General features: G+C 39.0%; 1 protein-coding gene across 2 annotated transcripts; it reads left to right on the top strand.

Annotated features, from left to right (window-relative positions):
• Positions 1-62,929: 62,929 nt before the first annotated feature.
• LOC149150858 (uncharacterized) lies at positions 62,930-268,223 on the top strand. Of its 2 annotated transcripts, XM_089440659.1 has the most exons (5): positions 62,930-63,370; positions 97,358-97,526; positions 97,800-97,832; positions 97,955-98,049; positions 267,544-268,223. In XM_089440659.1, the coding sequence occupies exons 1-5, from the start codon at positions 63,089-63,091 to the stop codon at positions 267,775-267,777; spliced, it is 813 nt and encodes a 270-aa protein (XP_089296785.1). In that variant the 5' UTR covers positions 62,930-63,088; the 3' UTR covers positions 267,778-268,223. The 2 variants fall into 2 exon arrangements, with proteins under 2 accessions (XP_089296785.1, XP_089296786.1); XM_089440660.1 differs by lacking the exon at positions 97,800-97,832 and having other exon boundaries at positions 62,933-63,370.
• Positions 268,224-288,358: the final 20,135 nt, after the last annotated feature.

The raw sequence follows: 288,358 nt of genomic DNA, 5'->3' as shown, positions 1-288,358 counted from the left end.
CTTCACAAGCAATAGATATCAAGCATCTCAACATACAAGGCCAGGTGCAAATACTGGGAAATATGGCACAATAACCTCTCCAGTTGGGCCATCTAAGCCAAAGGTAGAAGTGTCATTTACCAACAAAACCAAAAAAGAAAAACTTTTCTAGGAGGGAGGGCACTACAGATGCATTTATGGAGTTACCTGTAAAATGGGGGATTGCACAGGCCAGAGTTTTACAGAATCATCTGCTTGAATCTAACAATTTTTACCTGTTCTTGTTGTGCAAACTAAGGGAATGACGATGAAGTGCGTATACACAGCGATTGGGATTTTCTGTACATAAGTTTCGAACAGACTGCCAAATTAAGGACAGTAGTCATTCTATAGTTCATCCTCACATTACTAATCAGGGATCGAGAGCTTATCATTCCATTGACCCTAAATTTCCATTTAGCACCAATTTTATGAGCCTTTTTTTTCACCTCCGAAGAGACCTAGTCTGGAAAAAAAACAAAAGGAAGGGACTCCAAGAGCAAAACACAAGCATGTATCTGCGCGTCAATGTCGCCTTCTGTTGACTCTAGGCGACCTGCAAAAATTTTGACATGTTTACTAAGTCGTTATATCGGATTCCTAAGTAATCGGTGTATTTACAAAAATAAAAACCTCCTTTTGGAATTTATTAGAGATCTTGTGTTGCCTAATGGTTAGCATGTTTTCCTTCTATAAAGTCACTAAAATATATCATACATCAATTTGTTATCTCATTTATCCTTATAAAATAAATATATATATTCTCGCTTTAATTCAACAAATATCTATTCACATGCAATTCATGTGGCCACAATGATGGCATCCTCTAGCCACCCCACTCGTTGAGCACTTCTAAAACTCTTAACTTTGACAATGGAGGCCAAGAAGGCAGGGGAGGGTAGGCATGGGCCTCCATGCGAAACCATATGAGATTCGGTGACTACACTGCATTCATAATACTTTCCAAGACAACATCTCTCCAGAAGTGATAGTCTAGATTAAAATACTTTTCAGGGAACCATCTTCCCCATGTCACCCCGATCTTCATCACAATATTTTTGTCAATAGCTGCCATGTATAGGTCGCCCTCTGTAGTTATAATTCTGCAATTGTTGTTAGAATTTATGTTATTTCTCTTGCGAATGGCAGTCAGATTTTTAATTTCATTCTTCAAATTTTCATCCATGAAATCATCATAAAACTGCACATTAAAAAACAACGTTATCAATTAACTAAATATCCACCTTAATTAGTCGCAAATAATGCAAGAAAGAGTATAGAAGATTATTACGATGGTGGGAATGTCGGGGTCAGTCAAAATGTAGGTGTATCCCTGTAGCAGTTTATCAGAGGGGAAGGGCCAGAGGTTCTGGGTGGAGCCGGTGTCGTGATTCTCAATGAAGGTGACGCTTTCTGGGGCAACAAGCCGATCATGCCAGCGGGTTTTCCATCGGAATCCTTTAGGTGCTAGAGGTCATTAGAATTGAGTGCATCTTGCATGATCCCTTTGGTAGCCAAATCGAAGGCGAAGGCTCAGTCACCCGTTGAGTGCATCCAATCCACCACTTTTTGGTGATCAGTGTCGCACATCTCCCCAATTGTGAAATTGGCGGTGGTGTTACAGGGAAAAGTGTCTATATAGAACTGCTCTATCCCACTAAGGTGTGACAGCTGCCTTAGAAACAAACAGAGAAAAGCTACTTTCGTTTTTCCTTTATGAATTATAGATAGAGAGGAACAGAGAGACCAACCTCTGTCTTGCGCTAATCTCCTGATTTGATTCCTCTCTTCTTAGATAGTCTTCAGCTACCTGCTCCCTTGCACGCCCAGCGTCACAAAATACCTGTAAGATCACAGAAGCATAGCACTATACAAAGACATGGATCTATAATCATAAACAATCTAGGATCAGATGTAAATTGACCATACAAATGTAGCAAGCATCAATGACACAAAAACATGGAGGAAAACTTGAATAGCTTTTATTGATAAACAAGAAAAGAGCCAAGAGGAGTTACAACCAGTTTCTCTGACCCAGCATCAACCTCCCAGCAAAGAAGCCCCTCTTCACCTCAAACAAAGCTTAGATCACCCAACAATCTGATGTTTGTCTCAAGAAACCAACAGCAATTCCTTACAATATGCAAAATTCCAGCCTCTGGATCTCTGGGATGAGGGATCCATATATAGATGTATGTAATGGAGATGAGTCGGCTCATGATTTGATTAGTGTCTTCCCTCTGATAGTTCTTGCTTCCACTTGGAGATTGATGGTCTCTTACTCATCCTTGGTCGAATTCAGTGAGGCAAGTGTCACAGGAGAAGATTCTGGAAGCTTCCATTGCCTCTCCACCTCGCGGAATGACACTGCCATTTGTCATTTCTCGCCCATCGCACCCCATAGAAGGGCTTTTTGAAATGCAACGCACCCTCATAGTGTATTTAGGTGAGATGCAACGCACTTAGCCAGTGGAGCAGCTAAAATGATCCTGTTTTGACCAATTCTGAGCAGTTTTTCATGGAGAACTTCTGGGAGAAGCTGTAATCTGTTGACCTTGTTCCTTTAGGGGTTAGAACAACACTTTTATGGACTTAGGAGCCCTTGGTTTATGGACATTTCATGCTTGTGGTTGTAGGGCCCAAAAATGTCTATAACAGTTGCCCCCTAAAGCATGAGGTCGTTAATCTTTTGATGTCAGGTGAAATGCTTTATTATGAGGATCCGAAGTTCTTTCAATACTGGGAGGAGACCTGTAATAAGATACAATACAATACATTATCTTCATAATATTTTCATGATCTAGCTGAGGCGGGCATTCCCATGCTCAGCTTTATAAATTCATTTTCATGTACATAGGACAGACAATCGTCTGAGTGTAGACTGATGATTCTGATAGAGCCATCATCCTTTTGATTGGATGATTATCTGTGCAGCAATGATGTACATTTGATGTCTTTATTTCCCTGAATATATATCGCAGCCCGGATGGATGAAACTAGATCCGGGGTCTTCAATCTCGTTCGATCTTCACTCGAAGTACAAGTCGATCCATGTGAGAAATGTTCTGAAGTCGAACATGGAAAGACATCGCTTGATTACCAGCAAATGATGTAAACTGTTAACAAGCACGAGAGGAATCACCGATAATGATAATGACCCTCAAGGTACTGCAGTACAATTCACGTGGTGTGAATAAAGGACTTGGCGTCGAACACCACGCAAAATCTTTCGGTCGAAGGCCATTGATGTAAACCTGTCGTCGGAAGTGAGAAACTTGCCATTGAGGCATGCAAGCTTCAAAGTACTGAATGGGGTGTTCCTAGATCAACTTCTTGGATAATGAGCTGATGTCGACAAGAAGCGATCTGTCACAGGAGGGCCTTAATGAATCCCACATCAATGAGACGGAACGGAGCAAATGATTTTAATAGAGGTGAAAACAATCTGGTGATATAAGGTTCAGGGTGGCGGTCATGAAAGAATGGAGTATAAATGTATGGTAGTGGGTAAGACACAGGTGAATTCTCTGAATGACTTCTCTTGAACATATCGGCGACACTGATGTGATGGATTGGTAGCATTAACCCCAAATTTGGATGGTATGATGGGACCATGGTGATGTGACCGGTGAATGAAACAACCCAACCCGACTCGGACACAGAGTGGAAGTGTCATGTTCAAGAGCGACTTGCTACCAACAAAGTTTCTTCAAGTTTCCTTCCCAATTTTCCCCAGTCATTGCTGACCAGTACCTCTTTATTTTTGACAAGCTTGAGGAGGATAACATATGCTTGTTCTATAATTTGCACTTTGGGCAAACCCATTGCTATGTTTTAACGAGCCTAGCGATAGTGAAACTCGTTCTCGTCTATAGACAAGTTTGTCGCTATTACACTTTTAACGAGTTTAACGACAAAGATAACTCGATCCTTTTCAATTTTAGAGAGTCTGAAAAGGAACATAAAGGTAACTCCAAAATTCCTTTTTCGTCATCTAATCCCTTAAGTCCGAAAAAGTATAAAACAATACAAAAGGGATGAATTTTCGATACTTTAAACGAGCCGAACAAAACAAGCGCTCGATCTTTTTGTGTAATAATCCCTCAGGTCCAAAAGATTAAAATTTAGAGGAGGGATAGCACTTCCTGTCCCTTTAACGAGCTGGAGAGGCCAATGGCTCGGCAATCTTTTCATATTTTACGAGTCAGTTGAAAAGAGCTTAAAGGAGACTCGTCTTTTGAGGAACGAGTGATAAAATGGGTAGCAACTGATTCCAGGTAAGGTTTGGAATTTTCCAATCACGACAGTGTTACAAGGATGGCTAGTGAAATCACTCTTCGCAGTTGTTCCTCAAAAGGGGTAAACAATCAAATGGAGGTGAATGATCGGCCAATACAGAGTGGAGGTGACGGTGCAAACACGACCAAAGCTTTAAAGGCTGAAGTATTACATTCACGATGGTTATTTACCGGAAATTGGTTCATTTTTTAATGAGCTTAAACTCTGGAGGAACATGTGCTCATTGCTTATGTTTATTTTTTAACGAGCATGAAGTCCGCGCTAAAACTGCTCGATGCGGGTTTATTTTTTAACGAGCTTGAACCCTGTAGTAACACTGCTCGTGATAAGTTTGCATGCCCCCAGCATAATAACTCAAATCGAGGTGCATGCCCCCCAAGCTTCATTTCATTCATCTCGGTGGTTGGAATGAAGGTTTACCTACGAGATCTTCGAAAGACTCGACTTTGATTTTACGAGATCGTAATCAAAGAATCGATTTGGAAAGGGAGTCGTTTCATTTTTTAATGAGGTTGACACAGTAAAAGAACTATCCTCATGACTCCTTGTTTCATTTTTTAATGAGGTTGACACGAGATAAGAACCGTCCTCGGAATCCACCATATTTACAGTATTTGATAGAAAATTAAAAACTGATGGATGATTAAGGTTGCTGGAATAATCTTCGTGGTAATCCGGAAGATGGGAGCGATGGTGGTAATCTTCCCATGGTGCCTCTCCTATCATCATTGATTGAATGATTCCTTCGTCTGTAGAATGTACATGCGGCCAAGGATATGAAGAGGTGCCATATTCCTTAGACCTATCTATCCAAACACTCGATGAGTGTTGATTTGGGTTTGCCCCCCAAGCCAAGAAAATTGATTGCTACAATATTTCTAAAATGGCGATGATCCATGCTGACAAAATGTTTAAGAATCTTCCGAATCCATTAGATATAGAATATTTCATATTGCAGGTTTCCACTGTGGCCACTTCCGCCAAATTACTCGGAGGCGGTAGGGAAAAAGTACCCATTAAGGCAGGGTATTTTAGGAGGCCTACTCCAATATTTTGAAGCGAATGATTGCTTCCATGGATCATTGGAATGCTTCCCGTAACTTGCGAACTGTTGGGGAGAAATGTTTGTTGGTTGACGATTGTAATTCCTCCTTGGAAGGGAAATGCAATCTTCCTAAAGTAGGTCGACACAACTGCGGCCATGGCATATATCCAGGGCCTTCCCAGTAGGATGTTGTAATCGAGGTTTCCGTCGATTACTTCAACATCAATTTCTACTGTTTTTCCCCCCAGTTCAACTTGCAAGTTACTTAAAATCCCGTATGGAGTGTATGATCGTCCATCAAATGCTTTTAACGTTGTTGACGATCTCGACAAGGGTGGTGAGCCTAAATTTTTCCAGCAACTCATCGACATAATACATGTAGATGCCCCCTCATCAATAATTGTTTGATGAACAATTTTGTTGAGGGCTTTCACTTGAATAAGGAAAGCTAGTTGAGCTGGTAACTAAGGGTCATATCCTTTATGATCAAAGGCCACAAGATTGGAATCCATTGAGTCAATCCCACCTATTATTGATAATAAAGCTTGCTTTTGGGAGGGGCAATTTTGTGGTACCTCAAGTGTCGACATAGCGGACGGCGATTGGGCCAGGTCCTCTATTATATTATAACTATGTGCTACTTTTGCACTAGGATTAAATGCCGATTTGTGTACTACTCCCTTTGGCGACTTTATCATTGGTTCAGGAATGATGGGTGACACAACTTCGGTCAAAGTTGTTGTCAAACTACTAGTTTGTTCATTAGCCGTGTTATTCGACAGCTGTGGATTCCCGTAATCTTTATTCCTTGTCAAAGCATCATTTTGTTGCTTTGAGATAGACAACATAAGCACTTGGGATCGGGAAGTATTTTGATTAGCAACCAGTTTGGTTCCCTGGTTTGGAAACGGATCAGTCAATTCTGCTGAGGTTTTTGAACTCTTAAAGAGTTTCTTAACTTCAGCTTTATGTGGACAATCTCTCGTCCGATGATCCTCATCGCATATATGACACCCCGCAGGGGGTTTCCTTTGCCCAGAAGGGTTCGCAGAAGGTTTTTCAGGAGATGACTCATCCTGCTTCTTTTTTCTCCCTTTCTTTTTCTTCTTGCCCCCTGGTTGCTTCAGTTGTTTGCCCTTGTCGGTCGACACAACATTTACTTCCGAGGCAAGAAGTTCCTAATTTGCATTTTGACCGAAAATCTTACGGGCCTTTTTAGATGTAGCCTTTGTTGATTTCGTGTCTGTCGCGCCAATCACGCCATCGCCGGCATGAGAGTCATTGTTTGATTTAGGAGGAGGAGGAACTGAGAATTCCGGTCTAGGGGCATCAGGTATTTTATCATAGAGCGTGCCGGACTGAGTGTAAATCAAGTCCAAATATTGCGCACGAGCGATAACTTGCTCTTCTGTGATGACTCCCCCTTTTGCGACATCTTCCGTAATGGAAGGTAGTAATGACTTGATAAACCATTCAACTAAGAGCTGATCGGGAACATACGTTTTTACCATTCTACGACGACGTCGCCACTCATGTATATGATCAGATATGTGAGTGGTCGTCGTCTGTTTGAAGTTGGTAAGGAGTTCCGTTCCCGTTTCGTACCTTATTGGTAATTGAAAATGGGTTAAAAAGGTTGTGGCTAGGGTACTGAAGTTGTCGAATGAAGCTCTAGGCAATTCGATGTACCATTTTGCCGCCGGACCAGTTAACGTCCTCTGAAAAAGGCGAAGTCTTATCGAATCATCATTTAGGGTGTTTGATGAACACCACAGATGAAAGGTCATCACATGATTCGACGGATCTTCACCCAGATTTCCATTAAATTTAGGAATATCTTATGGAAGTTTATGCGGAATCGCTGGCCACCAAGGGGCGTAAGTGATTGGATCGTTTTTTAACCGATTTAAATCAGGTAACTCTAAAGTTTCCACGAAGGGTAACTGTTGATTCAGGTTGGGTGAAGCATACCCAGGATAAGATGGGATTGCCTGAGCAGTTGGTCTTTGCATACCGGCATAATGCATTTGATGCTGGTAACTTAGGTAAGGTTGGTGGGCGTGACCATTGTAAAATGGTTGATTTTGACCGTTTTGAATATACGACTGTCCACTATTTGCAAAGATTTGTTGCTCAGAACCTTGGTATACTTGTTGGAATTGCGGTTGTTGGTATTGTACTAGCCATGGTTGTGAAGCCATGTGTTGTTTCCCGATACTAACAGTTTGACCAAGACGAGGGGTAATTGTCCCCGTCTGAACCTGTGTCATTCCACCAGTCGGCGATTGTGGTTGAGTCGCAGGGTCAAGGGGCTGTTGCATTACAACCTGAGAAACCTGAGGTTGGCATACAACAATCAGCGCTTGAACTTGCGACACCGTCACAATAGCTGCCGTAGTTGGTATATTTGACATAGGTAAGCATTGTTGCATCGAATATACAACTCTTGGTTGTTGAGGTAGTATCGGTACCCAACCGCATGAAGTGATTCCAGCATAACCCGAATTTTTTTGCGAACTCCCGTATGGTTGTCCCCCCGGAGGGGATAATGAAAGGGTATACTGCCCCCCATACGGTGGTAATCCAGAACTCAAGGGAATAGTTTTCCCTTGAGGGCCGGACTGCCCAAATTGACCTCCAAATGGATCAATTTGTTGAGACTCAACATAAGAGTTTCCGGATATTAATCCGGATGAACAAACAGGAACAGACCATACTGTCGAAATGGCCCCTGAGTGGGCTCCTTCTAGCGATTGAGAGCTAGTTGGGACAGATGGTATACCGGCGAACATTGTTGGAGTGATAGCAGGGGGTTCTGCCGTCGCTGTGTCAGACGACACAGTCCTAGATGTTGACGGTTGTTCAGACATTTCTAGTCTATCCAAAAGATTACCTAGCGATTCTACAAGAGCTTCCGCTGGCGGTAGACTAACTTCTGACAAAGAAGGATACAGAGTGATCCCGACTCCAAATTGCGATGGAGTACTAGTTGGAGGATCTTCCACAATCTCTTCTATGGCAATCAAACCAGGTGGAAGGGGTAGACCATCAGGTCCGTAGAATATTTCTGGTGCCGAAGAAGGTATGGAATCGGCAACGACAGATGTTTGAGGAGCAAGACTCTCCGAACCGGTTGTAAATGGAACTGGTTCGGTAACACAAGTGTTTACCCTCAGACTAGGATCAGTTCTACTGTCCTTCTGTGGCTGCTGAACTTCTTCTGTAGAGGCAGGGATTCCAGAAATGTTTGGAGTAACCGGAGTCTCTGATGTCGTTGGAACACTTGTTCTAACTTTAACAGGAGATTTGGAACCGGTTAAACGAGTTCGCTTTGTCCGTACTAGCTTCGCTTCCGGAGACAAAGACGGTTGACTCGTAAGCCTCCGCGAACGACGGGGTTTCAGTTGACTTTCTTCCACGATTGCGGATTACTCGATCAACTAAAAATAAAGGGGAAGTATATTTCCGAATTAAATGAATTTTAGACGCTTTGACACAACTTGTTTTTTCAATTTTTAAGAGTCGAGAAAAAACAAAAGATTACTCTAGTCTCCTTCGATTTTTAATGAGCCTGAAGTGACAAGTGCGCAGATGGACCTTTTATGTTAAGGAGTCTGAAAAGGAACGAAAGGGACTGCTCTGGAAATCTAGGTAGAGGGATTACCAAACCAATCGCAAAACTGCAGAATACTTTTTACGGTACGGCAATCAATCTTCCCGAATGCTGTGTTCAGTGCATTGCGATCGATAGGGCGGCAGACACGGCTTCCTATGGATAAAGGATTAAGCCTATTGGGGTCTCCCAAAATATACTCGACGGTACGTGGGAGCACAAGTCCGTACTGGCACTTATCGTCTCAAAGTGGAGGAATCACCCAACCATCAGTGAGAACAACAGTTACCAGGCTTTACGATGCCGGAATACGTCTCTAGCCTAGACTTCTAAATGTTGTGCGTTAAGTTCCAAAGTGTTGTTAGATTCATTGAATTTATTTTAAGTTGATCTTGTTTATGAAGTTTGCCTTTCAGGTTCACCGCGAGATGTAGATGTAATTCCTAAAATGCAATCTAAGATGATAAACAAACTTTTTATCTTCTTTGTGCAATGAAAATCCTAGCTACTAAGGAAAGAAAGACAGAATCTTTTCACAAAGAGCAAAGAGCACACTCTAAATGCACTTTCCTAAATCAAGCCAATCAGACTTTCTATATGCAAATGCACATGCATGTATTTGTTTTCGACTTTCTTAATATATGAATGCTAGAAAGAAAGTTGATGCAAAAATCTGAATTTCTTTTCAAGCGACAAATATCAACAAGTTTCTTTTCGAAATCAAAAATGGAGACGATCACAACACCTTACGATTTTGAAATGAATACTTGTTCTTGACACTAGAAAATTACAAATTCAGACAAAAAACAATAGTAACAGGATAATCGACCATCAACAGCAATCAAACTCTTTCCTATGATCGAAATCGACACTTGCGACAGTTTCAAATCAAAGGACAACAGTACGATTATGCTACTTTTGCAAAGGAGAACTGAAAATGACTCAACAAACACACAAAAACATCTACAGTTCTTTTGTACAAAGGAGGCGGAATAACAGCAAGGAAAAGGGGTTTCAAACAGACATATATTGATCGCAGGCAGCAAAATTCAGGAATAGAACTGGAAAGAATGAATCACAGAAACCAAAACTGCACAGAGCCTAGTCCGATCAGCGCACCTGTAACACAGAGAATTTGAAATGCAGCGCAGCTTTTCCACTCGAGAAGTGCGTTGAAGTTCAGATTCTCTGAACAATACCTGCGCTGGGCCAGAAACGAGACTCTGTTTGGGTTCCGGGTCACAGTTTGCAGTTCAGTTCTTGGGTTTTGGCCGAGCTAAAAGCAATCAGTAATGCAACAATCAGGGGTAGATCTAAGGAGGATCTAAGAGCTATCACAAGGGAAATCAGATAGTTTGTGAATCAGTTTTTTAAATCATAAACAGATCCAGTAGATGGATTGAAGTAGCATTTATCTACTTTGCATTTGTTATGGCAAATGCAGTTCGAATACTACTTGTAAGTTTATGAAAAAGAAAACAAAGAATGATAAACAAACAAACTAATACCTCCCCAGCGGAGTCGCCATTTTGTTACAGGGAAAAGTGTCTATATAGAACTGCTCTATCCCACTAAGGTGTGATAGCTGCCTTAGAAACAAACAGAGAAAAGCTACTTTCATTTTTCCTTTATGAATTATAGATAGAGAGGAACAGAAAGACCAACCTCTGTCTTGCGCTAATCTCCTGATTTGATTCCTCTCTTCTTAGATAGTCTTCAGCTACCTGCTCCCTTGCACGCCCAGCTTCACAAAATACCTGTAAGATCATAGAAGCATAGCACTATACAAAGACATGGATCTATAATCATAAACAATCTAGGATCAGATGTAAATTGACCATACAAATGTAGCAAGCATCAATGACACAAAATCATGGAGGAAAACTTGAATAGCTTTTATTGATAAACAAGAAAAGAGCCAAGAGGAGTTACAACCAGTTGTTCTGACCCAGCATCAACCTCCCAGCAAAGAAGCCCCTCTTCACCTCAAACAAAGCTTAGATCACCCAACAATCTGATGTTTGTCTCAAGAAACCAACAGCAATTCCTTACAATATGCAAAATTCCAGCCTCTGGATCTCTGGGATGAGGGATCCATATATAGATGTCTGTAATGGAGATGAGTCAGCTCATGATTTGATTAGTGTCTTCCCTCTGATAGTTCTTGCTTCCACTTGGAGATTGATGGTCTCTTACTCATCCTTGGTCGAATTCAGTGAGGCAAGTGTCACAGGAGAAGATTCTGGAAGCTTCCATTGCCTCTCCACCTCGCGAAATGACACTGCCATTTGTCATTTCTCGCCCATCGCACCCCATAGAAGGGCTTTTTGAAATGCAATGCACCCTCATAGTGTATTTAGGTTAGATGCAACACACTTAGCCAGTGGAGCAGCTGAAATGATCCTGTTTTGACCAATTCTGAGCAGTTTTTCATGGAGAACTTCTGGAAGAAGCTGTAATCTATTGACCTTGTTCCTTTAGGGGTTAGAACAACACTTTTAGGGACTTAGGAGCCCTTGGTTTATGGACATTTCATGCTTGGGGTTGTAGGGCCCAAAAATGTCTATAACAGGTGGTGTTTTGTATATAGTCACCCAGCAGATTTTCGACCTAGCAGTTGGTGAAGTCGAACCACCACCTATCAAATCCCATCTTGGACTTGAGCCAATTCATCCACTCTGACAAATCTGGCTGTATCTTGGGATTGGTGTGGTCCACGACCGGGGCTCCTGCTGTCCTCGTTGGTGTCCACCTAGCCATAGTTGCATGCATATTGCTGGTCATTCACGGTGACCGCCCAGGGTCCCCAGTCCAGACTCCCGTCCCCCTTCCCGCCCTCAAACACGCACCAATACCCTTTATCGTCCTGCTTTGTCCCGCACCGATGGTTTATCACGATGTCGCCCATAGTCCCAATTCCCTTTTGGTGGAATGCATTCACGGCATCCTTTAGTTGTTGCTCGCTCCCGTACTTGGATGAGTCTAAATCATAGAGCTTCCCTAAATAACCTAATTCACAACAAAACACAAACAAATTTCGATTGGAATTTGTAACTTTCATCATACTTCCATCAAAACTCTCATCGACGTATGCTTCCACTATGCTTGATGGGATTTTCGGGTCTCTGAATGCACATATAAGTTATGCTTCCATTCATAATTTCAAGAAGTTGCAAGTTCCTAATGTTGCCTTCCCCTCAGTATGCCAAGGCCAGGGACAGGGCCAGCTTTTATCTCCATTCACCACAAACAGCCTCACCGCTAGACTCTTCGGTAGTCACCCTCAAGTACGCGCTCCCATCTTCGGCGCTTTCTCAGTCCGTGTTTTCTAGCGATGGATTAGCTTGTTGCTAATCGCGGCCTCAGGTGGACAGAAGCTCTGTTGACTCTGTCTCCAAAGTTGTTAACGCATATTTATTTATGGTTTCTGTTGGATCATTTAACCCCTAGAACCCAATGTAGGGGTTGTAATAATAGTAATAGGAATCTTGATAATATTAATATGATTTGTTTTAATAATAATAATAATATGATCATTTTTAATAATATTATTATTATTATTTTATTTTATTTTTTTGAATAATAGGATTATTGGGGTTAATAATGAAAATCGGGTTATTAATAACTATAATAAAATTAAGAGGTATCATAAATATAATAAGAATATTAAAAATGATGGCTCTCCTTTTAATATTAATAATAGCAATAATAATAATAAGTTAGTTAATTGTAGGGCTTTAGGTTCGTTTAATAATGTTTATTCTAATTTTTTCCCCTCTTTAATAGGGTTTTCAATCACTCAAGATTTTTTTTTACCCTCTTGTCTTTCGTCTATTATCTTGTGAGGGAATGTGGGTACTCTTAGAGGTGAATTTGGTAGTGGATAGAATCGATCCTCTATCATGTAAGTACAAGCTCGCTATAGTTGTCAATTCTACCATATACAAAAAATAACAATAATAATAATAATCTTATTTTTTTAATTTTATTGAATTAAATATTTATCAAAATTAGATGTTATTAAAAGCACATGATTTTATTGGAGGTAGTTTAGGTGATGGAAATAAGGGAAACTATTTTTCTTGTAAGCATTTTCTAAATTGTGTCTCCACTCAAACACTCTCATAGAAAAAAAAAGTCTTAACCCCACCCAGAATGCCTAAAAGGAAACTCTCAAGCAAGCCACCCAATGTCACCTTGGTGGCCTTATCTCACTCTTTAGACTACACTGAAGGATATCCTTGTCAAGGGGGGAATCCTTAAATATTGAGCTAAGCTAGGTCATTGAGTAATGAAGGGAAGTTCCTTAACGAAGACTAGTGATTTGACACTACTCACTCTCAAAGTAAAAGGCCATGGATAAGTGTGTGAATAGTCAAACAAACCATGAATTATGAACAAATTTTGAATGATTTTAATTAGACAACTATGCTTATTCATGCAACGAAATTATACTTGAAAAATGAAAGATAAAACTTGCTCAATTAACCATATAACATGAGATGCTAGTAAAGCATATATACAATGGCACAATAAAAATAGAAAATGAATCATTGTGTCCATACAAGTAAGCCGTTATATCATTCATTCATCATATTTATGAGCATCAGAGATTGGGAGTTCATTATCATCGTCAAGAGACCATTCCATAGTTAAGAGATCATACGCCAATAATATTAACTATGTTTGGGACGATAAAGAGTTATGTGTTTGCGATGATAAATAAAGGAAATATTCAAACTTGTCATTTTTACTAAGGTCAATGAAGACAACAAAGTTGATCGTGGACCACTTACACATTTGTAACATTCAAATCATCCATTTATCATCAATTTATCACCATTTATAGTTGGGTAGTTTGTAACTGTAGAATTGTGACCCAAATGATTTATTTGTAACATTCCAAAGTGCGCAATTACAACTACTGAACCATGAGATCAAATAGCATTAGCATGTCAGCACATTAACCAATGTGTATTTAGAACAAATTGTCATTAAGACTAGAGATCAATGTAAGTTTTAAAGCACCCTAAACAATAATAAATTCCATATGTCAACATCAAATATTTAAGAATTATGTGCACTGTATAAATTGTGTGCAGAGTGCACCAATAGTTGCATTATTGGGCTTCGATCACTATTTCGTTATGTGTGTTAGGATGTGGCATTTCAAATTAGAAAGTGACCATATATCTACAAAAATTCAAGCAAGTATATCATACAGACAATCTTAAAAATAGTGAATTGTTAGCCTTATGAACGAAGTCATTTCATGTTCCCATGCATTGATTTGTGTAAGGGTGTGGTTAAAATGTCAAATGTGTTCAAAAATTTAAGAAATAAATGTATCAAGAACAAAATTTGACCATGATGCAAATTTGTAAACCCTTTTCACAATTATAATTAAAGAGCTTAAATATCAAGGTGTTTCATGCATTCATGTACTCATGTGAAGCTTAAGAGTGTTTACTATGCCATAGATATGTTACCTAGATATGTCAAATCCAACATGAACAAGTACAAATATGATATTGTGTCCTTACAAGTAAAGCGTTAATCATTTTTAATTTATGTTAATCATTTTTAATTTTGTCACTTATTATCTAGTCATATATGTTAGTCCTAGACTAAATTAGTCATTTAAGTTAGTCGTTTTTAGTTGAGTCACTTAATATCTAGTCATATATTTTATCCCTAGACTAAATTAGTCGTTTAAGTTAGTCATTTTTAGTTTGGTCACTTAAAATTGGTCAAATCTAGTAGTAATTCACTTGAAATAATTGTGGTGACTAACTTTTTTGGTCGCATAGTCACTAATCTCTCATTTTGTTCTAGTGTATCAAGCTAAATTTTCAGTGAGAGGATGAAAAAAATGAGGAATATTTAGATAAGGGAAAGGTAGCAAATCCTTCTGGTGTTTTTATCAAATTCGATGTAGAGGGGTGAGCAAAGGAATGGTGGAATAATGAAATCTAAAGCATCTTACTGAGGATGAATTCTAAATTTCATTATAGAAGGAAAACATTAAATGTCAAGTAAGCTATGAAAGAGTACCTTAACAGTGAATTATGAAACAAATCCTTGTTTAAATAAACATGAAGATTTAGCATTCAAGCATGATGATAACAAGAGAGAAAAAATACAACAAAAGAGAGCACATCATCATAATAAACTGACACATGAATCCCTGTAAAAGCAAACATCAGTCTTTCTTCATTCACTAAAAAAACTTTTTTATGAAAGAGTACAATGCACAATGCTTTTCTCTCAAAAACCTGACCGACCAAATCTTTTCACACTAAAATTCATGAAATATATACAATTAGTGCATCCTTGGGCTTAGGGGGTCGAGCTAAACTATTTCTTAAAAGATAGAGAGAGATCCATTATATTTAGAAACTGCCTGCTATGAAATAGGGACCGAATTTCTAGAAAATAGGGGTCAAAGATTAGATCATATCTCTCAAATAATAATAGTTGTTACAAAACCAAAGGATTTTTTTAATATGATCTTGTTCTTGAGAGAAACCTCTCTGAGTTTTCGAAAATTCTTCTTCAGATCCTCGCATTCCGCACCCAGAGATCATGACTAAAACAAGAAATGACGAAATCTAAAAAATAGGTTGTAAAGATTCATTTGAATCTTATAATATATTAAACTTGTTACAAAAATGAAGGAGGTCTTTGTTATTCAACTCGTTTTTGACATAAACCTCCTCTATTTCTTCAAAATTCATTTTCATTCGGTCAGAAACCAATTTTGAAGTTAACTTCTAAATCAGTTAAAAATGCAGCAAAAGCGCAATGAACTTCTTTTAAATATTATATTATCAATACTTGAATTTCAAGTCACTCAAGGGCATTTTTCATAACCATGAGAATAAATTTCATGAGATTTGGAGTCGAATTAAAAGGTCAAAATGATGATTGTGTGGAAGCACAGTGCATTCGCTATGCTACTTCAAAAGCGCAGCAAAAGCACCATCTGTATACTTGTAATCATCCCTTGTAATGTTCCAAACAAGTGGAAAATAACTCCTAAATCATCAAATACCTATTAAGAAACACCTAACCAAACTGCAAACCTTCCTTCTTTGAAAATCATCATCTACAGCAGAAGCGCAACGCAATTTCACCTACATAGGTTTGGCTAAGCACTAGGGTCTCTGAATGAAGAAAATAGCTTGTTGATGATGTTGACAGTCTTAACAACCTCCTTGAGCCTCCATGAACTGAAATAGCACAAAAAACCCCATCTTATACTAAACTTCATGCTTATGACAGTGGCGCAGCAAGAAAGTGCATCGCATTCAAGTTTATGAGGATTGCGAGATTTTCTAGGTGTTCTTCTCAATTACTAAAGATGAAACTGACAACATACAACGTGAATTATCTTAGATAAGAGAAATTTGGAACTTAAGAGTGATCATGGCACAAGAAAGCCTTTAATTTGCAGAAGCGCATTGAATCCCTTTATACTCCTCCACGCGATCTAGAATTTCCTTCAAGTGTAATGATGACTCTTCAAGCTTAAAATGTTTAAGGGTGGTGCAAAAGAGAAGCGCAACAATAAATTGTGGTGACAAGGATATGATGTGTTATCTGATTTGACCTTGCAACTAACTGAAAAGACACCACTAACTGTCCTAATGATGAGAAAACAGGACTCACTATGACCTCACTCATGATTTTGTATGAGACATTAACCCTAGACTCACTTAACTCAACCCTTTAGAGAATCGATGACTATCTTTACAATTCTAACATAATTACATCAATAATATAATTTTACATTCTTCACAAAGACTAATAACTTGATCTCTAAGAGATCATAGCAAAACCTTTACACATTTACCAAAATAATAAAAAGACTAAGCTTTCTTTTGACTACTATAACATAGGAAACTAACACTTAGGAAGAGGGTGATAGTTACCTCTGCTACTCACAACTCTATAATCTTAATCAAACTTCCAAATCATCCTCTTGACTTCACATGTGCAGATAGAAATAGAAGAGCGAATGAGTGATCTGAACTGGTCAAAGTGGAGGTGTCATATTGTGTATATATACTAGTTAAATGTGGTGAATTTGACCAAGGGTCACACCCCTTTATGTTCAGGCCAACATGATAATTTTGAGCCTACATGAAGCCCAAATATTAGAATTTTAATTTTAAGTTTTCATAATTTTCCTAGGCTAACTTAAGAGGCCTCTTGGCATGTAAGAAACACCTACGAATGCTACAAAAAAAAAAAATCAAGAGTTGCAAGGGATCACAATCTGTTAAGTTAGAAGTATTAAAACTCTATCCCATGGCAAATGATATGTCAATAACCCTAAATATCACACAAATTGGAGTATTTTGCAACTGGAAGGACAAGCCATAGACATAAAACATAATGTGATCATCTTAATGGTGACCCTGACCAATAAGCTTAGGCTATGTGGAGAATATGGAGGTTCTAACGTGGAGGTCAGATCATATGGGAAATAGGTGGATTGGAAAAACTAGAGAGAGAATCTAACAAAGAACCCAAAAAGGATCAACCCATTTTGAGTGCCATGAACCATTCATAGTCTCTATTCAAAATAGAAGCGAAGGTTGACATCAAGCCGTATAAAGGTGAGATTGATGCTCTGAAGTTACATCATTAGTTGCATCAATCATAAGATTATTTTAGTGTTCGTCATATAGAGGAAGATTAGAATATTTTGTTTGCTTGGCCGAAATTAGATGTCATGCCTTGACCTAGTGAGAAAGCCTCTTATAGACCTTGAGTTTGGAGGGAGATCCTCTAGTGACTAAGTGGGAGGATTTCAAAATACTCATAAAATCACAAATTTTCCATCTCGGGTATTGTTGATGGCCAAAATATTCCTCATCAACTTTTGGGAGACCACCCAATTAGAGCCCCAAATTAGATTCTTTTCCATTTGGGTTGGTGGTTCCTACTAGTTTTAAATTGGGTTCAGTTACCCGTATGGGAATTGCTCCAATAGATGGAGACTTAAATATATAGGGAGAAGATAGGGGTGGTTTGATAAAACTTAATGAAAATAGTGAAATGAAATGTAACCTAACTATAACATATATTAATTAACCCAGTTGCAATATACATATGTGAAAAGGAAGGATAACTCATAACTAAAAATATAGATGCTCAAGCTATATCGTTAATTAAAGCAGCATGGAAATGAATTAATTAATTCAATTGAATAGTTAATATAATTAATTCATAATAATATTCACATATGATTTCGTTTCACTTATACTTGTAATCAATAAATAATAGTACATCAAAAGTGACAATATTTTGATCGATCAATCAATCATAAGCATAAGTAGCAATATATGAGAAAAAATTTAAATTATAAATTGAATAAAAACACAATTGATAAAAGTACCAATTGTGTTTTACTCCATTGCAAAATATCGTTGAATTTACACTTAGTTTCATCATATTGGATTTGAATATCAATGACAACATCAAGGAAAGAATTGACCATTTTCTCTTGAGATTGAATTATGCTTAACTTTTTGCAGAAAAAATGTTGCTACTATTGAAGTTGTTGGCTTAATGCATGAGCTTCGTGCTTAAATTTAACAAGATCCAAAGTATTAGCCTCAATTTTCTTTATATTTCCTTGTAATTCACCTATATTTTCATCCCTCTACTTAATTTCATATTCATATTGGTCTCTAACTAAGGAAACCCGTGACCGAATTTGTGCTTGGACACTTTAGTTGCTTTATCCACACTAGAGGAAGCATAAGCTCTTGCATATTGAGTCAATTCCTCAAGCTCTTCAATAGGTGTTGTTGATGTTCGTTTCTAGAGTACTTCCAATGAAGGTATTTGTGAAGGAGTGGTTTTTGTTAAGACCTGTGACTAAGCGAACATCCTCTTCTTCCTACTCTTCTTGAGAAGAGTGTTGTGTTGTGGGCTATAGAATACCTCTACTAGCTATATTTATTTAATGTTCCACTGAATAATAGTAATTGGAGATTTTGGAATTGTCTCCATGCTTCTGATAATTAATAGGTGTTTTAGTAATAACACATGGTTTTGTAAGAACAATCTTCGGTGTATTAGGAGAGACATCCACTGACTGTTGTCCAAAAATGGGTGTCGCACTTGTTTCAAGCATTGTTATTTCTTTCACTGGTTTAATCATCTCTAAAGTAATTTCTACAAATGCTTGCCAATTTTTTATGATATCATTAAACATTGGATATTCTAAAGTAGTTTGTTCTCGAGAATCCACAAAAGAAACCTGAACAGGGGTGGTAATTTTTAGGAGTGACCTGCAATGTTGAAGAACTAACAACTTTTTATGATATATCTTCGCCTTTTGACAATTTGAGCAAATGCAAAGGTAAGGTAGACCTTCTTAAGTCTTTGTAAACTAAAAAATGTTAAGAGTTATCTCAGGGCAGTTGTTTGGATTTATTGCAGATAAATAAATAAGAAGAAGCTCCACAAAATAATTCATCATAATGATTGGTCTCATGAACATATTTCCTGATACTTGCATCAACAGTTAAATTTTCGACCAACTTGGTAGGATCACACAGATTTGCAGGGATAGTAGCCAACTTCAACTCATATAAATGTTGCAATTCCTTTTGAGTATGAGTGTAATTCTGAAGAGTAAAAAGAGCAATTTGGAAGGGAATTCGGGCCACAGTTTCTCGGAAGCCTTCTTTAATTCAAGGGTTATCCCTGTTCCAATTATTTCATGGGCAACTTCTCTACATAAAAGATTTTAAGGAACATAAAGGGGAAAAACATGTGATTTACCATTACTTCCCCAAACTCTAATTGTTGATTTGGGGTAGCATCGGATGTGCTCTAGCCACGAAATTTGGTGGAAAGGTTAGGGCACATGAGATCTCCAATACCCATAAAGGTTTTGGGCATATTATAAACAATTTGGGAGATATTAAAATAATTAATGTTTTTAATGGAGTCCCTAAGTCTAAACTTAGGGAAATTAAAATATTAATGTGAATTAATATAAAATTGTGTTAGAATGGTCCAAAAGACATGGATCAAGCCAGATCTAATCTTAGCCGTCGCTTAGGGACTTAATCTCGGTCGTTGATATGTCAACGAGAAAAGAATAAGAGGAGGCTTGAATGTCACTTGGAGAACACACCAAGAGATCAAGATTTTGAATTTCTAGGGTTGGGTTTACTAAGAAAGTTGAGAGAGTGATCAGAGTTGCATCTAAGGGGCAATGAATATAGAATTAGAGAGGCAGAGATAACACTGGGAGGATCAGCACAGTAGCTGGAGAGAGGGACGCAAAATCAGCCAAGGGTTCACGCAGAGCCAGCCAAGGCTCACACAAAGGCAGCCAAGAGCTACGCAGTGCCTCAAAGGGCCAGCATGGGTGACACAGAGGGCCAGAGAGCTAATGCAGTGCCTCCAGAGGCTGATGCAGGCCAAGCATGAGAGCCATTGGGCTAACGTTGGGCAAGAGAGAGGCTAACACAGTCCCTAGAGGCTGACGCTGGGGTTTCGTGGGGCAGATTGGAGCTGTGGAGCTGCGGAGTGTTTATCTGGGGTTTTAGCCGGAATTTTTGCTTCTGAGTAGAGAGGTACTACTGCCGAGATTTTTCTCTATTGGGTGAGCCGGATTTGGCACCCAGATTGTATTCTGAAACTGCTTAATAAATCAAACCCTCAGATAGTTGCATCGGTTTTCCCGCATTGGGTTTTTCCGGGGACATTAGTCCAAAAACAACGGTGTCACTTGTGTGCTTGTTTCTATTTCCTTCAGTTGATGATCTGTAATGTGTTAAGCATGTACTTGTATTTATTTCTAGTATTTACATGGTAAATAACTTGTTAATTAACATAACAAGCAGGTAAGAATAAATCAGTAAAGTGCATGAAGGTTTTCTAACATGTCAAACTTAGAAATTCCAACATGGTATCGGAGCGTGGTTGCAGATCACAAGAGAATTGAGGACATCAACCGAGCAGAGCAGCAACAGCAGAAAACAGTTGCACCGAGAGACAGTAGTTGTTCCTAGCAGAGTAGCAGCAAGAAAGGAGTGACGCAGTGCCTGCATCATCAAGATTGAGCCAAGAAGAGGCTGCGCAGAGGTTGAGGGAGGCAAAGACAGGCTCACGCAGAGGCCAGGAGGGCTGAGGAAGTTGATTTGTTGGTGTTAGGATTGCGCAAAGCCAAGGAGCTCTAACCTTTAGTTTGTTGGGGTTTAGGAGGCTGTGGGTAAGTTGTAGAGTGGAGTTGGTGGGGTATTGTAGTCATAACAGTACCTAATAGGGCAATTCCAATGAGGAGGGAGTTGCCACTAAGGGTTTCTAGCCGAGAAATCCGAATCAGTGGTGCAGTTGCACAAACAATCATAGTGGGGGCATCTCGACATTGGCAGAAAGGTTTCCAGGAAGGAAGTCGAGGCTCAGAGGAAGTCACACCAAGAACTTCCAGGAGGGAAGTAGAGGAGCAGCGAAATGGCACTACACAGAGTAAGAAACCAGGATAGACTAGACGGAGCCTCAAACTTCATAGTCTGGAAGGCCAAAATCTTATCCGTACTTGACAGAAATCGTGTCAAGCACTTCGCCTTGAAGACAATAGCGGTCCCCGTTGACCCGACTGATAACGACAAGTACGAGGATGCAATGGCGAGGGCTAAGAGTATCATCCTTGACGGGGTCAAGGATCATATAGTACCACATATTGCTGAGAAGAACACGACACAGGAGATGTGGGAGGCCCTAAACAAGTTGTATCAGCATACTTCTGTGCAGAGGAAGACGCTACTAGAAAATCAGCTGCGATCATACCAGATGTAGAAAGGAGAACAGATTGACCCATTCCTTGGTCGATTGAAGGAGATCCGGGATCAGCTGACTTCCATAGGGGCAACGCCGGATCCAGAGTTGATGGTGAGAATAGCCCTGAACGCAGTCTCAGAAGACTGGGAGGTGTTTGTCTAGATCATACTGGCAGGGCGACCCTTACAAATTGGGACGAAATGTGGGCTGCTCTTCGCCAAGAAGAGATCAGAAGGCTGAGCAAGGCAAGAAGCAGGGGCAAGGGGATCAGAATCAAGAAGGAGGAGGAGGAGAATGTTGCCCTAACATCTAAGGTAAAGTAGGAGAAACGGGAGAAGAAGGACCTCTCCAAGGTCAAATGCTTCCACTGTGGGGAGCTGGGTCATTATGCGACCCAGTGTCCAAGGAAGAAGAGTAAGGGAGAGGCCTCCGAGACCAAGGCAGTGCTAGCAAGAGCAGAGAAGGAACTGGAGACAGACGATGACTGTGCCATGAGTGCACACGCACCACTTGAGAGGAAGTGGGGAGACATCGAGCTGTAGTTAGACAGGCTACAGGCGATGAGGGGTAGGAGCCTCAAGGTACCCAGCCTCTTGGATTATACCTTGCTACGGGAGCCCCGAAGAGGAGTAGAAAGACTAGCAGATGTCAGTAGAGATGGATGCGGATGAAGTGACAAAGAGAGCTACAGTGCAGAATTCCCAGGGCAGTGAGAGGCTAGTAGGTTGCAATAGTACGAGAGGCACGGGAGTGTTGCACCAGTGCAGGATGGCATAGAGAGGTGTGCAATGGTGCGAGATGCAGGGAGTTGTTGCAGCAGCGCAGATGTCAGAGAGGGAGCACTTGTCAGCGACAGAGGGAGCTTTAGAATCAGGAGTAATCTAGCCTAACAGAGAGGTTAGAGTTGGGATATCAGTTACCTACATCTTAGTAACTAAGTTGCAGTGCAGCAGTTAGCAGTGGTAGTGCTATGGGCAACACAATGCAGCATGATGAGAGGAGATGCAGTGCAAACGTAGCAGTGGCAGTGGTAGGGTCATGGGCAGCAGCACGGATGTAGTAGTGGCAATGGTAGAGCCATGGGAAGCAGTACAGGGTGCAATAGTGCAGAGGATGATGGGCAACAGGCCTAGCATCAGCACAGGGACCGATGCCAGATGATCAGGGTGATACTCAGTGAGGAGTATTGCTAGAGCACAGTCCTCACTAAGAGGGAGTGTTGATTTGGGGTAGCATCGAATGTGCTCTAGCCACGCAATTTGGTGGAAAGGTTAGGGCACATGAGATCTCCATTACCCAGAAAGGGTTTCGGCGGATTCTAAACAGTTTGGGAGATATTAAAATCATTAATATTTTTAATGGAGTCCCTCAGTCTAAACTTAGGGAAATTAAAATATTAATGTGAATCAATATAAAATTGCGTTATAATGGTCCAAAAGACATGGATCAAGCCAGATCTAATCTTAGTCATCGATTAGGGACTTAATCTCAGTCTTTGATATGTCAACGAGAAAAGTATAAGAGGAGGCTTGAGGGTCACTTGGACAACACACCAAGTGATCAAGATTTCGACTTTTTAAGGTTGGGTTTGCTGAGAAAGTTGAGAGAGTGATCAGAGTTGCAGCTGAGGGGAAGTGAATACAGAAGCAGAGAGGAAGAGATAGCACTGGGAGGATCAGCGTAGTAGCCAGAGAGAAGGATGCAGAAGCAGCCAAGGGGCCACGCAGAGCCAGCTAGGGCTCACATAGAGGCAACCAGGAGCTGCGCAGTGCCTCATAGGGCTAGCGTGGGTGATGCAGAGGGCCAGAGAGCTGACGCAGTGTCTCCAGAGGCTGACGCAAGCCAAGCATGAGTGACATTGGGCTAACGTTGGGTCAGAGAGAGGCTAACGCAGTCCCTGGAGGTTGACGTTGGGGCTTCGTGGGGCAGATTCGAGTTGTGGTGCTATCGAAGTGTTTATCCAGGGTTTCAGCCGGAATATCTGCTTCCGAGTAGAGAGGTACTACTGCCAAGATTTTTCTCTGTTGGGTTAGCCGGATTTGGCACCCAGATTGTATTTTGAAACTGCTTAATAAATCAAACCCTCAGATAGCTGCATTGGTTTTCCCGCATTGGGTTTTTCAGGGGACATTAGTCCAAAAACAATGGTGTCACTTGTGTGCTTGTTTCTATTTCCTTCAATTGATGATCTGTAATGTGTTGAGCATGTACTTGTATTTATTTCTAGTATTTACATGGTAAATAACTTGTTAATTAACAGAACAAGTAGGTGGGAGTAAATTAGTTAAGTGCATGAAGGGTTTCTAACGTGTCAGACTTAGAAATTCCAACACTAATATAGGTAAAAAATCTTTAGCGAACCAATCCCCAATTCTTAATAGACAATCCATTGCTATTATACACATCCTTGGAGGATTGGAACCAAAAATGGCTCGATAAATGGGAATCACAACAAGGTGACATATATGGTAAAAATGGTTAGAATAATTCTCTTCCCACAATTTACTACAGTAGATGTGCATGGCTAGAGGATCAATAGGTGTCCATTTCCAACCCATAGCTAGAAAATGTAAGGAGAAACAGATGGCATCCATTACAAAGCTAGACATGTAAAAAGGAGGGTTACGGGTGGATGTTTATTTGTTGCTGAAATAGAGAATATGCTTTTTAAGTATGGGGGATTTACGCAGTGCATTATATTAGATATCATTTTTGGGATTCAACTGCGTTAAGTAAGTCATTCAAACGTATGACCATTTCCATGAGAGGTAGTCGTAACTGACTAATTTCTCATGATTTTTGAATAGTTCACTTAGCACTCATGATTTTTGAATAGTTCACTTAGCACTCATTGACTATGATGGTTTTGTCCTAAGGCCTTATTTATATACTTTATTAAATAATTAGGCCCTAAAGCTAGAAATAATATTTTTTTTAGTTTTTTAAAGAAACATTAAAGAGAAATGTAAGCTTAAAATTTTAAAATGGTCCCCATTTTTTATTATGATATAGATATAAAATGGGGTTTGTTGTTTGCTATAACAAGTTTTTAGAGGACCAGTGCATTTGGTGGTATTACTTAAGGCATAAACATGGGTAGATTGTACAAGAGAATACCACAAAATTTAGAAAGATGGCATTATGATGGGTATCTATCTAAAGAACCCAGATGTACTCCTTAGGTATTTGGGGGTCTACACCTCCATCTACAAAAGCAAGGTATGTTGTTCAAACCTAGATCTGTGGACAAGGATCATGTATAGACATAGTATGTAGAGGACATAGGCTAAAAGAAAGAGAAATCAAGTGGCTCAAAGCATAAGAAGCACCAAAACAATTTTAAGGAGGGGAAGAATAAGTGGAAAGGGGGGGAATATAAAAAGATAACATCCACAAAACATGAGTGCGAAGATCCCAACAACCACTGCAACAGTTGTAACATTAACAATCATATTGAGAATAAGTGTTGGGAGTTGCATCTAGAGCTTAAATCAAAGAAAAGAAAGAAAGATGCAAATAAGAAGAATCTCATGGCCAATTATTTAAGCAACTAGGTTGTAACATCCGTAGTCAAAATTCCATGTAATAAAGTTAATAAAGGAAAATTAATAACCAAGGTCATGGGACATGTATTTCATACTTAGTGTTGGGAAAAACATCCTAGTGTGGGTGTTCATTTGGTTTATGATGGCTAAGGAAATTGGTGAAGACAAAATCTTTGGGAAGGCATGAGGCATTAATTGGCATTTTGTCTATGAAAATAATGGAAATTAGGAGAAAAGGAAGGTGAAAGGTCATAGGTTGCATGTGAGGAGGAAAATGAAGGAAAATAATGGAAAATTGAAGAAAATAGAGGCCTCATTAATAAAAAGGCTTATGACGAACATTTGGTACCTTTTGCTAATTCAGTTTTGGAGTTGTCTCTCTTTCTCTCTTACTCTTGGACACTTAGAGCATTCTCGGTGCACTCTAGGATTGGATGAAGGAAAGAAAAGGAAGGAAAAAGAAGGCAAAGGGAAGCAAATATCAAGCAAGGAAGAGCAAGATCAAGCAGCTACAACGAGATTACTTGTAGGTATCAATTTTCATGTGTTATTTCCTTGCTAGATTTGGCATGGATGGCACATGCATGTCTGTATTTTGTTCTCTTGTTGTCATTGGAATGGGTTTTTCTAGGTGTGATAATGATTTTTAGCCTTGCCTTGCCATTTCCAGATAGCCATGATGTGATGGGTTCTCTTTTATTTGGTTAAGCTGGATTGTCAAATGGTTTCGAAACTGAGTGAGGTGGTCTCTGAAGAAGAGCACAAGGCCTAGGAATCTCTAGACCGGAGAAGGTGGGATTGCGGTAAAGTTGGATTTGTGTACCTCGGTGGGCCTAGGAGTCCTCAACCATTGAATGTCGGGATATATGGTAAAGCCTAGAAGTGTGTGACCTCGATTAGGCCTAGGAATACTTGACCGATGAATGGAGGGATATATGGTAAAGCCTAAAGGGTGGAGTCTTGATTGGGCCTAGGAATCCTCGACCGATGAATGGCGGATATAAGGTAAAGCCTAGAGACTTGGAGGTAGACAAATTCCTCACGGTGTAGGTGGAGAAATCCTGTGGCATCCATTCTTGTTTAGGGCCTAGTGATCCGATGGGGATTGCGGTAAATCATGAGGAAACTTTGATTGGTTTTGTTGTGAGTCCCACATTCATGCTTGGAATATGGCATGGGGGTGATTGGTTGAAACAAAGATTTGGTTCAGCTAACCTATGGTTGGGTGGTTCATGGAAGTCCCAGACCTAGTTGGATTATGCATTCATTAATAAGAGCTCTTTCTCCTTGGTATTTCATGTGTAAATATATTGGTTCATATGTGATTCTTATGATTGTTATATCCTTGTTATTTATGTTGGTTATATGTTGGTTATGAGTATGTTTTATGACAAACTTGATGTATGCTCTCATCATGTTTTTATTTTCAAATGAATGTACAATGAATATATGACCTAATAGATGATAATGCAACTATTGTGATAGAGCAACAATGCTTCTTTACGAATCTTAGATAAGTATGAGACCCCTATGCTCAGATCTATTGTTATGACCTATAGATTACATATTTGTGACATGTTTGATGAAATGATTATCATGGCTAGTAGAGGATGAAATCAAGTACGTGTACCAATTATTGCATTAGTAGCCTTATTCCATTATTATCTATGATTTCTGAAAGTTTCATGAAGTTCTAGGCAGTGGCCTGAGTCCTGGCCCTGAAAATGTGACGCATAATTCAGGGTCGTTGGCTCAGAAATAGCTGAAAATTTCCATAATTGTTGGCATGCCTTGTTGTGAGAGAGACTGGAAGGCCTCAGTCACAAGCATGGCTTGTCATGGGAGTGACTGAGGGTCCAGATCAGTGAAATGTCAAGTTGTATCAGGGGTTGGTCACCTGGAAAAGTTGGTTGGCTCATGAAGGTTTTGTAGCATGTGTGGAAGGTTAGAATGGTTTTGTTTAGTCGGTTCCACTTCCTTAAGTGTACATGGGGAGTTGAATCACATCATAGTAGCCTCTCATCACATGTTTACCCCAACAGACTGGTTAACTTGGGTAAATGTGGGAGGAGGGTGTTACAGAGTGGTATCAGAGCATGGTTCACCCCTTGGACTAGATGGGCAGTATGTGTTGGACATGCATACATATAGTTTGCGTATGTGTTCTTCATTCTTGTGGCCTATGTGCTTGTTTTGTATGCATGGTGTTGGTCATGGTTGCATTTCTGTCGCTATGTGAAAGTTGATGGTGTTGTTGTTGGATGTGTTTGTCGTAGGTGTCTCTCGGTCATGCATTGGTTATGCATGTCAGTGCTTATATGTTGTTATGCATACATTGACATGGTTATAGTTGGCGTGCATGAGATCATGGTGTGTGGTTGGTATGGTCGTGAATGGTAAATGGTTGATGGTTGAAACGATGTTTATGTATTGATATGATTATGATTATACATGTATTTTTCTAATCTGGTTGATCTTGCAAATGAGATATCCTCCCCTGAACTATACTGAGGTATGTTGATTATGTTATGTTTTGGTTTAAGCTGACATGGTATACTTGCAGGAAGAAGATCAAAGATGACTAGCAAGATGGTAGACTACAGTTCACGAGACTCTCCCTATGGATCAAATGAGCAACGTGGTGTTGGGTACTCTTTTGATATAGCAGACACATTGAGAAGCTTGAAGGAAAAAAAAGAAGTTACAAGGCATATAATGATAGAATCATGTAGGCACAGGAGAAACAAGCAGAAGTTAATGCAATCATCCTTCAAAGTTTGTCAAAATTGCAAAAACAGGATTAGGATCAGCCATGGGAAGGAGGATAGTACTAATGGGGCATATGGAAGTAGGTCTCATGGTGGGCACAGGTCGAATATGGATGACATGATCTGAGGTGGTAGGCTCTTGGACACTCCATATAGGGGAGGTGATGGACACAGGTTCTATTCTAGTTCTGGTTCTAACAGGCACTATGATCGTCATCATTATCATCCTTATAGGAGAAGTGAGAGGAGATATTTGCCAGATGGGTTCAAGAAAGTGAAGCCACCTACCTTTGATGGATATTTGAAGTAGCTGAAGGATGCAGAAGCATGGCTACTTGGGATGAAGACATCTGGTGGGAAGATGTGAAACGGGTTAGAGACATTAGGATAGAAGACTTGAGTTGGCATGAATTCAAGAGACTTTTCAAGAAGAAATATTTGTCAGAGAGGTACTATGACATCAAAGCCAAGTAATTCTATGAGCTAAATATGGGATCAATGATAGATGAGGAGTACACGACTAAGATCCCGGAGTTATTGAGGTATGTATTGTATCTTAAGGATGACAAAGCCAAAGTTCAAAGATTTGTTAGTGGATTTCCATTAGAATTCAGAGATCGAATTGAGTATGATGAGCCTCGGTCACTTGAGGAAGTTATTGGGAAATTGAAGCATTTTTATGAGCAGTCAAAGCGCAAGACAAAATCTCAGCAAGGTTGGAAAGGGAAAGATAAAGCTAAAGGTAAATGGCAGCCAAAAAGAACAAGGCCTCAGGATGCAGGTGAGAAATAAAATGTTGCACCTTACAAGAAGTTTAATGGGTTAAAGCATGGAGGGAAGCGGAATAAAGGTTATGTTATAGGACAATTGTAGTGTTGGACATGTGGTAAGGAGAATCTTAAGAGGGATTGTCCGTAGAATCAGGGTGGTAGGCCTCATATTTATAGTGCATAGGAAGCGCAGACAGTTGGGGATGTTGGGAAGAGCATTCCACAGATTTATGCAACACTGGATAACAAGCAGGTAGATCACCAGGCACTTGTTATCGAGATGGACGGTAAGCTTTGTGGTTAATTTGTTTCTATTTTGATTGACCCTAGATATAATTATAGTTATGTTAGTCCTGACCTGGTGGATAAGTGTGGTTTGATTAAAGAAGTGCATGCAGAATCCTGGTTAGTGCAGTTGGCTACAGGTACAAAGAAGATAGTGTATCATTTGGCAAGAGCTTTGCATTCGAGTTGAATGGTACGTGTTGGGTAATTTTATTAAATGTTAAATTACTTGCATTTATATGTCAATCCAGGTACGTGAGCTTGCGAAGGACACTACACAGTATGTGCTAGGAGATTAACTTTCAATATTTATGCATAACTAAAATGAAATGGAAGCTTCAAAAGGAAATTAGATTCTTTAATATAAACTATGAAAGTACTAAGATTTTTGGAAAGGAAATTAATGTTAAACTAGAAAAGAAAACATAAAGATTATCGATCTAAGAAAACATGAGATTTTATCCTATGAAAGTGTGGATATTTTGTTCTAAAACTTACAAACTTTAATTTATGAAATCATGAAAATTTTAATCTAAGAAAGCATAACATTTAATCTATGGAAAGCATGAGTTTTTAATCTATGATAAGTATAAACAATTAATCTATGTAAAACAAACCATTCATGAGAATATGAAATAAATGGAAAGCATCTATACTATTCTGATAGATCTCCAGGGGCCCCTCCTGAGGTCTGCAAGGTGTTGAAAACTTAGATCAAGAGAAGAGATTTAAATCACCAATTTCATTCAGAGCTGCTCCATATTAAAAAAATTACATTCAATGAAAAGAAGTAGAGTTGTTCTCCTTCAATAAGCAACAACAATATAAATTAAGATCATCGTTGACATGCCCACGGGGCTTTGGATTGACGGTGAATGGGTGCGCTGTTAAGGCACTCCTTGCGATAGGTCACTGGTTCAATTGCCCGTGGGTACTTAGTTTAGTCTTAACCTAGAAAAAAAAAAAAAAAAGATCATCGTTGACATTGCTTATCATCCCCCCTCTCATCAAACATACTGCAATTTATAGAATTTTGAGACAATTAACAAACTCAGAATTTTCTTGCTTGATTTTTGGTCATGAGATCAAATCACATAAAATTTCATTGATTTTTGGATCAAAGATCAACCTAGATCTGATCAAACTTATCTCTATGCCACAAATTTGCTAAAGAACAACTCGTTCAGGTCTTTTTGTTGACTGTGCATTAAATGAAAAATTGAAACAATGTATATGCATGTAATCTGCAAAATAAAGCTCTAAAGAACTTCAAAAATCTCTCAAATGGTAACGAATTTGAGAAAACTGCTCTTAAAAAACCTAATTGGGTCTGTGCTAAAAAAACCCATGTTTTTGTTTTCCGAAATTCGCTTTCATTTGCTCAGAAAACATGTTTGAAGTTGACTGGTCAAAATTGTTGTGCTTTTCCCTTGATTTGATGTTGGAGGTCCACACGTGCGAGCTGGGTGGAATTTGACCAATACAAATCCATATTGGAGCTTCTAGAAACCAAGTCCAAGTGTCATATTTCCTTCTAGAGTGGTGCTACTACCTCAACCATGGAGATAGCTACAAAAACTTGACAAAACTGCAACAACTTGAACTTGCTAAACTGTCATTAGTAAAACCATGAAAAATTCTTCTTAATTCATTAAAAATAATGGAAATAATAATAATAAACCATGTAAACATGTATGCGGGAATTTCGTGTGTTTATGAAGAAATGTGGTTAAAAATGATGACAATGGGTGAATGGAATGATGCGAAAATGGATGGTTCATCAGCAAAATTATGACAAGTTGGAAGCCCAACAGTTTGCCTACCTCAACACATTTGAATGTATTATCGTTGGGATCATATAGTATGCTTTTGGGTATGGATTGGTTGTATCTTCATAGGACCAAAGTAGATTGTTATTTCAAGGCCATTGAGTGCTTGGATGACAATGAAGAATACAGGATCTTGCATGGTAAGAAGAAGGCAACATCAATTAGAATGGTGGCAACTATGCAGGCAAAGCGCAGTCGTAGAAAAGGGTGTGTGTTATTTGCAGTGCATATTTCTAGTGATAAAGGTAATGATTTTGAGGGTTAGGAGGTATTGAGCAGGTACCCCATCTTGAAACATTTTTAGGATGTGTTTCTAGCAGAGATTTCAAAGTTAACACCTCATAGGGAAGTGGACGTTTCCATTGAATTGGTACACATCGAAGGCACCATACAGGATGAGCACACCATAGTTAGTAGAGTTGAAGTTACAGTTGAAGGAAATGCCTGACAAGGGATACATTAGGCCAAGTGTATCACCTTGGGGTGCATCAGTGTTGTTTGTGAAGAAGAAGGATGGTACTATTAGGTTATGCATTGATTACAAGAAATTGAACACTTAGTAGCAGTGTTGATATTACTGAGAGACCATTAGTTGTATGCCGAGCTTAGGAAATGTAGTTTATTTCAGACAAAGGTACATTACTTGGGGCATGTTGTTTCCAAGGAAGGCATAACAGTGGATCCAGAGAAGATAAGGGCTACCATGGAGTGGGTAGCTCCTAGAAATGTGGATGAGGTAAGATCATTTATGGGGCTAGCAGGTTTATTAGGAACTTCTCTCATATTTCATATCCTATTACGTCATTGCAGAGGTGAGGTAAGAAATTTGAATGGACAGAGGAATGTGCAACTAGTTTTGAGTAATTGAAGCAGTTGTTGACAAATGCTCAAGCATTAAAGATTGCATATTTGGACAAAGAGTTTGTGACGTGTACAGACTCTTGCAAGAGAGGACTTGGTGGAGTCCTGATGCAGGAAGGACAGGTAGTATGCTATAAGTCACGAAAACTGAATGAGCATGAGCAGAATTATCCAATACATGATCTTGAGTTGGCAACGATATTCCATGCATTGAAGATGTGGAGACACTGTCTTCTTAGCAGGAGGTTTCTATTTATGAGTGATCACAAATAGTTGAGGTATCTATTTGACCAACTGAATCTGGATGCTAGACAAGCTAGTGGTTTTCCACAATTAGTGAGTTTGACTTTGAGATCAGGTACATCAAGGGTAAGGAGAACAAGGTTGCAGATGCTCTTAGCAGGAGAGTACAGGTGAATCACATAGAAAATATGAGTTCTTATGGGATATACTTACAAGATCAGATCTTATGGCCAAGACAACAGGATGGCAGGTATAGGGAGCTTATGCAAAGGTTACAACAGGGTACAGGTGGTTAGGATGTAGACTATCATCTTACATCATATGGTTTGGTTAGATTTAGGGACATTATATATGTGTTGAATGGCAATGAGCTCAAGAAAACTATCTTGCGAGAGTTTCATGCAAAATCGTATTCAAGTCACCCAGGATACCAAAAGACATTGACAACAGTGAAGAAGTTTTCTCATTGGCCGACTTTGAAGAAGGAAGTGGCAGGGTTTATGGCTAGATGTTTGGACTGTCAACAGGTGAAAGTTGAATGTAAGCATCTAGATGGACTACTATAGCCGATTTCGATTCCAAAGTGGAAGTAGGAGGTCATTTCCATGGACTTCATCACAGGTCTGTCGAAGACATCTAGACAACATGATTCCATCATGGTTGTGGTGGAGAGGTTGTTGGGTCCCTATAATACTAGTGATTACCCCATTACTATTGTAGTTATACCCCTTATTTATATTGTTGTGCCCCTATTACCCCAATATTATTATTTATGTGCCCCATAGAATCCCTCTATTGTTATTTTTGTGGCTTTATATTATTATTGTTAGGTCGGCTGGATTATATTGTGACTCCTTAGACTCCTATATATAGAAAGGAGGTTTTGTCATTTGAATCATCCAAGAATTGTTCATTTATGTAATGTAAAGGAGGTTGCCCCCTCGAAGAGGCTGAATTCTAAGGCGTTGATCTATCTTTTCTATCTTTTCTTGAGCTGGTTTCATAACATTTGGTATCAGAGCTTTGGATTCTAGGGTTTCGCTGCTCCAAACAGGTCATCGTGGCATTTTCGCTATAACTTTTTTCCTGTGACGTTTCAGAAGTCGCAAAAAAAATCCATTTGAGAAGAAATTGCGCTGAACCTTGGGTCCGAATTTCAGAGCTTTTCGCGTGATATTTTCGGAGATATGATCAGAGGAAGTTGGTCTTTTTGCAGACTCCTGAAATACATTCAAAACAGGTGACCTGGGGAAAATCATCATAACTTTCTCTCTGAGGATCGGATTGAAATTTCGTAAGAAGGTACAGAAAGAGGACGGACTGTAGTTTCTTGTATGCATTTTTCAGATCTATAGGTCGAAACAATGACTCGTGGCATGTCGTACAAGTTTGCTCTACTCAACTAGTCTATAAACAAGTCACTGTGGGAGATTTCGCATAACTCTTCCTTGGAGAAACCAATTTGGGTCAGACTTGTGGCATTGGAAAGAGGACTCAGAAGGCTACTATAGGTCAAAATTTCATAACTGAATGATCCGAAATCACAGAGATACATCAGATTCAATATCAGGCTTCTACAAAGTGAAAAAAGGTGTGTAGTTTTTTTTTTTAATTTTTGCATAAGCTTGGTTTGAAGGAATTCAAAGGGCATAGTAAAGAATTATTATCGGTAACTGATGCCCCGAGGAAAGAAAATGCAAACACCTAGTAAGGAACCTGAAAGCTCTAGCATGACTCATGAAGAAGAGGAAGAAATGCTACATGATATATTAAAATTACAAGAACAAGTGCAACAAATGTCACGCTCACAAAAGCTAACAGAAGCTAAGATAAATGGCGTGGAACCTAAGATAAAGGGCATGGAAGCTAAGATGGATGATTCGAACACAGATTTGAAGAGAGACATTTGAAGACAGATTTGAAGACAGACATGGACGAATTGAAGATAAATATGAATAAGTTGCTACAAGAAATGGGCACTAAGGATGAAAGGGTACTAAACGAAACTCATGATGAGAATAAAAGAAATGTTAATCATAATTCCATAGATGCTAATGTTGGATCGAAGACTCACCATATTCCAAAAATCGATATGAGGAAGTTTGATGGCAAGGATCCTGCCACATGGATATTACAGATGGAGCAATTCTTCGATCTCAATAATGTGCAAAACACACAAAAGGTACGTATGGCAACTGTATATTTGGAACCAAATCAGTTTGTATGGTATCAATGGCTTTGCTCTCGTAAACAATTTATCACTTGGGCAATTTTTACGGAAGAATTGATAGCACATTATTAGGATACAAAAAGCAACACTTTTTTTAGCCAATTGATAAGTCTCAAACAAAAGGGTTCAGTAATGGAGCACATTGAGGAGTTCCAAAAATTCAACATAAGGGTAAAAGATATTCCAGAGGAGCATAGGGTTGATGTGTTCATCGGGTCTTTAAAGGATAATATCCAACATGATGTTCGCCTTTGGGAACCTGATTCATTAGAGAAGGCATTCAGGTTAGCAAGAAAAATGGAAAGCAAAATTATGGCAACCAGGAAGCATACCACTCACAACTATAAAGATGGAAGTGTTGTTGCCCCTAGTCTTCCACAACCTATAAGGTTGACACCACAACAATTGGAAGAAAAAAGAGCAAAAGGGCTTTGTTATAGTTGTGATAGCAAATACACTAAAGGTCATAAGTGTGTCGAGAAGAAATTATTCTACATAGATTGTGAAGAGGAAGAAGAAAAGGAGCAAGAAAGGTCAAAAGAAGAGGATATACTCCAGGAACAAAGCCTAGATGAAGAAAAACTAAATCCGACCATATCTTGTAATGCATTGGCGGGAAATACCACTCCTCAAACCATAAAGATAGAAGGACAAATCAAGAAGAAAAAGGTAATAGTGTTGATTGATTCAGGAAGCACCCACAATTTTATTCATTGTAGGGTAGCAAAAGAATTGAATTGCTTCCTATATCCAGCACCAGAGTGTCAAGTGATGATTGCAAATGGAGGAACAATAAATTGCTCTGGAAGGTGCCATAATATCAAGGTATCCATGGGAGAATATGTATTAACTAGCCCAATGCTTTCCATTCCAATGGGAGGTGCTGAAGTTGTACTAGGAGTCCAATGGCTACAATCCTTGGGTACAATAGCTTTTAATTTTCAAGAACTTTTCATCAAATTTTCTACGGAAGGAAAGGAAGTTGAATTAAGGGGTATTGCAGGGAAACCAGGAAAGATAATCAGCTCTAATGGTATGACAAAGCTTCTAAAAAAGGAGCAAAGAGGTGTAATTGCACAATTATGTTCGCTAGATGTTTCCACATCGGAATCATCTATTTCTCCAGATCTCCAAAAAGTCCCGGACAATCATTCAAGGGTATTTGAGACTCCCAAAGGTCTCCCACCTATGCGTGATCATGATCATGCTATTCATCTAATTCCAGGAAGTGTTCCTCCAAACATCAGGCCGTACAGATATCCCTATGTCCAAAAAAGTGAAATTGAACGTATGGTTGCAGAAATGCTAGAGGCTGGTATAATTCAACCGAGTCAAAGTTCTTTCTCTGCTCCAGTAGTATAGGTGCACAAGAAGGATGGATCATGGCGCATGTGTCCGGATTATAGGGATCTCAACAAGCTCACTATTAAAGATAAGTTCCCCATTCCTGTCATTGATGAATTGCATGGATCAATTTACTTCACCAAGTTGGATCTTCGTTCGGGATATCATCAAATCAGAATGAAGATTGAAGACATTCCGAAAACAGCATTTAGAACTCATGAGGGTCATTATGAATTTTTGGTCATGCCTTTTGGCCTTACCAATGCACCTTCAACATTTCAAGGTTTGATGAATTCAATTTTCAAACCATTCCTTAGAAAATTTGTGTTAGTATTTTTTGATGATATACTAATCTACAGCAAGTCTTGGAAGGATCATGTTGAACATGTTGACAGGGTGCTACAACTATTGGAGGAGAAACAATTATATGCAAAAAGATCCAAATGTTTCTTTGGAGTCCAGGAGGTGGAATATTTGGGTCATATTGTATCTCATGAAGGAGTTAAGGTAGACCCTAGCAAAATTAAAGCCATTAAGGAATGGAAAATCCCCACATCCATAAAGCATCTGCGAGGATTTCTTGGGTTGACAAGGTATTATCGCAAGTTTGTTAAGAATTATGGGAGAATAGCAGCACCTCTAACAACATTATTGAAGAAAGATGCATTTTCATGGACTCCAGAAGCAACAAAGGCCTTTGAACATCTTAAAGAGGCAATGTGCCAAGCACCAGTCTTAGCTACACCGGACTTCACAAAAACCTTTATTGTGGAATGTGATGCTTTAGGAAATGGAATTGGTGTTGTTCTAATGCAAGATGAAAGACCCATTGCTTTTGAAAGTTGTCCAATCAAGGGAAAGTTTTTAAGCAAAGCTATTTATGAGAAGGAAATGTTGGCAATACTCCATGCACTTAAGAAATGGCGACCCTACCTAATGGGAAGACACTTCAAGGTAAAAACGGATCATGATAGCCTTAAATACTTTTTAGAACAAAGATTATCCTCTGAAGAGCAACAAAAGTGGGTCACAAAGATGTTGGGTTATGACTTTGAAATCATCTACAAAAAAGGGAAGCAAAATGTGGTGGCAGATGCACTCTCAAGAAAGGATGAGGATGTGGAAGCATTGTTGTGCGCCATTTCTATTATCCAACTAGATTGGATAAATGAAGCAAGGGAGGAATGGAAGAATGACGAAGAAGTTTGGGCACCTATTCGAAAGCTACAACAGGATTCCAGTACGTCTGATACATTTAGCTGGCAAAATGATTCGTTATGGTACAAAGATCGCTTATACCTCTGTAAGAATTCCCAGCTAAAACAAAAGATTCTTATGGAATTGCACACTTCTCCCTTAGGAGGGCACTCAGGATTTTTAAAAACTTACCACAGGGTTAAGAAGGAATTTTTTTGGGATGGCCTTAAATCAGATATTCAAAATTTTGTGGCGGAATGTTTGTTTTGCCAACAAAATAAAGTTGAAACAATTAAGACACCAGGTCTATTACAACCTTTATCCATTCCAAGCCAACGTTGGGAGGAGGTTTCAATGGATTTTATCACAGGTTTACCCAAGTCTAAGGGAAAAAGTGTCATCATGGTGGTAGTTGATAGACTTACCAAGTATGCACACTTTTGTGCATTATCACATCCATCTAAAGCCAGTACAGTTTCTACTGCATTTATGGAAACAATTCAAAAGCTACATGGAAACCCAAAGATTACTGTTAGTGACAGAGATCCCATTTTCACTGGAAATTTTTGGACAAATTTTTTTTCTTGTCTTGGTACTCTGTTAGCTCACAGCTCGTCTTATCATCCTCAATCTGATGGGCAAACTGAGATAGTAAACAAATGTTTGGAAGGATATCTTCGTTGCTTTGTATCTGATAAACAGACACAATGGGTCAAATGGTTGCCTCTGGCTGAATGGTGGTATAACACTTCCTTCCATACAGCAACAAAAATGACCCCATTTATGGCACTTTATGGGTATCAACCACCATCCATCACATCATATTTAAGAGAAAATTCTAAGGTTCAAGCAGTGAAACATCACATCGAACATCAACAACAAGTCCTCCAACTCTTAAAGGATAACCTCTTGTTGGCACAAAATAGAATGAAACAACAGGTAGATCAACATCACAGTGAAAGAAGTTTTGATGTAGGTGATTGGGTATTCCTACGGCTACAACCATATAAGAAAATGTCCCTAAAGCAAGCTAAGAAGGATAATAAATTATCACCAAAGTATTATGGTCCGTACAAGGTGTTGCAAAAGATTGGTACTATGGCATACAAATTGGAGCTTCCTGCAGCTTCTCGATTGCACCCAGTTTTCCATGTTTCATGTTTAAAGAAGGTTATAGGCGACAAGCTCCCAGTTCAAACAATATTGCCAGAACTTGACGAGGAAGGAAAAATTATATTGGAACCAGAAGCAGTCACAGAAACAAGAACTCGACCGCTACGAAATCGATCAATTTCAGAGTATCTTATCAAGTGGAAGAACTTATCCGCTGAAGATTCCACATGGGAGGATAAGAATTTTATGCAGAAGTATCCAGAACTACTCAAGCGTTGAGGACAACACTTTTTTGAAGGAGAGGGGCATGTTGGGTCCCTATAATACTAGTGATTACCCCATTACTATTGTAGTTATACCCCTTATTTATACTGTTGTGCCCCTATTACCCCCATATTGTTATTTCTGTGCCTCATAGAATCCCTCTATTGTTATTTTTGTGGCTTTATATTATTATTGTTAGGTCGGCTGGATTATATTGTGACTCCTTAGACTCCTATATATAGAAAGGAGGTTTTGTCATTTGAATCATCCAAGAATTGTTCATTTATGTAATGTAAAGGAGGTTGCCCCCTCGAAGAGGCTGAATTCTAAGGCGTTGATCTATCTTTTCTATCTCTTCTTGAGCTGGTTTCATAATAGAGGTTGACTAAGATAGTGCACTTCATTTCAGTGAAGTCTACCTATTCAGCTAGTGATGTGGCATAGCTTTTCATCGGAGATGTAGTGAGCCTGCATGGTGTTCCAAGAAAGATTATGCTAAACAAGGATGCTAAGTTCACTTCCAAGTTGTGGAAGGAGATGTTTGTAAGTTTGGGGATAGAGTTGGCCTTACAACACAACTTATCATCCGCACACAGATGGATATACAGAGAGGGTCAACATGGCATTGAAGGACATGTTGAGGATGTATGTGATGCATCAACATAGGAGATGGGAGGAATACCTTCTATTGGTTAAGTTTGTTTACAAAAATGGTTATCAGGAGTTACTTGGGATGAGTCCATTTGAGGCACTATATGGGAGGAGTTGTAATACTCCCATCAGTTCGAGTGATCTAGTGAACATGGTATTGATAAGACCAAACATGTTGGCAGGGATGGAACAAGAAATGCAGGTTATCAAGAAGAATCTAAAGGCAACACAGGACAAGAAAAAAAGTTACGTAGATCAGAACAGGTTGTTTAAGGAGTTTCAGGTTGGGGAACAAGTGTATTTACGCATCAAGACCAAGAATATATCCTTGAGGATTGGATCACGTGACAAGTTGGCACATCGGTTTGTGGACCTTTCAAGATTCTTGAAAGGATTGGACCAGTAACCTATCGACTTGCACTGCCTCCGACAATGAAATTGCATGATGTTTTCCATGTGTCATTGCTTAAGAAGTATGTTAAATATGTTGATCATGTGATTGACTATCCTGTATTGTAGGTGGAGCCCGATGGAGATTCCAGCCAAAACATTAATGTATATTGTAGAAAAAGATGCTCATGCTTTGGAACCAAGAAATCGAGCAGGTTAAAGTGCAATGGAAGCACTTTGGACCTGATGAAACTACATGGGAGATGGTGGATCAGATGTGGGCTATGTATCCTTCTCTATTCGGTGGTTGAGCGAATTTTTTTGGTATATGTTTCGATGTCATTTTTTGGTATATGTACATATGTATATGGATGTAAATACCACCATGAGTTGTGCTGTAAAGCTCCAATAAGAGGTATGGGTGTCATGTTGTTATGGTTGTTATGTGTCATGTTGGTTTGCTTCTCAACAGGTTGATCATTGTAAATACTGCATCGAGTTAGGTTATAAAGCTCCATGGGTAGTATGTTTTTCTTCTCAGCAATCTTGTTGGCTATAGGCGTCATTGAACACCGAGGATGGTGTTCCCCCAAGGGGGAGGGTTCCGTAACAACCTTGGTCAAAATTCCATGTAATAAAGTTTATAAAGGAAAAATAATAACCAAGGTCACAGGACACATATTCCAAGCTAATTTTTGGGCAAAACATCCTAGTGAGGGTGTTCATTTGGTTTATTATGGCTAAGGAAATTGGAAAAGTCAAAGGCTTTGGGAAGGCATGAGGCATTAATTGGCATTTTATTTATGAAAATAATGGAAATTAGGAGAAAATGAAGGTGAAAGGTCACAAGTTGCATGTGAGGAGGAAAATAAAATAAAATAATGGAAAATTGAAGAAAATATAGACCTCATTAATAAAAAGGCTTCTAAGGATCAGTTGGTACCTTTTGTCAATTCAGTTTTCGAGCTCTCTCTCTCTCTCTATGCTCTCTCTCTCTCACTCTTGGACACCTAGAGAATTCTTGGAACACTCTAGCATTGGATGAAGGCAAAGGGAAGCAAATATTAATTAAGGAAGAGAAGGATCAAGAAACCACAACATGATTACTAGCAGGTATCGATTGACATGTGTGATTTCCTTGCTAGATTTGGCATGCATGGCACGTGCATGTGTGTATTTGGTTCTCTTGTTGTCACTGGCATGGGTTTTTCCAGGTGTGACAGTGATTTTCAGCCTTGCCTTTCCATTTATGGATAGCCATGGTGTGATGGGTTCTCTTTTATTTGGTTAATCTGGATTACCAAATGGTTTCGAAATTGAGTGAGGTGGTCTCTGAAGAAGAACACAAGGCCTAGGAATCCCTAGACTAGAGAAGGTAGGATTGCAGTAAAGATGGACTTTTTGTACCTCAGTTGGCCTAGGAATCCTCGACCGGTGAATGGCGGGATATATGATAAATCATATAGGTGTGTGCCCTCGATGAGGCCTAGGATTCCTTGACCGGTGAATGGTAGGATATACAGTAAATCCTGGAGGGTGGAGTCTCGATTGGGCCTAGGAATCCTTGACCGATGAATGACGGGATATGTGGTAAAGCCTCACTATGAGGCAGACAAGTTCCTCAAGGTGTAGGTAGAGAAATGCGGTGGCATCCATGCTTGTTTAGGGCCTAGTGATATAGTGGGGATTGTGATAAAGCCTGAGGAAACTTGGATTGGTTTTTTTGTGAGTCCCACATTCATGCTTGGAATATGACACAAGGGTGATTGGCTAAAAGAAATGTTTGGTTCAACCAAACTATGGTCGGGTGGTTCGTGGAAGTCCAGACCTGGTTGGCTTATGCATTCATTAATAAGAGCTCTTTCTCCTTGGTATTCCATGTGTAAATATATTTGTTCATATGTGATTCTTATGGTTGTTATATCCTCTCTTTTTTGTTAGCTATATGTTGGTTATGAGTATGTTTTACAACAAACCTGATATATGGATCTCATCATGTTTTGAGTTGAAAATGAATGTACAATGAATATATTACCTAATAGATGATAATGTAGCTATTGTGATAGAGCAACAATGCTTCTTTATGAATCTCAGATAAGTATGAGACCCTTATTCTCAGATCTATTGTTATGACCTGTAGATTAAATATTGGTGACATGTTTAACAAAATGCCTGTCATGGCTATTAGGGTTCATATCAAGTACTTGTACCAATGTTTGCATTAGTATCCTTATTCCATTATTATTTATCATTTTTGAAAGTCTCATGAAGTTCTAGGCAGTGGCTTGAGTCGTGGCCTTGAAAACGTGGCACAAAATCTGGGGTCGCTGGCTCAGAACTAGCTAAAATAGTCCATAGTCATTGGCATGCCTTGCTATGAGAGTGATTGGAAGGCCTCGGTCGCATGCATGGCTTGTCACGGGAGCGACTAAGGGTCCAGATTAGTGAAATGTCAAGTTGTCTCAAGGGTTGGTCACCTGGAAAGGTTGGTTGGCTCTTGAAGTTTTGTAGCATGTGTGGAAGGTCATAATGGTTTTGTTTTTTTGGTTCCACTTCCTTAATTGTACATGGGGAGTTGAATCACATCATACTTCCTCTCATCACATGTTTACCCTAGCGGACCAGTTAAGTTGGGTAAATGTGGGAAGAGGGTGTTGCATAGGTTGAAATTTGATTGACGTAGATGAGAAGATCATATGTACATCATTGTAGAAGGAGGTGAATCTGAGTAGCCTTTAGCAACAAGAAGGGAAGGAAATGACTAAACTCTTCCATATAAAGATATAGATGAAGAAGACAAATATTGATGATCTATTCAACTCATGATCATAGGAAAATCTCAATGCAACAAAGATTGTCAACAAATTGGGACTAGAGGTATGTGATCATCCAAGCCCATATCCATTGGGATAAGTAAATAACGATGTGGAAATAAAGGTAACCAAACAATGCAAAATTAGATTTTCTATCAATGTTTATTTTATCGATGAAGTAGAACTATAGTAGTTCCCATTGATGTATGTGGAGTGGTGTTTGGAAATCCTTATATGTACATGTGGGATGTAATCTTCATGCAAAGAGATAACCAATACCACCTCATCAAGGATGGAAATACTTCAGCATCAATGTGCATAAGAACAAGTCAAAAATTTCATTGGTAAGTGCCAACCAAGCCAATATACTGATTAGTTCAAGCAAGAAGTCTGCTTTATTGTTTTTAAGAGAAACTTAATTTGTAGAAGAATTAGTAAGAGCAAAGTCGGCCATATATGGGTGTACTAAGGAACAAAAACAACAATTGGAAAAGTTGCTACGAGCATACAAAGGTGTGTTCCAAGAGCCTAAAGGATACCACTCAAGAGGGAAGTGTAGCACAAGACCTAGCTATTTCCTGAATCCCCATTGCCAAACATTGGGTTGTATAGGAAATTTGTTATAGACACGAGTGAGGTGAAAATGTAGTTGTAGCAAATACTAGAATAGGGTGTAATTCAACTACGTACCTCACCATGTGGGTCACCCATCATCCTCGTGCCAAAGAAGGATAGTACTTGGTGGATGTGGATTGACCACAAGGTGTTAAACAAAATTATGCTCAAGAACATGTACCCTCTGCCCAAAATAGATCATCTATTGAATCAATTGTAGCAAACCAAATACTTCACCGAGGTGGAGTTAAAGTCTAGATACCACTAAGTTTGAATAAGAGAAGAAGATACTTAGAAGACCACCTTCAAAGCTAGGCAAGGTTTGTATAAGTGGTTAGTCATGTCATTTGGCTTATGCCATAGGTCAATTACATTTATGAGGTTAGTGAATGATATCTTGCACCCTTTTATAGATTATTTTTTTATTATCTATTTGGATGATATATTGGTATACAATGTTACTTAGGAGGAGCACATTTCACATTTGATGTAGGTTTTATAAACATTAAAGAAACATCAACTGCTAGAAAATCTCAAGAAGTGCAAGTTTGCACAACAGTGTTTGATATATTTGGGATATGTGACGGGTGTAGGAGAGATGAAGATATATTCTCCCAAGATGGAGGCCACCATGAAGTGGCAAATGCCTATTAATGTTTGTGAGGTTATGATTTTTCTTGGGACAACATAATACTTGAGGAAATTCATAGCCTCATTTCAGTAGTAGCAACATCACTCCAAGTTGCAACAGTGAGTGGCAAGAGTTTCCAATGGGGAAAGAGTCAACAGAGGTACATTGAGGAGTTAAAGAATAAGATTAGTTAAGAATTATTTTTGGTATTTTTGAACTTGATACAACCCTTCAATGTGGCGATAGATTCAAGTGGGTATGTTATGGGAATGGTCTCGACACGGGGAGGAAGCCCTATATCCTACCATTCTGAAGTATTTTCATGAGGCAATCCTTAGCTAGACTACCTACAACAAGGAGCTCCATGCCTTGGTGCAAGCTGTGAAGAAGTGAAAACACTATTTGATGAAAAGGAGACAATAATCCACAAATATCACGAACCACTATAGTATTGACAACCCTGGAGTAAGTTGCAACAAACTAGACATTACAAGTGGATGGGGGTTTTGCAACAATTTAATTTAGTGGTCAAGTATAAGAAAGGCAACAAAAACAAGTTGGCGAACATGATTTCATGGCCACCCACATCAAAGATCATAGTTTTTGGAACTTTGATGCACATGAAGCAATTCTCCCATGATGCATATAAAAAGACATATTCATAGGATGATGATTTCAAGGAGGTGTTTCAACAGTTGCAAAGCCAAAGTCATGTGCATGATGGTGACAACACAATTGACTACCATCTCTAGGACATATTACTCTACAAGCTAGATAAGTTATGTGTTCCTGAAGGTGAGTTATTGTGGTCGATTAGAGAGGTTCATACTTCTAAGTTTGCAGGACACTTTGTAGTAGGAAAGATAATGGCCAACTTTCATAGGTATGTGTATTGGCCCAAGATGCAAGAATAGGTAGCTAGGCACATAAGAGGATGCATGTTTTGTTGTATAGACAAACCTAGTAATAAGAAACATGATCTATACCATTCCTTTCCTATACCCACTCGTCCTTGGGAAAGTATTTCAATGAACTTTGTGGGATGTTTACAAATGACCAGGAAGGGACACGACTACCTATTTGTGTTAGTTGATCATTTCAACAATATGTGTGTTCTAATGCCCTGTAAAAAGACAATCAGTGGGAAAGAAGCAACAAACTTGTTCTTTGGATAGGTCTGGGTGCACTTTGGGATACCAAGGAGCATCATTTAAAATAGGGACATGTTGTGGTGAAATCACAACCCTCCCATTTTTAACTTATTATTTTATAATAATAACGGGGACCCTTTTCGTAGTGTTTTGCTAAATCACCTTTTAATATTTTTCATTTGATTAAGTATCCCACAATCTTGCGAGATTTTCATTTTCTTTGTATTTCTATTCTAATTGCTTCATTGTGTTTGATTTTTCACTAGCTTTCCATTGGTTCTCGTTTCATCTCATTTTAACTCATGCTTTGTAAATAATGCTTATCTGAGGTTCAATGACTCTCACTGCCTAGGCTTAAAAATGTACAAAATGTATATTATTTTAACTTTTGAAAATTAATCATAAATATTTGTTTTGTATTAATATTTTATTTATTTTTGTTTTATTTTGTTAAAATTCCTACAAAATCGCCACAGTCAAAATTGTAGAAAAATTAAAATCATGTTTCATCGAATTTAAAAATTAATTTAAATTTCAATTCTAATGTTTTCGAAATATCATCATGCTCATCCCACCTCAACGCTTATCTTTTTCATAACATTAATTTTAATAAACATCCCAAAATAGGCTTCTGAAATCTCTTATTCACCTCCCACACCTCTTCCTCTCCCCTCATTCCATTTCGGGCTCTCGTAACTTCATTTTTACACCGTAAGGCGTTCCCTCTGAAACAAACTCTTCTCCCATGCCACCTGTAACTTTGTCAGCCTTTGATTCACAGGTTAGACGATGGAAAGAGCGACTGCCATCAGATTGAAAAAACCGGTATGAATCAGTTACAATTCGTTGAAAGAGCGACTGCCATCAAATTGAAAATACTGGTATGAATCCGTTACAATTCGTTAATGGTCCACACTATTTCATGCTGGAATATCCCCTTTTCTGCTACTTTTCTTCCTCAAATACTTGTGGATGCCATGGGCTCGCCATGGAGCACTGAAAAATAGGGATTCAAAGGCGTTACCCCACGATTTATGATCGGCAATTGGATATTGCGAGCAATATACAGAGGGAGCTGCGCACAGACGCTTTTGTACATCACGATTTCAGAAATAGAGCTTTCCCTTACATGGTTGAGTGGTCCAAGAAATGTGGTACTGTCACAATTCAGCGGCTGATTCTTCTGTATCTGTTATATTTTCTCGCGATTTGGTAAGTCCTGGGGGTGGTGATGGTGATGGATTGATATGTGCAACTTATCATGAAATGATTTACATTGGACAGTATGCAAAACAATTGCCATGTAAACTGTACTACTTAATGGTCTTATCATCAACTCTCATGCCCATGCCCGCTTTGCAGATAACAGTGTCGGTAACCCACAGTTAGATGTATTGGCATTATCGCATGTAAATGGCTTCAGAATAGCAAAATTTACTTAGTGTTAATAAGACTCTATTTAAGCATCTATGATTTCAATTGTCAGTGAGATGTTCACTGTATGGAACCAACCACAAATAGAGAGTCTCACTAATTGGTCCCATCTCTCAATACAACGTTTATTTTAAATCTCTCCAACCATGCAGAAATGCCCAAATATCCATGCAACCTTACATAAAACGGGTCATTTAAAGTTTTAAATATCTGGATTGTGTAATCAAGCTGTAAATCTTGTTAACAATGTCGTTTTTGCTGGGCAAAATAAAGTTTTACACTAAAACTCTATGTTCACGCTCATCCGCATCCATTTACACCAAAACTCTATGTTGGTAATGATGAATGGAATGTGCATCCAAAACGTTAAACGAAATCTCGATCAACGATAATATCCCTATCAAAATATTAATTAATATTTTCTATTTTTTATTTTTAAAAGTAAAAAAAATAATATTATTATATTTATATTATTTTAAATATTTTATCTATATAAAATATATTATTAATATTAAAATATTTTTATAAATATCTTTTATAATAATATATTAAATTTACTTTAATAAAATTTCTTATAACAACGGATGTTTAACTTTAGGATTCCTTTAAAATAACCAGAATATTTTTTCCTTTACCCCGTGAGCAAGAATTCCAGTATTTATTATCTTTATCTTTTTGCATTTTATCACGAGATGCTCTCATATTTGAGGATCAAAGTTTTATCTTAATTTTACTTTTATATGTGAAGTGGTTTTTTTTAATAAGGTTGTTATTCTTATTTTTGCATTTTTAGAGGAAGCTCAAGGTGAATATAGAAACTAAAGATGGTAGAAATAACTTTCACATTAATTTTATTGAACAAATTTATTGGTTATGGGTATTGCTTTTCTGTTTTATATACTTTCAATATATAATCATGTTTGTTTCAGTGTCTTCTACCAGGATTGTCATCACTAAGCTCACTAAGCTATTTTTAAACAGTTTTCCAATTTCTGTCTGCTTGGTAGATGGTGTTTCAACATGGTAGGTTCTTTTCCGAATTATATCGCCGATGACACTGCATTTCTGGTTTCGCATGGACTTCTGGGGAAGTGTTGGGACTGATAAACAAAAAAGCACTTTACAGGACTCTCATGTGAGATTATAGCCAGTTCAAGAGGGCCGTTGTGAAATTGAGATCACCAAATATATGGAAAAAATGACGGTCAAGTTTGAAATAAGCCATTGAAAACTGGGAAAAGACTTACTGTTGATCATACCAATTATCAACAGTATTGGAATTCGATGTATGAATTTTAATTCTTTATAAAATTGCAAATTATGAATGATACATGATTTAAGAGTTTGCAAAATAGTTTTTTACTTTCAAAGTTCTAATCATGTCTTAGATTTATAAATTCTTATGTTTACAAATGGAAAATAATTATTTAGAGAGTTATAATGGCCTTGGATTTACAAATTCATATCATTACAAAGAGCAAAATATGTTTTTTGAGTGGCTTTTTTTCGTCCATTGGAATGAATTTTGTTCTGATCCACTAGAATAGGATTGCAAGGATGTGTAAAATATTTTCATTTCTAGATGTTGCAATTCTCTCTTACAATGTGGAAACTTACATAATCAAATCTTTTATGGTAAAAGCATTGCCTAAAGTTATATAAATATAATTTTATAGTGACAACCAAATATTTGTTGTGTGTCTCTTGAAGACTCTTAAGAAAGATACCGTAATCAAATATTTTATGGTAAAAGAATTGCCTAAAGTTATAGAAAGATATTTTTATAGTGACAACCAAATCTCTATTGTGTGTCTCTTGAACACTCTTGAAGAAAGATACCTGGTAAGCTATTTGCAGTGTTGGTATTGCATTATACCAAGAACCACACTTCATATTATTAAAAAACCCTAGCGTATAGAATAGGTGTCTTCTAATAAATGTTGTTGGGTAAACTATGATGCATATTAGTAATTCCATTCATAATAATATATTCATAACCTTTTCACCATGTCGTGAAAGCGGAAAATGTAAACAGGTTGATAAAATACTCATGAAGGTGATGGAGTTTGGCTTCACTCCAATAGGTGTCTTCTAATAAATGTTGTTGGGTAAACTATGATGCATATTGGTAATTCCATTCATAAGAATATATTCATAACCTTTTCACCATGTTGTGAAAGCGGAAAATGTAAACAGGTTGATAAAATACTCATGAAGGTGATGGAGTTTGGCTTCACTCCAATATGTGTCTTCTAATAAATGTTGTTGGGTAAACTATGATGCATATTGATAATTCCATTCATAATAATATATTCATAACCTTTTCACCATGTCGTGAAAGCGGAAAATGTAAACAGGTTGATAAAATACTCATGAAGGTGATGGAGTTTGGCTTCACTCCTCATAATTGCATAGATGGTAAGAGCCTCAAAGTTTCATCAAAATGCCCCTTGTTTATATTCTGCAATCATTGAACTCCATGATATCACCTTTAACTAACCTATAACGTGTTTTTACATATCACGGTAAAAATTTAGGGCCTCATCATAAATTCCCCGCCTCGCTTAATTGGCCACACCATGCAAAGGATCACACCACATTTGGTTTAGACATTTACTTAGGTAGGTAGGATGCCCCTATCTCCCATCTCCTTATAAAGTACCTCCTTATAAAGTACTCTCGTTGCGTCTTCTATAATACTAGTTCCTATGCCATTTCCTTACGGTGTTTCCTTTGCCACATTTGGTGCAATTGCTAGTATATAACTCTCCGAAACTCCAGTTACATTCCTTATGCCTCTCACCTTATACCTTATTCCTCCACTTCATGTATAATAAAGCCTTCCTCCCCAGGTTTAATTTTGGGACTCGTAGAGGGCTCCTAAAAGCCACCATGGTCCATTGAATTGAAACCAAAAAGCCACTCACTCATATTTTTTTGAATATTTCTTTTAAATAATATAATATTTAATTAATAATTTAATTTAATTAATTTGTAAATTAGTTAGTTTGTAATTAATTTAATTAATTGATTTAATTTGTAAATTATTTAATTTAATTTATTTGTACATTTATTTAATTTGATAATTGTAATTAATTAATACTTAATTAATTTTAATTGTACAATTAATTAGAATTAAGATTTTTAATTAAAATTTCCTAATTTTAATTTAGGTATGTATTTTTCAAAAGGTGTAATAGTTTTGACACTTCAATTTTGGAGGCTTATAAGTTGAGTTTTATTTGGTCAAATGAAGCCCAGAATGGCTTGTTCGAAAGATAAAAACATGGAGAATATTTCTGAAGTGGTTGCATGACCAGATTTGGTCATTATAAAATTTAGCAGAAAATTAAGCTCTGAATTTGCAATCAAAACTAATTTTCTTAGTTTTGTTTTTTGCATTTCATTTGCCCAAAGCCTCTGTTGATTGTAGATCCATTCGATTATGTCCTCTTTGACCAACAAGATATTTACAAGGATCAATGGGAAGCCCTGATTTATTTATTTATTTGAATTTTGATTGGAGAAGTTTGTTTTCCCAGATTTTGTAATTTTCATTTTGATTTGCAATTTAATTTATTTTTGATTGGTTTTTGGCAGGAGAACAGTTGAGGAGATTAAGCACAACAAATTTGGAGCAATGAGAAGGGACCAACAAGGAAGAAGATGCAGGATTGGCAGCAACAACTTCAACAATTCTCCATTTTTAGTTTTCATTTTTGTAATTAAATAACAATTTTGAGAATGAATAGGGGGTTCCAGATCTAAAACTTGGGGATGAAATTCTCTGCAAAGAGAGGGATTTTTGCACTACTGTAGGGAGCAAATTTTTTGTAGAGAATTAGCTAGTTTGGACTAGATTTGTGGAGATTAAAAGAGATGTATTTCAACTCTAAAAAATTCATGCTATCATGAAATTTTATGAGAATTTCATGTACTCAAAGGCTTTGATCAAATCTTTAATTCTTGTACATTTTTTTCAGAGATACCTACCATGATCTGGATGAAATCATAGAGGGAGGAAACATGTCTTTGGCTACATCTCCCTTTTGACAGGCTTTTGATTGATGGCCTACATTTAATAAAATTTTATGCAATTCTTGATCCAGATAAGTATGTTTTTTTGAAGTTTTGCACTATTGTAAATTCATTTAATTATATGCTTGTTTAAATCATTTGAAAGCTATCTTTTAATGATGGATCTAATTGCTATCAAGTTAAATAACGAATTCAAATAGATAAACATGACATACTTGTTAACTATTTAGCAAATTCATGTCAAGTTTATCTTGGTTTTAATAATGATTGTTTTATGAGAACTATTTCCTTAATGCAATCATATATTTTTTAGTTTGAATTCATTTTATTTGAATTTGGATGTATGTGCACCAAAGATCTGATGATTATTCATTAGATAGTTGAATACATATACTTGCTTGAACTAGTAATAAGTCTTGGAACTATTTCCTTGGCTTATTGACTTCATTTTTATTCCAAATTCAAAGCTGGTCCAAATCTCCTTTTACCTTGCTCTTGGTTGAGAGGGGGACTAATCATTTTTTCAATCGAGATAGATTTATGATTTATTTTCCGTTACATGCATATTAGAGTAGATCTACATTTAGTTTTAATTATTGCATTCTAGAAGTCCCCTTAAGTAGGGGCAAAACTTAGTTGCAGTTTGGCTGAGCCGCAGAGTCAGCTTAAGGATCACTTTCTTGCAAGAGCTCTGCAAGAGGAAAAATCTGATTCCTCTTTTTATATTGGTAAGTAATAGACATACTATAATCCAATAGAGAAGTAGAGAGGGTAATTGGACCCAATTAAACCAGTTGGCACCACTACATCAAACAAATAAGAGCTTAGTTGAGGCTCCGACTGGGTGGCCTCCCTTACATGTTGATGAGGTCATTTTTTACCATCAACAAGACACATGATTTCTCAATGCATTTTGGACTACATTGTGGGAGAATATGGACATGAAGTTAAAGAAGTCTATATCATTCCATCCATAGACATATGGGCAAACAGAAGTAGTCAACAAGAATTTGGTGTATCTTTTGAGGGGCTACAATCAAAAGCATTCAAAGACCTAAGATGAAAATCTAGTATATATACAATACTCTTATAACAATGCAATCCACACTTCAACTAGTAAGTCCCCATATTTGAAACTTATTTTATATATTTTCCACCTTCACCTTCGGATATTGCATATGGGTAGTAAGGAGGAGTGAGGGAGGATATGATAAAGGATTCCTTAAGGGTAGAATTTTTTTTTGAGAAGATCATGTAGATCCATATACAAGTACAAGAGACACTACAAAAGTCATAGGAAAAAAACAAGGTCATGCATGGTCAACATGGAATTGAGAGGTTATTCAAGGTGGGAGACAAAGTATGGTTATTGTTTAATAAGGAGACGCTACAAAGTCCCAATAAGAAATTCAAGTTTCTATGATATTATCCCTTTGAGATACTAGAAAAGGTGGGAGATAATGCCTATATACTTAGTCTACCCCCATACATGCAAAATTACTTAGTGGTGAATGTAGAGAACCTAAAAATCAACGAGGCTTTCATGCTAGACCAGGAAGAGGAACAATTCCTCCCTTTTGTAGAGGATTTGGCACTAGATGCTTAGGAAGAGTTGAGAGAAGATACATTTTTGAAAACATGACCTTTGTAAGATTGATTTGAAAGGACAATTTCCAGGAAAGCTTAAATGGTACACCTAAGAGAAGGTGGAGGATAATTTTCCTCATCTCATTAAGTAGAATCTTTTGGGGACCAAAACCTCAAAAAATGGGGAGTTGTGATCCAGATTGGATCATTATATTATTTTTCATCCATATTGAAGCTTTCAAAGTGGATAAAGTGGAGTAATAATCTCATAGGACCATTTTTAGCGACGGGTTCCAATTTGGCGAATTGGGGTTTGAAACCTTCCAGAAGTAATTTGAGGCATCAAATGGTGTTTTTTGGAGCTAAGACTTTTCCTCTTAAGTGTTGCACTTTCTAACGCTATTCTACACACATATAACTTTCCAACGGTGCAAGAACCGCCTCAATCACAGTCCGTATACAAAATTTATGCCACTTGGAAGTTGACCTTCTTGTTTTGACCACCATAATTTAAGATAATGCCACTTCAGCCCCAATTATTCATTTAAAAGGTGCTATCCATGTGATCACGATGAATACGACTCTAGAAGAGTCCATATTGTAACTCTAGTTAAGAAACGAAGAAGTCAAACTTAACCATTAATAGGCTATCGAGTTGTGTTATAACCGAACCACTAGGAGGAAAAGGGTTTCCATTCTATTCGAATGCATTTTGTTCCGCATATGAGAAGAATAGCCGAGAGTGGATAAGGAGAGAACAAATAGAGAGGCTTTGTACATTATAGCATCCCATGGGTCACATGTCTCGCTTCTTTGTACTTACATCCATTTTCGATTAAGAGAAATAGAACAGAGCAGCCTCACCTTCTAGTTGGATTTTCTGCCGAAAGAGTTTCCCAAGTTATATCTTGTGCCAATTATGGTTCGTGAGTTTTAGTTCACCCTTCTCTATTTTATGCATATTTTATCCATTGCATGCACAATCATAACACAACAATTAACGAATATGAAAATCTAAGGGGAAATCAACCCTCATAGTGCAGACCTTAGATTTTTAGTATAATTTCATTAAATTTGTTGCGACAAATTATCTAGTGGAATATATACAACAATTTATGGATCAAAGGAGAAGAGGATAATGTTGAACAACAACCACATCACTCCATAACAAATCAACAAGTATGTCCATACAAAGCACCACTCCCTCATGGTTGTCCAATTTGACACAAAGATCATGGCATATTACCATGGCATATGTTACCATAAGCAATTATTTTAACCAACATAGGATAAGTTTTTTCTAATAAGATTCAATACATTTATGTTGTAGAAACAATTTTAAAACACATAACTATTAAATATATTCAAATTATTTATTAAACATTTTCTAATAAAATGTGTAAAAATGATACATTATTTTATATTTTTGCATCATAGAAGAGAGGAAGAGAAAGTTGCAATACAAACATACTCAGGCTATAATCTATTTCCTATTATTTTTTTTATGTGGTTCACAAACCTCAGATATTGGTGACCACTATGTCCATGGAATATTTGTACTAGGTAGATCCACCCAAAGGAATCACTTCACGTCGGCTCAACCACGGAGCCTAACCCCAAGGGTGTCAAGAGAATTGAACTCGTGACCTTCAATAACAAAGGTTCTTTAACGACAAGGATTCTTCCAATTGAGCTAACCCTCGAGGATATGTTAATCAATAAGTTGTATGAATATTGGATTTCAATATTTCCAAGTCAACCATTAGTAATTGTTTCATTGTATGAAGGTTTTCCTTCTATTTAATCATTTCAGAAAATTATATCTTAATTGATATAAAAACAAAGGTTGATAATAAAAAATTATGTACAATTATTACTAAAAATGCTAATAACAATTATATGATTTAAAAAAAATTAATCAAAATTTACATGATTATTTAGTTTCTACTACTACCATTTAACTACACATTAGCATTCCCTGATGGGGGTGTTAATGCGTTTAAAAAGGGGTCTTTTCCCACCTCCCTCAGATGTGATGTGCATTAATGAAAGGGGGGAAAGAGGGGGGTGCAACCAGCCCCTTGCATGCATTCAAATGTAAAATCCCAAATGGCTATGACTCATTATATACTTGCCCAAATGAAGTTTTAGGAAGTTACTTGAGGTGGCTTGAGTGGAGGCGAGGGTAGGTACTTGACCTCCTTGTGGATGCCTTCTATTCTAGTTGGTAGTGAAGGGAGCTTTGTGTTTGGGCCTGGGTCTGCAATTGTGACGACGAAGACAAAGTTCACTGGCCCATGAAGGTGTTGGTGGTAGCAGTGGAGTTTCCTTGGAGTCGTGGTTTGTGTCTGGATGCTTTGAAGTGGACATCACTTGCAACCCCTTGCACTAGAACTCAGGTCAATTACTTCCTTGGCCTGGCAATTTGTTTTAAATTTAGTTCAATGGTAGGGTCTTAGGTGATAGGTCTAATTTCTTTGGGTTGGGGGGCTTTGTAACAGTATTCTTATCAGGGTTGGGAAGGATTGACAACCTGTACATGTCCCTTGTTTAGAGGTTTCCTTGAATTGGTAATGTCTAGGTCGGTTGCTATAGTCCGTGTTAATTATGGTGAGTGCCATCATGTGAAATGTAAGGAGTCAGTTGAAGGGCTCCTGTGGGTTGGTTTTCTTGGTTGTCTTAGAGTTTTATGTGACTAGGGTTCACTATTTTGTGTGAGTTTGAGTATTTGTTTAATGGTGCTAGGGAATGGGTCCTTCGTAGAGGTTGTCTGCCCTCTAGTCAACACTTAAGTGCTTCATTCCAGTTTAAGGTTTGTGTCACAAGTTTTAGGGACAATTTAGTGGGTTGGAGCCTTAGTTTTTGTGGTGGATGTGTATGTCTTTATCTCTTATTTTTTTCGCAAGCAGAGGTATTTACAGTAGTTGCTCCAGGTGTGCCCTCCTGGTCTCTGTCATGTTGCCGAGACAATGAATGCGTTGTACGAAGGGGGAAGTAGTCTACAGGGACAGAGAGGAGCAAGAATCTTCACTCATGACTCGACTGCCACTTACTTCAATGTAGTTCCGCTGTAAACAAGGAAGGAGATACATAAAATGGAGACTCATGCTGGGGTGGAGTGACAATCCCACTCCGATTCATAAATTTTAGAGGATATGTTGACTTGGGTTTTTGACCTTGGGCACACCATGGGAAGGAAGAAGCGATATTTGAATTATGTGGCCTTGCATTAGAAAATGAAGACTTTGTTGGGATTGGTCTTGGAAGACAAGCAAGTGGAGCGGTCTAACGCCTTTTCCACCATGGAAGACATAAAAAGGACGCTTAGAAATCAATGCTTATGCTTTGATAGCATCGATTCTCGCTTTGTTCATGTGCAGGGGCATATTTCATGTGAATCTAATAGTGGGGATCCACTAGATCCACCAGGTTCGAGTGCGAGGGTGCCATTGAAGATTTCATCCTCAAATAATGATTAGAGTTCCTGTCTTTTTCTTTGTAGTTCTATGTCCTTTGAGTTGTGGTTCCTCCCAGTCATAAGGGCTTTTGGCTTTATAATGTATTAAATCTATAGTAGTCTATGTGGCAGATATGGTGTAGTGTTGTGTTTTGTGAATTTGTAGCCAATGTTGTATGGATAAATGCAGACCTGCGAGTGTGAGGAGGATTAAAATCCTCATAGTGCAATTTGACAAAACTATGTAATCATGTTTTTTTGGCAATACAAAGTATTAATTTACTAAAAAAAAACACATAAAAATTACAACAAGTTAATATATATTATATATAAATATAATAATTCAATTTTAAGGTTAGATACCAAATTGGTATATGAGATCCTCTTGTTTATGGCATAAGGGACCGACTACAAAGATAACACATACTTACTCTCTTATAAATCATATAAATATTGGTTTTAAAATCACTTTCTTATTTGTACCTGCATTATGCCCCCTCCAGCCAAATAGGAGGGAGATGTTGCCATGTAATGTTACATTTAAAAATAATTAAATAATACTTACATTAACAAATTAAAAAAATAGCAATAACAAAAAAATTAATGTTAACCATAAATAAAATACATCAATTTCTACTCTAATTTTACATCAACTTTATATAAAGACAAAGTAATTGAAAATAAAAAATCTTTAATTTACTTTTTAGTATTATAGAGTTATAATATGTAATGCCTTCACTATTTAATATGGACTTGAAAGATGATATGTAAAAATAATATTATTGACATTACATGATGTGTATAATAACAAAAAAATACTTTACTATTAACCGTAAATAAAATATTTCAATGTCCATATTAAACAAGTGCTCCCTCCCACTCAAATTAAAACTTATGCTTTCAAAAAATTGGATAAAAAATTATAACCTACATTGGTCAATGCTAAATTAATAGACAAATCGAATCTAGTCTTGTCTTGCTTTGGCAGCAATGAATAAATTGAGATATGAAGTGGATAAATTAATGACAAAAAGATTTGCATAAATTTTGGTGGGTAGTAACCACTTGTAAGTCTACACATTTATAGTTTTACTCCTACATGAATGCTAAGAAACGCATAAAACATTGGTAATCATAGTCTTGGATTGGTAAGAAGGAATAAATTGAAATGTGAAGTGGGTAAATTAACCAGCCACATAGATTTGCATAAATTTTGGTGGGTAGTAACCACTTATAAGTGATCCAGATTTAAACAGGAATGTAATAAATTACAGAGATAACCATAAATACAGATATGCAGCGGAAATAATACTTCATTTCATTACTGTAAAATACTGAAATATGCTTACAAACAAAAATGGAAAGAAACCAGCTAGGGTGATGGTAGCTTATCTCTAAGAAGAGATGTAGCGGTTACATGCCTCTGAACTCTGTTACAATGAGGCTCGAAGGCCTATTTATTATTGAGAAACAATGTAAAACCCTTCACATCCCAAAACCTAACCCTAGAAGATGAAACGCCAAATTGTGGGCCCCGTTTGGGTAAATTGGTACATCAATTTCTCGGGGTTGTAACTTTGGCATACGATCTCCGTTTGATGCGTACAATAGCTCGTTAGAAAGATCTATCCAAGCACTACAACTTTGGGACGAGCAATGTTGCCCCCATATTTCCCAAAACTGTCGTTTAGGGCCTCAAAATGGCTCCGGAAGTTCAAGACCCGAAAAACTGCTAAAAATAGTAAACTATGCTACATTTTAGGAAATTGAAAAACTAAAAGAGACAATTGTGGGGGTCCAATTGGGATAGATGGGTGGCCACCAACATCCACCTGGATCATTCCTCCCCCCTTAGGAAGCAATGGTCCCCATTGCGTTGAGTTCCTCCATCCGCTGAACTTGGTCCCTGGTGAACTATTCTGCAATCTCGGATGTGTCCAGTAATGGTGGGAAGCATGGTCGAGGGCAGTGCACATTGAATACTTGGTGCAGGCGAAGGAATGGAGGAATTTTGTGCTCCAAATCATTATTTCCCATAGCCTTAGTAATGGTGTAAGGACCATGTCGGTGTGGTTGGAGCTTTTGATGGGCTCTTGTAAGGCCTTCTTTCTGCAGATGCAACTAGACTTTGTTGCCCACCTGAAGCTTCTGTGGTACCCTTATGGGTGAGGAGAAGTTGTTCCTGTGTTTTTTCATGACCGTATTCCTTTGTTGCTGCTGCTGCGTGGAGGAACCCTTTGCGGGGGTCATGGATGTGGCAATGATCTTCCCCTTACTTTGGGAGCGAACCAAACAGATGAATTTCCTAGTCTGGGAGATGAGCTTGCTGCCTTTCTTAGCAATGATCAAAGAGGTGGCGGTATGTGGGGCTACCTCCGGTATCCTGTATAATGAATCACCCAAAGAAATGATGACAGCGCGAGGCCTTGACTCATACACAGCATGTCGCCTCCACAAGTATGGCTGGCCTAATAGCACATCACAAACATCTAGAGGTGTAACATCTTATAATACTTCGTCTGTGAAGGGCTTGATGCTGTAGGGAAGGCGGCACTGCTGGCGAACTTTGAGATCTCGTCCTTCATGAAGCCACCTGATACTGTACGGCTGCGGGTGTGGTGTAGTCGGTAGACCCAACCGCTTCACGACCTCTGCTGAAATAAGGTTCTTTTGGCTACCACTATCGACAATGAATTACAGTGGCGAACCCTTCATCCACATCTGTGAGTGGAAAAGAGGTTCCCCCTCCTCTGGATCTTCAGGCTCATTTTTCTGGATCTTGGCAGTGGCGGCAGTGGCGCTGGGATCCACGTCAATGATCTGCTTCCCTTTTCCATTCCCCTTGTCGGGTTTTGGCTCAGGGTCGGAACATGCATCTAATTCGGAAGCCTTCAACTCGGCCACCAACGACTGCTTGGTTCGACACTCACTTGTGTTATGAGTGGGACTCTTGTGGAACTCACACCACTTTCCTGTGTCTTTCTTCGGCTTCGTGGTGTTGTTCCTTTCTTAAGGCTTTGACGGGTTGCCTTGGGTCACCCCGCCTTGGCTTTGTCCTTTGGGCTTCGGATTTGCAGATCCAAAGTCTCGCTTCTTCTGTTTGAACTTTTGCTCGATTTTGACAGCGTATCGGTATGCCGTGCCGAGCGAGGAGATGTTCAGGAACTCCATCTCTTCCTGGATGTATCTGTGTAGGCAGCCGCGGTATTTGAGTACCAGATGCAGATCAGAATATTTGATACCCAACTATGTGCGAAGGGTATGAAAAATGTTTGTGAACTCTAGCACATCTTGGTCCCTTCCCTGCCGCAACGTGGTCCACTTTATGTATTTGTCCTCATAGCTTTTGACAGGGTAGTACTGCTCCTTGATGGCATCCCAGAATGAATCCCAAGTGGGTGCGGCTGAAAATAGTGAGCCTGTGCTTTCATTCTTCTGCTCGCAGTAGGTTTCCCACCAGTCCTTGACGTGGGGGGCTGCTTTGAGAAGAGCGAAAACAATCTTTTCCCGACTCGAAAATTCATGAACAAAAAAATACCCATCTAGCAGATTTAACCATTTATCTACAACATCCGCATCTATTTGACCCTCAAATATGGGGATTTCGAAATTAACTTGTACCTTAAACGGTGTGGCGTTTCTAGAGTAGCTATTGGAAGCCGATGCGTCACCTCTGGGTAGCCGTTGAAGGATCTGGGCAAAGTTGTCCATCATCGCGTTCCTTTGTCGCTCGAGGGCTTCTTTGAGCAAGATTTTGATAGGATCTCCTGCTCCCTCGTCTTTCTTTTCATCCACCATGGGATGCCGTCGGGTTTTGCGAGGCTGGTCTTGCAAAGGTTCGACCAGTTCAAGCCCTAACTCCTTATATCTCGACCTTGTTGGGGACATGCAAAGAAAAACAGAGAAAAAGCAGACAACTCTGATACCACTGATCCAGATTTAAACAGGAACACAATAAATTACAGAGATAACCATAAATACAGATATGCAGCGGAAATAATACTTCATTTCATTACTGTAAAATACTGAAATATGCTTACAAATAGAAATGGAAAGAAACCAGCTAGGGCGATGGTAGCTTATCTCTGAGGAGATGTGGCGGCTACATGCCTCTGAACTCTGTTACAATGAGGCTCGAAGGCCTATTTATTGTTGAGAAACAATGTAAAACCCTTCACATCCCAAAACCTAACCCTAGAAGATGAAATGCCAAATTGTGGGCCCCATTTGGGTAAATTGGCACATCAATTTCTCGGGGTTGTAACTTTGGCATACAATCTCCATTTGACGCGTACAATAGCTTGTTAGAAAGATCTATCTGAGCACTACAACTTTGGGAAGGGAAACATCGGTCCATGGCCCCATGCTGCCCCCAGATTTCCCAAAAACCGTCGTTTAGGGCCTCAAAACGGCTCCGGAAGTTCAAGACCCGAAAAACTGCTAAAAATAGTAAACTGTGCTACATTTTAGGAAATTGAAAAACTAAAAGAGACAGGTGTGGGGGTCCAAATGGGATAGGCGGGTGGCCACCAACATCCACCTGGATCAATAAGTCTACACATTTATAGTTTTACTCCTACATAAATGTTAAGGAACACATAAATAATAGTTGGAAATAACTCGTGGTAAGTAGATTTATTTACATATTATTCCTATCCATTTTTAAGGATTTTATTAGTTCGTGGGAAGAACTCTAACAATTACCGATGCAACTTTTAATGTTTGAATTTGAAAAATAAATATTTATTTTTCAATATTATTAAAAAAATATTTTTCAAACATTTGATTGGACCATAACTTGCAGGTCTTGTTGTAGCCTTTGTACAATATAATGCCATGTGGATAATTGCCTCACATATTTTATGCCATAATTTTTGGATATGGTTGCGATATTTATGCATGATTTTTAGATATTTGTGTAGTAATTTTTGCTATTAACTATCTAAAAATAAAATATTTGAAAATAACTCATACTAGGTACTACTTCCCACTATAAATATAAACAAGTTGTTCCATAAAAAATGGATGGAAATAAGATGTAAATAAATATGCTTACCAAGAATTACTTCCCATCACTATTTGTGTTTTCCTCAACACTTATGTAGGAGTAAAACTATAAATGTGTAGACTAACTAGTGATTACTACTCACCAAAATTTATACAAATCCTCATCCCTAAGAAAACATTAATTTATCTACTTCACATCTCAATTTATTAGTTCTTGGCAAAGCAAGAGTATATGATTCAATTTGTCGATTGACCACTATTAATTTAGCATTGACCAATGTAGGTTATAATTTTTTATGCAATTTTTTTCCTAAGCATAATTTCTAATTTGAGTGGCAGGGACTAAGTTGCCTTGCAACACTTATTTTTGGATAGCTTTCCTGCAAAGCTTAAGAATAACAAACATTGTACAAATATCCAAAAAACATCCATGATTATTGCAACCATATACACAATCATGGCACAAAATGTGTGAGACAGTTATCCACATGGCATTATATTGTGCAAAGGCTGTAATAAGACCTTCAAGTTATGGTCCAATCAAATGTTTGAAAAATAATTTTTAAATAATATTTATTTTTCAAAATTGATATATAACATTTTAAAAATGCGTAGTTTAACTTATAAATGAAATAGACTTTTTCATCTAAAACAATTTCAAAAAAGAATGTGATTTTTTGTTGTTTAAAATGTATTTTTGAATGCATAAATGGATTCAACACCCTAAAAAACCCGTAACCCTTTCAAAAAAGAATGTAATTTTTTGTTGTTTAAAATGTATTTTTGAATGCATAAATGGATTCACCACCCTGAAAAACCCATAAGCCACTAGAATTCTACAGATCAAACAACTTAAACTCAAATTTTTAAAAATCTCCACGAAGTTTTGATTAAAATTAACCATAAAATATATAAAGAGCCTTAAAATTGCTTCTAGTTCATCTTCCTCAGAGGTAACTAAACAGGTTAACGACCTAAGACCTAGAGGCATCTGCCAAGAGTAAAAACCTGCCAAGAGTGAAAGCCTGTCCCCTTATAGAGCACCAACAAGTAATTCCATGCGACTTAGTTTTCCTTAAATAATAGTGATGAGTCAACCTACATTAGCCAGTAACAACCAATGATTTATAGTGATGAGTTAGCCTACATTTGCCAATAACAACCAATGATTTTCCCACTGTTAGAGAGAGAGAGAGAGAGAGTCCTATGGATATATGTTTTTGACTTAAGAATATGAGGAGGCATGCATTAAGGTTTCAATGTCAACTATGTTATATTATATAAAACAAGTGAAAATAAAAAAAAAGAAAAAAATTTAGTTAAAATATTTTATTAGTGTTACTCAAAACCAACATAGATCCATTTTAACTTTGGATAGACCAAGATTCAAAATGAATTAAATCTTTTTAGGTGCGAACCTTTCCTTAAGTTTTGCATTCAAAAAAAAGTTTGCATCTTGAGAGACTTGATTCTTACTTAGTAGATCTAGAGTTAAGATGGATTTACACTAGTAAACTAGCATAATCATATAAATTAGATAGCCACAAAAATATAGAAGAAAGAAAGAAATAAATTATTTTAACGTCCACGAGGCTAAAGATAGCCTATGGGAAAGATTGCTTCTTCATCTACTTGATGTATTCAACCCTTTTTTTATGAAGCTTCAAAATAAATGCTCCAAGCTTCTCGACAAACCCCTCCCTCAATAGATTATCCCAAGAGTTAGCTGCTTGTATATCTGCATAACTTTCCCTGTTGTCTTTGAAGGCCTCACAGTCTAAAATGAAATGTTTTTCTGTTTCCACTTTTCCGGAAGAACAAAAATTGCATACTCTTTCCTCCCACACTTCCTTTGGCCTTTTCCAGTGCCTCACAACGGAGTTGATGAGAATTAGTCCCTAACTGAGCAATAAGAATTTTGGCTCTCCAAGAGATATTGGCGTTTATGTATGCTTTTGGTTGATGACTATGAGTGGAATTAAACGCTTCAATATAGTAATTTTTCTTTCTTCCTAGCTCCTTATCCCAAGTACGCTTGTGGAACTTTTCCATAACAAAAGCTTTTATCTCTTTGCTGTTTATAGGACACGCGTTCAAGCAAATACCCCATTTACTAACCCATTTGTTATTTTACTGCATCCAATTTTTTTTGCTCTTGCACAATTTCTCATTAAAGACAACCTTAGGCCATCTACCCTCTTCCATTTGCTCAATTTTTTTTAAGTACCTTATGACTCGCACCATAGCAATTGCTCCAATAGGAGCAGTCCCTGTTTCACTTAACAAGATATCATAAGGAACTGCACTTTTAATCTTAAATTTGTTTGTAGTCAAATGCTTCTGAATTTTCTCAATTTGTCTCCACTGCATGTCGGATGTATTGCTGGCCCATAGTTCACAACCATAGAGAATCACTAAAATCACTAGAAGTCCAAAAAAAACTTGAGTGGTTTTCTAATCCCATAACTCTACCTCTCTACACCTATTTTGAAAAGCAAAATGCTTTCCAACTCCAATTTTTTATTTTTTATTTTTTATTATTATTATTTATTTATATAAATCATTGTAACTTTAAAAATATATAATGTTAAAATAGTAATAAAAGTCGTAAATACACACTACATAGATTTTGAAACCAAAAAACCATTTGAAAACCTTTAATTTAATAATATTTTTTTTTGAAAACCTTTATTTGCATGACAAAGAATATTATTAAATTGTGTATGACAAAAAAAACCATTGTTAAAGTGTGTATAGGACCAAGAATATTGTTAATGTGCTTGACAAAGAGTATTCTCAGATTTTTAACTTTAAACCATCTATACATTAATTCTGAAAGCTCAGACGTAATTAAATTTCCACAAATAACTTAAATACTAATCAAAATCTCGCTTTACATCATTGGATTATATGTTTACAGCAATCTCTGATGAGCAGACAGGTGGAAGCCGTGTTCGGATATGAAAACCATTTCAAATGCTAACCATAAGTAAAAGCTTCTGCATATGTGTGTGTGGAGAGGTATGCTGCGTGTGAAATATATACAGGCAACCGATGTTATGTAAGTATGTTTTGCGATGGGCGTACCATGGGTCGGGAGACTGCCAGTGAACAAGATGAGCACGATTGCGCGTGTGACTATGTGCCTCCATTCTAACATCACCATCAGTGGCAATGCCAATAGGAGAGTGAGAAGACTGAGAATGGTGGGTGTTAGAGCAAGCAATAATAATAAGAGGAGGGCTGAATCTGAATCTCCATACGAGGTGCTGGGTGTATCAGTGGCCGCATCTCCCCAAGAAATTAAATCAGCTTACAGAAAATTGGCCCTTAAATACCATCCAGACGTCAACAAGGAGGTATTCTCACTCTCATTTCTCAGGAAAATAAGGATGCGTGCATGTTTTTTTCTTCATTGCTTCAATCCTAGAAGCTCCACACTACCATTTATATCTTAAAAAGTCTTCTCTGATCTTAGGGTTACTCTGTACAAAGTCAATTCAAAATAAATTCACGGCTCTTCGGCTTACTTCTAATTTGGTAAGTGTATCTTGGTTTTTAGCAGGGAGCTATGAACTCACAGAAAACCTCCCCCACTTATCGCATATGTCGTCCGTGGGTTTTGCATTCTTCCATATAAACCACCCAGCCCACAAAATTGACTGTCATAAAAAGATTAAAAAATGTCGCCGAGGCTTCGATATTGCCAATTGAGTCCAAATGGTATGAGAGCAGAACCATACAGGGAAACTGATCTGCCAATATTAACGGAACCCGATAAATGTAGATTATGCAGCCTTCTCAGATATCATCTATTTTGCACAGTACTTGGTTAATTTTTCATGTCATTGAGGGCCGTTTGGGTTTAAATAGGATATGTTTTTACAAAATGTGGCCATTCCCTACAACCTAATGGTTTTATGCCAAGGTAAACTCAGTTAAATTTTCTAAATTTTGCACATCTTGATGCTGTGTTAAACTTAAAGGTAGTAATCCACATTCTTTTACTTTATTCCTGAGTTTCCGGTACGTGGGAACGAGTATCCGGTATGGCTAGAAGCTTTGTAAATTTTGCCCAAAGTTACAGGGAACGTCAAGTTGGGAGCGACAATAATGAATAATATAATATATTAAAAATTAAAATTTAATATAATTAATATATATATATATATATATATATTTTTTTTTTTTTTTAAATAGTGTAAAGATTAAATGTACATACCAAATTGAAATTTTAAATGATTCATCATTCAAGAGACAACCATAAAAAGTTAAAACCAAAACTAAAAGCCACCAAAATCATATTGATGTTCATACTAGAAAAAACTTAGAAAGGCAAAAGCCTAAAGTAGTACATAATTCAAAATTCCCAATAGCCAAAATATAGCAACAAAAATACAAAGCTTATGATCATATAGTATGATCTTCAGCATCAAGGAGATCCATATAAGCTTGAGCCTCACTGGGTACTAGATCAACATCATCATCATTAGATGCAACAATGTCATCTAAAGGTATGCCAACCAATCTTGCATTTGGTAAAGGATTGTCATCATCATTGTCAATTTGGGCAGCATCTTCAGTGTTCACATCCGATAGGGCATCAGGTCCTTCTAAATAATCAGAGAGCTTCCTTGAACAAAGTCGAAGACTACTATGCACATAAACAAGTTTCTCTGCTCTGTTAGAGGTAAGTCTATTCCTCTTAACAGAGTGTATGAAACTATAAGTGGACCAATTTCTTTCAGTAGCTGAGGAACTAGCAACCTGAGATAGCAAACGTGAAGCAAGATTTCAGAGCTCCGGAACTTGGCCCCCTTACATTCTCCACCATCCAAGGGGTTTCTTCTTGTTAATTCTAGGTATGTTCTATGCTTAGCGCAATTTACTTCAATTTTCCATATTAGCTCAATATCAATTCTAGATTAGCAATCACATTTAGCATGATAGTAAAATGCAGATAGAACATAAACATAAATTGCAGAAGAACAAGCCAAGACAAGAGGACACAAGATGTGGCGCCAGCCAGGGACAAATCTCAATGTGGGGAAACCCTTGATCAATTCTTCTTATGTTCTTCAATAGTTCAACAGAGAGAGATAATACATATACATCAAAAGTCAATATTTTGACTTGACAAAATGTTGAGCAGAGATCTTCACTATGAAGATAACACAGGAGGTAGCTGATCTGAACTCTGGTGAAGACATATTGCTTCAACTGATCCTACAAGGTGACTCCATTGCCATACTGCACCCATCATTGTGCTGCACCTCATCATCGTGCTGCACCCGTCACTGTGCTGCACCCAATCACTGTGCTGCTCCCATCACAGAGCTGCACCCAATCATTACTATGCTGCATCTTTCATGCTGCACTATGTATACTGCAATACATCATCATCATTCTGTTGCACCCATCATCATCAAGCGGTTGCAATACATCATGCTGCTGCTATACATTCATGCCTATCATCACTGTGCTGCACCATGCTGCACCCATCCTTGCTGTCACCTATCACATCATTATGCTGCACCACTATTACTGTGCACTATGCTGCACCATTCATCATGCTGCACTATGCATCACTATGCTGATGTCCATCATTACTGTGCTGTACACTGCAATACTGTCATGGGACAACCTTAGTTGCTTGCTATGGCTTGCAGCCTAGCAAAGTAGCTAGCTGTAGCAACCCTTCAAATCAAGCTCATCACCAATATGCCTAGACAGTCCTTAATTAGGCCACGCTGTCATCTACAACAATGTGACATCATGACAACAATACAAGACTACTAATGGGCCTCTCTTAACAACAGGTAAGGGCTGCGTAATAAGTCTTCCTCCATGACAACTTCTAAACAATGATAGTCCTTTTCTTCCACGCTGGAAGTTCCACTACCAAGGGCTCCTTTTGCTTGCTGCGTATAAGAGCTTTTTCTGCCAGCGTATAGGAGACTTTGACTGTGTATAAGGGTCAATAATTTGGGCTCTTTCGAACAACGGATTATGGCACATAGAACCCTCTTTAAACTGCGGCTTAGAACCCTCTTTAAACTGCGGCTTAGAACAGTTTGATAGGGCAACGTTAAGGCTTTATTGGGGTAGCGTTAGAAGCCTATCTTCATGACTGTGTTAGGCTTCTTCCATAACTGCGTTAGAGTCTAGGGCATCCTCTAAGGCAGCGTATTATATTCTTCCATGACTGCGTTTAGGAGGCTTCAACGTTAGGGCTTTATTTCCATGCCAGCGTAGGTGTTTCTCCATGATAACAATAAGGCTTCTTCCATGGCTGCATTTGGCTTCTCCATTAGGGCCGCGTAGAGCCATGTCCATGACAACGTAGAGCCTTCTCCATCACAACTTCTAGGGCATCTCCTATTAGGGCAACATATCACTTAGGGCACTTTCTCTAGATCTCATCTTCATCAAACCCAAAACAGAATGAAGAGAGATCACAAGAGTGTGTGTGACAAATGACTTAAAGTCCTCTTCTATTTATACTAAAACGTGGAGGATAAGTGGGGAAATTTGGTTGTTGGCCGACCTTGACGAGTTGTCCCATAACACAAATAAATTCATATCTCCATGAATACATGTCGGAATCGGATGATCTTTAGATCAATCCTACACCTCTCGACAAGAGGAATCCAAGAAAAATACTAGCTGCCATGAATAAGAAGACCCACATGGAGTTTGGCCCTAGTTTCCAATTTTAATACTCCCTCTCAACTAGGGAGAACTCCATCTGCTAATCCATCTGCTAGTCTGTACTATCTCTGCCATCAGTGCCTTGCACTGCTCTGCTGAACTAAGAAGAAGAAGAAGTGATCGAGAATGTATCATACCATCCTCTACTGACTTGAAGTTAGTCCCATATAAAAGAGAGTGTCTCATACCACTCTTACTGATCCAAAATCAGTTCCAAATAAAGAGAGTGTGTCATACCACTCTTACTGATCTGAAATCAGTTCCAAAAGAGAGTGAGTAATATCACTTTTACTGACTCGAAGTCAGTTCCAATTGGTCCCAGATCAATATCATCCTAGCATAGGGAGTACGATAGTAACACGAGGCGTCCATCGGTACTACTATGGTCCTTATCCTCATTTCCCTACTCATTGGCCAGATGAGAGGTACTTCCCATGAGTCCTAGACTGCATGGGTGGGATGTCTCAGCACGAGAAGGATGAACCACTCCTCCTACCTACATGTTGCCAGGGGTATCCCAGTGGAAGGTTGAACCACTTACCCTGCACACAACAAATCACTAGGGGAAGGCTGAACCACTCACCCTATGACTGTGTCTCAGCAGGAGAAGGATGACCACTCATCCTACCTACATAGCATAGCACCAGGGGAAGGCTGAACCACTCACCCTATGGTTGCTCATCGCTCCACAATGTGCCCCCAAGCCCCTCGGAGCTCCCAGAGCTGAATGTCCATATCATACAAGACCCTTAGGAGAGAGTCTCTCCACGACTCCTAGTTGTTCTCGGAAAGTCAAGAATTTGACCTTTCCTAGGGGCTTCATCTGAATATCAATGACTTGCACATTAGTCTCAATACGAAGGAGCCTCCTTGCCCCTCGATGTACCATATCCCAAATAAAGTGGTACCTGATGTCTATATGCTTGGAGCAATCATAAAACACGGGATTCCTCAACAATTGAATCCCCCTCTGGTTGTCACAGAAGATCACTATGGTATCCAATACGTGTCCAAACAGCTCACTGAAGAGCTTTCACAACCAGGCAACTTCACACGAGGTCATACTCGTAGCTATGTATCCGGCCTCATCAGTGCTCAAAGCAACCAATTTCTGCTTCCTGCTCATCTAGGATATCGAAGCAGAACCTAAAGAGAACCAGTACCTAGAAGTGCTCTTGTGATCCTCCACACTGCTTCCCTATTTAGCATCAGAATAATCATGTAGCGTCACATTTCCGGCGGTGTATCTCAATCCATGAGAGTTTGTGCCCTAAAGATATCTCAAATGATTCTTGGCACCAATCCAGTGAGGCTCAACCATATATGAGCTCAACATGCTAACTGCAAAACGTATATCCAGACAAGAGTTCACCAAGAACATCAATGCTAGTATGAGTTTATGGAACTCAGAGGCATTTCTCAGATCAGGTTCGACATCATTACCACATAACTTCTGAAAGTTAAGCTCCATCGAGTTAGTCACAGGCTTGCAGTTCATCATTCCAAATTCGGAATCCAACTCTCTCTTACTTTTGCAAATGAGAGGGTCTGCACCTGTCAGAAAGAGGTCGTCCTCATAAGGTACCAGTATGAGAGGTCTATCATCCACAACCTTTAAGCAATGGTTTGGATCGACTTCACTCCTAGTGAATCTCAGCTTCATCAGATAGCTATCAATCCTCTCACACCAAGCTCGGGGTGCTTGCTTTAAATCATAGAGAGCTTTCCTTCACCTGCATACATGAGATTCTTGATCATGAATCTCAAAACCCCTCGGGTTGCTTCAGATCGATGGTCTTGCTATATGAGGGGAATGGTCCCCTTGCAAGTTTTCCTTCGGTACATCTCGGACATGTACCTCCATGCTCTTCTTGAATTCAGGGATCCCTTCTCACCATCTGACTCACATCGGGTAGGGCCCCATAATAAGCAGACCTCCAGTGGTATAGAAGAGATGTGTCAACTAACATGGTCCCTAATGGCCTTCCTGCAACTTGATACAAATTGCCAATCCTGAACTCAAAAGCATCTTTTAAGAATTCCTTATCCACACATGTACCTTTTCATTGATGAATGCCACTTTGAAACCTTTGACTTCCATTGCCGAAATGGACACCAGGTTCTTCTTGAGATCATGTACATAAAGAACTTCTAGTAAATGAATCGTGTTACCCACATTCAGTTGAGGGGTAACATTCCCTACACCCTTTCCGGGATAGGTGGCATTGACTCCAAGTATAATCTCCACGATTGTTTCTTTCTCTATCAAATTAGAGAGAGCTTCCTTCTATCCGATGAAATGCCTTAAAGCACTACTATCAATAAGCCAGATTCCCAAAGAGTCCGGAGAAGTAGTGTAGAGGGCCAATATAAGACAATATTCCTTTTGCTTATCAGAAACAACATTTGATACTTCATACCTGGAGTTTCTTGCTTTCTTGAAGAGTCGACCATTTTCATGATGACCTGCATTTCTTTTTGCCATTGTACCGGTCTTTCCTTCAATCATTGAAGATGCCCTTGGAATGATTGTTATCATCATCAGGTGATGTGTCCATTCTATTTGGACACTCCTTCGCATAATGGCCAAACTTATTGCAAGCAAGTCATTTGCTTTTCCTTCCATCCTTAGATTTGGACTTCCCATTGAAGTGACCTTTAGGTAGGCCACCAGATGCTTCCGCTATTGATTTGGGGTAGCATCGGATGTGCTCTAGCCATGAAAATGGGTGGAGAGGCTAAAGCACATGAGATATTTAAAACCCAGAAATGGTTTGGACAAATTGTACCCGGTTTGGGAGATATTAAAATAATTAATATTTTTAATGGAATTCCTAAGTCTAAACTTAGGAAAAATAAAATATTAATGGGTATTAATATAAATTGGGTTAGAAGGTTCCAAAAGTCATGGATTAAGCCAAATCTAATTTTAGCCGTTGAAGGATCAACATGAAAAGTATAAGAGGAGGCTTGAGGGTCAGTTGGTGAACACACCAGAGTGATCAGTCATTCATTTTGCTAGAGTGGGGTTGCTAAGCAAAGTTGAATCAGTGATCAGTAGCGAGGGGCAGTGAGTACTAGGCAGAGAGGCAGAGACAATACTGAGAGACCAGCGCAGAAGCAGGGAGAGCGAGAGCAGCAGCCAGTTTAGGCCACACAGAGCCCAGCAGAGACAGTGTAGAGGCCAGAGGGACTGTGTCATCCACGCAGAGGCTGCTGGAGTGACACAGAGGGTCCCAGAGGCTGCGCAGTGCCTCAAAGGGTTGACGCAGAGGGTCCTGGGGCTGACGCAGAGGCCAGAAGGGCCAGCGCTGAGCTTCAGTTGTGCTGGAGAGGGTTTCGTGGGACAGGTTTTCTGAATACCTGTTTCCGAATATAGAGGTATTGCTGCTGTGTATTTTTCTCTGTCGGGTGAGCCGGTTAGGCACCTAGTTGTACTCAGAAAGACTGCATAATAATATAACCCTCAGCATCGCTGCACTGGTTTTCCCGCATTGGTTTTTCCGGGTTTATTTGTCCAAAAATAACAGTGTCACTTGTGTGCTTATTTTCTTTCAGTTGATGATCTGTAGATGTTGTGACTCTATTGTGTTTATTTCGGTATTTAAATGTTTTAAATAACTTGTTCAGAATTTACAAGTAGAAGAAATAAACTAGCAGAATACAGATTAATTTTCTAACGGATAGACTTAGAAAATTCAACATGGTATCAGAGCATGGTTGCAGATCACAGGAGAGCTGAAGGCATCAGCTGAGCAGAGCATTTGCAACAGAATCAGCTGTCCCGAGTGACAGTAGCTGATCCTTGTAGAAGTAATAGAGGAAGGGTTGACGCAGAGTGACTGCGTTATCAGTCTGGGTCAGAGAGAGGCCAGCGAAGAGGCTGAGGAGGGCAGAGAGAGGCTCACACAGAGGCCAGGAGGGCTGACGTAGTTGGCTGAGGGAGCTGTTTTGCCGGTGCCAGGATTGCGCAAAGCTAAGAGGCTCAATCCTTCAGTTGCTGTGGCGAAGGAAGCTGTGGGCAGTTTGCAGGAGCGAAATTGGTGGGGTACTGTGGTTAGAACAATACCTAGTAGGGCAAGACCAAGGTAGAGGAAGTTGCTGCCGAGGTGGATTTCTAGCCAAGGAATCTGGATCAGTGTTGCAGTTGCACAGACGATTGGAGGGGCAACTTGACGGTTGGCAGAAGGATTTCCAGGAGGGAAATCGGGTCTCAGAGGGAGTCCATAAGAGAACTTCCAGACGGGAAGTAGAGAGACTTGGAGGAGTCGACAGAGAAGAGCAGAGAGATGGCTTTGAATGGGCTGAGAAATCAGGACAGGCTGGACGGAGCGTCCAACTTTGTGGTCTGGAAGGCCAGGATCTTGTCCATTCTAGACAAACATCATATCAAGGGCTTCGACTTGAGAGTGATGGCTATCCCAGTTGACCGGGTAGCTAATGAAAGGTACGAGGAGGCAATGGCTAAGGCAAAGTGTATCATCCTTGATGGGGTCAAGGATCATGTGGTCCCACACATTGCCGAGAAGGAAATGACAAAGGAGATGTGGGACACTTTGAAGACATTGTACCAGCATACTTCCGTGCGGAGGAAGATGCTCATAGAGAATTTGCTAAGGTCATACTAGATGCAGAAGGGAGAGCAGATAGATATCTTCCTCGGTCGATTGAAGGAGATCCGTGACCAACTGACTTTCATAGGGGCCACGCCGGATCAGGAGTTGATGGTAAGGACCGCACTTAACGCAGTCTCCGAGGATTGGGAGACATTTGTCCAGAGCATACTGGGCAGGGCGAGTCTTCCAGATTGGGAAGAATTGTGGGCGGCTCTTCGTCAAGAAGAGATCAGATGACTGACCAAGATGGGGAGTAGCAGCAAAGGGGTCAGGATCAAGAAGGAGGAGGAAGAGGATGCACCTCTAGCATCTGCGGGAAAGCATGAGAAGAGGAAGAAGAAGCACCTCTCGAAGGTCAAGTGCTTCCATTGTGGGGAGTTGGGTCACTATGCGAACCAGTGTCCGAGGAAGAAGAGTAAGGGAGAGGCTTCTGACTTGAAGGTAGCGCCAGCGAGGGCGGAGAAAGAAGTGGAGGAGGATGACGATTGTGCCATGAATGCTCATGTGTCACATGAGAAGAAGTGGGGAGACATCGAGTTGTAGTCAGGAGGACTACAGGGGATGAGGGGTAGGATCCTTGAGGTACCCAACCTCTTGGATTATACCTTGCTACGGGAGCCCCGAAGAGGAGTAGCAGGACTGGCGGATGTAGGTAGAGACAGATGCAGATGAAGTGGCAGAGAGTGCTACAGTGCAGGAGTCCCCGTGCAGCGTGAGGCTAGCAAGCTGCAACAGTGCGAGAGGCACGGGAGTGTTGCAAAGGTGCAGGATGGTATAGAAAGGTTTGCAACGGTGCGAGATGCAGGGAGTTGTTGCAGCAGTGCAGAGGTCAGTAAAAGGAGCACTTGTTAGCGGTAGAGGGAGCTTCAACATCGGGAGTGTTTCTAGTTTGACAGGGATGTCAAAAGTTGGGTGGATCAGTTACTTACTTCTCAGTAACTGAGTTGCAATATGCAGTAGCACGATGCATCATGATGAGAGGGGGATGCAGTGCAGATGCAGTGTTGGGAGGATGGACCAACAACAACACGGATATAGAGGGAGCTGCTGTATAGATGCAGCAGTGGCAGTGGCAGGGCCATGGGCAATAATACAGGATGCAGGAGTGCAGAGGATGTTGGGCGGGGAGGCTTAGCATTAACACAGGTACCAGTGCCAGATAACTAGAGTGATGCTCAGTGAGGAGTATTACTAGAGCACAGTCCTCGCTAAGAGGGAGTGTTGATTTGCGGTAGCATCAGATGTGCTCTAGCCATGAAAATTGGTGGAGAGGCTAAAGCACATGAGATCTCCAAGACCCAGAAATGGTTTGGACAGATTGTACCTGATTTGGGAGATATTAAAATAATTAATATTTTTAATGGAGTTCCTAAGTCTAAACTTAGGAAAAATAAATATGAATGGGTATTAATATAAAACTGGGTTAGAAGGTTCCAAAAGTCATGGATCAAGCCAAATCTAATCTTAGTCATTGATTAGAGATTTAATTTCGGTCGTTGAAGAACCAACAAGAAAAGTATAAGAGGAGGCTTGAGGGTCAGTTGGTGAACACACCAGAGTGATCAGTCATTCATTTTGCTAGAGCGGGGTCGCTAAGAAAAGTTGAATCAGTGATTAGCAGCGAGGGGTAGTGAGTACTGGGCAGAGAGGCAGAGACAATACTAAGAGACCAGTGCAAAAGCAGGGAGAGCGAGAGCAGCAGCCAGTTCAGGCCACACAAAGCCCAACAGAGACAATGCAGAGGCGAGAGGGATTGCGTCATCCACGGAAAGGCTGCTGGAGTGACGCAGAGGGTCCCAGAGGTTGCACAGTGCCTCAGAGGGCTGACGAAGAGGGCACTGGGGCTGACACAGGTCAACAAGAGGCTGATGTAGAGGCCAGAAGGGCCAGCGCTGAGCTTTAGTTGTGCCGGAGAGGGTTTCGTGGGACAGGTTTTCTGAATACCTGTTTCCGAATATAGAGGTATTGCTGCCGTGTATTTTTCTTTGTCGGGTGAGCCGGTTAGGCACCCAGTTGTACTCAGAAAGACTGCATAATAATATAACCCTCAGAATAGCTGCACCGGTTTTCCCGCATTGGGTTTTTCCGGGGACATTTGTCCAAAAATAACGGTGTCACTTGTGTGCTTGTTTTCTTTCAGTTGATGATCTGTAGATGTTGTGATTGTATTGTGTTTATTTCGGTATTTAAATGTTTTAAATAACTTGTTCAGAATTTACAAGTAGAAGAAATAAACCAGCAGAATACAGATTAATTTTCTAATGGATAGACTTAGAAAATTCAACATTTGCTGCGCCACTCTGATAATCTTCTTTGCTTCGACTCCACACTTGGTGAATTTGAAGAGGTATGAGGAGCCCATTGAGTCTTTTAACCTTGTCCAACTGTCTTCAGTGATTGCTCTTTCACTCTTCTTGGGCTTTGTCTTCACGTTAGCTCCGATACCATGTTCATTTTAGGTATGTTCTATGCTTAGTGCAATTTACTTCAATTTTCCATATTAGCTCAATCTCAATTCCAAATTAGCAATCAGATTTAGCATGATAGTAAAATGCAGATAGAACATAAACATAAATCGTAGAAGAACAAGCCAAGACAAGAGGACGCAAGATGTGGCGCCAACCAGGGACAAACCCCAATGTGGGGAAATCCTTGATCAATTCTTCTTATGTTCTTCAATAGTTCAACAGAGAGAGATAGTACATATACATCAGAAGTCAATATTTTGACTTGACAAAATGTTGAGCAGAGATCTTCACTATGAAGATAACACATGAGGTAGCTGAACTGAACTCCGGTGAAGACATACTGCTTTAGCTAATCCTACAAGGTGACTCCATCGCCATGTTGCACCCATCACTATGTTGCACCTCATCATCATGCTACACCCATCACTATGCAGCACCTCATCATCATGTTGCACCCGTCACTGTGCTGCACCCAATCATTGTGCTGCTCCCATCACAGAGCTGCACCCAATCATTACTATGCTGCATCTATCATTATGTTGCATCCTTCATGTTGCACTATGTATACTGTAATACATCATCATCATCCTGTTGCACCCATCATCATCAAGTTGCTGCAATACATCATGCTGCCGCTGTACATCCATGCCCATCATCACTGTGCTGCAGCCATCCTTACTGTCACCTATCACATCATTATGCTGCACCACTGTTACTGTGCACTATGCTGCACCATTCATCATGCAGCACTATGCATCACTATGCTGCACCATACTGCACCATGCTGCCCACATCAAGCTGTCACCTATCACACCATGTCCATCATCACTGTGCTGTACACTGCAATACTATCATGGGACAGCCTTAGCTGCTTGCTATGGCTTGCAACCTAGCAAGGAAGCTAGCTATAGCAACCCTTCGAATCAAGCTCATCACCAATATGCCCAGACAGTCCTTAATTAGGCCACGTTGTCATCTACAACAATGTGACATCATGACAGCAAGACAAGACTACTAACGGGCCTCTCTTAACAACAGGTAAGGGCTGCATAATAAGTCTTCCTCCATGACAACTTCTAAACAATGATAGTCCTTTTATTCCACGCTGGAAGTTCCACTACCAAGGGCTCCTTTTGCTTGCTGCGTATAAGAGCTTTTTCTGCCACCATATAGGAGACTTTGACTGTGTATAAGGGTCAACAATTTGGGCTCTTTAGAACAACGGATTAGGGCACATAAAACCCTCTTTAAACTACGGCTTAGAACAGTTTGATAGGGCAACGTTAAGGCTTTATTGGGGCAGTGTTAGAAGCCTATCTTCATGACTATGTTAGGCTTCTTCCATAACTGCGTTAAAGTCTAGGGTAGCGTATTATATTCTTCCATGACTGCGTTTAGGAGGCTTCAACGTTAGGGCTTTATTTCCAAGCCAGTGTAGGTGTTTCTCCATGATAAAAATAAGGCTTCTTCCATGGTTGCATTTGGCTTCTCCATTAGGGCAACGTAGAGCCATGTCCATGACATCGTAGAGCCTTCTCCATCACAGCTTCTAGGGCATCTCCTATTAGGGCAGCATATCACCTAGGGCGCTCTCTCCAGATATCATCTTCATCAAACCCAAAACAGAATGAAGAGAGATCACAAGAGTGTGTGTGACAAATGACTTAAAGTCTTCTTCTATTTATACTAAAACGTGGAGGATAAGTGGGGGCAATTTGGTTGTTGGCCGACCTTGGCGAATTGTCCCATAACACAAATAAATTCATATCTCCATGAATACATGTCGGAATCAGATGATCTTTAGATCAATCCTACACCTGTCGACGAGAGGAATCCAAGAAAAGTATCAGCTGCCATGAATAAGAAGACCCATATGGAGTTTGGCCCTAGTTGCCAATTTTAACACTTCTAAGCATAATGCTTGATGTCCGTCTTTGCACCTTGGCTAAATGTAAGAGGGCTTATTGTACCAAAATCAATAAATTGCTCCCATATCACACTTGCTTCATAAACAGTATACATCTTAGTTATAGCATCAAGAAGCCCTCGTTTTACCTCTTGAGTCTTCATCATCAATAGGAAGAATTCTATTTGGTCTTTCCATATACCACTTTGGATTAAGGGCATATGCAGCCATGTGAAGGGAGGTATTGAGTTTAAGCCATCTTTTTTCTATCAACTTGTGGATTTCATGGAAAAACTCCAAAGAAGGGTTTCTTTGGCGAATGATGTGCTTTACCTTGCCCACCATGGTATCAATACATTCATATATTTCTCCAAGAGTAGGAGAATCTGAATCAACATACCTGATCAACTCCACAATTGGAGTTGTGAAAGAAACAACATATCTACAATCAACCCACCAATCCTCATTAAGAAGCATTTCTCTTATCTTCTTTGCTTGAGGTGACTTAGACTCGGTCCATGCATTCCACTCTGAAGAAACAACAGTGGCTTGTAAAGATGCATAAACCTCAACCATGCGCTCAAGCAAAATAAAGTATGTGGCATATCTTGTTTCTGCAGGTTTTAAAAAATGCTTCTTTGAATACATCTTGTAAATTGCCAAGGAAGCATGGTGGTTGCAGATGAACATTTGTGCCTCCCTTGCATCTAAAATTATTTTTGCAATCCACTGTATTTTACCAATGTCTTTTAAGAGATTGTTAAGGGCATGTACACAACAAGGAGTCCAAAAGATATGCCTATATCAACTTTGGATCATCAATCCCACTGCTCTACAAATAGGTGCTGCATTTGTGATGACATGTACCACATTTGAAGGACCAATCTCATCAATTGCATCCTTCAACATTTCAAACATGAAAGTAGCATCCTTAGTTTTTCCACTACAATCAATTGCTTTTAAAAAATAAGGCCCTTTTGGTGATGTGACAATAACATTCAACAAAGGTCTTTGTTGAATATTTGTCCAACCATCCATGACAATTGAACAACCTGAATGAACCCAAGATTGTTTGAGGTCCTCCATAAGTCCATGCATTCTTGTCACCCCTCTATCTAATAATGAAGTCCTCATTTTGTTGTACCCTGGGGGTGCATATCCTGTCCCTGTAGCTATGATTTTTCTCACCATTTCTTTATAGTATGGTGAATGTGTGGAATTAAATGAAATTCCATTCGCCATAAAAAGATCTGCTATGGCATCATCTGCTTCATCCCTATGCAAGACATTGTACATCTTTTGAATGGATTCATTTACACTAGTCCTCTTAGTGCTAGAACTCCCTTGATTAGTCTCAATTTGGATGTGACTTTGTTCATTCATACATTGAGATGAATCTTCATGTCTACCTCTCTTATTATTAGGAGATACAATGCTACTATCACATTCATTGTTTCCATTTGCTTTCATGTGAAGCTTACTCATCTCCATTCTTTGTTCAAGGTTACATGTGCAACCCTTCACTCCTAACCCAGGTATGCCCAAAAGATGATGCCATACTCTTGTATAGCTACCCTTAAAAACATGGTCACACAAAGTGCATTGCCATTCCTCACAGCCCCCACTGTTTTTTGCCTTGTTTTGTGTTATTTTTTTCATGAACTTCGTTAAGGGCTTCTTGGAAATGTTGCTTGATTGCTTGTGGATACCTATTGTTGCCTCTGCATTCTGTTGTTGAACTGGTGGAACTTGTGGAGGCAGCGGGGGTCTCATCCTGCTATTGTTGTTATCACATTCATTGCCCAACCCTCTATCCATGGTATCAATACTGAAAATTTACATTCAAATACAAAAGAACATTAGAAGTGGAACAAATAAATAGATTTATCATTTTACAATGTACATAAATGACAAAAAATTTAAAAAATAAAACTCAGAATAATTTAATTTGCATGTGCCATATTCTCATAAACTAATAAAGTCAATGATCAGTGCTGCAGGATTATGTGCCCTGGCCCCTAACATAAAGCATCATTATATATTTAATAAGACAATTTTAATAATGTCAATGTTATCATTGTTATATTTTGATGTGTATTCCAAAGATGTAACACCAGAGTTCAATATGAAATCAACATAAATTTAAATATGGTAAAATGCAGAGGTAAAATCTAAGACAATAAAAATTGAAAATAAGCAAGAACATAAGAGACTTGGGCATTTGACTAAGGACTGCTAAGTCGATTATTTAAGATGGAATTGACATTTAGGAAGTAAATTTAAGATTAACTTTCGAGAGAGGATATCTTCTACAAACTTTGACCAATTATGCATAATCTTAGATTACCATCTTAACTCGAAAATTTGTATTTTAACATGAACCAAAGACTGGATATCTTAATTCTACCATAACATCCACCAACCAGCATAGATATTAGTTTATAGGTCTTGCACAGCAGAAGTGAGATGACTGTGGGACCAATTTTATAATAAATATTAAAACTTCTTGCAATAAAACTTTTTTCATTTTAATGGCTGTCAGTTTTTTTTTCAGTTTAGTTTGATGTTGCAGACATGGCACATCTAGGTGAAAAAATACATCAACTAACAACTAACATAAGCTTGCGTAACTAAGAGGCCTTGCATAAATAAAATTTAAATAGATTCAATTCAACTAACAACATCAAAACTTCAGCAAATTCAATTCAATTTAACAACACCAAAACTTCAGCAAATTCAAATTCAAATTCAAATTTGCTGACAAGGACTGTGAGGAATGGCAATGCATTTGAATTTAACTTCAGCAAAGGATTTGATTCAATTCAATATAACAACACCAAAACTTCAGCAAATTCAAATTCAAATTCAAATTTGCTGACAAGGACTGTGAGGAATGGCAATGCATTTGAATTTAACTTCAGCAAAGGATCTGATTCAATTCAATTTAACAACACCAAAACTTCAGCAAATTGCCTATTATCCCTTACTGTCTCATCAAAGGTAATGGCTGCAAATGGGCTTCCATCAAAGGAACCATTTTGATTTGACTCAAAACATGTTTAAAAAATTAAGAAGTTTGTATTTTGCATATTTTTGCTCTAGTATATTGTTGAAATTGGCATGATCTAAAATATATTGACCTAAAATTGGCCAATTACCAAGATTTCACCCTTCAATTTAGTTTCCTGAATTTTTCATATTTCTTCTATAATTTTGCCAATGAACTTTATACCACTGAATTCTTAAGAGTTATTCATATATGAATTTATGAAACTTTGCAATTTTTCTACGTATGTTTGTAATGGCAGGCAAGTTCACATGTGCTTCTTATTGGATTTTATCATTCTATTTATCTATCATGGTTTTTTTTCTTTCTGTGAAAGCTATTTCTTTTTAATTTAACTCAGAATTGTTAACTAGTGTGAAGTACCCTAAAGCCAATTATAAGGTATATGTGATATTATTTGTCAAATGTATCTCAGAAGAGGCATTATACATTATAACTTAAAACATATCCAGCCTAGCTATGCTGAAGTTTCTGCATTGATTCAATTTGCACACATTAAGACTCAGACTTTAGGAGGTGTGAATTGGTCAATTAAATTTAAGCGGTTAACAAATTAAAATTTATAATGGAATGCTTAAAATTCACTAGAGGCAGAGGACAAGTAACAACTTAAACATACGTTGCGCGGGGACCGTTCCCAGCCCTTGGAGACAATGTACATCAAGCTCCGGCGCTCCTGGGAGCTTAGGCGCTGGTATGAAACGCTCCAAAACAACGGGGAGCTTCTGCAAGAACGTTGGAGCTTTACGGTCCAAAATAAGGGATTTGCGGTACTAGTTTCGCCTGGGAGCGTTGATCGAGAACCTGTGGGGGCTCCCATCCATCGAGGAGCGTCGATGGATGACAGCCCCCATAGGGTTCCGATCAGCCGGTACCCGTCATTGGAGGAAAAACGTGCCAAATATTGGCGGGAAAATTCTCTGTATTTGGCATTTCGCGCCAATTCTGTGCCTATATAACTAATGTCATTCTTTGAATGAATCACGCAAGCTTTCGTTGTGTTATGGACGCTGCACTGGAGTCTAGAATGCTACTGCTATCGTGGGTGAGCCACTGAGCCACTGAGCATTGAGTCTGGAACGCTGCTGCTATTGTGGGTGAGCCACTGTTGCGCTATCGTGGGTGCGTTGCTGCTGCTATCGTGGGTGAGCCAGTGCTACGCTATCGTGGGTGAGCCACTGCTGCGCCATCTTGGGTGAGCCACTGCTGGGCCATCGTGGGTGATGTTGTCCTCTGAGATGATTCTAGGTTAGTTAATCATGCCAGAACATCTAAAATGTTTTGTTTGTTTTTAAAGTTTTTGGATGATCGATGTTATGAGCAGTTTGAAAACAGGTGCTTAAAACTTAACAATTACTAAATAGAATGAAAGGGTTGTCTATTTGTCTAAAATAGTTAATTGATTTAAATTGAGTGAATGGTAGAGTCTGAAGGAATTATAACTTACTAAATATTTAGATAGAATATTTAATTGATCATAAAGAAGAAAGCAGGTAAACAATGTTTGCCTGCTCAACAAAATATATTTAATCTAATGCAAATGGGTGTGACAATTAATTGATATAGAGGAGTTTATAATAACAGACAGTTTTATAAATTATTCTCTAATTATTGTTTATAACTTCACAAGGGATTTAAGACGGACTGATACTCAGTATGATCTTACCCAGATTTCTGCATAAAGGCTTAAATACATGAAGAAAAACATAATGAAATAAGCACATAAGAAAAACTTACAAGAAGACAAACTATAGGAGGCAAATTCAGAATCCTTTCATTAATTTGAAGCAAATCTCCAGCTCGATTACAATTATGCTTTGAAAGCTCATCCAAGGGTTCAACCCTTAATAATTCGAAAAAGAAGTTATTTATACAAAAATAAATGTTCTTCTAGATACTTCTAAACAAAAATATAAAATAGTACAAAACTATAGGAATCTTAAAATTGCGAAGTGTTGGCACTATCTTTCAGGGATTTGTTGATGATCTGGTCCTCAAAAATGCTGCCTAGCTGTCTGTTAGTTTGGTGATGAAAGTTACTCGATAGTTTCACATAAGTGATCCCAACTGTCTTGACTTGGTATAGAAAGATTTACCAATTTCCTGTAAACTTCATCAACTTCGGTATACTTTTCAAAAGTAGGCTTATTTACAAAAATATGCTTGATTTCAGGCTTGATTGTCAAATCAAAATCTAAAGCCTCTAACATTTGTTTCCCTGTGAGGTGACCCTTTATACCTGCAAAACTAGCTTTATCAGTTGCAATTGAATAAAGCTTTTGACAATATTCCTCCAAACTGATCAACCTGTCATCTGGTGCCACTAATCCTGGTAGTCCTATCTCGTGGAGTAAGTTGAACTTGAAATGAAGCCTTTGGACAACAATTTTCAAGGCTTGGCACTTGGTCTCCAACTGAGTCATGAGATTCTTTGTTAGGCCCCTATACTACTAGTGTAACCCCTTATTGTTATTAGTATAACCCACTTATTATATTGATGTACCCATGTAGTGCCCATATTGTTACTATTATGCCACATAGAAGCCCACCATTGTTATTGTTGTGCCCTACAATATTATTGTTATGTAGGCTTTGATTGTATTGGGACCACTTAGACTCCTATATATAGAAAGGAGGTATTTTCATTTGTATCATCAAAGAATGGTTCATTTATGTAATGTAAAGGAGGTTGCCCCCTCGAAGAGGCTGAATTCTAAGTCGTGGATCTCTCTTTTCTATCTTTTTGTGAGCTGGTTTCATAACATTTGGTATCAGAACTTTGGATTCTAGGGTTTCGCTGCTCCAAACAGGTCATCGTGGCATTTTCGCTATAACTGTTTTTCTGTGACGTTTCAGAAGTCACAAAAAAAAACCCATTTGAGAAGAATTGGCGCTGAACCTTGGGTCCGAATTTCAAATCTTTTTGCGCGATAGTTTCGGAGATATGATCTGCGGAAGTTGGTCTTTTTGCAGACTCCTGAATTACACTCAAAACAGGTGACCTGGGGAAAATCGTCATAACTTTCTTTCTGAGCATTAGATTGAAATTTCGTAAGAAGGTACAGAAAGAGAACGGATTGTAGTTTCGGTTTATATATTTTTCCGAGTCAAAGGTTGAAACAGTGACACGTGGCACTTCATACAAGTTCGCTCTACTGAACAAGTCTATAATCAGGTCACTGCGGGAGATTGTGCATAACTTTTTCTTGGAGAATCCAATTTGGATCAGACTTGTGGCATTGGAAAGAGAACACAGAGGGCTACTACAGATCACAAGTTCAGAACTTAAAGATCTGAAATTACAGAGTTACAGTCGTTTCAAGGTAGAGCTCCTAAAATCAAGAAAAAGCAAGATGAGGAAGTTTGATGGCAAGGATCCGGTAAATTGGATACTTCAGATGGAACAATATTTTGATATACATGGTGTACAACTGTTACAAAAGGTATGTATTGCATCTTCATATTTAGAACCAGATCAATTTTTATGGTACAAAGGGCTTTGTTCTCGTAAAAAACTTGTTACGTGGTCAATTTTCACGGAGGAAATGATAGCACATTATGAGGATATAAAGAGCAACACCTTCTTTAGAGCGACAACACAAAAATTGGAAAGAGTAAAAGGGCTTTGTGACATAATGGAAAGTAAAATTATGGAAACCAGGAAGCATACCCCTCACAACTATAAAGATGGAAGTGTTGTTTCTCCCAGCCTTCCACAACCTACAAGGGTTACACCACAACAATTGGAAGAAAAAAGAGAAAAAGGGCTTTGTTACAATTGTGATAGCAAATGCACTAAAGGTCATAGGTGTGCTGAGAAGAAATTATTTTACATAGAATATGAAGAGGAGGAAGAAAAGGATCAAGAAACATCAAAAGAAGAGGATATACGTCAGGACACCACCCCAGAGAAAGAAGAAATGAATCAGACCATATCTTGTAAAGCCTTGGCAAGAATTACCACTCCTCAAACTCTCAAGATAGAAGGACATATCAAGAAGAAAAAGGTGCAAGAAGTGAAAGATCACATCGAGAAAGAAGAAATGAATCCAACCATATCTTGTAATTCAATGGATGAAATTACCACTCCTCAAACTATCAAGATAGAAGGACACATCAAGAATAAAAATGTTCAAGAAGTGAAAGATCACATCGAGCATCAAGAAATGAATCCGACCATATCTTGTAAAGGACTAGAAGAAATTACCACTCCTCAAAATATAGAAGGACATATCAAGAAGAAAAAGGTTCAAGTAGAGAAAGATCATATCGAGCATCAACAACAAGTTCTCCAACTTTTAAAGGATAACGCCACTTTGGTGCAAAATCAAATGAAACAACAGGTAGATCAACATCGTAGTGAAAAATGTTTTGATGTGAGTGATTGGGTATTTTTACTGCTACATCTCAAGCAAGCTATTTATGAGAAGGAAATGTTGGCAATACTACGTGCACTTAAAAAATGGCGACCTTACCGAATGGGAAGACGCTTCAAGGATGAAGATGTGGAAGCATTGTTTTGTGCTATTTATATTATCCAACCAAATTGGATAAACGAAGCAACGGATGAATGGAAGAAGAACGAAGAAGTATGGCGACTTATTCAAAAGTTGCAAAAGATCCCAATTCAAGCAATATTGCCAGAAATTGAAGAGGAAGGAAAAATCATATTGGAACCTGGAGCAGTCATAGAAACAAGAACCCGACAGCTACGAAATCGATCAATTTCAGAGTATCTCATCAAGTGGAAGAACTTACCCGCTGAATATTCCACATGGGAGGACAAGAATTTTATATAGAAGCATCAAGAACTACTCAAGCGTTGAGGACAACGCTTTTTGAAGGAGAGGGGCATGTTAGGCCCCTATACTACTAGTGTAACCCCTTTTGTTATTAGTATAACCCACTTATTATATTGATGTACCCATGTAGTGCCCATATTGTTACTATTATGCCACATAGAAGCCCACCATTGTTATTGTTGTGCCCTACAATATTATTGTTATGTAGGCTTTGATTGTATTGGGACCACTTAGACTCCTATATATAGAAAGGAGGTATTTTCATTTGTATCATCCAAGAATTGTTCATTTATGTAATGTAAAGGAGGTTGCCCCCTCGAAGAGGCTGAATTCTAAGGCGTGGATCTCTCTTTTCTATCTTTTTGTGAGCTGGTTTCATAACATTCTTTTTCTGCAAAACCTTCTTAATCTCCAAAATAGTTTCAGTCCTGTCCACAATCTGTATCTTCTCCAACTCGGCCCTGGTTTTTGAATTTAAAACTTTAATCATGTCTGTGGCTTCACTTGGTTTATCCTTAAGAAGTTCTCTAACTTCTTCTATAGTTGTTTGGCACCTATCTATCAACTCTTCCTGTTCAAAAATAATCTGTATGGAGGGCCAAACTTCAGTTATAGCTTGACTGATATCTGCCCAAATACTTTCCTTGGCTTGGGCCAAGGTCTGAGCCATTAATGATTGACTTTCCAACTCTTCTATCCTTCTGGTCAATCTATGGGTCTTCTACATCTCTTCAACATAAAGACTGTCATTTTTAATCTTCTGAGTCTCCATATTCTTAAATTTCTTGTGAAGCCTTTCATTCTCTTGTTTCTGGTGAGTCAGCTCTTGTAAGACTTTGTTCAAATCTCCTGTTGTTGATGTAGATTCTGCTGTTGCTGATGTCGATTCCCCTGCTGTCCTTGACACTGTAATAGGTATAGCTGTAATTGGAGCTATGGCTAGTTGAGTAGATTGCTCTTTTTCTTTAAGCAATTTCTCAATTTGCTCTTCCATTGTCTTTATCTGTACATTTTGCTCAATGATCAGCTTGAGCATCTCTTCTTTGTGCTGTTCACTTTCTGCTATCTCCTTGGTTTGAGGATCCTCTGTAGAAGGTAGTTTGAGCTGCTTCCTTAATGCATAAATGTCTGCATTCTTCTTTCTAATAATGTCTTATGCAGCTCTAACATCAGTGGGATCATACCGAATTTTAATCACTAAATCTTCTAATGATTTTACTCTGTTATCCTTTGCCAAAGAGGATATCTTTTCTATCTTTAATTGTGACTGAACATTTGAAAGAGCTATTTTGAGTTTGATAATGCCATAGTAGTGTTGGTCATGGTAGAGAAAAGCATCTCACCAGATTGCCTATGCATATCCATCTGATTGATTGGATGTATCTAGTTGGCATCAAAAGAAAATATAGTCTTCTTATAATCTGAAGAAGCCTTTGGAAAAGGCACTTGGGCTTGAAGGAATGCCATTTGCATCCTGCCTTTCTCACTGTCAAAAGCTGTCAATAACCTGTGCTGCGAAGTTGATGTTTGTTTCCAAAACTGAGCATATACATTTGCCTTTAAAGATTCATTCTTCTGTTTAATTTCAAGGAAATTAGTGAAGATGTTTGGTTCCTCTTGCTCACTTGCTCCTGCAGACTGGGTGATCTCCAACAAATTCTGTGAAACTGAAGAGGAAGATGGAGGAGTGATTACAGTTTCTTCTATCCCTGTAGAAACCCGTGAATCATCCAAATTGATGATTATAGGCTCCTTCTGACCATGAGTAGTAGTAGTGCCTTTGGAGTCAGTCCTTGATTTCTTCTGATAATGAATGAATTCTTTTTCACCTTTTGTTGATGATGAAGATTCTTCTCTGGGTCTCTTGTCCTGCCTACTTTGAGAAGTGGGAGTCTGGAGAGTAGAAGGAGGTAAAATCTGTTCTTCTGCTTCTTGAAGTGTATTCTCCTCCCACTGTTCTTGATTTCTGTACTTCTCAATCTTTGGTCTTGGAGTATGATTGTAAGGTGTGGTTTTGAGTTCCACCCTTAAGTTGGAGATAATACTGAATGGGTCATAAGACTAGGTGAAACTTGGCTAGAATCCCATCTGTTTAAGGATTGAATCTGCTTCAATACCTGCTGATCTGGTATTACAAATAAATGATCCTACCTGTGACTTAATTTTGAATTGAGACTTCCTCTTCCCTGAAATGAAATGAAGTTCATCCATATTAATCATTTGCCTAATATATTCCAGAGAGAAAATTCTCATTGGAACATATTTGGGCAATTTGTATGGAGCTAGTTCACAACCATACACTCTAATCTTTGTATAATTTTGGTAAAGAAACCCGTCTCCTGTCTTGGCTTGGCACTCAGGTGCAATATCCTTTTGATTTCTGGACTGATCCTGGGCTCACTCTGGCTGCTAAGAAGCTATGCAACTGGATGAATAAAACAGTGAATGAAGTCTGAAAACTTGAACTCAGTTGAGTTCCTCCTGATCAATGAAGTCCACTGTGTGACTACTTGAATCACTTGCTAATCATCCTGCTTGTGTAAAACAATAGGTAACCTATCTCCCTGTTGAAAAATAATCATATGCACTAACACAGAGGAATATTTAAACACTCTTTCAGTAGTAATTTTCATCAGTTGTTCATGCATACTTTCAGCCAAAAATTGACTGTAATTATACATGAAAGCAGGCTTGTTTTCTTTAGAGAAAATGGATAGATAAGCTAGAATAGATTCATTTACCTGTTGATCTGTTTGGTAGCCTAACAAGCAAAAAATTAGGGAAATGATGTGTTTGGCTCTCTCAAGGAACATGGATGCTGGATATGGTGGGTTCTTTTTAGGAAATTCAACATCTTCTAGAAGGAAGATCTCAAAGATTTGAGCTCTTTGAGGGAAAGTGATCTTGTGGTATAGGTCCATTAAAACAACAATTGAGAAAAAGTTAAGGGAATTGTTTTCAGGGATTAGAAGCATCTTGTTGATAGTTTCAGGGGTGATAGATATCAAAATGTCTCCATTCTGAGCTACCATAGTTCTCTGTAAGGGATTATACTTAGCTTGACACCACATGACTAAATCAGGAAAATGATGGGTATGAGGAAACATATACATGGGCAATAAGGATTCCCATAAGTTGATTTCGTCTTCAGAGTCCTGATAAGTCCGCTTTAGCCAATGGTGCAATTCGAACATGTCAAATTCACACTCTGTATCTGTAATTTTGAAGAACTTGTCAATCAATGGAATGTGATCAAGGTCTAAGGCATCAGAGGCTTTGGGGTTTTCTTGTGATGAAGACTGACTAGCAGAGGGCTGGTCTTTTCTCTTAGGAGCCATAATTTGCAGAATTAAGATGAAAAGATAACAAAATGGTTAGGGATGAAAATACCTAAAGATCTATCGCTCTGATGGTTAATTCAGCTGTAGTGAAACAGAACTAGGAGAAAATGAAACTTAGAAACCAGCGAAACAGGAGATAAGACAAGTTAGGGAAAATCACGTAACAGGGGTGAGGGATTATTTATAACCGAGAATGGATTACCGTTACGGGACGTTCGTTGCTGAACGGAAAGGTTTGCATTTATGACAGAAGATAGAACAGTGATGGCAGACGAAAACGGATAGGCAGCAACAGATAGGACACACGACAAGTAATGATTGGGAATGGATGGCGCAGGAAGGGATTTTCCATTGGCGCGCAAACGGAAGGAGCGGGAAGGATAAGCGGATTTTGGAGGGGGGTGGTGGCAAGCGGAAAATGAGTCGTGGGGGGGTGCGAAGTGCGGAAGAGTTGCCATGTTGCAAGGGGCCCGCGCTCGATGAAACCGCTTTTCGTACCCCCCTACTGTTATCGTGCAACGATGGGAGGGGGTGTGAAATGGCTTCCCTGCCATTGATCTGGGTGGGGAAGTGGATCACCGTCCGATTGTGTTCGACACTTAGCGCTTGGAGACAAAATCCCTTTGTCGTTTTGTGACTTTGACTAAAAACTTTACAATGTTTATTTGTACAAAAATTAATCACCCATAAAGGTAATTAAATCCTAATCTAATCTTAATATAACTTTTTGGCGCATTTGGACTAGCAGCCATTATTTTGCCTAATTTATTTGTAACTCTAATCTAATACATCTTTGGCCAAATTTTGAGCATATTAGGCCATCATTTATTCTATTCTATCCTATCTAATAATGTTCTACCAAGATTAAACAGTTTGGTGAACTTATTCTCTATTCTAAAACATAAATTTAAATGATTTGATCATGATTAAACTGTATGATTCAAATTAAAAGAAAAGGTTGTGGCATTTAAACAAGCTGCACACAAAACCTTGATTTATTACAATGCAATTTATTTTTATGAAGTGGCATTTAAACAAGCACACTTATACAAATTTCCATTTTCTTTTGATGGGGTTTTATTTCATCTCTTTTTTATTTTCTATTTTTTCATATTTTCATTTTTATTTTTTTATTTTTGCATGCCCTCTTTTATAAATAAAAACTAACTTATGAAAAATAAAGCATGTTACAACAGGTGAGAAGTTAGAAGTTAGAAGTTAGAACTAAGCACTGAGGCTCGGGGGATGTTGTTCAAGGCTCAAGGACACTGTGTTGTGTGCATTTTCCTTTGATGCATCGACGCTTTGCCGTGTGCAGGTAGGTTCTTGAATTTTTTCTTAGTTCTGCCTTTGACTCTTTTCATTTTGTGATTGCTTTGGAGTTTGCAATGTCTTTTAAATTTATCACTGTACAGTGTAATTTTAATATTGAACTTTAAAGGTTCCAAAGTTTATTCTTAGTTTCCCAAGACCCTGGTTAGATTGTATGCAGTATACTATATTACCGATACAAAAAAATGGAATGGTTATGACCATCTATTGTGCTTTTTAACATTTTGGTCTAGTATGAAATGCATTTAAAATTACAGGTCATCTTTCATCCCCACTGTTATAGGTTTACCGTTAAAAACCTTACAGACCATTGGCATGTTCCATCCACGAGACATAACAAACATCTGAAAATAGTAAAATACTACTAAGTATACTGTATAAATGATTTGGCAAGCATACAAACAAAAGGAGCCGATTATTGTACTAATTTTGGTTGATCCATTTCTATGCTTCACCATTCGAAGTAGACTGCGCTAAGTGCCCTTTCATTTGAATCCATCGTTCTGTACTCCGGGGTAAAGCTATGGAAGTTCACAATTTGATGTCATCCCAGTTCATTGCCAAAACTCCAACCATTTTTATGATAGTTTTCTTAATACGATATAAGTGGTGTCCTATATAACAAAAATGGATACTGTTCATCAGTCTGTATTGGTTCTCTTACTGCTGTCACAGGTATCATTTCAACAGGCTTTCTTTCCTGTGACTTAGTGCAGTCATATTCTGGTATATATCAACTAGTTGTTTTGGCTGTTGAAGGTTTTGAGTATTTTGGCTTAAATTCTTATAGAGTGATTGTTAGGTCATACAATTTTTGCAGCTACTTGTTTTGCTTCTCCTCTCTGAAGAATATTTCGAGCCATCTTATTTGTCCACTATGTGATTCTGAGGTGTTTCTGTCACAAACTTCAATTCCCAACTAGGATTTTTAATTTTTGTGGAAGTTGTTACTCAGCTTCAACAAGCTTTGTATATGCTTCTTTGTCCTCAGATTTGTTCTTGATAGGGTCATCCTTCAGAATCTCTTTATTCTCTCATTCCAAGTTCTCCATGCCCCTGCAAAAAATCTTATGGAGCTACTGTCACTAAACTTAGTCTTTCGCTTTGTTCTATGATTATAGCTTTGAAAAATGAGAGTAATGTTCCGAAATACATCTGAAACTCAAAATTCTGTGAACATTACTCTCATTTTTCAAAGCTATAATCATAGAACAGAGTGAAAGAATCAGTTTACTGATAGTAGCTCCATAACATTTTTGCAGGGGCATGGAGAACTTGAAATGAGAGAATAAAGAAATTCTGAAGGATGACCTTATCGAGAACAAATCTGAGGACAGAGAAGCATCTACAAAGCTTGCCAGAGCTGAGTAATAGCTTCCACAAAAATTAAAATCCTAGCTGAGAATTGGAGTTTGTGACAGAAACACCTTAGAATCACATAGTGGACAATTAAGATGCCTTGAAACATTCTTTAGAGAGGAGAAGCAAAACAAGAAGCTGCAAAATTTGAATGACCTAACAATCACTCTGTAAAAATTTAAGCCAAAATACTTAAAACCTTCAACAGGGAAAACAACTGGTTGATATACACCAGAATATGACTGCACTAAGTTACGGGAAAGAGACCCCGTTGAAATGATACCTGTGGCAGCAGTAAGAAAACCAATACAGACTGATGAGCAATATCCATTTTTTTTTATATATGACACCACTTATATCGTATTAAGAAAACTTATCATAAAAATGGTTAGAGTTTTGCAATGAACTGGGATGGCATCAAATTGTGAACTTCCATAGCTTTACCCTGGAGTACAGAATGATGGATTCAAATGAATGGGCACTTAGCGCAGTCTACTTCGAGTGGTGAAGCATAGAAATGGACCAACCAAAATCAGTATAATAACTGGCTCCTTTTGTTTGTATGCTTTCCAAATTATTTATACAGTATACTTAGTAGTATTTTACTATTTTCAAATGTTTGTTATGTCTCATGGATGGAACATGTCAATGGTCTGTAAGGCTTTTAACGGTAAACCTATAACAACGGGGAGGAAAGATGACCTGTAATTTTAAATGCATTTCATACCAGACCAAAATGTTAAAAAGCACAATAGATGGTCATAACCAACCCATTTTTTTTTTGTATTGGTAATATAGTATACTGCATACAATCTAACTAGGCTCTTGGGAAACTAAGAATAAACTTTGGAACCTTTAAAGTTCAATATTAAAATTACACTGTACAGTGATAAATTTAAAAGACATTGCAGACTCTAGAGAAATCACAAAATGAAAAGAGTCAAAGACAAAACTGAGAAAAAATTCAAGAAACTCCCTGCACGCAACAAAGCATTGATGTGTCAAAGGAAAATGCACACAACATAACGTCCTTGAGCCTTGAACAACGTCCCTCGGGCCTCAGTGCTCAGTTCTAAGTTCTCACTTCTTAGCCATGATGGCGCAACAGTGGCTCACCCACGATAGCGCAACAACGACTCACCCACGATAGCAGCGATGGCTCACCCACGATAGCAGCGATGGTCGACTCACCCACGATAGCAGCGATGGTCAACTCACCCACGATAGCAGCGATGGCTCACCCACCATAGCGTAACAACGGCTCACCCACGATAGCATCAGCGTTCCAGACTCAATGCTAAGTGGCTTAGTGGCTAACCCATGATAGCAACAACGTTCTATACTCCAGTGCAATGTCCACAACACAACGAAAGCTTGCTTGATTCACTTAGCGAATGACATTAGTTATATAGGCAATGAATTGGCGTGAAATGCCAAATACAGAGAATTTTCGCGCCAATCTTTGGGGCGTTTTTCCTCCAACAATGCGTACTGGTTGATCGGGAACCTGTGGGGGCTCCCATCCATCGAGGAGTGTCTAGAATAAACCTATGTTGCACGGGTATCGCTCCCAACCCTTGGAGACAAAGTACCTCAAGCTCCGGCGCTCTTGGGAGCTTGGGAGCTGGTACGAAACGCTCCAAAACAACGGGGAGCTTCTGCAGGAACGTTGGAGCTTTACGGTCCAAAATAAGGGGTTTTTGGTACTGGTTTCGCTTGGGAGCGTTGATCGGGAACCTGTGGGGGCTCCCATCCATCAAGGAGCGTTCCTGATCAACGCTCCCAGGCAAAACCAGTATCGGAAACCCCTTATTTTGGACCACAAAGCTCCCGTAAAGCTCCAATGTTCCTGCAGAAGCTCCTCGCTGTTTTGGAGCGTTTCATACCAGCTCCCAAGCTCCCAGGAGCGCCGGAGCATGAGGTACTTTGTCTCCAAGGGTTGGGAGCGGTACCCGTGCAACGTAGGTTTATTCTAATGCAGCTATTTTTAATTAATTTACTCCTAGTTATCTTCTTCACAAAATGGCCCCAAGTTTGATTATATCTTAGGGATTTTAGTGCTCTTTTGAAATAGCTGTTGAACTGCTTAAAGCGTTTATCGGGTTTATCTTTTTTTATTTTTGCTTTAGGTCTTTTATTTCACATTAATATGAAAATCCAGCTGTGCAAAATGTCTGCAAATTTGACCAACTATTTTTCCATTATTAATGCTCTTTTAAATTAGCCGTTGAGCTATTTAAGGAGTTTGTTTAGTTTATCTTTCTTTATTTTTGCTCCAGGTCCTCTATTTATGAAAAACAAGCTGTGCAAAATGTCTGCAAGTTTGAGCAATTGTCTTTCCATTTAGTTTAAGAAAATTTTGGTTTTGCTTCACTCCAAAATATCATACAAAGCTAATTATAGTTTAATTTCCTCTAGCTTATCAGACACTATGAAGCTGCCTTTCTTTCACTTTCTTAGTGGATATTACAAACCTAGTCTGTAGATTTTTACAGTTTCTGTTCACAAAAATAAGTATTTTGTACATGCGTATATTTATCATTTTCTGAGGGATACAAATTCCTTCATTCTCACTATTTCACTGATAGGTTAATTACACTGGATCCAGATTTAAAGTGAAAAATATTAATAATTGGCCTTGATTAGAATTTTTAAATTTAAATTTAGATATCAATGTCCACTAGTGGCCAAAATTGGTCTATGGAACTGCAAAAGACAATGGCATAACTGAACAAAGTGAGTGCCAAAAGCATCTCCACAAAAACTTCAAAAGAATTAAAATAATAATGTACATTAGGAATGCCAAAAGCATCTGTCAAAGAAGCAGGAAGAGAACATAAGATGAAAAGGATGCTTTATAAGACATATAAAGAGGCACGCGAAATCCCAAAGTGTAAAGCTGGGCAAGGAGTCAAAGATCGATGCCAAGATAGAAGCCGTAAACCAAACAAGTTGCAGAACGGCTCTTCTAGCATCCATGGTTGAAAAAAAGTTGGTGATGAGATTCATATTGGCAACTACTGGGCACTTTCACAGCAGCATATGACCTTGCAAAACTACATTTCCTCGGTCAAACCTGCAAATGAGTAGATAGGAAGTATTTTTTTCCCAGTGATTATTTTCCACCTCCTTGACACCTCTGTCATTTTCTTGTTTATAAATAACCTTCTTTTCATATTGGTCACGATTCCCTCTAGGTTTCAAATCTTGTGGACTAAAGGATCAAAACACAGTTGAAGTTGTGATGAAAAGCTATCTACCTTCCTTCTCAATCTCTTGGGTTTCTTGCACTAGTTGTCTCCATTGACTCTCTTACAATAGACTTCCCCTCTCAGGTTTCCTCTGTCTTTTGGATTAGTTCCTTCCTTTTGTCACACTGGTTGGGTAGTTTACCTCTGGGGTTTTCTTCGATCCTCTTCATTCTTACTCCAAGGAAGGCTGCTAGCACTTCAAATATAGGGAGAGCACCTCACAGTTGAGGGAAACTTGATCTTCTACTGTATGGTGATATCTTTCTATCATTTGCATGGTAGATCTTATTTTTTGTACATGTGTTGCTTTGTCTTGGAAGCGATTTTTGCCAGGTAGATCTTGAAAATTTGGAGCGCTGTGGGAGGTTCAGCTATTGGCTGCTCTTCAACAGGTGTTTTCATGTCTACCTTAGTCTAGGGAGTATCTCTCCTTTCTTTCTTTGACTTTAATTTATTTTCTCACATCTCTATGAAAGATCACATAGATTAACTAGGAGGTAAATCTACTTTGCTTTCTAGTTTCTATTTCCATTTCTAGCTGCTATAGAAACCCTTGAGACATAATCAAAGCACCCTTAAAATCAACTCAGCTTAGCTGAACACTTGAGTAAGATTTAATAAGTAATCTAGTGGTTTTTTCCTTCTTCCTTCACCTTTCCACCTGGGCTCTCAGTTGCCCTTAGCAACTGAATGGCAACTCCACTCCCTCCATCCTCTCTTTCGGTGATGTTTGGACCGATTGTGTGGTAGCGCAGTGCTTCACTCTAGCTGCTGTACTGCAAAATATAATATTTGACAAACAACAAGATGAGATAATAAGAGAGTTATCATTAAGATTGACCTTTCTTAGTATGATATTTATGGGACACAGAAGGCTTGTCAAAAAGGATTTGAAATGGATACCTTGTATCTCACCGAAGAGCATATAAATAACAAAAAACTTAAGCACTTTATATCATGTACTTCTGAGCTGATTCAATAAGTTGGAATGATTAGATAATTGCTTTCTCTCATATTAATGGAACAAGTTTAGTATCAAACCAAGAAGAAAATGTTTTTGGCATATATATATATATATATACAATCTGCGGCAAGTGCATGTTGCAAAGATACAACAGATAAGGAGGTCTGTGGAGATACAAGAAAGGTATGATTCAGAGATTCTGAACAGAAATTAAGAACAAAACAGAAAACAACCCTTCTCCCATCAAAATGATGAAAGGGAGAGATCCAACTCTAAACCTGCCATAACTTAGTCTTACTGCTTCCTGAGTACAAGAGTAGATTTTTACAAATTGCTTGCACAAAATGATGCAGAAACAAAATAAGTTTTGAGCGATATCCTCCCCTACTGAACCTTAGGGAGTATACAGTTTGCTGAGCACCAATTAAAACTTCTGGATTTCTCTCTCTGTGATCATTCCCACCTCTTGTTAACAGGGGAGGAACACAAATTTTTCTTTAAAGCTTCTGCAAAGGAACGAGAAGTGGAGACAGTACTCTTTCTCCTTTTCTGCTCTTGATTCCACCTTTTCTATTTCCAGTTCCTTTTCTTTTGAATTTTCTGGAATTATCACAATTGAGATTGCATCCTTTTTATGTGCAGCTGTGTTCACTATTTGCACTTGATCTGCTGCTGGCAGTTCTGACTTAAGTTATGGGTTAGACTTTGGGGAATCAGTCTTCAGTTCTATTTGATCCTCCTGAGCTTGCAAGTCTACAAATCTATTGTTGGTGGGCAGATGTGACTGAGCCATTTTTACAGGCTGAGTCCTCATGGACTGTTGTTTCATGCACTTTTTTGAAACATGATTGAATGGTTCTTGCTAAGTATCATTTTGAGGAGTCTGATTAGAAGATGGCTGAGTTTCTTGAGTTCTTGGACATCTTTTTGTGAAATGGCCATGTTCATGGCATGCGTCACACTTGAAAGGGATCTGCTCATAATTAAGGGCTTGAATATATCTCCAGAACTCCAAGTTGAGTTGAATCGCCTCCAGCAAGCCCTTTTCAAAATCTATTTCAACACAAATTTTGGCACAGGTGCTAATGTTTCCTTTTATTTCTGCATGATCAATCATCAATGTAACAACCCAAGTTATCTCCAATAGCTTTAAGGGAGGCATTTCCCCAGAAAATAATGGGGAGATGCGGCAGTCTGATCCATATAAGAGTGGAAGAAAGTTCCATATTTGGATCAAAAATCAAGAGTCCAGTGGGAACGGAACATTCCCCTAGAGCCCATGAAGTAGGGAACCAATTTGAAGATCAGGTCTCTCCCTTTCTTCTTTACTTTCAAATATAAATATATAGAAGGCTTTCCCACAGTAGATTGAAATAATATTTCTTAGAACATCCCAGTTTTACAAGAACAATCCATTCTTTAACTATTTGGCCAAAGGCTTGTACACGTACGTACTAAACTTCTCTCATGCATAAGAAAAGAGTTCAGTTTTGCCTCAAAGTTTACTAAGTCCAGATTGGGGATGGATTTGACCCTTTTAATAAAATTGCTTTTCTTAGGAGGTTTCTTACTGACTATTCTAGTAGATCAAAACAAGGAAACAAAGACTTCTTTGTCAATGGAAGTCCTGTCCATGATGAAGCTAGGGAAAGACAAGCACAAAGTCGACAATTAGAGAAAAAAACCCACAAGCATCCCTCAATCTGTAGTTTTGTGACCATACCCACGGCTTCCAGTACAGATTTCGGTCGCAACAAAACAAATCAATCGATAGTGAGCTATCGGAGGTGGCAGCTAAGGTGAATCCTAGCCACTTAAGTGATGCTTGTAGACAAAGACACACGTGCCTTCATTTTCCTTGGAATCATTGTTTGACATTCTCATAAATGGTTTAGTTAGTACCAACAACCCACAAGCTAGTACTAGTAGGAACTTCTAACTCAACAAGGGCCAAGACGTCTGGAGACACTCCCATATGGGGGTCACATTCCAGGGGTACACCTACCCTTTCAGCCTCATCACAAGGGGTCAATATCAATCATTCAAGATGCATGGACTTCAGCTCCCTTTGGTTTTGAACCTTTGACCTCCAAGGAGTAAACACATTTTTTAATCATTAGGCCCACTCAAGCTGTACATAAAATTTTTGTATAGTTATTATCGATGGCCTGCAGCCAATACTAGCAGCAACTTGTGACTTGGCAAGGGTCAAGACCAGTGTTGCGAAAATCGCGACGACTTCGAAAAAAATCTTGATTTTTTTTTTTAATTTTTAATTTAATTTAATTTTTTTATTTTTATTTAATTTAATTTTTTTAATTTTGCCGATTTTTACTGATTTTATCCCGATTTTTACGATTTTTTCCGATTTCAGACCTGTGCCGATTTAATCCCGATCACGATGTTCGCAACATTGGTTGAGACATCTCGATACACTCCCATATGAGCCTACCCTTTGAGCCTCATTTGAGCAGGCCAATATTAATCATTCAATATGTACAGACTCTACCCCCCTTTGGTTTTGAACCTATGACCTCCAGGGAGGAAATACATGTTCTTAACAATTAGACGCACTCAAGCTGTACAAAAATATATTAAGACCAATTGAGGCACACAATAGAACTGTCCAAGAATCAACCCCGAGATCTCACGCATGAAGTTCAATGCACTCGACCACTAGAGCCTAGTCCATGGGGCTTAAGTTGTGTGTAGCTAGTATTGATAACATGAATTTGTGACTTGGCAAGGGCTGAGATGTCTATAGACACTCCCATATGAGCCTACCCTTCAAGCCTAGTCACAATGGGCTCATATTAATCATTCAACATGTATAGACTCTACCCCCCTTTGGTTTTGAACCTGTGACCTCCAAGGAGCAAACACATGTTCTTAACCATTAGGCCCACTCAAGCTATACTATTAAATTTGAGAGACACAGGGGTGGACTTTGATCCACTTCTGTGTGCACAGGTCATGAGATCATTCAATATAATCTCTTTGGTTGAATCACACACATTCAAGAACTGCCTCAAGTGATCCCATGGCTTCAAGTTATGCCCTCATGGGAATTGAACCTTGCCCAATGGTGAAAAACTCCTCGCTTAACACCATTGGATCCAATCCCTTTGGGCAGCAGAATATTACAAAATTACTTTTAAAGGAAGTGGGAAAAACAAGAGTGCCTTCAAACAAAGCAGCCCGTCTTCAATGTTTTCCACAAATACATTTTACTTAAAATACAGTATAAAAGTGTTAGTAACTAAAACACACATCAGACAAGAACCTGTACTTGTTTAGAGGAATGCATGGATCAAGGGTATATATGTGACAGACTTTATTCATCTCCTTGTATTTAGTTTGAGGTGATGTTGTAAAACTAAATGACTTTATAATTTATGATCTAATATCTCCTCCTAAGTATTAAAAGCACCCGGATTGTCTTGTGTGGTTTTATTCTTGCTGGATTAGATCTTCTGTAAATTAAATATTAAATGTGGTGCTAAGTTATTATTTGGTTATTTTGATCCAGCCAAATGCCCAGGAAAAATTTATGCGCATTAAGCATGCGTATAATACTTTGTTGGACTCAAATTCTCGTCTTAAGTATGACTTTAGAAAACATCGCGCTGATTCACGTCAAACATCTAAAAAGGGTTTCCAAAAGGAATTTGAGGATGAAGAAGAGTTCTATGGATTTGGTAAGATGCTTTAACTTATGTTACCAACTATTTAACTTTTATTGCATTTTGTTTTGGAAAGTGGGAAGGATTCAAATTTATGCATTCTTCTTCCAGATAGCATATCAAAGGTCATTTCTTGTATCTAGTTTTTTGACTAGGAAAGGTGACCTTAGGTTATCCTCAAATTTTTCAAGAGAGTTTTCTTTCCCCTTTGGCCAGATGCCTAGGAAGATATGTTTTGTGGTAAAGGTAAGTGATTGTCTCATGGGAGAGCTGGTTTGTATGTTGCAGGCGAATTCTTGAGAGTTCTAAAGATATCTATAGGTAGATATGGTGGACCTCCTTTTTGATAGAACCATAGGGGAAAGGAGATAAACATTACCATGTCTCTATGACCTATTCGCACACCAAATTTTGTAATCCAGTTTTGAATCTTGATGCTGCAGACGACTTCTTCCAGGATTTACAAACAGAGTTTCGTAACTGGGAAGCTAGTGCAGATACACAAGGCAAACCAAAGAGCTTGTGGGAAGAGCTTGCTGTAAGTACTTTACACTCTTTTCACAATTAAGTGCTGGGTTTTATCTGCTTCCATAGTATGACAGTGAGAGTAAAAAGCATCGGTACTTGAATCAGAAAAAATGGATATTGCACTTTATAAAAATGTGAGGTAATTACCAATTACTATGATCTTTGTTCTATATATTTGTCAAGGGAAGTTACACATTCTGGCTCACCTGCTTGTTCTTTGAATTAATTATGTATCCATGGGCATATATGGATTGGAACTAGAGTGTTTTTAGGTTCTTAAAAACTTGTTCTTTTTCATAGGAGACTTGGATTGCACCGAATCACAACTTAATGGTTTCATGAAACTTGGGACCTGTTCTAATAATATCGGGTAACAAGATCCCATAGAGATACTGTACTATCATCAAATTTATACTTATGCAACCTTAAGTTGGTTAATCTCCAACACATGCCCCTTGAGTTGGGTGCATATTAGGTATCTGACTACATAGAATTTTATTCCTGTAAGAAAAAATGGAAATATTTTAGGTCCAAAGCATTCAAGAACAAGAGTTATTCATTTGCAGGCAAGATATGAGATCAATGACCATCTGTTATATGCAATGACTGAAGACCTAGCTGCATCTTATGCATGCCTTGGTCATGTCTTTGGAGGAAGTTGGCACTTCAGTTAATAAGTGATACATGGAGCGACGGTGAAAATAAATAGAATCATGATATTTTCCCATGCTATGTTCAAGAAAAGAGTGAACATAGTGAGGAAAATATCATGATGGAAAAAATGATGTTCCAAGCAAGATAATATATGGAAACATTACTTGATAAAATAAATTAATCAGAAATGCTAATGCTTGATACCTGCAATTACAAGAATGATAGAATGGGGTGAACTAAAAAATAATGAGGCATTAGTTGAGGGAAGTTGTAATTGTGATCTATATTTGGGTAGTGTTACTGCTCAAACTAGCAGGGTTGGCAAGGTTCAATGAAGCCTATGAAACGATAAACACTATTAGGAATACACCCACTGTCACCTCAACGTATTCCTCTCGGTTTAGGCTAACTCCTAAGAAACACCAATGACGATATCTCTACAAACACACTCATCCAAAGTATAAGTAGACCAGTGCCTAAGTAAAAGTTAATGGAAGAGGTAGGAGTTGATTTGGTAACAGAATATGATCTGATTAAAGATAGAACAACAGACTTATATTGTAGACCAACAAAGAAAATACTCAATGGATCAAGGAATAAGCTTGAAAAGTGCCACAAATTGAGTATAGAATTTTTTTTTTCTGCAATAGGAAATAAATTGGAGATGTTATACATGTTTTATGTGGCTGTAAGAAGAAGATAAACTTGCTGTTCAAACCTGTAACTTTTGTAATTCTGAAGATTACATTAGGATAGCAAGCAAAAAACCACTTTGGGGGCCCGAAATTGGCTCTTGATGGACCTAAAACTCAAGGAACTTGATTGGAAATGTTGGTACTATGAAATTCTTTCCATTGAGTACAAAAGCACCAAATTTGGATGAGTAGTTAGAAATATTTTCAATTTGCAAATCAACTACCCATAAAATAGCCCACAACTATGAGGGCTGAAAGTTGATTTAGCCCAAAAGAGTGATCAAACCTGCAAATTGTTTTGGAAAACCAATATATGATCTAAAAGTAATGAATAATCAATAGAAAACCTTTTTAGATCAATTATATTGGATACAAGAGAATTAAGCTTGAACTTCACTTGTCTCAAGGCAATGGTTTGCCTCTAATTACTTCCAATTGCTGTAAATAATTTTCAGAACTAAACACTTGAAAACAATGTTAGCACAAAAATATAGAGCAAAATAAAGGGGGCCATACAACCTTAGGGCTTTTAGGGCTTCCCAAAAGTGGAATTTGTGGTGATTTATCCAATGAAATAATCAATGAATGCAATTTAAAACCGCAAGTTAATGAAAGAATTCACTATTGAAATATTTTTTGGATTTTATAATTTGTAATCTTGGATTTTTGGAAATATATATACCTTTAGGTTTATTTATTTATTTTATATTTAATGCAAATACAAATTTATAAAAAATGCAATTTTTTTGAGAAGTAATTTTATAAAGAGATTTGATTGTAAACTGTTGGAATAAAGATATGATTCATTTTTCATAGCAGTCAAGGACAAAGAATTATGTCCACTATTAGACTTGGTATCACAATGCTTGAGGTTTTGATTAATAGGTGGAACTCTAAGAATACGACACTAGTATCAAAACAAGAGAAGAAATGGGACCAAAATCCTACTAGGAGGGCTTCCCATAGAATGAATCCTCCAACCAAGAAATCAACAATTATAGAAAATAAGGTTATTTACCCTAGAGGGGAGTGCGAAACATGTCCCAAAAGAGAACAACACTACTTTGTATGAATTAAGAGAATGGTGTGAGATAAACCCTAGACCTTTCTCTTCCAAGCCTTTTTGGATTGATTTCCTTAGTCTCGTAATAACTTTGAGCTGCTCCAAAAATTGCTTTTGAATAAATTTGATCAATCATAGAAGAGAATTCACGTGTAAACCTTTTTGTTTCATGAAAAAGTTCATGTTGTATTAGATAGCTTAACAAGTTCACAATGATTTGCTGAGGAAGAGAAGGCCTATATTTATAGATGAGGCTCTTTAAAATTTTCTCTTTGGTCTCCCAAAAAATAGGACTTTCCATCCACAAAAGGCTTGGAGGCTAAGTGAAGAATAATTTAATTTTCAAAATTACATTGAGTTAAACCCCAAGAGAGGCAAAACATCAATGTGACCAAGAGGGGCTATTTTGATCCTAGATCAATGTGACCAAGAGGGGCTGTTTTGATCCTAGATCAATGATGCATGAAGCGATGATGTTTTTTGGAAGCGAAGCGTCATTTTCCAAAAATATAGGAAGCGAAGTGTCTCAAAAGCTTCTACTATATATATATTTTATATTTTTTTGCATTTATATTAAAAAACATAAAAAATATACCAAATTAGTTGTAGAAGATATGAAAACATGCATATTTGTATATAAATCAAGATAGATATGACATCCATTGTACATCCATGATTAATTATTTGAGCATCAACCATATCCATGCTGCACGAAACTTCTAGGAACCCGATGTTTTGGGCTGTACCCGTACTCGAAACTCTGAAACTTGGTCGAAACTTGGCCGAAACTCAACCATCACGCAATCTTCTATGAGAGTTAATGAAGACTTGGTTTTCCTTCTAAATTGTCATCTTTGGGTCTTATTCCCTGTTTTCTTGCAAGATAATTTGTTATTTACACACACACACACACACACACACATATGACGTTTGGCCGACATTTCCATTTTTGGGAGGCAGCGTTTCTAAATGTACCCGTTTCGGAAACTCCTAAACATTTTGGCGTTTCGTGCAACTTAGAGCCATCTAGAATCTAGATTCTTCTCCTCTTGTTTAGCCTTTGTCTCTACTTCTATTGTCTAGGGATATTAGTCAACATTGCCCAATTTTGATCAAACTACCTAATCCAAGCCTTAAAATATGGTAGGAAAAGCTTTACATGCTTGATCAATGATTTTGACTTGATTGAAAGGTAATTTTTTGCTAAGGCCATGACAAAGGAGTTCAACAATCAACACCACCAACACTAGGGTACATATAGGGCTTGGTGCTCTTGATTAAATGCCAATCACATACCCTCATACATGATATAATCTAATGAAATGCCACAATCCAAATGACCCCGAATTCCTGAAAACTATTAAGTTTGCGGAATTTGAATAGGATATGAAATTCTAATTTCTCCATATGAAGTTCAATGAGGCTGGAACCACTCTTAAACATCTTGAGTCATTTCATGGTAATGTAAAAAATTTAAGTAAAAGGATTACAATGAAAAATAAAGGAGAATGCCACTTTTACTTTAATTCTTAAACATTACCATGAGGGAGTATTTAGGAAGCATCTAAGGAGCATTAAGGGAGCACCTTGGGAGTGTCCGAGAAGCGTCAACCCAACTTAAGTCAAAGAATATATATATATTTTTTTAGAAATCAGGCCCTCGCAAAAACCTCTGTCTATCTCCGGATCCATGCCTGAACCTCCACTGTTAAAATTGGCAACTAGGGCCAAACTCCATGTGGGTCATCTTGTTTATGGCAGCTGATATTTTTCTTGGATCCCTCTCATTGAGAGGTGTATGATTGATCTAAAGATCATCTGATTCCGATAAGTATTTATGAAGATATGAATTTATTTTGATTATGGACAAATTGTCAAGTCGGCCAGCAACTTATGTAGGCTCAGAAGCCCAACAGTCATGTCTATTCAACCTCTACGTTTTTAGTATAAATAGAAGAGGACTTGAAGTCATTTGTCACACATACTCTTCATGTGATCTCCTCCTCTCCACGTCTTTGGGTTTTGGTGAAGGAGAGACACTAAGAGTATACATTGGCCTAAAGATGATGCCCTAGCCGCAGATGATGCCCTAGCTACAGATGATGCCCTAGCCGCAGTGATGCCCTAGCCACAGTAAGCCGCATGCTTATGAGGAGATCTACATGCAAAAAGAGGAGACTTTTGTGCAGCATAAATAACCCCTATATGTTGTCTCAGAGGCTCTATCCGCAAATAAGAGGAGGGCTAATATAGGTCCTAAATGAAGGCCTGAATCCGTTGTCTATTGACCCTATACGCAGCAAGAAAGAGACTCTTTATCCGCAGTCAAAAAAAGGATCTATACACAGTCTTAGAGGAGATGATTTAGCTGCTGTTCTAGCAAGGAGACTTAGCCATAGCTTAGCCACAGTGATGAAGCCTAGACGTAGTTGAAGGAAGCTCTTGCAGCTGACTTATGAGGAGGACCTATTCGCTGTCCAAAGGAGCTTCATACACAGCCCTAATCCGTTGTCAAAGAAGATCTTCTAAACACTGTTAAAGGAGACCTTATTCCGCTGTCTTGAAAGGCTCCTATCCACAGCGCTAAGAGCCCTATTCTACTGTCTAAAAGGAGTCACCTAATTCATTGTCTATTGAGATATCAAGCCGCAGCAAGGAGGCCCAAAGAGGCCCTTATCTCAGACATGAAGATGACCTCATACGCTGTCACATCTAGCCATAGCTATAGCTATCTCACTGCTGGTCAAAAGCATGGATGAGATATGTTTAGGAGCAACTGTCATCAGATTAGAAGTTAGAGGGCTAAGCTGCTACCTTGGGTCTAGTTTGGGTCTGCTTGAAGGAATCTGGAACTATAGCCTAGCTGCTTTGCTAGGCTGCAAGCCATAGCAAGCAGCTAAGGCTGATATACATATGGCAGCATGATGAAGCAACAGAAGTATAGCAGCAGCATGATGTAAGTATTGCAGCATGATGACGATGATGTATTGAGTTTGCCTTATTGGGTGAAACACAGTGTAGCATAGCTGTCATTGAGTGCTGATCAGCGATGAGTACAACATTAGATGCAGATCCGTGATAAGAGCAGCTCAATGATAGGAGCAGCAAGTGACAAGTGTAGCAACATGAAGAGCAGCATGGTGCATCATGGTGAGGTGCAACATATGGACAAGATGCAACACAATCATAGGTGAAGGAGTCACCTTGGATAATCAGTTGAAGCAGCATGTCTTCAACCGATCTCATGAAGAGATGATCTATTCTCTTATCTAGAAAGTCAAAGTGTTGACTTCTGTTGTAAATGTACTTTCTCTCTCTCTCTCTGCTGAACTATTGAAGAACATAAAAGAAGAATTGGTCAAGGGTTTCCCCACATTGGGGTTTGTCCCTGGCTAGCGCCACATCTTATGTCCTCTTGTCTTGGCTTGTCTTCTGCGATTTATGTTTATGTTCTATTTGCAGTTTACTTTAATGCTGATGTGATTGCTAATCTGGGAAAGATATAGAGCTAACTATGAAAATTGAAATAAATTGCTCTAAGCATAGAACATACCTAAAATTAACATGGTATCAGAGCTGAGGTGAAGACAATGCCCAAGCTAGAGTGAAAGAGCAATCACCGAAGACAGTTGGGTAAGGACAAAAGGATCAGTGGATTCCTTATCTCTCTTCAAATTCACCAAGGGTGAAGTCGAAGCAGAGAATATTATCAAAATGGCGCAGCGGAATATGGCCTACCTAAAGATCACTTCATTGGAAGACCGGATCTCAGGGTGGAAGGAAAGGCAGATAACTAGTTCGGCCATTATGCGAAGGAGTGTCCAAATGGAAGGGACACATCACTTGATGATGATAACAACAGGGACATGATCAAAGGAATGACAGGTAATGCAGATCATCAAGGAAATGGCCGACTCTTCATAGAAAGCAAGGAACCCCAGGTATGAAGAATCAAATGTTGTTTTTTGATAAGATAAAGAAGCATTATCTTGTATTGGCCCTCTCCTTCAGATTCTTTGGGAATCTGGCTTATTGATTGTAGTGCTTCAAGGCACTTCATCAGATAGAAGGGTGCACTCTCTAATTTGGTAGAGATGGAAACAATCGTGGGATTATACTTAGAGCCGATGCCACCTATCCTAGAAAGGGTGTAGGGAATGTTACCCCTCAATTGAATGAGGGTAACTCGATTCATTTACAGAATCTCTTTTATGTACCTGATCGCAAGAAGAACCTGGTGTCCATTTCAGCAATGGAAGTCGAAGGTTACAGGGTGGCACTCATCGATGGAAAGGTACGTGTTTGAAAATAGAATTTTCAAAGATGTTTTTGAGTTCAGGGTTGTATCAAGTTGCAGAAAGTCCACTGGGGACCATGTCCATTGGCACATAACATCGGAGGTCTGTGAGTCAGATAGTGACCGGGATGCCTGAATTCAAAAAGAGCATGACAGTACATGTCTGAGATGTACCGAAGGAAAATCTTACAAGGGGACCATTCCCCTCATATAGCAGGACCACAGGTTTGGAACAACCCGAGGGGTTTGAGATTCATGATCGAGAATCTCATGTATACAGGTGGAAGAAAGCCCTCTATGGCTTGAAGCAAAACACTCCGGGCATAGTATGAGAGGATTGATAGCTGTCTGATGAAGCTGAGATTCACTAGGAGTGAAACCGATCCAAACCATTACCTGAAGGTTGTGGATGATAGACCTCTCATACCGGCACCTTATTAGGACGACCTATTTCTGACAGGTGCAGACCCTCATTTGCAGAAGTAAGAGGGAGTTGGATTCTGGATGTGGAATGATAAACTGCAAACCTGTGACTACCTCGAGGATCTTAACTTTCAGAAGTTATATGGTAGTGATGTCGGACCAGATTTGGGAAATGCCTCTGAGTTTCATAAATTCATTCGCGTTGATGTTCTTGGTGAACTTCCGTTCGGACATATGTTTTGCAGTTAGCATGGTGAGCTCATATTTGGTTGAGCCTCATTAGATTGATGCCAAGAATCTTCTGATATATCTTCGGGGCACAATCTCTCATGGATTGAGATACACAGTAGGAAATATGAAACTGCATGATTATTCGAATGCTGAGTGGGCAGGTAGTGTGGAGGATCACTACTACTAGAGCACTTCTCAGTGCTGGTCCTCTTTGGATTCTGCTTCGATATCATGGATGAGCAGGAAGCAAAAATCAGTTGCTATAAGCACCACCGAAACCGAATACACAGCTACGAGTATGATCTCATGTGAAGCTGCATGGTTGCAGAAGCTCTTAAGTGAGCTGTTCGTACACATGATGAATACCACTGTGATTCTCTGTGACAACCAGAGGTGGGATTCGATTATTGAGGAATCCCGTATTTGATGATTGCTCCAGCAGATAGACATCAGATACTGCCTTATTTGGGATATGGTAAGTTGATGAGCGGGGAGGCTCCATCACATTGAGACTGATGTACAGGTCGCAGACATTTTGTCAAAGCCCTGGGGAAAGGTCAAATTTGTGACTTTCCCGAACAACTTGGAGTCATTGAGAGACCTTCTTATAAGGATCCTACATGTTGCATGCATTGAGCTCTAGGAGCTTTGGGGGGGGGGCTTGGAGTAGTTACTGGGGCAACATACGACCACAGGGTGACTCACCCTCCCCTGGTGGTGCGCTATGAACAAGATGATTAGTTCTCCTGTGGGCCAGGATGATTCGTTCTCCGTGGCGACTGTGAAACAGGATGATTCGTTCTCTGTGGCGACTGTGGAACAGTGTGATTCGTTCTCCTGTGGGCCAGGATGATTAGTTCTCCGTGGCATCCACTGGATAGGATGATTCGTTCTCCTGTGGACAGGATGATTAGTTCTCCTGTCGAGGCATCCTACCCATGTAGGGAAGTACCTCTCATCTGATCAATGAGCAGGGAAATGAGGATAGGGACCATAATATTTCTATCGATGGACGCATCGTTGTAGCTACTGTACTCCCTATGCTAGGATGACCTCCATTGATCTAGGATCAATGATACTGGTCTGGGACCAGTGAGAGTGATACACCCTCTGAAACTGACTTCGGGTCAGTAGAGGACTGGTCTGGGACCAGTGAAAGTGGTACACACTCCAGACTGACTTCGGATCAGTGGAGGATGGTATGATACATCCTCGATCACTTCTTCTTCATAGTTCAAGCAGAGCATAACAGAGCTGAGTAGAGCAGAGCTAAGCAGAGCTCAGCAGACCATAGCAGAGCAATGCAGGGCACTGATGGCAGAGATAGTACAGTCGGACATATGGATCAGCGGATGGAGTTCTCCCTAGTTGAGAGGGAGTGTTAAATTACAACTAGGGCCAAACTCCATGTGGGTCATCTTATTTATAGTAGCTGATATTTTTCTTGGATCCCTCTCATTGAGAGGTGTAGGATTGATCTAACGATCATTCGATTCCGATAAGTAATTATGAAGATATGAATTTATTTTGATTATGGACAAATTGTCAAGTCGGCCAGCAACTTATGTAGGCTTAGAAGCCCAACAGTCATGTCTATTCAACCTCTACGTTTTTAGTATAAATAGAAGAGGACTTGAAGTCATTTGTCCCACATACTCTTCATGTGATCTCCTCCTCTCCACGTCTTTGGGTTTTGGTGAAGGAGAGACACTAAGAGTATACACTAGCCTAAAGATGATGCCCTAGCGGCAGTAAGCCACAGGCTTATGAGGGGATTTACACGCAAAAAAGAGGAGACTTATGTGCAGCATAAATAACCCCTATACGCTGTCTCAAGAGGCTCTATCCGCAGATAAGAGGAGGGCTGATATAGGCCCTAAATGAAGGCCTGAATCCACTGTCTATTGACCCTATACACAACAAGAAAGAGACTCTTTATCCGCAGTCAAAAAGAGGATCTATACACAGTCCTAGAGGAGATGATTTAGCTGCTGTTCTAGCAAGGAGACTTAGCCATAGCTTAGCCATAGTCATGAAGCCTAGACGTAGTTGAAGGAAGCCCTTGCAGCTGACTTATGAGGAGGACCTATTCGCTGTCCAAGGGAGCTTCATACGCAGCCCTAATCCGCAGTCAAAGAAGATCCTCTAAACGTTGTTAAAGGAGACCTTATTCCGATCTTGAAAGGCTCCTATCCACAGCCCTAAGAGCCCTATTCTACTGTCTAAAAGGAGTCACCTAATTCGTTGTCTATTGAGATATCAAGCCGCAGCAAGGAGGCCCAAAGAGGCCCTTATCTCAGACATGAAGATGACCTCATATGCTGTCACATCTAGCCATAGCTACAACTATCTCACTGCTGGTCAAAAGCATGGATGAGATACGTTTAGGAGCAGTTGTCATCAGATTAGAAGTCAGAGGGCTAAGCTGCTACCTTGGGTCTAGGAATCTGGAACTATAGCCTAGCTGCTTTGCTAGGCTGCAAGCCATAGCAAGCAGCTAAGGCTGATATACATATGGCAGCATGATGAAGCAACATAAGTATAGCAGCAACATGATGATGATGATGTATTGAGTTTGCCTTATTGGGTGAAACACAGTGTAGCATAGCTGTCATTGAGTGCTGATCAGCGATGAGTACAACATTAGATGCAGATCCGTGATAAGAGCAGCTCAATGATTGGAGCAGCAAAGTGACAAGTGTAGCAACATGAAGAGCAGCATGGTGCATCATGGTGAGGTGCAGCATATGGACAAGATGCAGCACAATGATAGGTGAAGGAGTCACCTTGGATAATCAGTTGAAGCAGCATGTCTTCAACCGATCTCATGTAGAGATGATCTAGTCTCTTATCTAGAAAGTCAAAGTGTTGACTTCTGTTGTAAATGTACTCTCTCTCTCTCTCTCTGCTGAACTATTGAAGAACATAAAAGAAGAATTGATCAAGGGTTTCCCCACATTGGGGTTTGTCCCTGGCTAGCGCCACATCTTGTGTCCTCTTGTCTTGGCTTGTCTTCTGCGATTTATGTTTATGTTCTATCTGTAGTTTACTTTAATGCTGATGTGATTGCTAATCTGGAAAAGATATGGAGCTAACTATGAAAATTGAAATAAATTGCTAAGCATAGAATATACCTAAAATTAACATCCACGGATCCGCTGATCTGGCCTGCATGATTCCAGATTCCTAGGAGTCGCCTCAAAACGGTGGAACCACAGATCCTATTTTTGGATCCGTGGTTCTGCTTGAGGATCGCCCAAGGATTTGTATGGGATGCGATTTTGGCCTTGGATCCTTGGGGGGGAAGGATTTGCAACACTGCCCTAGATGACAAAATGTTCCACTTGATTGCATGGCAATGTTCCTTGAATTTTCTCCATCATTTGGTGCTCCAACGACTTGATTTGACCATGTAGAAGGCTCAAATGGTCGGGAAAATGGTGGACGACTCCTTAAAAAATATCTCCAATAAAGGCTCAAATAATGCTTCTTATCCTTCAAGATATGCCTTAAATGAAGGCCCATGCCTATACCATAAGTCAAGACACTTCCATGAGGCATGGGAATGACTTTTTAAGTTCAAAAATTGGTCATAAAACCCTTAATAAATAAACATAGAAGAAATAAATTTACCTCAAGGGTGCAACATTCCCTTGGATTTTCTTTTGATTTGGCTTGGAATAATTTTAGGAATGCTTGGACTGTTGAACAACCTCCTTGACCTTGCTTATTTTCCTTAGATGATGGATTGACCTTCTTCAATGGTAAGAAATCACCAATGACTACATTACTTGTTGAAGAAACACTTGAAATTTGAATTAATTTTGGCTTGATGATACTTGAATCAACCCTTGTGGACTTAACTTCCTCCATAATTCTCGCAATGTCTTGTTTAACTTGCTTGATTCACTTCCTAGGAGGGCTTGACCTCCTTCTTTGGTCCAATAATTGCCACGCCTACCTTTTCTTGAAAGAAAATGCTTCAATTTGACATTTGATTTGACTTTCCTTTGCTTGATTTAGTCCTCGAGGGCTTTCTTCTTCGTTTCTTCCTTCAACGTTTTACTTGGAGATGCTTCTTTTGCTTGCTTGGAGTACTCAACCTCTCTTTCTTCTCTTGGAATGCTAACAACAAGGCCAGTTTGGAGCACTTTGGCCTTTTCTTTGAGTAATTTTGAGTTGACACTTAGATGATTAGCCCTTGGGGGCTCCAATTTGCGCAAATAGACTTCAACGTTCCAATATTTGTCCCCATCTTTCCTCTTTACTCCATCCAATAGCCCCAAAGATGATGAAATCATGCCCCACGTGTGGAATAAATGCTTAAAGAACTTGGCTTGATGTCACTTTGCTTGAGCGTTGAGTTGATTTGGCTTGTAGATGATACTTGCATGTGCTATCTTCTTTGTCCATTTCATCATTTGCCTTCAAATCGTGTTGCTTGCAATCCACATGGAAAGCCCATTTGCCCCAAAAGTGGGTCCACTGCTGTAACTAGAGATCTTTGAGGGTGTTTTGACTGCTTCAAAAGACAAGTGGTTCATTTTGGCACAGAGAACCAAATGGACATTTGACACCCTCTTTGCCTCAAAAGACATAGCATGATGCCTTGGGAGACACAAATGCATTGGGCATTGTGAGACTATTAGGATGCATAGCCAAAGGCAAAGGAGAATGCAAAATACATAAGACACATGGCACATGTGGGGTAGGGGGGTGCACCAAGATTAGAAGGGATAATGTCATAAGAAAGTACATATGGACTTCACTCTTACAAGGCTTTATTGATGTAGGTGCTCCCTTAAACCATGAGTCCTAGTAATGCCTATGATACCCACAACACTGTTTTAGGGTATAAGAATACCCATAAAGGCATGGAATTACTGCCCATTAGGGGGAAGTCAACAATGCCACAAAGGTAGATATACCATGAAATAAACAAGATCAGGAGTAGCCATGGTTGTCCACACCAACGAGGATCTAGGAGTTGTTGAAACTTGGTAGCGTGGAAGGTATTTCTCGTTGGAAAATCCCTTGGGGCTTTCTGTTTTGGTTAGTGGGCATTGCATTCAATGTGTGGGTGTTTGCTAGGGTTTTGCACCCAAAGAAAAACATTTAATATTTTAAAGTTAATATAAGTCGGCTTAAGGTGCCAAGTTGACTCAGGTTGGCCAATAAGGCCAAGAGACATGACCTTTGGGGTTTCACACCCCTTGGACAAGTATAAATAAAGTAGCCAATGGAGAGGCTAGTAGACAAGAAGGTAAAGGATCATTTCTTCTTGTGTGAGAGGCTACAAGTGACTTAACCCAGTCCACAAAAGGAGCCATAGTTGAGGAATAGAGGTCATAGACCTTAGAGAAAGGAAACCTTAGCAAGGAAAGGAGGCCAAAGTTTATTTTTTTGAGTTGTATGAAGGATTGCCCTAACCACAACAAGGAAACGAAGGTTGAGTAAGGGCTGTAGGCCAAAGAAAGAAGTAACGAAGGATAGCTGGAGGGGCCACAGACAAGGTAGAGCTAATCGCAATTGAGGAAGAAGGGCCAAGGATGAGGCAGAGCTGGTTGCAAGACCGAGTTATGGGATGTGGTTTGAAGGGAATTGACCGCAAGTTTGTGTCAGGGCTAGTAAAGGTGGCTGAGAGGCTGAAGAAATAGGTCGAGGAGTTGTTGAGTGTTTGCTGTAGGTTGGAACAACAAATTGATGTCTTAAGGAGCTGGATTTAGGTGAAAAATAAGGGCTATAGAGAGGTTTGATATGTGATGACAGATTGGTGAAGGTGAGTAGGGCATGCCAAGAGGGTTTCCAAGTCACTAAGGAGTTGTTTAGAGGAGAATAAGGACTTCTACAAGAGTTGAAAGGAAACAATAGGGTTGCTTTGGCCTAAAGGGAGTTGGCTGGGCAGTTTGAGTAAGGCAAGGAGTGCCATGTGAGCAACAACAAGTAGCTGAAGGGTTTGGTGGCAAAGGACAACCAATGATTAAGCGCAAATTAGAGGTAAAAGGACTGAACCTTAGCCCACATAACTTGTACAATTTTATTGTATTTTGTCTTGTATATTTTGGCATAGTACATGGATTATAAAGGGCCACTTTACTTGGTACGAGAGCCCTAAGTTTTCTTGTGGAAGGACTAATAAGAAATAAGTTTTGGGCATTAAATTATGTGTTACACATAATCTAATTGATGGTATATTCCGTTGTGCAAAAGTTTAAGTTAGGCATTCTCAGTGTGTTTGTGTTTTTGATCCAAATCTTTTAACTTCAAGGATGCATACAAAATTTCATATAAAAGAGCATGTTAACCAAGTAACTTAACACATGAAAAAGAAGCAGAAATCTTAAAGCAACCATAAGATCAAAGGCATACAAATGATTTGATTACGGAGTTCACCCAATGTGGGAACGTCTCCGGGCCCTGCTCAAAGTGGGGAGGTCTTCTTTCATTAAGTGGCAACGAAGAAATGAATTACAATCAATTTTACAAAAATGACCCTTATACATCCATTTCCGATGATGGCCTGAAATTGGAGACCTCGCCTGGAGAAACAGACTGCACGGTTGGATTCCTGGCAAGAAAAAGTGCAAAAATGACTATAAAATTGTCAAATTCTGACATTGGCACTTTTGGCCCCCCAAGGAATCTTTTCAACATCTAGCAAGATTCCCTGCTCAGGGTTCCACCACCCTTGGCCGCTCCTGGTTCTATGCTCTGCTCTTCGCCGGTCTGGGTCAAATGGCATGAATGGGGTTTAACCGTTTAAGTAATGTTGGCGGGCGGAGCCAACAATGTATGAGCCGTTGACTTGTTGGTGACAGTAGTGCATAGCATGGGGGTGGTCCCGGTTCGAATCCCGTTGCATCCCATATATAACTCGGTCCTGTTTAACGTAGTCGCATTTCGTTTTGCCGTTCGACGGATTTGTTGTTAAGTTTTGGTGTTATTTAACTTTGGTGGAGTTTGGTTGGATATAATGCGGGGCCGGGAAGGTTCAAACCTCGCCGATCCCATCATATGATAACACCTGTCGAGTGGGGCGGAACCACCATTACCATATATACGTACCGCTGTTGGGATTGTTAAATATATATATTTTTTTGATTTTCATAAAGCCATTGGTTAATATTTTCCGCCAAAATTTAAGGGTCACTAGGCGAATTAAAGAGGTGACAAATTTCCATTTTTTGGTGGCCGGATTTTGTGCGCTGGGACTTTGCCAAATTGTTGCCACGTTAGTCACTGCCACTTGGCCCAGTTTGACCAGAACTTTGACCAGCTATAACTTGAGCATACGAACTCAGATTGGAGTGCCATTCGCACCGTTGTAATCAGGGCATCGAGCACTACGATCTGGTCCTAGTTTCACTTCCATCTGATGACTTTTATTTTTGAGCTATTTTCAAGGCCACTTCTATTTCTGGAGCCACCTGGATCATTCCTCCCCACTAATGAGCTTTTGGACTGCCAAAAGCTTTATCAATCAATTGGCAAGTGAGGGAATTGCTCCCTCACTTTCTCCTTTTCCATCCATCGAGCCTTACTTGGATGCATTCCTTTGAAACCAATACGAAGGTACTCCACATCTCCCCATTGTGAAGTCCTAGTCTTCTTGTCAAGAATGATGTCCACAGATAGCTTGTCCAAGTATTCAGGTGCAAAGTTGTCCACTGTAGGAACCTATCCAACCTCTTCGGTGTCCATGATCAAAGGAGGCTCATAAAGCTTCAAGTTTTCAATGTTCACCATTGAGTACATTTGCATGTATGCTGGAAAATCGAGACGAAAAGCATTGTCTCCAATCTTCTCTAATATGGTGAATGGGCCATATCGGATTGGTCTCAACTTCTTTCCTTCCCCTTTCATCCTGTCTTTGCTGATGTGGAGCCACACCTTGTCTCCAACCTGGAATTGGTGATCGACTTGGTGCTTGTCATGTTGAGCTTTGTATTAAGCTTGACTCTTCTCCAACTGCTCCTGCATTGCCTGGTGAATCATCTGAATTTGCTGAATGAACTTCTGTGCTTTGTCCCTGTCATCTTGCCCATTGGAATCTTCATCTCTCCCAAAGACCATGTCTAAGGGATCCTTTGGCAAATAGCCAAAGCATGTCTCGAACAGTGAGCTCTGAGTGGATGAATGCACTGCCCGGTTGTATGCATGTTGTACATAAGGAAGCTGCTCGTCCCACAACTTGGGATGCTTGCCACAATAGCCTCGGAGTAAGTGTATCACTGTGCGGTTGACAACCTCTATTTGTCCGTCGGTCTGCGGATGAAATGTCGTGCTCCTCTTCAACTTGGTGTCCATCATTCTCCACAAACTCATCCAAAACTCTCCAAGGAAGCGAGAGTCTCGATCAGACATAATGGATGTGGTCAGCCCAAAGTGGACCCACACAAATTGGAAGAAGATATGAGCAGTTTGCTCTGCAGTGACCTCTTTTTGCAAGGCATAAAAACACACATTTTGCTAAATCGATCCACAATGACATACAAATAGCCATGACCTCTCTTAGACAAAGGCAAACCGCCTACAAAATCCATTGACACACTTTCCCATGGATGACTCGGAACAAGGAGTGGTGTGTAGAGCCCCAATTTTCTATTAGTGGGCTTGCTAACTGAACACAACACACATCCATTTAAATATCGACTCTCGAGTCACAACATTTTTCATGTGAGGCCAATAACACAACCTCTGCAAATGGCATAAAGTTTTCCCTACTCCAAAATGACCTAACATGAGAGGTATGTGCCTCTCTGATTACATGTATTCTTTCATTGGTGGAGATACAAAGTTTGCGAAGGTGGTACAACAACTTTCCCTGCAAATGGTAACTGTCCACCTGTGATCCTTGAGTCAGTTTTGCATAAATCTCCTTACAATCATCATTATCAACATATTGTTCAACATAACTTTCAAAAGATAAAGAGGCATTTTGCAAAACTATAGATACAAAAATAGGAGGGTGAGAAAGCATATCTGCCACTTTGTTGCTAGTGCCCTTCTTGTATTCTGTTACCAAGTGAAACTTCTGGAGGAATCCACCCATCTGAAATGATGTACTTGTTGAAGCTTGGTCTGCGATTGGAGGTACTGCAAGGGCTGGTGATCTGTGTGAATGATGGTCTCCTTGCCGATCAAATAGTGCTTCCACTTCTTCACGCTTTGAACCAAGGCATAAAACTCCTTGTCATACATGGGATAGTTCACAATAGCTTGGGAGAATGTCTCCGAATGGTAACATACAAGTTTCCTCTGCTGCATCAACACTGCTCCCATGGTGTATCCACTGGCATCTGTCTTGATCTCAAAAGGCTGCTGGAGTTCAGGTAAGGCCAAAAATGGGGCTGTATTAATCTTCTCTTTTAGTGTATCAAAGGCTTTCTGCTGCTTTTCTCTCCACTAAAAGGTTTGATTCACACTCGTCAATGCATGTAAGGGGGATGCAATGATGAAGAAGTTGGCAATGAACCTTCTCCAGTATTGTACTGCACCCAAAAAGCTACGAACCTCTGTAACATTGGTGGGTTTAGGCCACTTTACAATCACATCAATTTTAGAAGGATCTATTTTCAATTGTCCACCACCGACAATGTGACCCAAGTAAACCAAAGAGGTCTTACCAAATTCACACTTAGACATTTTGACATACAATTTTTCTTTTTGCAAAACATCAAGCACCTTTTTAACATGACTCACATGATCATCCCATGTCCTACTGTAAACAAGAATGTCATCAAGATACACAAGTACAAAATCATCAAGAAAAGGCTTGAAAATATCATTCATCACCCTCATGAATGTGGCTGGAGCATTGCAAAGTTCGAATGGCATCACCAGCTATTCAAACAACCCCTGTTTCATCTTTAATGTAGTCTTCCATACATCCTGTTCCGCAATCCTGACCTGATGATGGCCACTTGCAAGTCTAGTTTTGTGAAATAGATAGCATTTTTCAATTGATCTAACAAATCATCAATGCGAGGGAGAGGGTACCAATTCTTCATCGTTATTTTGTTGAGTGCCCTGTAGTCTACGCACATCCTCCATGTGCCATCCTTTTTCGGCACCAACACGATAGGTGAACCGCATGGAGAAGAACTTGGCCTTATGACCCCTTGGTTCAATAATTCCTATACCTGCTTCTTTATCTCCTCCATCTCAATGGCTAACAACTTGTACATACCAATGTTGGGTAAAGGAGCATCTTGCTGCAAGTGAATCTCATGTTGGATCTCACGCTTTGGAGGCAACCCACTTGGTTCTTGAAAAAGCCCATCATAGTTAGAAACAATTTCATACAATTCCTTTTTATGAGTGGGATCACAACCTTGGAAAGATTCAGATGTCTTGACATCTTTTGCTCTCACAACCATGAGCATGCACCCTTTGCTAGAATTAATCAATCTCTTCATCTGACCTACACTTACAAGATTGGCACTGATTTTGGCGCGATGAGCTCTAACAATGTATTCCACCTCATCTTTCGTGAGATGATACTTGTTTTCATGGTGAAAGAAAACTGCTTTCCTGTCATACAAATATGGACTCCCCAATACAATACCACAGATATCCAAGGGTACAACATCAAGATCAACCTCATCTACTAGTTTGGATGTAATCACAAATGTAGCTCTACATTGTGTTGACTCTGCCGCCTACACCTACCTACAAGTTAGTGAGAAAAGCCTTCAACCCCACAAGGTGTGGTTGGTGGCAGGGAACTTAGAGAAGGTGCTGTCACACTAATCCCGACTCTCTCTATTTGAGCTATCTCCTAGGTTAGCTAAGGGGGGTGGTCCCTGATGAAAAGAAGTTAAAAGATGTGAGTTTCTAGGAGAGTGTTATAGTGAAAATGGATTACTTTTAAAGATTTATGAGCAAATATGAAGTGAGTGACTTGAAATAACAATGCCAATCATTAATATGATTAAAAACCATAAAACCAGTGCCTTATAAGGAATTTGCTCAACAATTTAAAGATATATTTGCTCAAAGTAAAATGCAATGCTCTCAAAAGAGAAAACAAAGTCACCCTGAAATGTAAATAAGAATTGTTAGCACAAGATATGTAAGATACAAAATGCTTTTGAGATAATCAATTTTATAAATCAAAATATGTGAAACATATCTTGCCAAAACACAAAAATTAATAATTAACTTGGAAATGTAAAAGAAAGGAAGTGCTAAACCATAACATCAATATGCAATTAGACTCGAAACGTGAAAAGAAAACACTTGTTTGAAATGATTACAATACTTGTTTTTGGAATAGACTTTGCATATGAAAACTCAAACCATCAAGAGACAAGTAAAGTAAATGCAATGGAAAGTGATCTTGGTTAATTTTATTAATTAGCTCTACAACAAGATTACAATTTAACTCTCCAATCTTCAGACCTCACTCTCGCCCAATGATATGGATCTCACAGTGAGGAGTCAATAGAGGAGTAGAGGATCCCTAAGATGTTTACTTCAACCAACTTATGTTGGAGGTAAAATTTTAATGAGGCTTGGGGCCTTCCTACACTAAAATGCCTAGATGAAATGCAAATTGTGTTAATTCCCCAAATTAAAATAATGATACATGCAAATGCTTCAAAGAGATTGATTTGCAATGCTTAAGAATGAAATAGTGTTCAACATAAGTTGCAATTATAACTTCAACTCGAGGAATAAAATTAGCTTACAAGTGTTGCATGTGTTTCATCAATGAATTAAAATGATACAAGTAATTTGCTTGAAAGTAAAATTTGTTTCAAATAGACAATGACAATAAATTGCTCCAATATTCAAGATAACAATGTAGCATAAAATTGAAGCATGTATTCAAGTCTCATGAAACAATTTACGAAGGTAAATGGAAACGAATCAAAGTTTGTTAAGATTATAAAAGGCTTGCATGTAAAGGATGAATTGCCCAAAGTAAAGTGTAAGATTTTAGCTCCAAGCAATAATGAGAAAGAAAATGCAAAGCTCAAATGAAATTGTAACAAACTTTAACTTAATGAAATGTGATAGTGAGGTTGTGTTAATTCCTAATTAAAGCATGCATGTAAGTGAATGAAGTATGAAAGCTTAAACCATGCAAATGTCAATCTACCCAAGAGAAGCCTCCCTCTAAATGGGGAGATAGGATACCATGGGAGAAATCCCAAGCTCCCACAAGCAAACTAGATCTTTTATTAATATTACAATGAGAAGAGGGCCCTTCAAAGTTCTCAACTATACTTCAAGGAAAGTACTCACAATAATTGCTTGAAACTTGGACACTAGACCTCCTTTCTTGAGAAAGTAGTGACAAGATCTCACAAAATTTATGCAAGGGAAACAAGGTGTGATTTTCCTCCAAATGCCCACGGCTTAAAGAGGAAAATGGGCAGACCTCTAGTGAACTTGACTTGGCCAAAATAAACCTCAAAAGAGCTCACGACCTCCTTGGAAATCTGTTAATTTTAGGTATGTTCTATGCTTAGAGCAATTTATTTCAATTTTCACAGTTAGCTCCATATCTTTTCCAGATTAGCAATCACATCATCATTAAAGTAAACCGCAGATAGAACACAAACATAAATTGCAGAAGACAAGCCAAGTCAAGAGGACACAAGATGTGGCGCTAGCCAGGGACAAACCCCATTGTGGGGAAACCCTTGATCAATTCTTCTTATATGTTCTTCAATAGTTCAGCAGAGAGAGAGAGAGATAGTACGTTTACAACAGAAGTCAATACTTTGACTTCTCTAGATAAGAGCATAGATCATCTCTAAGAAGATGATACATGAGATCAGTTGAAGACTTGTTGCTTCAACTGATTCTCCAAGGTGACACCTTCACCTATTGTTGTGCTGCATTTCGTCATCATGCTGCACCTCACCGTGCTGCACCATGCTGCACCCATCATCACTACGCTGCATCTCATCATGCTTCATTAATCATGACTGTACCCATCACTGTACTGCATTATGTGCCATTGCTGCACCATGTTGCCATCCTGACCTATGTGTTGGCTGCACCTTGCTTGCTTGTTGTCCCTTGCTTGCTTGTTGTCCCTAGCATGCTTGTTGTCCTTAGCATGCTTTTTGTTGCATGCTAGCTGTAACATTGCATGCTTGGTGTATTTGCTGCTAAGTACCATACAATTGTCCTAATGTTAGTTAGCTGTCCCTTGCATGTTGCTCTCCTTTGGAGATAGATGCTCCGGCTGTTTCGGCAGTTCTGGCAGTGCCGGCTGTTCCCGGCAGTTCCAGTTGTTCTCGACAATTCCGGTAGTCTCGGCAGTTCCAGCTTTTCCAGCAGTATCGACTTTTCCGGCAGTTCTGGCCTTTTTGGCAGTTCCGACAGTTCCGGGAAAGCTGACGCAGAGGGCAGAAGTCGGAACTGCCGGGAACAACCGGAACAGCCGGAACGCTGACGTAGAGGGCAGAAGCCGAAACTGCCGGGAAAGCTGACGCAGAGGGCAGAAGTTGGAACTGCCGGAACAGCCAAGAAAGTTGACGCAGAGGGCAGAGCCGGGAACAACCGGAACTGTCGGAACAGTCGGGAAAGTTGATGCAGAGGGTAGAAGCCGGAATTGTCGGAACTGCCGGGAAAGCTGACGCAGAGGGCAAAAGTCGGAACTGCCGGGAACAACCGGAACTGCCAGAACAATCGGGAAGCTGACGTAGAGGGCAGAAGCTGGAACTGCCGGGAACAACCGGAACTATCGGGAAATGCCGAAACAGCCGGGAAAGCTGACACAGAGGGCAGAAGCCGGAACTTCTGGGAACAGCCGGAACTGCTGGGAACAACCGAAACTGCTAGGAATAGCCGGAACTGTTGGGAACTGCCGGGAACTATCGGAGTGTTTATCCGGGGTTTCAGCTGGAGCATCTGTCTCCAAAGGAGAGCAGCATGCAAGGGACAAGCATGTATTGGTATAGCTAGCATGCAACAAGAAGCATGCTAAGGACAATAAGCATGCTAGGGACAACAAGCATGCTAGGGACAAAAAACAAGCAAGGGACAACAAGCAAGCAAGGTGCAGCCAGCACATAGGTTAGTATGGCAACATGTTGCAACAATGGCACATAATGCAATACAGTGATGGGTACAGTCATGATTAATGAAGCATGATGAGATGCAACATAATGTTGATGGGTGCAGCATGGTGTAGTGGGGTGAGGTGCAGCATGATGACGAAATGCAGCACAATGATAGGTGAAGGAGTCACCTTGGAGAATCAGTTGAAGCAACATGTCTTCAACTGATCTCATGTATCATCTTCTTAGAGATGATCTATGCTCTTATCTAGATAAGTCAAAGTCTTGACTTCTGTTGTAAACGTACTATCTCTCTCTCTCTGTGCTGAACTATTGAAGAACATATAAGAAGAATTGATCAAGGGTTTCCCCACATTGGGGTTTGTCCCTGGCTAGTGCCACATCTTGTGTCCTCTTGTCTTGGCTTGTCTTCTGCGATTTATATTTATGTTCTATCTGCAGTTTACTTTAATGCTGATGTGATTGTTAATCTGGAAAAGATATTGAGCTAACTGTGAAAATTGAAATAAATTGCTCTAGCATAGAACATACCTAAACTAACAAAAACCCTAGAATCCAAAGCTCTGATACCAAATGTTATGAAACCAGCTCACAAAAAGATAGAAAAGATAGATGAACACCTTAGAAATAAGCCTCTTCGAGGGGGCAACCTCCTGTACATTACACAAATAAACAATTCTTGGATGATACAAATGACAAGACCTCCTTTCTATATATAGGAGTCTAAGGGGTCATAATATAACCAGAGCCGACATAACGATAATAATGTAAGGGCACAATAATAACAATAGTGGGCTTCTATGGGGCACAATAATAACAATATGGGAACTACATGGGCACAACAATATAATAAGGGGGTTGTACTAATAACAATAAGGGGTTACACTAGTAGTATAGGGACCTAACACAACTTGTTATCCATCTACTCATACACCTCCCCAATCACTTGTGCATCTGTATCTGCAAAACGAATCATGTTATAAATGGGCTTGGTGAATTGCAAAACATCTCTCACATGTGCCCAAAATAGACCATCAAGAGCAGTGTCCTCTACCTGTTCAAAACCTTGCTTGTCAAGTTGGGTTGGAGCCCTGTCCTTTAATACCTTCCGGTGTTGATTTGATACCATGCTAGCCAATGACTCTCTTACCTTCAAAAGGCGTTTGCAGGTGAGGTAATAGCTAGCAAATCTAGTCTTCGCAATCTTCAACAACTCCAAACTTGAGTGACTGTGGAAAAGCCTATGGGTATTGCTATGATTTGTAATAAATTTTATCATTGTTTTGCCTCTCTTGTACGAATCACCAATCCATTTGTATTGAGGGTTTTTGTTCTTAATAATATCATGCATCAAAAGGTTCATTGTGTGAACCAAACACCCAGACCAAAATATGTTGGGGTATCTATCCTCAATAATTGCTCTCGCTGCCTTACAATTAGAAGCATTATCAGTGATGACTTGGATGACATTGTATGGGCCAATACGTTCAATTGTTTGAAGTAATGGTTCTGCAATGTTGATGGCGGTCTTGAACTTTTTTGAGTAATCATATGCTGAAAGGAAGATTGCACCACCTTTAGACACAACAAGAACACTTATCAATGGCTTGCCTTTTACATTTGTCCATCCATCAGATACAATGGATACCCCATGCTCATTCCAAGAACTTGTCATTTGACCCAAAGCATGTGTTATTTTTTCTTTTTCATGATCAAGTCCCACGGTTCTAGCCCTGTCATACCCAGGGCTCTTGTATCCTTTGGGGGCATTATTAATGGTGGAAATCAATTCATGCCAATAAGGTGGGCGAAGAACATTGAATGGTATTCCACATGCATAGAGAAATCAGAACTTTTTGAATCCACATCATTCCTACACCCTTTGTTAAGGAAACCTAATATGGTTCTACACCTTAAAGCGATGTTTGTTCCTATGCCTCCATATCCATTGCCATGGGAGGATGTTGATGGAGTTGTTTGTCTATGTGATTGTGGGCTATCATGTTCAAAGTCACCCTTTGATCATTTAGATTTATATTAGGCTTCCTCCTCTACCTTTATGTTATGTATTTGGCTATTTGTTGTGTTGTCACACTTGCACAAGTTTTGATTCCTATTTGTTTATCTCCATCCCATGGCATTGTCCCACAGAGGTGCTTTCTAACACGGGTGTATGAACTTGTGTAATTACTTTTGCAATGGAGGCATGTAATTTTAGTGGTTCCACCCCCTTTCCCTGCTTCAGGCCTTAGTAACATATTTCCACAATGAAGTTTGGTTTGCTTTTGTTTTTGTGCCCTCATCTTCACTCCCCTCTTCCTCCTCACCAAGGTACTCCTCCTCTTTGGGGTTTCCAATCCACATTTACCCACTTCTTCATCATGATTGACCCTCCTCCTTCTGCTCTACAACACCATAATAACAAAAAAGGGAACCAACATCATGAGAATGCGAAGCCATATAACCATGATGTTTGAAGTTTTGATTCTTTGAACTGTGGTGGATTTATAGTTTCTTGCCTGCAATAAAATGGAGTAATGGGAATGGGAAAGAGAGAAGAGAACATTTTCATTTAACAATGAACATATAAAAAATACAAATGCTAGTTTAGAGTCAAGATCCTACCTCTTTGGCGCTCAATCCCGAACTTCAATCTCCCTTGCAAGCTCCTTAAGCTCCAAAGCAATTCTATCAATCTTTCTCTCAATATTCCTCCTCAACTCAAGCTCCATTTCCAAAAGCCCTCTTTTGTTCTCTCAATGTGCAAATGGTGAATTATGGGAGGGGAGGAGGGCCTTTTATTTCTTTTGGCCCTTCCCCTCCCTCCCTTTCTCGTCGCATGGCTGCCCAATTTGCCCACAGGGAGTGATTTTCTTAAGGCGGGAGCGGTCATGGGAGGGGAGGAGGGCCTTTTATTTCTTTTGGCCCTTCCCCTCCCTCCCTTTCTCGTCGCATGGCTGCCCAATTTGCCCATGGGGAGTGATTTTCTTAAGGCGGGAGCGGTCGCTCCTGCCTTAAAAAAAATCACTCCCAGAGCGACTGGGAGCGTAAAACCACGGATCCACTCGAACTTGATCCTGAAGCGTGCTTTGCTCGGGAGCAACCTCGGGGGGGGGGGGGGGGTGAGGGCGCAACCCTGCTCCATCTAGCTGGCCGTTAGGTTTCAAGGCAAAGGGGGCAGGCCAAAATCATCAAATAAGGCAACAAGGGGTCTCCTAAGGTGAACGTTGAAGCAATTCAAGAAGAAGCAAGTCCCCAAGGCCTAATGCCACCCAATCAGGGTCATTACAATTGCAAATTTTAAGCATACCAATGAATTAAGGCAGTTGTTGAAGTGTTTTAAGGTCAAAGAAGGTAGTCCGAGTCCTCTTGAAGGAGGGAGAAGTCCTCATCAAGCAAAGTTAAGGAAGCATATGGATGAAGTAAGGCTCACAAGGGCATTTCAAGGTCAAGAAAGTCAAATTCAAGACTATTTGTCAAGCAAGATCAACCCCAATCAGTTAGATGTTTGCACAAGGAGAGGTCGAGTCCTCAATTTGAGGGGAAAAGAGGTCAAATAATCAGGTCAAAGCATGATGACGTCTCCTCTAAGTCAAGTGAAGGAACCTCTAAGCAAGGAAGGGCAACATTCAAGGCAAAATACACCAAAAGCAAGCAAATAAACATCATTGAGTTGGTCATACTCTAGCCCTAATGACTAGTCTTTCCCCAAGATGTTACGAGGTCATTTCTCAAGCAAATCAAGTCATTATGCCACATGGAGGAAGCTAATTTTCCAAGGAATGCAACCATGAAGTCACATTTGGAATTTGGTCAATGAGAGTCAAAACAACCCTCTTAGGTCTCTTTGTTGTAGCATGATTGCGTCTTTTGAGGGTTTGTCCAATGTAAAATTTCAAAAATTAATTTCTTGACTTAGCCTCCAAGCTTTGTGGATGGCAAGTTACCTATTTTGTGGGAGACCAAGGAGGATATTTTGAAGAGCCTCACCTATAAATTTAGGGCTTCTCCTCCTTGACAAATCATTGTAAACTTATGGCTATAAAAAATGTGAATTCTTTTCATATGACAAAAGGGTGTACATGTGAACTCTCTTCTTTTATTTGGCTGAATCAGATATTTTACAATGGCAATTTTTTGAGCGACACAAAGTTACTCAAGGCTAAACTAATTGATCCAAGGAGTCATGGGTAAGGAGGTCTAGGGTTTATCTCACATCTTCTTCTAATTCATTCAAGGTACCTTTGTTTCCAATTGGGACATGATTCGCTCTCCCCTCTAAAGGTAATAACCTTATCTTCAATATTTGTTACTAGCTTGGTTTGAGGAATTTTTTCTTCGAAGGCCATCTTAGTAGGATTTTGGTTCCAATTCTTGTCTTGTTTTGGTGGTAGGGTTGTATCCCATGTGTTCCACCTAGCATTTCAAAACCCTTGAACTTTGAGACACCAAGTCAAGAAAGGACATAGTTCCCTGTCCTTGACTCTTGTGGGAGAAGTATCATATCCTTACTCCATGAATTTGCAATCACTTCATTTTCAAAATTACATCTCAATTTTTCTTGTGTATTTTGTAAATTTGTATTTAGCCCTAAATGTAAAGAAGCCTTAAAAACTTATCATTTCATAAAATTCAAAATTATACTATATAAAAAAATCCAAAAGAAATATTTAATAGTGGATTTCTCCACTCATTTGTGGTTACATTGTATTTATTGGCTTTATCTTGTTAAAAATCACCACAAAAAAATGTGACTTAAGGAAGCCTTAGCCCTTAAGGCTAGACGACCTCCCTTATTTTGCATCATATTGCTGTTCTAACCTTATTTCCAAGTTCTTAAAGGATATTTACAAGTGTTGGAAATAATCTACAACAATTGGAACTATTTGGAGGCAAACCCTTGCCTTGGGGTACGTGAAATTCAAGCTAAACTCTTTGTATGCATTAGAACTAATCTAACAAGCTTTTAATTGACTAATTATTCATATGATTGTCCAAAGTGATTTGCAGGTCTGATTATTATTTTTGGGCAAGCCAAATTTTCAGTCCTTTTAGTTGTGAGCTCAATTCTGAGTAGTCATATTGCAGATTTAATAATTTTCAGATTACTCATCCAAATCAAGTGTTCTTGTGCTTATTGGAAAGTTATTTGATAGTACTAACATCTTGAATTAAGTTCCTTGAGTTTCAGGTTCACCAAAGTTCAATTTCAGCCCCTTGAAGTGGCCTTATGCTTGCTGGCCTGCTGCATTCTTCAGAAATACTAAAGTTAGAGGTCTGAACAAGAAGTATTTATGACTTCTTATAGCCATATAGAATAGGTACAAAGACTCTAATTAATGTTCCATAGTGGTAAGAAACCGTTGTACTCAATTTGTGGTACTTTAGGCTCATCTTTCAAGCACATTGAGTACTTCTTCATAGCTGGTCTACATAATTAATTGGCTGTTATATTATAAATAAGATCAAATTGTTGTTATCATACTGTTTCCTACCTCTTCCATCTATTAATATAAAACACTGGTCTATTGATTCGTTGGTTGAGTTGTTTTGTGTAGGGATACCCCCGCGGATTTTAGTGGGAGTTGGTCTAAAGCGAGAGAAATACGCTGAGGTGATTGTGGGTGTATTCCTAATAATGATTATCGTATCGCTGTTTTTGTTGAACCTTGCTAACATTGTTAATTTGAGCAATAACATTCTTTGGCGCTATTGCTGGGGAGAAGGTTTTTCAATCTAACATTCCAATGACATTTTAAAGATATACATTCAAGTGTAAATTGTTCCCGTCCATGAATTGTTGAAAAATGTAACTGGTGTCGGTCTTCATAGTGTAATAAAGTGTAATTTTTATCATTTATTATATTCATTATTATTATTTTATTTTGGTCAAAGGTATGTTCTTCATGCTTACAGAGTCAAAACAATCTAAAGAAATGTATTTGAGTCAAGCCCAATATGGACTTTTGAAAGAAAAAGAAAAAGAATTTTTATTTCGAGTCAAATTGTCAACACAAGACCAAGTCGGGCCTCTTTGGACAAGTCGGCCGAAGAGGCAGCAATTCAACCCTCCTGGACATGTATATATATGAGTCAACTCGACATCTTGAAGACACATTCATTCATCAACTCAACACATCGATTTCTATGCCAAAGACAAGAAGATAAAACAACCGAAGTTAAAGGAGAGAGAGCGAAGTCAAAGGAGAGAGAAAACTTAAGTTTTTTGCCCTAATGCTATTCACACGTGTGAGATTTATGTGATTTTTTGAGGCTATTATGGCCAAAATTCGCCCTCCATTGCAGATCCAAAATTTCTATGATTTTGACCAGATTTTAGAGAATTTGACCAATGTTGACTTTTGTTGACTTTGACTTGTTGGAGGTGACTTGGAGGAGGGCTGACTTGAGATCTTTGTGGTAGTTTTGGTCTTGGTACTGGTCTTGGTCTTGGCTCTTGGATACCTCATTTTGATTTGATTATATAAGAGAAGCACTGTTTGGGTTTTCCCCCTTGTGGGGTTTTGCCCTGGCTTGGAGCCAAATTTCTTGTGTTCTTTGTCTTTTTGTGGTCTTTATGTTTTGAAGTTCTGTATAATTACTTGATGAATTAAAGAATATAAGTAATAAGAATTCAACAACATTCACAAGTAATTATCAAGTTAAGAGAAATCAATTATAATTATCTAGCAGTTGGTTTCTCAACATGGTATCAGAGCTATAAGGTGAAAGGAAGACAATTTGAAATATCACAAATTGTTGGCATATTGAAGACTTTATTGCAACAATTATCTCTCCCTCTATCAATGTAAAGAAAGAAGGCTTGAATACCATATTATTGAAGACATCCTCATAACGACTATCTCTTTCTTGTGGACATTATTGAAGGCTCTTAGAAATATCATCAATTTCTCGCTTACACATCAACGCTCTTTCTCACTCATCAACATTCTTGAAGACACTCATATAATAAGTTCTCCTTCTTTGACAAGTAAGTACTCTACTATGGGGCACTTAGATTGCTTCGTGAGAAGGTGACAGGTGTTCCAGAGGTGAGCATAGAGCATGGCGATGTTTGCAGGGGATGTGTGTTGGGGAAGTTTACGAAAGCAACTTTTCCAAGGAGTGACACCAGGTCCAAGGGTGTTTGTGATCTAGTACACTCAGATATATGCCGATCGATGTCGACGAAGTCTCTCAGGGGATATAAGACTTTGTTACCTTTATCGATGATTTCTCTAGGAAGACCTGGATATACTTCTTGAAGACCAAGGATGAGGTCTTCAGTCTCTTCCAAGAGTTAAAAGCTCTAGGGGAGAATACGACAAGCAAGAAGGTGAAGGTTCTTTGGTTAGACAAAGGAGGTGAGTACACAGGAAAGGACTTCCAAGAGTTCTGTACCGGGGCAGGAATCAAGAGAGAATGGATGGTTCATTACAACCCATAGCAGAATGTGGTTGGTGAGAGGAAGAATTGTTCTATATCGGAGGCAACAAGAGCTATGCTGTATGACTAGGATATGCCACGCTACTTATGGGCAGAGGCCTGCAGTACAACAATTTACATTTAGAACAAGGTTCCACATAAAGCATTAGGCAAGATGACATTAGAGGAAGCATTTACAGGGAAGAGTCGAGATGTCAACCATTTCAGGATATTTGCCAGTTTAGCATATTGTCACATTCCAGGGGTACATGTTCTAAGTTAGATCAGACTGCAGAGAGGGGGTACTTTGAGGGGTACAAAGAGACCTCAAAGGCATATCGAATATTCATTCCAGGGGCCAGGAGGATTATTGTCAGATGAGATGTCAAGTTCATGGAGGACAAAGCATACAGGAGGTCTAGAGATTTTCCAGCAGCAGATGATCAGAGTGAGCAACTAGCAGAAGCTCCAAGGAGTGAGCAACAGGATCAGGGGCAGTAGATCACGGGTACAGTTACCAGTATGAGCATAGGTTTAGGTGCAGGAGTTCTTGAGAGTTTGTAGAGTATGGAGCGGCAGATGCAGTAGATCAGGGAGATGCATGAGGAGGACATGGACTTTGATATTATATCCTCTACAGTTGGCAGGAGGAATCGTGAGGTTCAATAGACGCTCAGGGATGCTTAGGAGTTTGGGGGAGCTCCTAGGTTGGGCAGTAGACAGTAAAGACAACCAGAGAGGTACGTTGGCTACATGGTGTTGGTCAATCAGTTAGTAGACAGCGGGGCCTTCCAGCTGTCAGGAGGCCGCACAACATTAGGTGTGGCGAGATGCTATGGTTGAGGAGTATAGCTTGATCATGTAGAACGATGTGTGGGAGGTTGTGCCTAGACCGACAGATAGGGTGGTGGTTGGAGCACGTTGGATCTTTAAGATCAAACATAGTGCACATGGTAGTATCGAGAAATAAAAGGCAAGGTTTGTGGCCAAGGGGTTCTCTCAAAAGGAGGGGATAGACTACGAGGAGGCATTCACTCCTGTGGCTAGGTATACTTCTATACGAGCCGTGATCTCATTAGCAACACAGATGGGATGGCAGATCCATCAGATGGATGTTAAGATGACGTTCCTTAATGGTGAGTTGGAAGAGGAGGTATACATAGAACAATCAGAGGGCTTTGTAGCACACGACAGTGAGAACCACGTGTATAGGTTGAAGAGAGCTTTGTACGGGCTCAAGCACGCTCCCAGGGTGTGGTATGAGTGCATTGATAGATACTTGTGGGGAATGGGCTTCGTGAAGAGTAAGGCGGATGCAAACCTCTACTACTTGGTGGTTGGGGGTGAGGTTCTCATTCTTGTTTTGTATGTGGATGACTTGTTTCTAACAAGTTCATTGGGGCTCATAGAGGAGTGCAAGAGGGATCTTGTAGCAGAGTTCGAGATGAAGAATTTGGGGCCTATGCACTACTTTCTAGGCATGGAGGTGTGGCAGATAGATGGAGAAATTTTCCTTGGACAAGGGAAATATTGCATCGAGATCCTGAGGAGGTTCGGGATGGAGGATTGCAGAGCCATGTCTACACCCATGATCACGAATTGGAGGAAGGTAGATGCATCCAGGGAGAAGGATGTAGACCCCACCTTATACAGACAGTTGATTGGCTCTCTCATGTATTTGGTCAAAACCAAGCCAGATATATCCTATGCAGTAAACTCTCTCAATCAGTTCACGGTGGAGCCGAAGAGAGTGCATTAGACAGTGGCAAAGCCTGTGTTGTGGTATTTGTGTGATACAATCGAGTATGGGATCAGGTATGCTTGAGGTTATGGTATCAGGGTGTTGGGCTATACTAATGCAGACTGGGTAGGTAATACAGTGGACAGGAAAAACACTTCAGGGTGCTGCTTCAACATGGGATCAAAAGTTGTCCCTTGGTACAGTTGGAAGCAAAAGTCCATCGCATTGAGTTTTGTAGAGGTAGAGTACATAGCAACTTGCATGGCAACGTGTGAGACCATATGGCTTTAGACGCTGTTAGTAGCCTTGTTTGGTCAGAGAGTTGAGACGACAGTGATACACTGTGACAATCATAGTTGCATCAGGGTATTTGAGAATTCGGGTTTCATGACAGGTCCAAGCATATAGACATTAGGTACCATTTCATTAGAGACTATGTACAATGCAAGATTGTTCAGCTATAGTATATACCTATAGATGAGTAGGTAGTAGACATCTTAACGAAGGCCTTGAGGAAGGCGAGATTCATCTTCTTTAGAGACAAGTTGGGTATTATGCAAAACAACTTCCTTGCTAAGAGGGAGTGTTAGTTTGTGTAGCTTGGACATGTGTTCTATTCTCAGATGGTGTCTATGAGACTAAGGAACACAATGGATTATTTTTCTCCAATACCCTGAAAAAGTTTCTAAGGAAAATGTCTTAATTAGAATTAATTAACCAGTTTAATTATTTTTCGAAGTCTAACTTAGGGAAATGGCTTAATTAATTGAGACAAATTAATTTTCCTTTGGTGACTTCTAGAAAGTCATTTCTAGAAGTTAAGATGATCTTAACCATTGATTGAGATTTGATCGTGGTTGTTGATTGCTTAACGAGAGATTATAAGAGGCGATCGATGGGCATTTGGAGAATACATTCGAGACACAAATTTGCAGTGAGAGCAAAGGGTGCAGTGATAGTGTGAGGGCACCAACAATTGAGATCAATAGTGATTGAAGATAGAGTTATTGGAGAAAATTCTTCACAGCAATATCCAGTTTCTCAGTGACAGAGGGAGATTGATTTTATTCGCAGAGAGGCCGAGTTTCCCCAACAGTGCGAGTTGAATCAGAGAGGCCAAGTTGTCGGAGCAAGAAGGAATTTGCTAGAGTGATCGATTTGCATAGGAGAAATTGAGTTTTCCAGAGGAGGTCGAGTTTATTTCCCAGCTAGTGCGAATTGCCAGAGAGTCTGAGTTAGCCAGGGCCGCATGTGTGGATCAATTTAGGGTTCTAGAGGAGGGTTGATTGAATCAAAGGGGCCAAGTTGCTTCTAGGAGGTCAGATCGACTAGCAAGAATTGAAGAAAATAATTTTCCGAGGGTTTGCTAATTTATAACAATTGTAATAATTTTCAATTATAGAATTGCGGAAGAATATAAAAATATTTTTCTGCATAACTGGTTTTCCCCACACTGGGGTTTTTCCAGGGACATTTGTCCAAAAATATTGTGTTCATTATTTTGTGTGTGTTCAATATTTTCTCAGTTCCTGTGATTTAATTTTTTGTGAAGTTGCAGTAGTGTTTTATTCAGTATTTGCCGCATATAAATTGTAAAAGACATAATCTATTTTAGATAGGTGAATAATAACTAGTAATTGCAATAGTATTAAAATTTTTACAGTTTGCATATAACAATGCTTATGAGGAGTCATTGGGAACGAAGCCCATTTGAGGCACTAAATGGATAGAAATGCAATACTTTGATTAGCTGGGATATTCCAATGAATGTAGTCCTTGGATCAGACGTGCTAAAGGAAATGGAGTAGGAAATGATCAAAGGTCAAACAAAAGATAAAGACAACACAAGACAAACAAAAGAGCTATGCAAACCAACAAAGAATGCGTAAAGAGTTCTAAGTGGGAGAGCACATATATCTCCATGTAAGACCAAAGAAGAGGTCACTGAAAGTGGGCTCATGTGCCAAGTTCGCACCCAGATATTGTGGACTATTTTAGATCTGGGAAAGACTGGGGCCAGAGGCCTATAGATTGGCCTTGCCACCTATAGTGAATGCGCACAATGTGTTTCATGTCTCTTTCCTTCAGAAATATGTTCAGGATGCTCATCATGTGGTTGACTAGTTTGTGATACAAGTGGCACTTGAGGGAGAGTTCCAACTCGAACCACTGTGCATTTTGGACCGGATGCAAACCACACTCCAATATTGAGTAATATAGTAGGTCGAGGTGCATTGGAGGCACTTTGGACCTGATGAAGCCTCCTGGAAGATGGCAAAGCAAATGAGGGTGTTGTACACGTTTTTGTTTGATTCATAAGTGTATGTAAGAGCTATATATATAAAGCTTAGTTTTTGTGTTTTTGTTTTTTGTTACAGAGAACACCGAGGACAATGTTCCCTTTAAGGGGGTGGGGTTTGTAACACCCCTGGCATACACCCCTAATCTTTATAATGTGTAAAGATATATTTAAAATTTTATTTTATGTTGGAACTGATGGATAAAGGGAGACAAATCCACAATCTTAGGGGAGGGTGGAGTGGTGTTGGGCTAGCATAACCTCTCACACACCTCACCCAACAACTGGAAAAAGATTCCAAAGAAACTCCTACATTTCCCATGTTTGCGGAAAAGAGAGTGTTTGGGAAAACGAATAATCCCATGATGGAAAAGGGGACACAAGCAAAAGGGGCAGGTAGGGAATTGGAAAGGAGATTCGACGATCAAACGACAAGAGGTCGGAGAATACAACGTAGGAGAAAATGCTGGAGGAACAAAGCACATGCTGAGCGTTGGAGAAGTCTGCTAAGGCTAAGGGTATGGAATTCCCTGTGTGAAAGATGTGAAGCTATGGATTGTAAGTGTCCTAGCTTAGAGAAGTCATTGGAGAGCTTAGAGGACCATGAATGAAGGTTCTTGATGTGTGGCTGATAAACCACTATGGCCTTGCTGAGAGCGCTGATAAACTCCTTAGTGCTTGCCGACAAGGCTGAGAAACCACTAGGCAGGGTAACATCCATAGGGTGCTTACTGAAAGGACTGATAAACCTCTGAGTGCTTGCCAATGAGGGTTGATAAACCACTCAGAGCTTGTCAAGTAAGTTGATAAACCACCCAGAATTGTGAGCTACAGGAGACCTGCAGTGCTTTCCTTGCGGAGTGACACCTGATAAACCACCTAATAAGTGATCCCATTCTCCTGGAGATGAGCATGGATTCCATTTGAGATTGAATGAAAATTCCCTCGGATTGTGGATATAGCTTTGGGGTGAAATTACAAGAAAGATTGGTTGCAACTTGTCTAAGGTTGGGTGGAGAGTTGAAGTCCCATCTTCAGTTCCCAATCTGTGCTAACCATTCAAATAGTTCCCATGGTTGTATATATGGACTTTGGTTTATTACCTGCTTTGATATGTAATGAATGCATGAATGCTTCTAAATTATCATGTTTGATCCTTGTATTAATCACTGCATGTCCTGATTGGATATTATGCTTATGTAGCTATGTTTGGATACTAAGTGGCTTGATTGTGGCACTGGTGTGGATGTGTTGATTAGTGTCTTGGTTAGTGTGATGAATGATGCTTGGAGACATGTGGTTCTCCATCTTACTGGTTGGCTTGTTGATGAGTTGGAAGACTCACAACCTTGATCAAAATTGTAATGAAACTTTGTTTATGAGCCACAATTATTGTTGTGGCACTTTTCAAGTTGTATTGCCTAGATAGTTAAGTGATGCTTCACATTGCAATGGGAGCATTTTTAGCCTTCGAGGTCGAGAAGGCCAATAAATCTAACATTGGAAGGTTTTGTTGGGGACTTCTTCGTAGAACTGTCACGATGGGCTTTGACCCACACATTGTAAGTGTGTAACAGAAACCCATGCTTCTTGACTTCTCCTAGGAAATGCCCACAGGCTCTCTACTAAGTCATAATCATAGTGCAAGGGAAACAAGACTGAACGAAAAATGGTTAATTGTTCTCCATCGCTTGACGAGGAGTTTCCCGTTGCTTTACAGAGGTTTTCTCCATTTGTGGCTTGGGAACAGGGCAAGCTTGCCATTTCGTCACGTCCTCGGGTGAAGGAAGCAGTGAGATAGAGTTTACATCTGTTGAGTGACATGATTAAATCCCCTCTGCGATTGCGGGCCCTACTGAGGTTCCCATTTGGTGTTGCAGTGGGAAGGAGTCGGGGCATGTTGCATGGAGGCCGTAGGCTGGGCTTTGCAACCGGTTTGAAAAACTTTAAAACATGGAAATGACTACTTGCATGAGTTGGGACCCTAGTGGGACCGAGGATGGAGGTCTACGTGGCATGCAAACATAGAAGGGGATGAGGATGTGGCACTTGGAAAGTGTGACATGTGGGAGGCACTGGAAGTCCTTTTGGAGGGTCAAGTGGCTTGATATTAGTGACATGTGGCGCTTTTGAAGGAGGCCATGTAGCAGCGTGACGTGATCGTGGTCGCACGATCTCAAGTTTGGCGCACTACAGTGTATAGCTGCAATTATTGAGAGCCAGGGAACGAGAAGAGCTTGGAAATTGACGTAAATATACTCGTTTGCGCCCCGGGGAGTCGAGTGGGAGTGCCATTCTGTAGTGGTCCCAGTAGAGGGGACTTGTGAGACGTGAACATTGTTGCATGTCGGATCGAGACAAAATTTATGTCATTGGGGAGCTCTCGATGAGCTGGTTGCGATGGTGGTGTTTGTTTTGGATTTCAAGGAAGTTGAAGTTCGAGGATTTTTAATAGTAATACCCAATCTTCATAACAGGCCTTGGAGATTGGGTTAAGCCTGTTGTAACACCTTCCTCTACTAGAGACTGACCCAAGGGGGTGGGATGGTTTGCTACAAAAGAATTCTCCAAGTAGAGAAGAATCAATAGAGTCAACAAAATCATCAAAATCAAGAGTTTCGTTTTCCCCAAAGAAATGAGTTAAAAAAGGGTCTAAGAAATGATAAAGTCCCAAACTCATTTGAGCATGCTAATATGTCTGGTCTGCTCTATCCTTGCTACTTTTGTCGAGCATGCCAACAACTTCATTCAGAAGCAACATATGTCAGATATTGGGAACAAATGTAAGAAAAGCATTAGTGGGAGCTAGACTCAGTGTTTACTAATTCCAATATATTTCAAGAACAAGTCAATACAACTATAAAGGATCGAGCAACTAAGATTTTGGGGAAATACTATCTCAAGAAGAAATAGCTCGCATGGCTACAACCGCTTTAGGAAGCTTCATAGGTAAGATGTATAGTAGAATGAAGGCACCTAATTAGGGGGAATCATCCAAGCCTTCCAAGGAAATCGACCACTTCAAAGCTCAATTAGATTTTGAAGAAGTCCAAAAAAGCAATTAAGAGGAATCACAGTCTAAGAAATGATTGCTTGCTTCTTGGGCCGATAATGCAAAGGTACCTATGCTTTTGAAGGAGTTGGTAAAGAACCCTTCCTATAGGAAATAGGTGGGAGAAGCATTAGGGTTCTGTAATATTCCTTATCAGAGATATCCCTCAAACACAAGCAAACTCCAACCAGAGAAATAACAGTAGTGCAACATACAATAATGGATACATGGAATATAAGCAGATACTCGAAAAATGTAGAGAGAAATGCTAAGCCATTTTATTATATTGAGTAATGGAAAGAGTACAGGAGGTGATCATAAAGATAGCACCTCGACTTGCACAAGGCAAGTGAAGAAATGCACTCAGAATGGTAAGAAATGGCCTCTCTCTGAACTGCGTTCAAACTGCTGTGCTGCTGCTACTGCTCGAATCAAATGAGGATTTGGGGCTGTTCCCCTCCTCAGAAAATGCTGAAACTCTGGAATCAGTCTCTGCTCAATAAACCCAGAAAAGCCCAGAAAGCTTTTCTAAAATAGCTGACCCCCGAAAATCACCCCCTTGAGGATCTACGATATCCCTCAAGGCTCTGCGCTGCTCCTGAAGAGAATCCTCAAAAACTCTACCTGAAACTCTGCCAAAATCCTCCAATATACAGGGGCTGATCCCTTGCTCAATCTCCAAGCTCAAATCCTCCACAAAAACCCAATCCGGAGCTCTTACCAAAGAACTGCGTCCTTCCCTGTCAAGACTGCGCAGTCATCCAAATACTCAGCTCCTTCTCAACTCCAGAAATCGCTCCTCTTGTAAAATACTGATGAAACTACCTTGCCCGAGCAGGCACTCGAAGTCCCTCGGGGTTAAGGGTGAGATCTCCGAACGGAGACACTTGATGCACTAAACAATGCTGCAGACAGGCTAAACAGGCAACATGCTCTAAGTCGAAGTGACTAGCTCAAATGCAACATAATTGAATGATAAAATTGAGGAGGCTCCTCTCTCCTTTATAGCGTTGGCCTCTCTGAAAACCCTAAGGCCCACCTCCTCCAATGTAGCCTCTCTCTTGCCACGTGTTCCTTCTCCATCTGCACAGTCCCTCCAAGTGTCTACATGGACCCCTTCTCTACGTGGTCCTTGGGCCCCCTTGGCTCCCCTTTTAAGTTACAACGTTGTGCTACTAGGGAGTGACTTTATTCATAAAGTGAGTTATGTCCCCCTTTCCTCACTTTTTTATTTATAACTAACTATAGAAGGCAAAATTTGAGCAAAATCGAATATTCCAATTAGCCATGGCTAATTAGGAATATTACAGTCTCCCCCGGCAAAATGTTGCTTGTCCTCAAGCAACTGAAGTGATGGATGCTGCAAAATTTTCTCACTCTCCCAAGTGGCATCCTCATCCGGTAGATTCTTCCACCTCACCAAGAATTCCCGGACCGTCCTGCTTCGTCGCTGCCTCTCCCTGGTATCAATAATAGCCTCTGGCTGCAACACCAAATGCCCCTCATCATCCGTGGGTGGTAGCTCATCTGTCACTGTCACTTGCTGCCCCAATGCCTTCTTCAGGCACGATACATGAAAAACGTTATGAATCTTGCTGCCTTGGGGCAGCTCCAATTCATACGCAACTTGTTCAATCCTGCGTATCACCCTGTATGGCCCATAAAAGCGGGGCTTGAGCTTATCAGCTCCCTTCTGCTTCAGTGACGACTGTCGGTATGGCTGTAATCGTAGGTAGACCAAGTCCCCTACCTCAAACTGTCTCTCCACCCGACCCCTGTCAGCATACAACTTTTGCTGGTTTTGCGTTGTAGCCATATTATCCTTGAGAGCTCGAAAGATATCCTGACTCTCTTGGATCCAAATCTTGGCTCTCAGAGCCTTGCTAGCACCAAACATCACATCAGCAAAAGATAAAGTATGATATCCATACAAAGCATAGAATGGTGACATACCAATGGACATGTGATGTGTAGTGTTGTAGCAGTACTCCCCCAGATGTAGCCACTTCAGCCATGCTCGCTGCTGCCCACTGACATAGTTACGCAAGTATCCCTCCAGCCACTTGTTAACTATCTCCGTTTGCCCGTCCGTCTGTGGGTGATAACTGGTACTCAGTGTCAACTCCATCCCCACCAACCGGAAAAGCTCCTGCCAAAACCTGCCCATGAAACGGCTGTCCCTATCACTGATGATGGTCTTAGGAAGACCATGTAGCCTGAAGACCTCTCTGAAGAACAGCTCGGCCACCTGCGCTGTTGTGTAGTGTGCGGATATGGAAAAAAAATGTGCGTACTTTGTCAGTCGATCAATGACGACAAAGATACAATCCTTGCCCTGCACCATGGGCAACCCTGTGATGAAGTCCATCGAAATACTCTCCCATTTCCCCTCCGGAATGGGAAGAGGCTGCAATAATCCTACGGGATGGCTCATCTCCCCCTTGTTCCTCTGGCAAATATCGCACTCCCGGATATGCTGGAGTATGTCCTCCTTGAGGCCCTTCCATGAGAACCTCTCTCTAATGGCCCTGTAGGTTTTGGTAAACCCCTGATGGCCGGCCAATGGTGAATCATGTGATGCCTGAAGTATCTTCTTCTTGAGCTGAGATCCCTCAGTCAAGAAGATCTGGTCCCTATAGTAGATGATCTCATCGATTACCCTGTACCTGTCATCCGCCACCTGCCCATCTAGAACCTCACATGCAAATCTGTCCTTGGAGTACTCTACTAAGAGTCGAGCCCTCCAGTCTGTGTCCAAGCTCATAAGAGACAACGTGGCTGGTCTACGTGAAAGGGCATCTGCTACCACGTTGTTCTTACCCTTGACATACTCAATGTCAAAGTCATATGCTTGGATCTTACTGATCCACTTCTGCTGCCTCTCCTATCGCTGTTTCTGCTCCAAAAAGAACCTGAGGCTGTTGTGATCAGTCCTCACCCTGAACTTGTTACCCACTAAATATTGCCGGAATTTGGCCAATGCATGCATAATGGCCAACATCTCCTTGTCGTATGTAGAATACAACCTCTCATGCGGAAGGAGCTTCCGACTCTCAAAGGCTATAGGGTGACCTCCCTGCATCAACACTGCACCGATCCCCTCTCCCGACGCATCACACTCCAAAACAAATGGCTGCGAAAAATCAGGCAATACAAGCACTGGGTAGCTGCTCATAACCTCCTTGAGCCTATCAAAGGCTCGCTGCGCTGTATTTGACCAACTGAATGCCCCCTTCCTCGTCAGATCCGTCAAGGGTGCAACAAGCTGTGAGAAACTCTTGACGAACTTTCTGTAATAAGTACAAATGCCAATGAATCCCCGAAGTTCTGTCACATTCCTCAGCTCCGGCCAATCTCTGATGGCCCTGATCTTCTCCTCGTGGACTCTCACTCCGTCCACCCCTATGATGTCTCCCAAGTACAACATCTCCGTCAACCCAAACTCACACTTGGAGAGCTTGGCATAGAACTGCTGCTCCTCCAAGATGCGCAACACTGTCTCAATGTGCTGGAGATGCTCCTCCTAAGTCCTGCTGTAAATGGGAATGTCATCAAAGAACACCAACGCAAACTTCCTTAAGTGACTGTGGAAGATGTGATTCATGCAGGACTGGAATGTAGCTGGAGCATTGGTTAGCCCGAAGGGCATCACCAAAAACTCAAAGTGTCCATAGTGACACCTGAAGGCGGTCTTGGGAATGTCCTGCTCCCTCATGCGAATCTGATGGTACCGAGATCTCAAATCAATCTTTGAGAAGAACCGTGCTCCTCTCAACTCATCCATCAACTCATCGATCCTGGGTATGGGGTACCTGTTCTTCAGGGTCTTCTTGTTCAGGGCCCTGTAGTCAATGCACATCCTCAATGTGCTGTCCTTCTTCTTCACCAACACCACGGAAGAAGCAAAAGGACTCGTGCTCGGCCGAATGTGCCCAAGAGCCAGCAACTCCTGAATGGCCTGCTCAATCTCATCCCGATAGGCCTTGGGATGCCTATAGGGGGTAGTAATCACTGCCTGTATGCCCTGCTCAAGCTCAATGGTGTGCTCAAACCCCCGGTCCGGTGGCTGTCTTGGCGGAATCTCCCCAAACACTGTGGCATACTGGTCAAGGATGGACTATATCTCTGGGTGCACCGTCTGCCCTGTAGTCCTTGCCTCTGATGCACGCAGCTCCACTACCCACTCTATGTCTCCCTTCCGGAAGACTGCCTCCATCCGATGAGCTGAAACAGTCTGAGGCGGATATGTGTGCTGTCCCCATATCTTCTCATGCCTCCCTGTCTTCTCATCATCCCACTCCATCTCTAGGGCCTTCCAATTTGTCGTGACCTTCCCTAGAGTGATAAGCCACTGAACACCCAGTGTCATGTTGGTGTCCGGAATACCGACCACGAAAAAGTGGTCAGTCAGTGTGTAGGTGCCCATCGTCACTGGTAACTCTGGAACATAACGAGCACACACCATGGTTTGATCTCCTGGGACCAAAACTGAAAAGCCATCGAAGCTCTCTGTCTGTATACCTCTCCGCTCAACCATCTGTGCATCGATGAAGTTGTGGGTTGTCCCACTATCAACCAAAACTGATACTTGTTGGCCACGTACTGTCCCCCGTACACGCAGCGTCAAATACTTGGGAACTCCTCGCAATGCTGCAAGGGCCCCTCTGGTAGGTGCAAAAGCTGCACCACCTGCTGCTGGTGGTGGAGGTGGCAAAAGATCCTGCGCGACATGACTATCTCCTACCTCCACATCATCCTCCTCATCCTCTTCCTCGCTGCTCTCGGAGAAGACCTCAATAAAATGTGCTTTGCCAGCAGCACATCTATGTCTCGGTGCCCACGACTCCTGACAGGTAAAGCACAACCGCTTCTTCTTCAGCTCCCTCTTGGCATCATCATCAATCTGTGCTTGTCCTAGAGGCGGAATCCTCACATCCTTCCCCTTAGGTTGGAAAGCCTGTCTCTGGGGGTAAGGTGTCCGGGTCCTGCTAATAGCATCCTGGAGTGTGGCTGGTCTAGTGGATCTGACTAAACCCCGAAGTGGCTCTGCTAACACCTCAACAAACATGTAGATCCTCTGTGCCGTGGATAGATCTGGCACCATCACTGAAACCTTCAAGAAGTCTGCAACGTAGGTCTTTGTGTTCCCGGTCTGTTTGAGCCTCGTCAGCTCAACAAAGTGTTGTTTCGGATCCCTCCGGTCAAACCTCTCTATTAGTTTCCTGGTGAACTCGGCATATGTCGTCACTGTGGAGTGTCCGAGTGTAACCAACCCATGGAACCACCAGTCCTGGGCCTCACCATCCAAATGTAATGTCGCCACCTTGATGGCCTTTGTCTTCGACATCTGGTTAAGCTGGAAATAGATGTCTAGCTTCTCCACCCAAGACTTTGCCGAATTGTTTGATGAGCCATCAAACATAGGCAAGTGGAATCTACTAGCTGTGCGGTGGGTGTCTCCATCATGATAATGCCGGTATCCTCTGTGATGTTTGGGGTCTACTATCCCACTGGAGCTGAACAAAGTCTCTGAATGAGAGAGCATCCCTGAACTCCTGCCCATAGGCCTGGTACTCTGCAAAATAATCGCCCATATGACCGACCTCTGCCTCCTGCTGGGCTTCGGCCCCGTGTCTGCTCCTAGGAAAGTGGGCATGGTAGAGCATGTAGGGGCATGTGAGGCCATCTGTTGAGTAGTATCACGCTGAGTGGCACCTTGCTCTGGCAAATGGTGGGATGTACCCGATCCCTCACCAACCTGGAAAACTCGTGGGTTCTCATGCTGTCTAGCCTCCACCGCCGTGAATCGCTGCCCCATCACCTCGATCTGCCTCGACAGATCCTGCACTGATTTGAGGAGCATGTCCGCAAATCTCTTCCTGTCCTCATCTGCCATCGGATCCTCCTGCTCTGCGTCCACCACAGACTCCGCCTGTTCTGTGTTCACCACAGGCTCCTCCTGTTCTGTGTCCACCACCCAAACACAGTCTCCCTCTCCGTAGGTGTTCTCCAACCTACGATCGATATCTCTGTATTTCCTACCTCTGTAACAGATTTAGGGTTTCTCCCTCGGTGTCATAGACTGCTAGCTCCATAGGCTGAGCCAGATCTATGCTCTAATACCACTGTAATATCCCTTATCAGAGATATCCCTCAAACACAAGCAAACTCCAACCAGAGAAATAACAGTAGTGCAACTTACAATAATGGATACATGGAATATAAGCAAATACTTGAAAAATGCAGAGAGAAATGCTAAGCCATTTTATTATACTGAGTAATGGAAAGAGTACAGGAGGTGATCAGAAAGATAGCACCTCGACTTGCACAAGACAAGTGAAGAAATACACTTAGAATGGTAAGAAATGGCCTCTCTCTGAACTGCGTCCAAACTGCCAGAGAACTGCTGTGTTACTGCTACTGCTCGAATCAAATGAGGATTTGGGGCTGTTCCCCTCCTCAGAAAATGCTGAAACTATGGAATCAGCCTCTGCTCAATAAACCTAGAAAAGCCCAGAAAGCTTTTCTAAAATAGCTGACCCCCGAAAATCACCCCCTTGAGGATCTATGCTATCCCTCAAGGCTCTGCGCTGCTCCTGAAGAGAATCCTCAAAAACTCTACCCGAAACTCTGCCAAAATCCTCCAATATGCAAGGGCTGATCCCTTGCTCAATCTCCAAGCTCAAATCCTCCACAAAAACCCAATCCGGAGCTCCTACCAAAGAACTGCGTCCTTCCCTCTCAAGACTGCGCAGTCATCCATATACTCAGCTCCTTCTCAACTCCAGAAATCGCTCCTCCTGCCAAATACTAATGAAACTACCTTGCCCGAGCAGGCACTCGAAGTCCCCCGGGGCTAAGGGTGAGATCTTTGAATGGAGACACTCGATGCACTAAACAGTGCTGCAGACAGGCTAAACAGCCAGCGTGCTCTAAGTCGAAGTGACTAGCTCAAATGCAACATAATCAAATGATCAAAATGAGGAGGCTCCTCTCTCCTTTATAGCGTTGGCCTCTCTCAAAACCCTAAGGCCCACCTCCTCCAACGTAGCCTCTCTCTTGCCACGTGTTCTTTCTCCATCTGCACAGTCCCTCCAAGTGTCTACGTGGGCCCCTTCTCTACGTGGTCCTTGGGCCCCCTTGGCTCCCCTTTTAAGTTACAACGTTGTGCTAATAGGGAGTGACTTTATTCATAAAGTGAGTTATGTCCCCCTTTCCTCACTTTTTTATTTATAACTAACTATAGAAGGCAAAATTTGAGCAAAATCGAATATTCCAATTAGCCATGGCTAATTAGGAATATTACAGGTTCTTTGCACAAAAGTCCTTGAGGCCAAGTCCAGATGAAGGGGAGGATTATCCCATTGTTCTCCAAACATCTATTAGTCAAAAGGCATTGAATCCGATACATAAACCATTGTACATCTCACCAATAGTCACTGATTGGATTTTGCATAACAGTATGTTGGATTCAGGAACATCAACAAATATCATGACATTCAAAGTCATGAAGAAGATGGGCCTAAGGACATCTAGGCCATACCAAAATATTTGTGCATTGGATTCTTGTGAAGTGCCAGTCATTAGTTTGATCAAAGACCTACATGTTCACCTTGCTGCATATCCAGAGTGTTGAGAAATCAAGATGCTTGTAGTTTAGTGTAGATTTTTCTTAACTTCATAATTATTTGTGAATGTTTGTTGGCTTCTTATTAAATTTATATTTTCTTCATCACGCAATTACCAAAATGTACAAAACACGAAGATCACAAGAGACAAAGAACACAAGAAATTAGGCTCCAAGCCAAGGCATAAAACCTAATAAATCTTCTTCTTATAGAATCAAATCAAAGTGAGATATCCAATACCCAAGACCAAGGCCAAGATCGCCACAAAGACTTAAGTCAACCCTCCTCCAATCCATCTCCAACAAATCATAATCAATAGAAGTCAACGTTGGTCAAATCTAAAAAATCTGGTCATCTCCTGAAATTTTGGGCCTGGAGTAGCACAAAAACTGCCTTAGAAAACTGAGACGTTTGAACAGAACTAGGGAAAAAATCAACTTGTCTTCTCTCTCCTTTGAGTGTCATTTCTCTCCTTTGACTTTGGTTGGTTTTCTTCTTCATCTTGGCACATAAGTCGATGTGATGAAATGCTGAATTTATTAGCTCCTCAAGTGGTCGAATTGCCTTATATTTATAGTTGCCCAGGGAGTTGAAAAGATGCCTCTTAAGCCAACTTGTCAAGGAGGGCCGACTTAGTCTTTGTGGTGTCATTTTTGACTCTTTGACTCAAAAAATAAATTTTCTTTTTCTGTTACAAGAAGTTCAAATGGGACTTTGACTTAATTATGTTTCTTTGACTCATAATAAATTTTCGTTTTGACTCAATTGATCCTATAAGCATGAAGAACATACTTTGACTAGAAATAAAATAATAATAATGAATATAATAAATACATCAATAGTACATTTGAATTTCATTATGAAGACCGACAATAGCTACATTTCCAACACTCCCTCTTAAATAGGGAGGTATTCATAATGACACAACAGGATACTCTCAAATTGAAATATCCTCATAAGAAGGGATTCAGATTGATAAGCATCATCATAACCAACATTGTCAAAAATAGCAAGGCCTTGAATAACAAGCTCTTTCTCTCCACTAGATTAGAGCACAATGCTGGGAGGCATAAATTTGGATACCACCACCTCTCTAGGCACATACCCCATCCCCATCTGAATGTTGCCCAGGTATGTCCTGACAAGACTATTTTTATCTTGGATACCTATCCTAAAAAAATATTGGTCCTCGGGACTATTCTTATCCTGGATACAAATCCTTAAAGCATATTGGTCCCAAATGCTTATCCAATCCACCATTCTCCCTACGAGTGCCCTCACTAGGATTACGACTGGTAGTCCTAGCCATAGTGCATGACACATGGAAAATATGGTGTCCATCCTCACTCCCTCTCAATCAGGGAGGAAATGCTCACTCCCTTTCAACCAGAGTGGAAAAAGTCTGCAAAAAATCCTGATTTAATCCTAAAAACGCGATTTTTTGAACTAAAAGATTTAATCCCCCGACTTCTTGGCGACTTTTTCACAAAGGAAAAAATCGCGATTTTTTCCTTATACTCCCGATTTAATCGGGAGTCGACCCAAAAAGTCTGCCTCCCTTCCCAGGCCGCGGATAAAGAGGCCGCAAAGGTGAAAAACTGTAAATTGAATCTTCGATCCATGCATTTTCAAGTTATTGCAATGTATTGTTTGTCATACTTCTTGCGAGCATAGTAGTCTCATTTGTAATCTGTTAGTTTTGAGGTTAAGATATGTTTTTGTTTTCCAAGGAAAAACAATTCTTTATACTTCATATTTCTAGTTAGAAAGCAAAGTATACATTGGCTAAGCCTCCAGGCTTTCAGTGATCCAGACTCTAACAGCCACTGCCCCTTCAAAAGATTACAAAAGTACCAAAAGAACAGACATACAACAGTCTTCCGTAGAAAGAACCTCACACCATCAAAAACACTATTATAGTTGTTGAATGCTTGTAGAAGAAACAGCAAAGAGGAGGTCGTGAAGATCAAATAGCAACAACCTGTCCAAAAAAAACAAAACCAATGCCTCAAAAAAGAACCCATTTTTCAGACAGGAACGAAGTACGTATGAAATCTTGTGACAGCAAAGATCCTTCCTGCAATGAGAGCATGTTTTGAAAGGGAATCGTCTTTAGTGGTGAACTCCTTGTAAATGTGGGGAAAGGTTATGTATCAGAAGTGGATTTTTACCTCCAAGAGTTTTTGAATAATAAATGCCAAGGCTAGGTTAGTAATCTGACATCTATTGTTTTCTCAAAAAATAAGCAGCTTGGAGTCACCAAGCGTTAATTTTCACATCTACTGTGATACTCGCTGTTAATTTTCATTCGATCCACCCCCTAACACCTTATTACCCAAGCAGATTACAATCTACTGAATAAATGCAAGACTTATTTCTTAATACAATTAGCGGATCTCAGTGACTGATTACTTGATGACTTTTAGATGACTCATGATATACATTTATTATATTTTTTGTTGATATTTTGACTCGTGAGAGTTGAGATTTAGACAGGACTCAAAATTCAAGAGTTGATTCACTATTTTGATATGTGATGTAGCACTAGCTTTCTTTACATATTATATATTAGCTTTCTTTACATGTTTATGTGGAAATGCATTTATTTGATGTTGTGGATACTCTAGATGTTAAAAAAAATAATTTTAAAATGAATAATTTTGTGTTTTTTTAATTTTGCCGACTTTTTGCCGACTTTTTCAAAAAACTCCCGACTTTGACGAGTTTTTCAACTTTTGGACCCTTGCCGAATTAATCCCGACTTCGATTTTTTCCACATTGCTTTCAACAAGGAGAAATAACCACAACCATAAGCTTGTCAAAAGTACTCATCAATGCATCGACTACTTGTTCTTTAGTGGAGATCTGTTGTAGCTTCTTGGCTCCTATCTGCCTCATGTCATAACGAGCTTAGACCTTCTTGGTTCTCTAACAATCTTCATGCAACTTTGAATCTGACATTTCATCAAGTAGTTCATCAAACATCTTATGGAGCCAAAATTCTTTATTACTGATTGCATAGGCCTTCGCATCTTCTTTCTTCTTAACAAAGTTCTGTTTTCATGCTCTTCCAAGAAATTATATCAGCTTCCAATCAACAGTAATATCTTTATCAACATTAGTACTTGTCAACCTAATCAATGTGTTTCTGGTGTTGGAAATACTGAAAGGGGGTGTGAATCAATATTCTTACAACTAGTAACTTATTAATCTTTTTAGAGCATTAATTATTCTTTAGCAGTATTCGAAATCGTAAGTAAACAGTACACACTGAACAAAAGAATTTTTAGGTGGAAAACCCCCTTCGAGACAAAAACCACCGAACGCTTTTCTAATAAGTTCTTTTAAAATCTTCAACCCCAACTGAAAAGAAAGCTACAACTTCCTAGAACTCTAGAAAAACATTCTTCTCCAACACTCATTGGAAAGATGCCCCAACGTCCTAAGGTTTTATTGGCAGTCAGCTGAATGGATGCACCAACACCCTGGCAAGCACCAACTTGCCCTAGCACCACACTACCACCCTTAAGTGTTTTCAGGCACCCACCCGAAGGTAACTTCAATCACCTCCCTAGCACCACCCTACCATCCTAGAAAGACAAGAATTAGATACAAAAAACGTGGACTCCCGTAATAGGGACAATGGTCCACTTACAATGATATTCAATGATTTGTTTCGATTGACTAGCAACTTTAGACTCAACTACCCTTGACTATACAAACCCTAGGACCAAACCCTTGTCCCAACCACAGACCAAACCCTTGTCCAAAATAAATTGACTTCTCCAATTCTAGTACAATGGTACTCTCTTTACAATGTTACAATACTTGAACAATGTACAACAATTTAGATAATGATCAATGCTGAAGATGGAGCTGATGTGTTTGCCCTTTGATGTTGCATCCAAAACTGTAAAGATTGCTCAACCTGTGATGATGACACTTCTTTGATAATTCTGAAACAATACTCTGTTCTTGACATTCTGCCCTTACTGCTTCCTTGTTTACCATTTGTTGCCTCTGTTTTTGTTGATATTACTTCTGTCTAGCTGTCACTGCTTTGGTGTCTTTTGACCTTGTTGTCACTGTTCTGATTGTTAGCATCTGCAATGAAAATATACCCAAGCGAATCCCATATTCCAAAAATAAAAGCACAGAAAATGACCCTAACTGTATGCAATATAATTTTGAAAAGAAAACAACAAAGAAATAAGCCCTCCAAGGTTTCAACAATCAATCAAAATTCTGGATTTAAGCCCTAGATCTACCTTTAACTTCACTTATGCCTAAACAAATTTCAAATGCAGATGAGAATAGACTGACCTGTGGGTGCACCTTCATATAATCACTTCTAACTGCACTATTTTACACAAGATAAGTCCAAATCAGAGATTACCTTGACTTGAATCAAAGGAGGATGTACATAGTTCTGAGATTTCCACAGATCCGAGCCTCAAATGTATGATCAAGCTGAGAAACAAGGTCGGAGTTTGCAACTGGACCAATCCAAGGAGATTGCATATGACCCAAACTTCAGGATTGAGCACAAAAGGATACACAGTGACAAGTTTAAGCCTTGAACTCGCTCTTCCTTAGGTATGGACCTGCAAAAGAAATGCTTCATCGAACCTCCAAACCCAACCAGAAATTGACCAAAGTATGCCCTAGATCTTTCAACAAAATTTCACTCTTCTTGAATTCGGATCCTGCACCTAAACACCTGCAATAGACTGAATCTCTAAACCCTCCAAAAGCCAAACCCTATCCCCAAAGTTGTACTGTGTTAGTAGCCCAAGGGTAGCCGAAATAATTTCAGAGCTAGCCTTTCACTAAATGTTCATTCAAGCGTATGATTATGAGAAGAGGTATAGGCTTCTTTTTATAGACAAAAATGTTAACATTGGGAGGTTTAGAAGGGGCTTCATGAGATAGATGTTGGAGTTAAAAGATTATTCACTTAACTAAATAATGTATTACCTTAAGCCCTAAGTAAACCATTATGGTGAATAGTTAGATGTTAACTATGTTTTGAAAAGCATTAGGTCAATTTTTTATACTGTTTTGGAGAGGGCTTCAATAAGTGAACGATGGAGAGCCATTTAGGAGGTTTAAGCAAAATGTGTTAACTTGTATCTCCAATGGGTTAACTTAAGCCCTATACAAAGAACTACATGCCCTATAATGAGAGAATTAGGTTAGCTAAGAGGCTGACTTTACAAGGTATGATGAGGGACCCTTAGTTTTTCACAATACATAATTAGGAACTCTTCATACTTGATTTTTGATGCCCACAACCAATAAAATTATGCCATGTCACACCCCTTCGGGTTTTAGCCCAGAAATTGGGGTTCCCAACTTCAAATGCGAATAACTATTAAACCATAAAGAACTACATGGCGTGCCACATACCACCAGAAACATCTTGTTGAGGATAATCTATCTAGAAGGATCGTAACACGAGATTCCATACATTGCCATGCCATTTTTGTCAATGAAAGCGAGGCATCTCCTGGCGCTGCTTAGGTTGACATCAATGACAACCACCTCTCAACAATCTACCCCTTTGGCATTGATGGCAACACAAGTACTCCCCCTGCGACCATAACTCCCCTTGACATCATGCTTCTAACCTTCCTAACACTTTCTTTCCCCCTTTGACATCAATGGCAAAGGGTAACTCCCCTTGACAACTTGCCTCTCCTGCGGACTTGTAACCTGCCTCGAATCCCTCTATCTACTTGACGAGATAAAATAACAGTTTAATGGGAACTTGGGAGAATCCCAAGTTTTTGGCGAAGATACTCAAATGTCTCACGTGGTAAAGGTTTGGTAAAGATGTCAACAATTTGTTCTTTTGTCCCAATGTATTCAACTTTGATATTCTTCTTTGCAACTTGTTCTCTAACAAAATGGTACTTGATCAGAATGTGTTTTGTTTTTGAATGCATCACAAGATTCTTGGAGATACTTATGGCGTTGGTGTTATCGCAGAAGATTGGAATGGGCTCATCAAACTTCACTTGAAGATCTTACAAGGTTTGTTTCATCCAGAGGACCTACATACAACAAGTTGGTTTTGCTATGTATTTTGCTTCCGTCGTGGATAAAGAGATTGAAGATTTCTTCTTGCTCAGCCACAAGACAAGACAACCACCTAGATAGAAAGCTGCTCAACCAGTGCTTTTACGATCATCAACATTTCCTGTCCAATCAGCATCTGTATAAGTGACAATGGTTAACTCATTTCCTTTAGGATACCATAGTCCATATTTTGCTGTTCCCTTGAGATATTGAAAGATTCTTTTCACTGTAATGACATGAGATTGTTTTGGTGCTGCTTGGAATCATGCCACCTGTTTCACTGTTTGCATCACATCTAGCCTGGAAGCTATTACATATAGGAGACTACCAATCATTGATTTATACATCCTTTGATCTGCATCTTTGGATGAGTCATCTATGCTTAACTTGCAACCTGTCACCATTGGGGTGAAAACTGGCTTGTAGTCTTCCATCTAAAACCTTTTCAACATTTCCTTGATATATTTGGTTTGACAAATAAATATCCCCTTGTTTTGTTGAGATATCTGAAGTCCCAAGAAGTATGTCAATTCACCAAGTAACGACACGTCAAACTCACTTTGCATATCTGTTGCAAAATTCTTGCTTAACCTGTCATAGTCACTTCCAAAGATTATATCATCCACATATACTTCAACAATTGTCAGGCTATTATGGTCAACTCTTACATACAGGTTGCTATCAACACTTCCTCTCTTAAATCCTTGTTGCAAATACCTATCAAGACGGGTATACCAAGTCCTAGGAGCCTGTTTGAGACCATACAAAACCTTATTTAATTTGCAAACATAATATTTCTTGTCAGTGAGCAAAAATCTTTCAGGTTGTTCTATATATACCTCTTCTTCTAATTTGCCATTTAAAAAGGCTGATTCAGTGTTACTTGGGAGTGAGAGCAAAAACGGGTGCGGGAGCAACATTTTCAGAAGCTCCCAGTTTGGGAGCGAATCCCGGAGCGTTATATATATATATATATATTTTTATATTTTGATACATATATGTCAACAAAAACATGTAGAATGATGAATTAGATATAAAAACATAAAAAAAACATAGATTGAACCATATAACAACAATCATCTAGAAGTTATAATCTTCATCAACCACGTCCACAAGTTAGCAACATAGTAACATACAAAATATTGAGTCTCATGATTCATCAATCTTAAAGTTTCAAGCTTTCAAAATTCAATATATAACATCTATCATCATTGATCACCAAAGTTGTACTTGTAAGCTAAGTGTAACCATTACAACAAATAATATCTAACATGAAATGAAATGTTATAAAATGAAATGAAACAACTTTCAACTTTCATGAAGCATCATATTCATAATTCATTACTAATGAGTTATAATTGCCAACTTCAAACTTAAATTGTCATATATTGTTTAAAAAAATATCATAATAAATATGAAAGAGCCAATAGTTATAAAAACTACTAGAAACCAGAAAAGATAAGTAAATCTATTATCTATTGCTTATGCTTGGGCCTCTTGCCACCACGAGAAATGTGTAATTTTTTAGTCTTGTTGGAAAATCAGGATCTTTGTCATTAATATCAGCCTCTAAGCATTAATATCCAGAGGTATCTTTGTCATTACCTCTGTATCTGTATAGGGATCTTTGTCATTAATATCACCCTCTAAGCATTAACGTAAGATAGAAAAAGCATAGCATGTCAAGTCAAGATTTTGTTTGAGTGATGCGTACATTTTTAGGAGGGTCATGATAGAGGAGTTCGACAACCAATGTCACTAACATTAAGGTAAATAGAGGGATTGGTGCTCTTGATTAAATACGAGTTCCATACCCTAATACATGACAAAATTCAATGGAAACATTGCAATCCTGAAATCTTGAAAAACTGATAACTCTGCTGGATTTTGAATGAAATCTAAAATTCTACTTTCTCCATATGAAATCCAATGAGGTCGGAACCACTCTCAAACATCCTGAGTCATTTCATGGTAATGTTAAAAATTTAAGTAAAAGGATGAAAATGAAGATCAAGGAGAATGTCACTTTTACTTTAAGAATTTAACATTACCATGAATCACATGTCAATACTAGGGCCATAGGCTTGACCATTAAGCTGCCCCACTCAAAACTTATTTGTTTCTTTGAAAAAAAAATTGCATTTGGAACATTACTGCAATTTTTTTTGTTGCAAAAAAGGCTAAACGCTCCCGAAAAGGCAGGGAGCGTTTTTTTTTTGGGAGCTTGCTCCCGAACCGCTCTCGAGTCGCTCTCGCCCAGAGCGCGGATTGGGAGCGGGATCGGGGGGGGGGGGCTCGCCCGCAACACTGGGCTGATTTCACATCCATTTGATATACTTCAATCTTCTTTAAACATGCATAAGCCAAGAACATCTTGATAGCTTCCATTCTAGCAACGAGAGCAAACGTCGTTTCAAAATCGATTCCTTCAACCTCTGCATATCCTTTGCAAACCAACCTTGCTTTGTTCCTGGTAACTTGTCCATCCTGATTCAACTTGTTCCTAAAAGTAAAACCCATTTTGTGCCAATGACATTTTTATCCTTCGGCCGTGGAACCAATTCCCAAGTATTATTCTTCTCAATTTGATCCAGTTATTCATTCATAGTAGCTATCCAATGTTCTTCTTGATTGGTTTCTTCAAAGTTGTTCGGCTCAGATGTGGCTAAATGAGCAATATGGGCCTGTTGTGATGCACGCAGTTGTCAGTTTCTTTTGGTTCCTATGCCTTCATTGAGATCCCTAATGATTTGATTTGAAGGATGATTCTTTTGATACCATTCTTTAGGGGTCTTCGAGGGTGCTTGTTGTTCATCTCTTGTCTCTTCTTGGTTGGTAGTTGTTTCCTTATTCGATTGTGCTTGCTTCAGGACTTCCTCTTTGACCGTTTTTAATTTAGTCTCTCGTGTCTCATATGTGCTTGAAGAAGAGTTTTCTTGTTCAATCTTTGGGCCACAATCTTCATTAAATGTTACATTGATCCTTTCAACTATTCGGTTGAGCCTCTGATTGTAACATCTATAAGATTTCCTTTTGCGTGAATAGCCAACAAAGATGCCCTCATCTACTCGAGAATCAAATTTTCATGTTTTCTGATCTTCCCTTTTGATGTAGCATTTGCTTCCAAATACCCTGGAATGTTTGAAATTTGCTGGTCTTCCTCTCCATAGTTCATATTGAGTCATATCACAACTGCTTCTAAGCAAACCTCTGTTCAAAATATACACTGCCGTATCAATGGCTTGAACCCAATTTGTTATCCAATTTTGAATCATTCAACATTATTTGGCCATTTCTTGTACAATTCCATTCTTCCTTTTGACAACTCCATTTTGTTGTGGTGTCTTGGCTGTTGAAAACTGCCTTTTTATTCCATGTTCTTCACATAAATGCTAAAACGCTTTGGATGTGAATTCTCCATCGTTATCTGATCGCAAACATTTGATCTTCAAATCAGTTTCATTTTCTACCATTTCCTTGAATATTTTGAAACATTCAAATGCCTCAGACTTTTTCTTCAAAAAGCTAACTGTTGTCATCCTGGTATAATCATCAATCATTAACATGAAATACAATTCACCATCCAGTCCTTTAGTCTTCATTGGTCCACATAGATCAGTATATATCAACTATAATGGTTTTGATGTGGAATGTTCTTTCGTCTTGAATTCAACTCTTGTATGTTTTTCATGCCTGGAATATTCACATGTAGCACTAGTTGGTTTCAAAATCAATGACATTTCTTTCACAACTTTCACAACTTGTCCAAAAAAAATTGACTTCTTCAATTCTAGTACAATGGTACTGACTCTTCACAATGTTACAATACTTGAAGAATATACAACAATTTAGATAATAATCAGTGCTGAAGATGGATCTGATGTGTTTGCCCTTTGATGTTGTGTCCAAAACTGTAAAGATTGCTCAACCAGTGATGATGACACTTCTCTGATAATTCTGAAACAATACTCTATTCTTGACACTTTTCCCTTACTGCTTCCTTGTTTACTGTTTGTTGCCTCTGTTCTTGTTGATATTACTCCTGTCTACTGTCACTGCTTTGATGTCTTTTGACCTTGTTGTCACTGTTCTGATTGTTAGCATCTACAATGAAAATATACCCAAGTGTATCCCATATTCCAAAAATAAACGCACAGAAAATGACCCTAACTGTTTCCAATATAATTCTGAAAAGAAAACAAGAAATAAACAAACCCTCCAAGGTTTCAGCAGTCAATCAAAATTCTAGATTTAAGCCCTAGATCTACCTGTAACTTCACTTATGTCTAAGTGAATTTCAAATGCAAATGAGAATAGACTGACCTGTGGGTGCACCTTCATATAATCAATTCAACCTGAACTATTAAACACAAGATAAGTCCAAATCAGAGATTACCTTGACTTGAATCAAAAGAGGATGTATATAGTTATGAGATTTCCACAGATCCAAGCCTCAAATATATGATCAAGCTGAGAAAGAAGGTTGGACTTTGCAGCTGGACCAATCCAAGGAGATTGCATATGACCGAAACTTCTTGATGGAGCACAGAGGGATACATAGTGACAAGTTTAAGCCCTAAACTCGCTCTTCCTTAGGTATGGACCTGCAAAAGAAATGCTTCAACGAACCTCTAAACTCAAACAGAAATTGACCAAAGTATGCCCTAGATATTTCAACAAAATATCGCTCTTCTTGAACTCAGATCCTGCACCTAAAGACCTGCAATAGACCAAATCTCTAAATACTCCAAAAGCCAAACCCTATACCTAAAGTTGTGCTGCGTGAGTAGCCCAAGGGTAGCCGAAATAATTTTAAAGCTAGCCTTTCACTAAATATTCATTCAAGCGTATGATTATGAGAGGTGGTATAGGCTTCTCTTTATAGACAAAAAGGTGAACATTGGGAGGTTTAGAAGGGGCTTCATGAGGTAGACGTTGGAGTTAAAAGATTATTCACTTAACTAAATAATGTATTACCTTAAGCCCTAAGCGAACTGTTATGGTGAAGAGTTAGATGTTAGCGATGTTTTGAAAAGCATTAGGTCAATTTTTTTGTAGTGTTTGGAGTGGGCGTCATTAAGTGAACGATGGAGAGCCATTTAGGAGGTTTAAGCAAAATGTGTTAACTTGTATCACCAATTGGTTAAACTAAGCTCTAAACAAAGATCTACATGCCCTATAATGAGAGAACTAGGTTAGCTAAGAGGTTTACTTTACAAGGTATGGTGAAGGACCCTTGGTTTTTCATAATACATAATTAGGAACCCTTCATACTTGGTTTTTAGTGCCCACAACCAATAAAATTATGCCATGTCACACCCCTTGGTGTTTTAGCCCAGAAATTGGGGTCCCTAGCTTCAAATGCGAATAAATCTCAAACCATGAAGAACTACGTGGCGTGCCACATACCGCTAGAAACATCTTGTCGAGGACAACCTATCTAGAAGGATCCTAACACAAGATTCCATAAATTGCCATGTCATTTTTGTCAATGAAAGCGGGGCATCTCTTGGTGTTGCTTAGGTTGACTTCAATGACAACCACCTATCAACACCTAGATCAAACTAATCAACGATCGGTACAATGATATTAAAACTCTTCAACTTCTTGCTTTAGGATATTGCCCTAGATCAATCATCTTCTAATCTTGATCACAAGATTTTCTGGGTTTTCTGTCAAACTTCAAGTAGTATTGTATCCATCATTTCTAAATTCTCCCTCTTTCCCGCTGAGGTAAGTGAACTTCTTCTTTTTGTGCTACCACTGAATCAACTTTTTCTTCCTCCTTAATCTTCATGCTTTGCCATGTTCTTCCAATTCTTCCATTTGCTAATCAAGCTTAGATAGATCTTGGCTTGACCTGCAAGCTTTATTAGAAGACTATGAAAGAACAAAAATAGGCAAAGTACAGAGATAATAGTAATCTCTGTAATCAAGGAGATGTACAATAATTATCTTTTGAAGAAGGGTTAGCTCCCTCGTAATCTAGTACCTATTCACCAACCTTGTTCTCACAATAGCATGATGTCATGTTTAACGAGTTAGATCTACCTCTTATAGCGGAAATGATTAGATATGGTTTTGTTCCTAGGGTCTTCTTAGTCCAAACTATGCTAGGGTTTACAAACCCTAGATGCCAAAATCTTCAAGACCTGCCATTCAAAAATTGCAAAATTCCACAAGCACACTAGAGAGTTAGTTGCAAAACCCTAGAGTCATTATTGACAAGCCTTCTATACCAGAGATTTGATATAAACCTAGTCCTTATATGTAGGGAAAGACTTCAAATGCTATATCAACAAACTCTAGTATACCTACATAGATCTTTTCATAATATGATACTAACTTTCAAAAGAGCATAAGGTCATTAACTTTTTTCCTCATTTGAGTTCATCCTGATCTAGAAAACTTAGCATTATATGCACAATAGTTTGTAAGACAACTATGAAATAAACAAGAATGATACATACCTCATTTGACCTTACCTTTTCTCCTCTTGCAAAGATCGTATCTTTGGACTTATCTTCAATTTGTCATGTACCAAATTTCTACCAACAAAAGTGCCTAGATCCTTCAATTATTGCATGAATCACAAAAATTTCTCTGAGTTGGTTGGCGTCATTGATTTAGTAGGTCCTTCTATTATGTATACGTAGAGTAGCATAGTAGCTTCTCATTCTTGTGCCACTGACATTCTATACCTTCACAGTCCTCCTTATAGAGGCATATGACGTTGCTTCTTAAATTGATAAGTCTACTCCTCAATGATTTGAGTTACAAAGCCTTGGCCTATAGCTTCAGAAATGATCCACTACAATAAGATGTCATGTCTTAGATATTTCAACTCTTTGTTCTTTGCATGTATTGTGGATATGACAAACACTTGTTTGCTGCATTTATCATAAAGGTGACAAACTTTGTTCTATGCATATATTACATTCCTCATATTCCCAAGTATAGTCTTTTCTCAAAGTTTTGCATGAAGAGAAACTTGCATTATCTTTGAATCCTTCTAGTATTGTAGAGAGTAGGAGTCTCGAAATGATTAGTTGCTGAACATACTTCGATCCCTTTAAAAGACGACTCTTATAAACTCGACCTTCAACCTTGGGCAAGAGCGAGCTAGAATAAATGGTTAAGAGTCTTCAAACTTCACTGGGTACTCTTCATCTTCCTCCAAAAATCACAAAGAATATTGTAAACTTCAGTGTTGTGGAAGGCTCGGATATCTTGTATGGTAAGTATAGTTGTTTGATGTTATTATGAGTTTCTGTAGCTTGCATTACAACGTTTTTGTCTTCTTGCATCATAATGTCTATCTTGTGACTTGCATTATAGTCTTATACTTCTTGAGCGATTTTTATACTTCTGAAATTCTTTATGTTATTCTTGTTATGCTTTAGAGATGCGTATTCAACAAACTGTATTAGGGATATATATATACACACACACATAAGGAGTTTATTCTATTTGCTTGAGCGAGGATACTTAGATTTCTCATAGTCTTTATGTATTTTTGATCTCACAACATAGGTTTTTTTCTAGGTCTCGACCTAGATTCCTTTAAGACTTGGTCTAGTAATAGACCACAATCCACTTGTTCACCACAATCTTGGCCTAATAGATTAAACACAGACCTTTGTCCACTATGTACCACTACCTCAATCTTTTTGATCATATGCAGAGCTCTAGTTTATTATAGACAATTCTGATCTTTGTAGTAGTTTTTTTTTTTAATTATTCAGGATTGGATTATTGCTTTGTCCCAAAGGTTCGTATTGTTCCTCACAATTGTCACCATAAATTATTCACAAATGGATCTTTTGTCTAGGGATACCACAGTTTCTCCTCATGTCACAATGCTATAGGTATTAGGAACATAGCATATTAAAGAACTTTGGATACTTAACATACCATAGGAACTAGTTTCAGAGAATTGGCCTTCCTTTCATACTTGAGCGAGTGCATATAATCTTACTCCTAAAACTTGGCCTTGAACTATTGTTAAGAAAAATGGTACCAAGGAAGTGTTTTCTAGTGCATTGGCCTTTTTGTCTAGGAAAACAATTTAACAACTTTTTTGTCATGAGATGAGTTTTATTAATGTCATGGAGTTAAGTCACTTTATGAGGTGGTACATGTGATAAGTACTTTTTAACAAAGTCATTTTACTATTTAAATGTGACTTTAGGGAGAAAAAGTACAATGTGACTTGTATTTTAAAAGTGACTTTATGAGAGAAAAAATGCACATGGTACAAAACATATCAAAGTGACTAGGAGTTCTTTAAGTGAGGGGGACCACATGAGAGAGGGGGTCAAGTGGGGGGCTTGATCCGATCCATCGATCTCCTGGGATGAGATTTAATCTCAGCCCTTGACCACTAGGTTTAGGTATTCCCTGTCTATTGAAAGACTAAAAAGGAAAAGGCAAGGATTTCTCATTATTCTCTTATGAGATTTGAGGGGAGGAGAGCAAGGAGCAAGGAGGACGAGTTTGTAGGTCTAAGGAAAAGGAAATCGAACACCTAAGAAGAACCTGAGTATTCTGCTGTTGACTAGCACAAATCCCGAGATTTTCGGGCGAGGTTTTGCAGGCCAAGTTTCTTGTGTTGTTTGGTTGAAATAGCTTGGAAAGTCAACGCTAGTCTTGGTGGGTAGGTGAATGTGATACTCAACATAATTTTGGTGTGAAAAGGAGCAGTTCGAACCTCTATTTTTATGCCACTATACAGTCACAGGGCTGAGTATTAAAGGAGGTTGTCTCATAGTATATTTGTTGCTTGGAGGACGAATTTTGAGGCTCATTCAAATTTCAAAGTGTGATTCCAGGAGGGAAATTACATCAGATTTTGGCACAAATTTCTGAGAAAGATTTCTGCTATTCATAGCATAAAAATCAAGGCACTATTGGGTGGCAGCGAGCATAAAAAACAAGGAATATCACGGGATGAGCTTATGACTGTGTTAGGCACAATTTTCTTTGTAAATTTGGTAGTGACATTAGCATGCATAAAAGGGAGATAAGTTGTTTTATCTCTGCGATGTATTTATTATCATTAAGAACAATTAAATCCTCCTTTAGATTTAGTTTTCGCCTTGTTAGTTTTTCCATAGTCATTGGACCAAAAACAAGTGTATTTTATTGTCATGTGCTTGCATATAATATCCTATATCAATTGATGGTGAACTAAGGTAGAGTAGTCTTGATTGTTTCCTTTAGAATTTGCAAAGTTTTATATCAAATTTGCTAGTTTGGGATTGTAGGCATTAAACTTATGCAAAATAAATTGAAACTGGGAGGGCTCAACATTACAAAAATTTCTACATGGTATCAGCGCTTGGGAAGCTGTAGATCTGAGAAAGGATCCTTCATATCTGAAGAAAATCTTCAGTTGATAAGAAAAACTAACAAGCTACTTTCTGCTACAATGACCAGTAAATAGTGAACTAAAACTTCCTTCAAATACCCAAAGATTGGTTGTTGAGAGGGAGGCAGTTTTGGGGTTTGTAGATTGAGATTTTTTGTTGGTTGTGAGATTCATGACGATTGGTATAAGGGTGGAGGACAGATTGGCAAGGGCAAAGAACTTTGGCCCCTTGAAGAAGAGGATGATGCTTTTGTTTGAGGAGGTGGAGGTATAGGACATTGTGGAGAATGACATGCAACCTCCTACAGATCTTGCTAAGTTGAGTGAGTTCAACAAGAAGATTGTAAAAGTGAAGAGAATCATTTTGGATGCCATCAAAGACCACCTATTCTCTCATGTGATATGGAAGAAGTTTGCCTACGAGATGTGGGTGTCCCTAGTCATATGACACGAGAGTTCCAATGAGAACAGGAAGATGTTGTTGAGGTAGAAGCTAAGAAACACCAAGATGACCAAGACCGACAATGTGACTTCATATCTCACCAAGATCTCATAGGTGAAGGAAGAGTTGGTTTCCATGGGAGAGGCTTTCCCCGAGGACCAATTGGTCAGGATCGGACTAGATGGTTTCACCCAGTAGTGGGATGGATTCATACATGGCATTGTTTCTATATTGGAAGAGGATGTGGGATGATTTCATCCAGGAGGAGATTAGGAGGAGTGCCAAGAGTGGCAGCTAGAGTGATGGGGTAGATGGAGCATGAATTTTGAGGCTCATTCAGTGTGATTCCAGGAGGAACATTACATCGGACTTTGGCAGAAATTTCTGAGAAAGATTTATGCTATTCCTGGCACAAAAATTGAGGCACTATTGGGTGGCAGCAAGCACAAAAAACAAGGCAAATCACGGGATGAGCTTATGATTGTGTGAGACACAATTTTCTGTGTAAATTTGGCAGTGACATCAGCAAGCATAAAAGGGAGAAAGTTGTTTTATCTGTGCTGTGTAATTATTTTCCTTAAGAGCAATAAAATCCTCCTTTAGAACTGGTTTTCCCTTTGTGGGGTTTTCCAATGTCTTTAGACCAAAACAAGTGTCTATTTTTTGAGTGTGCTTTCTTTCATATTTTCTTCATATCAGATGGAAAGTCAAATGTGTAGAGGTAGCTTCAATGTTTGAAATTAATTTGTATTGAATGTTTTAAATCACCTAACTGTTTGGGGTGAGGGCATTAAACACACTTGCAAAAACTTTGAAACTTGGAAGGGCTGCTAGCTAGCAAAAAATTCTACATGGTATCATAAGCTGAGTTTTTCAGCTTACCATATAGAAAATTTGTAATGTTGTAGCCCAACCAATTTCAATTTATTTTGCATAAGTTTAATGCTGATAGTTTCAAACTTGTAAATTTGATATAAAGCTTTGCAAATTTTAAAGGAAACATTCAGGACTACTCTACTTCATTTTACCATCAGCTGATATAGAATATTAAATGCAAGCACATGACTATAAAATAGACACTTGTTTTTTGGTCCAATGACCCTGGAAAAACCCACAAGGGGAAAACTAGTGAAAGAAGGATTTTTGTTGCTTCCTAGGAAATAAATACAAAAAATAACACCAAACTTATCTCTATTTTTCTTGCTAATGTCATTGCACAAGTTTACTTAGAAATTTGAGCCCCACATAGTCATATAACTCAACGTGTGATATGCCTCAAATTTTGTGCATAATGTCACCCAATGGTGCCTCGCAATTTGTGTGAGACTGAGTAGAACTTTCCAAAAAATTCGTGGCTGAGTCCTCTCCTTGCTGCTTTGGGGTTCTCGTTGTAGGAGCCACAAATCTGTGTGAGTTTGATCTCCTAGGATCTCAGCGTAGCTATTGTGGCTTTGATGTATTTAAGCAGCTCCTCTACTCCACGAAATGCACTGAGATCCTCAATCAACTACCCAACAAGTCAATGGGGACTTCCTCCTAGAGTTTCAGCCTGCTCTGTCTTAAATCTCGGCCTGTTGAATCTTAAACTTGAACTGTTGTAGCTTCCTGAAATTTTCAGGTTGAGTGTAGGCAATCTCTAACTAAAAAACTTGGGTTGTCTTCTAGCTGTACTCTACTTATCCTTCCTTGCGATCTCATCATCCACCTTGCTCCTTGCTCTCCTGTCCTTTTCAATAGCACATTTGAGCAATAATGAGAGCCCGTCTCTTTTCCTCTATGCTCTCCTCAAATCCTCATGAGAAGAATAATGCAAAAACCCTTTCCTTTTCCATTTTGTCTTCTAATTAAAAGAGAACCCTAACCATAATAATCTAATGATTGAGATTAAATCTCAGCTCAATAGATAAAAGGGTAAAGATCATTTCCCTCTCATGACCCATTTCTCATGTAGTCCCTCTCACTTAATGAACTCTTAGTCACTTTTTAATGTTTTGTACCATGCACACTTTTTCTTTCAAAAAGTCACTTTCAGAATATAAAAGTCACTTTAATATTAAAAGACACTTTGTAGTTTTTCTCCTTAAAGTCACATTTAAAACATAAATTGACTTTATTAAGAAGGTACCTAGTACACATACCTGTAAAAAGTGACTTTGCCCCGTGACATTAATAAAAAAAATAATGTCACATGAAAAAAAAGTTATTAATGTGTCTTTCTAGGCCAAAAAGATAAATGCTTGGGAAACACTTCCTTGGTACCGTTTTTCTCAACACTACTTACCAAGGAAGTGTTTCGTAGTGCATTGACCTTTTTGCCTAGGAGAACACTTTGATGCCCTTTTTGTCATGAGTCATTATGAGTTATATTAATGTCATGGAGTTAAGCCACTTTATAAGGTCATACATGTGCTAGGTACTTTTTAATAACGTCACTTTATAGTTTAAATGTGACTTTAGAGAGAAGAAGTACAAAGTGACTTCTATTATTAAGGTGACTTTTATGTTTTAAAAGTTACTTTATGAGAAAAAATGTGCACATGGTACAAAACATATTAAAGTGACTAGCAGTTATTTAAGTGAGGGGGACCAAATGAGAGAGGGGATCATGTGGAGGACTTGATCTCATCCATTCATTTCATGGGTTGAGATTTGATCTCAACCCTAAATCAGTAGGTTTAGGTTTTCTCTCTCTATTGAAAGACAAAAAGGTAAAAGGCAAGGGTTTCTCATTATTCTCTCATGAGACTTGAGGAGAGGAGAGCAAGGAGCAAGGGAGACAAGTTTGCAAGTATGATAAAAAGGAAATCGAACATCGAAGAAGAACCTGCGTTTTCTGCTGTTGATTGGCACGAACCTTGAAATTTTCGGGCGAGATTTTGTAGGTTGAGTTTCCTATGTTGGCTGGCCGAAATAGCTGGGAAAGTTAGTGTTGGTCTTGGTGGGTAGCTGAGTGTGAGACTAAACATATTTCTGGTGTGGAAAGGAGCAGTTCGAACCTCTATTTTTATGCCACTATACAATCACAAGCCAAGTATTAAAGTAGTCTATCTCGCAGTATATTCATGGCTTGGAGCACAAATTTTGAGGCTCATTTTGTGGGATTCCAGGAGGGAAATTATGTGAGACTTTGGCACAAATTTTTGAGAAAGATTTTTGCTATTCCTGGCATAGAAATCAAGGCACTATTGGGTGGCAACAAGCACAAAAAACAAGGCAAATCACAGGCTGAACTTATAACTGTGTGAAACACAATTTTCTGTGTAAATTTGGCAGTGACATCAACAAGCATAAAAGGGAGAACTTGTTTTATCTCTTCTTTGTATTTATTTTCCTTAAGAGCGATTAAATCCTCCTTTAGAACTGGTTTTCCCCTTGTGGGATTTTCCAGGGTCATTGGACCAAAAACTAGTGTATATTATTGTGGTGTGCTTGGATGTAATATCCTATATCTGCTGATGCTGAAATGAAGTAGAGTAGTCTTGATTGTTTGCTTTAGAATTTACAAACAACAAGCAATATTGTTACAAGTCAGTACACAGTGAACCAAAACTACCTTCAAATATCCAGAGATTGGTTGTTGAGAGGGAGGCAGACTTGGGTTTTATAGATTGAGATTTTGTGTTGGTTGTGACGATCATGGCCACTGGTATAAGGGTGGAGGACAGATTGGTAGGGGTAGAGAACTTTGTCCCTTGGAAGGATAGGCTGATGCTTTTGTTTCAGGAGTTGGAGGTATGGGACATTGTGGAGAATGGCGTGCAAACTTCTACATATCCTGTTCAGTTGAGTGAGTTCAACAAGAATGTAAAAGCTAAGAGAATGATTCTCAATTCCATTAGAGACCACCTATTCCCTCATGTGACCGGGAAGAACTTTGCCTACGAGATGTGAGAGTCCGTAGTCACGCTACACTGAGTTCCAATGAGAACAGGAAGATGGTGTTGAGGCAGAAGCTAATAAACACCAAGATGACCAAGACCGACAATGTGACATCATACTTCACCAAGATATCATAGGTGAAGGACGAGTTGGCTGCCGTGGGAGAGGCTATCCCCGAAATTCAGTTGGTCAGGATCACACTAGATGGTTTCATGTAGCAGTGGGATGGATTCATACATGGTAAGTTGCCAGAGAACATTTTCTAGACTGGAGGAGGGTAAGGGATGATTTCTTCCAGAAGGAGACTACGAGTGCGAAGAGTGGCAACCAGAGTGGTGGGGTAGATGGAGCACGAATTTTGAGGCTCATTTAGTGTGATTCTAGGAGGGAAATTACATCATACTTTGTCACAAATTTCTGAGAAATATTTTTGCTATTCTTGGCACGCAAATTGAGGCACTATTGGGTGGTAGCAAACACAAAAACCAAGGTAAATCATAGGCTGAGGTTATGATTATGTGAGACACATTTTTTTTGTGTAAATTTGGTAGTGACTGTTGACACCTAATCCTTGTGATTGGGTAAATATTTGTAAATAAATAAATGAGAAATGTGAACAGTCATCGGGAGATGAACTGAACAATCTCTCCCTCATGTATATAACAGACCTACCTGATTGAATGAAAATACGAATCAATTTTTGTTTTGTGGAGTTACTGCCTGGCCTGACATGGTATCAGAGCCAGCTCCTCTTTTTAGCTATTGTGCCTTGTAACTCCCTTGTCTGCTCCTCTGCTCTCCATATAATTCAGTGACTGAGTGCTGTCTGATACTGCCTGCATTCTGCCATATTCTATTTATATTACCTGCGCTCTGCTCCCTGTCCTCTGTCCCTGTGGAGTCTGTCTACTGTGCAGTCTGCCCACTGTTCTCTAAATTCAGAAGTCATTGAGTATAGCAGCGTTTGTGATGAACGCTGGGGCGGTGAGCGTGGAACTGTTTGAATAATGCTGCGACTGTTTCTTTTTTCCATGTAAAATACGTTGAATAATGCTGCGACTGTTTCCTTTTTCATGTAAAATACGTTGGTTAAGAACGACCTCCCTCCACGCTGGTATAACAGCGCTCCAGGCGGCATAATTTCTGCAATTATACATTGTATATTTTATAGCGCTGTTGCAAACTGTCAGAACGAATTGCTGTATATTTTACATACGCTGTTTGATTATGAGGGTCCGTAACCCTTGCTGTGTTTAGAACTCCATTTAACACCGCACCGAGAGCTTTTAAACACTGATTTTCATGCCTGTTGAAATGGCCGTTTCTTTGATCCAGAGGTGAAGTTAGTTTTTTAATTTCTATGTACAAATGGCGGCAGCGGCGATGGTGGTGTCATCGCGGGAGGAGAATTTCTACATGGCGAAGCTGGCCTAAGCTTTTGGCCTGCGGATAGCTGCTGCTACTTGTGGAATCTGTCCACATTCAGAAGTGGAATAACGCTGCTGCTCTTAACACCGAAAAGCTTGAACGATTGGCTCCAGAAAGGCGTATGCGTTGGCTCAGAAACGCTGTCACGCTGTTTTGAACACTGTATATGTTGGCTCCAGAAACGCTGTCACATGGTATATTCCTTTAAATAGTTGAACGCTGGCCTGTTCTAATATTTTTTCAAATAGTTGAAAGCAATACTGATACATTTGAACGTTGAAGCGGCAGTTAATAATAGCTTGTATGAAGCTGTAATGTTCTGTGACTTGCAGTTATCAATGAAAAAAAAAAATTAAGACAAAATCATACGGTGGGAAAGTATGTAATTGTCATAATTTATGATTGAAAAAAAAAAAGGGTCCTCTTTCATTTTCACATTCAAGGATGGCGATTTAGATTTGTAAAGGGAAGAAGTGGTCAGTAGTAGCTGAAAGATATTTATTGTTTTAAGTATAACCGCATGAATATGGACAAAGGGATGACTTCATATATTTCTAAGAGGGTTTGTAACTTGTGATATTGAGAGTCCAAATTTGTCTGGACTACGTTCTTCAGCCTTTTAGTAGACGCAGTGCTTTATGCTGTTGAGGGTATTTTATATTGCCATATTCTATACTTTAAAGTTGTGCAGATGAATGTGAATTGACATTTGAGTTTGCTGTCCAGTCACATCAGAACTATATTTTTCCTTCCCATTAAGAGTAAAATTTTGCAGCAAAGTTTTTGCAGCAGAAGTAATTTTTTTGTTACAGTATGCATTCAAGAGGAAGAGGAAGGTATTTCAGAGGCAGGGGGGGCAGACATTCTCAAGGAGAAAAGACAAATTTGCACTGCATACGCTATAAAAGAAATGGATCACATGACAAAATTGAGCAGAAAAGAAACCAACAGAAAGGTAAAACCGATGATACAGACAAAGGTAAAGCACCTGAATCCGCTCACTATGTTGTGGCACAATGTAACATTGGAGTAAATGAAGATTTATTTAATGCTTCACTTGCTTCATGGAAAAATGATTGGTTGCTTGATTCAGGAGCAACCTGCCACATGACTCAAAGAATAGATTTTTTTGAATATTTCACTGACAATGTTGATGGAGCAGTATACATTGCAGATCAATAAAAAATCAAGCCATCAGGGCTTGGCACAATCAGGCTTAAACTGCCTGGTCTTCTAGACTTTCTTCTGGATCATGTTCTATATCTCCCATAGCTCAAGAGAAACTTGCTGTCCTTGGTCCATATCCGCCAGCAAGGTCACTCCATTCATATGTTTGATGGCAAGCTTGAGGTAAGAAAAGCATCTGACCACTCACTTGTCATGAGGGGAATAGAAGAAGAAAGGCTTCTCAAACTGCAAGTAACCTCTGCTCATGCACAACATTTCTCATATATTTCTCATCATGAAGAAGGTACACTTCCATCAAGTTTATTATGGCATGCTAGATTTGGACATTTGAACTATGACAGTCTCCGCTTATTGAAGAAAAATGGTGTTGCTGGTTTGCTTACAATTCCTAGGAAACTTAAGCATGTGATGCTTGCATTCTAGGAAAGCATAACAAATAGTCTTTTCATGATTCACATTCAAGAGCACATAGGAAGCTTAAACTCATTCATTCAGATTTATGTGGTCCAATGCCTGTTCCTTCTGCAAATGGAAATAAATATATCATGACATTTATTGATGACTACACCAGAATGTGTTGGGTTTATTTATTGAAGAACAAATCTGATGCTTTTCAAACATTCAAGAATTTTCATAAATGGATTGAAAATGATGCACAATCTCATATTGGGTCTATTCGCACTGATAATGGAAGAGAATACACATCAAATGAATTTGAAAACTATCTTCGCCAACATGGGATCAAACATCCAACAACTGTGCCTTATAATCCCCAACAGAATGGTGTAGCTGAAAGAATGAATAGGACAATCTTAAATATGGTACGATCTATGCTCTTCTTCAAAAATGTAAAGATAATGTTTTGGGCTGATGCTGTTCTATGTGCTGCATATATAAAGAATAGATGTCCATCTAATGCTATAAGAAACAAGATTCCATATGAAATGTGGTATGAACATGTTCCTTCAGTAAAGCATCTTAGGGTCTTTGGTTCCACCTGTTATGCTTTGATTCCAAAGGTACATAGAAATAAACTTGGTGCTAGAAGTCGTAAGTGTATCTTCCTGGGGTATTCAAACACCTCCAAAGCATACCACCTCTATGATGAAGTAAATAAGAAGTTTGTTGTATCTAGAGATGTAATTTTTCTTGAATCATCCAAAACTGACAATGTTGTTGAGCGGCAACTTGATCGCTTGGATAGATTCACAAAAGCAAAATCATTTCAAGAATTTGATAATCAGATTCCACATCTTGAAGGGGGGATTCCTATACTAGATCAACATGTGGAATCTTCTTCTGAAGAACACTCTCCCCCGCATGAAACTCCAACAACGGATGATGCTTTAAGTGATGTAATTGATAGAATTGGGAGACTCAATCTTGACCCAGTCCCAACTCAATCAACGGAGCAGCCTGGACCATCTGAGAAAGGTCCCCCAAAGTGGCTGACAAAGACACTTGAAAGTGTTCATCCTGATGAAGTTGGAAAGGTAGGAACCAGAAATTCAAACCGGCAAAATGGAGGTGATGTAGATGACTCTAATTCACCTGTTGATATGGATGTTTCTTATGATTGTGAATTGAACTTGTCTACAGATTTTGAACCAACTTCCTTCAAAGAAGCTGCTTCTCATGATGAATGGAAAGAAGCGATGCAAAAGGAGTATGATGCCCTCATAAAGAACGACACTTGGAAGCTGGTTGATCCTCCATTTGGAACCAAACCAATTGGCTGCAAGTGGGTCTACAAGAACAAGTATAAAGCTGATGGCTCACTTGAGAAGCACAAAGCTAGGCTTGTGGCAAGAGGTTTTGCACAAAAGGAAGGGGTCGATTATGAGGAGACTTTTGCCCCCACAACAAAATGGGCTACCATCCGGACACTCTTTGCACTAGCGGCTCAGAACGGTTGGAAAGTCCATCAAATGGATGTAAAAACTGCTTTCTTGAATGGAGATCTAAAAGAGAATGTTTTTATGTCCTAGCCTGAAGGTTTTGCTGTGAAAGGACATGAACATAAAGTATGCAAACTTGTCAAGTCCTTGTATGGCCTCAAACAAGCACCGCGAGCCTGGTATGAAAAACTAACTGAGCATCATCTGAAACTCAATTTCAAACATTTTGATCTTGATGATGCAACTTTATTTGTCAAGAAAGTTGGCAAAACAGTTGTATATCTTGTGGTATATGTAGATGATCTTTTGATGACAGGGAACAATGAAAGCTACATTGCATCCATAAAGAAGGAATTGGGGAAAAGTTTTGAAATGACTGATTTGGGTTATGTTCATTACTATCTTGGCATTGAAGTAACCCAACATCCAAAGTCCATATTTCTTTCTCAAAAGAAATACATTGGAGATCTGTTGAACATGTTTGGCATGACAAAGTGCAATCCTGTCACTACTCCAATGGAACAAAACTTAAAGCTCACATCTATTGAAGGAAAAGAATTTGAGGATGCAACAAAGTATAGACAGCTTGTAGGAAGTCTCAACTACCTAACTACAACCGGACTAGACATTTCGTTTGCTGTTGGAATCCTCTCCAGGTTTATGCAAAAGCCTTGTGAGGGACATTAGTCTGCTGCTAAAAGAGTTCTAAGGTACTTGAAGGGAACTCAAGACTTTGGAATCAAGTATACACAGGTGGACGACTTCAATTTGATTGGATACTCTGATTCAGACTTCGATGGAGACAAAGAAACTGGGGTATCAACTTCAGGATATGCTATGAGTCTTGGATCAGGAGCTGTCTCCTGGAGATCACGCAAACAATCAGTTCCAACAGATTCCACAACAGAAGCAGAATACGTGGCAGCAGCTAAAGCAACAAAAGAAATTGTGTGGCTCAGGTAAAACAAGTACAATCAACTCCACTCATGATTGACAACACCTCTGCAATAAAGTTGGCCAAGAACCCAAAGTTCCATGATCGAACAAAGCACATCAATACTAAATATCATCTTGATTCGACATCATGTTGAGGCCAAAACAATCCATCTCCGTCATTGTTCCACAAATGAGCAAATTGCAGACATCTTCACCAAAGCGCTTGGAAGAGAAAAGCTTGAACGATTCAGAATGATGCTTGGACTCACCAACATCCCTTCAGATTAAGGGGGGGAATGTTGACACCTAATCCTTGTGATTGGGTAAATATCTGTAAATAAATAAATGAGAAATGTGAACAGTCATCGGGAGATGAACTGAACAGTCTCTCCCTCATGTATATAATAGACCTACTTGATTGAATGAAAATACGAATCAGTTTTTGTTTTGTGGAGTTACTGCCTGGCCTGACATGACATCAACAAGCATAAAAGGGAGATAAGTTGTTTTATCTCTACTGTGTATTTATTTTCCTTAAGAGCAATTAAATCCTCTTTTAGAACTGGTTTCCCCTTGTGGGTTTTTCTAGGGTCTTTAGACCAAAAAGAAGTCTCTATTTTTTAAGTGTGCTTGCTTGTATATTTTCTTCATATCATCTAGAAAGTCAAATGTGTAGAGGTGGCTTAAATGTTTCAAATTAATTTGTATTGAATATTTTAAATCACCTAATTGTTTGGGTGAGGGCATTAAACATACTTACAAAAAATTTGAAACTGAGAAGCGCTGCCAGCTAGTAAAAAATTATACATGGTATTAGAGCCTGAGTTGTACAGCTTACCATGTAGAAATTTTTGTAATGTTGTAGCCCTCTCAGTTCTAATTTATTTTGTATTAGTTTAAAGCCCACAATCCCAAACTAGTAAATTTGATATAAAAATTTACAAATTCTAAAGGAAACAATCATGACTACTCTACTTCATTTCATTATCAGCTGATATAGAATATTAAATGTAAGCTCGTGACATTAAAATAGAGACTTGTTTTTTGGTCCAATGACCCTGGAAAAACCCACAAGGGGAAAACCAGTGAAAGGAGGATTTTTATTGCTTCTTATGAAAATAAATGCACAACAAATAAAACCATACATCTCTCTTTCTCTTGCTAATGTCATTGCCAAGGTTGACTTAGAAATTTTAGCCCCAAACAATCATATAACTCAACCTGTGATATGCCTTAAATTCTGTGCATAATGTCACCCAACAGGTGCCTCGAAATCTATGTGAGACTAAGCATAACTTTCTAGAAAATTCGTGGCTCAGTCCTCACCTTGCTACCTTGGGCTTCTTGTTGTAGGAGCCATAAATCTGTGTGATATTGATCTTCTATGTTCTCGACCCAACTGCTAAGGCTTTGGAAGATTTCAGTAGCTCCTCTGCTCCATGAAAAACACACTGGGATCCTCACTCAACAAACCAGCAAGTCAATAGAGACTTCCTCCTAGAGTTTCGACCTGCTGTAGCTTCCCGAAATTCTCTGCTTGAGTGTAGGTGATCTCTAGCTGAAAAACTAGAGGTGTCTTCTAGCTATACGCTACTTCTCCTTCCTTGCAATCTCAACATCCTCCTTGCTCCTTGCTCCGTCTCCTCCTCAATAGCACACATGAGAAATAATGAGAGCCGGTCTCTTTTCTTCTATGCTCTCCTCAAATCCTTATGAGAAGAATAATGCAAAAACCCTTTCCTTATCCTTTTTGTCTAAAAATTAAAAGAGGACCCTAACACTAAAGATCTAATTGTTGAGATTAAATTTGAGTTCATTATATCAAGGGTAGAGATCATTTCCTTCTCATGACCCCTTTTCTCATGTGGTCCCCCTCACTTAATGACGTCTTAGTCACTTTTTAATGTTTTGTACCATACACACTTTTTCTCTCATAAATTCACTTTTAGAATATAAAAGTCATTTTAATATTAAAATGCTCTTTGTATTTTTTCTCTTTAAAGTCATATTTAAAACATAAAGTGACTTTATTAAAAAAATATCTAGTACATATACTGTTGGGTCCTTATAATACTAGTGATTACCCCATTACTATTGTAGTTATACCCCTTATTTATATTGTTGTGCCCCTATTACCCCCATATTGTTATTTCTGTGGCCCATAGAATCCCTCTATTGTTATTTTTGTGGCTTTATATTATTATTGTTAGGTCGGCTGGATTATATTGTGACTCCTTAGACTCCTATATATAGAAAGGAGGTTTTGTCATTTGTATCATCAAAGAATTGTTCATTTATGTAATGTAAAGGAGGTTGCCCCCTCGAAGAGGCTGAATTCTAAGGCGTGGATCTCTCTTTTCTATCTTTTTGTGAGCTGGTTTCATAACATTTGGTATCAGAGCTTTGGATTCTAGGGTTTCGCTGCTCCAAACAGGTCATCGTGGCATTTTCGCTATAACTTTGTTTCTGTGACGTTTCAGAAGTCGCAAAAAAAACCCATTTGAGAAGAATTGGCGCTGAACCTTGGGTCCGAATTTCAAAGCTTTTCGCGCGATATTTTCGGAGATATGATCTGAAGAAGTTGGCCTTTTTGCAGACTCCTGAATTACATTCAAAACAGGTGACCTGGGGAAAATCGTCATAACTCTCTCTCTGAGAATCGGATTGAAATTTCGTAAAAAAGTACAAAAAGAGGACGGACTGTAGTTTCTTGTGTGTTTGTTTCAGATTCAAAGGTTGAAACAGTGACTCGTGGCACATCGTACAAGTTCGCTCTACTGAACCAGTCTAAAAGCAAGTAGCTGTGGGAGATTTCACATAACTCTTCCTTGGAGAATCCAATTTGGCTCAGACTTGTGGCATTGGAAAGAGGACGCAGAAGGCTACTACAGGTAGCAATTTCAGAACTGGATGATCCGAAATTACAGAGATACATCAGATTCAATATCAGGCTTCTATAAAGGGAAAAAAGGTGTGTAGTTTTTTTTTTTAATTTTTGTGTAAGCTTGGTTTAACGGAATTCAAAGGGCATAGTAAAGCATTATTATCGGTAACTGATGCCCCGAGGAAAGAAAATGCAAACACCTAGTAAGGAACCTGAAAGCTCTAGCATGACTCATGAAGAAGAAGAAGAAATGCTACATGATATATCAAAATTACAAGAACAAGTGCAACAAATGTCACGCTCACAAAAGCTAACAGAAGCTAAGATAAGTGGCATGGAATCTAAGATAAAGGGCATGGAAGCTAAGATGGATGATTCGAAGATAGATTTGAAGAGAGACATGGCAGATTTGAAGACAGATTTGAAGACAGACATGGCAGATTTGAAGACAGATTTGACAAATTTTCTACAAGAAATACTTACTAATGGTGAAAAGGTTGTAAAGGAAACTCATGATGTGAACAAAAGTAATGTTAATCATGATTCCATAGACGCTAATGTTGGATCGAAGACCCACCATATTCCAAAAATCGATATGAGGAAGTTTGATGGCAAGGATCCTGCCACATGGATATTACAGATGGAGCAGTTCTTCGATCTCAATAATGTGCAAAACACACAAAAGGTACGTATGGCAACTGTATATTTGGAACCAAATCAGTTTGTATGGTATCAATGGCTTTGCTCTCGTAAAAAATTTATCACTTGGGCAATTTTTACGGAAGAATTGATAGCACATTATGAAGATACAAAAAGCAACACTTTTTTTAGCCAATTGATAAGTCTCAAACAAAAGGGTTCAGTAATGGAGCACATTGAGGAGTTCCAAAAATTGAACATAAGGGTAAAAGATATTCCAGAGGAGCATAGGATTGATGTGTTCATAGGGTCTTTAAAGGATAATATCCAACATGATGTTCGCCTTTGGGAACCTGATTCATTAGAGAAGGCATTCAGGTTAGCAAGAAAAATGGAAAGCAAAATTATGGCAACTAGGAAGCATACCATTCACAACTATAAAGATGGAAGTGTTGTTTCCCATAGTCTTCCACAACCTACAAGGTTGACACCACAACAATTGGAAGAAAAAAGAGCAAAAGGGCTTTGTTACAATTGTGATAGCAAATACACAAAAGGTCATAAGTGTGCTGAGAAGAAATTATTCTACATAGATTGTGAAGAGGAAGAAGAAAAGGAGCAAGAAAGGTCAAAAGAAGAGGATATACTCCAGGAACAAAGCCTAGATGAAGAACAAATAAATCCGACCATATCTTGTAATGCATTGGCGGGAATTACCACTCCTCAAACCATCAAGATAGAAGGACAAATCAAGAAGAAAAAGGTAATAGTGTTGATTGATTCAGGAAGCACCCACAATTTTATTCATTGTAGGGTAGCAAAAGAATTGAATTGCTTCCTATATCAGCACCAGAGTGTCAAGTGATGATTGCAAATGGAGGAACAATAAATTGCTCTGGAAAGTGCCATAATATCAAGCTATCCATGGGAGAATATGTATTGACTAGCCCAATGCTTTCCATTCCAATGGGAGGTGCTGATGTTGTACTAGGAGTCCAATGGCTACAATCCTTGGGTACAATAGCTTTTAATTTTCAAGAACTTTTCATGAAATTTTCTGTGGAAGGAAAGGAAGTTGAATTAAGGGGTATTGCAGGGAAACCAGGAAAGATAATCAGCTCTAATGGCATGACAAAGCTTCTAAAAAAGGAGCAAAGAGGTGTAATTGCACAATTATGTTCACTAGATGTTTCCACATTGGAATCATCTATTTCTCCAGATCTCCAAAAAGTCCTGGACAATCATTCCAAGGTATTTGAGACTCCCAAAGGTCTCCCACCTATGCGTGATCATGATCATGCTATTCATCTGATTCCAGGAAGTGTTCCTCCAAACATCAGGCCATACAGATATCCCTATGTCCAAAAAAGTGAAATTGAACGTATGGTTGCAGAAATGCTAGAGGCTGGTATAATTCAACCGAGTCAAAGTTCTTTCTCAGCTCCAGTAGTATTGGTGCACAAGAAGGATGGATCATGGCGCATGTGTCCAGATTATAGGGAGCTCAACAAGCTCACTATTAAAGATAAGTTCCCCATTCCTGTCATTGATGAATTACTGGATGAATTGCATGGATCAATTTACTTCACCAAGTTGGATCTTCGTTCGGGATATCATCAAATCAGAATGAAGATTGAAGACATTCCGAAAACGGCATTTAGAACTCATGAGGGTCATTATGAATTTTTGGTCATGCCTTTTGGCCTTACCAATGCACCTTCAACATTTCAAGGTTTGATGAATTCAATTTTCAAACCATTCCTTAGAAAATTTGTGTTAGTATTTTTTGATGATATACTAATCTACAGCAAGTCTTGGAAGGATCATGTTGAACATGTTGACAGGGTGCTACAACTATTGGAGGAGAAACAATTATATGCAAAAAGATCCAAATGTTTCTTTGGAGTCCAGGAGGTGGAATATTTGGGTCATATTGTATCTCATGAAGGAGTTAAGGTAGACCCTAGCAAAATTAAAGCCATTAAGGAATGGAAAATCCCCACATCCATAAAGCATCTGCGAGGATTTCTTGGGTTGACAGGGTATTATCGCAAGTTTGTTAAGAATTATGGGAGAATAGCAGCACCTCTAACAACATTATTGAAGAAAGATTCATTTTCATGGACTCCGGAAGCAACAAAGGCCTTTGAACATCTTAAAGAGGCAATGTGCCAAGCACCGGTCTTAGCTACACCGGACTTCACAAAAACCTTTATTGTGGAATGTGATGCTTCAGGAAATGGAATTGGTGCTGTTCTAATGCAAGATGAAAGACCCATTGCTTTTGAAAGTCGTCCAATCAAGGAAAAGTTTTTAAGCAAAGCTATTTATGAGAAGGAAATGTTGGCAATACTCCATGCACTTAAGAAATGGCGACCCTACCTAATGGGAAGACACTTCAAGGTAAAAACGGATCATGATAGCCTTAAATACTTTTTAGAACAAAGATTATCCTCTGAAGAGCAACAAAAGTGGGTCACAAAGATGTTGGGTTATGACTTTGAAATCATCTACAAAAAAGGGAAGCAAAATGTGGTGGCAGATGCACTCTCAAGAAAGGATGAGGATGTGGAAGCATTGTTGTGTGCCATTTCTATTATCCAACCAGATTGGATAAACGAAGCAAGGGAGGAATGGAAGAATGACAAAGAAGTGTGGGCACTTATTCGAAAGCTACAACAAGATTCCAGTACTTCTGATACATTTAGCTGGAAAAATGATTCGTTATGGTACAAAGATCGCTTATACCTCTGTAAGAATTCCCAGTTAAAACAAAAGATTCTTATGGAATTGCACACTTCTCCCTTAGGAGGGCACTCAGGATTTTTAAAAACTTACCACAGGGTTAAGAAGGAATTTTTTTGGGATGGCCTTAAATCAGATATTCAAAAGTTTGTGGCGGAATGTTTGGTTTGCCAACAAAATAAAGTTGAAACAATTAAGACACCAGGTCTATTACAACCTTTATCCATTCCAAGCCAACGTTGGGAGGAGGTTTCAATGGATTTTATCACAGGTTTACCCAAGTCTGAGGGAAAGAGTGTCATCATGGTGGTAGTTGACAGACTTACCAAGTATGCACACTTTTGTGCATTATCACATCCATTTAAAGCCAGTACAGTTTCTACTGCATTTATGGAAACAATTCAAAAGCTACATGGAAACCCAAAGATTATTGTAAGTGACAGAGATCCCATTTTCACTGGAAATTTTTGGACAGAATTATTTTCTTGTCTTGGTACTCAGTTAGCTCATAGCTCATCTTATCATCCTCAATCTGATGGGCAAACTGAGATAGTAAACAAATGTTTGGAAGGATATCTTCGTTGCTTTGTATCTGATAAACAGACACAATGGGTCAAATGGTTGCCTCTGGCTGAATGGTGGTATAACACTTCCTTTCATACAGCAACAAAAATACCCCATTTATGGCACTTTATGGGTATCAACCACCATCCATCACATCATATTTAAGAGAAAATTCTAAGGTTCAGGCAGTGGAACATCACATCGAACATCAACAACAAGTCCTCCAACTCTTAAAGGATAACCTCGTGTTGGCACAAAATAGAATGAAACAACAGGCAGATCAACATCGCAGTGAAAGAAGTTTTGATGTAGGTGGTTGGGTATTCCTACGGCTACAACCATATAAGCAAATGTCCCTAAAGCAAGCTAAGAAGGATAATAAATTATCACCAAAGTATTATGGTCCGTACAAGGTGTTGCAAAAGATTGGTACTATGGCATACAAATTGGAGCTTCCTGCAGCTTCTCGATTGCACCCAGTTTTCCATGTTTCATGTTTAAAGAAAGTTATAGGCGACAAGCTCCCAGTTCAAACAATATTGCCAGAACTTGACGAGGAAGGAAAAATTATATTGGAACCGGAAGCAGTCACAGAAACAAGAACTCGACAGCTACGAAATCGATCAATTTCAGAGTATCTTATCAAGTGGAAGAACTTATCCGCTGAAGATTCCACATGGGAGGATGAGAATTTTATGCAGAAGTATCCAGAACTACTCAAGCGTTGAGGACAACACTTTTTTGAAGGAGAGGGGCATGTTGGGTCCCTATAATACTAGTGATTACCCCATTACTATTGTAGTTATACCCCTTATTTACATTGTTGTGCCCCTATTACCCCCATATTGTTATTTCTGTGCCCCATAGAATCCCTCTATTGTTATTTTTGTGGCTTTATATTATTATTGTTAGGTCGGCTGGATTATATTGTGACTCCTTAGACTCCTATATATAGAAAGGAGGTTTTGTCATTTGTATCATCAAAGAATTGTTCATTTATGTAATGTAAAGGAGGTTGCCCCCTCAAAGAGGTTGAATTCTAAGGCGTGGATCTCTCTTTTCTATCTTTTTGTGAGCTGGTTTCATAACATATACCCATAAAAAGTGACTTTGCTCCATGAAATTAACATAACTCATAATGTCACATGACAAAAAGTTTATTGATCTGAAAATGGGGCACTTAGGCTTCTTGTCCAACTTACAAGAACCTCTCCCACTTCCAAAGCTTTAAAATTTTCCCAAGTCTTATTGATTAACCAATGCGGAATTAAGAAATCCCTGAAAATAGAGGTGTATGCTTGTATTTGTTTTTGACTGGTAAGTGCTGTAATTACTGTTGTTGTGCTGTAAGTTGATGTGCTTAAATTGATATATAAATGCATCTAACAGTAAATGAAACAGCAGAGAATGTAGCAGTGAAACACACACAGAAACAACAATTTAATTTGAAGTTCACCCACAACTCTTGGGCTACATCTCCGTGCTCTAGTTAATTCAACTAGGCTCTCTGGGATTATGGTATTAGTCCTTTTTACAAGCTCTTGGCTCAACTCCTGCTGTTTTATACAAAAACATTGGGTTTAGACACCATTTAATCCCCTGGCTCTTGAAGCTCTGGCTCTGGGCTCTGGCTCTTGGCTCTGGCTCTTGGCTCTTGGTTCTGGCTCTTGGCTCTTGGTTCTAGCTCTTGGCTCTGACTCTGGCTCTGGCTCTCTGGCTCTTCAGCTCCGGCTTCTTTTTGCCCTCTATCAGTTCATAGCTCTCTCTGGGCTTTTCACTTGAACTCCAAGTGACTCCCTTGGCTGCCTTTTGCTTTTGCGCTGCCTCCTTTGGCTTCTCCACTGCCTCTTTCACCTTGGCTTCCTGCCTTGGCTTCTCTTTCAGCAACAAAAACCCCAACAACACCCTCAGCAACCAACAATCCCCTTGTTCTATTGTTCTGTGGCTTTTTAAAGCCAAATCGCGCTGCCTGTTCATTTTCCCTCTCGGGCTCTGCAACTTCCGGCTTTGGTCTGCTCAAATCCGTCATCTAGCGTTCGATAATCATTGAATAACGCCTTTAGGGTAGGCGGCCACCTGTTCCGTAACGAAATGGACACATCGACGCTTGAAATCCTTCAAAAACAGTTGCTCTGTGTTTACACTGAGAACGTTGTAAAACACGGGAAAATCTGCAGAAAGACTGTCTTTCGGACATCAAAAGTTCTTAATCCCGCCTTATATTTCTATTGGGTCCGCCTGGGAGTCGCTATCGCATATCGCAAATGGCCTGGTTCTAAGGTTTCCCATTGTATTTCGTTTGATAACTAAATATATGAAAATACATTAAAATTGCCTTTCGGCAGATCTCAAATCTTATGCAACAATGTTTATATTTCCATCGGGCCTGTACTATCGCTGTCGTATATCGGGGGGACCCGGGGTAAGCCATATGGCGTGATCGATGCCAACCCCGATTGCGATCCTCCGATATCAGCGATCGGCACATTGCGCGTCGTGGGGTCCTGTCTTTGCCTCGTGGCATCGCCGATTGCGATCCGTCGATATTGGCAATCGGCATATCGCTTGGCCCGATCCCATCGCATATCTGCCAACTGACACCACCGATCGGATTTGGACCGTTGATCGGCTCGATCCGACGGCTCCTGTGCAAACACTGTTCAAGCCATTGCTTTGGCTCTTTTTCCTTTGAAAAGGGCAGCTTCATTTTATGATAACTCCTTCATCTGAAGTCCGTTTTCGCCCATTCAAGTTGCGTTGGATTCAGAATGAGGAGATCTCTGCAATGAGACTATTTCTGAGAGCAGCCTGCGACTTTCATTTTCCTCTGATTTACAAGGATTTGTGCCATTTAGCACCTTTTACCTCTTACATGAAGTCTTTTAGACTTAGAGGTTTATTCAGGATCGATTTTTGGATCACGCCTTCCCACTAAGAAAACTTTTGGTCTCCAAAACACTGATATACTGATTTGAACAGTAAATGAGAGTGACTCACCCTCTTCTTTTTAGCCTCCCTATACTTGCCTTTGCATAGTGCCTCTGAACCTAAGTTTTTGACCACTTCCCTTCTTGGATGGGCTAGTCTTCCTTCTTGCCTTCATGCAGAACTTCTGCTGAAATGGTTATGGAAGGTAGTTTGAACTCTTCTGCCTTGATCATTGATCCAAGGTGGCTCAAACCAATGTGAAGTCATTTGCTCCACAAAACTTTCATTTGTACCTGTTTGAAAGGCTGCCAACAACAACTGTTAACAACAACAGGCATACGAATGATGGATTAGATAACAAGCCCACAAAACATGCCTTTAAACAAATGACTCTTCAAGTCAAGCATGTAGAAAAAGACCATTAGGACTCTTTTTCAAAAGATGAAACACTTCATCATTATCTCTATTTGGAGACCAAGTTAACTTCTCCCAAGTCAACATGGCATCACATGCATGTCAAAGCAATCAACCCTGCAAGTTAATTACACATACATGTTCAAAACAAGGAAATCATCATCCCTATGTCCATGCATCTCATGCTCAGACATGCATTTCATCCTTCAAATTTCACTTAAGCACACTGTACTTTCGAAGCTGAAATAATATAATGTAGATGCATCAATAGACATGCAATCTTAATCGGATAAGAACTCTAACCGATCCTTACCAATCCCTTTCAAAGGTACTACCTTTGTCTGCACATCAGCATGATCATGTGAATTATTTTGAGACACATCATTCATGGAATTTTCACTTCCATTTCTGCCATCTTCTCTTTCCACTTTCTTCAGCTTTTTTGGAAGCATTGCTCGATTCAAAGTCCAACATTTTGCAGCAAGATGCCCTTGCTTATGGCAGTAAGTGCACTGCATGTGCATCCTCTTGATAGCATGATTTGCCTTGTCCAATGGACCTTTGGCTTCTTGCTTCTTTTCCTTCTTCTGCTTCCTGTATGTGGCCATTCTCTTCCAACATCTAGAAGCATCATAGTTATCCAAACCACAAAAGGAACATGCAATTCTTTCCCCATAGATATGTGGAAATTTATCGTGCTTTACACAATCAAAAGGAAAATGTTTAGAGCCAGATTTATACCTTTCTCTTTCACCTTTATTGCTTTCATGAGGAGGTGAATCAAATGAATAAGTGGCTCCCTTTGGAACACCATCAATCTCTTCAAGGCTGTTGGAGTCTCCCCAACTCTCTGGTTCAAGTGTGTGCTTCTGAACACTTGCAATGCAACTCCCTCTTGGAGCTGTTTCAATGGCCTTCATGGCAGCCTTGGAACTTTCTCCATAAGCTTGTCCATAGCCAAGACCCAAATACTTAGGCCTCTCCTCAATCATTATTGGCTCAACAATACCTTGTGCATGTCTACCCAAGCCTTTTCCTTCATAACCCATCTTGGACATTAGCTTGGAACCTATGCCTCTAGTATGTTTTTCAAAAGAACCAATATAAGCATCTTTAGAGGAATTTGAAGACAAACTGGAATGGTTTACCTCTTCTTCAAGCTGATACTTGACTAAGGCTTCTTGGGCAACAAAGAGCTGCGTTTCCAACTCATGCATCCTCTTCAGGTTCATATTTGCAATATGAAGTTGCCTCTCCATTTCCTGCAGTCTGTCAGCAAACAACTTCTTTTTCTTCCTTCATGGAATTCAACAGCTTTCTAAGCATGTTGCTCTTCCTTCCATCCTCATACATTTCTTTCACCATATCCATCATGGTGGACAATTCCTGCCTCATGTCTTCATCAAAAAATCTTGTGAAGAGAGCATAATTTGAGGGCCCACTTGTAGAAGTTGCATTATGCCAATGAATATAAAAAACTTCAACAAGATAAATAAAGAGCTTATTTAAGCAACCTCTTGCAACAAACCTCTTGTGCTTTGGATTGCCTTGAGGCCCTTTGGGATGGAAGAATGCCTTCAGCTCTTCTTCCTTCTTGTCCTTCCTGGACTGAGCTATCAACAACTTTCCCTTTACCTCTGCAAACTCAGAAAATGGTCAGTCTGCAAAACCAGCATATAATCAGCCTCTTGCTGTTCAAACACCTTTCAGACAAGTAGTCTTTGCTTTGTCAATCAAGAATTTTGATATAACCTTCTTAAAGGTGTGGTTAATCAAACTTAGGCTCTGATACCACCTGATCTGAAAATGGGGCACTTGGGCTTCTTGTCCAACTTACAAGAACCTCTCCCACTTCCAAAGCTTTAAAATTTTCCCAAGTCTTATTGATTAACCAATGCAGAATTAAGAAATGCCTGAAAATAGAGGTGTATGCTTGTATTTGTTTTTGACTGTTAAGTGCTGTAATTACTGTTGTTGTGCTGTAAGTTGATGTGCTTAAACTGATATATAAATGCATATAACAGTAAATGAAACAACAGAGACAATGCAACAGTGAAACACACACAGAAATAACAATTTAATTTGGAGTTCACCCACAACTCTTGGGTTACGTCTCGGTGCTCTAGTTAATTCAACTAGGCTCTCTAGGATTATGGTATTAGTCCTTTTTACAAGCTCTTGGCTCAACTCCTGCTATTTTATACAAAAACATTGGGTTCAGAGACCATTTAATCCCCTGGCTCTTGAAGCTCTGGCTCTGGGCTCTGGCTCTTGGCTCTTGGTTCTGGCTCTTGGCTCTGACTCTGGCTTTGGCTCTCTGGCTCTTCAGCTCCGCCTTCTTTCTGCCCTCTATTAGTTCACAACTCTCTCTGGGCTTTTCACTTGAACTCCAAGTGACTCCCTTGGCTGCCGTTTGCTTCTGCGCTGCCTCTTTCGCCTTGGCTTCCTGCCTTGGCTTCACTTTCAGCGACAAAAACCCCAACAACACCCTCGGCAACCAACAGTCTCCTCGTTCTGTGGCTTTTTTAAGCCAAATCGCGCTGCCTGTTCATTTTCCCTCTCGGACTTTGCAATTTCCGGCTTTGGTTCGCTCAAATCCCTCTTCTAATCATTGCATAACGCCTTTAGGGCGGGCGACCACCTGTTCCGTAACGGAATGGACCCATCGGCGCTTGAAATCCTTCAAAAATAGTCGCTCTATGTTTACACTGAGAACGCTGTAAAACACGGGAAAATCTGTAGAAACACTGTCTTTCGGACTTCAAAAGTCCTTAATCCCGCCTTATATTTCTATCGGGTCCATCTGGGAGTCGCTATCGCATATCGCAAATGGCCTGGTTCCAAGGTTTCCCTTTGTATTTCATTTGATAATGAAATATACGAAAATACATTAAAATTGCCTTTCGGCGGATCTCAAATCTTATGCAACAATGTTTATATTTCCATCGGGCCCGTACTATCGCTGTCGTATATTAGGGGGACTCGGGGTAAGCCATATGGCGTGACCAATGCCAACGTCGACTGCAATCTGCCGATATCGGCGATCGACACATCGCGCGTTGCGGGGTCCTGTATTTTTGCCTCGTGGCATCGCCGATTGCGATCCGCCGATATCGACGATCAACATATCGCTCGGCTCGATCCCATCGCATATCTGCCAACTACCACTGCCGATCGGATCTGGACCGTTGATCGGCCCGATCCGACGGCTCCTGTGCAAACGCTGTTCAAGCCATTGTTTTGCCTCTTTTTCCTTTGAAAAAGGGCAGCTTCATTTTATGATAACTCCTTCATCTGAAGTCCGTTTTCGCCCATTCAAGTTGCGTTGGATTTAGAATGAGGAAATATCTGCAATGAGACTATTTCTGAGAGCAGCCTGCGACTTTCATTTACCTCTGATTTACAAGGATTTGTGCCATTTGGCACCTTTTACCTCTTACATGAAGTCTTTTAGACTTAGAGGTTTATTCAGGATCCATTTTTGGATCATTTATTAATGTGTCTTCCTAGGCCAAAAGTATAAATGCCTAGGAAACACTTCCTTGGTACCATTTTTCTCAACACTCCCTATTATCATGGAAGTTGTTTCCCACCACTCCATCTTTATCTTTGAAATGGATATGGTCACCCCTTGGTACCATCTTATCACCCACTATTCTCGCCACATCACCACCCAATCTCTCCTGTGGTCTGCTCTCCCTCATTGACTCATGTGCTTCCTTCATGGTGCCATAAAGCCTTCTTGTCTTTCTCCTCCCTGAAGCAATATCCAACGTAAGTGTGGGAGCCTCATCTCCATCCCCTGACACCTGTGGCCCTGATGAAGATGCTCCTATGGCATGTAGTGATCCTACACTCTGAGATCTTGCACTTGGTGATACTTGACATGGTGAACCTGTCGCCGCTGAAGTAGGTGATCCTCTTGACCCTAGTGTACAACTTGACGATCCTGATACATGTAGAGTGCTCCCTTGCCTAGGAGCTTGTTTCTCTACACGATCATCTTCCTATGACCTCCTCACAGTGCTAGTAGGCTGAAACATGAACCTATAAAGTCTTTCCTCATGGACACCAATCACTCTAGCAGATAACATACTAGATCCCATGTGATACATCAACACTTGTCCATCCTGGAACACCAAAACATATCCTCTGTGCTCGATGGAGGAAACCAAAATCAAATTCCTCCTCATCCCCTGTACATAAAGTACCTCCGTCACTTTCAAAGGTGGTAATGACTCCCTCTGAAAGGTTACAGTCCCTACTCTTGCCACTTTGACCCTGGTGTCATCTCCAAGCGTCACCTCCAAGTCTAAACCCTCTGTAAGACTTGAAAGTGCTCCCTCACTCCAGTCATATGGAAAGATACTCCATAGTCTATAAGCCAGACACTCGTGGATGTAGCACTAGTGGCTAAGGTCACCACCAGTGCAAACTTTGAATTAAAGTTAGAGGTGAACTCCTCCACCTCAGCTGATGCTGCCACATCCTTCTTCTTCCCCTTCTTGTTGGAATGCTGAGAAGCATAGTGACCCATCTTTCCACAAGCAAAGCATCTCACTTTTCTCATGTCCTCTTTAGATTTCTCTTCCCCCTTCTGTTGTTTGGTCCACTCTTCGCACTCCTCTGGATGAAATCATCCAACATCCTCCTCAAGTTTGGAAATTTCTCTTTGGCAACAATGCCATGCAGGAATCCATCCCACTACTGGGTGAAACCATCTAGTACGATCTTGACCAGCTGGTCCTCGGGGATAATCTCTCCCACTGCAGCCAACTCGTCTCTTACTTGTGTGATCTTGGTGAGGTAACAGGTCACTTTGTTAGTCTTGGTCATCTTGGTGTTTCTTAGCTTCTGCCTTAACACCATCTTCCTGTTCTCATTGGAACTCGTGTAGTGTAACTAGGGACTCCCACATCTCGTAGGCAAACTTTTTCTCGATCACATGCAGGAATAGGTGGTCTCTAATGGCATCTAGAATGATTCTCTTTGCTTTTACATTCTTCTTGTTGAACTCACTCTACTGAGCCAGATCTGAAGGAGGTTGCATGATATTCTCCACGATTTCCCATATTTCCAAGTTCTCAGACAAAAGCATCATCCTCTCTGTCCAGGGGCCAAAGTTCTCTGCCCCTACCAATTTGTCCTTGACGCTTATACTAGTCGCGAAGATCCTCACAACCAACAAAAAATATCAATCTGTAAACCCCAAATCTGCCTCCCTCTCAACAACCAATCTCTGGGTATCTAAAGGTAGTTCTGGTTCACTGTTTACTGACTTGTAGTAGAAGGTAGCTTGCTGGTTTTTCTTATCAGTTGAAGGTTTTCCTCAGATCTGAAGGTTCTAATATCAGATCTAGAGCTTCCCAAGCTCTGATACCATGTAAAATTTTTTGTAATGTTGTGGCCCTCCCAGTTTCAATTTATTTTGCATAAGTTTAATGCCCGCAGTCCCAACTAGTAAATTTGATATAAAATTTGCAAATTCTAAATGAAACAATAAGGATTACTCTACTTCATTTCACCATCAGCTGATATAGGATATTAAATGCAAGCACATGACAATAAAATAGACATTTGCTTTTTGGTACAATGATCCTAGAAAAACCCACAGGTGGAAAACCAATGAAAGGAGGATTTTTATTGCTTCTTAGAAAAATAAATACGTAGCAAATAACACCAGACTTATCTCTCTTTTACTTGCTAATGTCACTGCCCAAGTTTACTTAGAAATTTGAGCCCCACACTGTCATATAACTCAGCGTATCATATGCCTCAAATTTTGTGCACCCAACAGTGCCTCAAAATCTGTGTGAGACTGAGTAGAACTTTCCAAAAAATTCGTGGCTTAGTCCTTTCCTTGCTGCCTTGGGGTTCTCGCTGTAGGAGCCATAAATCTGTGAGACTAATCTTCTAGGATCTTGAGTGCTTTGGCTTTGACAGATTTGAGCAGCTCCTCTGTGTTGAATTTTCTAAGTCTATTTGTTAGAAAAATAATTTGTATTCCGCTGGTTTATTTCTTCTACTTGTTTAAAATCGAACAAGTTATTTAATACATTAAAGACCGAAATAAACACAATATAGTCACAACATCTACATGTCATAAACTGAAAGAAAATAAGCACACAAGTGACACCGTTGTTTTTGGGCTAATGTCCTCGGAAAAACCCAATGCGGGGAAACCGGTGCAGCTATCTGAGGGTTTTAATTATTTAGCAGTTTCAGAATACAATCTGGGTGCCAAAACCGGCTCACCCAACAGAGAATAATCTCGACAGTAGTACCTCTTAGTCGGAGACAGAGGTTCTGGTTGAAACCCCGGATAAACACTCCGACAGCTCCCAACTCCAATCTGCTCCACGAAAACCCCAACGTCAGCCTCTAGGGACTGCGTCAGCCCTTTCTGGCCCAGTGTCACCCTAGCTCGCCCTGCATCAACCTCTGGAGGCACTGCATCAGCCCTTAGAGCCTCTACATCACCCACGCTAGCTCTCTGAGGCACTGCGCAGCTCCTGGATGCCTTTGCGTGAGCCTTGGCTGGCTCTGCATGAACCTCTGGCTGGCTTTGCATCCCTCTCTCCTGGCTTCTGCGCTGATCCTCCTGGTACTATCTCTCCCTCTCTGCTTCCGTATTCACTGTCCCTCAGCTACAACTCTAATCACTCTTTCGACTTCCTCAGCAAACCCTGCCCTAGAAAATCGAAATCTTGATCAACTCGGTGTGTTCTCCAAGTGACCTTCAAGCCTCCTCTTATACTTTTCTCGTTGACAATTCAACGGTCGAGATTAAGTCCCTAATCAACGGCTAAGATTAACTCTGGCTTGATCCATGACTTTTGGACCCTTCTAACACAGTTTTATATTAATTCACATTAATATTTTATTTTCCCTAAGTTTAGACTTAGGGACTCCATTAAAAATATTAATTATTTTAATATCTCCCAAACTGTTTAGAATCTGCCCAAACCATTTTTGTGTATTGGAGATCTCATGTGCTTTAGCCTCTCCACCAATTTTCGTGGCTAGAGCACATCCAATGCTACCCCAAATCAACACTCTGCTCCACGAAAATACGCTGAGATCCTCACTTAGCCACCCAACAAATCAATGCAGACTTCCTCCTAGAGTTTCGACCTACTCTCCCTTAAATATCGACCTACTGTAGCTTAAACCGAAATTGTTGTAGCTTCCCGAAATTCTCGGGTGAGTGTAGGTGATGTCTCACTGAAAATCTCGGGTTGTCTTCTAGCTATACATTGCTTCTCCTTCCTTGCAATCTCAACGTCCTCCTTGCTCCTTGCTTTCCTCTCCTCCTCAATAACACACATTAGAGCCCATTTGTTTTCCTCTATGCTCTCCTCAAATCCTCATGAGAAGAATAATGTAAAAACCCTTTCCTTTTCCTTTTTGTATTCTAATTAAAAAAGAACCCTAACCCTAAAGATCGAATGGTTGAGATTAAATCTCAGAGATTAGATCAAGGGTAGAGATCATTTCCATCTCATGACCCCTTTTCTCATGTGGCCCTCTTCACTTAATAAACTCCTAGTCAATTTTTAATGTTTTGTACCATGCACACTTTTTATTTCATAAAGTCACTTTTAAAATATAAAAGTCACTTTAATATTAAAAGGAACTTTGTACTTTTTCTCTCTAAAGTCACATTTAAAACATAAAATGATTTTATTAAAATGGTTTCTAGTACATATGCCCATAAAAGGTGACTTTGCTCCATGACATTATTGAAACTCATAATGTCACATGATAAAATGGTTATTAATGTGTTTTTTTAGGCCAAAAGGATAAATGCCTAGGAAACACTTCCTTGGTACCATTTTTGTCAACACTCCTTAGCAAGAAGTGTTTTCTAGTGCATTGACTTTTTTGCCTAGGAAAACACTTTAATGACCTTTTTGTCATTATGAGTTATATTAATGTCGAGGAGTTAAGTCACTTTATGAGGTGGTACATGTGTTAGTTACTCTTTAATAAAGTCACTTTATGTTTTAAATGTGACTTTAGGGAGAAAAATACATAGTGACTTTACTATTAAAGTGACTTTTATGTTTTAAAAGTGACTTTATGAGGAAAAAAGTGGGCATGGTACAAAACATATTAAAGTGACTAGGAGTTCTTTAAGTGAGGGGGACCACATGAGAGAGGGCGTCAAGTGGGAGACTTGATCTCATCCTTTGATTTCATGGGCTGAGATTTAATCTCAGCCTTTGATCACTAGGTTTAGGTTTTCCCTCTCTAATGAAAGATGAAAAGGGAAAAGGCAAGGGTTTCTCATTATTCTCTCATGAGACTTGAGGAGAGGAGAGCAAGGAGCAGGGAGGATGAGTTTGCAGGTCTGAGGAAAAGGAAATTGAACACCAAAGAAGAACTCGAGTTTTCTGTTGGTTACTAGCATGAATCCCAAGATTTTCGGGCAAGGTTTTGTAGGCCGAGTTTCTTGTGTTGGTTGGCCGAAATAGCTGGGAAAGTCAATGTTGTTCTTGGTGGGTAGCTGACTGTGAGACTGAACATATTTTTGGTTTGGAAAGGAGTAGTTTGAATGTCTATTTTTATGCCATTGTACACTCACAGGGCTGAGTATTAAGGGAGGCTGTCTCACAGTGTATTCGTGGCCTGTAGCACGAATTTTGAGGCTCATTTAGCTGGATTTTAGAACGGAAATTACATTAGACTTTGGCACAAATTTTTGAGAAAGATTTCTGCTTTTCTTGGCACAAAAATCGAGGTACTATTGGGTGGCAACAAGCACAAAAAACAAGGCAAATCACAGGCTGAGCTTATGGCTGTGTGAGGCACAATTTTCTGTGTAAATTTGGTAGTGACATCAACAAACATAAAAGAGAGATAAGTTGTTTTATCTTTGCTATGTATTTATTTTCCTTGAGAGCAATTAAGTCCTCCTTTAGAATTGGTTTTCCCCTTGTGGATTTTTCTAGGGTCATTGGAGCAAAAACCAATGTCTATTTTATTGAGATGTGCTTGCATTTGATATCCTATATCAAATGATGGTTAAATGAGGTAGAGTAGTCCTGATTTTTTCCTTTAGAATTTGCAAAGTTTTATACCAGATTTACTAGTTTGAGATTGTGTGCATGAAACTTATGCAAAGTAAATTGAAACTGGTGTTGGAATTGGGTAGCTTCAGGATAAATTTCCCTAATGCCCAAAGCAGGATTTAAAGTGGTTGAAATATTAGTATGTGTCAAGATATATTTAATTTGAATTTGTGGCTTTCCCTCCAAGGATTCTTACAGAGTCGGCTCCAATTCTTTTAAGAAGGAAAATTATTAAAACAAATTTGAATTTAATTCCCACGTTATTTCAAGTTGACCTTCCATGGCTAAAGTTGGCTCACCCTGAAGACATGACTTTCACACATGGAATCAACTATAAATACCCGTCATCCCTCCTTCTTTTGATTAATCAATTCAGACTTCTGTGACAGTTCGGGTATACTTCTAAGGTTTGCATCTCTGGCTCGCTTATGGATTGTTGATGGTTTGTTTTGCATATTTTTTGAGGTTTGATTGCTCTAAGGTTCGCACGACTCTATGTTATCTCTTTATAGTGATCCATGTGGCTCATACTTTGTTTCTGAGACTCTCAATCCTTTTCAAGGTTCGCGTTATTTGTGGATCTCATTCCTATCTGAAGCTCAGCTCACAATTATGACCCACATTCTATTCACTGTGATTTACTTTATTAATTACGGATCACACTTCTGTTGTATGTCTCTCATGATCTCTATATGGCAACGCATATGTCTCTATGGTGGATCGCTTGACTATATATCTTGCATAGTAGCCCACATTCTTCTTCTATAGCTCGCACATCGCTCTATTCAGTATTTGATGGCTCAAATTTCTCTGTGGTTCTTGTATTCATCTGCGGTTTGCTTTGATCCTTGTAATTCGTTTTTCTTGTATGGATTGCATCTATCCTTTGTGGCCTGGAGCTTGTATTGACTCACATATACTCTCTGTTGATTGTCGAGGTTAGTATTATCTCTCTATGGCACATAAGTGACTCGAATATATTATTCGCTCTTGCTTTTGTTATATGGACTCGCATCAGTAACTCTGGATAGAGATACCCTTTCAGTATGACAATTGTATACAGGTTGATCGTAACACTTATGATGACTATGTCAATGACTGCATGTAACGTTAAGTATAGCAGAAACTTTTGTACAACAGTATATGTTTGGCAGCAACCTTGAACTTGATATGTCAGAAGACAACACTAAACTTATATGGCATTAACGTTGTTAATCTCTGATTTGACAGTTACCTTTGGTATGTAGTGTATGTTGATTTCTGGTAGCATCGGATGTGCTCTAAGCCTCAAAATTTGCATGGAGGCTTGGACACATGTATTCCACAATACCCAAAATCGTTTTGAGAAATTCCACCCGGAATCAGTTTTATTAAAATAATTAATTATTTTTAATGGGTGCCTAAGTCTAAATTTAGGAAATTAAAATAATTAAAGGGTATTAATCTAACTGTGGGTGAAACTTCTAGAAGAAGACGAGGATCAAGCCAAAATGATCTGAGCCATTGATTAGAATCTAATCTGGGCCGTTGGGTCTCAGCAGAAGGATTATAAGAGAAGGCTTGATGGGCATTTGGAAAATACATCGAATGAGAGATCAGAGATCAAATTTATGAAGAGAGCAACACAACAGTTGCGAGAGAGAGATTCAAAGTGATTTCTTGTAGTGAGGGGCAGGGATAGTTCTGGTTGGAGAATTTCCTGATTTGGAAATACATTTTAGAAGAGGCAGAGAGAGATCCGGAAGAGGCAGCGTAGAGGCTACGCTGGGCAGCGTAGGTTGACGCAGACGCTGCAGAGCCTATGAGGAGATCCATATTTTGTTGGAGAGGTCGAGTTTTGAAGCCGGGGGCCGGGATGTGAGACTGAGAGGGCAGAAATCGAAGTCTTAGAGGCAAATTGATTAGCAGAGGGAGTGACGCAGTCCCCAAAAGCTGTGACATAGGGCCTACACAGTGATTGCGCAGAGACAGGTAAGGGCTAGCCATTTCGTGGCTGAATCAGTCAAGATCTCCAGTGATAGTGTGAGATATATCTCACTCATCTCTCTGTCAGTCATATTCTCTGTATTGGATAGCCAACAAGGCCTCCAAAGATTGTATTTAGAAAAAACCATTGCTTAATAATACAAACCCTCAGTTGCTGCACCGGTTTTCCCGCTTTAAGTTTTTTTGGGGACATTTGTCCAAAAATAACGGTGTCACTTGTGTGTGCTATTTCTTTCTTGCTTAGTTCTTGTTTCCACATATAATTTAATTAGTGGAGGCTGTAGTGTATTGGTTTCGATATTTACCGTAGAACACCGTAAATAATTTGTTCAGTTATTTGACAAATAGAAGAAACTTAATCAGTTGTTGCAGCTCTAAGCCTCAAAATTTGCAGGAAGGTTTGGACACATGTATTCCATAATACCCATAAATCGTTTTGGGAAATTCCGCTCGGAATCAGTTTAATTAAAATAATTAATTATCTTTAATGGGTGCCTAAGTCTAAACTTGGGAAATTGAAATAATTAAAGGGTATTAATCTAACTGTTGGTGAAACTTCTAGAAGAAGATGAGGATCAAGCCAAGATGATCTGAGCCATTGATTATAATCTAATTTGGGCCGTTGGTTCTCAACAAAAGGATTATAAGAGGAGACTTGATAGGCATTTGGAAAATACATCGAGTGAGAGATCAAAGATCGAATTTATGAAGAGAGCAACATAGAATTTGCCAGAGAGAGATTCGAAGTGATTTATTGCAGTGAGGGCAGGGATAGTTCCGGTTGGAGAATTTCTTGATCTGGGAATACATTTCAGTGGAGGCAGAGAGAGATCCGAAAGAGGCAGCATAGAGGCTACACTGGCCAGCGTAGGCTGACGTAGAAATAGCGCAGAGCCTGTGAGGAGATTTGTATTTTTCTGGAGGGGTCGAGTGTGAAGCTGGAAGCCGGGGTGTGAGACCGAGAGGGCATAAATCGAAGTATCAGAGGCAAATCGATCAACAGAGGGAGTGACGCAGTCCCAGAAGCTGTGACGCGGGGCCTACGTAGTGACTGTGCACAGGCTGCACAGAGACAGCTAGGGGCTAGCCATTTCGTGGCTGGATCAGTCAGGATCTCTAGTGATAGTGTGAGATATATCTCACTCATCTCTCTGTCAGTCATATTCTCGGTATTGGATAGCCAACATGGCCTCCAAAGATTGTATTCAGAAAAAACTATTGCTTAATAATACAAACCCTCAGCTGCTGCACCGGTTTTCCCGCATTGGATTTTTCCGGGGACATTTGTCCAAAAATAAGGGTGTGTGTGCTATTTCTTTCTTTCTCAATTCTTGTTTCCACATATAATTTAATTAGTGGAGGCTACAATGTATTGGTTTCGATATTTACTGTAGAACAAAGTAAATAATTTGTTCAGTTATTTGACAAATAGAAGAAACTTAATCAGTTGTTGCAGCTCTAAGCCTCAAAATTTGTAGGAAGGTTTGGACACATGTATTCCACAATATCCATAAATCGTTTTGGGAAATTCCACCCGGAATTAGTTTTATTAAAATAATTAATTATTTTTAATGGGTGCCTAAGTCTAAACTTAGGAAATTGAAATAATTAAAGGGTATTAATCTAACTGTGGGTGAAACTTCTAGAAGAAGATGAGGATCAAGCCAAGATGATTTGAGGTATTGATTAGAATCTAATCTGGGCCATTGGTTCTCAACAGAAGGATTATAAGAGGAGAATGGATGGGCATTTGGAAAATACATCGAGTGAGAGATCAAAGATCGAATTTCTGAAGAGAGCAGCACAAAATTTGCTAGAGAGAGATTCGAAGTGATTTCTTGCAGTGAGGGCAGGGATAGTTCTGGTTGGAGAATTTATTGATCCAGGGATACATTTTAGAGGAGGCAGAGAAAGATCCGGAAGAGGCAGCGCAGAGGCTACACTGGCCAGCATAGGCTGACGTAGAAGTAGCACAGAGCCTGTGAGGAGATCCGTATTTTTCTGGAGAGGTCGAGTTTTGAAGCCGGGAGCCGGGTGTGAGACCGAGAGGGTAGAAATCGAAGTCTAAGAGGCAAATCGATCAACAGAGGGAGTGACACAGTCCCAGAAGCTGTGACGCAGGGCCTACGCAGTGACTGTGCAGAGGCTGCGTAGAGACAGCTAGGGGCTAGCCATTTCGTGGTTGGATCAGTCAGGACCTCCAATGATAGTGTGAGATATATATCACTCATCTCTCTGTCAGTCATATTCTCTGTATTGGATAGCCAACAAGGCCTCCAAAGATTGTATTAAGAAAAAACTACTGCTTAATAATACAAACCCTCAGCGACTGCATCGGTTTTCCCGCATTGGGTTTTTTCGGGGACATTTGTCCAAAAATAACGGTGTCACTTGTGTGTGCTATTTCTTTCTTGCTCAGTTCTTGTTTCCGCATATAATTTAATTAGTGGAGGCTGCAATGTATTGGTTTCGATATTTACCATAGAACAAAGTAAATAATTTGTTCAATTATTTGACAAATAGAAGAAACTTAATCAGTTGTTGCAGTAGAAATTTTGGTCTTCCAAATTTTCACATGGGATCAGAGCTGTAGGTGAAGCAAGAGAGCAGAGCCGGAAGAGCCCAATGCTGAAGAGAAGGAGGGTCGAAGCGCTGCGTAAGCAACAAATCAAATCCCAGAGGGATTGCGCAGTCCAGACCAAGAAGGAAAAATTTTCGTGGGAAAATCTCTCTGAGTGAGTCGAGAGAGAGAACGATTTCCAGGTCGAAGTTTGCCAGTGTTATAGGGAGCTACGCAGAAGCATCAACGTAGAGTAGTTTTCTGGTGAGACGCAGTTTTTTGCAGCAGTTACTGAGGCAAAAACGTCAGAAGGAAGAAGAGAGACATTGTTGAGGGAATTTCTTCCTCAGAGGATTCCTAGCCACTAGCTAGGGAATTCAATTTCTCTATTGTTGAGCAGCAGCAATTTCTCTATTGTTGAGCAGTAGCAAAGAGGAGCTGATCTACTAACTCCAGCATGGAGTGCGTAGGCTAGCCTGTTGCTGTGCAGAGGAGAGGTAGCAGCAGAGAGGAGCTGATATATTAACTCCAGCATGGAGTGCGTAGGCTAGCTTGGTGCTGCGCAGAGGAGAGACAACAATAGAGAGGAGCTGATCTACTAACTCCAGCATAGAGTGCGTAGGCTAGCCTGGTGCTGCGCAGAGGAGAGAGGAGGTAGTTTGACAGTTCGTTGGCAGAGATGGCAGCTAATGGGTTGCGAGATCAGGATCAGTTGGAGGGTGCATCCAACTATGTGATTTGGAAGGCAAGGATCTCATGCCTTCTGGATGAGCACGATCTCAAAACCTACGTCGACAGTGTGGTAGTTGTATCCTCGGATCCAAATCCGCTCAAGAAGTATAAGGTTGAGATGGCCTTTGATTGATCCTCGACGGGCTGAGGGATCATGTAGTGTCTCACATTTTCGACAAGGATACAACCCGACAAATGTGCGAAGCATTGGCCATGCTATACGAAGGATCTTCCGAGTAGCGAAAGATGTACTTGGAGCAGAAGATGAGATCACGTAGATGCAGAAGGGGGAACACATTGATCCGTTCTTAACGAAACTTACGGAGATCCAAGACTCGTTGGAAGCTATGGGGTCAACTTCTCAACCTACCTACCGAGATGGTGAGGCTGGCCCTAAATTCAGTGTCAGAAGAATGGCAAGTGTTTGTTCAGAGCATCCTGGGTAGAGAGAGATTGCCAAATTGGGAAGGAATGTGGGCCGCTCTTCAGCAGGAAGAGATGAGGAGAGACTTAGTCAAGTGCAAACATGATAGTAGCAGCAACAACAGTGGGACGAAGCGAAAGGATGAAGATGAGTGCAACCCTTGCATCTAAGGGGCAGCAGGAGCAATGGAAGAAGAAGAAAGATGTTTCGAAGATCAAGTGCTTTCGGTGTGGTGAACTTGGTCACTACGCTACACAATGTCCTGTCAAGAAGAAGGACAAGGACGAGAAGCATGATCTGAAGGCTACATCCGCACAAATCGAGGAGGAGGAGTTTGCCATGATTGCCCAGAGGTGGTGTGATTTAGAACTGTAGTTCGAAAGAACTGCAGATGGGCGGGATCCTTGAGGAGTCCACCTCTTGGATCAATACCTTGCTACAGGAGACCAAATCAAAAGTAACAGGATGAACCAGTGTCAGTTGATGCCGAGGAGTGTCAGAGTGACAATTGCAGTGGTTAGGAGCGCTAGAGACTGAGCAGCGCAGAGCTAGAGTTGGCAGCAGTGTAATTGGTACAGAGCAGAGTCAACAGTAACGTAGAGGCTTCAGAGGGTCAGTGCAGAGACTAGCAGCAGTTAAAACTCTAGCAATAGATGCATTATGCTGAACACTTGTTCAGTAATTCTGGATGCTTTTCTGTTGCTGATGTAGTAGCAGCAACAATTGGAGAAGGTTGCAGTGCAGATGTAGTGTTGGCAGTGGCAGTGGTAGCAGCAGCGCAAATGCATAAATTATGAGGGTTGCAGTATAGATGTAGTGTTGGTAGTGGCTGTGTTAGCAACAATACAGATGCAGCATTTGCCTAGGAGTTGGTGGGAAGCGATGTCAGACATCAACAATGCAGAGGGAGATGTTATAGAGAAGGGTGATGCTTCAACAAGTTGCATTACTAGAGCACATTCCTTACTAAGAGGGACTGTTGATTTTTGGTAGCATCGGACGTGCTCTTTACAGGGAGGCTTGGACACATGTATTCCACAATACCCAGAAATCGTTTTGGGAAATTCCACCCAGAATCAATGTTATTAAAATAATTAATTATTTTTAATGGGTACCTAAGTTTAAACTTAGGAAATTAAAATAATTAAAGGGTATTGATCTAATCGTGGGTGAAACTTCTAGAAGAAGACGAGGATCAAGCCAAAATGATCTGAGCCATTGATTAGAATCTAATCTGGGTCGTTGGTTCTCAATAGAAGAATTATTAAAGGAGGCTTGATGGGCATTTGGAAAATACATCTAGTGAGAGATCAAAGATCGAATTTCTGAAGAGAGTAGCGTTGTAGTTGCCAGAGAGAGATTCGAAGTGATTTCTTGCAGTGAGGGGCAGGGATAGTTTTGGTTGGAGAATTGAATTCCATGATCCGGGAATACATTTCAGAGGAGGTAGAGAGAAATCCGGAAGAGGCAGCGCAGAGGCTACGCTAGCCAGCGTAGACTGACGCAGAAGCAACGCAGAGCCTGTGAGGAGATCCATATTTTGCTAGAGAGGTCGAGTTTTGAAGTCGGGAGCCAGGGTGTGAGACCGGGAGGGCAAAAATCGAAGTCTTAGAGGAAAATTGATCAACAGAGGGAGTGACACAGTTCCCAGAAGTTGTGACGGAGGGCCTACGTAGTGACTGTGCAGAGAGAACTAGGGGCTAGTCATTTCGTGGCTAGATCATTCAAGATATCTAGTGATAATGTGAGGTATATCTCACTCATATCTCTGTCAGTCATATTCTCTGTGTTGGATAGCCAACAAGGCATCCAAAGATTGTATTCAGAAAAAACTACTCCTTAATAATACAAACCCTCAACTGTTGCACTAGTTTTCCCGCATTGAATTTTTCCTGGGACATTTGTCAAAAAATAACAATGTCACTTGTGTGTGGTATTTCTTTCTTGGTCAATTCTTGTTTCCGCATATAATTTAATTAGTGGAGGTTGCAGTGTATTGGTTTCGATATTTACCGTAGAACACAATAAATAATTTGTTCAGTTATTTGACAAATAGAAGAAACTTAATCAGTTGCTGCAGTAGAAATTTGGGTCTTCCGAATTTTCACAGTATATTCATAAGCGTGACTTTGACCCCTATGATAGTTGATATGGTCGTGACCTTGTTGCATTCATCCTTGCGATAACATATTCTTGTTGTCGTGGCCTTAATGACAATATATAATATATGGCAGTGATGTGTGTCTAATGACACTATGCCTCTATGACAATATATTTAGTGAAGGAATCAAACCCTAATAGACCTAATCAGTTAGGGTTTTGTTAACCAGTGACACTTGGACAATGACCTTACTCTTCTTAATGACAATGACTTGTTATGGATTCATGATGACAGTGATTCAGGATGGCAATGAATTAACATAGTGTTCTATGATTTATATATATCAGTGACCTTGCTCCATGATGACCTAGTACATCTAGCGGTGACTATATATGGCCCAATAGACGTGACAACGCTTTATGATGATATTGTTTCTTGTAACTGTGATATGGTAGAAACTTTCTTGGACTCATTTTGTTATCAGAAGTTAGTTCACAATCGCAGTTGTGGACTGACTTGGATTGGCCATAGGAGGCCTGATGGAATGATGTATCTCATTATGGATGTACTTTGTATCTCAGCTGAACAATTGATGAATATCTAATAGAAGAAGAATCTGGTTGGGTTTCCCCCTTGTGGGGTTTTTCCCTGGTCTTTGACCTAAATCTCAATGTCCACATGTGCATGCTTTTCTTCCACTGTTCCTTATTGTTCCACTACATTGTTGATATTTATTGTTCTCTCTACATAATTTTTAATGATGAAATGATATGGGGTGAATGTTATATGAAGAATGTAATGTCAAATTGATGAAAAGTTCATAAATCTAATTATCTTCAATAGAGAACAATCTAGCCTCAAAACTTAACAACTGGGAGGACTACAACATTACAATTTTTTTTTCATGGAATCAGAGCTTGGGAAGCTCTAGATCTGATAAAGGAACCTTTAGATCTAAGGGAAACCTTTAGCTAATAAGAATAACCAACAAGTTACCTTCTGCTACAAGTCAATAAACAGTGAACCAAAACTACATTCAGATACCCAGAGATTGGTTGTTGAGAGGGAGGCATATTTGGGGTTTACAGATTGAGATTTTGTGTTGTTTGTGAGAATCATGGCGATTGGTATAAGGGTGGAGGACATATTGGTAGGGGCAAAGAACTTTGGCCCTTGGAAGGAGAGGACGATGCTTTTGTTTGAGGAGTTGGAGGTATGGGACATTGTGGAGAATGGTGTGCAACCCCCTACAAATCTTGCTAAGTTGAGTGAGTTCAACATGAAGAATGTAAAAGTGAAGAGAATCATTCTCGATGCCATCAGAGACCACCTATTCCCTCATGTGATTAGGAAGAAGTTTGCCTACGAGATGTTGGAGTCCCTAGTCACACTGCACCAGAGTTCCATTGAGAATATGAAGATGGTGTTGAGGCATAAGCTAAGAAACACTAAGATGACCAAGACTGACAATGTGACCTCATTCCTCGCCAAGATCTCACAGGTGAAGGATGAGTTGGCTGTCGTGGGAGAGGCTATCCCTGAGGACTAGTTGATCATGATCGTACTAGATGGTTTCACCCAGCAGTGGGATGGATTCATACATGGTATTGTTGCTAAAGAGCACTTTCCAAACTAGAGGAGGGTGCGGAATGATTTCATCTCGGAATGCCAAGAGCGACAACCAGAGTGGTGGTGTAGATGGAGCACGAATTTTGAGGCTCATTCAACGTGGTTCTAGGAGGGAAATTACATTAGACTTTGGCACAAATTTCTGAGAAGGATTTTTGCTATTCCTGACATAGAAATCGAGGCACTACTGGGTGGCGACAAGCACAAAAAACAAGGCAAATCACAGGTTGAGCTTATGACTGTTTGAGGCACAATTTTGCGGTGTAAATTTGGCAGTGATATCAACAAGCATAAAAGGGAGATAAGTTGTTTTACCTTTGTTGTGTATTTATTTTCCTTAAGAGTAATTAAATCCTCCTTCGGAACTGTTTTTCCCCTTGTGGGTTTTTCTAGGGTCTTTAGACCAAAAACAATTGTCTATTTTCTGAGTGTGCTTGCTTGCATATTTTCTTCATATCAGCTAGAAAGGCAAATGTGTAGAGGTAGCTTAAATGTTTCAAATTAATTTGTATTGAATGTTTTAAATCACCTCACTGTTTCGGGTGAGGGCATTAAACATACTTGCAAAAAAATTGAAAATGGGAAGGTCTTTGAACTAGAAAAATAATCTACGTGGTATCAGAGCTCGAGTTTTTCAGCTTACCATGTAGAATTTTTTGTAATGTTGTAGCCCTCCTAGTTTCAATTTATTTTGCATAAGTTTAATGCCCACAGTCCCAAACTAGTAAATCTGATATAAAACTTTGCAAATACTAAAGGAAACAATCAGGACTACCCTACTTCATTTCACCATCAGCTGATATAAGATATTAAATGCAAGCACATGACAATAAAATAGACACTTGTTTTTTGGTCCAATGACCCTGGAAAAACCCACAAGTGGAAAACCAGTGAAAGGATGATTTTTATTGCTTCCTAGGAAAATAAATACACAACAAATAACACCAGACTTCTCTCTTTTTCTTGCTGTTGTCATTGCCTAGGTTTAGTTAGAAATTTGAGCCCCACATAGTCATATAAACTTAGCCTGTTAGATGCCTCAAATTATGTGCATAATGTCACCCAACAGTGCCTCGAAATTTGTGTGAGGCTGAGCATAAATTTTCGGAAACTTTGTGGCTCAGTGCTCTCCTTGCTACCTTGGGGTTCTTGTGTAGGAGCCACAAATATGTGTGATATTGTTCTCCTAGGATCTCGGCCCAGCTGCTATGGCTTTGACAAATTTGAGCAGCTTCTTTGCTCCATGAAAAATACGCTGAGATCCTTAGTCATCCACCCAACAAGTCAATGCAAACTCCCTCCTAGAGTTTTGGCCTGCTCTCCCTTAAATCTCGGCCTTTTGTAGCTTAAACTTGAATTGTTGTAGCTTCTTGAAATTCTCAAGATGAGTGTAGGTGATCTCCAGCTGAAAAACTCGGGTTGTCTTCTTGCTGTACGCTGCTTCTCCTTCCTTGCAATCTCAGCGTCCTCCTTGCTCCTTGCTCTCCTCTCCTCCTCAATAGCACACATGAGAGATAATGAGAGCGCATCACTTTTTCTCTACGCTCTCCTCAAATCGTCATGAGAAGAATAATGCAAAAACCCTTTCCTTTTCCTTTTTATCTTCTAATGAAAAGAGAACCTTACCCCTAAAGATCTAATCGGCTAGATTAAATCTCAACTCATTAGATCAAGGGTAGAGATCATTTCTTTCTTATGACCCCTTTTCTCATGTGCCCCCTCCTACTTAATGAACTCCTAGTCACATTTTAATGTTTTGTACCATGCACACTTTTTCTCTCATAAAGTCACTTTTAGAATATAAAAGTCACTTTAATATTAAAAAGCACTCTATACGTTTTTCTAAAGTAACTTTATTAAAAAAGTACTTAGTACATATATCCATAAAAAGTGTCTTTGCTCCATGAAATTAATAAAACTCATAATGTCAAATGACAAAAAGGTTATTAATGTGTCTTTCTTGGCCAAAAAGATAAATACCTGGGAAACACTTCTTTGGTATTAGTTTTTTCAACACTTTCTCTTATCAAGGATGTGTTTCCTAGTGCATTGGCCTTTTTGCCTAGGAAAACACTTTAATGACCTTTTTTTCATTAGACATTATGAGTTATATTAGCGTCATGGATTTAAGTCACTTGAGCTAGGTACTTTTTAATACAGTCATTTTATGTTTTAAATGTGACTTTTGAGAGAAAAAATACAAAGTGATTTTTATGTTTTAAAAGTGACTTTATGAGAGAAGAAATGCACATGGTACAAAACATAAAAGTGACTAAGATTTCTTTAAGTTAGGGGGACCACATGAGAGAGGGGGTCAAGTGGGGGACTTGATCTCATCCATTGATCTCATGGCCTGAGATTTAATGCTAGCCCTTGATCACTAAGTTTAGGTTTTCCCTCCCTATTGAAAGACAAAAAGGTAAAAGGGAAGGTTTTCTTATTATTCTCTCATGAGGCTTGAGTATAGGATAACAAGGAGCTAGGAGTAGGAGTTTGCAGGTTTGAGGAAAAGGAAACTGAGCATCAAAGAACCCGAGTTTTTTGCTCTTTCGATCATAAGGTATGATTATAAATTTCGGTACAATTTATTCCTCTTGAGCACAAATCACTTATCTCGAGAGAATCACCTTGCCAAAAACTTTGCCCCATTCTTCCAATGCTTTCATTTGCTGCCAGAGCCTTGGTAGTCTACACGATGTACCTGTAGCCCTCACTAAGAGGTCATGGAAGAAACAATTATAACCAAACAAAAGATATAAAGACAAGAGGCTAACCAAAAAGTTAAGTAATGAACAAGGAAGAAATAGACTGTGCAATCAATGAAACGATTTGGAACCTATTCTCTGAAAAGACCGAACTTATTCTCTTTGTGGCAGCACTGAAATATCACTGTGTTGTCACCTTGAGAGATCTTGACAAAACTGAGAATGCTTCAAGGATGTATACATGTTGTTCAAACTGCCTTTGACTTTGACCATAGCTCTGATACCATGTTGGAAATCCATAGAGGTGGCAGTTAAATGATTTCCCTTATTAATGACATTATCTTGTGATGCTTTTATTATTATTAATTCTTTCGATTTATCTTTTCTTATCATCAAGACTAATGCCAAGCAATGAATAAAAGAGTACACAAGATGTAGGCACACTTCCAGGGCAAAACTCCCCTTGAGGGGAAAACGTAGTCACAAATTCTTCCTTCAGTAGATTCAAAATGAGACGACCAAGACCCTTACAACTTAGACTCAAGACTACCTCCATCAAATCATCCTCCTTTCACTGTGTTTGCATACCGAGGTTCATATCACTGTGTTAGCACCTAATACTTGCTACACTGAAACATCATTACTACAATACCACTGAAATCTTCTTACTGTGAAACCTTCTCACTGTGGTGTCATCGAGACTGTGTTATTAAAACAGTGCGAAACACACATGTAAAAGAATATCGAATCAATTCATTAATCATGAGCAAGCTGAAGCTCAATAATAATACAGAGATATTTACAATAATAGAAACATCAAGTTTCTATGTAGAATATGGAAACAATCAGTTTCATCTAAGAAACTGCTAAAAGAATAAAAATAGCAATAGCTAAAAGAATGAGCATTAAATACTAAATAGGAATATTCTAATACCCTCCCTTAATGCTCAATCTATTTACAACACCAATAGACCCTCTGAATTTTACAAATTTATCAGGACCAAGAGGCTTGGTGAAAATGTCGGCGGGCTGCTCTGTTGTGGGAACATATTGCAACTGAACTGAGCCTTCTTCAACAAGCTGGCGAATGTAGTGGCAATGAGTTTCCACATGCTTTGTTCGTTCATGAAAGACTGGATTCTTGGCAAGTTTGAGCACTCCCTGATTATCACAAAACAAAGGAGTAGGCCCTGTCTGAGAAACATGCATATCTGCAAGCATACGTCGAAGCCAAACTGCCTCACAGGATGCCTTAACTGCTCCCCGATACTCTGCTTCTGTTGAGGAGAGAGCCACTGCCTGTTGCTTCTTACTAGTCCAAGTAACAGCACCGGATCCTAGACTAAACACATACCCAGCTGTAGATTTACGGTCATCAACCGAACCGGCCCAGTCAGAATCAGTGTAACCACTGAGTATAGGATTGGAACTTCGAGTGTATAGGAGACCATAATCAGAAGTGCCACGCACATATCGTAGCACACGCTTTGCTGCTATCCAATGATCAGCTTTAGGAGCTGACATGAAGCGGGAAACGTAACTTACTGCAAAACTGATGTCAGGTCTGGTAGCAGTAAGATAGATGAGACTGCCCACTAATTGCCTGAATAAAGTTTCATCCACAAGGGGAGAGGATGACTGTGCTGAAAGTTTGAGCCCTGGTTCCATAGGAGTCTTGGCCGGTTTGCAATCCTGCATTCTGAACCTGTCCACAAGATTTTGGCATACTTGGACTGAGAGAGAAAGATCTGATTTTCAGTCTGCCAAACTTCAACCCCCAGACAGTAATGAAGAAGTCCTAAGTCTGTCATCTCAAAAGTTCTGCATAAATCTTGTTTGATCCCATTGATCAAATGTATAGAGCTGCCAGTAATGATAAGGTCATCCACATAGACAACCACAAACAAGATATCATCACCAGTATGCTTGATATACAGGTTTGCATCAGATGGGCTCCGCTGAAAACCCTGATCTGTCAGGTACTGATCAATTTTCATGTACCAAGCCCGAGGGGCTTGTTTCAATCCATAGATTGCTTTAGCTAACCGACACACTTTCTGTTCTTGACCAGCAACCTTGAATCCTGGAGGCTACGTCATGTAGACTTCTTCTTGGAGATCACCATTTAGGAAAGCACTCTTTACATCCATCTGATGAACTTTCCAATTGAACTGAGCTGCTAGAGCAAGTACAAGCCTTATGGTACTCATCTTGGCTGTAGGAGCGAAAGTCTCCTCATAGTCGATGCCTTCCTTCTGTGAGAACCCTCGAGCCACAAGACGAGCTTTATACTTGTCTATGGTTCCATCAGCTTTATATTTCACTTTATACACCCATTTGCAGCCTATGGGTTTTTTCTCTACAGGAAGATCAGAAAGTGTCCATGTATGATTCTTCTGAAGACTCTGGAATTCAGCTTCCATAGCCTGTTCCCACTCAGATGTACCCTTAGCCTCTGAATAGGTTTGAGGCTCAAAAATACTGTGTAGGTTAGCCATAAGAGCAAAATTGACTGTAGACTGTTGTCTGTTCTTATGTCTAGAGGTTCTACCTTCAATGAGCTCATCATCCCGGAGATCACCAATGGTTTTAGCCCACCATTTAGGCCGAAGAGTAGAAGAACCAATATCAGGAGTAGAGGAACCAATATCAGGAGGAGGAGGAGAAGACTCAAGAGCAATAGGGGCCGCAAGAGGAGGGTTATTTTCTGGAGGAAGCTCAGATAGAGTATTATCAAATACTGATGCTACATCATCCCTCCCATCAGGTGGACTGATCGGAAGAAGAACACTGTGAGGCTGATCCTCAGAACACTGTTTAGAAGAAGAAGACTGAAAGAATCCTCTGTCCTCATCAAAGACTACATCCCGACTGAAGCTAAGACGACCAGTGGCTATATCTATCAGCCTATAGGCCTTGTGATGATCACTGTACCCTGTCATCATGAGTTTCTGACTTTTGGAATCCAACTTAGAGCGCTTAGCAGCTGGAATCCAAACATATGCAACTGAGCCAAATACTTTGAGATGATTGATCTTAGGCTTACGGCCAGACCAAACCTCTTCAGGAGTCTTCCCTGTCACAGCCTGAGTGGGTGATCGGTTAAGAAGGTAAACAACAGTAAATACTGCTTCAGCCCAGAATCTGTTTGGAACACTCCTGTGTTGTAACATGGAACGAGCCATTTCAACAACCGTGCGGTTGCGGCACTCGACAACACTGTTCTGCTGAGGAGTGTAGGGTGCGGTTAACTGACGTTTGATGCCATGAATATCACAGAAATTGGCAAAAGCTGAAGAACAAAATTCCCCCCCATTGTCGGTCCTAAGAGTCATGATGTTACAGCCAGACTCTTTTTCAACTAAGGTTTTAAACTTCTGAAAGGTACTAAGTGCATCAGATTTATTTTTTAGAAAATACACCCACATCTTTCTACTGAAATCATCTACAATAAGTAAAAAATACTTGCAAGCAGTGATAAAAGCTGTATTCATAGGACCACAAATATCAGCATGAAGTAACTGAAGTACCTTAGATGCTCGCCAAGATTCTCCATCCTTGAATGGAGACCGATGTTGCTTTCCCGCTTGACAGGCACCGCATACCCCCAATTGCTGAGTCTGAATATCAGGTAATCCTGACACAAGTCCCTCCCGAGAGAGCTGAGAGAGATACTGCATATTTAGATGCCCATATCGCTGATGCCATAGAGTACTGATGGGAGAGACACGTGCTGCTAGAGCCACTTCTGGAGAGTCACCGGTGTCAAGTAGCCTATATAGGCCATGGTCCTCTAGGCCAACAACAATTGTTATACTAGTCTCCCTGTCAATAATGGAACACTTGTGCGCACTGAACACTACATCAAGCTGAGGAGAATTCCTCATAATCTGGCTGACAGACAGCAGATTAATTTCCATACCAGGAACATAGTATACATTCAAGAAGATGAGTGTGCGCCCACCAGACTGGATCTGAACCGTACCTCTGCCAACCACTGTGTATTTTTCACCTCCACCAAATACCACGGAATCACTGAAAGGTGAGAAGTCAATAAACCAGTCACGCCTGTGAGAGAAATGGCGTGATGCACCAGAGTCAATGTACCAAGCAGAAGACGGTACATGATCTGACGATCTTTTAGCCATAAAGGCGTAAAAGACAGATTCTGTCTGCTCGGAATATTCCTGACTGCCTTCCAACATGAGACTGGTTAACGAAGCCATCTGCACGTTTCCCAAGATATGGAAAAAATACAAAAAAATTCCTGCACGGATTTTAATGCGGATGCTGGCTGATCCAGACAAAATTGACAGATGCTGATATAATAGAAAATATAACCAGAAATCGGTCTGAGGAGCGGTTTCACGAAATTATATATATAGCATGATCGTTTACTAAAATAACTTACTCGGCAAAACAAAACCCCACAGGCTTTCAGCCCTACCCGAAACACAACAAACGCTACAGCAAACGAAAGTACTCACACCTGATTTAAGTCATCTGCTGTAACTGCTCCACCACGCTGCAGACTCTCACACGTCTGCCTAGAAGAAATATAGATAAAGAAATTCAGGAAAAAAATTCCGTTGTTTCGTTACGCTGTTTTCTTCACCAATAGCTGAGCCGACAGGAAGACGGGCAATTATTTCTGCGCGGTTCCAAAATACTTCCGCGATGGCTTTCTCGGTCACGGTTCAGGGCATCGAGGATGAAATCGAACCACAATGAAATTTGCAGTTTGATAAAGGACTCTTTATATTGTAAAAAAAAATTAATTTGGCTGACGTGGACAGACAGAAGTGCTATGCTGTCGTCCACACTGTAAACAAAATTCAAGCCCTCGGCCTGTAGCACAAGCTGGAAACTGGCAACGGAACCAGAATCGCAACACAGCCTCGCAGATCAATTTATATATCAGTATCAATTCTCGAATCTTCTCCGTCGGCTGTTGCGAAGTTTTCGAGCGAAAAAAGCTTTCTGTTCGAATCCCAGGTTCAGAAATAAGATCGCGTGTTCGAATCTCAAATGTCGGGTCGTGGAAAGTCTGCGGAGGGAAAGAAGTCTGTCTCGCGAAACTCGAAGGCCGGACTTCAGTATTGCCAGGTTTTTAAAGGTCGGAAAGTATGCTGAGAGAGTAGGAGGGGGTGCTCCAGTTTATCTTGCGGCCGTACTTGAATATCTTGCTGCCGAGATTTTAGAATTGGCAGGTAATGCGGCCAGAGATAACAAGAAAACAAGAATTGTGCCTCGCCAATAAGAATTGAGGGCTCCCCAAAACCACAACCCACACGCTGTGGAATGGTAGAGTCTGATGCAGCAGGGCGTTCAGCCGCTAATGCTGCAGAGGATGGCAGGCGGAGCAGCTCGCGCAGCGTCTCGGAGCCGCAGGTGCGCTGCTGGAAACCACAATCAAACGATTGCAGACACGTAGTTTCCACGAAATTGCCCAGATCCAAAGACACTCACATTGACTCTAATAGAAACTGACGAAGAGCAATTTCGAAATGAAGTACTGAATTTTTCAAACTTATGAAAAATTATTTCGAAAAAAAAAAATCCCTGTGCTCTGATACCATAAAACAGTGCGAAACACGCATGTAAAGGAATATCGAATCAATTCATTAATCATGAGCAAGCTGAAGCTCAATAATAATACAGAGATATTTACAATAATAGAAACATCAAGTTTCTATGTAGAATATGGAAACAATCAGTTTCATCTAAGAAACTGCTAAAAGAATAAAAATAGCAATAGCTAAAAGAATGAGCATTAAATACTAAATAGGAATATTCTAATAGTTATTCCCTTGCAGTGATATCCAAACTTCAAACTCATTGATGATTCGAGCTTCCTATAGTGATAGCGAAATTCGCTTACTGTGATTACACCGAGACTTACTCCTGTAATATCTGAACTTTTCTTCTCTATTAGAGCAACGAAATTATCCCTCTGAAATTTGAGCTTTTCTTCTCTGTTAGAACACCAAAAATATCTCTGAGATTGCACTGAAAAACTTCCTCTGAGATGCACTGAAACTTCCTCTCTAATCACCGAAATTTGTCTTTGAAATTGCAAGCTCTGTGGTTGATGTAATGTGAAGATCCCAGACTGGTATATATAGTGGTTTGTCTGTCCTAAATGAGTTGTCCTAAGTTGCACGAAATGCCGGGTACACTTAGAAACGTCACCTCCCAAAAATGGAAACATCGACAGAAACGTCATATATGTATATATAAAAAAATATATATATAATTAAATAAGTGAATAACACAATATCTTGCAAGAAAAAAGGGAATAAGATCCATAGATGACAATTTAAAAGGAAAAACAAGTCTATATTAAATCTAATAGATGATTACATGATGGTCGAGTTTCGACTGAGTTTCCGCCAAGTCGGAGTTTTGGGTATGGGTATGGCCAGAAACATCAGGGTCATTGAAGTTTCGTGCAACATAGGAGTCGACATGTATCATGAAGAGACGTGTCTTTAAATTGAGTCTACATGTGTTCTTTTGATAATAATTCTTTTGAGGCCGACTTTGAAGAGGTTGTCTTTGATGAGTAGATGACTTGATGGAGGAGTCAAACAATAAATGACTTTGACAATAACCTAAAGCCTACAATGGAGGCTTGACCTATAATTGACCCAAGCATGAAACCCATGCTTTAATAAGTCAATTCAATTTAATAATAAAATTCTTTTGACAAATATATTACATTTTGACTTCAAGTACAATTATGAAAACCGAACCTAGTTACATTTTCCAACAGACATAAATTTCCTCAATCATATAGCTTCCTTTCCTACTTCACATACAACAACAACAGAATCCTGCTTTCCTTCTTTCAACAGCACCCCAATATACATTCTCCAATTTTTTCTTCAAGGTATTCATCATGACTATAATATGCCCTCCCTCTCAACTGGGGAGATATCCTTCGTACTTTTATCTAGGCTCCCTATTAACTTAGGGAGATCAATGACATCGGAGAATCTTTCATGGCTTCCATCCTTCTTATCAAAGTCATTTTGATCATCATTATTCATATAACTTCCTTTATCATGCTTATCAACCAAATCAACTTTACTTACAAATATATTCCCCATCTTGAAGATTATGTACCCGCACAACTTAGATAGCAAGTACAACCAACTACATATATAGAAACATGATCTTAACTATATCAGAATCATATAATAATGGAAGTGTTGGACTTTAGACATCAAATACCTAAACTTAGTTAGGTTCATAAACAACAAGAGACACATTTTTATACTTCAATTTCTTGCTAGGGTTTTGTCATAAACCCTAGACTTCATCATCAAGACTTCGAGCAACTCAATCAAGATAGCAATCTTCATTATATCTAGGGTCTCAATATTACTTTCAGAGATATGACATACTCTACTATAATATATTGCAAACCTTAGAAGCAATTCAAACAAGTATAGTTCTACAATGTATCCAACAACTTTAGAATCCATATGTTAGACTTCTACTAGGATTATTGCAAACCCTAGATTCCATATTCGAGATACTACAACACAATCAAAGTTTTCAACTAAATGACCAACTTCTACTATGGCTTGTTGTAAACCCTATATTTTATCATCGCATTTGAAACAATATCATCTCATCATATCCTAGAATATCAAACTTCTACTACGGCTTATCAACAAATAGGTTAGCACAAATACATATCTAGGATAATCATGCACAAGCATATCATAACATATATTGGACAAACCCAAGACACAAATATCAATACATTTAAAGTCAGACATATAACAATCTTGATTAGACTAGGGTTTCGATCAGACAGACAAACATATCACTAGGGTTTTTATTCCCTAGGAGCTTATTCTCGATACATAAGTGTTTTACTCATAAACCCTAATTTACCAAGCCTCAAGGTCTAGGAACACATTACCATCCAAACCTAAAGGACTAGGGTTTCAAACATGACATTACCATCAAAACCCCAAACATCAAAAGAATAATATTTTCTAGATTTCATCAATAACCCTAAGTAGACTAGGGTTTTTCATATTAGCATACCCTTAGGTTAGTGTTTTATAGAGAACCTTTTAGGGTTCCACAAACATGATGTTTTTAATGAGGGTAAATTCAATCTAATGATTAATCATCCAAACAAGAATCTCTATGATTCAAAGGTCTTAGACATAACATTTGTTAGTAATGTCAAATAGATTTAAATGAATATACCTTTGAAGAGAACAAAACTTATGATCTAAAACATACCTTTAAGTTGTTTTCTAGACTTTGTGAGCTCTTCTCCACAACCCTTGAGCATATTAGCAAGCTTTTCCTAAATAGGGAAAATATAAGAAGAAATGTTATTAGCATCTAATATAAACACATCTAAATAAGAAAAAGAAACCAAACATAAAAGATAATACGAGAAGTAAGATACTTATCTTTGGAAAAATGGTGAGGGCTCCCTCTTAATCCAATCTCGAGGGATACCTATAACTATAAGAAAACAATTCAAAAATGTTTTTTCAAAGCATGTTAAACCTACAAGTACTAGAAATCAAAGCATAAAGGAAAATAATTCAAAACTTTAGAGTAGAGGCATAGAGTCCCTAAGAGTCCCTAGCAAATATGTCTTTCATACAAGTACTAGAAATCAAAGCATAAAGGAAAATAATTCAAAACTTTAGAGTAGAAGCATAGAGTCCCTAAGAGTCCCTAGCAAATATGTCTTTCACTTCAGATTCTTCCTTCTTGTTCTTCTTTGATGGTCCTTCATCGACAACATTTGCTTGATCCCTATTTCTCTTTCTATTTCTTGGATTCTCAAGACAATTGCTTCTATAGTGACCCATCTTGTGGCAATTGTAGCATTCGACTTTGGATAGGTATGCCTTCCTTCTAGGCCCTTTAGACTTCTTGAAGGTTCCTTTGTTCTTGTGATGAGCGGAATAGGCATTTGAAACTTTCTCCTCTTCATTCTCTTTGTTGCTCACTAATGAAATTTTGACTTTTTGATTGTATGCATTCCATAATTGTTCGAATGTAGGAGTTTCCTTCCAACTGTTGAGACCTGATGAAAAGGCACTCCAGGATGTTGGTAATCCTAGAAGTGCAGTGATTACAAGCTCCTTTTCAGGTACTATCTCATCGATTGCCTGGAGTTCATCTCTAATTCTAGCTATTCTTACAAACAAGGATGCCACAATGTCTTCCTTTGTCATCTTTATAGTTCTCAGTTCATTCTTAAGACTTGCTATTTGACCAAGATTCTTGATTTTGAATAATTTGGATAATGCCTCATACATCTCTTAAGCATAATCTAAATTGGATATATATGGGACGAGGTTATCCTTTATTCCATTCACCATTAGTGTCATGGCCAATATCTTTGTTTCTCTGAACTTTGTCTTTTTTGCATCACTTGACTCATTTGGCTTCTTTATTTTTCCTTTGACTAGATCCAAGACATTATTTTTCTCGAGGATGAGATCTATTCTCTTTTTTCATGCTCTGTAATTGAATGCTCCTAATTTGTTTTTTCCCTTCATTGAGTTAGACATTGTTCTTGAAGATGATAGGCTTGACTTCTTATATGAACATTTTCCTTGATGATCCTTTATTCAAGCTTCTTAAAACTCCTTATTCTCCTTTTAATAGATCTTCAAGCTGCCTTTTTCTTTCTTCTTCACCTTACCTCTAATACCATGTTGGAAAATCAGGAAAGGCAAAGCGATTTTCTTTATGTTGATAATTACTTGTGAAATTCTTATGTTCTTATTAACTTTCTTATGTTCTTCTTTTACTTTAGTTCATCAAGCAATTGCCAAAACAATAACACAAAGATCACATACACCAGATTTAGGTGGAGAGCCAGAGAAAAACCCCTATCTAGGGGAAAACCCAATAAAAAACTCTTCCTTTAATAGTTTCACGAGATGATCCAAGACTCCTTGACCTAGACACAAACTTCCTTCAATCACCAAGTCAACCCTTCCTTTCTTCTTCAGATGATAACCTTCCAGCAACAACTTCGACCTAGCACTTCGATCTTGTAGCAGTAGAATTTCGACTTCTCTAGCAACTGAACTTCGATCTAGCAGTAACTTTGACCCAGCAGAATCCAGAATTTCGACCTTCCCAGCAATAGAATTTCGACCTTCCCAGCAACAGAATTTCGACCCAGCAAATAGCCCAGTGAATCTAGATGTGTGAGAGAGAGACAACCCAGAAAAACTTCGATTTTCCTTCTCTAGCATATCTCCTCCTTTTGCAACTTCACACTTTTTCTGCTTCCTTTTCTTGGATATCGAACTTGTGTGAGAGTATCTTCCAAATGAATTGAACTGCTTGTATATATACCTATTTTTGGAGGTCGAATTACCCTCATGTAGGCTAACTTGATTAGGAAAGGGCCGACTTGGTGTGGAGGTGTCAAATGACTTATTTTACTCAATATTAATTCTTTTTACATGATTCAAAAGCCCAAGAAGGGTCTCTTTAAATGGTCAATGACACTAATGACTCAAGACAAAACCTAAAAGTCCTCAATGAGGACTTTGACCTAAAACATGATGACCCAAGCATGAAACCCATGCTTTAATAAGTCATAACAATAACAATAAAAAATATTTTTCTTTATTTTGATAAATACATTTCATTATGACTCAAATACAATTATGAAGACCGAACCTAGTTACATTTTTCAACAAGAGGTCCCACCGGACTAGGGCTAAAGATGAACCCCCTTGATACGGTGAGAGAATAGATTTACAGGCAAGATCAGTGAATCTTCTAGATCACCCCTTTATTCATAGTAAATGTCCAAAAAAAGCAAGTATAAGCACCTGATTGGAAAATGATCAAAGTACCTTTTGAACAGTAGCCCACCTTCATCCAAGTGTTAATGTTGAATGGTGAGAGGCATATGGTTGATGCAAATGGTGGAGGCACATGGTATATCATTTTCAAATAGTAGTTGTAACTTGTGAGGGGTTGTTGGCTCTCTAGCTGTCAAACATAGGAGAAATGTTTTCTCCTATGGGGTTACCCATTTTGGTGGGTAACAGAACCCACAACAGAACATGGTTGCTGAAATGATGAATTGGGCCATAGTTGGGGTTGCCAAGGCAATGATTCATGATCGCAATCTGTCCATGTTCCTTTGGGCGAAGGCATGGATTTCGATAGGGTATGTACAAAACAGGAATCCTCATAAGGTCTTGGGGAACATGTGTTGAGAAATCTAGGGCATCAATAGTTAGGTGATTTCTCTACTTATGGTAATTTCTTGTGATATTCTTTCTACTTCTTGATTACGATCTTCTCTTCTTGAGTTATTATTGTGTTCTTTTCATCAAGACAATTATCAAATCATGAACAACAAGGAGACAAGGGACACAGTATATAGGCTTGTCAACTAGGGCCAAAACCTCTCACTCTTTGAGAGGAAAGCCCCAAACGAAATTCTTCGTATAGAACCTTCAATTGGCGAATACCAAGACCATGACAAAGATCCTTGACACTAGAGTCCTCCCAAGACCAAGTCACTAGCCTTCTTTCCAATCTTTTCTTCCTCCTCTACTTCTCGGCTTCCTTAAGGATTTCGGCCTCTTCTCGACATTTTGCAAATCCCTTTCTTGATAGCCGAAACCCTAGATCAGGTTTATTCCTTGAATAGTCTCTTCAAAAGAGAGAGACACTTTCTCTATCTGACTTTCTTCAACGAAGATTTTCACCCAGATAAGAGTACCAAAGTATGACTGCAATCTTCGGCCTCTCCTTGTCAACTTCGGACCTGCAACCTTCGCACGTGTGACAATATATTGTGCCCAAAACAATCCTTAATGATGCTTCTCTCCTTCACTAACCTTCCTTCGTTCTTCGCTGGCTTGGAGGCTTCTTCAAGGATGTATTGCGCACTTCTTATTGAAGACTTGCTTCACCGAATTGCTTGTCTCCAAATGAGGACGAATATGTATATATATAGTCGTTGGTCCATGTCCATTAGGTCGACATGATCTCTAGAGCAGAACGACTTCATCTTCTAGGATGCTCCCTTCGTAGTAGGCCGACTTGATGATGGCTAGTGACAAGGTCTTGGAGGGTGGCTTTGCATAGACAAATATGACTCTTTTACAAGGTGTAACATGCCTTGAATACATGAAAATGACTCTTTAGACTTTTATGACTAGATGACAAAATTCCTAAGGGCTCTCAATGGTAGCCTGTACAAAAAATAAAATCTCTTGCTCATGAAACCCATAATGCAAGCATTACAATATTTTTTTTTTTGTTTTCTTTACATCTCTTACATAAAATCACAATTACATGTCATTATGAAGACCAAACCTATTTACTTTTGAACACTCCCTCTTAACTAGGGAGGTATTCATAATGGTACTTGGTCATTTTCAATCTGAAGAATTTCTCATAAGAAGAATCAGATTGGTAACCCATTTGTATAGCATCATATCAACCAACATTGTTACATAGCAAGGCCTTGACTAACAACTCTATCTCTCCACAAGATCTGAGCTCAATGCTAGTGAGACCAATGATTTATAGACACGCTAATCATTGTCTCTCTTGGAACATACCCCACCCGGGTTCTTAGGATGTGTTCCATCAAGACTATTCTTATCTTGGACTCCCAAGTCCTCAAAGAATATTGGTCCTCCACGACTCCTCTTATCTTGGATGCCCTATCTCATCCTTAAAGAGTATCAGATGCCAAATGATTACCTAATCCTCTATTCTGTCTTCCCAAGTGAAGACAAGAATGTTGTGTCTATCTCTCCCTCTCAATTAGGGAGGACATATCTATTCCAATAAAGGAATGTACTCATTCCTACAGAAGGAATGTAACTAAGCTCCCTCTTGGCTTAGAAATTTCCGAGTTTCTTCCAAGTAAGAAACTTGTTTTCAGGCTCCCTCTTAATTTGGGACCTACAACAGCCAGCTGCTTGAAGAACTTCTTCCTTTGATGTCATGAATTTCTTTGTCACGAAGTCTTCATCTTTTGGGACTTCTGCATAGGGCATAGACCATTCATCACTTTCATTCATGAGTTAGTCATGTCATCATTCCTTTCATCAAAAAGTGATCCATCAGTTTACATCTGGCCTTGCTTCATGTTATGCTTCTTCCATCATGTTTTCTTCTTCAGAAGGATCTTACATCCTTCTACATGGTTCTTTTGGAAGACATTCACAGTTCTTCCCTTTGGTAGCCTTACATAAGCCCATCCAGATACTAGTTCATAAATAAGAAATGAACACTTAAATCATAATTACCTTTGTGATGGTCTTTCATCATGACATCTTCCAATAGGCATCAACATCCAACGTGCATGTTGACACATCTCCTAAAGATATGTAATGTCAAGGGTCTCCATCTTTTCTAGACATTCATCAGAGTCTTCATATCTTTCTGGGAGATATCATAGTCAACTCTTCTTGGTCTTTCGGATGTTGACTACTTTTACTATTGTTGCATATTCCACGATCTCTTCCTTTCTTTCTTCACATATTTCATTCCCAGGAACTTCCAAATAGAGTTCCTTAATTGTAGTCAATTACCTCATACTCCATATGAGGACATTTTATATTGATTTCATCTAAGAGAAAGAAGAAGATTGAAGGAGAAGACAAAGTCGAAGTTTTGGGCCATCTTTCTCTCACGTGCGAAGTTACTGGGCTATTGTTGGGTACAAAATTCTGAAATCTACTGCAGGTCGAAGTTCTATTGCTGAGGACGAAGTTCTGCTGTTGGGGAGGCTAAAATTCTGCTGCTGCCAGGTTGAAATTCTAGGTCGAAGTTGCTACTGGAAGAACATCACTTGAAAAAGAAGGGCTGACTTGGTGATTGGAGGAAGTTTGTGTCTAGGTCAAAAGAGTCTTGGACTATCTCATCTTGTCTTTGAATCTATTGAAGGAAGAGTTTTGACTGGGTTTCCCCTTATAGGGGTTTTGCGCTGGTTGTCCGCCTACATCTTGTGTCTCTTGTTCTTGTGATCTTCATATACACATATATTGGTAATTGCTTGATGAAACATAATATAATAAAGAAGTAAAAGAAAGCAACATAATTCACAAGTAATATTCAAAGAAGAGGAATCAAACCTTAATTACTACTAGCATTGATTTCTCAACATGGTATCAGAGCTAAGGTCAAAGAAGGTTGGAGATCACTTTGTTGGCTTAAAAGGAAAGGATACTCCCTCTATGGCAAGTTACTTGAAGATGGGATTCAATATCATAAGAATTGCAGGAAGCTGGATTGGAAGGATCTTCTACAACCTATCTAAGAAGGTCAAAAGCAAAGGATTCTTGGCTGCACTTACAGGTACTCTTGATGATGACAATGCATGGATCATTGATAGTGGAGCATCAAGACATATGACAGGAGAAAGCAGACAACTTCATACTCTATCAAAGGAATAATCATCTCATGCAGTGGAGTTGGGAGACAATAACAATTTCGTAGTCAGAGCCTTGGATCTACATCTTTGAAGTTGGAGAATGGAGCAAAGCTACACCTCAACAATATACTCTATGTTCCAGGTTTGAAAAAGAATTTACTTTCAATCTCTTGATAAAGGAGATAGGGTTGCTTTTGTAGATGGTAAAGTCTTGGTTTGGGGAAAGGATTCAAGCATTGAAAAGGAAAAAGTTATTGGAGTTCGTGAAGGAAGACTATATAGAGTTATAACACCATCTCCTCAAGCCCTAGTTCACATGGAAATCAATCCCATCGAACTATGGCATAGAAGATATGGGCATATACACTACAAGATCATTCCCTCTCTCAATCAAATGGTAAATGGCATCCCTAACATCAAGGAAAATCATGAAGGAGTATGTAAGGGATGTGATTTGGGAAAGAATACAAGGAAGCCTTTCACAAGCAGTGATACAAGGTCTAAAGAAATATTAGACCTCATTCATTCCAATGTGTGTGGGCCTATGTCTAACAAATCACTTGGAGGCCATCTTTATTATGTGACCTTCATTGATGATCACTCTAGAAAGACATGGCTCTACCTTCTCAAGTCAAAGGATGAAGTATTTGAAAAATTCAAGGAGTTTAGATTTGAAGTGGAAACCTTAACTGAAAGAAAGATAAAGACCTTGAGATCCGACAATTGTGGGGAATTGGATGCATATTGTAAAGAAGCATGTATTAAGAGGGAGCTCCTTGTTCCCTATAATCTTGTTAGCCTCACTCTCTTAAAAATCAATAATAAATCCAATTATTAAATTAAATATATAAAATCATGAGAATTCCTCAAACTAAGGAGTCTAGTTTGGATGAGAGATTCTCTCCAACTAGATCTCCTAAATTAGTGTGTAAGTTGAGAAATTGTCTCAACCAAGTGAGTCTAAGATAGACGCACTATCTTAAGACCACTTACTCATGTATTTAAATGTATTATTAAATTATTTGAATAATGTGAATTACATGAGCATGAGAGACCACATGATGGCTCTCTGCTTTTTTTGCCAGTTTAATTTTTGTGTGTTAATTTGCTGTGCATATGGTTATATGGCTTTGTGATTCTTCTTCATGTGGTATCGGAGCTAACAATATAGATGATATGAAGAAATAGTTTTCAGCTCTACAGGCTTTTGGGAAACTCTCTACCAAATGGTTAATTGGTATGCAATTTGTTCTGCCTTTATTTAGGAAAAGAAATTTGATTTTTTTTTATTATGGTTATGGATCCATAGAGTATTTAACTTGTAATTTTACTTGAGCATCTTAATTGCCTTTCGAATCTCTGCTTCTGCCAATACCACCGTTGCCTTTACACATCATTTGCCCTCTTCCTACATAAGCATTTCTGCAGTGTTCTGTGTTTGCATCCCAAAAGAAATAAACTTGGCTTCAAAGAGGTTCCAAGTTTCCTCTATCAGTTTAAAAATCCACTGCTTATACTCCTAGCGTCGGTTCTCGTAGTTTCCGTGGCCATCATGTGAGAAGAACGCAATAATTAAATTACCATTAAAAGCACCTATATCAAAACCCATTGGGCCATAACCAATCCAGTATGTAAGTCTGCTTGTGTCTTCTCACAACTTCGATTTTAATTTAGCAATTTCAGCGGACTCGAACTCGAACTCGGAATCTCCAATTAAACTTCAGAACAATTAAACTACATGCCGATGGTCTAATCACTAGACTAAACGTAGATGGGTCAATGCTCACGATCAGATAAGCAGTGCCATTCTCCGACTTGAACATCAGCCTGAACACCGGCCTTCTCGATCCAAATCCATGGAAATCTTTGACAGAGTCTCATAATGGAAGTGCTGTGCCGGAGACCATGGAATTGCGGCTATAGATAATAAAGTGCACCTACAGTGAATCAAATTGCGCACAGAAAGGGATTTATACCGAAATTGAGAATGGAAGGTGCAATGGGTTGTAGAACAGATTTCTACAATTGAATTGTCTTGCAGAATTTGAGTTTCAGAGGTTGTGAAGAGGTCCGTTTGGCATCAAGATGTGGCCATTGCTTGAAAAAGTGGGAAAGTCGAAGGAAGAAAGTGGAGTTGCCAACGAATAAGATCCATCGGTTGAGTTGAAAGAGACATGATCCAATTTTACTATGCTCGAGCAAGCTTGTGCCAAGTTTCAGATCGCCTCTTTGTCCTAGCATGAACCGAAGCTTCTTCTTTGGAAAGCTCCAGCGCTTAAAAAGAGACCAAATCTGGACGATAATGCATTGCTTCAGTGGTTTTTTCAAGGAATTGCAGAAAATCGTGTTTGTATTGGTCATAGTTTATTGTACTGGCCATAGTTTATGTATAGTTAAATTCCAGACTCGAATTCTGAAGGATTTCGCAGAGAAACCAGATTATTTTGATCTGGTTTAAAGAGGTTTTTTATTTTTTCAATTTTTTATGTGTGATCTGTGTGAGGGTTATGATTGACTTTGAAATGGTCATAAAATTAGATAAAGTGTTTCTTTTTGAAAAAAAAAGAGAGGGTATATTTTTAAATGAGTGATTTTTTTAGGAGAGATAAGGAGTGGATAAAATCATTTATTTGTAATGGAGAAATAAGGAGTATATTTTGTCATTTTGGAGTTATAAGTATTTTGTATTTGGAGAGATAAGTGAATATTTTTTATTTCTAGAAGGTTGAGTAAGTTTTTGAAGACAAGTTGCTTCAAAGGGTTACGAGTTTGGCATTCTCATTGTTGGAGAAATTTCATTCATGATGTTGTAAAAGTGAAGGTTGATGTAATTCACTATTTAAACAAAAACACATTTTTTTGGTGGTTATTGTGTCCTAGATCCGCTCGAAATTGAATAAGGGGATCTTAGGTACACCATGTGTATGTTTGTGATTCTTGATATTGTTTTTGTTTTGTGTCTAGTTTTGACACTAACCTTCATGTGGTATCTATCTAATATGGTACACGTGTAGCACACAACAAATTAGCAAAGCATGCACATAATCAATTCCATTTAAGCCCCTGTAATCAAGCTCAAGTACACAAGCACAAAGCGTCACATCATCAACTTGATAAGATGATCTTCCAAGCAAGCACATTTCACATCATGTAATCAAAGAAATCAAGTTAAGGACGCTACAAAATCAAGCATTTCAAGTCAAGACATTTCTGCATCAACATCCAATCAAGCTGTCATCTACATCAACAAATTTTTTGCAGCAATTCAACAACAATTTTTTGGCAATTACACTTGCACCATTTCTTTAAAAAGCTTAATACAAAATTGTAACTTGCAAATCATAATTTGTAAGTTGAATTGTAATCAAAGTCAAATTCAGTTGAATTGTAAGGGTGCATTCTCGGTTGAAACCGACACCCAAGCTTTGAATTGATAGGGAATCAATTAAACCAAGTGAATCCATTGTTTTTTAACTGAGTCATCAAGATTGAACTTGTCATTTGTATCTTGGGTGCATTTTCGACAGTGTTCGACACCCTTTCCTTTTTTTACAAATCATCACATTCAGTGAGTACATTCAAGAAATCACAAGTGTCAGTAATCAATCAAGCAAGTTCAAGTGAGCATCAAATCAAGCTAGTGTTTAAAGCGAGTGTGTCATTCAAACAACAAAGCAAGCGAGCGTGTCAAAATCAAGTGTGAAAGTTCAAAGCACGACATCTACAACAAACGAGCCAGTGTGAAGTTGATTGAAGCATTCACAAAGTGTCAGTGAAGCATTCAAGCAAAGCAATCGTCATCAAGCGAGCGTGAAATCAAGAGTTCAAGCAAACAAGTTATAAAACTCTAGCAAGTGTTTACAGCATCAGTAATAAGCAACAATACCAACGAGCCTGAATTCAAAGTGAGCAAGCTAACATGGCGACACACATTCAACTGTCCCAAATTCTTACCAATTTGATTTTATCATCAACTGGCGACATGGTGAACATCAGCAAAACAAATCTTGCTGACATTCAAGTGCATATTCAACATGCACATGAAACGATTGAGTTCCTTCAACTAGAGTCGCAACTGCAGAGAAATGAGTTGCAAGAGAAGCATGTTGCTTCCAAGTCTTTGACCAATCTAGAGACAGCTGATCATTCGACTTCATTCATCCAACTAGCTTCAAGTGTTGAAGTTGTTCCAGTTCAACTTTCTTCCAAACCCATCATCAAGCCATGGGAAGAAATTCAAAGTAATCAAAATCGACGCGGCTTAGGATATGTCAAAGATAACGACAACTTACATATCCCTGATTATTCAAAGCCCATTCAGTTCATCAGTGCCAGATTACTTGAACAAATCACCTCAGCAAGTTCTCAGCAACTTGCAGACCGACATCAATGCACACAAACTGAAGTTGCAGACAAACATAAATGCATTTAAACTCAAGTTGCAGACAAACCGAAATGTTCTCATTGTCAAAGAACCGGTCATTTGGAAAATCAATGTTTTGATCTCCATCCTTGTAGCCATTGCGGCAAGTCAAATCATACATCAGAGAAATGTTGCAACCAACGACAGTCAGCCAGATTGAAGATAAATTATTCATGGATTGATCCTTGGGAATGGTCATCCACAGCCAGAAGATTGTACAAGTTTTACAATCGGATTCACTCACACATATTGCAGCCAACAGTCAAATGAAGATGGTACTCTCGTGTAGTTGAATGGGGGAGTACACCAGTGAAATACTCCTCCACCTACAGGGGAGGAGTTCAGATATAATTTGGAGAAGATTGCCTCTCCTTTCAGCTGACAAAGGGGGGAAAATGTCAATGAAATTGACAAGTGGTTGTCAGACTGAAAGTCTTGACAACATCAGCAAAGCAGCCAGTGGGCGATCATCATCAGCCAGTGGGCGATCATCATCAGCAAAGCATCCAGTGGGCATCTTCATCAGCGAGTGGGCGATCATCATCAACAAATACGCCAGTGGGTGTTCATCAAATTGTGTCAGTGGACACCGGATGTTGTTTTCAAGCAAAGGACAATTGGATCCTTTTGTGCCCTGGCACATGATGGAGTTGTCAAGCGACATTCAAAGATGAATCAGTTATGCAACTGACTCATGGTCTCTTCATATTGTAGTTTCTTCAACATCCATCTTTGGCAGTTTTTCAGGCAAATGTTTTTTGAAGATCAACTTGAGAACTTGGAAGATGGTTCCTTGTTCGTTTTGGATTTATCGTTGAGGGGGGGAATGTTAGTCTCACTCTCTTAAAAATCAATAATAAATCCAATTATTAAATTAAATAAATAAAGTCATGAGAATTCTTCAAACTAAGGAGTCTAGTTTGGATGAGAGAATCTCTCCAACTAGCTCTGCTAAATTAGTGTGTAAGTTGAGAAATTGTCTCAACCAAGTGAGTCTAATATAGATGCACTATCTTAAGGCCACTTACTCATGTATTTAAATGTATTATTAAATTATTAGAATAATGTGAATTACATGAGCATGAGAGACCACATGATGGCTCTCTGTGTTTTCCGCCAGTTTAATTTTCTATGGGGTGAAGTAGTTATGATAGTAGTATATATACAAAATAGAAGTCCTCATAGAATTCTTGAGAATATGACACCTGAAGAAGCATTCACAGGGAAGAAGCCATGTGTGGACCATCTTCGAATCTTTGGGTGTCCCACATACATCCATGTTCCAAAGGACAAGCGAAAGAAACTAGATTCTACAAGCATCAAAGGGATCTTCGTTGGCTACAGTCTTTCTTCAAAGGCATATAGAATCTACATTAAGGAAGGAAGACAAATTGAAGTAAGCAGGGATGTTATATTCGATGAGAATCATGCCTACAAGAGATCCAAGGATATTCCAATTGATTTTGATGACGAAGATACACCACTATTTGAAGAAGAAAAACATCATGATGAGACAACTCCTAACCAAGAAGAAGAAGATGAAGGACCAAGTGAACTGATTCAACCTATGATCATACGCGAAACAAGGAAGAGACCAAAAAATGTTGAAAGCTACTCTTGAAGATGCCGAAGGTCATGGAGTTGCTAAAGGAACTTTTAGAGAAAGAAAAAGACCAAAAAGATATTCAGGATATGCAACATACATAACAAAATTGATAGAAGCTGAACCAACTACTTTTGAAGAAGTTGCTCATCAAGAAGAATGGAAAAAGGCAATGCAAGAAGAATATCAATCCATCATGAAGAATGGAGTCTGGGAAATCGTTCCTAGGTTAAAGGACAAATCAATTGTCACTTCAAAATGGATTTACAAACTGAAATATGCGATTGATGGAAATATAGATAAATACAAAGCTAGATTTGTTGCAAAGGGTTTCTCTCAAAAGGAAGGTATAAACTATGAAAAAACCTTTGCACCTACTGCTAGGCATACTACTATAAGATCTTTGGTTTCACTAGCTGCTACAATGGGATGGAATATTCATCAAATGGACGTAAAAACAACTTTTCTGAATGGGACTCTCGATGAAGAAGTATATGTTGAACAACCAAAAGGATTTGAAATAAATAGCAAGGACACACATGTTTGCAGACTTAAGAAAGCCCTATATGGTCTAAAGCAAGCTCCTAGGGCATGGTATGCAAGGATGGATGCATATCTCTTAAGAATTGGGTTTGTCAAAAGTTCTGCAGATCTAAATCTCTACATTAAGGTAGTAAACAATGAACTAGTCATTATACTACTTTATGTAGATGATTTGCTTATTACAGGTGTGGAGCATAGAATACAAGAATGCAAGAAGATGCTGGTAGTTGAATTTGAAATGAAAGATCTGGGACTTATGCACTATTACTTGGGTTTGGAAGTTTGGCAGAAACCTGGAGAAGTATATTTAGGTTAAGGCAAATACATAATCAAGGTTTTATAGAAATTCGTATGATGGATTCCAAGCCTATAACTACTCCCATGATCACTAATCTCAAGACCTTTCGAAGCTCTGACTCTAGTCGCGTCAATCCTACTAGCTATCGAAAGTTAGTGGGCTCTCTAATGTATCTGGTAAATACAATACCTGATATATGTTTTGCTGTAAATATTCTTAGTTGGATCCTTGTCATGACCATTGGATAGCTGCTAAGCATATTCTTAGATATCTCTGTGGTACTATACATCACTGCCTAAAATATAATGGAAAGGAAGTTAAGTTGACAAGTTTCGCAGATTCAGATTGAGGTGGCAGTGACACTGATGGCAGAAGCACTACCGATGAATGTTTTAGTTTGGGAGTTTCAATGATATCATGGATGAGTAGAAAACAAGATCCTGTTGCATTAAGTAGTGCCGCAGTTGAATATGTTGTTGCATGTGAAGTAGGAAAGGAAGTTGTTTGGTTAAGAAAACTCTTGACAGATTTGTTTGGAAAGCCTCTGGATCCTACTATAATAAATTGTGATAATCAAAGCAACATCAAGATGTTTGAAGACCCCATATTCCATGCATGGACGAAGCATATCAACAACAAGTATTACTATATTAGAAGTTTGGTACAAGATGGGGTCGTAAAGCTACAATATATCCAACAGATGAATAAGTAGTTGATGTGAAACAAAGTCTCTTCCGAATCAAAAGTTTGAGTATTTTAGAAGCATGCTTGGTTTGGTTGATAAAGAGAGATGAAGCATCTAATGGTGGATGCTTGAGAGGACATCTGGTCGCCCTATGTGTGTTTGATGTCCTGACCCCGAAGAGGGAGGGTGGCGTTGGTCTTGGACCTCTGACCTTAGATACTGTTAAATTTGGAAACTAGGGCCAAACTTCACCTTCGACAACTCATATGAGGCAGTTGATATTTTTATTAGATTCCTCTCTCTGAGAGGTGTAGGATTGATCTAAAGATCATCCCATTCTGACATGTACAAATTGAATTATGAATTTATTTTGATTATGGACAAATTGTCAAGGTCGGCCAGCCATCAAAATTGCACCTCTATGTTGCATATAAATAAAAGGAGCCTCCTCCTCATTTTGGCATCTCACTCACACTCATTCTTCTCTCTCCTTCATTGGTTGGGTACGAATTTCAAAGGCATCTCTCCACACGTGCGAAGAAGAGGAGGGTTTTTTATCCCTGCGTTGACTGAAATTGCAAGAGGGCTGTTTTGACTTGCGTTGACCTGTTTTGACTGCGGTTTTGTGTGGAGGATCTCTGTTTGGGTAGGTCGCATTTTTGGGCACAAAAATCAAGGCTCTTTGACCACTGTTTGGCCATCGTTGATTGCAGAAGGGTTTGTTGCAACGTTGACTTTTGTTGACCAGATTTGATTGGACTTTTTTAGACTGTTTTTGGGCTGATTTGACTAGCTGTTGGAGGCCGATTTGACCCAGTTTGACTGCGCTGTTTTGTAGGTCAAAATCTTCCCTGTTGACCAACGCTGACTTTCTGGTTAGGGCTTTCTATTATTGCTGTTTGACTGGTCAGATTTCACTTTGATTAGGCAAGTGAAAATTGTATATTGTACTCTCTCTCTGTGTTGAACTTTTGAAGAATTATAAGAAGAATTGATCAATGGTTTCCCCACATTGGGGTTTGTCCCTGGCTGGTGCCATATCTTGTGTCCTCTTGTCTTGGCTTGTCTTCTACTGTTATTGTTTATGTTCTATCTGCATTTTACTATCATGTTGATGTGATTACTAAACTCGATATTGATACTGGGCTGATAAGAAAATTGAAGTAAAATTGCTCTTAAGCATAGAACATACCATTGTTATCTAGAATTACCATGGTATTAGAGTTGAGGTGAAGACAAAGCCCAAGCAAGAGTGAGAAGAGAAATCACTGATCAAGGGCAAGACTCGATGGCCTCCACATCCTACTTCAAGTCTGATGACAAGCTTCATGATAAGTCTGATTATCATGCATGGAAGATGTCTCTTGATTTGACTTTAGAAGAGGAAGATGTTATGGATTATGTGCAGGGAAAGATTTCAGAAGCTCCTTCAAATGCACCGGCTACTGCTAAGACAAAGTACAAGAAGGGTGAAGTCAAAGCAAAGAAGATCATTAGGGATTCTATTCATAAGTATTTAGTTGTTTACATCTCCGATTTGAACACATCAAAGGAGATATATGACAGGTTGGTTGGCATGTTCAAATCTAGCAATGCAAACCAAGTTCTTTTCCTCAAGAACAAGCTGAAGGATATAAAGAAGGGAAGAAATGAAGACATTCAATCCTACTTCATGAGGATTACTGAGATAAAAAATGAACTTCTTTCGATTGGAGAAGCTATTACTGATAGGGATCTTGCTCTCATTGCCCTTGAAGGACTCCCTCGTGAATGGCACGTGTTCAACACCACTATTCTTAACAGCGATAGGATTCCAGGTTTTGAAGAATTGCTGACTAGATGTTCTCAAGAAGAAACAAGGATGATGGAACTAGATATGCCTTCAAATAGGAATGATCCTACTGCATTCTCCGCTCATGCTAAAAAGAAGAACAATGCAGGTTCAAAGAAGCAATGTCAAGGAAGGTTGGGTTTCAAAAATGGAAGGGAAAATGCTTCATTTGCAACAAGTTTGGCCACTATGCTAGGGAGTGTCCTAATAGAAGGGACACACCTCATGATGATGACAACCACAACAACAACAATTTCAGGGGCAACAATAATCAAAGGAATGGCAGATTCAACAACCAAGGAAAAAGGAATGCTCCCGCTCCTCATCAAGGAAATGGCCGCCCTCCCAAGAGATCAAGAAACACCAGGTATGATGAATCTAATGTTGTTGATAACAAGCAAAAAGAATTTTATCTTATATCTGTCCTCTCCATTGCATCTCCTCCAAACACTTTGGGAAATTGGTTGATTGATAGTGGTCCCTCAAGGCACTTCACTGGGTATAAGGAAGCTCTTTCAAATTTGTTTGAAAATGATACAAATTTGGAAATTATCCTTGGAGACAATGCCACCTATCCCATGAAGGGAGTTGGGAATGTTACTCTTCAATTGAATCAAGATAACACCATTCATCTACAAGAAGTACTATATGTACCCGATCTAAAGAAGAACCTGGTATCTATCTCAGTGATGGAGGACAAAGGATTCAAGGTGGCATTCATCGATGGAAAGGTACGTGTGTGGAATAAAAATTTCAAAGATGCATTTACACTTGGCTTCAGGGTTGATAGCCTATATCAAGTTGGAGGAAGTCCATTGGGAGATTTGTCTTGCGACACATCACTTCAATCCGAATTATGGCACCAAAGGTTTGCTCATCTACATTATAAGGCTCTACCTGATGTGAAGAAGATGGTGACAGGTATGCCCAAATTTAAAGTAGAACATGAAGGTGTTTGTCAGGGGTGTGCGGCGTGCCTAAGGAAAGCATACAAGAGGACCATTCTCCTCAAGTGATAGCAAGACTACTGACATATTGCAATTGGTTCATTTTGATCTATCTGGTATGATGCCTGTTAACTCATTAGGAGGATATTTATATTATGTTATATTTATGGATGATTTCTCTCGCAAGACTTGGATATATTTCTTGAAGAAGAAGGACGAAGTATTCTCAATTTCTCATGGTTTCGTTCTTTCAAAGCTTTGGTCGAAAATCAAACCAGGAAGAAGATCAAAATATTAAGGACCAATAATGGAACCAAATGTGAATCAAATGGGTTCAATAATTATTGTAGAGACGCTCGCATTAAGAGGGAGACTATTACCGCATATACTCCTGAGCAAAATGGTGTTGCTAAAAGGAAGAACCGTTCTATCGTAGAAGCCACTTGTGCCATGCTTCATGACCAAAGCCTTTCGAAGTTCTTATGGCCGAAGCTGCAAACACCGCCGTGTATGTTCAAAATAGGCCCTCATCAAGCGTTGGACTCCAAAAATCTTGAAGAAGTTTTCACCGGTAAGAAACCTGATGTTTCTCACTTTAGAATTTTTGGTAGTCCCATATATTTTCATGTACCGAAAGAAAAGAGAAGCAAATTGGATGCTTCTGGGAGGAAAGGAACATTTGTGGGCTACAGTGAAACTTCTAAGCCATATAGAATCTATGTGCTTGGTCAAAGAGAGGTGGAGATAAGTCATGAGGATGTTGCCCTCGGGAAGATTAGTAACCTTCCTCTTCCAAGGAAGGACAAAGAAGCAGATTCAAGAAAGCAGGGAGAACCGCAGTATGAGTTGGTGCCAGATGCTGAAGGACCAATGGATCCCATTGATCTACCCCCTCATGAGCCCTCCTCCTCAAAAAGGAGAACCTCAAGGCTTAGGGAGACTCTCGAAGATGCCGAGAGACATGTTGCACCTGTGGGGACATTTTGTGAAAGCAAGAAGCCGAATAGGTACCAAGGGTACTTAACTGCAATGAGCATCATTGTTCAATCAGAGCCTTGCACATTCACAGAAGCTGCAAAGCACCAAGTTTGGAAGGATGCAATGAACGAAGAGTACGAGTCAATTATGAAGAATGATGTCTGGGATGTGGTCGCTAGACCCAAGGGCAAATCTGGTGTCACCTCGAAATGGCTCTACAAGATCAAGCATGGAGATGATGGAAGTATTGAAAAGTTCAAGGCTAGATTTATTGATCGAGGCTTCTCTCAAAAGGAAGGTGTGGACTACGATGAGATATTTGCACCTGTTGCCTGCTACACCACCATCCGTTCGATTATAGCCCTTGCTGCCTCGCAAGGATGGAATCTACACCAGATGGATGTCAAGACCGCCTTCTTACATGGTTCAATTAAGGAGGAAGTCTATGTAGAACAACTTGAGAGGTTCGAATTTCAAGATCGTCATACACATGTATGCAAGTTGAAGAAAGCCCTCTATGGGTTGAAGTAAGCTCCCCGAGCTTGGTATGAGAGGATCGACAACTATCTGATGAAGCTGGGATTTATGAGAAGTGAAGTTGATATGAACCTTTACTTTAAGGTTGAGAATGATAGACCTTTCATCTTGGTAGTTTATGTGGACGATCTCTTTCTGACTGGTGCAGACCCTCTCATTCACTAATGTAAGAGGGAGTTGGCTTCCGAATTCGAGATGAAGGACCTAGGACTGATGCATTGCTCCCTAGGGTTAGAGGTCTGGCAAAAGCCAAGTGAGATTTTCCTTTCTCAAGGAAAATACATTGTGAAGCTACTTGAAAGATTTGGGATGGTGGACTGCAAGTCCGTGTCTACTCTGGTGGAACTTAACTTCAAGAAGTTATGCGGAATTGTTGTTGGGCCCGATTTGGGAAATCCTTATGAGTATCGTCAACTCGTGGGGGCTTTGGTGTTCTTGGTGAACTCCTGTCCAGACATATGTTTTGTAGTGAATACATTGAGTCAGTTTATGGTCGAGCCTCATCACATACATTGGGTTGTTCTCAAGAATCTCTTGAGATATCTCCAGGGCACAATCACTTATGGACTGAGATACACTACCGGGAATGTGAGGCTCCATGGTTACTCTGATGTACACTGGGCTGGTAGTGTGGTGGATCGTAAAAGCACATCTAGATGTTGCTTCTCTCTAGGTTCTGCTTCGATATCATGGATGAGCAAGAAGCAAAAGTCGGTTGCCTTGAGCACTACTGAGGCTGAATACATTGCTGCTAGTATGGCCTCCTGTGAAGTTGTTTGGTTGAGGAAGCTCTTTAGTGAGCTGTTTGGACATGTGCTGGATACCACCGTGATCTTTTGCGACAACCAGAGTGGGATTTGTCTTTTTGAGAATCTCGTGTTTCATGACTGCTCCAAGCATATTGATATCAGGTACCACTTTATCCGGGATATGGTACAATGGGGAGCAATAAGGCTCCAACACATTGGGACTGATGATCAGGTCGCCAATATTCTTACAAAGCCCCTAGGGAAGGTCAAATTCTTAACCTTCCGTGAACAACTTGGAGTCGTGGAGAGACCCTCTTATGAGGGTCCCGTGTGAGATGGATATTGAGCTCTGGGAGCTCTGGGGAGCTTGGGGTACTTGTTGGAGCGATGAGCGACCATAGGGTGAGTGGTTCACCTTCTCCTATGATACCCCATGTTGAGATATGCATAAGATGAGTGGTTCACCTTCTCCTATGACATATGAGCAGGATGAGTGGTTCACCTTCTCTTGCCGGCACATCCTACCCATGCAGCCTGGGACTCATGGGAAAACACCTCTCATCTGGCCAATGAGTAGGGAATTGAGGATAGGGACCATAGTACTACCGACGGACATATCGTGTACCACCATACTCCCTATGCTAGGATGTTGATATTGATCTGGATCAGTGGAGACTGAGTTCGGGTCAATTAAGAGTGGTATGACACACTCTCTATTATTGGAGACTAACTTCGGGTCAGTGGAGAATGGTATGATACATTCTCGATCATTTCTTCTTTCTTCATGGTTCAACAGAGCAGAGCAGAGACAGGGATGGTATAGATTGTCAGACAGTTTGGCAGGTGAAGTTCTCCCTAGTTGAGAGGGAGTGTTAAATTTGGAAACTAGGGCCAAACTTCACCTTGGACAGCTCATATGAGGCAACTGATATTTTTATTGGATTCCTCTCTCCGAGAGGTGTAGGATTGATCTAAAGATCATCCCATTTTAACATGTACAAATGGAATTATGAATTTATTTTGATTATGGACAAATTGTCAAGGTCGACCAACCATCAAAATTGCACCTCAATGTTGCATATAAATACAAGGGCCTCCTTATTTTGGCATCTCACTCACACTCATTCTTCTCTCTCCTTCATTGATTGGGTAGAATTTCAGAAGCAACCGTCCACACGTGCGAAGAAGAGAAGGGTTTTTCCTCTCTTCGTTGACCGAAATTGCATGAGGGCTGTTTTGACTTGCGTTGCCCTGTTTTGACTGCGGTTTTGTGTGGAGGACCTCTGTTTGGGTAGGTCGCATTTCTGGGCACAAAAATTTGTTGAAGAATCTAGGGCACGTGGTTAATGAGATTCTTCTTTATATGATAACTATTAATACTTAGCTTGTTAATCATTAGTATGTCTTCTTTAATCATTAAATAGCTACCATAACAAAGAGACAAGAACACAATAAGTTGGCATTCTGCCAGGGCCAAAACCTGTCCCTCTTGGAGAGGAAAACCCACATAAAACTCTTCTTATAGAGATTCCAATTGACGAACACCAAGACCATGACCCTTGACTAACTGAGCCACTCCAAGACCAAGCCACCAATCCTCTTCTTCATGCTGCTGAAATCATCATCTTCACTACGCCATGGAGACATACATTGCTGCTACAACATTACTGAGAATATTCTTGTAGTTCCACTGAGAGACTCATCATAGCTATGAGCTTCATGGCTGCTGCATTTCAATATAGATCACATCAATCCTCTTTACCATGTATATTTTGAGACAGTGAGATAGTGATCATCAAAATCGTGACTGTGCTTATGATATATGAAGGTTGAGACAGAGTTTGATAGGGATCCTTCTTGCTGAGGGTGTATACTTGTGACTGCACTTATTATGACACTGAAATTCATATAATTTCTTTTTCACTGAGGAGTATACTGCTTCAGTACTGCAACGAGGCCTGTAACAAGGGCGAGATTGAGACTTCTTAGAGAAATTTCAGGTGAGCCCGAGATGGTATCTTCAATGTGCTTATTCAAGAGAGCACTCCTTAAAATATGCGAAGTCCAGACCTATACCCATCCGAGTTTCTTCAGAGAGATGCGAGATCCTTCTGTGTACTTTTGCGGTGACCCCAGCTGCCTATTTATAGGTGTACGTCCATGCATGCAAGCCGACATGAATTAATGAATTGTTGTGTCACTTCATTTGAGCCGACGTGTCTATTCTTTATGTCAATTTTGCTGGCTAACTTGACTGTTCTTTTCATTAATTTTCTTGCTTGTTTTCAAGAGGATTGTGTTGGTCTTTGGAGGGTTGTTCTTGACTTTAGGTTGACTCATATACATTTCATAAATGCTCAAGAAGAGCTCTTTGACTCTTTAACTTTCCTAGACCTATGGAATGAGCAAGAAACTCATTCTTATAATTCTCAAAAATAATATTTCTTTTTTTTACAAGTACAAAGATCAAAATTACATCTATAAATACCGAACCTAGTTACATTTTTTTCAACACTCCCTCTTAACTAGGGAGGTATTATAATGATACTTGGTTATTCTCAATCTGAAGAATTTCTCATAAGAAGAATCGGATTGGTAACCCATCTGTATAGTATCATAGTAACCAACATTGTTTCCACAACAAGGCCTTGACTGGCAGCTTTATCTCTCAATAGATCAGAGCACAATGTTTTCGAGACCAATGACTTATAGACACCTTAGTCATTGTCTCGCAAGGTACATACCCACCTGGTTTTTCACTGAGTATGACCTTCTAGGACTATTCTTATCTTGGGTTCCCAGCCCTCAAAGAATATCAGTCCTCTTGCCTACTCTTGTCTTGGATGCCTTACACATCCTCAAAGAGTATCAGATGCCAGATGATTACTCAATCCTCCCATTCTTTCTTCCTAAGTGAAGATAAGAATGTTGTGTCTATCTCTTGCTCTCAATTGTGGAAGACATGCCCAATTATCTCTGACAAGGCACTTGTCCAAGTTCCTTTGTAATTGGGAACTTGTTATAACTCCCTCTTAGCTAGGGACTTGTCCATTCATCAACAACTTCTTCTTCATGGGTCCTCCAACTGCCTGATCTCCTTCTTTCTTTTGATGTCATGAAGTCTTTGTTCAAACTTCTTCTTTGTAGGGAACCATCCATCAATCACTTTCCTTCTTATTCCATCATGTCATTCCTTTCTTCATTGAAGGTGGCCTTCTTGGTACATATCTGTAACCTTCTTCATATGGCTACTTCTTTTCTCTCCATGCTTCTTTAAGGAGTTTCCATCCACCGCATGAATGCTGGTTGTACTTGTACTTACAAGTCTTGTTCTAGTAGCCCTGCATGAACTCATCCATATATTATTCAAGAAATCAAAACATCATATTAAATTAAATCATACCTGATGAGATGGATCTTCATCATGACATCTTCTTGTAGGTATCAACATTCTGCATTCAAGTTGACACATCTCCCAAAGATATCCATTGTCAAGGATCTACATCTTTTCCATCAGAGTCTTCATATCTTTCCGAGAGATTTCCTAGTCAACTCTTCTTGGTCCTGGGATGTTGATTGTCTTTACCATGGTTGCATATCTTACGATCTCTTCCTTCCTCACACATTCCATTCCTAGAGGTTTTTTAATCGGAGTTATGTAATTGTTGTCAACCACCTCATATTTCGTATGAGGACATATTATGTTGATTTCATCTAGTGTGACTTTATGTTTTTCTGCATCCTTTCAGAGGAGGAGATACTTTTCCTCCGATCATACTTTTCAAGATAGAGGTATTGATCTGCAACCATACGACATTACATTATAAAATTTAAATACAAGTATACATACCTCATTTTACCTTTAGGTTGTCTAGGCTTCTTTCAGCAACTTCCTTGATTGAAACATCTTCAACCCCTTGAACTGCTATTAGGTCATCATATCATTGTTCATGAATTCCACAAGTTGGAGTTTCTATTGAAACACTTGCTTCATCCCTGGATCAGTGAATCTTCTAGTGAAGATTCCATCAAAGAACTTGGAGGATCTTAAAGATCCCTATCCAACAGATGTTTTCCTTTTGTTGCATGATGAGCCTTATTTACATGTTTGCCTTCTGCAAAGTTGTTGCCTACAACTTGCCTTCTTTCATAGAAACCCTAAGATGTTGACTGAGGTATCTTACCTATCCTGAACATTTAGTCACCCTTGTGATGATGTCATTGTAGAGCCTCCAACCTACACCTAGTTACCTATCATTTCAACAGCTTTTCCTCACTTGTTTCTCTCTTTTACCCCTATTTTCCTCATCACCCTGTCCAGATCATTACATTGCATGTCTTTTAGCATGATTGGTTAACTATGCTAATGTTTGACTGTTTGTCTAGATTTTTGGCATATGTACAGTGATTCCGCAGCCATTCAGCAATTCCGCAGCCATTCAGCAGTTCCGCAGCTGTCTAGCAATTCCGCAGTCTTTTTATTGTTCGACATGTTCCACGTGTCTTCTTGAGAAACGGGCCACATGGGCACGTGGGAATGGAGGTGCTAATGGTTCATATGCTATCAGTTGGATCAGCAACGCCACGTACACCCTCGGTCAACGCGGATCCATTCTCGGTCAACCAGTCAGCTCAAACGGTGCTGCGTGAGCTAAAAGGACACGACACTCCAGGTGGCACTTCTTCCACGCCACGAAGGTTATGGGAGACAGGATCCAACCTTGGATTCAACCTCCATGACGACCGTACCCTCCAGATAACACACGGACCTGTTTACGTGTTGCTGTACCATTTAATTAGTATGCTGTTAGTTAATTTCCAGTTACTTATTTTGCGCAGTGGGCAGTTGTCCCTATGCCTATAAATCCAGCGTCTGCGTACGCTTGAGAGTTAGTTTTTCAGCTACTCAGATCATGTATTTGCTGTAATTTTGTTTGACATATAAACTCTGTTTTAAGACTGCTTTTCCAGCACTTTTTCACTGTAATTTCTGCATGATGAATTAATAGAAGACTGCTATTTTGCCCATCTTCAAGTAGCTGATCTTTCTCTGGTTTAGTGGATGGAGGGCCCCCATTCATGACAACCTCTGTACAGTAATATTTACATTTATTTTCCTGCCCTTTCTTTATTTGAATTCAGCACTTTTTCATTTTCTTTATGCATGTACAGTTTGCTTTATGTCTTTAAATTATGTCATTTCATTTCCAGCATTTCTATGACTGATCAGCCTTGTTTTCTGCAGGTGTGTTAGCCCGGGATAGTGTGTCTTTATTGTTTTTCTTTACCTCTGATGGTATTTTAAGTTGTCATGTCTATAGCTGCTGATTTTACTTTGCTTTTCTAGTTTAATTTCTAGCTTAGTTTATCAAGTTTCTAACAAGTTGTGTACTAATCTGTTGATGATCTCTTTATCATAATTGACCAATCTTTAGGAGATCAGAATATCACTGAGTAGCAGCTTGCTTTGAAGTAGCTTTTTGGACTCATATCACTAACTCCTTCTTAACTGTGTTTCACATTACAATGTATGTTAGAGACAGAATGTTGAGGAAAGACAAAGTGTTATGATTTGTCATTTTAGGATTTGATTACTTTTTAGACTCATATATCTAACTCCTTCTTATTCGTGTTTCACATAATACTGTATGTTAGAAGCAGAGTGTTAAGAAACGATGAGGCATTATGATTTGTCTTTAAAGTAGTGTTTTTTTTCACTTTTCATTGCAGCAGCATAGATAGTGACTAGTGCCATTAGTTAGCTGTTTTGCTTTCAGTTTCATTTCAAGTTATCTTTCAAGCTCTTTCTTTACAAGTTCCAAAAGTAGTTAGAAGCCACCATTTACACACACTCACTCATTTAGAAACCACCATACACACACAAATCACTCATTTGTTTATAAAATCATCACTCCATCTTAGGAAGTTAAATTGACCACAACACCCCCAAACGACAAAAAGATCTAAGAGGTTACTTAAGTATATACTGTACACCTTCACTTCATCAGCTTACGAGCCCCGGGTTGACAATTTATGATAGCAATTTAGACAACACTAAATTGACTAAACATTTTGGCGCCGTTGCCGGGGAAGTGAAATTAAGTAGCCATATTCTTAGAAAAAAAAAAAAAAAAACATAAAATTTCAAGAAAAGAAGTTGATAACCTATCAAAGTATGCTCTCCTCTTGCACTTCAAAGTGATCTGGAGGATCAGAAAAGAGAAAGTTATTGATTTAGTAGTTTCTTGAGTATGCTCTCTTCTTGCACCTAGAGTGACCTGGAAGATCAGAAAAAGAACTATTAACTTGACTTGAAGAAAAATAATAAAAAATGACATGCATAGAGCTATAGATTCTAGGGGAAGGTTTTTTAGCTAGAGCTCGAAGTTCAATTTTTACAAGTCCATCTGCTTCAAGGAATAGACAAGAGACACCTCCCTCATCTCCAACCGACACTCCTAGCCCTAGAATTCCTGGAATTCAAGAGCCAAGAATTGACTCTCCCACACCTTCTATTGAATTTGAACCAGGAAGAGACCCTTCTCTTTCTCCTACAGAAAGACCAATTGTAATTGAGGAAGTAGAATCATCTGAAGAAGAAGGAGAAATCTCTTCTCATTCACCCTTTGTAGAAGAACCAGAAGATCTTGAAATCCCTAGGGGAACCATCATGGCAGAGGAAGAAGGAGGTGGTAGAGGTAGAGGTAGAGGAGGAGGAGGAAACAACAATGGAGGAGGTAGAGGTCCCCTTGGAGGAGGAAATAGAGATGGGGATAACTCATTTGGGTTTCCTATTGTTAATGAGGATTTCCGGGCTACTAAGAAAAACATATCGCCATCTGTCCTCCCAAATTTCCATGGGTTAAGAACTGAGGACTCTGAAACTCAAATTGTTCCCTTCAACATTGAAAGATCAAGCTTTGAAATGGTTCATGGGGTTACTCACTCAATCCATTAGGTCTTGGGATGAAATGAAACAAACATTTTTGGATAGGTATCTGGACTATTGTATGCCTACTAATCACAAGGACGAGGTATTTAAAATGATACAAAGAGAAGATGAGAGCTTAGAAGATTTACTTGAAAGATTTCAATATAACCTGAAAAGAGCAAAAATGAGTAACTTGGATGAAGAGACCTTAAAAGCCCTCCTATTAAAAGCCATTAGAGATGAATGGATAGATATCTTGAACATGATGGGGAAAGGGGATATATCTCAACTTTCACTCAGTGATATAGCAGAACTATGTATCCATCTCTCAAGGGGAAAATCAAAAACTCAAAAAGGGCCTAGAGATCCTTCTCTCCTTAGAGCAAATAAATCTACAACGGGATCAGTAAGTAGGGCTGAAATCGGCAATATGCTTGATGAATTCAAAACTGACATCTTAGGGAGTCTTAGTGAACAATTAGATACCCTTAAGATTCACAATAAACAAAAAGCAGAAGCTGAGGCTTTGGCCATTTTTTGCCCGAAATGTAGAAAGAAACATGCTTTAAGGGAATGTCCCTTGGATGCACACGTTGTAGAAACATGCGTAATTTGCTCAGAAACTCATGAGACCAAGGATTGTCCTTCAATTCCTGGCCTCAAAGCAGTCTTTCAAGAAGATCCAAGTACATTGAATCTCTCTGTTTTGTTGCAAGGAGACCTTGGCAAGGGCAACAGAATCAAGGGTTTAACAACTCTATGAATTTTCAACCCCAACCAAATTGGAATCCTTGGCAACAAACCTGGTCTCAACCTCAAAATCCTTTTCAATCATGGATGCAAAGCATGCAAAATCCTCATGGGAGATTTGCTCAGTTCTATCAATATCCTCCACCTTTTCAGAACCAGCAAGCTCCACAACTTCCAAATCAAGGTCAACAACTATCATTGCCATACCCTCAACAACAACAACCTCCTCCACAAAATCAAAATTCTCAACTCTTGCTTCAATCCCAACAGAAGTCAAATCAACTTCCCTCTCAGCCATTACCAAATCCCAATAATAGGAACCCTCAAAATGCTTACATGATGGAAGGTCAACCATTTCCTACCTATATGATTGTTCTTCTCAATGAAGTACAACTCAGATCAGGTAGAATCCTAGATCAACCTTCTATAAATGTTCAACAGCCAAGCATTTCTGAGGAAGAATCTCTTAAAGTCAATAAGGGTTCTGAAGTATCACTTCAAAACCAAAATATCCAAAAAGAAAAAGAAAAAGAATCAACCCCCACAACTCCCATAGTTGAGCAACCTACATCTTTAGCTACACCTCCTTTTCCTGAAAGATTACAAATTGACAAAGGAGTGGAAAAGCAAATTTGGTTGCCTGACTATAATTTTCTAGATGAATTGAAGAATGTCTGTATCAAGATCCCCTTGTTACAAGCCATTAAGGAAATTCCCATTCTAGCAAAGACAATAAAGGAGTTGAGTTTGAAGAAAACAGGAAAGAGAACCAGAGATACCAAAAGGATACATCTGGTTGGAAAAATTGCAGACATTATGATGGGTAAGATTACCATGCAAAAGTATGTGGATCCCGGTAGCCCTATTGTCAAAACTCATATTAATGGGGTTGAAATCCCAAATACTTTGATTGACTTAGGAGCCGCTATCAACATCATGAGTAGACAGACCATGGATCAGTTAAAGCTTCCTAACCTTCTCTTTACACCTACTTTACTGCAACTTGCAGATCGATCAATCATTAAACCTGATGGTGTATTGGAAGACATTCCAGTCTCCCTAGACTCTTGGGAATATCCAGTTGATTTTATGATTTTAACTCCCAAGAACAATCTAGGAGGACATCCTCTTATCTTAGGAAGACCTTGGCTAGCAACAGCTGATGCTTTTATCAGTTGTAGGTCTGGGGACATGTATATATCAGATGGTAATTCCACCAAGAAATTCAACTTGTATCCTCCAGCAAAGGCAATAACAGAAATAGGAGAAGATGAGTGGGTCGATGATGAGGATACTATACAACCTGTTCTAACCATCACTGAGATCAGTGAAGACAGTCAAATCCTAAATACATTAGAAAATTTTGAAATATCTTTAGAATATGACTCTACACAGTTTCAGTTAGATGCGGACATTGAATATCTCTCCTCTAGACAGATGTCTCTCTTCTCAATGGAAGAGTTTGGTAGTTCTACAGTTGAAATCCTTCCAGGAAAAACATTGAACATTAATAGAAACTTGGAAAGACCACAACAAGAAAAATTAACCAAACTTTTGCAAAAACATTCTACTGCATTTGCATGGGAATACACTGACATGAAAGGAATCGATCCTAAGACTTGTATTCATCACATCTATATTGAAGAAAACAGCAGACCTATTAGGCAACCGCAGAGAAGGATGAATCCAAACCTTAGGGAAATCGTGAAAGAAGAACTCCAGAAATTACTCAAGGTAAACTTCATTTACCCCATTTCAGATAGCCAATGGGTTTCTCCCTTGGTTATAGTGCCCAAAAAGAATGGTAAATGGAGAGTTTGCATTGATTATCGAGAATTGAACAAGGCAACCTTAAAGGATCATTTCCCTCTACCTTTTATTGATCAGGTACTAGACACTTTAGCAGGTAAAAAGTATTTCTCATTCTTGGATGGTTTTAGTGGGTATACTCAAATTCAGGTAGCACCTGAAGATCAAGATAAGACCACATTCACCTGTCCATGGGGAACTTTTGCCTACCGAGTACTCCCTTTTGGATTATGCAATGCATCTGCTACTTTTCAAAGGGCTGTATTAGGTATCTTTTCAGATCTAATCCATGATTGTGTAGAGGTCTATATGGATGATTTTACAGTTTACGGTAATACATTTGAAGAAGCTTTGGAAAATTTGGAAAAAGTACTGATAAGATGTAAGGAAACAAATCTTTCTTTAAGTCATGAAAAGTGTTTTATGATGTTTACTGAAGGGATTGTTTTAGGACATCATATTTCAGGAGATGGGATTAAGGTTGATAGATCGAAAGTTGAAGTCATCTCTAAGTTACCGATTCCAAATTGCCAGAAAGATGTTAGAAGTTTTCTTGGGTTTACTGGATATTATAGAAGATTTATTGAAAACTTCACTAAGATAGCATCTCCTCTCTTCAAATTACTTACAAAGGACTGTGAATTCAAATGGGATCCTGAATGCCAATCTGCATTTGAAGCTTTAAAAACGAGAATACCTGAAGCACCCATTCTAAGAGGGCCAAATTGGAAACTTCCTTTCCATATTTCTACAGATGCTTCAGATACAGCTCTAGGAGCTGTTTTGGGACAAAAGGATTTGATCCCTTATGCCATTTATTACACCAGTAAAAATTTGACTCCCACTGAGTTAAATTATACTGTGACAGAAAAAGAGTTCTTAGCTGTGTTACATGCGATCAATAAGTTTAGACACTACATAACCGGCTATGAAACTTTTGTTCATACTGATCATTCTGCCATAAGATATTTAATGAACAAACCTGTTACTAATGGCAGAATCACCAGATGGCTCTTACTTTTACAAAAATTCGATATTACTGTGTTAGATAGACCAGGAAAACAAAATACAGTAGCTGATTTCTTGTCTAGAATCCAAAACACTAACGACGATTCTCCTGTAGAGGATAAGTTTCCTGATGAGTATTTGTTTGCAATAACTACTAAAACCCCTTGGTATGCAGATATTGCTAATTATTTGGTCACAGGGAAACTACCTCCACATCTTTTTCCTAGTGAAAGGAGAAAGATTATTCAGCAGAGTTCAAGTTATTCATGGATTTCTAATGAATTGTTCAAAACAGGGCTAGACTGTGTGATTAGAAGATGTGTTCGGGAAGATGAAATGCCTGACATCCTTAAGGCATGCCATGACGAACCATGCGGTGGACACTTTGCTGACAAGAGGACAGCCTATAAAATCCTTTCTTTGGGATATTATTGGCCTACTCTCTTCAAAGATGCAAAACAATATGTCAGAAGGTGTGACAGCTACCAAAGAATTGGGAGACCAACTCTTTCAAGTGAGATGCCATTGCAGCCACAGGTACTCATCGAACCTTTTGAAAAATGGGCTTTAGATTTCGTTGGACCCATTAATCCGCCATCTAAGCAAAAGAAGTATATATTGGTTTGCACTGATTATGTTACTAAGTGGGTAGAAGCAAAAGCTTTGCCTTCTGCCACTGAAAATTCAGTTGTTCAATTTCTTTTTGAGGATATTTTCACTCGTTTTGGTGTCCCAAGAGAAATTGTAACAGATCAAGGAAGCCAATTCACATCTAATTTGATGGAGAAGCTGATGGAGGAATACAAAATCAAGCATAGAACATCTACTCCTTACCATCCGCAAGCAAATGGTCAAGTGGAATCTACAAATAAAGTCCTTGAGAATATCATCACCAAGACTGTTCATCTGCATAGAAGAGATTGGGCTGAAAGGCTACCTGAAGCTTTATGGGCCTATAGAACTACATGGAGGAGTACCACAGGATATTCTCCCTATGAACTTGTTTATGGGAAAGAAGACCTGCTCCCCATTGAGTTCCAAGTCAAAACTTTCAAGATGGCAGTCCAGTTGGGGATGAATCTTTCAGAAGCCCAGAAGCACAGAATGGAGCAGTTAAATGAACTAGATGAGATAAGACAAGATGCCATTTTAAGGACCGATCTAGTTCAACATCAAAGAACAAAATGGCATGATAGATACATCAAGGAGAAGAAGTTTCAAAAAGGAGATTGGGCTCTATTGTTTGATTCCAAGTTTAAGGACTTCAAGGGAAAATTTCAAACTCATTGGCTTGGACCATATGAGATTGATGAAGTCTTTAATAATGGAGCAGTTCGAGTGAAGACCATTGATGAACTTCAAACTCCTTTCATTGTGAATGGCCACCGATTGAAGGTCTACCAAAAGCCACTCTCAAAAGAGGAATTTGTCAAGTTGTTCAAAGAAGATTCTGCAATAAGGTTGGTGGAGAAGGATTCTTCTCCTCCATCAGCCTGATCTTTGGTTTTAAAAAAAAAAAATTGAAAAAAAAAGAAAAGAAAAAAAAAAAAAGAAAAAAAAAAAGAATAAATGTATAAGCCTGAAAACCAATCTCTGATTGGCAGTCTTATGCAGAAAATCTGAGGTGAAAATCAGGGTCACCTGACACCTCATATTTTCCAAAGAAAAAAATCTCTCTTCTCCTTATTCCATCTCATTTCGCCATTTCATCCACTTCATTCGCCATCTCATTCATTCCATCATTCTCATTCCACCTTATTTATTTTTCCTCCATCCATCCATTCCATCTCATCTCACTAATAAAATCATTTCCAGGACTATTTCATACAGCCAAAATTGTTTGTGTGCAGACAGAAGGTATTACTGCAGTTTCCGCAACTGAAGAACAATTCCGCAGCCAATATCACAATTCCGCAGCCGATACACTCTGTGCCTGCGCACATAAAAAATACACTCTGTTTCAAGAAGAAATCTGCAGTAAAAAAAAAATCACCAGCATTATTAGAAAGCAAGGTCATGTAGCAGCAATAAACAATTAAAGGTTAGCATCATATGAGCAAAAGGAATCAAGATGCGGATACACAAGGTATGTTCTAATTTCTGACCAATAGTTATATCATTATGCATGGTTTTCGGATTATGTTTTGAGGCACCTAATGTAATGATTGCAAAATCCTTCCACTTCTCGACCGAAAATCCACGTAACCCTCATCCATAACGGTCCCTACTCATTACAGTTTCAAACCCAAACACGGCTGCTCTTTCATTAAAACTCTCATACCAGAGTGACGTATACAACTGTACTACGACACTCTGAGTTATAATTCCGCAGCCAGATGTACACCAATGACCGACGTCTATGGGATTCAACCGTTTTCACCCATTACTCGTAACCCTCCTATGCATACATGATTCCATTCCCGCTGTTGGTTCACTCCCTCATTTCCATTGTTCTTCACTGCTCCGTCTTATTCACTATTCTGTCCACCGTAAGCACTCTCTGTTTCATTTTCTTCTCATTTCTCCACTAAAACCTTGACCACTGTTGTAAGTGCATCACGGCTATTTCGCTGTAGCCGTAAACCCACTGTCTAAACACTTTTTCTCCCGTATAACTCTTTCACCAAGTGTTAAAACAGTGCTGTTAAGGCAGCCAGAGAGCTGATGGGTAAGCTATTGAGGGCAGAGCCTGAGGGCTCTAAATTTTTAGAAGGCTATCCCCAAACTAAAGACGCTTTGCAAAATGCCAAATGGCTCCAGTTCATTCAAAAATTCAAGGGATACCATAAGGAAGTCACAAAGGCTTTTGCTCGTTCTTTCAAAGACAACAAAGTGGAGATTGGAGATCTGAAATTTACAGTTACAGAAGGCAGTTTAGCACAAGCAACTTCATTACCTCAAACTGGGGAAAGGTGGTTCAAGAATCGATCAGTGGAAGACCAGGAATGGAAGCAAATATTGAAAAATCCAGGTATGGACACTAGTATTTTTACAAAGGGAATCCCTGTTAGTCTTGTCAAAGAAGAATGGACAGCTTTGCTTCTGTTAGTACAGAAATTCTTTACATGTGAAGGAAGATTCGGAATTTTGTATGTTTACCATGCTAAAATTATGATGCATTTCATGGGTGAGCATGACATTAATCTTCCTTATTTTCTACTATCTAGCCTTAGAAAAATGTGCTCAACAGTCCAAAGAAACATAAATAATATTGAGCCACATTTATACCATCACGGGCTTGTCAAAATGCTAATTGAAGAACAGTTAAAGGCCAAAAGGGATACATGGGAAAGATTTCTTGTTCACTCATTATTGACTTGAGCACACCTGAAAAGGTTGCTACAAGACTTGACTTTGAGGCAAGTCCACCACATGTTGAGGTTACTCCTCCACGAGAGGAAAGCCCTTTTCAACAGGAGCATGAAATCGAATTTGAGCATGAGCCTAGTCCAAAGAGGTCACCAGAGATTGACCCAGATCAGCAGAGAGTATATAACTACTTGGAGACATTAGAACAAGCTGCTGCTGGTCCAAACACTGTTCTACCTCTTGAACAGCAAGTTCACTCACTTAAACAAGAAATTTTTGAGCTTGAAGTTTTAAACCGCCACATCACACAAGAGAATGAAGCATTAAAGGAACAAGGTAAAGTGGACAAAATGGTCCACAATAATACAATGCTTCATTTGGGCCTTTAGCAAAGGGAGAACAGGAAGCTAAAGAAGAAATGCAGGAAGCTAAGCAGGGCTTTGGTCAACTTAAAATTCAGATGTTTGGTGAGGAAACCAAGAGTAAATTTGGCTACAAAGAGGAAGAGGAGAAGACTAGATGTCTTAGCAGAGGCATTTCAACAGGTGGATTAAACAGTGTTTTTGGTTGCATGAGGACATGCAACACCCTCGTAGTGGGGGTATGTAGAGCCTCCAACCTACACCTAGTTACCTATCATTTCAACAGCTTTTCCTCACTTGTTTCTCTCTTTTACCCCTATTTTCCTCATCAACCTGTCCAGATCATTACATTGCATGTCTTTTAGCATGATTGGTTAACTATGCTAATGTTTGAATGTTTGTCTAGATTTTTGGCATATGTACAGTGATTCCGCAGCCATTCAGCAATTCCGCAGCCATTCAGCAGTTCCGCAGCTGTCTAGCAATTCCGCAGCGTTTTTATTGTTCGACATGTTCCACGTGTCTTCTTGAGAAACGGGCCACATGGGCACGTGGGAATGGAGGTGCTAATGGTTCATATGCTATCGGTTGGATCAGCAACGCCACGTACACCCTCGGTCAACGCGAATCCATTCTCGGTCAACCAGTCAGCTCAAACGGTGCTGCGTGAGCTAAAAGGACACGGCACTCCAGGTGGCACTTCCTCCACGCCACGAACGTTATGGGAGACAGGATCCAACCTTGGATGCAACCTCCATGACGACCGTACCCTCCAAATAACACACGGACCTGTTTACGTGTTGCTGTACCATTTAATTAGTATGCTGTTAGTTAATTTCCAGTTACTTATTTTGCGCAGTGGGCAGTTGTACCTATGCCTATAAATCCAGCGTCTGCGTACGCTTGAGAGTTAGTTTTTCAGCTACTCAGATCATGTATTTGCTGTAATTTTGTTTGACATATAAACTCTGTTTTAAGACTGCTTTTCCAGCACTTTTTCACTGTAATTTCTGCATGATGAATTAATAGAAGACTGCTGTTTTGCCCATCTTCAAGTAGCTGATCTTTCTCTGGTTTAGTGGATGGAGGGCCCCCATTCATGACAACCTCTGTACAGTAATATTTACATTTATTTTCCTGCCCTTTCTTTATTTGAATTCAGCACTTTTTCATTTTCTTTATGCATGTACAGTTTGCTTTATGTCTTTAAATTCTGTCATTTCATTTCCAACATTTCTATGACTGATCAGCCTTGTTTTCTGCAGGTGTGTTAGCCCGGGATAGTGTGTCTTTATTGTTTTTCTTTACCTCTGATGGTATTTTAAGTTGTCATGTCTATAGCTGCTGATTTTACTTTGCTTTTCTAGTTTAATTTCTAGCTTAGTTTATCAAGTTTCTAACAAGTTGTGTACTAATCTGTTGATGATCTCTTTATCATAATTGACCAATCTTTAGGAGATCAGAATATCACTGAGTAGCAGCTTGCTTTGAAGTAGCTTTTTGGACTCATATCACTAACTCCTTCTTAACTGTGTTTCACATTACAATGTATGTTAGAGACAGAATGTTGAGGAAAGACAAGGTGTTATGATTTGTCATTTTAGGATTTGATTACTTTTTAGACTCATATATCGAACTCCTTCTTAATCGTGTTTCACATAATACTGTATGTTAGAAGCAGAGTGTTAAGAAACGATGAGGCATTATGATTTGTCTTTAAAGTAGTGTTTTTTTTCACTTTTCATTGCAGCAGCATAGATAGTGACTAGTGCCATTAGTTAGCTGTTTTGCTTTCAGTTTCATTTCAAGTTATCTTTCAAGCTCTTTCTTTACAAGTTCCAAAAGTAGTTAGAAGCCACCATTTACACACACTCACTCATTTAGAAACCACCATACACACACAAATCACTCATTTGTTTATAAAATTATCACTCCATCTTAGGAAGTTAAATTGACCACAACACCCCCAAACGACAAAAAGATCTAAGAGGTTACTTAAGTATATACTGTACACCTTCACTTCATCAGCTTACGAGCCCCGGGTTGACAATTTATGATAGCAATTTAGACAACACTAAATTGACTAAACAGTCACGAGATGATGTTACATCACATCCTATATTGTAGCCACATTCTATGTAGGATCTAGGAGCCCAAGAAGAAACTTATTGATGCAGGAGCATGAGGCCTGAAGACAAAAGGCTTCATTTCATTCCAAAAATCCAAAAAAAGTTTACAAGCAAAGGAGTGGGACCCTTTTGCTGTCAATTTACAAAGCTTTCTAGATAGGATTTGAGCTAGAATATAGGTATTTGAATGATTTTGTAATTAATCCAAGTAGTTCAGACTTAGTGGAGATTCTCAAGGAGAATATCAAGCAGTTTAGGTATTTATCTAGGATTAGATAGATTCGATCCATTGACTGAGGATCGATTGTTGGATGTAAAGTATTTATGTAAGTTTTGAACTATTGTAAAGGGATTTGGCTAGATTTGGCTATATGGAGAATTAGACTGTAAAAGAATTGAAATATCTTTGTATCTCTGTGTATTCTATGCATGAATGGTTAAATCCCGGAGACTTGAATTCTTTCGAAATATCTCTGTGTATTGTTGAATTCTAGTTTGGCCTGTAAAATTTGAGTTCTGTATGATCTGGTGTTATCGCGTTTAATTCTTCATTCACTTGTGTATTGAGTTTAAATCTAATGTGTTTCAAACCATAGAACTTTAATTAGCTAAGCTCCAAATTCCATAGAGAAGAGTTAAACCTGGCGGAAGCGCTAAAATCATAGCGGAAGGAAAAAAGTCTAATAAAGTCGCGAGGGAACCCGAAGAAGCCTAGAACCGTCCGATCGACAGAACCGTTAGATCTACGGTAGTGGCATGCAAACAAGCGCCGAAGTTAAACAGAGGAGTAAAGCGGTATTCAAAGGTAAAACTTGTTTTCGCACAGACTCAAGGACGTAAGCGGTATTTTGGGATAGTCACGCGATTCCATTTAGCAGTCGACACGTAGCATAGAGAAACTACTTTTCTCGCGTGCTCTCGGCTTGATAAACATTGGCAAGAATTCCACGCGATATTAAGCGTCAACTGTTGGATCAAGCGGGCTTGATCAATGCTGGAGGATCACTCGGCTAGTTTGCAAGCGGGGAAAGCGCCAACCGTTAGATTGAAGAAAGAGGATCGACAGTGGAGAATTAACGCGATAAAGGTTGGGAGAAAGGTGGATGTGAGAAGTTTATGAATAACAGTTTGTTTTCCTTTCAGTTCCGGGGTAAGTGAAGTTCAATGAATTTTTGGGTAATTTTAGCAATTTTGTCGTTTTATTAGAATATCTAAGTTTGGAGGCGGATCACTGGAACAACAAAAGAAATAGAAGAACTTCCACTTGCGCTTGAGGAAATCGTTTCTGGATTTGAACGATTATCCCTTACACCTGCAACTAGACCACCATTTGTGGTATTAAAGCAGCCCACTGACATTGAATAGGATCTCAAGGATTAGAAAAAGAAATCCAACATGGCTTTCAGAGTTGGAGGAAGAGGTGGTGGTCAAAGAAGAGGAAGACCAGTTGCAAATGCGGAAGTATTAGAAGTTATGCAACAGATGCAAGCTAGATTAGAAGCAATGGAAATGGTAAGAGATGAAAATGCTGGAGATGTCAGTGAGCCTAAAGTTGGAGCTGCAGAAGAAGAGGAACTTGTAGATGTAACTCCTGAAATGAGATTCTTTAAGTCAGTATTGAGATCCACATCTAAACCCAGACTTGAAGTTTCAATTTATACAGGAAGTTTAAGCCCTGAGGAATTGATAGATTGGATTAATGACATGGAGAAATTCTTTTATTATGAAGAAACATAAGAAGGAAAGAAAGTGAAGTTTGTTGTCACAAAATTGAAAGGACATGCAGCGCTTTGGTGGGATGGAGTGTAGTCAGAAAGGAGAATAATTGGTAAACAACCAATTAAAAATTGGAACAGGATGGTGGCAAAGTTGAAAGGTAAGTTTTTTCCAAGTGATTATCAACAGACATTATTTAGACAGATGCAGAACCTTAGACAGAGGTCTATGACAGTAAAGGAATACACAGAGGAATTCTACAAAGTGAGCATAAGAGCAGGACAAATCCAAGATACAGATGAGAAGGTTGCAAGATATGTAAATGGTCTCAGAATGGAGATTCAAGATGAGATAAGTGTACTGTCTCCTAAAACAGTAGAAGAGGCTTATCAGATGGTATTGAAGGCTGAAGAAAAACTCACGAGGAAGCAATCTGCCAGAAATAGAGGTACTTTTCGAGGAAGGGGAAGTCAAGGTAGTAGAGGAAGGTCTACAACACCTAGAGATGGAGCTAGTAGCAGCGCAAGTCAGCATACACCCACATGAGGTGATGCAAGTGGCAGAGGGAGTTTTTCCAGAGGAAGAGGAAGAGAAGTCAGATGTTACAGATGTAACAAGTTGGGACACAGAGCATATGAGTGTGCAAAAAACGTAAGAATAAATCAGAGAAATGCAATTGTTGCTAAGACTGAAGAGGAAGCAACAAAGGTAATAGAAGAAGAAAATGTACCAGAGAAAGGGCAATCTTTGGTAGTTAACAAAGTTTTGTTAAAACCAACTAAGGAAATTGTTGAACTAGCAAACAAAAAGACCTTGTTCGAGACTGTGTGCAAGGTTCAAGGGAAGTGTTGTCAGATGATAATTGATAGTGGTAGTACAGATAATTTGGTCTCTATAGAAGTGGTGGAGAAGTTGAAATTGAAGAGAAAGAAACACCCAACACCTTACAAGGTGTCATGGCTTCAAAAGGGATATCAGTGGATAGTGAATGGGCAGTGTGAATTGGAGTTGCATAGAGACAAAATTCTGTGTGATGTGATGCCTATGGATGTGTGTCACATATTGCTGGAAGACCTTGGCAGTATGACAGAGGAGCTATGCATGATGGAAAGTATTTAGTAAAGATGGTGTCAATCATACATTGCTGCCTATGGAAAAAGAGGATGCATCAAGGAAACCTGATCCAAAGACCCTATTGTTGAGTGGAAAGGAGTACTTGCAGCGGATTGAAGAGGGTGAGGTAAATTTTGCATTGATTTGCAAACGTAATAATTACTTCCACAAAAATTTCTGATTTGCCAATTGAAATTCAGGAGATGCTGGACAATTATTGTGATATCATTGTAGATGATTTGTCTGATGAGTTACCACCCATTAGAAAAATCAGTCATCATATAGATTTGATTCCAGGAGCAAATCTATCTAATAAAGCAGCTTACAGGATGACTCCCACAGAGAATGAAGAAATCAGGAATTGTTAGATAAGGGACTGGTTAGAGAGAGTTTGAGTCCTTGTGTAGTGTCAACAGTGTTGAGTCCAAAGAAAGATAGAGGCTGGAGAATGTGCACTGATTCAAGAGCAATCAACAAGATAACAATCAGGTACCGATTACCTTTACCTAGAATTGAAGATTTGATGGATTGTTTGAGTGAAGCAAAATATTTTACAAAGTTAGATTTAAAAAGTGGTTATCATCAAATCAAAATTAGAGAAGGGGATGAGTGGAAAACTTCTTTTAAGACAAATGAAGGATTGTATGAATGGATGGTAATGCCTTTAGAGTTATCAAATGCTCCTAGTACATTTATGAGGCTCATGAATGAAGTTTTGAAAGAATTTATTGGTAAATTTGTAATAATATATCTGGATGATATATTAGTTTACAGCAGATCAAAAGAGGAACATGTGAGACATTTGAATTATGTCTTACAAAGGCTACAACAAGAGAAGTTACTGTTAAATTTAAAGAAATGTTCATTCATGAAGGAAGAGTTGGTATATTTGGGTTTTGTTGTTTCTGTTGATGGGTTAAAGATGGATCCAGAGAAGATCAAGGCAATCATGGAGTGGCCTTCACCAAAAAGTGTCTTTGAGGTAAGAAGTTTTCATGGTCTTGCTAGTTTTTATAGGAAATTCATAAGGAATTTTAGTAAGATCAATGCTTCTATTATTGACACTATAAAGAAGGACAGACAACCATTTAAATGGACTGTTGAAGCAGAAAAGAACTTCCAGCTGTTGAAGAGAAAGATTACTAAGAAACCTATTTTGATTTTGCCTAATTTTAACAAACCTTTTCAAGTGAAGTGTGATGCTAGTGGAGAAGCCATTGGAGCTGTTTTAAGTCAAGAGAACAAACCTGTAGCTTTTTTCAGTGAAAAACTGAATGAGTCAAAGAAAAAATATTCTTCTTATGACAAGGAGTTTTATGCAGTGGTGCAGTCTTTGAAGAAGTGGAGACATTACTTAATGTCTAAGGAGTTTATACTTTATTCAGATAACAATGCATTGCAATACATTATGCAACAACGAAAGTTTAACTAGAAGCATGCAAAATGGGTAGAGTATCTTCAAAGTTTTAATTTTGTGTTGAAACATATTGTTATCACTCAGGTTGTTCCCAAAAGTTGTAAGAAAGGGAATACGGTTGAGGTAACTACAGACCAATCTTTTAGATACAGATTCTAGCCAATCTGTATCCAGAGAGGGCTCTCTCGTTATGATTTAGCTTTGTTTTTAAAGGTGTTAGGCTAGTTATGAAGTTCAAGGGTTTTGTTTTGAGTTTGGGTGGTGAGATTCAAATAGAACAGTGAGGTAAAACAGAATAGTTCAGTCCATTGGGCATGATGGAGTCAAAGGAGATGGTTTTTTGGATTTGGTTTCTAACAGTGGATGGTATCACAGAGCAAGGTAGTCAAACATGGAACAATTTAAAGGCTAGAATCAGATGGAGTGGGCTCAAATGGGTGAAGGGCAGTTAAGAATCCTTCAACATATTGAAAGAGAGAAAATGGATGATTACTGATAAGGAGCAGTTAAGAATTCCTTAGCAAATACTCAACGTGAGAGAATCAGGAAACATGAGCAATTAAGAATTCACTATTTATGTTAATTCTGAAGAAAACACAGAGAATAATAAAGACTGAAAACAGAGTGCAGTTAAGCAAATTCTGAATTAACCTTTTTCTTTACCATTCAGATCATGAAACACAGAGGATATAGTAAACAAGAAAACTGTAAAACAAGAGATATAAGGGACTTATTGATCCGGAGCTTGATTCAAGAATTCTGTGGCAAGTCCTCTGCTTCAATTCTTCATCTAGTAGGTCAAACAACAATTGATTCTAACAACTTTTTATTCCAAAGTATCTGAGTTACAGCAAAGTCTAGGAAATCCACACAGAGCCAACCTCTTCAAAACTCTGATGAAGGGGGTATTTATACAACAAAAATATGTACAACAAATATCTCATAACAACTGTGAGATAATATTTAGATCTTAACCTAAATTAATTTACAAGTAACATAGAAGCGGCTTACTTATGCTGTGCTGGAGGCAGGCCTTTAGGGTTCGGCTTGCAACTGTCTTTTGCAATAACTCTGCACCGACTGTCTATCTTAACTATGCATTAAATTCTGATCTGCTTCACTTAGTTGGCTCCGATACTCTTTAATTCTGATTTGATTTGCCTTTACTTCTGCACTGATACTCTTTAATGCTCCTCTGATACTCTTTGACTTGTTGTGTACCCTGTTTTCTTTGTTCATATCTGTCCAGTGCTTAGCCCAAAAATATCCCTGTATCTCTCTGTTTCTTTTCTTCTGTGAGCTTGGAAGTCCCTCGGTTTGATTTCGACTGTGTTTGAAGGAAGGAAACTGTAATTGGCAGCTTGTTTGAGGCCGCGAGCGCATTGCTGGAGCTTTTCTGGTCGAGAGGCGGTTGAAACACTAGAAATGCCACCTCGACAGATATCATACCCGGAGCGTTGTTTGCAAACAAAAACATAGCAAATATGACCCTTTTTCCCTTTATTCGACAAAATGAATTTTGGCGGGAAAACATGACTTGAAGACCACTGACGTCAGCAGTGGTACGAGATAAATGACGTGGCGGAGGTCGTGGCGGGTGACATGGGGGTGACGCCAGAGGAGGGTGACGTCAACGAATGACGTCAGCAAGGGGAAGGTGGATGGTGGTAAGCGGTTTCGCCCGCACCGCTTTTGGGGCTGGGCGGTTTCGGGCGGGGAGGGAGCGAGCACGCTGGGAGAATGACGCGTGGCAATGGTACGGGTGTAATACCGCCGGTTCCCCGGGAGTTAAAGCTCGGCGATGGAGGGGGGTGCGATATAGTTGTGGACCGTTGGATGTGGAGCGGTTGATCGGACGGTGGACGCACTGCGGAGATGGCGGGTGGTTAAATGCGCGGGCTTGACACAATAAACCAATGGTTTCAATGGTATTGGGGCTTGTTTTGTTGGTTATCAGGGTGATTGGTTATTAATTAACGTGGGGTTAATTAATCCCAAAATTGCGCGGGGAAGTTATTAATAAATTCCAAACGAATCTAATAATCCCATTTGTACAGTGACTACGGTTATAACTAACCGGGGCGGGATATATATTTATTTGGGGATTTCTTTAATATATTTACATAATACGGGAAGGGAACTATTTCACAAGCGATTTATATAATAAAGTTAGAGTTAATATGAAATTGAAATGAGAGCGCTAAGTTTAAAACGTTAAAAACTTAGGCTAAAGGGAAAAAGAGTTTATATGAGAAATAGGGCTATTCTCCTAAGTAAAATGGGGTTTTATTTAGGCAATTGATGAAATGGAATGAGTGATTTGGGAAGGATATTAAGCAGATCTTAATATCTTTGGGGAAGTTAGTGAATGATTTAGGAAAGTATGAAGGGGAGTTAGTTAAAAAACCTTGCCTCGCTTGAGCTGCTCCAAAATGAAATCCCTGTCTTGCACTTTGTGATAGAAGTGAAATTTAACACATTGAGAGACATGATCCATCACAAGTATCCTTCTGCAACAACAATCTACCTACCCGGCCTACTTATCTAGCATTTTTTCTTCTTTACACTTGGGTGCACTTAGACTAGCAGACCCTTCTCAACTTTTCTTTTCTTTTCATGGTAAGCCTACCTAAGTCTGCCCTTATTACATCTAAGGGCTCAGATTAAGCTGGTGAGCTCCTTTGCTTCTCTACCTATCTACTTATCTGCCAAGATTAAACAGTTTGGACAGATTTTATTCTCTATCTCTACAACAGGAAATTCAAACATGAACTAGCCAAGATTAAGCTGTTTGGCCATTCATCAATTGTGGCCAAAAGTTCAACAAGCTGTACATGATGCTCTATTTACAGAAAATGAAATAGTAGTGGCATTTTGGACTTGCACACTTTCTTGGTCTCTCTTTTTTGGGGTTCATTTCTTCTCTTTTTTTTTTTTTTTTTTTTCTTTTGACCATTTTATTCTTTTTATCCTTTGATTTTTCTTTTAGGGTATACCCTCTTTACATTTTTTATTTTTATTTTTTGATAATATGGAAACCTTTACAGCAAGGAAAGGATGAACATATTACAGAGCTCAACCAATCAATCATGAAATATGACACCTATAACTATAGGAGTATAACACATATAACTGGCCAATCAAACAAAGTAGCAGATGCCTTAAGTAGAAAAAGCATTTTAGTTCAAGAACATCAAATTCAAGTATTGGGTTTTGATTTTCTTAAGGAATTATATGAGAAAGATTTAGATTTTAAAGAGGCATTTGAAGCTTGTAAGGATCCTGTTTTGTTAGACAGAAGTAAGTGGCTGGATTATTTTTTGCAAGAAGGACTATTGTTTAAAAGAAATCAGTTGTGCATACCAAATTGTTCTATGAGAGAAAATTTGATCAAGGAGAAACATAGTGGTGGACTTGGAGGACATTTTGGTGTAGACAAGACTTATGAGCAGTTGAACCGGTTTTATTTCTGGCCGAGGATGAGATCTGAAGTAGAAAAGTATGTGAAGAATTGTAAAGTTTGTCAGTATGCAAAGGGAAGGAGCCAAAACACAGGTTTGTATGTTCCATTACCTATTCCAGATAGGCCTTGGGATATGGTAAGTATGGACTTTGTTTTGGGTTTACCAAAAACTCAGAGAGGCAATGATTCAATTTATGTAGTAGTTGACAGATTTTAAAAAATGGCACATTTTATCCCATGTTATAAAACCAGTGATGCTACTCATATTGCAAATTTGTTTTTTAAAGAAATTGTAAGGTTACATGGGTTACCTAAGAGCATTGTATCAGACAAAGACACCAGATTTGTTGGACATTTTTGGAGCACCTTGTGGAAGAAACTTGGTACTAAACTGAGTTTCAGTTCTGCTTATCATCCTCAGACAGATGGGCAGACTGAAGTTGTAAACAGAAGCTTGGGTAATCTTCTGAGAAGTCTTGCAGGTGAACATCCAAAACAGTGGGATCAAGTGTTGACACAGGTCGAATATGCTTATAATGATTCTCCTAACAGGAGTACAGGGCAAAGTCCATTCCATATAGTTTATGGAATGCACCCAAGAGGAGTGTCTGAATTGAGAGATTTGGGTAAAGCTGAAATGAGGAGTGCTCAAGGAGAAGATTTTGCTTCAAAGATTCAAGCAATACATGAACAGGTAAAACAACAGTTATAGGACAACAACACAGCAGATTTGAAGAGATAAGCTAATTTTGAAGTTGGAGATTTGGTTTTGGCACACCTAAGGAAGGAAATATTTCCAAATAGGGAGTATAACAAGTTAAAATTTAAGGAAATTGGACCATGCAGAGTCTTAAAGAAATTTTCTGCAAATGCATATGAAATTGAATTACCCCCTGGTATTGGAATATCTCCAATTTTCAATGTTGCTGATTTTTACAGGTATGAAAAGGGATAGGCAGATGACACAATAGAAGACAAGGAAGAACAAGAGGTGGATTGGGTAAACCGTAAAACAGTTACCTATAGCAAAGGCATTGCAGCCAAGGAAGATATTGGACAAGAGAGTGGTTAAAAGGACAAGGGGACATGAGTATTTTCAGTACTTGGTCAAGTGGAAAGATCAACAATTGTTGATGCTACCTGGGGGACAGATACCATGCTACAGTAGTTGGGCAGTTCTGTAGAAGAGCTCATGGATAGGAGCCCATGAAGAATTTTGTCTTTAGGAGTCTGATGCAGGAGCATGAGGCTTGAAGACAAAAGGCTTCATTTTATTCCAAAAATCCAAAAAATTTTTACAAGCAAAGGACTGGGATCCTTTAGCTGTCAATTTACAAAGCTTTCTAGATAGGATTTGAGCTACAATATAGGTATTTGAATGATTTTGTAATTAATCCAAGTAGTTCAGACTTAGTTGAGATGCTCGAGGAGAATATCAAGCAGTTTAGGTATTTATCTAGGATTAGATAGATTCGATCCATTGATTGAGAATCGGATTGTTGGATGTAAAGTATCTATGTAAGTTTTGAACTATTGTAAAGGGATTTGGCTATGGAGAATTAGACTATAAAAGAATTGAAATATCTCTGTACCTCTGTGTATTCTATGCATGAATGGTTAAATCTCGGAGGCTTGGATTCCTTCGAAATATCTCTATGTATTGTTGAATTCCAGTTTGGCCTGTAAAATTTGAGTTTTGTATGATCTGGTGTTATCGCGTTTAATTCCTCATTCACTCTGTATTGAGTTAAATCGAATGTGTTTTGAACCACAGAACTTTAATTAGCTAAGCTCCAAATTCCATTGAGAAGAGTTAAACCTGGCGGAAGCGCTAAAATCATAGCGGAAAGAAAAAAAGGCTGATAAAGTCGCGAGGGAACCCGAAGAAGCCTAGAACCATCTGATCGACAGAACCGTTAGATCTACGGTAGTCACATGCAATTAAGCACCAGAGTTAAACAGAGGGGTAAAGCAGTCTTCATAGGCAAACGCTGTTTTCGCGCGGACTCAAGGAGGAAAGCGTTATTTTAGGATAGTTTCGCGATTCCATTTAGCAGCCGACACGTAGCACGGAGAAAATGCTTTTCTCGCATGCTCTCGGCTTGATAAACATCGACAAGAATTCCACGCGATATTAAGCGTCAACCGTTGGATCAAGCGGGCTTGATCAATGGTGGAGGATCACCCGGCTAGTTTGCGAGCGGGGAAAGCGCCAACCGTCGGATTGAAGAAAGAGGATCGACAATGGAGAATTAATGCGATAAAGGTTGGGAGAAAGGCGGATGCGAGAAGTTTATGAACAATAGTTTGTTTTCCTTTTGGTTCCAGGGTAAGTGAAGTTCTGCTAATTTTCGGGTAATTTTAGCAATTCTGTTGTTTTAGTAGAATATCTAAGTTTGGAGGCGGATGACTGAAACTGCAAAAGAAATAGAAGAAGAACTTCCACCTGCGCTTGAGGAAATCGTTTCTGGATTTGAACGATTATCCCTTACACCTGCAACCAGACCGCCACTTATAGAGAGAGACTAACTTAAAGATTTCTGCTCCCTCTTATTCAACTCCTTTCATCCTATCCAGTGACATGAATAATGTTCATGATTCCTCTACTAGCTTCCCTAATGCCTACCTTCATGAACTCAAAGGAGACCTTATTGAATGATTTCATTCATCTATGAGGACCATAACTATTGTCCTTGTTTCATGCAAGGACCTTTTTATGAGGATTATGATTATCCTCTAGTATTTCCATTACCCTGCAAGCCGAAGTCATTAAACCAAAAATTGATTAAACATGAGAGATACTTTCTTAGCATGTGAAGAGTAGTTCTTCACCCTGATGCTTCCTTTGCTTGTGCTGCCCATCATGAACCATATCCTTTTACCAAAAACTTCTTTAGAGACCTTCTAGCATTATGACATTTGTGATCTTGACATCACCGAAACTGCTTTATGATCTTGAGATCATCTTGACTCCTAATTCATCTTCAAGGTACTTTCGAATCCTACATTTGAACACATTGTTTTCATGCTAGAGATATTGCTATTCCACAAGCGAACTTTTTCATGCTTAGTATTCCCAGGAGTGTATTAACAGACTTCTATATTGAGCATCATCCAAACCATGATGTAGATAGACTCATGTTTTGATCTGAGCGCCATGCCATTGAGATCATGTTCATAGGCAAAATCTGAAATTGTAAAAAGTATATCGTTGTGACATTGTACTTATGAGCACTGTACATGCAAAGTATGTAGAGAGGCATCGTGATGTGAGCATAAAACTGAGATTATAATTTATGCCGAGACCATGAGTGCTTTAGTGATCCTCTTTATCTATGCGAGACTGTATACTCTGTCCCCACCCGAGCTTTATTACTGTTGCAACTTCATTGCATTTTCATTGAGGACTTCATTATATTATTGAGGTCTTCATGAGGTCTGTACCTAGATCCGCTGAGATCATGATTGTTTCATCATACCATCATCATCATATTCATGCTTAAGATCAGGACTGCAGAGTATGTTACTATGCGACTTTATCCATCCGAATTGTACTGAGAATAAGTATGCTAATGTGGGATCCCTGAGATCCTTGTCATCACTGTTATGCAGAGATTGCGTTTTCCTTTTGTTAAAATTGAAAACCAGGGCCAAACTCCACATGGGTCATCGTATTTATGACCACTAATATTTTTATTAGATTCCTCTCTCGGAGAGGTGTAGGATTGATCTAAAGATCATCCGATTCTGACATGTACAAATGAAGATATGAATTTATTTATATTATGGACAAATTGTCAAGGTCAGCCAGCGAGCAAAACAGGGACACAAGCCCCCAATTCATCCTCAACGTTGCATATAAAAAGGAGACCTCAAGTCATTTTCACCATCATCTCATCACACATATCTCTCTCCTCTTGTGATTGGGCACACTATTCGAGGCAATCTTCTCTCTCTCCACACGTGTGAACTAGGGTTTCTATTTGTTGTGTTGACCAGGGTTGACCGAGCTGTTGGGAGGTTGTTTGACTGCATTGACCTGTTTTGACTTCAATTTGGGTGAGGAATCTCTGTCTAAGAAGGCCGCAATTCTGGGCACGAAAATCAAGGAGTTTTGACCAATGTTCACTGTGGTTAGGGTTGACCATAGGTTGATTGTTTGGCCAGACTTTAACTGGGCATAATTCGATTGTTTTGAGGGTTGTTTCATCTTGCTGTTTGGAGGCCGAAGTTGATTGAAGTTGACCGAATCTTTGAGGGTCAAATATGTCCTGTTGATCAACGTTGACTTTTTTGGTTAGGGCTCTTTTGCTGCTGTTATAAATTATCAGAATTTGTAAATTGTACTATCTCTCTTTTCTGAACTAGTGAAGACTAAAAGAAGATTTGATCAAGGGTTTCCCCACATTGGGGTTTGTTGCTCGCTGGTGCCGCATCTTGTGTCCTGTTGTCTTGGCCTATCTTCCACTGTTTATGTTTATGTTCTATCAGCATTTTATTTACATCTTTATGTGATTGCTAAACTGAAATTGATATTGGGCTCATAAAGAAATTGAAGTAAAATTGCTCTAAAGCATAGAACATACCATTGTTGCCTAAAATTAACATGGTATTAGAGCTAAGGTAAAGACAAAGCCCAAGCAAGAGTGAAAGAGCAATCACCAAATACAGTTGGACAAGGACAAAAGACTCAGTGGGTTCCTCATCCTACTTCCCGGATGAAAACAAGCTCCATGATAAATTTGACTATCATGGATGGAAGATGTCTCTTGATTTGACCTTGGAAGAGAAGGAAGTGATAGACTATGTGCGGGGTAAAATCCCTGAGCCTCCTTCAAATGCACCAGTTGCTGCAAAGACCAAGTACAATAAGGCTAGAGTCAAAGTGAAGAAGATTATCAGGGATTCCATTGACAAGCATATGGTGGCCTATATCTTCAAATTGAAGACCTCCAAGGAGATATACGACAGGTTGGTCGACATGTTCAAGGTTAGTAATGCTAATCAAATTCTCTTTCTCAAGAATAAGTTGAAGGATATTAAGAAGCACAAGGACGAGGACATTCAATCCTATTTCTTGAGGATTACTGAGATCAATAATGATCTACTCTCCATTGGAGAAGTCATTCTTGACAGGGAACTTACTCTCACCACCCTTGGAGGACTCCCACCTGAGTGGTATGTATTTAGAATCACTATACTCAACAATGATCGAATTCTGGGGTTTGAAGAATTGATGTCGAGATGCATTCAAGAAGAAACAAGAATGGTGGAGCAAGAAATGCCTTCTAATAGAAGCAACCCCACTGCATTCTCCGCTCATGCCAAAAGGAGGAATAATGCAGGGTTTAAAGGTCATTTCCATGGAAAGCCTAGATCTAAGGGAGGGAGGGAGGAAGGAAGGGCGGGTGCTTTGTTCGCAATAAATTTGGCCACTATGCAAGGGAGTGTCCTAATAAAAGGGATACACCTCAAGATGATGACTATCATAACAACTCCAAGGGAAACTTCAACAACAACAACAACAACTACGATCAAAGGAATGCAGGTCCAATGGAAAAGGAAAAATGAATGTGGGACATCAAGGAAATGGTCAACCCTCCAAGAAATTAAGGAACTCCAGGGATGATGAATCCAATGTTGTTAACAATAAGCAAAAAGGGTACTATCTTATATCGGCCCTCTCCACTGCCTATCCTATGAACACTTTGGGGAATTGGCTGATTGATAGTGGTGCCTCAAGGCACTTCACCGAATACAAGGAAGAGCTCTCTAATCTAATAGAAAAGGAGACAAACTTGGAGATCATCCTTGGAGACGATGCGTGTGAAGGGAGTAGGGAATGTTACCCTTCAATTGAATCAACGTAACACTATTCATTTGCAAGTACTATATGTACCCAATCTCAAAAAGAACCTGGTGTCCATTTCAACAATGGAAGATAAAGGATTCAAGGTGGCTTTTATCGATGGAAAGGTACATGTTTGGAAAAGAAATTTCAAGGATGCTTTTACCCTTGGGTTCAGGGTTGACAGTTTGTATCAAGTTGGAGGAAGTCCATTGGGAGTCATGTCTTGCGACACATCTGTACTATGGCACCGGAGGTTCGCCCATCTTCATCATAAGGTCCTACCCGATGTGAGATAGACGGTGACAGGTATGGCCGAGTTCAAAGTAGAGCATGAAGGTGTATGTTCGGGATGTGCCGGAGGAAAACTTACAAGGGAACCATTCCCCTCAAGTAATAGCAAGACCACAGACATATTGCAATTGATCCACTCCGACATATCTGGTATGATGCCCGTAAACTCCTTGGGAGGATACTTATATTATCTCACCTTTGTGGGTGATTATTCTTGCAAGACCCGGATCTACTTCTTGAAGAAGAAGGATGAAGTGTTCACCTGGTTCCGACATTTCAAAGCCTTGATTGAAAACCAATCCGGAAAGAAAATCAAGATATTGAGGACTGATAATGGGACCAAGTATGAATTCAATGAATACCAAGATTATTGTAGAGAAGAGGGAGACTACAACGCCATACACTCCCGAGCAGAATGGTGTGGCTGAAAGGAAGAATCGCTCTATTGTAGAAGCTGTTCGTGCCATGCTTCATGATCAAGGCCTTCTAAAGTTTCTATGGGGTGAAGCTGCAAATACCGTCGTGTATGTTGAAAACCGATGCCCTCATCAAACATTGGACTCCAAGACTCCCTGTTGTCGCACAGACTGTCCAGGCAGTGCGACAACGCTCAGACCGGGCGCTGTCACCCTGATCCCTGATCTCTCCGTTTAAGCCATTTCCTGAGGCTAAGGGGGGTAGACCCTATGGGATAAAGGAAGACCAACTGTGGACCAGTTGGGTTGGGAGACACAACAAGGAAATTTAGCAGTTGATTGATATTAGAAATTAGTGTACCAGTGCCTTATGGAGTTAATGATTAAATGATTATTTATTAAATGTTGCAGAAATATGAACCTTGTAAAACAATCATTTATCACCAAATATCCCAAGCAATACAAGCTATTCAATAAACTCACAATGCTTTAATAATGGTCTAGCAATTAAATTTCTAAAGATTGAATGCTTTAAACAACCATACAATTTAAATGCTAACCAGTTACCACTTTCATATAGCTAACTTTAAATAAACATTTAAGTGCATTTAATTATAGAAAAGTGGAACATAGATACCACGAAAGACGCCAAAAAATGAATTTTCAAGTTTTTGTTAAGCTTTTTCAAAATTTTTTAATTTTTAAATATTTTTATATCTTATAGAATTTTAGGATTAAAATAAAACAAAACTAAAGTCTGAACAAATAAAATCTAAATCTAAACTAAAGTCTAATCTAAAATCTAAAAAAAGAACTTTTAGATGCCTTTTTTATATTTTTTAATTTTTTTATTATGATATAAAATTCTAAAACTTAAAATCAACATAGAACAAAACTGAAATTAAAATTTAATCTAAACTAAAACTTAACACCTGAAACAGTATAAAATCTAAATTCTAAATAAAACTTAAATCTAAGACCTGAAAAAGAAACTTTTTTATGATTTTATTATTATTTTTTTTACTTTTATGATTTTAAAATTCTAAATTTAAAACTAAGATAAAACTAAACTAAAATCTAAAATATCTAAAACCATAACCTAGCCAAAATCTAATCTAAAAATAAGCTCTAACTTAATAAAAATAAAAATAAAAAATGTTCAAACTAAGATAAAATCTAACTCTAAAATCTAAAAATATGAAAAGTGAAATTTATGAAGTCCAAAATCTAAATAAATAGAACTTTAAATCTAAATGAAAACCAAATAAAAAAAAAATCTAAACTATACGATATAAACGAAAAGTCTATCCTAAAGGCTAACATATATGCATTAACCTGAAACTTTACACATCGTATCAAACCAATTTTTTGATTTTTTTGTCTGCGTTTAATGTTTGCAGGTGCCACGGGCAAGGGAGGAGCAGGACGACGGGCTTGCTTGACAGCGCAAGACGCAGTGAGGAGCAGGGACTGCAAAAAAATGACTGCATGAAGCTGGATGATGATGAGCTGCGGGGTTGAAGAGGCAATCACACATATCTGCAGGAGATGAGGGTGGGCACGTTTTTGCAGATGATCAACGGGAATGGCACGCAGAAAATAGAGGAGCTGAGGGTGCAACTCTTGTTTGCAGGTTGCATGGAAGCGTGGTTGGAGAATGTGAATAATGCTGGACGGAGGCAACATGGAGAGGCAGCAAAAATGAAGCTGCGTGAGGATCCAACACGCAGGGGTTATGGCAGCCACTGCGGAATGGCGCTTTGACGGTTCTGGCAGCCAGGAATTTAGGGAGAGATGCAGCGGATTAGAGCTACGATGAAGAGGGATGGTTAGAAAATGGATGGTAGGAGAAGAGCGATACGCAGGGAGGGTAAGGGAATGACGTGTAGAGGTTTGGCAGTGGTGAAAAACTGTGGCCCTTAAAAAAATTTCAAAATTTTTTTCTGCAGCGATAAAACCCCAGGCAATAGTGAAAAATGAAAACGCAGGTAGCAGACCTGTAGTCCAGAAACTTGATTGAAATTTTAAATCCTTCCTGCTCCAGATTGCCTGATGGAAACCCTGGAAAAATTTCAAAATCTGTACCTGCAACCTGCAATGGCAAAAAATAGAACACCCAAAAATAATATATGCAAGGACTAAACCTAAAAAGAAACCCAAAATCCATCTAAACAAGTACAATATTCACAGATTAATGACTCTAAGCAGCCATATTTATCAATAATCCACAGAAATATTTTCAAAATTTTAAATTTTTAGTTAAGGTGCTTCAGAAAACCCTTCATGCATCTGCAAAAAATTCTAATGATAAGCCTAGGATTAAAACTCGCTGGGCTCTTTCAGAAAACGCAACCCGGGAGTTAGTTGGTTTAGCCGAGAACTTCCCCTAACGTCTGGTAAACTCAAAATTAAAGATATCCTGCACAGCTTAAATCAACCATTAACATAGAGGGAGAAAACAACAGTGAAATTCAGATCAAATGGAGATACTTGCCATTTTATTCAGAAATTAAACTATCATTCAAACCCCAGAGACCAGACAAGATACCTGTGCCTAAATCAATCTTCATCAAGCTATCATCAATGGCTGAAAATAAAATTATACAGAAAAATAAAACATCTTATAGCACTTCCAAAAGAGTAACACCAACGAGATTTCAACCCCAAAGTCTTTCTTTATTGCACAAAAAATGACTACAAGAGAGTTTTCTTTAGCACACGACTCTAAGATCAAATGATCTCAAATGACCCCTGACACCCTATTTAAAGGAAAATTTCCCAACGGCTAGTTTGAGTGATCCATGTCAAAATGATCTCGACCGTTGATGAGGATCAAAATCTCTTTTAATCTCATCCATCGAAATTTTAAATGCATTTTAATATATTAAAAAATTAAAATCTTGCATTTATTTCCTCAAAACTTTGATTTATTATTATTTTATTATTATTATTATTATTTTTATTTTTTTTTAATTTTTATTTATTTATTTTATTTATTTATTTTTTAATTATTATTTAATTTTTTTACTTTTTTGATTTTTATATTAATTTTATTTATTATTTATATATATATATATATTTTATTAATTTTTATTGAATCCTCGAACTTAGCCTTTGGAAAAATCACCTAGGACCTAGGACCTTTGAGGGGATAAAACATTTTCTAACCCTCAAGACACTTTACATCATGATTTTTACAATTTTACATCTCAAGGGGGAAAACCCATTTGACATAGACCCTCATAGGCCACCCAGTTCTGCGACACAAATATAATCTAGCAGATCAAGCAATTTGTAATAACCTAACCAAATAGTTAGAATTATTTCCAAATTACTTTTACATAAACTCGACCTAGCACACTAGGATTCCCCTAAGATTCTAATGACAAATTCCATTCCGGCTTTGGGGCTAGGTTGAAAGAAAACTCTGCTGATCATGGATCGGTGAGACAAAAAACCTTCCGGAACGTAGATCATCACTAGAAGATTAGGTTTACCTAGGCAAATACATACATGACACATACCTGCTAAGATTATTTACAATTTACACATGCAGACTGGGTTTACAACATAACGTGATCGGGCTGATGATGGCAGTCGAATGGCACGGACATATCGATCAAGCGCTATCCCTTTTGCGAAAAAGGGGGTGTACTGCTATGGGTATTTGACACGTAGTGGTCAACACTCCCAAAGAAATGTTCACTGGTAAGAAACCTGATATCTCTCATTTTAAAATTTTTGGAAGTCCCGTATATTTTCATGTGCCGAAAGAGAAAAGAAGCAAATTGGGTGCATCTAGGAAGAAAGGAATCTTTGTGGGCTAGAGTGAAAATTCTAAGGGATATAGAATTTATGTGGCTGGTCAAAAGGAAGTTGAGATAAGTCATGATGTCACCTTCGACAAAGATATGGCCCTCAGGAAGATAAGCAACCTTCTTATCCTAAGGAAGGACAAAGAAGGTGGCACAAGAAATCAGGGTGAAAAAGAGTACGAAACGATGCCTGATGTTGATGAACCTATGGATCCTATTGATCCACTCCCTCATGAGCCTTCCTCCTCGAAGAGGAGACCCTCATGGCTTAGGGAGACTCTCAAAGATGTTGAGAAGCACATTGCACCAAGGGGGAATTTTTATGAAAGCAAGAAGCTGAACAAGTACTAAGGATATTTGACCGCCATGAGCACTATCATTGAAAATGAGCCTTCATCATTCAAAGAAGCCGTGAAACAACAAGTATGGAAGGATGCTATGAATGAAGAATACGAGTCAATTATGAAGAATGATGTCTGGGATGTGGTCCCTAGACCCCATGACAAATCGGATGTCACTTCTAAGTGGCTCTACAAAATCAAGTATGGAGCTGATGGAAATGCATAAAAGTTCAAGGCTTGCTTTGTTACTTGAGGCTTCCCTCAAAAGGAAGGTGTAGAGTACGATGAGATATTTGCACCTGTTGCCCGTTACACCACCATTTGTCGATCATAGCCCTTGCTGCCTCGCAAGGATGGAACCTACGTCAGATGGATGTCAGGACCGCCTTCTTGCATGGTTTATCAAAGAGGAAGTGTATGTGGAACAACCCGAGGGGTTTGAAGTTCATGATCGGGAATCTCATGTATGTAGGTTGAAGAAAGCTCTCTATGGATTGAAGCAAGCACCCCAGGCTTGGTATGAGAGGATCGATAGCTATCTGATGAAGCTGGGATTCACTAGAAGTGAAGCCGATCCGAACCTTTACTTTAAGGTTGAAAATGATAAACCTCTCATTCTGGTACTTTATGTGGACGACCTCTTTCTGACAGGTGTAAACCCTCTCATTCACAAATGTAAGAGGGAGTTGGCTTCTGAATTTGAGATGAAGGACCTAGGATCGATGCACTATTTCCTAGGGTTGGAGGTCTGGCAAAAGCCAGGTGAAATTTTCCTCTCTCAAGGAAAATATGTTGTGAAGATATTGGAAAGATTTGGGATGGTGGACTGCAAGCTTGTAACTACTCCGGTGGAACTTAATTTTAAGAAGTTATGTGGTAGTGCTGTTGGACCTGAATTGGGAAATGCTTCTGAGTATCGTCAACTCATAGGAGCACTGATGTTCTTAGTGAACTTTCATCTGGACATATGTTTTGCAGTTAACACATTGAGCCAATACATGGATGAGCCTCATCATATACATTGGATTGCCACCAAGAATCTTCTAAGGTATCTTCGGGGCACAATCACTCATGGACTGAGATACACTACTGGAAATGTGAGGTTGCATGGTTATTCTGATGCTGATTGGGCTGGCAGTGTGGTGGATTGCAAGAGCACTTATGGACGCTGTTTTTCTTTGGGTTTTGCTTCGACATCTTGGATGAGCAGGAAATAGAAATCGGTTGCCTTGAGCACCGCCGAGGTCGAATACATAGCTGCTAGTATGGCCTCCTGTGAAACTGTCTGGTTGAAGAAGCTCTTCAGTGAGCTGTTTGACTTTGGACATGTGCTGGATACCACCATGATCTTTTGCGACAACCAGAGTGGGATCTGATGATCAGAGAATCCCGTGTTTCATGATCGCTCCAAGCATATAGATATCAGGTACCACTTTATCCGGGATATGGTACAATGAGGAGCAATAAGGCTCCATCACATTGGGACTAATGAGCAGGTCGCCAATATTCTGACAAAGCCCCTGGGGAAGGTCAAATTCTTGGCCTTTCGAGAACGACTTAGAGTCGTGGAGAGACCCTCTTATGAGGGTCCTGTATGAGATGGACATTGAGCTTTGGGAGCTCCAGGGGGCTTGGGGTACTTCTTGGAGCGGTGAGCAACCATAGGGTGAGTGGTTCAGCCTTCCCCTAGTGGTTTGTTATGTACAGGGTGAGTGGTTCATCCTTCCCCTATGATACCCCTTGGCAACATGTGAGCAGGATGAGTGGTTCATCCTTCTCCTGCCGAGACATCCTACCCATGCAGTTTGGGACTCATGGGAAGTACCTCTCATTTGGCCAATGAGTAGGGAAATGAGGATAGGGACCATAGTACTACCGATGGACGCAACGTGTACTACTGTACTCCCTATGCTAGGATGTCCGATATTGATTTTGGATCAATGGGCACTGACCTCGGGTCAGTAAGAGTGGTATGAGACACTCTCTTTTGATTGGGACTGAGAAGTGCATGGATGGCAGAGATGGTACAGATTGGCAGATGGATTAGCAGGTGGAGTTCTCCCTAGTTGAGAGGGAGTGTTAAAATTGGCAACTAGGGCCAAACTCCACACGGGTCATCTTATTTATGACAACTGATATTTTTATTAGGTTCCTCTCTCAGAGAGGTGTAGGATTGATCTAAAGATCATCCGATTATGACATGTACAAATGAAGATATGAATTTATTTATATTATGGACAAATTGTCAAGGTCGGCCAACAAGCAAAACAGGCACACAATCCCCCAATTCATCCTTGCATATAAAAAGGAGACCTCAAGTCATTTTCACCATCATCTCATCACACATATCTCTCTCTCCTCTTGTGATTAGGCACACTATTCGAGGCAGTGTTCTCTCTCTCCACACGTGTGAACTAGGGTTTTTGTTTGCTACATTGACCAGCATTTACCGAGTTTCTGGGAGGCTGTTTGATTGCATTGACTTGATGCGTTGACCTATTTTGACTTCGGTTTGGGTGAGGAATCTCTGTCTAAGCAGGCCGCAATTCTAGGCACGAAAATCGAGGAGTTTTGACCAGCGTTGACTGTGGTTAGGGCTGACCGCAGGTTGACTGTTTGACCAGACTTTGACTGGGCAAAATTCGACTGTTTTGAGGGTTGTTTCATCTTGTTGTTTGGAGGCCGAAGTTGACTAAAGTTGACCAAATCTTTGAGGGTCAAATCTGCCCTGTTGACTAGCATTGACTTTTCTGGTTAGGGCTCTTTTGCTGCTGTTATAAATTATCAGAATTTGTAAATTGTACTATCTCTCTCTGTTGAATTATTGAAGACTAAAAGAAGATTTGATCAATGGTTTCCCCACATTGGGGTTTGTCCCTCGCTGGTGCCACATCTTGTGTCCTCTTGTCTTGTCTTGTCTTCTACTGTTTATGTTTATGTTCTATCAACATTTTACTTACATGTTTATGTGATTGCTAAACTGAAATTGATATTGGGCTCATAAAGAAATTGAAGTAAAATTGCTCTAAAGCATAGAACATACCATTGTTGCCTAAAATTAACACCTTTCTATACCGAGACTTCCATAATACAGAGTGTTTCCTTCTTGTACTGAGACCCTTATCATGATGCTTATGTTAAGACTGTAGCTAAGTTTAGTGACATCCATCTGAAACTACAGTGATGATGACCATCCGAAGCAACATCCATCTGTTCCTTGTCCATTGAGATATACACGAGGGTGTCACTGTGATTACCACAGAGAGGTATGCCATCCGAATTCTGTTGTTCATACGAAGTGGCAAAGAAGTCCTCCTTCACCTTAACTGAGATTGATATTGACTTTTCTTGTTGTTTTTGGTTGAAGACTGATCTTTTAAGTGTCTCTTTTATGCCCTTCCTTAGACTGCAACCATATCTCTAAAACCATGTTGAAGAATCTAGGGCATGGGGTTAATGAGATTCTTCTTTACATGATAACTATTAATGCTTAGCTTGTTAATCATTAGTGTGTCTTATTTAATCATTAAATAGCTACCATAACAAAGAGACAAGAACACAATAAGTTGGCATTCTGCCAGGGCCAAAACCTCTCCCTTTTGAAGAGGAAAACCCGCATAAAATTCTTCTTATAGAGATTCCAATTGATGAACACCAAGACCGTGACCCTTGACTAACTAAGCCACTCCAAGACCAAGCCACCAATCCTCTTCTTCATATTGCTGAAATCATCATCTTCACTGCACTATGGAGACATACATTACTACTGCAACATTATTGAGAATATTCCTGTACTTCCACTGAGAGACTCATCATAGCTATGAGCTTCATGGCTGTTGCATTTCAACAGAGATCACGTCAATCCGCTTTACCCTGTATATTCCGAGATAGTGAGATAGTGATCATCAAAATCGTGACTGTGCTTATGTATATGAAGGTCGAGATAGAGTTTGATAGGGATCCTTCTTTTCGAGGGTGTATACTTGTGACTGCACTTATTATGACACCAAAATTCACATCATTTCTTTTTCATTGAGGAGCATACTGCTTCAGTACTGCACCGAGGCCGGTAACAAGGAGGAGACTGAGACTTCTTAGCGAAATTTCAGGTGAGTCTGAGATGGTTTCTCTATTGTGCTTATTCGAGAGAGTGCTCCTTAATAGATGCGAAGTCTAGATCTATACCCATCCGAGTTTCTTCAGAGAGATGCGAGATCCTTCTGTGTACTTTTGCGGTGACCCCAGCTGCCTATTTATAGGTGTATGTCGATGCATGCAAGCTGACATGAATTAATGAATTGTTGTGTCACTTCATTTGAGCCGACGTGTCTATTCTTTATGTCAATTTTGTTGGCCAACTTGACTGTTCTTTTCATTGATTTGCTTGCTTGTTTTCAAGAGGATTGTGCTGGTCGTTGGAGGGTTGTTCTTGACTTTAGGTTAACTCATATACATTTCATAAATGCTCAAGAAGAGCTCTTTGACTTTCCTAGACCTATGGAATGAGCAAGAAACTCATTCTTATAATTCTAAAAAAAATATTTCTTTTCTTTACGAGTACAAAGATCGAAATTACATGTATAAACACCAAACATAGTTACATTTTCTTCAACAAAATTGAGGTTGTTTGACCATTGTTTGACCAACGTTCACTGTAGAAGGGTTTGTTGCAGCGTTGACTTTTGTTGACCATATTTGATTGGACTTTTTTCAGACTGTTTTTGGGTTGATTTGACTAGCTGTTGGAGGCCAAGTTGACCGAGTTTGACCGAGCTGTTTTGGAGGTCAAAATATGCCTTGTTGACCAGCGTTGACTTTTTGGTTAGGGCTTTCTATTACTACTGTTTGATTGGTCAGATTTCACTTTGATTGTGCAAGTGAAAATTGTATATTATACTCTCTCTCTGCTGAACTTTTGAAGAATTATAAGAAGAATTGATGAAGGGTTTCCCCACATTGGGGTTTGTCCCTAGTTGGTGCCATATCATGTGTCCTCTTGTCTTGGCTTGTCTTCTATCGTTATTGTTTATGTTCTATCTGCATTTTACTATCATGTTGATGTGATTACTAAACTGGATATTGATATTGGGATAATAAGAAAATTGAAGTAAAATTGCTTTTAAGCATAGAACATACCATTGTTGTGTAAAATTAGCAGATACACACCTAGATCCCTGGGTTGATGGTTAGTCAGTATGCTTGATGGTACCTAGAGTGGCTGAAAGCTTTAGTCCATCTTAGTCCCACCCTGATAGATAACCTTGGTCAGGGATCTATTTTGTGCCACTGAGTGTGCTTGAACTCTTCGTAGTTCATGTGTTTTGAGATCTTCCATGTACTTATATATATATATATATATATATATATGAATACCTCCCTAGTTAAGAGGGAGTGTTGAAGAATGTAACTGGGTTCGGTCTTCATAATTGTATAACGTAATCTATTTGTCAAAAGAAATTTTATAATGACTTATTAAAGCATGGGTTTCATGCTTTATAGGTCAAAGCCTCCATTGTAGGCTTCTAGGTTTTATGTTGAGTCAATAGAGTCATTGTAAATTTTATTATACCCTTCTTGGGCTTTTGTATCATGTAAAAATAATTATTTTTTAGTCAAATAAGTCATTTGACACCTCCACACCAAGTCGGCCCTATGAAGATGAAGTCGGCCTACATTAGGGCAATTCGACCCCCAGAAGAGGCTATGTATAGATAGGCAGTTTGATCCATATGCTCACTCACTCAACAAGTTCGATATACAAGAAAGAGAGGCAGAAAAAGGTGCAAAATTCCAAGAGAAAGAAGAAGATTGAAGGAGAAGACAAAGTTGAAGTTTTGGGCCATCTTTCTCTGACACGTGCGAAGTTATTGGGCCATTGCTGGGGCCAAAATTCTGAAATTTACTATAGGTCGAAGTTTTGTTGCTGGGGTCGAAGTTCAGATGCTAGGGAGGCCGAAATTCTGCTACTGCCAGGTCGAAGTTGCTACTGGGAAAACATCACTTGAAGAAGAAGGAAGGGATGACTTGGTGATTGGAGGAAGTCTGTGTCTAGGTCAAAAGAGTCTTGGACTATCTCATCTTGTCTTTGAATCTACTGAAGGAAGAGTTCTAACTGGGTTTTCCCCTTTTAGGAGTTTTGTGTTGGCTGTCCGCCTACATCTTGGTTCTCTTGTTCTTGTGATCTTCACACACATATATTGGTAATTGCTTGATGAAACATAATATAATAAAGAAATAAAAGAAGCCAACATAATTCACAAGTAATTATCAAAGAAGAGGAATCAAACCCTAATTACTACTAGCATTGATTTCTCAACAAATTATATTTCCACAGATGAGCAAGTTGTAGATATTCTGACCAAGCCCTTGGTGAAGGGGAAGTTTATCTTCTACAGAGATAAGCTAGGATTGGTGCAGAATACCTTCCTAGCTAGGGCATGTTGATGTTTGTAGTAGCAAATAGGTATTTTTGCCAATGGCTAGGTGTCAAACATGCAGGAATGGCCCAAAGCCTCCATAGGAAACTTGCTTAATTTATTGAGTAAGTTGTCTTTATGATTTAGCCTAAGTCTAACTTAGGAAAAACACATTAATTATGTTAATTAATAAATGTTGGCTATTGAGCTAGGAAAACTAAGAAAAAGTAATTTTTAATTACATTAGTTAATTTTTTGTTTTAATCTCAACCATTGATCTCGATTCTCTAGTGGATTAGAATTCAATCCTAGCCATCCGTCACTTTGGAGATTAGGGTTAGGGATTTAGCTCAGTTAAAAATTATAAAAGAAAGCCCTAGGAAAGGTGAAAGACAACAATTGACAGTGATTTGAGAGAGTGAGAAAAAGAAGTGTGCAGTAGTAGGAAGAAAATTTCAGAGGAGATTTGAGCGGAGGCCACTCAGCAAGGAGGCTGTACCAATATCTGAGCACAAGTTTTGCAGGGCTGCATGTGTGAGAGCAAGGGAGGCTCGGAGCTAGTGCAGGGTCGCATGTGTGATGGGTTGAGCTGTGCCTAGGCAGTACAACACTTTTGTGATGTAGATCGGATTGCTTAGGGGCAGATTTGCTAGGTTTATTTGCTGTGATAATTTCTGTAATTTTCTCTGTGGGCCAGTTTCCCAGTAAGGGAGCCTCATTGTTCAGATAATTAAAAGTTAAGATTAGTTGGAGGAGAATTTTCTGTGTGATTGATATCCTATGTTCTGCTTCTGCTCTCTAATTTTCTGAGTTAAAAATTCCAGTGTATTTTTTAATCAGTACTTGCAGAAATTAATTTTCTAGGTTATAAAAATTACTAGTAATTAAATCAGATCTGGCATTAAGAAATTAACAGCTGTTTCATACGCATTTTAAAGGTTTCATATATTTTTTCAATAGCATGCTTCTTTCTATCTACTGATATATATGTTGTGACTATAATGTGGCATGTCATTTATTTTAGATATTCAATTTAATATCATGTTAACTTTCATATGCAGTTTCATACATATTTAAAGGTTTCAGACATATTTTAGATAGCATGCTTTTGTATCTAATGATAGATATGTTGCGACTACAATATAACATCTTTATTTTTCCTTCAGTAATTGACAAACAATTCATTATTTGCAGGAGCTTGGAGAAGATTTCGTTGAATTTCTAGAGAAGGAATTGAATATTAATGATCAAATCAATGAAGAGGAAACATCAGATGGACAGGAGAAAACAAATAGAAGTGAAGACATAAATTCAAGTTTGACTGAAGATTATTCTCCGAAGAAAAATGGTCAACAAAACAAACTAGAAGCTGACATTGATGAAATTGAAGCTGCATTAGCCAAGTTGAAAAGGGAGTTGGGACTTTAGGGTGTTACTACCAGCTCGGAGCTTACGTTCCCTAGAGTAAGTTCTGTATCTATAGACTTTGATGAATATTCTCGATCATATTGTAAAAAGTATAGATGTCTACTTCTCTTTTTTTGGAAGCTAGGCATCATTATTTTCCGCCTATAATTAATTTATCATGTGATTCATTTTTTTTTCGCATTTGTATATCATCATATTGATGAATTTCATGATAAGATATATTATGGTGAGCTCATTGATTGCCAAGGTCATCATGATTGATGAGCATGCCAATCTTGGCTTGCAAGCATTGGTAAGGTGCAAAATATTTTATAGGCGACATGATTTAAGAATTTTATTGAAGCTATATATCAATAAGTGAGTTGGATTGGCAATCAGCATAGAAACCTGACCTGGATCTATTTTAAGAATTGTGTTTTGTCAACAACGATGTTGTCTACTGATAAGTTGGAGCACTTATCATAACGATGACTTAGGCTTAAATCTTAATGATCAAGCTCCAGTAAAGGCACTTAATGTAACACCGAGTGAAAGCCCGAACAACATGGAGAACTAACAAATGATTGATATTAAACACGTGAAGTGGAAATGTAATTGCCAAATACAACTATTTTGGCTTGGGCTAAGCCTAAGAAAAAGAGAAAATGACATCTGAAATATTTTCTATATGTTAGATTTATCGTTGTGATGAGAATCATTTCCAGGTTATGATACTTCACTAAAATACGTTCTATCTCATGAGATGAAATGCTATTTTAAGGTTCATGAGACTAAAATTAGTTCTCTGTTTTTCGCTCTTTGCAATTCAGTGCTTTTTCCGATTCAAATTGATGATGACCTGACCCAACTTTCCAACAATCCCCTCGCTAAAAAGACAATGCCAAGAAACTAATGCTAACATGTTCTCATAACTTTCTCTGATGTCTTTGAATGCATCACATTCCAAAATGAAATGTTTTTCCGATTCCACAGCCCCAGACATGCAAAATGTACACCCCTGTTCTTCCCAAGCTTCTTTAGGCCTTTTCCACCGCCCTGTTTCACACCGAAGTTGATGTGAGTTGGTGCTTAATTGAGCAACAAAAACCTTTGCCCTCCACGAAATGCTAGCTCCAATGAACTCTTTTTGTTGTAAATCACATGTAGGGTTGAATTCTTCAATGTAATATTTTTTCTTTCTACCCAACTCTTTTCCCCATACCTTTTTAAGAAACTTCAACATAACAAAATCCTTTAGCTCCTTGCTATTTGTGGGACAGGCATTGAGGTAGATATTCCATTTTTTCATCCATGTGTAGTTTTGTTTCATCCATGTTTTCTTTCTTTCACTGATGCCTTATTTGAAGATAACATTAGGCCATCTACCTACTCTCATTTGTTCAATTCTTTTTAGGTATCTTATGAGCCGCACCATAACAATTGCTTCAATGGAAGTTGCTTCTGTTTCTCTCAACATTATCTCATGGATATTTTATATCATGTTCTATCCAATTAATGTAGTCCCAATTCAATGATTATCAATTGGAACTTGTTATCGCTAATATTTTTTTCCAATTTTAAATAATTGTTATTATAATAGTTCTTCAATAATAAATAATATCAATCACGTGGAAAAACTTGACGTCAAGTATAACAAGAAATACATAGCATTATCGGAAACCTGTAGTCATTGTATATTAATACTATTTGGAGCATAGTAGAATTTCATGATAAAAGGAGAATTAATACATAGCATTATCGGAAACCTGTAGTCATTGTATATTAATATTATTTGGAGCATAGTAGAATTTCATAATAAAAGGAGAATTTGAAATACGGAATGAAACTAGAGATGAGCCAAGCAAAAAGAGTCGCACAAGTGTAAGCAATAACACTTGAAGCCATTTCTTCTGTAAATAAAGAGTATATTTTCCATTATGATATAGAAGAGTGCAAGTTGTTCAATTATCGGAAACCTGTAATCATTGTAACTATTAATATTATTTGAAGCATTCTAGAATTTCATAATAAAAGGAGAATTTGAAATACGGAATGAGACTTGTAACCCAAAGGCAATGACACTAGAGATGAGCCAAGCAAAAAGAGTCGCACAACTGTAAGCAATAACACATGAAGCCATTTCTTCTGTAAATAAAGAGTATATTTTCCATTATGATACAGGAGTGCAAGTTGTTGAAGGGTTTATAGCGAATGAGTCTAATGTTTAGGTTTTCCATCCCTTAATTTAGTATGGCAAATATTCAGTCGAACATTTAAAAAAAAAAAAAGTATTCTTGCTAAATCTTATAATACATTTTTCCTAGTGCATTATGTTAAGTTTTTGTCAACATGATTATGCAATGATTGTTCATATCTGAGAGTTGTATTTATAACTAAACAAATATACAGAATTTTTTATAATAAAAAAAACAAAAGCATATTATTGTTGTTCATCTTGAACTAATTAAATGTTTAGCAGAAGTCTCGCACAGATTGTCTTCCACAAAACAGTTGCCTTCTCAGTCATGCATTCTCATCCCAATGAGTGCCCTGACATCATGTTTTTGGAGAATGCATTTTCGTCATGTTTTTGTGGGCCACAATTTGCACAATTATGTTCATCTGGTTGAATACCTTTGGTTAGATGCATAGCAGCACAATTTATTCAGCACAATTTATTCTCTATAATACTCGACTTTCTTGAAATTGTCTATAAGTAATGTCTGCCCTCTTTTCTTGACATTGACTGTGTTCGGATGTTTACTCATTTAGGGGCAACTCATTTGTTATTTTGATTTTGATAAAGGTTTATATGTTATGTGATATTGATTGTATATACAAACCGATGATGTTGCAGTGACTTGGTTGTGTATGCTTTGACCAGTGATTTTTGGTATGTTGAACTCATTCATTATGCTTATAAAAAATGATGTGATAGTTTGATATCTTATGAGACTTAAATCGTGTGGTGCATTTCTTTATGCATCTTTACAATACCATGTTGATTATGATATTTGGCTCAAGAAGATATTGTTTTAATAATGTGTCAAAGTTGTGCCATGAGAAGCAGGGATGAGGCAATGGACACTTTTGGATGATATGAGGTCCAGGAAGAAAGGCTAAGGCTAGATGATCCTTTGCTAATGTTGATTGCTTAATCATGTTTTCATGATGTATGGCATGCAATATTTTGTACCTTTGCTTAACTATATACTTGAGTTGGATGGCATGATTATAATATGCAATGACACATGGCTATGCTAACTATGACTAATATAGGGAATTGATCGCCTAGTGTGAACAAGTATACATATAGATGGGCTTTGAGATGGGAGCTAGTATCTCGGCCCAATGATTGGTAATCAAATGTTGTTCTTCAACTTGTTTAAGGTTATTGTTGATGTATTGAACAATGCTGTTGAATCTATGTTCATGCAATGTGTAAGACACAACATTGAACCTTGTCTATAGGCCATCTTATGGGTGTGAGATGCACCAGGGGGTTGTGAAATATGTTTTTGATGGGTAGGGTAGAGGTGATGTGCTTACCCAATTCTAATGATAAAGGTGAAGTCTCATACATGATATGCATGATCCAAGGAATTGGATAGAGGAAACATGCCTATTTAGCGATAAAGGAGATATGTCTACCTTGTCTATGCTATGGTGGGAGGAGACATGCTTCATTGTTATGTTTGAGAGGGGACAAGGGTGTTGAAGAAAGTGTAACTAGGTTCCGTCTTCATAATGAGATGTAATTACGATTAATGTAAATGATGTAATAAAGAGAACAAAAATATTATTGTAAACTTGCTTCATGAGTTTCATGAGAAAGTGATCTTAGAATAATAGGATTTGTCATTTACAGTCTAGAATTAATGTCATATATGAAGAGCTGTTCCTGAGCCTATGTTTAATTTGTTCAAGCCTATAGAAATTTCTAAAAGCCCTCCAAAGACCAACACAATCCCTCTTGTGGAAGTCAGCCTCCAAACAATAACAAAAGAAGTCAAGTCAGCTCACATATAGAGACACATCCCTTCATAAAATTAAGTCGGCTTATTTATGATGGGCAACCACTATATATAGGCACCCAGGCACTTCACATTTCCTCAGTTCAGGAATTCGGATGGGTAATAACAAGAAGACAATTTAGATCCCTAGAACATAAACTAATTCAGATGGAAGGAGCAGCGAGAAAAGATGATAATGGAACAACGAAAAGGTCTAAGGGCTAGCTACACGTATAGTGATTCAGATATCTCTCTTTGATGTTTGTATGAGGCTACAATCATCTCTGAATTCAGATGGGCAAAGGCAGAATGAGGTTTGGATACATCTCAGTGTTATTCTGATGGGCAAGATCTTTGTGGAAACTTCAAAACGAACCTGTCTCTTTGATGAGGAGGATCTCAGTGGATCTCAGTGATCCCACAGTTACGCACTCTGTCTCGGCATACATTTCATATGCAGTCATAATCTTGGCATAGATGTAATCAAGGTCTCGGTATAGATAAAATCATGATCTTGATGGAGAAATAGTTACAAGATCATGATCTTGATGAAGATCTTGGTGCAACTCTCATATATATATACATATCTCAGTATAGAGATCTCATTGTTATGATGAAGATCTTGGTGAAGGTGCAACAATGGTGCAACAATAATGATCTTGGTGGTGTAGTAGTGATGGCCTCGATGTTGCAGCAGTGATGACTTCAGTAGCAGTGATGATGATCTTAGCAATGACGAAGAAGAGGATTGGTGTCTTGGTCTTGGAGTGGCTAAATAGGTCAAGGGTCTTGGTCTTGGTATTCGTCAATTGGAATCTCTATAAGAAGAATTTGTGTGGGTTTTCCTCTCAAAGAGTGAGAGGTTTTGGCCCTAGCAGAAAGCCAACATCTTGTGTTCTTGTCTCTTTTGTTTTGGTAACTATTTGATGAAGTAAGAAAACACACTCTAATAATATCAAGAGAAGATTGTGCTAATAAGAAAAAGTAAAAAGTACCTCACAAATAGTTATCATCATGAGAAGAATCTTATTAACCTAATTGCCCTAGATTCTTCAACATGGTATTAGAGGTAAGGTGCTGAAGTCAAAGGAAGGGCAGCAAAAAGAGACATTCAAGGATCAAGTTTCAAGAAGGGCATCAAAGCAAGTTGAAGGATATCAAAGAAAAAGGATCAAGATCTACATTGAAGAATCAAACCCTAGATCGAAGAAGTAGTGTACAATAGCATGAGCTTTTGTCTCCATAGTCATAGTCAAAGGCCACCAAGACCCTCATCGAGTTGTCTACAAAGTAAGGTAGCTCGAAGGACCTAAAAAATGAAGATCACATCATCTTGAAGAAAGTAAAAACCCTAGAAGCAGTCCTGATCTACACTACAAAAGAAGGCAAAGAATATTGAAGGCGAGAAGGCATTGCCATCTTCAAGGCTATAAAAACAAGCAAGGATCATCTCCTAGCCCTAGAAGAAGATCATCTGAGGAAGCAACAAATCATTCTCATCAAAAGGAGCAACCTTTTCTATTGAAGAAAGGCTTTTTCATTTGAAATAATATCATCCAAGATGAAGCTCTAATACATCTTCTTCAACCATCATCAAAATGATCAAGTAGAAGAGTTCATCTTCACATGTCAAGTATCTTTCATTCTATAATCAAGTTTGGCTAAATGATTTCGTGTTTGCAAGGAGATTGATAAATTGGTTGGGTCATCAAAGTTCCTTGCATAAGAAGGGAGGATAGATATAGTCCTCGAAAGAGAAGGCATCGGAAAATTGTTTGAATGCATGGAAAAGGATCAAGATTCTTATGAAATCAGGAAAAGGTCCTCTCATCCCTATGTAGTAGGAGAGAGACATAAAAGAGATATATGAAATACTAGAAGATATAATCTTTGAAAATGCAGTAAAGAAGGTCATATCACTTGGACTTGATCTACACAAAAATTGAAGGTATCAAAGAATGAAGGGATATCTTCATAAGATCTCAATTGGGAGATTTGGGAGAGATGATAAGAAGATAATCATTATTGTTCTTAAATACACTAACTTATAAGCAAGGTAATAAATGTCCATAGACAAGAAAGTTACCTCATTCGACAACTTGTGGCCTTTATGCTAGATAGAAAAAGACAAGTTGAGGGCAAAAATGTTGAAGGTTAAAGGACCCAAACATTTGTAAAAAGGAAAGGGAAGTTTGATCCTCAAACAAGACAGAACAATACTATGGAAAGAAAGCTCATATCGCCAGAAAGATGGAGGACGTTGAAGAAAATGGCCAAGGAAAGAGGGAGTAACAAATCTCTATTATGATTGAGATGATATCCCTCACAAAAGGGTCTTATTATAAGCTCCTATATCTTTTGTTATAGATATGACCATGATAATAAGATGCATCATAACACCATGGAAGCATTAGAAACAAGAGCTCCTGACATCACCATGGGAATCATGAAGGACAGAAGGAACAAAATCCATGGTAGTGAAACATGAAGGATATAGCTCTTTGGAACCTCATTGGACATTGAAGGAAAGGATGAGGTCATCCATGACAAGGCTCATCATACATCAGTCAAAAAGGAAACATCTGTGAGATGGGGATATGCAAGATCCTCAAGATTCTCTGATGGAATACTCATCGGAGGGTTCACTAATATAGAGGAAGCAAGTGTTTCATCAGGAACTCCAACTTATGTAACCCATGGGAGGATGGTATGATGACATGAGAAATGAAGCAGATCAAGGGGTTGAAGATCTTTTCAATCAAGGAAGCTGCTGGAAGAAGCCTAGATGACCTAAAGGTAAAATGAGGTATGTATGCTTGTATTTAATATTATAGAGTCATGACGTATGGTTGCAGGTAACATGGATCACTCACTACTTCTATCTTGAGAAGCATGATCAAGGGAAAAGGATCTCCTCCTCTGAAAATATGCAACAAGGCATAAGTCACACTAGATGAAATCAACATAATATGTCCTCATATGAAGTATGAGGTGGTTGACTACAATTAAGGAACTTTGATTGGAAGCTCCCGGGAATGGAATGTGTAAGAGAAAGAGATCATGAGATGTGCAACCATAATAAAAGCGATCAACATCCAAAAGACCAAGAAGATTTGACTAAGAAATCTCCTGGAAAGATATGAAGACTCAAATAAGAATTTGAAAAAAGATAGAGACCCTTGACAATGGATATCTTTGGGAGATGTGTCAACATGTATACATGATGTTGATACCCACAGGAAGATGTCATGATGAAGGGCCATCTCATAAGGTACTATTTGATTTAATGTTATGTTTTGATTTCTTGAATAATATATGGATGAATTCATGCAGGGCTACTGGAACAAGAGTTGTAAGCACAAGTACAACGAAGCATTCATGTTGTGGACGGAAATTCTTGAAAGAAGCACGATGAGAAAGAAGTAGCCATATGTAGAAGGTTCTAGATATGTACCAAGAAGGCCACTTTCCATGAAGAAAGGAATGACATGACAAACCAAGGAGGAAAGTGATCGATGGCTAATGCCCTACAAGGAAGAAGCTCGATTGAATTTCATGGCATCAATGAAATAGATTGATCAAACAACTGAAGGACCCACGAAGAAGAAGGTGTTGATAGAAAGGAGAGTCCCTAGTTAAGAGGGAGCTCTAACAAGTCCCTAATTAAGAGGGAGCTTGGGCAAGTTCCTGGTCAGAAGGAGCTTGGGTACATTCCTTTACAGGAATGGGCATATCTTCCCTAGTTGAGAGGGAGAGATAGACACAACATTATTATCTTCACTTGGGAAGAAAGAATGGAGGATTGGGTAATCGTCTGGCATCTGATGCTGCTTGAGGATGTATAGGGCATCTAAGATAAGAGTAGGCAGGAGGATTGACATTCTTTGATGGTTGGGAACCCAAGATAAGAATAGTCCTAGAAGGTCATACTCAGTGAACACCTAGGTGGGTATGTACCTTGAGAGACAATGATGAAGGTGTCTATAGTCATTGGTCACGCCAACTTTGTGCTCTAATCTAATGAGAGATAGAGTTGTCAGACAAGGCCTTGTTGTGGAAACAATGTTGGCTACTATCATGCTATGCAGATGGATTACCAATCTGGTTCTTCTTATGAGAAATTCTTCAGATTGAGAACGACCAAGTGCCATTATGAATACCTCCCTAGTTAAGAGGGAGTGTTGAAGAAAGTGTAACTCAGTTCGGTCTTCATAATGGCATGTGATTATGACTAATGTAAATGATGTAATAAAGAGACAAAATTATTATTGTAAACTTGCTTCATGGGTTTCATGAGCAAGTGATTTTAGAATAATATGATTTTTAATTTAGAGTCTAGAATTAATGTCATGTATGAAGAGCTCTTCTTGAGCCTATGTTTAATGTATTCAAGCCTATAGAAATGTCTAGGAGCCCTCCAAAGACAAGTACAATCCCTCTTGTGGAAGTCGGCCTCAAAACAATAACAAATGAAGTCAAGTCGGCTCACATATAGAGACATTCCTTCATACACTCAAGTTGGTTTATTTATGATGGGAAACCACTATATATAGGCACCAAGGCACTTCGCATTTCCTCAATTTAGGATTTTAGGTCATCCTTTGGATTCTGATGGGTAATAACAAGAAGACACTTCAGATCCCTAGAACAGAAACTAATTCAGATGGAAGGAGCAGTGAGAAAAGATGATAATGGAACAACGAAAAGGTCTAAGGGCTAACTGCAAGTACAGTGATTCAAATATCTCCCTTTGATGTTCGTATGAGGATACAGTCATCTCTGAATTCAGATGGGCAATATCTCTGTGGAAACTTCAGAACGAACCTGTCTCTTTGATGAGGAGGATCTTGGTGATCCCAAAGTTACACACTCTGTCTCGGCGTACATTCCATATTCAATCATAATCTCGGTGTAGATGTAATCAAGGTCTCGGTATAGATACAGTCATGATCTTGATGGAGAAATAGTTACAAGATCATGATCTTGATGAAGATCTCGGTGCAACTCTCATATATATATATATATATATATATATATCTCAGTATAGAGATCTCATAGTTATGATGAAGATCTCGGTGAAGGTGCGACAATGGTGCAACAGTAATGATCTCGGTTGTGCAGTGGTGATGGCCTCAGTGTTGCAGCAGTGATGATGATCTTAGAAATGATGAAGAGGAGGATTGGTGTCTTGGTCTTTGAGTGGCTAAATAGGTCAAGGGTCTTGGTCTTGGTATTCGTCAATTGGAATCTTTATAAGAAGAATATGTGCAAGTTTTCCTCTCAAAGAGTGAGAGGTTTCGGCCCTGGCAGAAAGCCAACATCTTGTGTCCTTGTCTCTTTTTGTTTTGGTAACTATTTGATGAAGTAAGAAAACACACTCTAATAATATCAAGAGAAGATTGTGCTAGTAAGAAAAAGTAAAAAGGACCTCACGAATAATTATCAACGTGAGAAGAATCTTATTAACCTAATTGCCCTAGATTCTTCAACAAAGGGGTAGGGCGGGGGTGGGCTGCACAATAAGGGTGTAATGCCATTAGTCCCTAAAGAGTCACATTCCTACAGTAGATTCAAGGTTTGACTTAGGTAAAAGCCTTGAGATCCCATCACACCATTAGTTGAGCCTAAGATTACCCACTTTGAGGTGTAACATAAAAATAATCATATTTTAATAAATTTGAATTCGTAATTTTTAATTGAAATTAAAAATGGAGTAAAAGCACCACGATGACATTGGACTAATGGTGAATAATCAATGTCTATACATTTTGAGGTATTCCATGGGCTTATGTATCCATCTAGAAATTACTTCCCAAAGTTTTGACCTAAGGTGTAAGCTTGGGTTGGTGTGTTATGTATAAAAATCAAAATAATTAAATTGTTATGTATTAATTAGTTTAATTTAGGAAGAAGGGGTGCGATCAAAACATCATGACCCCTTAGTTAAAGGCACCGAGGCTATATTTAAGCCAGGAGCCATCAATTGTAACATCATCCTTCATATTCATATATAATTATATGTGTGTATGTGTGTGTGTGTGTGTGTTTTATCAATTTGTGTTTTTTACAACATCTGGTATTAGAGCAAGTTCCCTCCTTTGTTAATTTCTACACAGTTCGTTGTTGTCTTTAGTCGTCCATGACGTTGTCACTCACTACCTCTCCAACTGTCGCTCAGGAACTTCGATGAACCCCATCCACTACCCATGTTTGTCATTGCATCAAATCGCACCATTTTTCCTACCCTCACTGTCAACTGCAGCACATTGCCCACCCACTACGTCACTGACCCTATCCCATGTTGCAACTTCCATCTACGCAACAACCGCTAGGGTTTATCCCCAATCCTCCCCCCCGCATTAGGCTGTTGCATGTTACTGTGTCTTCCTATCGCTATGCATCCTCCCAACGTATTGACACTTCGGTCCTATTAATTTCTCCAAACGTTGTCGTTGACCATCAACCACTGTCCCCCATCAAGTCACGATTGTTCCCCCCTTCAAGTCATCTCATTCTGCGGAGAACCAAGGTTTAATTATTTAGTTTTAAATTTCTATATAACTATATAGTTAATTATTACTATAGTATTATAAAATTAAATAAAATTATATATATATATATATATATATATATATATATATATATATATATATATATATATATTATAGTTAAAGAAGTGAATCAAAATGGATTGGAATACACCGCTAGTGATTCAGACTATGATAATGAGCGAATTTAGTAGACAAACTAGACAAACTAGAGAAAAAAATATAAATCAGAGTGATGAGAAAATTTCGAAGGTCCAGGAAAGTTTAGAGAATCAACTTTAGCAAAATTATAATGCCCTTCAAAAGGACCACGGAGACTTGTGAAATTGGGTTGATCATAATCACAATCAAGTGATTGGTATGCTAAACATGATCTTTCAAGAAAATAGTAATGCCACCACCCAACATTAGGACGCAACCACTCAATGATAAGACTACTTGAATACATCAAACCCATCAAGCCCACATCATACTTTGGAATCTCCACATTTGTCTACCACACCAGAGCCACAAAATAATATACCGAATTTCCAAAAAATATTGATTCCCAACCAAATTCCTATGTTCAATCCACCAGTTGTCACATACCAACGAAGAGTGAAACTTGAGTTGTCAAAATTTTATGGTAATGACAAACACGATGTAGCATGGTTCAATAAGGCAGGGGAGTATTTTTAGGTTTACAATATTGACAGGGACAATGAAAAAATCAAGCATGCATCCATGCAACTTGAAGGTGAAGCGTATAATTGGTATATGTGGTGGAAAAAATCAACATATATGACCAATTGGAGTAAATTCAAAGATGTTTTCTTTAAATGATTCCAAGGTGTCAAGGATGAAGAGTTCTTCGTAGAACTCACCAGATTACAACAAAAAGGAAATGTGGATTATTTTACTAGAGAATGGGAAACACTAGCCACTCGAGTACTTAGATTATTAGAACAACACCTTATTCAATCATACCTCACTGGACTTAAACCATATCTCCAAAATGAACTCAAGCTTCATTACATTAGATCTATAGAAGAAGCAAGACAGAAAGCCAAAGTTGCAAAGAGGAAATTTGAAAGAATATCGTTGCTAAGGTTGAAAAAGTATATTCAAGACAAAGGTTTCCCCAATCTCCTAACATGGAGAATACAAGGTATGTCCCACCACATCTACGCGAAGGAGGGAAATCTAATATGAAGGTCCAAAGAATAAAAGAGTAAATTCAAACATTGTGGTGAAAAATGGGATCCCAAACACATGTTTTAAGGGAAAAGATAGCAAAAATTTATGTAAGTATGGAGTAGCTCAAGATTCGTATAGTGAAGAATCAGATATAGAAGAAGTTGAGGATTCTTAACAATTTACCCCAAAATCAGACAATGAAAATGTTCCATAAGTATCACTATCGGCCACGACAAGAATAGCACAGCCCCAGACCTTGAAGTTAAAAGGGCATATAAAAAAAACATCATAATGGTTCTAATTGATATAGGAAACACTTACAATTTTTTGGATTCAAATCTTGCAAAAAGGCTCAACATTTTCACATTTCCAATGTCAAACTTGAAAGTGATGGTTACATATGGCAAGAAAATGTAAGGAATGGGAAAATGTCATAAGATTAAATTGTAAATTCAAGGTTACAATTTAGAATCAGTGTTTTGCATTGCACCGCTTGGAGGAGTGGATGTGGTTCTAGGTGTCCAATGGCTACAAACCCTAGGCAGTGACTCTGCCAACCATCAATTTTTTTTATAAAGTTTAGATGGGAAGGACAAAAGTATAAGCTATATGGTTTTCAACCCAAAATTCAGATTGTGTCATTCCATTAAATGGTGAAAATGATCCGAAAAGGAGCTCCAACATATATGGTACAATGTCAACAAATGGGAATGATGCCTTCAAAATTAGTTGAAGAAGAACACATTGGCATTTAGATGTTAATTGAAAAACACCAAAAGGCATTCCAAGATATTCCACTATAGATGCCTCCTAAAAGAGAAATAAAGCACATAATTGAAGTTAGGTTAGGATCAAACCCTGTCAGGATCAAGCGATATAAATATCCACATCATCAAAAGATTGAAATCGAAAGAATAGTCCAAGATCTCTTAAAATGTGGTATCATCACAAAAAGTAGAAGCCCTTACGTTACTCCGGTGATTTTAGTCTGAAAGAAGGATGGATTGTTTAGACTATGCGTAGATTACAAAGGATTAAACAAAATAACGATTAAGAATAAGTTCCCTATCCCCTTCATAGATGAAATGTTAAATGAACTTCATGGAGCCAAATATTTTGGAAAATTGGAATTGAGATCTGGATACTACCAAATCAAAATAAGATTAAAGGACATCGTGAACACTGTCTTTCGAAGTCATGAAGGTCATTATGAGTTTAAGGTAATTCTTTTTGGGTTAACTAATGCTCCAACAACTTTCTAGGACACCATGAATGAGGTATTTCGACCGTACTTAAAAAAGTGTGTACTAGTTTTCTTTGATGATATTCTGGTCTATAGTAAAACATTGAAGGAGCATCTACAACACCTAGAAAAAGTGCTCACAATACTAGAAGAGAATTGGTTTTATGTAAAGATGTCCAAATGCACCTTTGGAAAAAAAAGTAGAGTACCTTAGACACATAATATCCAAAGGAGTAAAGGTAGGCCCTAACAAGATCAAGGCAATTAAATAATGGCTTAAACATGTTAACATCTTCAAAATAAGAGGATTTTTAGGATTGACTGGATACTACCAATGATCTATTCGAAATTATGTCAACATAACCGCTCCTTTCACAAATCATTTAAAGAAAAATTTGTTCATATGGGATGATCAAGCAGAACAATGTTTTGAAATATTAAAGGAAGTCATGTCTTCAGCACCAGTGTTATCAACTCCTCATTTTTCAAAACCTTTTATAATTGAATGTGATGCTTTTGGGTTTGGATTAAGAGTTGTATTAATACAAGATGGCCACCCTATAACTTTTGAAAGTAGAAAGTTAAATAAAAGGGAGCATTTGAAATCAACATATGATAAAGAGATGTTTGCTATCATGCATACCTTAGCTAAATGGTGACAACATATTCTAGGTAGAATTTCTTTTATACATACGGATGATAATAGATTGCAATACCTTTTACAACAAAAAACACTTTCGACAGAACAACAAAAATGGTTGGAGAAAAAAGTTCTTTGCAAGAAGGGTAAAGACAACGATGCGGTTGATTCTCTATCTCGAAAAGACGAAGACCCATCATTACTTGCAAACTCAACTATAGTTCCATAATGGTTAGATGAAATTCGAAATGTGTACACGAAGAATCCATATACATGTAACTTAACCAATAATCCTATTCATAACTCAAAACTCGAATGGAGGAATGGCATCCTTTGGTATAAGGGACGAATTTATTTAAGTCCCACTTTTAAATTTAAAACCAAAGTTCTGGAGTGTCATGATTCACCAATTGTTGGACATGTGGGATTCTTCAAAACCTACTATAATATATGCCAATCATTTTTTTGGAAAGGGATGTACAAGGAAATTCAAAAAAATTTGGTAGAATGTTATAAATGCCAAAGAAACAAAAATGAAAAGTGTTTGACACCGAGATTGTTGCATCCCCTATATATCCCAAACCAGAAGTGGGAAGAAATAGTGATGAAATTCATTAATGGACTACTCATTTCAAATGGGAAGGATACAATCCTTGTGGTTGTAGATTGACTCACTAAATATGCACACTTCATGGGTGTAAGAAGTTCAGATTCAGCAAAACAAATTGCCGAAATATATTGCAAAAATATTCGCAGATTGCATGGGTTTCCGAAAATCATTGTTGGTGATCGAGACACCAAGTTTAAGGGGAAATTTTGAAAGGAGTTCTTCAAGCAAATTGGGACGTCCCTTAACATGAGCTCAACCTACCACCCCTAGATAGAAGGGAAAATTGAAATTGTCAATAAATGTTTGGAAGCATACCTTTGTTGTTTTGTAACATACAAAAAAAAATGGTTGGTTACATCTGGCATAATGGTGGTACAACTTCACTTATCATATTTCAGCAAAAATGGCACTATTTCAAGCTCTCTATAGTTACGAGCCTCCAAAACGGAAGGAATTTACCATAAATGATATAAAAATTCCAACAATAAAAGATCAACAGGAGGAGAACTGAAAAGTCATTCAAAAACTAAAGGAGAATCTCAATATTGCAAGGAACTGTATGAAATAACAAGTTGACCAACACAGATCAAAAAGAGAGTTTAGCGAAGGAGATTGGGTATATGTCAAACTCCAACCTTACAAACAACTATCAGTAAAACAAGAAGGAAAAAGAAGCTAGCTCCTAAGTTCTATGAACCATATCAAATCATCAAGAAAATCAGTCAAGTAGCTTATGCTTTGAAATTACTGAAAACAAGCCTCCTCCAAATTGTTTTTCATGTTTCCAGTTTAAAAAAAAATGTTGGGAAAACATTAAACAACACAAACAATACTTCATGCATTGAGTTGTAGTAGAACCGGAAACTATAATTGTCACAAGAGAAAAGTGATTATGTTCTCGAGTAATTAAATAATATCTCATCAAGTGGAAGAACCCACTGAAAGAAGATGCTTCTTGAAAAACAAAAGATTTTCGTCAACAACACCCTTTGTTGCATATGCTTTGAAGACAAAGCATTTCATGAGGGGAAGGCAATGCTATGTATAAAAATCAAATAATCAAATTGTTATGTATTAACTAGGTTAATTTAGGAAGAAGGGGCATTATCAAAAGATCATGACCCCTCAGGTAAAGGCACCAAGGCTATATTTAAGCCAAGAGCTATCAATTGTGACAGCATCATTCATATTGTATATAATTCAATAAATATAAATATTTATGTTTTATGAATCTTTGTTTTCTACAATATGGTGAAAATAGCTTAAAGTCCTACTTAGGCCATTATTATCTAGGCGTTGACATACTCTAGATTATCATTTGATCTCCTTGGTAGAGGTGATGTGTTTTTCCACTAAGGCTAGTGGATGAACTCATCACCACTCTACATATCTTGATAGATACTTGTTATGTTTCCCCTTAGTATGTCTACACAACTCATAGTTAAAGAGAAACATATGTTCACTAGATATGGTAGGGTGGAAACTGATTGATCAAATATGAGTGAGCAAGGCTAAACAATTAGACAAGAACATAGTAGTTAGACTTCAAATTTATTAGTAAGGTGTAATGGCGTTGTCAATTATTTCCATGGATATTTATGAAATTTTTTCCTTTGAATTATTGTATGTGTTGATTATGGAAGTTGATGTTGTGGCTTATGGTTTGAAGATGAATCATACATTTTAGCTTGAGATTTTAACACTCAACTTGTTATGTCAATAGGCATGTGTATTTTGGAATAAGACTAATAGAATTTTAATTTAATTATCAATAATTATTAAGTGAGTGGTAGGGATTTAATCTCCATGGAATATTCTAGAATATTCATAGTAGTATACACAAATCAATGGTTCAGATTTATCTCCAAAGTAATAATGCTCTCTTTACCCTTTTAATTAAATTGATTAATTAAAAAAATGTGATATGAATAAGTGCCACATTGAGTGAGTTATGGTTTTGGGGTATGTGGTATTGACAAGTCATGGTATTGGCCCATGGTATTATAACAATGTCTATTTACAAATTAAGAATCTCCATGGTAAAATGGAAATAAATCTCCATGATTAAGAATCTTGTTCTATGTTTTTCTAAATGTATATATATTTAACTTCTATATTAATTCTTTTTATAACTTAATAATAATTTAGAATAAAATTATAATTTACTTAGTTTTTATGAATTTTTTTATTTATTATTATTTATTATTATTATTTTAGCAATGTGAGATGTATCATGAAGTGTTTGTTTTGATGCTTATTATGGATTGATGTTTATTGATCTTTACCATCCATTTAATTTATATATTTTCCCTAGTTCTTAATTATGTATTAATGTTTGAGTAAATTGTTTGGGAAATTTGAACTCCTTGAGGAAAATAGTGGTAAAAAAGTAGTATGGCATCTTATCTTATATATAAATCTATAACAAACTCTTGTTTGCCATAAAATTTATGCCAATTACTGATACTGAAAGAATTGCACGCATGGAAATAATATATTGCAATGTGGTTTTGAAGTATGGGAAGCTATAAAGAAGAAGAAAAATTGTGCTTATGTGCTATGGTGCAAGAACTAACATTGTGTGAAGCTCCATGGGAAGTTTGGAATTTTTTGTTGGAACAATAGGAATTAGTGGTTCATCACACCTTCGGTTCTTTTGCCAACAATCAGTTAGAAGAGTCGACTAGAAAGTCCACAGAGTGTTCAACTAGGGAGTCCACTAAGCAGTCAAATAAGAAATCAATTAAAATTTTCACTTATAGGGTGATTAGAGTAGAATAATTTTTTGGGTTTGAAAGTCTTATGATCCCATCATGCCATCAATTAAGCCCTCGATTACCCACTTTGAAGGACAACTCAAAACTAATAAGATTTTAGTAATTTGAAAAAAAAAACTTTTAATTGAAATTAAAAATGGATGAAAAGGCTATTGTGACACTAGAACATCGGGGAATAATCAACTTTTGATAAATAAGAAAAATAGCTAATTTTTCACTCTGGCTTAAGTGGGTGATATTGGATTATTTTAGAAAGTTAAAAATGAAGAATTTTGGAGGGAATGGGTGACAATCTTCATTTGATCTATACATATTGAGGTATTCCATGGGTTTTGGGATCCTATTTGAAAAGTACTTGAATTTTCCCAAACTTTTGACTCGGGGTCTAAGCTTGGATTGGTGAAGATAGGATAAAATCTTTTTCAGAGCATGACTATTTAGGAGTTGGCATACTCTAGATGATTGTTTGGTCTCCTTGATATAGATGATGTGTTTTCCCACCAAGGCTAGTGGATAAACTCATTACCATTGGTGTATAACTTGGTACATTATTTGTTATCTCGCTTGGTGTGTCTACATATTTTAGTGTTCTAGGGAAATAAGTTTTTACTAGATATGGTAGGGTGGAAATGGGTTCACCAAATATGAGTTGGTAAGGCTAAAGAACTAGACAAGAACTTAATAGTTGGATTTCAAATTCATTTGTAAGGTATGATGGTGTTGTTAATTATTTCCTTGGATGTTTATAGAATTGTTTTCTTTGAATTAGAATATGTGTAAATTCGGAAAATTGATGTTATAACTTATGGTTTGAAGGTGAATCCTAATTTTTAGCTTGAGATTTTAATGCTAACCTTGTTCTTAATTGTGTATTGACATTTGGGTAAATTGTTTGGAAAATTTGTACTCCTTAAGGATAATAATGGTAGAAAAATAGTGTGGCATCTTATTTTATCCATAAAATTTGTAAAAACCCCTCTTTACTATAAAACTAATGTCAAATTATGATATTGACGTAATTGCATGCATGGAAATAATATATTGGAATGTGGTTGCAAAGTATGTGTAGCTACAATAAAGGAGGAAAAACTTTGTGCTTAGGTGCTAGGTTGCAAGAGGGTACGCTATATGAAGGTCCATGGGAAGTTGGGTAAATTTCTATTCAAACAACATGATATGCTAGTTCATTATACTTTTGGATCTTTTGTCGACAAACAATTGATAGTCAATAGTCAACTAGAATAGTTCACTGGAAGGTCCATTGAGTGGTTAACTAGGAGGTCAACTAAGTGGTTAACTATGAGATTTGTTGGGCTCCCATTTTATCACCTTTTTCAATGCCTTATTTAACATTTTTACCACTCATAACCTACATCATAATTACAATTTGCCCGTGTTATCATACACGTTCACCCTTTTGATCCTAAAACCCTTTGACATGCATTTGGAGGTAAAAGTTGTTTATAATCATTAATTCCTAAGTCTCTAATTGATTAAATGAATTTTAAGTTGATTTTGTTAACGCTGAATTGTTTAGCCTAGTTCCTATGCCACCAGTTCACTTCGGGTACTTGATTGTGTTTGGCATAATATTTGTACCCTTCTAAAAGAAATTCAACCACATGGGGTTTTGAAGCTTGAGGTTTCAAAATAATTGTATGATATTTAAATCGCACAGAGGTCCCATGTTTGAAGCTCCAACTCCAAACCAATGTTATAGGTCAAAGTTTCTAGACAGTCAACTTCGGGCATGATTTTTGAGGTGATGAAGGAGAATCTAAAAATTATAAAACACAGATTTTGTTCCCAGTATAGCATTTGGTAACAATATGAGTCGTTTTCCAAAATACTTAACACTTTGAGAGATATCTTTGGTTCTTTAACACCAATATGCCCAAAATGCACAAATTCACCTAGATTTGAGGAAAACACCAAATCAATGGTCAAGACAGCAAAGGGGAAATGAATCTTGCCATATGAATTATGGAAATGATTTGTTGTATCTTATTTGTATTTTTTTTTTGCGGGGGTGGAGTGGGGGTCAGAATAACCTAATTTTTCCTTAGATGTTATCATTTTGTTGATTTGTATCTATCTCAGTTGAACAAATCTAAGATTAGGGGATTGGTTTTGATCCACCTCAATACTCCTCTTGTACAAATATTCACATGTAGAATAGAGCTTGGGATGTTGATTATTCATCTTGCAATAGGGTTGGGAAATGATAGTTGGTTAGGGGTTCATTATGGCAACAAGCTTTTGTGCTACCTTCTTGTAAACAATGTTAATTTTCCTTTAATGAATGTTGTTTGTTCCTAATATTTGGTGCATTACTTTAGTGTAATTTGATTGCTCTTGGTAGTATTAGTCAGGTTGGGAAGGGCCCCTCAATCTTGGTTAATGATCCGACTCTTTATTTTGCTAGTTTAGTTGAGGTGTCTTTATTGCCTTTACATGCTTTATGTTTTGATGCCTTGCCTTTAATTTCAGTGTTTGATTTCGAGAAACTAACCACCAAAATTATAATCCTTTGTTCTTTAAATCCAACATATTATTGAATGTGCGAATACTGCTTTATAGAGTGAAATATTGTGTTCTATGTCAGGGGATTTAACACAAGAACTGGTAGACAATATTTAGTTTCAATGTGTTTATCATCATTTAGTTTTCTCTTATGCACATGATTGTTTGAGTGTTAATTTCTAACATTAGACTATGATAGATTAGGGATTTAATCCTACATATATTTTGCTTGCATCTTTTTGTTCATAATCCCGATTTGATAAATTTAATGTTGGAAATATAGGCATATAATTTTCCCAACAAGATTGACTAATATTTTCATTGGTCGGACAAATAGAATAAAGAAATTGAGTTTGACTAATATTTTCACTAGGGTGTTGAAAATAAGGAAAATATTAAAGAGGTTGTTATGTGCTCTAACCAATCTATGTAGACCTCGACTTTCTCACTTAAGGGAGTTGGATACATCTTGGTGCTATATACGATGGCCCGGGGGTTGATCAAAATGTGTAATGTAGTATAATGTTCATGTGCCATTTATGAAAATCATTTGGTTTCTTACACTTTTTTGTATGTTGAGCTATGTTTGGTTGTGTTTATGTATTGTAATGATGTATATAGACATCATGTCTATTTTAGAATACTAGCTCAGAGAGTTACCTTATCCTCTAAATGTTGAATATTTCTCTCTAGTAGAAACTATTTTGTTCTATGTCTCTTCATTTTGTTTAATTGAATGGTGATGGTTATTTCATCATGAAATAAAATGCATTCCAAAGTTGTAGTTGTGTGTGCTTATATTTGCAAGTTTTGTTAATGAGGACGTGTATGTGTGCTTGTGTAACAAAGCATGGGAAGCATGATTAATTGATGCCTGGAAGTGTCATTCTCCTTACATTATCGATATGCACGGGTACTCTAAATTTTGTAGATAAGTCAATGCCCAAATTTGATATTTTGTTGGCATTGACATTTATGCTTGAGTAAATTGATTTGCAAGGCAAAAATCTATGCTTGATATTAACAATTATGTTCACTGGATTTATGTTTTAAGTAGATCAATTTGCACAGA

This window comes from Pinus tabuliformis, chromosome 9, assembly GCF_031772625.1.
Source record: "Pinus tabuliformis cultivar Carrire ecotype Pingquan chromosome 9, CPIR1, whole genome shotgun sequence".
NCBI lineage: Eukaryota > Viridiplantae > Streptophyta > Pinopsida > Pinales > Pinaceae > Pinus > Pinus tabuliformis.
This window is presented reverse-complemented; position numbering and strand designations above follow the sequence as displayed.

What these genes read in the sequence shown, in the direction of transcription:
- LOC149150858 (XM_089440659.1), top strand. Translation starts at nt 63,089, where the DNA reads ATGGGCGTACCATGGGTCGGGAGACTGCCAGTGAACAAGATGAGCACG. An exon ending in AGTTCTAAAGATATCTATAG is followed by an intron (nt 97,833 to 97,954) that starts GTAGATATGGTG and finishes TTGATGCTGCAG; the next exon opens with ACGACTTCTTCCAGGATTTA. An exon ending in GCTTGTGGGAAGAGCTTGCT is followed by an intron (nt 98,050 to 267,543) that starts GTAAGTACTTTA and finishes CATTATTTGCAG; the next exon opens with GAGCTTGGAGAAGATTTCGT.